The sequence below is a fragment of the Balaenoptera borealis genome (assembly GCF_965194805.1).
Source record: "Balaenoptera borealis genome assembly, chromosome: 16".
NCBI classification, from domain to species: Eukaryota; Metazoa; Chordata; class Mammalia; order Artiodactyla; family Balaenopteridae; genus Balaenoptera; species Balaenoptera borealis.
In genome coordinates, this window is record NC_138872.1 from 26,294,066 (window position 1) to 26,506,866 (window position 212,801).

The 212,801-nt window shown below is 48.5% G+C and overlaps 5 protein-coding genes and 1 pseudogene across 18 annotated transcripts; 2 read left to right on the forward strand and 4 right to left on the reverse strand.

Moving 5' to 3' along the window:
• Positions 1–400: 400 nt before the first annotated feature.
• Positions 401–19,954, reverse strand: BPIFB2 (BPI fold containing family B member 2). 2 transcript variants are annotated; one of them, XM_082360537.1, is made up of 16 exons: positions 19,854–19,954; positions 18,939–19,082; positions 16,581–16,674; positions 14,618–14,722; positions 13,560–13,706; positions 12,021–12,081; positions 10,582–10,642; positions 6,153–6,244; positions 5,696–5,881; positions 5,416–5,469; positions 4,676–4,846; positions 4,093–4,160; positions 3,883–3,928; positions 3,104–3,167; positions 2,650–2,726; positions 401–690 (listed from the first exon to the last, which is right to left on the reverse strand). In XM_082360537.1, the coding sequence occupies exons 2-16, from the start codon at positions 19,045–19,047 to the stop codon at positions 649–651; spliced, it is 1,377 nt and encodes a 458-aa protein (XP_082216663.1). In that variant the 5' UTR covers positions 19,048–19,082; positions 19,854–19,954; the 3' UTR covers positions 401–648. The 2 variants fall into 2 exon arrangements, with proteins under 2 accessions (XP_082216663.1, XP_082216664.1); XM_082360538.1 differs by lacking the exon at positions 5,416–5,469.
• Positions 19,955–22,890: 2,936 nt separating this feature from the next.
• Positions 22,891–47,322, forward strand: SUN5 (Sad1 and UNC84 domain containing 5; the record flags this gene model as incomplete). The annotated part of the gene is given in 15 exon segments (XM_082362345.1): positions 22,891–22,927; positions 25,274–25,305; positions 25,309–25,375; positions 25,378–25,398; positions 25,529–25,597; positions 26,596–26,662; positions 27,563–27,624; positions 31,446–31,495; positions 32,785–32,819; positions 33,411–33,519; positions 40,289–40,367; positions 41,311–41,426; positions 42,023–42,190; positions 42,708–42,794; positions 43,870–47,322. Coding segments are annotated over 15 exon segments (1,131 nt in total). The 3' UTR covers positions 44,002–47,322.
• A 12,870-nt stretch (positions 47,323–60,192) lies between these two features.
• Positions 60,193–128,785, reverse strand: EFCAB8 (EF-hand calcium binding domain 8). Its single transcript, XM_082358806.1, has 27 exons — positions 128,777–128,785; positions 116,932–116,983; positions 114,464–114,647; positions 108,118–108,236; positions 106,173–106,276; positions 103,567–103,702; positions 100,761–100,866; positions 100,447–100,531; positions 99,788–99,912; positions 97,736–97,809; positions 95,579–95,709; positions 91,825–91,892; positions 91,352–91,500; positions 89,822–89,959; positions 88,330–88,443; positions 86,938–87,165; positions 86,101–86,171; positions 85,059–85,263; positions 83,945–84,193; positions 82,785–82,919; positions 74,776–74,997; positions 74,075–74,212; positions 71,706–71,874; positions 64,088–64,220; positions 62,679–62,883; positions 62,494–62,592; positions 60,193–61,489 (listed from the first exon to the last, which is right to left on the reverse strand). Coding segments are annotated over exons 1-27 (3,864 nt in total). The 5' UTR covers positions 128,779–128,785; the 3' UTR covers positions 60,193–61,066.
• LOC309612783 (small ribosomal subunit protein eS24 pseudogene) lies at positions 75,025–82,640 on the forward strand (annotated as a pseudogene). The gene has a single exon. The product of its transcript is annotated as a small ribosomal subunit protein eS24 pseudogene (transcript).
• On the reverse strand, positions 127,137–157,628 carry MAPRE1 (microtubule associated protein RP/EB family member 1). 4 transcript variants are annotated; one of them, XM_082358920.1, is made up of 7 exons: positions 157,514–157,628; positions 152,647–152,770; positions 141,263–141,408; positions 139,357–139,564; positions 135,569–135,690; positions 130,526–130,678; positions 127,137–128,880 (listed from the first exon to the last, which is right to left on the reverse strand). In XM_082358920.1, the coding sequence occupies exons 2-7, from the start codon at positions 152,765–152,767 to the stop codon at positions 128,824–128,826; spliced, it is 807 nt and encodes a 268-aa protein (XP_082215046.1). In that variant the 5' UTR covers positions 152,768–152,770; positions 157,514–157,628; the 3' UTR covers positions 127,137–128,823. The 4 variants fall into 4 exon arrangements, with proteins under 4 accessions (XP_082215046.1, XP_082215044.1, XP_082215047.1 ...); XM_082358918.1 differs by having other exon boundaries at positions 139,357–139,582; XM_082358921.1 differs by having other exon boundaries at positions 157,548–157,605.
• On the reverse strand, positions 157,620–199,286 carry DNMT3B (DNA methyltransferase 3 beta). Of its 9 annotated transcripts, none has more exons than XM_082358812.1 (22): positions 199,073–199,286; positions 186,124–186,295; positions 185,144–185,205; positions 183,554–183,661; positions 182,516–182,641; positions 181,660–181,869; positions 180,149–180,307; positions 177,944–178,051; positions 176,888–177,032; positions 174,942–175,067; positions 174,758–174,802; positions 173,484–173,563; positions 173,069–173,181; positions 172,523–172,706; positions 171,894–171,978; positions 170,831–170,976; positions 170,411–170,501; positions 169,942–170,090; positions 169,024–169,109; positions 166,415–166,484; positions 165,551–165,669; positions 157,620–164,194 (listed from the first exon to the last, which is right to left on the reverse strand). In XM_082358812.1, the coding sequence occupies exons 2-22, from the start codon at positions 186,287–186,289 to the stop codon at positions 164,053–164,055; spliced, it is 2,520 nt and encodes an 839-aa protein (XP_082214938.1). In that variant the 5' UTR covers positions 186,290–186,295; positions 199,073–199,286; the 3' UTR covers positions 157,620–164,052. The 9 variants fall into 9 exon arrangements, with proteins under 9 accessions (XP_082214938.1, XP_082214937.1, XP_082214939.1 ...); XM_082358811.1 differs by having other exon boundaries at positions 186,115–186,295; XM_082358813.1 differs by having other exon boundaries at positions 186,133–186,295; positions 199,073–199,285.
• Between the last annotated feature and the right edge of the window lie 13,515 nt (positions 199,287–212,801).

A 212,801-nucleotide genomic window follows, 5' to 3' on the forward strand; every position in this document is an offset into this window, starting at 1 on the left:
CTGCTGTCACCCAGCTCTGAGACTCTGGGCACATTCCTCTCCTTGCTGGGCCTTAATCTCTGCATCTGTGAGATGGAGCTGCACACTCGGCCTGCCTGACTCCCAGGGCTATTATGAGGTTCTAGGAACAGGATGGGACGTGACACTGTAGAGGAGAAATGCCACCAGGTGAGGGCACAATGCCTAAAGTGCCACCATGGCATTCGTAACTTCCAGGTCGTCTGCATTGCTCCCCTGGGCTAGGAGGTGGTGTTGTCAACAGATACGGTGAGCAGAGACGTGGTCATGTCCTCTTCCTCTCCCAGGCAGCTTTGGGGGCTCCAGGGACAGACAGGACCAGGGCCTGAATGTAGGGAACTGGCCTCCGATATGCAAAGAGTTTGCCAGGCCTGGCTGGAAGTTGCAGCTCAAGAGAAGATGTTTAATGCAAGAGGAGACAGGTCTCTACAGCCTGGAGGAGCTATCTGCTCCTTCCAAGGAGGAGATGAAGGAAGGAGGGGGCTGGGGAAGGAGGGGCGGAGGAGTGGGATTAAGCAGCCTGACTGGGCCATCCAGCTTGCTGGCGATGACTAAGTGTGGCTTTGCCTCAGTTTCCCAAGTGGCTTGAGGCAAAAGGGTCCCCAGAGCAGCTCTCCGAGTGGTCCCACGTCAGCGCTGGTACAAGAGTCTACTGGACACCACGATGTAGCCCTGAAGGACAAAGACAACCACGGGCCAGGTCAGAGGCCACACGAGGACCATAGGACCCCCAGCCACCCCATCAGCCTGGCTCTAAGTTCATGCTCTGCCACTCTTGCTGTGTGTGTCCCGAGGACAGTCGTTTGCCTCTCTGGGCCTCAGTTTCCTGCTGTCACTTGGGGGTGGTAAAAGCATCCGCTTCACGAGGCTACTATAAGGATGCAGCCAGATCACACGGGCAGAGCACTCAGTGTGCGGCTGGAGCTTGATTTGTGCTTCCTACGTGGTCAGGCTCATCTCTGTTTTATGACCCAGAGTTCAGACCACTGAGTATCTTCTCCAAGTCGAAGTCTTCCCAGCAGAGCCAGGCACTTCCCCCCATATGTCCCCTACTCTCTACACTGCACTGCAGAAACTTCCTGGGGGCCTGCTGATCTCTCTCTCATTCATTCATTCATTCATTCATTCATTCAACAAATCTTCATTGATCCTCTACTATGAGCCAAGCCTTGTGCCAGGTGTTGGGGACCCAGCAGAGGAAAAACCAGACCCAGTGCCTGCACTTGTGTAGCTCATACATGGTCCAATATGGTAGCTATTAGCATCTGGCTAATTCCAGTTTCTTCCTCTTATCCATGGTTTCATATACCCAAGTTTAACTATGGTCCGAAAATATTAAATGGAAAATTCTAGAAATAAACAATTCATAGGTTTTAAATTTCATGCTGTTCTGAGTAGCATGATGAAATCCCTTGTCATTTTGCTCTGTCCTACCCTGGATGTGAGTCATCCCTTTGTCCAACGGATCTACGCTGTACACACTACCTGCACCTCAGTATAGGAAAAACACAGTATTCAATATATACAGGTTTGGTACTATCTATTTGCAGTTTCAGGCATCCACTGGGGGTCTTGGAACGTATCCCCTGAAGATAAGGGGGACTACTGTACATTTACATTAAGTAAAATTAAGTAAAATTTAGAATTCACCTCCTCAGTTGCACTGACCACATTTCAAGTGCCCAATAGTCACGTGTGCCCAATGGCTGACAGTAGCTGCTGCCTTGGACATTACAGATTTCCATCCTTGCAGGAAGTTCTATCAGGCAGTGATGGTCTAGGGACCTTTGACATTGGTCCCAGGTGGCTGGATTTGGGAGTGCCAAGGTGGGTCAGCCACCGACCCTGCCTGATCAGGGAAGTCTTGGGGAAATTCCCACTAAAAGCCCTGCTCCAACGTGTGCTGATTGTCACTGCTTAGCGGGGTAGATCAGCCAGTCGCCTTGGGACCACTGTTCTTAGGCAATGAGGGCATCCTCCCTGAAAGACATCAGCCAGTTCCACTCAGGGGGTGTGAATGACACAGATGTTGGGCTTGAAGGGCCTTGCTTAAGCTTTCTGTCCCATGCATGTCTTACTGAATGAATTAGGAAGAATATTATCCTTTTATATCTCAGGTGAAACAGAAAGAAGTAGGATCTCACGCTGGGCAGTGGCGATTGAATTTCACCCTGGGCCCACAATTTCTGATCCAGGGAAATCCATTTTAGAAGAGTCAGGATCCCTCTCCCACCATCCGGCCTGTGGAGGTTTGTGTACAACGCTGGAAGAACCCCCTCTCTCATCCTCCCCCAGACACCACAGGGGCCGTGCCTATCCCAGGGCACAGAGTCATGGGACCACTGAAGGTCCAAATCCTCCGAATGTGGCCTGGTGTGATTTTGATCAGGACTGAAGGGTGGGTGAAACCCCTGCTCCAATGTCTCTTGACATCTGGAATTTTCCATCTCATTGCAGCCGATGATTCATGGCGTGGTCTGGGCAGGGGGCACTCCCAGGCCTGGCTGACCCTGGACCCCACTGAGTGCACTAGCAGGGAGGGAGGGAGAGAGGTGACGCCCCCGCCTCCCCGAGCCCAGCCTCCCTCCAAAGATGGAGGAGTCCCCTCTGGTCACACCCAAAGGCTCTCACCTCGTAGACAAAGATCTCAGGGGTGACGTACTGGAGGTTGACCACGTGGGGGAGTGCAACCCCCATGCCCAAGAGAGCTGTACGAGGGAAAGGAGAAATCAAGTTCCGCCTGGAGGCGGTAACGAAGTATCACCTGGAGCTGGCCACTTGCTGAAGTCCTCGTGTGCATCATGACACCGAGTTCCACAGATACGCAGGAGGTGGGAGCTGTTATTATTATATCCACTTTATAGAAGGGAAAACTGAGGCTCAGGGAGGGAACAGAACTTAGGTAAGACCACACAGCTGCTAAACAGCTGAGCCAAGATGCACGCACAGGCAGCTGGAATCCCAAGGCCACCCTCTTAGCTTCCGGGCCTAGGAGGTGGGAAGGGGCCGAGACCAAGCCTGGAGCAGGCATGGGGGGGCAGGAGGGGAACAGAGGGGCCACACTGGGGCAGAGGGCAGAGCTCACCATTGAGGTGGTCCAGCAGGGGCTTCTCAAACACAGCGCCCACGAGTGGCTGCACATGGTCCGTCTGCAGCCACGGAGCCAGGGAGATGGGGACCACAGGCCCGCCCCAGCGAGGGGCCAGGAGAGACACATGAACACACAGACAGACCGACAGATGGCAGAGGCACAGGGGAGGGAGGAGGACAGGTCACCCCTGTCCAGGCTTCAAGCAGAGCTCAGCTACTACCCCCAGGGTCGGGTCAGCATCAGGCCCCTGGGAACTGCTGACTGACTGACAGTCACTGCGTGACCAGCAGGTAGACCGGCTGCCCTTTTGGCGCCGACCAACAGACAGATCAACTGACCATGGACAGACTGATGGGCCACCCGACAAAGGAATGCACGGTGGCTGGTGGCCCAGGCACATCATGTGACTGAAAGAGTGGCCGACACTGTCTGACACTGGCCTCTACAGATCACTTACTATTGGCCTCAGTGATTCTTGGGCTGAGGGCAGGGCTGGCGAGCCATCGACACCCAGGCAGAGTGACAGGACAGCTGACTGACCCCACTGAGGAGCTGAGGCTGACTGACCGGCTGCCCCGCAGACAGACAGCCCGGGACAGACTGACTGTCCGATGGAGGGGCTGCCGCCTGACCACTGTCCCGAAGCGCCCGGGGAGGAAGCCTGATCAGAGCACACATGCGTGTGAGCACACACGCTCATGCTGCCTCTCCCCGGGCTCACGGCCTGCCCCACCCAGTGAGGGGGTCTCCGGAGACCCCAGCCCCATACTCACGTCAATGAAGCCCACATTGGAGGAGGCCACAGTGAGCTGGACATTCCTGAAAGGGAAGCAGAGGGGTTAAGAAAGGGGCCTAGTGCCCGCCACCCGTGTACCACGCCTGCTGCACCCCAAGCTCCTCTGACTGACACTGTGATGGGTGATTGCAGGCACGTTGCACAAAGGAACACACTGAGGCTGCTGGGTCCAGGAGGCCTCACTTACCCCAGCACAGATGTGGTCCCCCGAAGCCTCACCTTGGACACGGAGAGCTGGAGGCTCAGGTTCACTACCTGGACACGTGGGGAGAAGAGGGTCAAAGGGCACAGAGCCACGTGGGAACTCTCAGCTGGCCACCAACTACCCCAGTCTCCCACCCACCGCTGTATTCATTCAGGTGTTTGTGGAGCACAGGCCACTGGAGGAGGTGAACAGCAACCAAAGTAATCAGACAGGATCCTTTCAGAGAGTGGTGGGTGCCATGAAGGCAGAGTGGCGTTTGGAGAGATGGGGGCCATCTTTCTCAGGGTGGTCCCGGAAGGCTGCCCGGAGGAAGGCTGCAACATTTAATCTGAGACCTGAAAGATGAGGAGAAGCCAGCCATGCCAAGAGCCAGGGGAAGAGTGCCCTAGCCACAGGGTACGGCACATGCAAAGGTCCTGAGGCAGGAATGTCCTAGCACATGGAAGGAACAGCAAGGACCCCAGTGGGGCTAGAACAGAGCAAGTGAGGAGAGTGCAGGAGGAAGTGAGGTCTCCTTGAGAGTCGCCCACCCCCTGGCCAGCCCCACGCAGCCCACCTCACCCACCACATCGAGGGAGAAGAGGGACTGGAAAGCCGAGTTGGACGCCGGGGCCAGGACCTCCACGAAGGGCTGCAGCCGCAGTGTGGCGTTGTTGGTCCGGAGTGTGACTGTGGGTGTGGCACCCAGCCGCACCTTGAGTACCAGGGGCATGGGCTCAGGGAACTGACGGCCCACCTGGGGAGCAGAGGGGGAGAGAGGGAGGAGGGCACCTGGGGGCGAAGGCTGGGTGGGCTCTTTGCTCGTCATTCCTCAGACGCTGATCAAGCCACCGTTGTGCTGTAAGTGCCGGGGCCACAGAGGTGGGTTCACCCCCGGCCCCTGCCCTCAGGGACACCCAGTCTGATGGGTGGTCACATGAAGACAGGCACAACCTGTGTGATCTGTGCCAGGAGGGAGGGCAGCTCAGGGGCGTGAGAGCGCAAGGAGGCTCCTGGACCAGATGAGGGGTTTAGTCCTCCCCTAGAGGTAATCCCTGAGCTTGGACTTGAAGATGGATCAGGGAAAGGAAGCAGAAAAGACAGCGCAGGCAGAGGGTACCACTTGTGCACTGCACAGAGGGGAGAAAATGGCGTGACGTCTGGGCAGAAGGAGGGGCCTCCCCGAGACGGAGGAGATGCAGATGGAAAGGTAGGTGCTGGACCCCACGTGGAGCAGACATGAGCCAGCGAAGACCCCACAGCCCAGAGAGCCTCCCACCCAAATCCCGGGTCTCAGCCCCTGGGATGACCAGAAACATCACCAACCTCGGGGATGAGCTGGCCCAGCATGGACGTGTTCAGCAGGTTGTAATCTGACTTCTGAAATCAGCCCCCGACACATGACAGGTTTTAGGGCAGCCACTCCCCAAGCTAGGCCACCTCTTGCCTCCCCACCAACCCCGTCTAACCCTTCCAACAGCCACCCTGTGGCCCCAAAACTCCAGCTGCCCCACCCACCCATGATCTGGCCTCAGCACGGTCTCCCCAGGCTGGGCCACCGGGCACGTGTACCCCACGTGCCCTGGGCAGCAGGACCAGCTCTCACCAGCTGCCCTGTGATGTCCAGGTTGAGCGCACCAGCCTTCTGCAGCAGCAGGATGGCAGAGTCAAACAGGTCCTGGGAGAGGCCCACGGTTGCCATGGCACCCCTGGTGCCCACGTGCTGTGGCAGCACGAAGGGGGTGGTATCCACAGGCAGGACGATGGGTCTGCTCAGGAGGAAGAGAACAGCCTATGGGGTTGGGGGTGAGAAGGGGGAGAACAGCAGTGGGGCCTCAATAGGCAGGCAGCTCCATGGCAGATCCTGGGCTGTGAGATGCCGCCCAACCCAAGATGCCACATGTTGTCAGCCTCACACCTTTGCCTACGTGCCATGCTCCCACCTGGAAGGCTGTCCCAGCTCCTCTCCCCTCAACTCCCTTGCTCCTTTAGGAATCTTCCAGAACACTAAGGACTCCAGAGGCAACAAGACCCCAGCTCTGGGCTGACAAGGAGGCACTTACGTTGATATTCAAGGAAATGTAGTCATTGGTGATGGTGGGTGTGTCGATCATGGAGTAGTGAACCTGGGACTCTGGACCAATAGGGCTGAGGCCTAAATGAAACCAGGGTAAAGAACAAAAGATGGCATTCTTAGCATTATCCACCAATGCCAGACCCAGGCCAAGAAAAGAGGCAGGAAAAGGCCCTGCGAGTAAGCAAATTTAAGGAGCAAAATGCACACCCAAGATGCAGCCACTCACAAGCTGTTGACTGTTAGCTGAGATACAATTCTAACCGTTTTGGTTTCTGCTTTCCCAATCAGTGGAAGGCTAGAGATCCCAAATTAGAAGGAAGGAGAAGTGTCACTTCAGGCACAAATACCCCCTGCAAAAGGCAAGAAAGAACCAGAGAAAAAGAAGGGAGCTCACATTTATCAAGGTCCAGACCGCTGTAGGGTTTGGAACCCTTCACACACACACACACACACACACACATGCAAGCACACACACACACACATAGTTTGGTGAGTTCAGTCATGGCCCGATTGTATACCTGGTCCGTCTGATTCCAAAGCTACTCTCTCTCCACTTAAACACACCTCTCCTACAAGAACTCAGAAGGCACACCCCTTGGGGCCATTCAGCGCAGGAGCACAGCAGTGCCCGCCCGCCACAGATCCTTGGAGAGGCCCCCAGGGAGGCGAGCTGAGGACTCAGTTCCTATAAGGGTAGTTCCCCAAAGGCTCAAAATATTCTGACTGGGACATTTGCAAAGGGTGAGTCACTTGTGGGAAAGACATCTCTGGACACGACTAGACGGCGTGGCAGGGGAAGCCTCAACCTCGCTGTCAGGAAAGCCCTCTTAGCAAGAGCTCCTCCCCCAAAGACTCTGGATAACCAAGGTTTAAGTGTGCCTCTGTGTGTGTGTGTGTGTGTGTGTGTGTGTGTGTGTGTGCATTCAGATTTCTGTCTGATTTTCTACTGTCTCTTCTGGATTTCATTTTATTTTCTCTAATATTTTGGAAATTTATTATGGTAAAAGCAATATATTGATAGTATGACTCCATTTCTACAGATCAGTGGTGTCAAAGATGAAGGTGGGAGGAGCGGAGCAGCACAAAGAGATTTTGGGGGCTGGTGGAATGTCCTCTATTTCAAGTGTGGTGGTGGTTACACGACCATATGCATGGTTTTTTTGTTATTGTTTTTTTTTTAACATCTTTATTGGAGTATAACTGCTTTACAATGGTGTGTTAGTTTCTGCTGTATAACAAAATGAATCAGCTATACATAAACCTATATCCCCATATCTCCTCCCTCTTGCGTCTCCCTCCCACCCTCCCTATCCCACCTCTCTAGGTCGTCACAAAGCACGGAGCTTATCTCCCTGTGCTATGCGGCTGCTTCCCACTAGCTATCTATTTTACATTTGGTAGTGTATATATGTTAATGCCACTCTCTCACTTCGTCTCAGCTTCCCCTTCCCCTTCCCCGCATCCTCAAGTCCATTCTTTACGTCTGCGTCTTTATTCCTGTCCTGCCCCTAGGTTCTTCAGAACTTTTTTTTTTTTTTTTTTAGATTCCATATATAAATGTTAGCATACGATATTTGTTTTTCTCTTTCTGACTTACTTCACTCTGTATGACAGACTCTAGGTCCGTCCACCTCACTACAAATAACTCAATTTCATTTCTTTTTATGACTAATATTCCATTGTATATATGAGCCGCATCTTCTTTACCCATTCATCTGTCAATGGACACTTAGGTTGTTTCCATGTCCTGGCTATTGTAAATAGAGCTGCAATGAACATGTGATGACCATATGCATTTATTTGTCAAAACTCATAGTACTGGACACTACCAAAAATATTATATGTTTTTAAATGAATAAAAACATTAAAAATTGTAAAATAATGATACATATTTTTGTGGACATATAGAAAATTCTTAAAATATGGAAAAAATATAACTCAGAATCTCAAATTTATTTCTTTTTCAGTATTTTCTTTTACAGAAATAAACTTTCTCTCTCTCTCTCAAACTGGAGCAAAGCTATATATAGTTTTGTGTCCTTGTTTTCTTGACAGAGTGGTATGATAGCTTACTTAAAAGCAGAAGCTCTCATGGTAGACTGCCTCAGTTTCTGCATCTGTAAAATGGAACTAATAATGCTAGAGTAAAGCTCTTCTAATATTGTATTTTGCCAGGCATATGGCTAAGTGATCAAATGCCCCTTTAAACTACACTTTTCAATGGTTCCTGTCACTCCACGTTCCATGTGTACATGACTCATGTAAACAGTCCCCTAGGGCTGGACACTTAGGTTTCTTTTACTAGATTTTTAAAAATTCCTCAAAGACAAGGGCAAGAGCTGGTCTTTGGTATGAACCCAATTACAAGGCATCTTGACAGAGACAACCCCTCTGAGGGAGAAGGGAGAGACTAACGTTTATTGAGTTTATTGCACACCAGGTACATAACCTGTGCTGTCTTGTAGCAACACGTGGGAAAAGTAGAAATTTTGATTCCTATTTTTGGATGGAATGATTAAGCTCAGAGAGATGGAGTGACTTCCCTAAGGTCACACAGCAAGTGAGAAACAGGGCCAGAATTCACACCCATGTCCTTTGATTCCAAGTCCATTTTCTGTGGCCTCTCGGTACCTCCTATTAAGGTAATATTGGGATTGGGGCAGTGAGGGGAGTGGGGCAAGTCAAGCAATGTTCCCCAGACTTTGAGCCGGGCTGGGAAGTGTGAACAGAGCAGTAGGTGGACCGGTGAGGAGGATGAGAAAACCCAGGTGAGCTGATTCATGGAGGGCTCTGGCACCATGCTGAGGATTTTAGACTCAGAGCCTCTGATTTCCCACCTATAAATTGGGGATAATGATGCCACCTCATAAGACTGTGGTTAGACGTTTGCACAAGAAAGCCAAAGCTACCTTGATATAAAAATATTCACTAAAGAAGCCACCAAGGATAAACGTGGACCCTGCCAGACATCCCTCCTGGCTTAACACCAACATGTCGCCCCACACACCTGTCCCCACACCCTCCATTCCTGCACGCCTGTCCTGGGCTGTATGAGAGTTAGGTGCAAACCCCTGACTCAAAGGCAGAGCCAACGGATTGCCAAGTGCAGCTGCCAACAGTCTGCGGCTCTGGATTTCACAAAGTCAATGACAGTAACACAGAAGAAACACCAGAATCCCAGGCAAAGCCATCGGGTAGAAGAAGGTGCACTTCAAACAGGAGCAGCTTCAAAATAGGTTTGTGAAAAACCAGAGGATGCCCTGGATTATGCTCGGGGCTCACTGAGAAAATATTACCCCCCAATCAACAGAGGATGCATTCTTTGATCAGTCTGGGGATGGGTGGGTAATTGCCAGTGTCGTTCTTCAATATTGATAAATACCCCTAAAAAGATGAAGCTGACCAACTTTTGTAGCTTTTAGTTCCATATTGTAAGTTGAGAACCTGCCCAAGCCTTGTTTAGGATGCATAGTTCTAAGCAGACTATGTGTAGGGCTGGGAGCCCCTGGGACTCTGTCAGCAGCGGTGGAGGAAGGTGTGCGGGCGGTGGGGAGGTGACCAGTGACTGATGGGAGTTGGTGGATACAGACCTCGTCTCCTGCCCCTCAGGTAGGATCACACTAGGCATGTTCAACTCAGTCCCCAGTGGGACCCCTGTGGGAGTGAGCCCCAGGTGCCCCCAGCGGCGCCTGTCCCTCCCTGTCTCACAGCCCCCTCCCTAACCAGTGCTCCCTAGGACCAACCCCCGTTTGAACCACTTGCACTAAAATCCACATCTCAGGGTCTGCTTCTGGGGGGACTAGTCTGACAGTGGCCTTGTCCTGGTACACTCCTAGCGCTCCCTGGATAACGAGGATCCCTGGAAAAATCAGGCGTGGAACAAGGCTGATGGAAAGTGCAGAGGGGGGGAGTCTTGGCTCTGGGCCCCTGCGGGGTGGTGCGTGGCCCCTGAGGTGGGAAACAGGTGCATGGGCACTTGGGAGCAGAAGAGCTTGAGTTCTGTCGAGGATGTGCTGAGTCAGAGGAGCCTGTGGGACCTCCAGGAGGAGATGTCCAGGAGGAGGAGGAATATAAGGGCCTGAGCCCTGACTGTGGGGGACAGGAAGAGAGTCCAGCAAAGAATGTGGGAGATGTGGCAGCTAAACCAGGGGAGGATGGGGTCCCTGAATCTCCAGGCAGGGGACGAAGCAATTGCAAACTGAGATGTACCCCCCACCAACACACACACACACTAAACATTCAAAGACTTGTTCTAGAATTTGGAGAGTCCCATATTCCACCAATAATGGTTCAGTCATCCTATGATTGACCTCCCAATGGTGGACCCTGATGCAAAGCTGGGGTCTTTGAAGGGTCATGGGGGCCCCAGAGGATCTCAGAGGCCCCAGGCCCTCCCCCTGGGCTCCCAGTCTTACCAATTAAAGTGCCCAGGTGGACATTGAAGCCCTGCACCAGGTTGGAGATTCTCAGGCACAGCTGCAGAAAGACAGAGGCGGCCGGGTTAGGGTGGCACTCAGGGTGGGAGGGGGTGAGGCTAGGAGGGTCTAGAGCCCTGTCTAGAAGCTCTCCCAACCCAGCCACCAAGGAGCCCTTCCTTCCTCCACCAGCCAGTGGGCATCTTCCAGCACCTCCTCTGGGCCCTGGGGATTCAGAGGGGAAGCTGGGGCCTGCGGGCGCTGAGGAAAGGGCAGGGGCTGTGGGACACAGCAGAGGTGGCCACAGCTAGGCCCAGGGGACTGAGGCCGGTAGCCTGATGCATTGGGGCCCAGAGGCCAGCAGGTGGAAGGGTGCCACGTGCAGTGGGGGCAGGCAGTGGTCAGCCAGCCAGGCCAGGGGACTGGAGTCCTGCGGGGCCAGTGGGCCACCAGAGAAGTGGAGGAAGCTGGGGTCAGTGTGACAGAGGTGAGACAGAGGGGAAACTGCAAGGCCGGGGGCGGCCACAGCTGGTCCAGGCCAGAACTGGTGAGGCTGAGCCAGGCGAAGCCAGGAGGCACAGGAGAGGGCCGGGTCAGGCTGTACTGCCTTCAGCCCTCCAGCCTCAGTGTTCTCATCTGCAGTATGGGGACGCTGAGGCCTGCCTCTTGGGCGTGTGGGATGGCGCACAGTGGGTTGACTTGGTCTCCACTCATGTCCCTTAAAAGAGGTGGGAGTGGGGTGGGAAGGGGCAGGGAGGGAGAGTTGGCTCCCCTGGGACAGTGGGACCCTGGCCCCAGGGCCACCATCGCTCACCAAGTCAACCACCCACAGACAATGGCAGGAGCTAAAATAGCAACGGTAACAGCAGCACTCACTCTCCCCAGACTGTTGTAAAGTCTCCACAGACGGTAATGCACTCAGCCTCCACAGCCAGCCCGCCAGGGACTAGGGACATTCACTCTCTCTGCCTGACAGATGTGGAAGGAGGGGCAGAGGGAGGCTAGGTGACTTGTCCAAGGTTCACAGCTGGGAAGGAGGGGACCAGGATTGGAAGCCAGGTCACATCTGGCTCTGGTGCCCAGGCCCTCGCCCGCTCGCACTGTGTTCTCTTTTCACAAGCCACGCAGCCCCGAAAGCACCGTCCCCACCCCACGCTCCAGCTCGGCCCTGGGGCTGGTCCGAGAAGATGAGCCCCCCTCCCCTGCAGCCCCAAACCCACGCCCTGCTTGGGTCCCCACGTCATTGCACGGGACCGTTGCCCCAGCCTCTTCCCTGCCCTCATGGGGAAATTGGGGGAGCCCCGCGAAGGGCCTTCTACTGAAGAAAAAAGAAAAGCACTAGCACCCCACCTCCCCCGTGCCTGTGATCCCCGGTTCATTAGCCACGCCTGGAGGTAGCGACGCCCGCCTTCCGCGGGGTCTGGCGGAAGGTCCTTTACCTTGTTCTGCAGCACAGCTTTGATGTGATTCTGCAGCGGGGCCAGCAGCGCAGGGGCTGTGCTGAAGAAGAGACCAGAAGGACCCCTGAGCTCCAGGTGGGCACGTTGGGGCCTGTCTCTCCACAAAACCACAGGTCCCAGAGAAAAGACTATCCCCTCGGCCGGGGACCAGTGATTCCCACTCCACACCCTGCCACGTGCCAGGCACAGTACAGGCACGACTGTCCCCACAGAGGAGGAACTGAGCTGCCAAGAGGGGGGTCATTGGTCTCAAGGTTCGGAAGTGGCCGAGATGCGAGAATGAGGCCAGGCTCGAGGGAGACAGAGGGTGTTGCAAAAGCCGGACACGGCCACGTCCTTGGCCAGCTGGCCTCATGGCCACTGAGCCCGGTGAGGGGTGGTGGGGCTGGTGGCCCGGGTCTGCTTCCTGCGTGGGCCCCATTTCTCTGTGATGCACCTACTAAAGTCCCTTCCTCATTGAGAGGTGGGTCTGAGTCCGTGTTCCTCTGCGCGGATCCATTGGCAATCACGGTTCTTTGGTCTCCTAAAATGCTGACCTTAGCCACTTCCCAGCCTCACTGAATGGCCTCTTGGGGAGGTGGGAGGATGGCATCTATGTTCTCAACAGCATCAAACTCTGGGCTCCATCTCCCCGTCAATGAACCACGAGCAGCCCCTGCCCATGAGGACCATGAGGGGTCGTGGGGGGTTGTGAGTTACACGGGCTGCTCATGGGACCCTGGTGGGAATAGATTTACACCCAAGTCTTCTCTGAGGAAGAAGTCCAGTCTTTGTGTAAATGTCGCACCCTCTTAAGTCTCTAAAATACTCAACCACCTCACAGTGAGCCCCCATCCACGGGCGGGAAGGTGTAGACCTAATGCAGAGGAATTCACAGCGGTTGGGTTTGCCAGGCTGCCAGGGTTTGAACCCGTTTGCCAGCCGTGTGACCTTAGGCAAGTCACTTAACCACTCTAGGCCTCTGTTTGCTCTCCTGTAAAATGAGGGAAATGCTTCCACCTACCTGGTAGGACTACTGTGAGGTGATGCACAGAAAGGGCCCAGAGCACACCCAGCCCACAGCAGGTGCTCTGGAGGTAGAGCGGCTGTCAGTTTTAGATGCCAATAGGAGCAGCCACCTGACTCACGGGGAGAACCTGGAGGGTCCCAACCCCACCGTGGGCCTCAGACTCCTCATCTCTGCGGGGAGGGGCAGCCCTCTGAGGTCCCTAACAGCGGCTGCCAGCCCAGACTCCCTCCCCATATAGTATGTTAATGGCCAGTGTGCACTGTCATGTGGTGCAGGGCAGTAGTGGGGACATGGGCTCTGGCCACAAACTCACTGTGTGACCTCAGGCAACTTCCTCCCCCTTTCTGAGCCTCAGTGTGCTCAGCCATAAAATAGGTGTGATACCGAGGGGGCGGGTGGGTGCGGTGCTCAGGTCCGTTTTGGTGATTGGATGAAGTAGAAAGTTCAAGAAATGACATCACGGCCTCGGTGTCTGGGATCCTGCAGCCCAGCCCCCAACAGGCACCCACCTGTTATGGCCATCAAGCACGATGGCTTTGTCAAAGAGAGAGAAGCAGCTGGAGATGCTGACCACAGGGGTCCCGATGGAGCCCTGGCTCACAGGGGTGTCGGCCAGCAGTGCCATGGGTAGCATCAGATGCAGGGGCTCTGGGACACTGCAGGGACACCAGTTCTGAGCCACAGGGGCACTGTGGCCCAGCAAGCCCACATTGACTGATGCAAGACGCCACAACCACCGCCCTCCCCGCCAGCAAGAGCCTGCTGACCATTTAACACAGGCAGGGCCTGCACTCAACATGAGATGGCCCCACCTGGGGCAGGCCGGATGCTCTCCCAAACTCCACTCAGGGTCACAGACATTGCAGCAGCTGACCGTGAACTCTGGCTCCCTGTACCCTCTTACTGCGACACCCTGGGCCAGTCATTCCCCTTGCTGAGCCTCAGTTTCTTCTTCTGTAAAATGGACACAAGATAGGTGGTACCTATCTCACAGGGCTGCTGTGCTGAGTTTTCTAGGAGACAATCATGTGAAAACATCCTGCTTGGAGCCTGGCCCCCAGTGAGCCCTCTCAAATGGCAGTGTCAGCTCAGAGGAGTTAACATAAGAATGTCCAGCTCCAAGTTTGAAAATTAAATGCATATAAAGTGACTGATGCACAGAAATAATTCTAATATTTTATTGAACATCTACTATGTGCCTTGCACTGTGAAAGGGTAATGTAATTTTAATCACAGTAATGAATCCATTCACTGCAACCTTCATAGCCATGCTGCAAAGTTTCATTTTGTTTTGTTTTGTTTTTACAGAGGAGGAAACTGGGGGTCAGAGAAGTGAAATGATTCTGCCCAGTTGCATAGCTGTTGAGTAGGGTCTGGACTCTCAGAAATTCTCTCACTGTCTCCCTCCCCACTGGAGGCTGGGAGAGAAGACACTGGAGAGAGGGTGCTGGACAGAGAGTCAGAAGGTCTGAGTTCGGATCCTGGAAGTTGCTAAACGCCCTCCTCTCACTCTGCCCTCGGAGAGTTCTTGAAAATTCTCCCGCTCCCAACAAGGAGGTTCACTCACCGAAAGATCTTGAAAGTAAAATTGGTGGCTGCCAACAAGTGTATTCCAAAGCCAGCAATAAATTTCAGCTGAAGGTGGGGCACATGGACATTCAGAATCTGAATCCTGCAGGGTAGGAATCAAAGTGACAGGGTGGCCCCCTTTAAACCACAGAATCAACTATTGGGTGGGTGCTCTGAGCACACCCACACAGCTGGTGTTTATAAAGGACATTCTGACAACTAGAACTAAGGGATGAGGAAGAAGTAGTGAGTTCTCCATCATAGAGGGCATGCAAGCCAAGGTTAGCCAACCAACCAGTAGGGAAAAGATGCAGAGAGGACCCCAGCATTGGGCATGAATTGGGTGAGATGATTACTCAGGTCTTGGAGGGATTTTAGTTTCTGACAGGGGTCTGGAAAGCTGGGAAGGTAGGGAAAGAAAGACTCTGGCATCTACAGAAGGCAGAAATTCCCTCTAGTCAACAGCTTTGGCCTGTAGCCCTCCAGCAATGGGAAACTCACTCCCTTCAAAGCTGCTTGTTCTGACTGCTAAGCGCTCTCCAGCTAACCTAAGATTTCTTTTTTTTTTCCTAAATGAAAGCCATTTTTTTTTCCTGCACAGTAGTTAGTTGTGGGGAGCACTAGAAAGTGGTATAAATTTTAAAAGTCACGTCAAAACACTCTCACTGTTAGCACTTGGGTGACATCTTTCCATGACTCTCCTTAGGACACAGGCTGACCTAGAACCTGCTTCTTTTCACTGGACAACCATTCTGGATGTGTTCCCACATCTACAAACAAGGACTCTTGGAGCTGTTTTCAAACACCCACATGATGTCCTCTGTGTGGCCAGACTGCAAATCATTTAGGGATCCTCAGTTGTTGGGTACTGACGTTCCCAGCCACCACATTATCAGCCACACCACGAGCGGCAGCCCAGCCCTACCCTAAGGTCTCAAACTGGGGGCTTCCACGCTAGCTGTCTTTTCACCTACCCAGTGTTTGAAAGTTTTAAATGATTTTTAATTAGTTGCCATCATTCAAAACTTGATAGATTTTAAATATACAAGTATGGTTCTGGGATCTCCTATGACAATGCACAGAGTGATGCAGCTCTCGATGCTTTGCACTATTTAAAGATCATAGCAGAAAGAAAGTCAGCTTGGAGCAACTGAGAAAACCCCTCAGCAGCACATGAAAAGTTCTGCTTTCACTCCTTCCCAAGTAATAAATCGTTTACTAAATGTTTCAGTTTGTCTGTTGTTTCTAAATCTCTTCACAGAGTCCATCAACACCCCGGATCAGATTTAATTATCTCCAAGAAGTTGTTATTAAGCTCTTTTTAATGGCTTCAACTTTGTATCGGTGTATTGCATTTATAAACTTTGTACCATAGGCAGATTGTAGCACCCATTTTACAATGCTACCTCTGAAGAAGGAAGAAACTGCATGTTTGTTGCTGATGATGATGATCACAATGATGAAGAAATAAAATTATTGCTAGCAAGAGTCAAAAAATACATATGGCTTCTTATAGGAACATATATATTCATATATACATATATGAGTTCTTATACATATATAATATACACACACACACACACACACATATGTATATATGGATTCTCTTGGAAATCCAGAGTCCTGGCTATAATGAGTCTGCGTTCCCACAATTAGCCCAGCCCCTAAAAGTGTCTGAGTTTGAGGTGCCCCCACCTACCTCTGCCTTTGAGCCTCTCTGCATTACAGGGGGCTGTAGGGGTAAATTAGGCTCAGATCTGTGTCCAGATTCAGTGTCTGGCTTTTGGAGGAAGTAGCCAAGGGTCTTGCCAGCCCTGGGGACCCAGGAGCCACAGTCTTGGCCCCTGGGTGTAGAAATCTACTAATTAAGAGGCACCAGGTCCCCATGCCTGGTCCCATCTCGTAAATCCTCCACTCAGCCGGCAGGTGGGAGTATCTAACCTGGGGAGGGAAGCACTCACCTGGTGGGCTGGAACACCCCTCCACTCCAGTCCTGGAAATGCGGAACAGTGACCTGCAGGGCGCGCTGGAGAGGGGCTTTCCCGGCTTCAGCCACTGAGGGGCCAGAGCAGGGTGAGGTCAGGTTGTCCTCAGGAGCCACCGAGAGAGACCACACTGCCCACCATCCTCCCCACACCTTGGGCAGAGAGAACTCAGAGATTGGAAGGGGTGGCCTTGTCCACGGGTGCATGGGGGGCCACTTGGCTCCCCATGTGCCCACCTTGGGTGCACGACCCCACCAGGCCCCTCCAGACGTGCCTTTCCGCCTCTCTCACTTCTGCCTCTCCAAATTCTACGTGTCCACCCTCTCCTCGAAAACAGTAACACCCTGTGCCCTTTTGCAAGGATCTGATCAGACCCCACCTCCCCGGGAGCCGCCACAAGCCCCCAGGCAGAAGGAGCATTTCCCCGTCCTGGGGGGATGGGGTGGGGACCGCCTCACCTGGAGGCTGAGGGCTCTGGAGTCCCTCAGATTCTGGGTGCAAACCCCAGCTCTGCCACTCACTCTCTGTGTGGCGGCCCTGTGCCTCATGTCCCCTGCTATTCATCTGCAATGACTAGAATGGTGCCTGTCACATGGGGTCCTTGTAAAGACTGACTCAGTTCACAGGAAATGTTAGCTCCCATGGCTATTTGTTTTTTGCAGTAATAATGGCTAGCACTTCTACAGTGCTCTTCTGTGCCAGGCACTGTTCTGAGGGCTTTAGTTTTCCTCAAAATTCTATGACGTCAGTACAATATTAGGCCCAGTTTTCCGAGCGCTGAGCACCCTAGCCAGGAGAAGTCAGATCTGGGCCAAGGCCCCCGGCCCTCAAGGCCCTGGACTTCCTCCCGTACCTGGGCTGCTGGGCTGACAGAGGCGCTAACTAAACAATTAAACACGAGCAGAATTAAAATGAGAGGTTGTGGTGCAAGAAGGGAGCATCAAAGGAGGAGCCCAGAGGCCCGAACTTCCCTCAGACTCGCTGTGGGACCTGGGGAGTCCCTGTGCCCCTCTGGGTCTCAGTTTCTGCAGACCCTAGAGCATAAAGGTGGTGGTCTCCATGCTCCCGAGGAGACCTGAACGTCTCCTGCCTGACCGTCTGCGGCTGAGCTGAGATTCACACCCAGGCCTCTGGACTCCATCCACAGTGCTCCCCTGACACAGGCTTGAACCCTGGGGCTTGCGGGATGGGACGGGTGTAAAAAGCCACCATCCCGGCCATGGAAGAGGTGTGTGCAGTGTGTTCTCGGCAGTTTGTTTCCGCTGAGAACAAACAGGCAGGTGCACCCGGGAGGGCTGTCTGGGGACAAAGGAGGCTCACACAGCACAGCAGAGGGAGGGACCCAGGGGAGGGCAGCAGGCCTCCTTCCCTGCCTGCAGTCATCCATGTGCCACTCTAACACGGATCACTGACCCCTTTCACTGTCTGCCCATGTGCCCGGATGCAAGGTTCCGGAAGGCTGTGTGTGCCCCATGGGGACCCTGCAGCTTCCTTGAGCCACTGCCTCGCTGCTTTGTGGCCTGGGACCCCTGAAAGTCCCCTCCACTGTCTGACCTGAGTTTCTCACATTGTTATCTGAGTTTGGTCTGGCCTTGGGGAAAAGAGCTTCTGATCTCTCACCGCTGACCCAGCGTTGGTGGGATCCCAAAAGCCTCCACGGGGACAGCTGGTGGGCAGCTTTTGTCCCTTCCTGGGCCTAGATGTCCTCATTTTGCCCTCTGCCCTAGGACTGGACAGGACTTGGAAGGAGGGAACAGAGACATGGGACACAGGCCTCGCCCAAAAAGGGCCCAGAGAGGGGCTGGTTCTCACTGTGAGCCCAGCAGCGCTAGATGTGCCTCTCCCCAGCACGCATGCGCATGCAGGCCCCCAGGCATACGTACACTCAGGGTGCACAGCCACAGCGGTACACACGTTCAGGCCTGCACTGTGGCCCTCGCACACAGGCCAGCGGTTAGGCACCCTCCCCAACACACGTGGGCACATCTCCATGGATTTTCAAACTCATACCAGACGCACACAAGCAAAAGGAGCCCCTCACACCGACCCATCCTCACATCACTCGGGCACGGGAGCACATGTGCACACCGGGCACGGCATGTAACTCCCACTCACGCATTCATTTATTTATTCATTAATAAATACTTGTTGAGCAGCACTGTCTGGGGGCCAGGGACGCAGCGGCAGAAGAGAGAAAATCCAGGTCCCTGTGGGGCTTTGAGCTCATCGATGCACGCGTACACTTAGGATCGTACACACACGCACAGACATGGGCTCACAAGCACATGCTCATGCAGAGACACACGCAGGACAGCCTGGTGGCACGTCTCTTACCGTAGCTCAGCACTTCCTTGTTGAGTCTGACCACGGTGTCCGGCCTGGAGGCACCGACCATGGGCAACAGCAACGCCAACAGCAGGCCCAGCCCGCGTGCCCGAGCCATGGCGGCCCTGGCCCCTGCCCCCCAGGATCTGTGCGCTGGGGTGGGGACAAGCATCAGGGAACTTGTCCAGAGCTGTCCCACCCTGGGCGGCTTAAACCTACCCCAGCCAGGACGTCACAAGCCGTGAGTGGTGATCCCAGCCCTGCTCACGACCCGCCACACATCAGGTTTTGCATCTCTGCATGGGGAAGAATCCCCTTCCCAGCCTGCTTCATCAGGAACCACGGGGACATCTGGTCTGGAAATGGCCCCCAAGGCCCAGAGAAGACATGGCCTTGCCTAGGGCCACACAGCAAACTAGGACCCGGTGCGTGCAGGACCCAAGTTGTGCCAAAGGAGGATGGAGAGACTCCCAGATGTGGAGACTGAGGGCAGCTTCCTGTCCCAAGGAGGGAGCCCAGGCCCAGCACCCCAAGGCCCAGGCCTGTGTCGTCTGATGCCAGGAATCCAACCCAGCCTGGTGCCCAGTTGTCCGAACCCAGCCAGAGGACCCAGGGTGGTTCCCATCCTCATCTCATCCTGTGCCAAGTGAGGTATGTCCTAAGTGTAGGCCTCTCACATGGCCCCCGGCCCCTCCCGACCCAGCCCAGCTGGGTGGACTTGGGGAGAGGGAGTCAAGCGGGACCGGGGGGCCACTGCTCAGATGGGTAACTAAGGCCCAGTGAGGCGGCACTTGCCCAGTGTCCCACAGCAAGACCAGGGATGCACCCTTCTGCAGAAGGTTTTTGGAAGTAGCATCCCCACTGAACAGATGGAAAAGTCAAGGCTCCTCCCTGGAGGAGTGCCAGCCCCATCTCCGTTCCTACCTCAGGCAGTTCCCGGGGTAGGTGGATTCTCAGTCCCAGCCAAGCCCTCCGCGGCCCGGGGCAGGTGCGGAAACTGCTTTATGAGGCTCCCCGGTACACAGGGCCCACTGGGGGGTATCCAGGGAGGGGCAGGTTTGCTTGTGGTTGCAAGTGTTTTCCCTGCAAACATGGCCTTTGCCAAAGTGTGTGATCCCACGTGTGCGGGGGGGCTGCCACGTCCACGTAGCAAGCCCGCTGCCAACCACTGCAAGACCCTGGGGCCGGGCAGCTTTGGGGCCTCAAAGATCAACAGATCTCTAGAAGGAAGGCTGCCCCCGGGAGGTCCCCTCTTCGCCCCTGGGCCAGGCCCAGGAGGAAAGGGATGCCCAAAGCCAGGAGGATGACTGACCTCTGCACCTGCGCCTCCACGCGGAAACCCAGCTCTTCTAGGAGGCGCAGGAGGCTACCTGAGCCCCAACCGACTGAGCCCTGTTCCTGGTCACGTACTTCACCCTCATCAGACGTGGAACCCGAACTCAAAGGGCGGCAGACGAGAGGGTGTGGAGGACCCAGTGCTGCTACTTAACACTCAGCCTCTCTCCAAATGCACATCCCACTCACAGAGGGCTGAGCCCATCTGCTCTTTCCGCGTTACAAACTCCAGCCTCCGCCTTGGCTATACGGGGCCCAAGGAACTGTGTGTGCCCCTGAATGGGTTTGTCTATACATGAGCGTCTGAGGGGTATATGCGTCCTTATATGTGTGTGTGGTTGTGTGTGCGTAGTCATGCATACACACGTGTACTAGGTCATAATTACTGGCATCAGAGGAAAGTGTGTGTTTGTGTGTGGGTGTGCACATGAAATGGACGTGTTGCCATCTTAGTTTATGGTGTCACATGCCTGTTTACATGAGTGCAGGTGTGGGGAGTTTTGTGTACAATATGTTTAAGTGGGCTTAGTATACTGAGTGTGTCTGTGGGTCTGTACGTGTATGTATATGTGTATATAGTGGACTGGTTCCTGACATTCGGGGTATGCATATGTGTTTGTGTGTGTACATACAGGTGTGCACAGTAGGTGATGGCAGAACTACAGGGAAGACCCCTCCATTCCTCTGCATGGCTCACCTGGGGTACAGACACAAGGGGCCCCAGGTCCTCCCTCCAGAGCCCTCCATGGCTCCCACTGATTCCACACCAGCCCATATACCAGGCCCAGAGTCCAGGCCCACCCGTGGTGGGTCCCCACTAGTGCCCACAGAGCTGACAGGAAGTACAGAAACCAGCAGGCCCTCCCCTTAGAGACCAGAGTTCCCCTGGACCAGCCCTGCCTCCTAGCCCATGCTCCCCTGTCCCATTCTTTAGGCAAAAAGGAATGAGCGGAGCCAGCTGCATGCTCCCTAATATCCTTCTTCTGGCCTCAGTTTATCCACTGATGCATAAGACCAGCCCTCCTGGTCTTCGCTGTAGCCGAGGCAAACAGCAGACTCAGCGGAAAGCAGCACAAATATTGACCAAAGCCACTCGCAGTGTTTGTTCTCGGCATGAACACTTCCTCTTCCTCCACATTTCAAGCACCAGGGGACATTGGGTGACAGCCAGTAGGAACAAAGGAGAGAGATTCTCACCAGCCCCTCCTCCCAACCATCAATGACAAGCACTGTTCCATGAGCACCCGCTATGTGCAGGCTATTCTGCAGCCACTTTACCCTCCACCCCGAGAATAGGAGCTGCTTCTGCTCACCCCTGTGCTTAACAAATAGCAGGTGCCTAATAAATACTTGTTCGATGAATAAATGAATGCACCAATGAAAGGCCCTTGTAACAATGACAGTGGCAGCATTTCAGGGCTTCCCCTTCACCAAATATTCTTCAGGGCACTGTCTTAGTTTCCTATTGCTGCTATAACAAATTACCACAAACTTAGTGACTTAAAACACAGATTTATTACCTTAACAGTTTTGGATGTCAGAAGTCCAAAATGGGTCTCCCTGGGCTAAAATCAAGGTATTGGCAGGGCTTTGTTCCTTTCTAGAAACTCTAGAAGAGAATCCACTTCCTGGCCTTCATTCCTTGGCTCATGGTTCCTTCCTCCATCTTCAGAACCAGCAAGTTAGGCTCCTTATGCTGTCATTTCTCTCCTCTTCTGCCTCCCTCTTACACTTATAAGGACCCCTATCATTACCCTGGGCCCACCTGGATAATCTAGGATATTCTCCCATGTCAAGGTTAGCTGATTAGCAACCTTAATCTCATCCACAAGCTTCAGTTCCCCTTACGTAACCTAAAATATTTACATGTTCAGGTTTTAGTATGTGAGCCTCTTTGGAGGACAGTTACTCTATTTACCACAGGTACTTAGCCTGCAATTTGAGCAACTGCCACCAGGGGGGCAGAAGTGAATTCATTTTTAGCTCCACAATCCAAATAGGCTCTTCACAGGCAGGACTGACCGAAAAACCACAGCCAGACATTCCCCTTCTGTATGCTTTTCTTTTTCACCAGTAAAAAGCAGAACTTTATTAAGACAACAACACATAAACGTTGTTTTGTATTATGTAAAATACAAAACACCAGGGAGAAACTCGGCATTACATAATAAATACGTGTACAGCCTAAGAATGTGGGAAGCTTGGGGCAGAAAGGGGCCTGGGAGCAAGAAAAAGCATGGCCTGGATATTGGCATGCCAGGTCTCTCCCCTGTCCAGCCCCTGAGTCCCTGGCATGACCCTTCCTTTTTTGAGACCTCAATTTCTCCATCTTTAAAGTGGAAAGTTGGTCAGAATGGGTTCCTCCAAGGGGAAGTTCCAGAGCCAAGCTAGAGACTGGGCTGACCATCCCCACCTGCTCTGTGAGGTCACAGTGCCAACAGCTCCCCTTGACCCAGGGAAGATTCCACATGGCACCTTCTAGGGAACGCTAGGAGGTGGCAGCAGAAGTGGCCACTTCCTCCTCACCGACTCCCAGAGAGCCCTGCCACCAATTCCCTGTCCTAGAGAAGGACATCGATGCCCCGGTCCTCAAGGAACACTGGGGACTCGTGTGACCCACCCGAAAATGTGGTCCACGTCCCCAGGGAGGTCAGACCCAGGAGGTGAGGACAGCATCCCCTCCCTCTGCCCAGCCCTTGACAGTTTACAAAATGCTGCCCCTCAGCCTTTTCTTGGAAGCCAGCGGGCATTACCAGCTGCGCCTACAGATGCAGCACCTGAGGTCAGAGAGATTGGATGGTGGCTTTCCTAAAGTCTCCTGGCCAGGAAGTGGTGGAGCAGTTATCCTTTCAGCACGTGTTTACTGAGCACCTGCTGTGTGCCAGGCACTGGGCAGAGTGCTGGGAGCACGGTGTTGCACCAGATGGGTGTGCTCCCTGCCCCTGTGGAGCTCACGTGAGGGAGACAGATAGTAAATGAGAAAACACACATCTCTGCCATCTTTATCTGTAGGAGACCTCTGGCTGCAGGTGATGGAAATTCCAACTCAAAATGATGCCTTCCTCTGGGCCCCCAGAACAGGTGTATATCCCAAGAGGGTATACAAAACAGTTCACTGGGGTAAGGGGAAAAATTATTAGAACTTCAGTATGTATTTTCCTTTAGCTCATCCTCTTTTAATTTATATTCCTCAGGAAGGTATAAATAAAGCTTGTACATTTGAAAGGACAAATAATATATCAGCACACTTGTAGATAGATAGATAGATAGATAGATAGATAGATAGATAGATAGATAGATATGTATAGCTATACATATATATATATAAACAACATTGGGAGTATAATAAAAAATGATGTTTGGAGACCATTACCTTAAGAAATAAAGAAAATATGTATATGTATAGCTGATTCACTTTGCTGTACAGTAGAAACTAACACAACATTGTAAAGCAACTACGCTCCAATAAAAATTTTAAAAAAAGAAAAGAAAGAAAAACGTACAGCACAGGGAATATAGCTAATATTTTACAATAACTATAAATGGACTATAACCTTTAAAAATTGTGAATCACTGCATTGTACACCTGTAGCTTATACAATATTGTACAAATATATTTCAATTAAAAAAAATTTTAGGGACTTCTCTGGTGGTGCAGCGGTTGGGAATCCACCTGCCAATGCAGGGGACACGGGTTCGATCCCTGGTCCGGGAGGATCCCACATGCCGCGGAGCAACTGAGCCCGTGCACCCACAGCTGCTGAGCCTGTGCTCTGGAGCCCGTGAGCCACAACTACTGAGCCCACGTGCCACAACTGATGAAGCTTGCGTGCCTAGAGCCCGTGTTCCGCAGCAAGAGAAGCCACCATAATGAAGGGTGGCCCCCACTTGCTTCAACTAGAGAGAGTCTGCGTGCAGCAACGGAGACCCAATGCAGCCAAAAATAAATACATAAATTAATTAATTAATTAATTAATTTAAAAAAAATTTTAAAGGAATAAAGAAAATTTATCTCACATATTCAAAGGTCCCAAGATATGGGTGGCTCCAGAGAACATTAATTCTGAGGCTCTGCAGTGCCAGCCAAGACGCAGGTTCCTGCCATCTTTATTTTTTTTAAGTTTATTTATTTATTTATTTTTGTCTGTGTTGGGTCTTTGTTGCTTCGCGCGGGCTTTCTCTAGTTGCGGTGAGTGGGGGCTACTCTTTGTTGTGGTGCCCGGGCTTCTCATTGCTGTGGCTTCTCTTATTGTGGCGCACAAGCTCTAGGCACGCAGGCTTCAGTAGTTGCGGCCCGTTGGCTCAGTAGTTGTGGCTCGTGGGCTCTAGAGTGCAGGCTCAGTAGTTGTGGCTCACGGGCTTAGTTGCTCCATGGCACGTGGGTTCTTCCCGGACCAGGGCTCAAACCCATGTCTCTTACGCTAGCAGGCGGATTCTTAACCACTGCGCCACCAGGGAAGTCCCTCCTGCCATCTTTTTGCTCTCCCTTTTGGCCCCCTCTCATGATCACAAGATGGCTACCACTGTCCCAGGGGTCATACAGAAGCATGGCCATATAGGGTGGAAGGAGAGTGGGTATTGCATCCTGTAGGTCTCAGCTTAGAAATAAGAAAACTTTTCCCCCAAGTCCCAGACCCCTGTATCCACCCCCACACCTCACCCCTGCAGACTTCCCCATCCTTGTGCCAACAGCAAGGGGACTGAGAATACAACAGGCTGAGACCAATCAGGACCATCTACATCACTCAGGGGAGAAGGGGACAAAGGACCAAAATCAGCCTTCTGCCAGTAAGAGGAGGGAGTGGCTTTTGGAAGACTGCCACAGCAAACTGAGTCCTTTCCTCTAAAGAGACCTGCATCGGGGGTCAGCCAGACCTGGGTCTCTCCCTGATTCGCGGTCCTGTGGTCTTGAGCAAACTTTTCTGCAATTCAGTTTCTCCATCTGGAAAATGGGGACACCACGCTCCTTGTAAGTTGTAAAATGCAATTGTGAATCTTGTTGTTGCCAGGATCATCCAACGAGGCCGGAACATCTGCAGGATGACAGAGGAGCCTTTGTCAAACACGAGTGAGAAGGGAGGGGAGAGGGGATCCCAGGGTCTTTGTGGGCAGTGAGGGGCTGAGGCTCAAAGATGTCAAATGGACAACCCAGGGTCACCCAGCAAGGGACGGGGCAGGGCAGGGGGCAGGGATGTTCCCCTGGTGTCTGCAGGCACCATGTCCCAGAGGCTGGCAGTGACATGACAGCCCTGTGCTCTCTGCAGGTGACGCCTTCCTGTTGCCTATCCACATCATTGCCTCAGGCCTGACCCAGGGCATGCTGGGATGTATGTGTACGTATACACTGAAGAGCTGCCTTGGCCATCAACATGGGCCTGGGAAGAGGGCCCAGCCTCAAGGCGGGCCGCAGGTTGAGCTCTGGAGGTCTTCCCTTCAGAGGTGTCAGGGGTGTCATTCCAGCGAGGATCTCTTTGGCGGTTGGAGAGAGGGACTAGGAGAGAGACTTGCTGTTTGGAGGAGAAGCTAACTGCCAGCCCTCTTCTACTCTGCCACCAGGCTGGTCCTTGAGGTCATGGGAATGGTTCGATGCAACTCACCCTCACTTCAAGGACATGGTTCTGACCACACCCTAAAGATCAGTCTTCTATGTTCATCCAGCCACACTTCCACTATTCATCCACTCAGTCATTTACCCAACCATCTGTTCACATATCCATCTTTTGGAATATCCATGTATCCCATTAGTTCATCCATCCCTCCAATCCGTTCACTGAGTCAGCCATCAATTCACCCCTACCTTTATTTGTTAATATTCACATCCATCCAGTCATCAACCCATCCATCCTTCTAACCCCCCTCTCATTCTCCCATCCTCTTATTCATCTTTCTATTCATCTATCTTCCAAGCCATTCTCTTACTCATTCTTCCATTTATTCATGCATCCTTCCACCTATTCATCCATCCTGAACCCCTACTTTTTGCCTAGCTCCCCAATGCGGGGCAATGCTAGGCAGCCGGGGATGAACCAGACAAAGACTCTTCTACTGAGAAGCTCTCAGTGTCTGGGAATGGACATTAGCAAGGACATCTCAGACTTTTCATGTGCCTGAGTCACTTTTAAGTGTTTATTAACCGCCGGTTGATAGTGGGTTTACTATAGTTCCAGTACTCACTCCAAGCTGGTGCTTACCCATAAGTAGAGCAAAGGACTGTCCTGGGCTCGAATAGCAAATTGAGAGAGTCTCCAAACAACAGGGTCTCGCCCCTGTGAGTTGTTGCAGGATAAGAATGAGGGTGCAGCTACTCACTGCTTTCCTGTCTTCTCCACAGCCTGGATCACCTGCCTGGCTTGCTTCCTGAGGACTCAGGCCCACCAGGTTTTGTTCAACACCTTCAGGTGAGCAGGGCAGGTGAGGGGAGGGTTATGGGGACTGGAACTGTGCACTGGTGACCATGGCAACCCCATCACTGGTTTGGACCTCCCCTCAGATAAGCTATCTCAAACCTGGTTTTTATCGGATCGCCTCACCCCAGACCCCAATGTGGCTCCCCATCACTCCAGCACCTCAGCCTGTAGCCCTCTGAAATCTTGTCCCACCCTTTCTTTCCAAGCTCCTCTTATCCTGCTTTCTGCTGTGGATCCATTGGGCCAGCAAGGCTAGGATTCTCACTCCCTGGACCCACTGTTCCTCTTCCCACCTCCATACTTTTGTACAGGCTGTTCTTCCTGCCTGCAACGCCTGTCCCATTCTTTCCCTTTCTGTTCCCTGCCCATGCAAATGCCTATAAATTCCTGCAAGAGTTTTCCACCTCATTCATTCATTTAAAGTTTATATTCTAAACGCTTCCTTAATGCCTACTCTGGGCCCAACCTGGCCTCCGTCACTCATGAGCTCCCAGTTGGGTGGGGCAGGCAGACACCAAAAACAATGCCAAGCTGGGAGTGTTGACTCTGGAGGTTGTAGGCAGAGTGGACATTTGAACGAAACCCTGAAGGGTGCATTTCCCGGGAGAGAAGAAGGGAGGGGACAAACAGTATATAGATGGAGAGAGGGAGTGAGAAGGACATGGGTGACCACTGTGAGTTGATCTCTGATGGCCCCAGATACTGAGGTAAGAGCTTTCTTTCCTCTGAGATGCTGTGGAGCCACAGAATACGGCCAGCATTAGGGAGAGAGTGTCATTGCCCAGGAAGGAACCTGTCTCTTGGGGTGGGAACGGGGCAAGAGCCAGGCTAAGACTTACTAGGCTGTGCAAAGCCCTACCTCGCCTTGACCACTGCTTCTCTGTCTTCCAGATGCAAGCTGTTCCTCCACAAGCTCGTGGAAAAGACAGGTGTTCTGATTCTCTGTGTTTTGGGTGCGTGTCCAGAGCCCTGCCCCATCCCAGGTGGAGATATCCCTGGGCTCTTGCCCATCCTGGGAAGGGAAAGAGTGAGGGCTCTGGCACTGACTATGTGACACTGGGTCAGACACTGCCCCTCTAGGAGCCTCAGTTTCCTCATCTGTCTAATCAGTGTTGCTCGGAAGATTAAATGAAACAATGACTAAAAATTTTTTGAAAGCTAAGAAAAACTATGAAAACTGTAAAGCTCTCCCCAGACCATGTTATGATAATTATTTCTCTCTCTCTCTCTGTCTCTCTGGGTCTCTATGGCTTCCTACCAGACACCACCACCACCTCCGCATCACAGCGTTGCTTTTTCAAGCAAAGGAATCTCCTCCTTCCACTTAAGGGCACCACGGGGTTTGGAGCCGGGGGAGAATTTCCTAGGAAATTAGAAATTCCTAGGCAACATAACCCAACAGATAAGATTCTTTTAAATACTTTTATTAAGGCGTACTTGACATACCATAAATCACCCCATTTTTAAATGTATAATACAGCAGTTTTTAGTATATTCACAAAGTAGTGCACCCATCACTACTAACAAATTCCAGTATTTTCACTGCCCCCGAAAGAAACTTCCCAGTCCCTAGCAGTTATTCCCCATGTCCCCTCCCCTTCGACCTAGGCAACCACTAATCCATTTTCTGACTCTATGGATTTGCCTATTCTGGACATTTCACATAAATAGAATCATACAATATGTTGTCTTTTTGTTCCTTTCACTTACAGTGTTTTCAAAGTTCATCCATTTTGTAGCATACGTAAGCATTTCAATCCTTTTTATGGCTGAAAATCCATTGTATGGGTGAGCCACATTTTGTTTATCCATCCATCAACTGATAGATATTAGGGTTGTTTCTACTTTTTGGCTGTTATTAATAAAGTTGCTATGAACATTCCTGTAATATTTTTGCATGGACACGTGTTTTCAATTTTATTGGGTATATACCTAGGTGTAGAATTGCTGGATTACTCTAACTATCTGAGGAATTGCCAAACTTCTCTTCCAAATGGCTGCACCATTTACATTCCCGCCAGCAATGTGTGAGGGTTCCAATCATTATTTTTTTTTTAACATCTTTATTGGAGTATAATTGCTTTACAATGGCGTGTTAGTTTCTGCTGTATAACAAAGTGAATCAGCAGTACATATACATACATCCCCATATCTCCTCCCTCTTGCGTCTCCCTCCCACACTCCCTATCCCACTCCTCTAAGTGGACACAAAACACTGAACTGATCTCCCTTCCAATCATTATTGTCTGTCTTTTATCAGCCATCCTAGGTCATGTGAAGTGATATCTCATTATGGTTTTTATTTCATGTCCCTAATGACTAATGATGTTAAGCATCTTTCCTTGTGCTTATTGGCCATTTGTATATCATCTTTGGAGAAAGGTCTATTCAGATCTTTGCCCATTTTTAAATTGGATTATTTGACTTTTTATTATTGAGTTCTAAAAATTCCTTATATAGTCAGGATACAAGTCCCTTATCAGATATATGATTTGCAAATATTTTCTCTTATTCTGTGGGTTGTCTTTCTTGATAAAGTCCTTTGATTAAGGCCAATTGTAAATTTTGATTAAGTCCAATTTATCTGTATGTTCTTTTGTGATATTTGCTTTTGGTGTCATATCTAAGAAACCATTGCCTAGCCCAAAGTGATGAGGATTTACTCCCATGTTTTCTTCTAAAATTTTTATAGTTTTAGCCCTTACATTGAGGTCCATGGTTCATTTTTTAGTTAATTTTTGTATATGGTGTGTGGTAAGGGTCCAACCTTATTCTTTTGAATGTAGATATACAGTTGTTCCAGCACCATTTATTGAAAAGACTATTCTTTTCCCCATTAAATTGTCTGGTACCCTTACTGAAAATCAATTGACCATAAATATGAGAGTTTATTCCTGTACTCTCAAGTCTATGCTATTGACATATATGCCTATCTGTTTGCTAGTACTACCCTGGATTGGTTGCTTTACAGTAAGTTTTGAAATGTAGAAGTGCAAGTCCTCTAACTTTGTTCTTTTTAAGATTGTTTTGGCTATTATGGTCCCCTTACATTACAATATGAATTTTAGGATCAACTTTTCCATTTCTACAAAAGAGGTCATTGGGATTTTGATAGGGATTGCATTGATCCACACATGAATCTGGGGAGTAGTGTCACCTGAACAATGTTAAGTCTTCCAATCCATGAACATTGGGCTGTCTTTCCATTATTGATGAATAACTCTATGCCTCCTTTAATTCTTTCAATGTTTTGTAGTTTTCAGAGTGCAAATTTTGTACTTCTTTTGTTAAATTTATTCCTAAGTATTTTATTCTTTGACATTCTGTTTATAAATGGAATTGTTTTCTTAATGTCATTTTCAGATTGTTCATTGCTAGTGTTTAGAAATACAGTATCCTCAGGGGGACTGGTTCCAGGAACCCCTGTATATACCAAAGTCTGCAGATGCTCAAATCCCTTATATAAAATCATGTGGTACAATGAATACAGTCAACCCTCCTTACTTGCAGTTTTTGCATCACCAGATTTGACTAACAGCAGATGGAAAGTTAGATCAGCAGTTGGTTGAATCTGCAGATGTGAAACACCCCAACATGGAGAGCCGATGGTATATTTATTGAAAAAAATCTGTGTGTAAGTGAACTCCACAGTTTAACCCCTTGTTGTCAAGGATCAACTGTACAATTGATTTTTGTGTACTGATCTTGCATCCTGCAATCTTGCCAAATTCATGTGTTACTGCTGACACTGGACAAGACACCCAGTCTTGTATACTTTAGGATCTCTATATGCAACATCATGTCATCTGCCTTTTATTTCTTTATCTTGACTAATTGACCTGGCTATAATCTCCAGGATAGTGTTAAATAGAAATGGCAAGAGCAGGGAATTCCCTGGTGGTCCAGTGGTTAGGACTCGTTGGTTTCACTGCCAGGGCCCGGGTTCAATCCCCGGTCTGGGAACTAAGATCCCACAAGCTGCACGGTGCTGTCAAAAGAAAGGGAGGAAGGAAGGAAGGAAGGAAGGAAGGAAGGAAGGAAGGAAAGAAGGAAGGAAAGAAGGAAGGAAGGGAGGGAGGGAGGAAGGGAGGAAGAAAGAGAGAGAGCGAAAGAAAGAAAGAAAGAAAGAAGGAAAGAGAAAGAAAGGAAGGAAGGAAGGAAGGAAGGAAGAAAGAAAGAAAGAAAGAAAGAAAGAAAGAAAGAAAGAAAAAGAAAGAAAGAAAAAGAAAGAAAGAAAGGAAGGAAGAAAGAAAGGAAGGGAAAGAAAGAAAAACGGCAAGAGCAGACCTCCAGTCTTTCACCATTAAGTATGATGTTAACTGTGGGTTTTCATAAATGGCCTTTTTCAGACTGAGGAAGTTCCATTCTATTCCTGGTTTGTTGAGTGTTTTATCATGAACAACCAATGGGTTTTACAAGCTTTTAATAATGGCTTGAATAATGAGATTTCAGGCAGCACAGAGATCATAAAATGCAGGGAAGACCACACCCCCTTTTCTTCTCTTTGCCAATTATCCCCAGTAAGATTGAGACAGGAGAGGGAGAGGAGACATTATTTGGTTTATGTGAGACACTTTGCATATATGATATCATTCAATCATGAAGTGGATATTACTGCTATTCCCATTTTACAGAGGAGGAAACTGAAGTGTAGAGAGATTAAGTAACTTCTCCCAAGTGCTAGTAAGGCTGGGATTTGAATCCAGATGGCTTCACTCCAGAGCTCTTAACCTTTCATCTTAAATGGCTCATTCTCATTCCCCCATCCCCACAGGATTCTGGGTGTTTTCTATGCACTTGCCGTCCAAAGTGGAAATCTGGCAGGTGAGTGTGTGCTCTCTTCAGACCCCACCACTGACTGGCCTCACCCCAGCCAGTCAATGTCACCTTCATAAGCTCCTTTCACTCTTACCACATCTGGACCCTACTCAGTTCCTGACTCATTCCAGCTCCAAATCTCTGCCTTTGCCATGCCACCCACCTGGAAGCCATTTCCCCTGCCAAAATGTGACTTTTGAGGACCAGATGCATAGTTCCTCCTCCAGGATGCCTCTCCTGTCACTCATTCCCAGAAGTGACCCATCTCTTCTTTATCAAGGCCCCCACCTAGAGTGGGACGGTGAGGCCGGGGAACACATTTCTCTCTCTACTCAAGGCAGTTTGTTCTTCTGCTTAATTGAGATGAGACCATTTGCTTTGTGGTTCCTGGAGAAGAAGGAGGAGGAAATCAATGGCCAGAGCTCCCTGTCTAAGGACAGCAAAGAGCCCTAGAGAGAAAGGGGATCTGATGGGCCTGTCCTTCCCTCTCCTCTTCTCCCCTCATGAACTTCATCATATATATGCTTCAAGATCCAGCTAAAATGTCACCTCCTCCAGGAACACCTAAACAGAGGTAGTCACATTCCCCCCTTCCACAATTTTCTGTAAACATAAATGCAATTTTTTGTAATCATAACTATTTCCCCAACTGTATTGGGAGTCCTTGAAGGCAGAGCCAGGTCTGATTCATTCCAGCGATGTCCACCTCAATGCTAGGCACAAGGTGGACACGATCAATGCTGGATGTCTAGACGGCCAGATGGGAATGTGAATGGATGGGGGATGGAAGTAATGGAGGTAGGGATGGGGGAAATGGATAAGGGGAAAAATGGATCGATGAATGGAAGAGTGTATGGATGAGAGAGTGGATGGATGGGAGGGCAGATGGGATAGGGTGAGTAAATGGATGGATGGATGAATGGAGAGTTGAGTGGGATGGTAGATAGATGGGAGGGTAGAGGGATGCATGCATGCATGGATTGATGAGAGGGTCAATGGATAAGGTAAGGCAGATGGATAGGAGGGTAGATGGATGAGAAAGATTGGATAAATGGAGGAGCAGATGGATGGGAAAGGGTGGATGGAAGTGTACATGGATGGATGAATAAAAAGAAGGGTAAATTGGATTTTGAATGGATGGCAGGTGGATGGGTGGGCCGGTGGGTGGAGGAATAAATAGGAAAGTGGATGAATGGATGGATTTATGGTTGCGGGAGGATGGATGGATGAAACTCTATTGGACCCAGATTAGGCCATCTGAAGAAGATCCCTTGCTTTCCTCAACACCCCACCAGGATGACAGCATAAATAGTCCACTGCAGAGCTTGAGGTAAGAAGAATCTGCTAAATAGTCCTATTATCACCTAAAAACCAGAGCTATAGCCAAGACCTGAGATGTATTGGCTAAGAATGTGGGCTCTGCCAGAAAACCTGGGTTTAAATCCCAGCTTCCATACTTCCTACCTGGCTGAACTTATGCAAGTCACTTCACATCTCTGGGCCTTTGATTCCCCATTTATGAGTGAGGTATAACATCCACCTTGTTCTAGGTAATTATGTGTATTAAAGAAGGTGTAAACTGTCTTGAATAGTTCCTGGCCCATAATTAGTGCTCAGCAAATAAGAAATTTTAACCAACAAGATACCACCTGGTGGCAGCATCCTTAAATGCAGACAAAATACTCAAATATTTAGAAGGAATGAGCTGGGTTTAAGGATAGTTGGACAGTCCAAGCAGAAGGAAGAGCATGAGTAATATTTTAGAGATAAGAACTTTCTGGGTAGGTTCAGGGATGGGCCCATGAGAGTGGAAAAATATGAAGCTAGTTCTTTGTGGGCTGACTGGCAAAGGCAGAAGCTGAGGGTAAAAGTAGCAGCATCACAAATTGGTCAGTCCATATTCTCACTCCTTCCTCATAAGGATGTACCAAGAAAAGGTGCGACATCATGCTGGGGAAATCCAGGACCTCCGAGGTAACTTGAATCAGCTCATTGCCAAGCTCCAGAAGATGGAAGCCATGTCAGATGAGGTGAGATGCTGGCCATTCTGCCCCCAAACACTTGATCTCTCTTTGTTTGATGCCCCACTCCTCATATCCCAAGTTTTGGTGGAGCATATCCCACAATAATTTCCAGGGAAAGAGCAAAATAAGAGGTATATTAATTTTTTAAGAACTTGCATGTTTGAAAACACCTTTACTCTACCCTTGCACTTGATTGATAGTTTGGCTGGGAATAGAATCCTAGATAGGAAATTTTCCCCTGAGGATTTTGAAAGACGTCCACTATTGTGTTCTATTTTATACTGTTGCTTTAGAGAAGTTTAACGTCACTCTTATTATTTGTCCTTTGAGTGTGATCTTTTTTCATTCGTGAGAGTTTGTAGGATATTATTTTTACCTCCAGTGTTCTATATTTAATCTGCTTGGGGGATTGCTGAAATTATTGATTCTCTGGGTTGATTTTTTTTCAATAGTCTAGGAAAATTCTTAGCTATTATTTCTTAAAATATTGTTTCTACCCCATTATCTATCTCCTCTCCTGGGACTCCAATTACATCTATGCTAAACTTTAGAGTGCTTTCCACATAATTCCTATATTATTACCTGGTTTGCTTGTTTTTTCATTCTTTTTCTCTATGTGCTTAAGTTTTGATACTTCTTCTTCATATTTCTTCAGGTTCACTAATAATCCTGTAGTCTGTTCTGTCCAATCTACTCTTAAATCTTTCCATTAAGTTCTTAATTCCATATATTGCATAGTTTAGTTCTAGAATATACATTTGATTCTTTTTCATAGATTTTAATTCTATGGTGAAATTCTCCATCATTTCATCTATGCTGTCCGTCTTTTCCTTTATTTTATTTAACATACTAGTCACAATTATTTTTAAATCCTTGTCTGCTAAATCTAATATCTGGATCATCTATGGTCTCCTCCTGTTTTCCATTTTTTCTTTGGAGTATCAATCTTATGGCCTTGCCTTTTCATGTCTGGTAATTTTTTAGTGTTTTCTGGACATTGTTTACAAAAGAACTAGATGCTCCAGATAATTATAATTTCAAACAGGGAGAGTTCCCCCTTTTCTTTGTAAGGAAGATGAAGTATACTGATCACTTCTATGTAAACATGCATTGAACTGGTTCAGACCTGGACTGCAATTTTTTTTTTTAACATCTTTATTGGAGTATAATTGCTTTACAATGGTGTGTTAGTTTCTGCTTTATAACAAAGTGAATCAGTTATACATATACATATGTTCCCATATCTCTTCCCTCTCGCATCTCCCTCCCTCCCACCCTCCCTATCCCACCCCCCTAGGTGGTCACAAATCACCGAGCTGATCTCCCTGCTGGATTGCAATTTTTATAGGACTTAGTCAGAGGTTTTTCAGTTTAACCCTCTAGCATCCTGCCCGTGCAGTTTCAAAAATTGGTAAATGCCTTTTTTTTTTTTTTTTTGGCCCTGTTGGGTCTTCGTTGCAGTGTGCGGGCTTCTCATTGTGGTGGCTTCTCTTGTTGCGAAGCTCGGGCTCTAGGCTTGCGGGCTTCAGTAGTTGTGGAGGACGGGCTCAGTAGTTGTGGCTCATGGGCTCTAGAGTGCAGGCTCAGTAGTTGTGGCGCACGGGCTTAGTTGCTCCATGGCACATGGGATCTTCCGGACCAAGGATAGAACCCATGTCCCCTGCATTGGCAAACAGATTCTTAACCACTGCACCACCAGGGAAGTCCTGGCAAGTGTCTTGATGGGAAAGACTGCCATGTGTTTGAGGTCTCTTGAGTTTCCAATTTTTTTAAATTTATTTTATTGAAATATAGTTGATTTTCAATGTTGTGTTAATTTCTGCTATACAGCAAAGTGATTCAGTTATACATATATATACATTCTTTTTCATACTTTTCCATTATGGTTTATCACAGGATATCGACTATAGTTCCCTGTGCTATACAGTAGGACCTTATTGTTTATCCATTCTATATATAATGGTTTGCATCTGCTGGTCCCAAACTCTCAGTCCATCCCTCCCCCACCTCCCCTCCCCTGTGGCAACCACAAGTCTGATCTCTATGTCTGTGAGTCTGTTTCTGTTTTGTAAATAAGTTCATTCGTGTCATATTTTAGATTACACATATAAGTGATATCATATAGTATTTGTCCTTCTCTTTCTGACATACTTCACTTTGGTATGATCATCTCTAGGTCCATCCATGTTGCCACAAATGGCATTATTTCATTCATTTTTATGGCTGAGTCGTATTCCATTATATATATATATATATATATATATATATATATATATATATATATATATATATATATATATATACATACCACATCTTCTTTATCTATTCATCTGTTGATGGCCATTTAGGTTGTTTCCATGTCTTGGCTATTGTAAATAGTGCTTCAGTGAACATTGGGTGCATGTATCTTTTCGAATTATAGTTTTGTTTGGATATATGTCCAGGATTGGGATTGCAGGATCATATGGCAACTCTATTTTTAGCTTTTTGAGGAACCTCCATACTGTTTTCCATAGTGGCTGGACCAATTTACATTCCCACCAACAGTGTAAGAGGGTTCCCTTTTCTCCACACCCTCTCCAGCATTTGTTATTTGTAGAATTTTTAATGATGGTCATTCTGACTGGTGCGAGGTAGTCCCTCGTTGTTTTGATTTGCATTTCTCTAATAATTAGCAATGTTGAGCATCTTTCCATGTGCCTGTTGGCCACCTGTATGTCTTCATTGGAGAAATGTCTACTTAGGTCTTCTGCCCATTTTTGATTGGGCTGTTTGGTTTTTTATTACTGAGTTGTATGAGCTGTTTGTATACCTTGGAAATTGAGCCCTTGTTGGTCACATCATTTGCAAATATTTTCTCCCAGTCTGTAGGTTGTCTTTTCATTTTGTGTATGGTTTCCTTTGCTGTACAGAAGCTCATAAGTTTGATTAGGTTCCATTTGTTTATTTTTGTTTTTATTTTTATTGCCTTGGGAGACTGACCTAAGAAAAATGATTGGTACGATTTATGTCAGAGAATGTTTTGCCTATGTTCTCTTCTAAGAGTTTTATGGTGTCTATCTTATATTTAAGTCTTTTAGCCATTTTGAGTTTATTTTTGTGTATGGTGAGAGGGTGTGTTCTAACTTCATTGATTTCATGTAGCTGTCCAGCTTTCCCAACACCACTTGCTGAACAGACTGTCTTTTCTCCATTGTATCAATATATTCTCGCCTTCTTTGTCGAAGATTAATTGACCATAGGTGTGTGGATTTATTTCTGGGCTTTGAGTTTCCAATTTTGGATACAAAATCTCTGACCCCATTGGCAGCCTTCTCTGCCAGGGTCAAGCTTGGATTCTCGGCCTCTAATTGTACCCATAATTGGTTTAGTGCCCTCAGGTAAGCACAGCTGTAGACGCTCAGTATTGATGTAGCATTTCTTCTAGGGCAGGAGTTCTTACAGTGAGGCCCCTATTCCAGCAGCATCCGCATTAACTGGAAAAATGTTAGAAATTTCAAATTAATGGGCCCCACCCAGACCTACCAAATCATATACTTTGATGATGGGAACCAACTATCTATGTTTGAACAAGTCCTTCAGTGATTCTGGCACATAATAAGGAGAATCACTGTTCTAAGGCTTTAACCTCTTGCTTGTTTTGTTTTGGGGTCCCCTTCCTCAGAGAGACTTGGTTTACTAAGGCTTGTGTGACCAGGAAGTTTTATTCTGCCTTTCAGAAGCTTTCAAAGTAGCCCTTTAGATTCTTACATAGTCTTGGGGTTCAGTTAGCATCTAATGGAGGAAACTGGTCATGGTCAAGGCTCCTCAAATCTCCAATTTTGTCTCACCCACTGTATGTAACTGTTAAAAACTTTGTTACTTTCTCTTTTACCAGTAGCAGCCCCTTGTCTGACCTAAACTCAGATCCTCCCCATGCCCAGAATCATCAAATGCCCCAGGGATGTTTTTAAGAATGTCAGCACATTTTAGAGTGGTTGTCCCCTCTCTAGAATTTTAGTCCCTCTGTTCCTGTTTCTTTCATAGCTCAGTGATGATTTTAAAATATGATTTAGTAAACTATCTTGCTTTTTCTAGTTGTTTTTAATGGGACCATTGGTTCTCTGTAACTTACTACATCTTACCTAGAAGCCCCACATCTTACCTTATATCTGAAATGTCATAATAATGTGCCTATGGGCTGGCCACACTTGGAACCCTTTTAATTTGGAAACATGTGTTCTTTAGTCCTAAGAAATGTTCTTTAAGAAAGACAAATATCATATGATATCACTTATATGTGGAATTGAAAATATTATAAAAATGGACTTATTTGCAAAACAGAAACAGACTTACAGACATAGAAAACAAACTTATGGTTTCCAAAGGGAAAAGGGGGGGAGGGATAAATTAGAGGGGGAGTTTGGGATTAACATATACACACTACTATATATGAAATAGATAAACAACAAGATCCTACTGTATAGCACAGGGAACTATGCTCAACATCTTTTCCTATAATAGAAAATAATTTGAAAAACATATAGATGTGTATAACTGAATCATTTTGCTGTACACCAGAATCTAACATAACAATGTAAATCAACTATACTTCAATTAAAAAAAAAAAAGAAATGTTCTTTAATCATGTGATTAAATTGATGATTTCCCCCTGGCCCTGGTTGCTCTATTCTCATTTTTGAAACTCCTTATTATGTGGATGTCAAACTCCTAAACTAATCCTCTGGGAAGTTTTTCTTTTCACCCCATTTTCCTCTCTTTATCTTTTTGCTCTACAGTTGAGAAAACATTGTCAGCTTTATCTACCAAAACTTCTACTGAGTTTTTCATTTCTGCTAATATATTCTGAATTCGTTAACGGTTTTCTCTTTGTTCTCTCAGTGCTTCTTTTCATATTCTTATTTTCCTATTCTTTTTTTTTTTTTTTAATTTATTTATTTATTTATTTATTTATTTATTTATTTATTTATTTATTTATTTTTAGCTGTGTTGGGTCTTCGTTTCTGTGCGAGGGCTTTCTCCAGTTGCGGCAAGCAGGGGCCACTCTTCATCGCGGTGCGCGGGCCTCTCACTATCGCGGCCCCTCTTGTTGCGGAGCACAGGCTCCAGACGCGCAGGCTCAGTAGTTGTGGCTCACGGGCCCAGTTGCTCCGTGGCATGTGGGATCTTCCCAGACCAGGGCTCGAACCTGTGTCCCCTGCATTGGCAGGCAGATTCTCAACCACTGCACCACCAGGGAAGCCCCCTGATGCAATAGCTTTTTATGAGCAATATCTTTTCTTACCTTTTGGAGCTCAGCTCTTACCTCTCTGTGCCTCAGTTTCCACATCAATGAAATAGAGTAATAATCACTGCCCTGTAACACTCTAGCCGTTATCCTAGTTACCACTGCTGCATGACAAACCATCCTAAAACGGAGTGGTGCAAAACTACGATTTTATTATGTTCAGAGATTCTGTGGGTCAGGAACTCAGACAGGACACAGCGGGGATGGTTTGTCACTGCTCCATGATGTCTGGGGCCTCAGCTGGGAAGACTTGAAGGCTAGGGGTGACCCAATAGCTGGGTCTGGAATCATCTGGAGGAATCTTTATTCACTTGTCTGGAGGTTGATGCTGGCTGTCGGCTGGGAAGTCAGGGCTGTTGACTAAAGCACCCATAGGTGGTCCCTTCGTATGGCACGGGCTTCCTCACAACACGGCAACTGGCTTTCAAGAGTGAGCGTCCCCAAAGAAGCAGGCGGTTCACCTTTTAGGACTGAGCCCACAAGTCGTACAGCATCACTCCTGCCATAGTCACAGGCCCATCCAGACCGATGCGGAGGGAACTGAAGTCCCGCGTCTCCATGAGAAGGGTGTCAAAGCCACACTGAAGGAAGAGCGGGGAACGGGAGACATTTTTGCATCCACTTTTAGAAAATACAATCTGCCACAGCTGTGAAGAGGGGGAGGGAACTGAAGTCCCGCGTCTCCATGAGAAGGGTGTCAAAGCCACACTGAAGGAAGAGCGGGGAACGGGAGACATTTTTGCATCCATTTTTAGAAAATACAATCTGCCACAGCTGTGAAGAGCCTAACAAAACAATAGCCAGTGATTATTGAGCACCAAGTGTGCTAAATGCTTTGCAGTCTTTGTCTGGCAACAGAGCATAGTGGTTAAGAGCCTGAACTCGGGAACCAAAGTTCCCAGGTCTGCCTCTTAACAGCTGTGTGACCCTGGACAAGTCACCCTTTTGTGCCTCAGGATTCTCCTCCTTAAAATGGGGATGATAACAGTACATACCTCCTAGGGTTGCTGTGAGGGCATAAGAGTGACCATATGTGAAGCCGAAGACAGTCCTGGCATATAGTAGTGGCTTTATGAGTCTCAGCTCTAATCCTTGCAAAAGTAGGAGGTGGACGCGATTATCATCCCATCTTACAGACAAGAAAATCGAGACTCAGGGGGTGGTAAATAGCCCAAGGGCCCTTAGCAGGAAAGGTCTGTCTGACTCCAGGTCCCCTGCCCTTAACTTCACTGAGACTCCTGGTCCTGCGTGTGTGATAGCCCATCACAGTGGATGTGAACATACTAAGTAACCCCATGGGTGGGATAGGGGTGGCCCTGGGCTTCCTCACAGCATAGCACCGGGCAGCCCTGTGCATGGAACAGGCAGGGACAAGCAGGTAGGGACAAGAGGGGTCCTGAAGGCACACATCACCTGGTGTGAACATGCCTGTGGACCATGATCCGTAAGAACGCACCAGTGCACAGCTTGGGTTTTCTGCCTTCTCAGCAAAAAATGGCCCAGAAAATAATGAAGATGATCCAAGGAGATTACATTGAAAAACCGGACTTTGCCCTGAAGTCTATAGGTGAGTGCCTCCCCCCTGACCTTGCCCCACCAATCGGCCCACGTCCAGTTTCCTCAGAAACCCTTCAGAGGGTAGATTTCAGTTCTGGTCTGGGGCACACTCTGCTGCTGGGAAGTCTGTCCTCAGAGCTAACCTCTGCCTCCCAGCTGGTCTCCTTGCTACAGTTTTCCGTTTTCTCCCATGGCAGCTGAGGTGGGGTGGGGAGGCCCTTCCCCACCCCTCCCCCACCCATCATCCTCCAAACCCAGGGGTCAGCAGATCTGTCCCTGCCTGGCTGGGGAGATGACCACGGGCCCAATTACAGTTGGGAATCGTGCCTTGGAAAAATAAGGCCAGTGGCTACAGTAGACGGGTGGGAAGGAGGATGCTGGGTTGAGACCTGGTGAGGAGGGAAAAGTGTTCCAGACTGAGGGAACCGACGTGAAAGGTGCCCCTGCGAGGGGCTGCGTGGAAGGCGGGGAGGTGGGCCGGCAGGGCGGGCTGCCCTGTGCAGACAGTACCAGCTCACCCAGGCACCCCCAGGCCCAAGGAGATGTAGGGTCAGAAGGCATCAGTCTAACCTCTCAGGCCCGGAGTTTCTTCCTCTGTGAAATGGGTATAATAATGGCCATAGCAATAATTACTAGGTTATAGTAACTAGGCTGATGGAAGTGAGCAAGCACCTTACTTTGCACCAAGCGCTGCTGTAAAAACAGTTTGGTGTATTAACTCCTTGTAACCTCACAACAACCCTATGAAATGGATGCTATCATTACTACTATTATTGTTACTATTATTACTCCCATTTCCCAGAGGAGAACACTAAAGTCCAGAGAGGACTGGTGACTCTTCCAAAGTGCTCCCCCTGCACATAGTGAGTCTCCCCTCCACCAGGCAGAAGCCAGGGCTGCTCAGCTGAGACACCCCTCCCCGCCCCAACCCTGCACCATCACTTCCCATACAGGGGCCTCCATCGACTACGAGCAAACGTCAGCCACATACAGCCACGACAAGGCTCGCTCTTACTGGAACTGGATCCGGCTGTGGAACTATGCGCAGCCCCCGGACGTGATCCTTGAGGCAGGAGGAATGGCAGGACTTGGGGAGAGTGGCAGGGGTGTGGTCAGAGGCCTGGGGGCAGGAACTGAAGGCAGAGGTTGGAGTGAGAGTGCAGGGGGTGGGGGCCTGGGGCAGGGGTAGGGGTAAGAACAGGAGAGCGGGGTGCAGAGGCAGAGAAAGGGGGCAACTGATGGGGCAAGGGGGGGGGCGCTCTGGGGAGAAGTCAGGGGGCAAGGGCAAGAGGCAAGTGCAGACAGCAGGGACCCCTGGGGGGGCTAGGCAGGAGTAGGGGACAGGCACAGGGGCAAGGACAGCCTGCTTTGGCACTGGAAGGGGCCCCTCCCCCAGCCCTCAAGTCTTGAGGGGCAGGGAACCCTCAGGGCCCCGAGAAGGCCCCTGCCCTCGCTGCGCTGGGCTGAGGGGAAGGCTTATCCTTGCTGCCTACGGTCAGGGAAACTTCCTGGTGTTGGTGGTACTCGAGCCAAGCTTTGTAGACAGGAAGGATCTGGCTCATCCAGGAGGGCCGTGGAGGTCTAGGTGAGCCAGGGTGGGAGGAGGGACCTGCTCTCACCCAGCCACCCACCCAGCAAAGCCCTCATTGCATCTGCCACTTCTAGCCCAACGTGACACCTGGCAACTGCTGGGCCTTCTCGGGTGACAGAGGCCAGGTGACCATCCAACTGGCCCAGAAGGTCTACCTGTCCAACCTGACACTGCAGCACATCCCCAAGACCATCTCACTGTCAGGCAGCCTGGACGCTGCCCCCAAGGACTTCGTCATCTACGTGAGCACGCCCTGGCCGGGAGCGATGCTTAACTGAGGGAGGGGACAGCTCATAATGGCAGTATTCCAGGCGCTGTGATAAACTGTCTGCACAATTCCCACAGCCTGCAGGGGCTGGACCTTAAGGCTGGGAATGGCCAGGGTCAGGGTCAGATCACAGCCTTCAAGGAAAGGGGGTAAACAGTACTTTATTTCAACCCAAGCTTTTCAGAGCCAATTTAGTCTTCAGAGACCATTAAGCCCCCATTTTACGGATAAGAAAACTGGAGATTCAGAGAAAGGGCAGGGAAGCATCAAACCCTACAAGTCAATGGCAGAGTTAGGAGTGGACCCCTAACCTTCTGACTCCCAGTCCAGTGCTCTTTCCTATTCATTACTCTGTGCTGCAATGGAACAGTGCCCAAAGAGGTAGGGAGCTCCCCATCCTGGGAGGTGTGCAAGTCTTGGCTGGGAGAAGGTAGCACCTTCTAGAGGTCCTACCTGTGCCTGACACTTTCTTCTTGGTTCTGACTCTCCAGGGCATGGAAATTTCCCCAAAGGAGGAGGTGTTCCTGGGGGCATTCCAGTTTCAGCCCGAAAACACCATTCAGATGTTCCAGCTCCAGGTACCCGAGAAAAGCTGCCCATGTTGAGCGCCTAATGAACACACAGCCCTGTGCAGGGCTTTACCCAGGGGACCCCACTTCATCTCCCAGCAGCCCGAGGCAGTGCACAGTTGTCACTAACCCATTGACAGATGAGGAAACTGAGGCCCAGAGTGATAGAGCTACTGCCCAGGGCCTAGAGTAGGACCCTGAGGAGACCTATTCGCTTCCATTTCCCTGACCTGTCCAGGATCCCTCCCGCTGTGCTTCCTTCCAGGGACAGCAGGTGTTGAGCAGGTGGGGCCCGTCAGGCCAGGGTTGCTGGCCTCAAACTTAGTGTCTCCATACTGGGAGGCCACATGATCAGCACCTGGTCCAACCACAGGTGGGGAAGCTGAGGCCTGGAGGGGAGGGAGTTGGGGACAGAAGCAGGACTAGAGGGTGGCTGCTGGAATGGCCCTGAGACTCAGTGGAATGTCTAGGCTTGGGAATCAGGCTGACCCTGACCCAAATCCTGACCCAACCAAAAGTTCTGTGTGATCTCAGGCCATTCCCTTTCTCTCTGGGCCTCAGTTTCCCCTGGTGTAGTTTTCCCTGGGAGGTTGAGACCATCCAGTGAGATCTCACAGGCCAAGGCCCCCTTTTGCACTGGGCTCCACCCCCTCTGGGGAGGGTGCAAAAAGGGGAGGGGGAAGCACTTACAGAGCACCTACTGTGTGTCAGGTGCCAGTAAGCCATGTGGCCCCAAGATCTCATTTCATGCTTACGGCAACCCTGAGAAGCAGATATTACCCCTCCCTCTCACAGACGGGGAACTGAAGCCCAGAGAGGGCGTGGTTTGCCCAGGGTCCCGGAGCACGTATGTGCTGTGCTGGGACGCCTTCTTCAGCACAGTCTATCTGTCCTCTGGCCTCATCCCCTTCCATCCCAGCCCCTGAGTAGCAACTTACTATGTGGCTTTGGGACATTCTGCTCTCTGAGCCTCAGTTTCCCCACCTGAGGAAATGGAGGGTTCCCTTCCTCTCCCAAACACTCATCTGGACAGGCCGGGTGGGGGCCTATGGCGAGCTGCCCCCTGTCTGTGACTCTTTTCTAGAACCACCCTCCCAGGACTTTTGGAGCAGTCAAGGTGAAGATATCGAGCAACTGGGGGAACCCACGCTTCACCTGCCTATACCGAGTGCGTGTGCACGGCTCTGTGACTCCACCCAGAGAGCAGCCTAACTAGAGTCCCCACCCCGAGAGAGATTAAAGTTTATTCTTCACGCCCCTGCCCAAGTCTGAGTGTCTTTTGGCCCCGAAAAGTGAGGGTGGGCTAGGGTTTGATGTCTGAAGCTCAGTTAGCAATTATCAATCTCGTGCTGGGTACCCAGGCACTCTCACAGCAGCCCCATGAGGCCCCATTTCACAGATGGGGACAATGAAGTCTCCAAGCAAAAAAAAAATGACTTGCCAGAAGTCACAGCCAGCAAATGGCAGCACTAGGATTCAACCCCAGGCAGTCTGATGCCCGTACCTGACTCAGCTTCCTGGCTTCAAGTCAAGCTCTGCCCCTGACCCGAGTGTGACTTGGGCAAGACCCAGCCCTCTCAGTCTCTCCATCTGTACAGTGGGGACAGAATTATGGCTGTTGTATCAGATGATGTGGGAGATGAGAAATCCCACCCTTGCATCACAGAGTGTTTCAGCATCACTGATCATTACAGAAATGCAAATCAAAACTACAATGAGATACCACTTCACACCCATTAGGATAGCTATCATCAAAAAAAAAAAACAGGGCTTCCCTGGTGGCGCAGTGGTTGAGAGTCTGCCTGCCAATGCAGGGGACACGGGTTTGAGCCCTGGTCTGGGAAGATCCCACATGCCACGGAGCAAATGGGCCCATGAGCCACAACTACTGAGCCTGCGCGTCTGGAGCCTGTGCTCCCAACAAGAGAGGCCGCGATAGTGAGAGGCCCGCGCACTGCGATGAAGAGTGGCCCCCGCTTGCCGCAACTAGAGAAAGCCCTCCCACAGAAACGAAGACCCAACACAGCCAAAAATAAATAAATAAAAATAAATTTAAAAACAAAAACAAAAAAACAAACCAGAAACAGTGCGTGGTTGAGGATGTAGAGAAACTGGAACCCTTGTGCACTATTAGTGGGAAGGTATGTACAGCCACTGTGGAAAACAGTAAGGCAGTTCACAGAAAAATTAAAAATAGAACCACCACATGACCCAGCAATCCTGCTTCTGGATATTTACCCGAAAGAACTGAAAGCAGGGTCTCAAAGAGATATTTGTACACCGATGTTCATAGTAGCATTATTCACAACAGCTGGAAGCAACCCAAGTGTTCATCAACAGATGAATGGATAAACAAAATGTGGTCTATACATATAACGGAATATTATTCAGTCTTAAAAAGGAAGGAAATTCCACAACATGCCATGACTTGGATGAGCCTTGAGGACATTATGCTAAATAAAATAAGCCAGTCACAAAAAGACAAATACAGTATGATTCCACTTATATAAGATACTTAGAGTAGTCAAATTCCTAGAGACAGAAAGTAGACAGATTGCCAGTGGCTGGGGGAGGGGAGAATGGGGAGTTAGTGTTTAATGGGTACAGAATTTCAGTTTTACAAAATGGAAAGAACTATGAAGATGGATGGTGGTGATGGTTGCACAATATTATGAATGTATTTAATACCATTGAACTGTACACTTTAAAAAGGTTAAGATGATAAGCTTTATGTTACATGTATTTTACCACAATTTTAAAAATTGAAAAAAAAATAATAAAATATCTGAAATCCTGTAAAGGAGAAACTCTGGGAAACTTTGGAAACACTTTAAGAAAACTCTATAAATTCTGATAGCGTGTTCCATGTCATCACTGTATACGATTAGAAATGCAGATGTAAATATTTTTTTGTTTCTGTTCCCTCAGTCAGTCACTCATTCTTTATGTGCGTAATCTTTGTCATAGCTGAGTCTCACCTGTTCTAGTATTTACTTAAGAGCTTACGGAAGTGCTAAAGCCAGTATCTACTGTGAGTATCTACCACGGTTCCACCCATGGAGGTCTCAGCACAGAGCATGGCACACAGTAGGTGCTGTGTAAATGATGGGTAAATGATCACCAAGGTAAATGATCACTGTCAACCTCTGGCCCCAGGCGGGTGATAGGAGGTCCAGTACTCAGGGACGGGGTGACGCTGTGCTAGAAGGGGGCAGGCTGCTCAAGCCGCAAAGGGCACAGGGATGGAACCTGCAAGGGAGGGACTCCATACAGGCAGGGGGAGGCAGGTGGAGAGGCTGCAAGGGTTCAGCTGGACATTAGAAGGGCGGATAAATCGGAAATACACCATCTCCTGGGAGAGCACCCTGGACAGGCCCTTGTCCTGCTGCAGAACCCACCCCTCTGGCCATCAGGTAGGCTCCTCACCAGCCCCTGGGAACCCTCCAGCACCCGGCCCCAGGGCCTGCCTCTAATGGTCTCCATGGTCAGGGTGGCTTCAAGGGGTCACCTCATCCTCCTGCCACTCCCTGCCCCCTCCCAGCAACCAGCAGACCTGGGAGCCATGCATATCCAACTTGGCATTATTTCCATAGTTTTTATGAGAACCGTCCTTGTTATTAACAAGAATGTTATTAACACGCCATACTGAAGTTTGGTGAGAAGTGAACCCAGATATACCCTACTTCCTCCCCCAAATGCCTCTCCCAGTCTCACTCCTCCAGCTGTCCTACATGTTTCCTTCTAGTCATTTGTCTTTTAACTTTGTTTAAAGTGTCTTTTGTTAATTTTTTTTGAAAATTTTATGTCCAAAGGTAAATCAGTCTTTTCTTTTATAGCTTCTAAGTTGTATGTATTGTCAGGAAGGTCCTGCCCAGTTCCAAGATTACAAAAATATATCCATATACTTTCTTCTACTAATTTTATAATTTACATATAATGTATGTACATACCTACACACTATAGATATATAGATATATGCTCTTTAGTGCACACATACAAGATTTAGATATGTGAAAGCTCTTTAATGCATCTGGAATTTATTTTTGTGCTTGGTGTGAGGTAGGGATCCAGTTTAATTTTAGCTAAATTGCTACCAGAAGCCACAATACAGTACCTTTATTAAACAGTCCATCTTTCATCTGTAGCTTGGGAACAGTGCACAGACATGTGACTGCGGCACAGAGAGGTGGAGTGACTTCTTAAGGTCACAATGCGTCATGGTGGAGCTATGACATCAACCCAGACCCTTCCAGGCCCGAAATGCTTGCTCGCCCATCCAACCCTTCTCACCGTCATTTTAGATTCCAGTCGGTTTGGGTGGACCAACTGTGGAAGTGTGAGGGACAGCAGGATTGCTGGGTCTGTCCCTGCTGCACCCTGGGGAGCAGCCTGACAGCCCCGCCCACCCCAGGACACCGAGCTATCACACAGACTGCAGGGAAGGGCACAGCGGGGGTGCTCCATCCACGGGGGGTCCTGTTCTTCACCAGGAGCCCCCACTGCATGTGGCTCAGCCCTCTGCCTTATTCACTACGGGTTCCCCCTTTACCTGCCCCAGACGCATCCCCTACATGCCTCACAGCCCCTGCCCTTGAAGGTCAATAGGCCCTGGGCTAGGCATTGCAATCCACGGTGTCCTTGAACAGCCCTGCTGTACAGACAAGAAGACAGGCCCCCAGAGGGACCCAGTGTCACCCAAGGCCCACAACAGGGGGCTGCTCTGGCCAGAAGGGGCTCATCTCTGGGGCAGCATCCTGCAGGAGAACAAAGTTTGCCCCTGGGCCTCTCTCCCCGCTGCCCCATGCCAGTCCCATAATGCACAAGGCTGGCTGCCCGCCCGCCCCCCCGGCCCACCCACTGGACCGGAGCAGAGGAGTGGGCAGCCGGCCAGGGTGGGAGTCGGCTCTGCAGTGACAGAACCAGAGGTACAGAGCACCAAACCGCCCTGCTCCGTGGTACCTGGAGTGTCACCTCCTGTAAGCCTAGCTCAAGCCCCAGCATTTTCACTAATCCCGCGAATCCCTGGAGGCCCGGCCAGGTAGGGCTGGGGTAAACGGGCAGGGCCTGGTTTCTCCGTGACTCAGAGCCCCCTGGACCAGTGATGAGACAAAGCCCTGGGCTCCACCCCTACCCTGTGCTCCCTCACCATGTGACCTGGAGGGAGTCACCTTCCTAACCTCAATTTCCCCATGTGCGCCCAAGAGACACTAGTCCTCACTTCATCTCAGAGGCCAGAGGCAAACTGAGGCCCCCAAGCTCCTGGTGTGGAAGGCCCTTGTCAACTGTGATGATGGGTATGAACCCCTCACACACAAAATGAGGGAAGCATCACAGTCTTCATTTCTCCAAACCAGATCCAGCTCTGAGGCCTCATGCATCTAGGCCAGTGGGAAGCCCGACAGTGGTCACAGTGGTTTTTTAGGCCACTTTCATCCTCCCAGGGCTCTTGGGGATGACTCAGCCCTGGAGAGGAGGGGTTGAGGCTGCTGGTCACCACGTGTCATGGTCAAGGTCAGGGAGCCTGAGCTTGAGCACGCCATCTACTCTTCTTCTCCACTATGGGGCCCAAGGGCTTATGGGAATCTCTAGGTGGCCTGGAAGGCTGGCCCAGACTCTGGGTCCCCTAGAACCTCCTCCACCCTGGGTGTCTGGACACCACCTGCTCCTGCCCCTTGCACTGGCAGAGAGCCTCCTGCTCTGTTCAGCTCTCAGACACTGGTCCTGGGCAGTTCCCTGGGGCTGGGCTCCATGAGGATTCTGTCCCCAGCACTCAGCCCTGAGTCCTTTGAGCCCCTCAGCTTTGGCAGTGGGTCTGGAGTGGGAAAGAGGAGGAAGGGGAGGCCTTGTCCATCCCCCCAGAGCTCAGAATAGCAGAGCTCCCAGCGACCCCTCCCTTCTTAACCTGCCAGCTTGTCTGCTATCAGTGCCACCAACCAGCCATGTGGCCAAGTGAGTGCATTGCCTCCAGAAGGTCCCCCTGCAACAGGAGGGAAGTTCCCGGATGGCCATTCCAAGTAGCACAGATATGTCAGGCATCATCCTAGGACACTTGAGACCCTGGGCTTTGCAAGGGGGCTGAGAAATAAAAATGACAATAATAGGCACCCTTCCTGGAGGATTCACCCTGCTGGGCCTGGAGACGGGAACTCGCTGTACCTCTCCATGTCCTCTTCTCCCGGCAGCCCCGTGAGGGAGGTGCAACTGGAGGAAACGAGCAGGATGAGGCCTCGTGTGGTCACGCAGCTCGAGAGCTGCAGAGCGGGAATTTGAGCCTGGCTGTCTAGCTCTGGAGCTGCTGCTGGTGGGTGTACGGGAAGGGAAGGGCTGGTGGTGATGGGGTCTGTGGCTGTGCGCTAGGTCCCTCCTGTGGCCCCTGTGAGAAGCTGGGGGAACACGGTCTGGCACCTCCACTGCCTCCCCTCATCACCCTCCTGGACAGAGCTGGGCCGGAGCAGGAGGTAAACGTGGATGCCACCCAAGGAAGGACGTTCTACCAGTCCAACACTGCAGGGACTGAGCCCCCGTCCCAGGAGGTACGCAAGCCGGGGCGGGGGGTGGAGTTACACGAGAGCTCAGGATTCTTTGGATTCTCTAACCTGGTTTTAGGGGTGGCTCCCTCCTCCTCCCTGAGGGGTCCTCAGCCCTAGACTGGCTATTGAGTGCCACCCATGGGGAACGTTGTCTCTTATTTGAATCTTTTGAATCACCAGGAGGATCTGCCTAGCTTTCCAGATGTGGCTGGAAGAGATTTAGTCACCGGCACATGGTCACCCTGCCAGCGCGGGGCAGGACCGGGGAGGCACCCAAGAGAGGGGAGCGGATGCAAAGGTCAACCTGGCCTGGGTGTGAATCCCCCTCTGGCTTCCGTGCTGGATGACCTCGGGCAAGTTACTTCCCCTACTTGAGAGCCTCTACTCTCTTCCGTAAAATGGGGGGAAGACAGCCACCTCCCTGGAAATTCAGTGGGATGTGCAGTGCACAGGGCCTCAGGACAAAAACCGGGGAGCTGAGCAAGACATCTCCTTCCCCAACACTTCTACTCCTGCACATCGGCGCCTGCACCACCTTCACCTCCTGAACGTCCCCCTCGCCCTCTGCACGCGGCTCCACCATGGCTGCTCATAGCAGCTTCCTCCCCAGCCCCGGCCCCGCTCCAATCCGAGCGAGCGTGCTGCTCCCTGCTCCAGCCCTGCGATGGCTCCCGTCTCACTCAGAGTAACTCCAGACTCCTTTTCATGATCTGCAAGGCCCCGTCTGCCCAGCGGACCTCCTCTCCTCCGCTGCTCCCTCAGCTCGCTCGCACCAGCCACTTTACTGCTCCCTAAACGCTGGCCTCACCCCGCCCCCGGCAAGGCCATTGTCTCAGCTGTGCTCCTGCCTGGAACTCTCTTTCCCAAATGGCCACCCAGCTGGCTCCTCGGTCCTGCAGGTCTCTGCTCAGACGTCATCTTCCCTGAGAGTCCTTCCCTGATCGTGTGTCCTAATTAACTCCCTGTCATCTCCCACCCAACATTGTCTTTCCCAACCCCTGCTTTTAGCACTTAGTGCTCTATCAATGTGATTTGATTATTTTTACTATTCTGCATCATTTGCTGCATGTGGGGTCCCTGACGGCAGGCACCATGGCGGTCTTATCCCCGCTGTGTCCCCAGCACCCAGCACAGCACCTGTCACACGGTAGGTGCTCCATAAACACAAGCTGATGAGTGAAAGCACGCAGGAAGAGTGCTGACACCCTGAACGACCCGGCGGCAGGGACAGCACAGGCTCAGACGCTCAGAATCCGGGAACAAACCAGGGTGCTTATCTGCAATGGGGTGCTGATGCTGTGTGAGGTCCATTAAAGATGAGCAGGGGCTGGCGCTGCCTGGCCTCCGCCAAGTCACCGAGTCTGGGGTCAGGGTTGCACCAGCAGCATTCTGCAGAACGTGGTGGCTCACCCACAAATAGGCAGGACAGAGACAAGTGTTGGAAAGTGGGAAGCATGGGGTCCAGCCAAGTCCCTCTCTGGGCCTCAGTTTCCTCATCTGCACAATAGGCACACTACCTCCTGCCCTTCGGCCTCATCTGATTGATAAAAAGTAGGAAAGACCTCTGGAGAAGCAGAATGCTGCCGTTTCTCACCCAGGAGAACTGAGGCACCACAGGCCAGGTCTCTGAGAGAGAGAGCCCTGAGCTCCTGCATGCAGGGAGCTCCCAGGCCCTGGGGGCTTACTTGGACAATCTTTGTGGTGACATCACCAGCTTGAAACCCAAGACTTTGGGGCTGGCGGGGCCCAGCTGCCCTGCCCAGCTCCTGACAGCCTTGAACCTGCCAAGTCACCTGCTGATTTAACAACCATCTCCACTGCTCCATCAACCCTCTTGGAACCACCAGCACCCCGTGTCTGAACCAACACCTGCAGTTTGGACGTCACCGGCCTTGTCACATTTCCTGTCCCTGAACCTGTCGAGAAAGACTGTATTACCCAAGTCTGTGCCTTCTCTAGCTGCGGGGTGGGGAGCAGAACAGGGGGAGGGGCCATGAGGACCCCCAGGCTCCAGAGAAAACCAGCTCTGCCTGTTGAGAAAGAAGCATCAGCCCTGTTAGTGGTGGTTCATCCCACCACTGGTACCATGTCCCTTTGGCCTAAAACTCTGTGCCTGGTCTGAGCTGCTCTCAGTCACTCACACCTCAGTGGGGAAGAGTTCAGCAGAGTCCTTCCTAAGAGTCACTGAGACAGGGATGGTGAGAGAAGGAACAGGAGGGCGGGAGGGCAAGGATTCCCCCCACAGCCCTCACCACCTTGAGAATGAGCAGCAGGAACCACCAGCCATTGGACCAACTCAGCAGCCGCTCCACAGGGTGCACATCTTCATGAAAGACCAGCCCTCTTCCGGCAGCTCCGTGGGGATGCCCAACACCATCTCCTTTAGCACCAGGGGCACTGAGCAGGCACGGAGTGTACCGCCGCGCATCAGCTGCCATCCTCAGCCTCTGTGAGAACCCAGAGTCTCTGTTGCCTGGCCACGCCCCCTCCCGTCGGGGAATTCAACCACCAACCACTTATCCCCATTTTATAAATGTGGGAAGTGAGGCTCCGAGAGAGTCAGACACTTGCCCGGGGTCACACTAGGCGTGAGTAGAGAAGCTGGGATTTGAACCCACGTTGGTGCAGCTCTGGAGTCCATATTCCACCGAGCACCAACTCAACCCTGAGACACTACTGATTCCAGGGTCCTTACGGGGCCCCCTAGTCCCTCACCCCCAGCAAGTCTAATACCTTAGAGAGCCAGACAAGACCTACAGAACTCCTCTGAGCCTCAGTTTCCTCATCTGAAAAATACGGAGCTAAAAATACCTACAGAGGGAATTCCTTGGCGGTTCAGTGGTTAAGACTCGGTGCTTTCACTGCCATGAGCTCGGATTCCACCTACACACCTGAGTTCTGCTTTTAGTGTGTCCTGCTCTACAGTCAACACACCCTTTCTCTCTGAGCCTCCAGCTTGTCACCTACAGTATCAATGATGATAATAGTAATAGCTCACAATTTGGGCATTAGGTACCTTCGGAGAACCAAAATAATGTGCTGACCAAAAACATAGACTATTTAAAAAGGAGAAAAAACAGAAAAATAGGCTCTGCAGCCAGTCTTCTTCCTGGGTTTGAATCCCAGCCCCATCACTAACCATCAAGATACTTCTCTGTGTCTCTCTGTGCCTCAGTTTCCTTATCTAGCAGGTTGGGATAATATTAGTATCCATTTCTTATCATTGTTGTGAGGATTAAAAAAGTAAAGACTGTAGAATGTTTAAAGTCTTTTGAACAGTACCTGCACATAATAAGTGGTCAGTAAATGTCAGTCAGTATTATTACTGCAGAAGCAGGATAGTGGGCTGGTTAGGAGTCTACTTTTTAGCTGTGTGACCTTAGGCCAGTTATTCAACCTCTCTGAGTCCCATGGTTGTGAGGGTTAAATGTGGTCACACCTGGCACAAAGTAACTACTCAATAAAAAGTATTACTTTTCTATGTCAGGCACTGCAACAATCTCAATGAATTTTCACAACATCTCATGAGGCATGTCTACTCAGCCCCAGCGGGATAGAGCTCCAGTAGCCCACAGTGGTAAGGTGTTTTTTAATGAATCTTTACTGACTGAGTGGACTGGCTTCCTGTCTCTCCTCTAAATGAAGACACCCCTGAACTGGCTTCAGAGCAGAGTTGGTCTTTCAGGGGATTAACAGCATAGATGGCTGAGTTTAACCTCAAGTGTTAACTGAGATTGGTTGGAAGTGGCTGCCTGGGAAAGGATTCTGAAGCCACATCCAACTTCAGCAAGAAAGTGCATGATCCATTAGTGATGTCTGCAATGGGTGAGAGGTGGGAGGGAGGTAGTACACATGCCATCTATTTGTCCACACTTCACCCTTGAACAAATAAAATTTATGGCCTGTCAACTTTAATATTCCTTAATGCTGTGTGTTAAGAAGTAATGACTGCGAGAAGGTTGGGTGAAGAGGTTTCCATCCAGTTCTACTGGCTCCTGTGACTGAGTGAGTGAAGGGAACATTGAGGTTGGAGGGGCCACATAGGATGGGTGCTTCCCCCTCAACTCCTCAAATCAGAGGCCACTCCTTGGAACTCAGAGCCTTGCTGCCCTCTCTGCAAAGGGAAAGAACTCATGGGACAGCGTCTCCATCCGCCAAGCCTTCCCTTCAACCCTCCATACATGCCCATCACCATAAGGTGTATGCCCCAGCCCAGAGCTCAGGGGGATTAACGCTCTCTCAGAGAAAGTGAGTGACTTACTCAAGGTCACCCAGCACCCTGGAAAGCTTGGACAGCATTGTGAGGCAACAGAACACTCCCCTTACCCTGGCCTTTGATCTTGCCTGCTACAGGTGGGGGTCTCCTGTCACAGGGAATCTTCCCACAGTTTTACTGTCTCCAATGTTCAAGGGATCCCCACCCAAAGGCAGCACTCCCAAATCCTGAGCATCTCAGCCTGGAAGAGGCAGAAACACCTGACATCCCTGGTTGGAATCCTAGCTCTGACATTTCCTGGCTGGGGGTCCCTGGGCAAGTCATCACCCTGTTCGAGCCTCAGTTTTTTCATCTGTAAAATGGGGATAGATGACCTACCTCGTAGGAACTTTGTGAGAAAATGTGTGTAAAACATCTGGCAAGTTGGAAGGTAGTGTCACCCCCTGTCCCACCCCCCAACAGGCTCCAAGGAGAAGAGCTAGAGGTTCCCCACCCACCCTCAATCCCCTCCAGAAGCCCAACTCCTCTCCCAACGAAGGAATCCTGTCTCCTGCATCTTCAAAGCGGGCTGGTCTATTTACAATAGCCAGGACCTGGAAGCAACCTAAATGTCCATCGACAGATGAATGGATAAAGAAGATGTGGCACATATATACAATGGAATATTACTCAGCCATAAAAAGAAATGAAATGGAGGTATTTGTAATGAGGTGGATGGAGTTAGAGTCTGTCATACAGAGTGAAGTAAGTCAGAAAGAGAAAAACAAATACAGTATGCTAACACATATATACGGAATCTAAGGAAAAAAAAAAAAAGGCCATGAAGAACCTAGTGGCAAGACGGGAATAAAGACACAGACCTACTAGAGAATGGACTTGAGGATATGGGGAGGGGGAGGGGTGAGATGTGACAGGGTAAGAGAGTGTCATGGACATATATACACTACCAAATGTAAAATAGATAGCTAGTGGGAAGCAGCCGCATAGCACAGGGAGATCAGCTCGGTGCTTTGTGATCACCTAGAGGGGTGGGATGGGGAGGGTGGGAGGGAGGGAGATGCAAGAGGGAAGAGAAATGGGAACATATTGTATATGTATAACTGATTCACTTTGTTATAAAGCAGAAGCTAACACACTATTGTAAGGCAATTATACTTCAATAAAGATGTTTAAAAAAAAAAAAAAAAAAAAGCGGGCTGGGTCTGTGAGGGGATCTCCCTCCACGAGGGGGCGCTCCCTCCCCAGCAGGATTGCCTTACCCGCCCTGTTTCTACCCCAGGATACACACAATCAATGCAATATCAGCTTCCCAAGGGGAAAAGGTCATTGAATGTACCCATCAATCGTGAGACATCCCAATTTCTGAAATCTTTTTAAATTGCTTTTTTAATATAGTTCTTTTTTAAAAGATTTATTTATTTATTTATCACTGCATAGGGTCTTAGTTGCAGCATGCGGGATCTTTGTTGAGGCATGCGGGATCTTTTGTTGCAGCACATGGGCTTCTCTCTAGTTGTGGCGCCCGGGCTCCAGGGCACATGGCCTCTGTAGTTGCAGCACGCAGGCTCTCTTGTTGAGGCACACGAGCTCAGTAGTTGTGGCGCACGGGCTTAGCTGCCCCGCGGCGTGTGGGATCTTAGTTCCCTGACCAGGGATTGAACCCACATCCCCTGCATTGGAAGGCAGATTCTTTACCACTGGACCACCAGGGAAGTCCATTTAATACAGTTTTAAAATTATGTCTGAGAATTGAGCAAATCTGGTAGTGTTTAAAAGCTCTTGAAGTAAAAAGAAAAAAAACAAACAAACAAAGCTTTTGAAGGAAAAGCAGCCCAGAGCCACCCAGAGCCGCCCAGAGCTCCTCTCCTGCACACCTCAGGCCCCCCATGGCCAGCTCCTGGCATCAGTGGCTGCACCCTCTGGTCTAGGATACCAAGTTGCCCCTCTCTAACCCCAGGTCTCCAGGACCTCTCCCGCCTCCAAAGTCCACCAGCCAGAGGGCACTTTTCAAGACCCCAATGAGATTGTGCTGCACCTTTTATTAAATGCCCCTGGGATTCCCAAGAGAAAAAAAGCCCTGTGCGACCGGCAGCTCCAGGCCTCTTCCCCACGCCCCCTCCCTCCCTCTGTTCACTCCCCTGAGCCACACTGGCCTCCTCGCCACTGTCTGAAAATGCCATTTCATTCCTACCTCAGGGCTTCTTCCCTGGCTGTCCCCTCTGCTGGAAGACCCCTCCCAACTGCCCCCCACAAACACCTGGCGGTGCAGGTCTGGAAACAGCTGTCACGAAACCCAGGCACCACTGTTCACCACAAAGCCCCACTGTGACGGTGGGCCAGGCCTCTACCCTCCTGGCCCCAGGCCGCCGCCTCAGGAGATGGACTCATGCCCTGGGGGCGGGTGACGCACTGCTCTGGATCTGCCCTCCACTCCCAGAGCACAGGGCGCCGATGCTGCAGTTCCCACGGGTGAGCTCTGCCACACAGGACACCCAGCAGCCGCCGCATCCCCATGGGCTCCACAGTCAGACCCTCAGAACAAAGGGACCCCCAGCCCAGCTTCCAGGCCCTCCTCATTGCCCCACCATTATTCCCCACCACCGGCCAATCCAAGGCCTACCCACCCTTCCAGACCCAAGTCAGGACACACTCAGATTTCTGGGAATCAGAAAGAAGCCCAGATTTCCAGAGCCAGTGGGGTCCTCAAAGTCCCCAGGCCACTTCCTCTTCCCAGCAGCTCCACCAGAGGCTTGGGGCTCACAGACAGGGTTTGCGGTCCCCCACTGGGGAGGGACACTCCAAAATCTAGCCAGGGCTGGCAAATAGAGGACACCCAGCCTCAGAGAAGGGAAAACCGGGGTGAGATCAATCTCAGATCTCCTGGAGGAGGGAGACTTAGAGCTGAGAGTCATGATTATTTCTTGGACAAGTAGTTTTCCATCACCTGTGATGTGACAAGTACTGTGCCAGGCCTGGGAACCGTGAACAAACAGACCTGGTCCTGCCCTGGGGGAAGGGGGCACAGTGATAAATAGATACACAAAGAAATACTGTGATGAGAATAAAGTGGGGCAGGGGTTAGAGAGTGCAGGGGTGTCGGGCATTGAGGATGTTTGAGCAGGGCATGGAGGAGAGGTCCTTTGATCCGGGGGAAGCCCTTCTCAGGCAGAGTGGACAGCAAACACAAAGGTCCTGGCTGGCGCTGGGCTTAAAAGCTCCCTCCTCCAGGAAGCCATCTCGGATGGCTTCTCCTTGTCCCCACTGCATTTGCCTACTGTCCCACGAGCTCCATGCCTCCCTCCGGATGCCCGGTGCTTGTGCTCAACGAGATAATCTGTTGGATAAACCGATGAAAATACGTATCCACACTGCAGAGGAGTGATCCGTGTCCCCAGTAGGAAAGGGCTGGGTGTTCCTCGTTCTGGAGTCCCCAGGGCTCGGGACAGTGCTTGGCATATAGCAGGTGCTCAGTAAGTGTTGAACAAGTACGAAATACAGAAGTGGGCCCAGAAAACAAGGTCCATGATGGCTTCTCTCTAAGGACAAGCTGGTCCCCACACTCCCCTTGGTGCCCTCGTACCCCATCTCCTGGTGGAGAGACACCCCCCCTTGGTCCTGACCTCTCAGCCACGCTGGGCCCAGGAAACCATTTCTGCGCCACTGGAGGTAAATATCTCTTCCTTTCTCTGTTAGCAGGACCTTATTGGGGCCAGACAGGAGGCGTGTGCCTTCCTGTTCCTTTCAAGAGCAGCAGGGCGACAACCCTAGATCCTGGAGAAGGTGACACCAGGAAGGGCTGAACGCGGCCATCACAGGCGAGGTCTACGAGGAATTGCAGTGACGGGCATTTGCTCACCGCATGAGGAATTCTGCACTTGAGGCTTGAATGCCAAGGGTATGAGTTGTGTGATGTGAGTGGATGAGGGAGTGAACGAGTGGGTGTGAGTCTGCCTGTGAAGGCATGAGTGTGTGTGTAAATGGGTGTGTGCACAAGTGCACCTAAAGACAGAAAAAAATCTAGACGAAGATGTACCAAAATGATCTCTGGGAGATAGAATCCAGATGGTTTTTACTGGTTTGTATGCTCTTCTGTAATTCCCTGATTTTCTATACTCAGCCTGTGCTACTTTTAGAATCAGAAAAGATCTAAAATAAGTAGTTTTTTAAGTGATGCAAAAGGCAGAGAACAGATGGAGAGGAGACAGGTGTGGCTCCACGGGCAGCTGGCCTGGGGAGGGAGTGGAAGCTGGAGGGGCAGGGGTGCTGCGGGGCTCAGGGAAGCCCAGGGGGACCCAGAGGCAGGGCCTCCGACCCGGGCTCCTCACACACCCATTCCTGTGTGACACTGGCCTCCATTTCCTCATCTGCATTCTAAGCTGCTTGTGACCCTGATGCTCTGGAATTATCTCCCCGACATCCCACAAGGGCCTGGGCCAGGTGCAGGCAGCAGGAGACACAGGGGTCACTGACGTTGTTGGCCAAGTTCAGCCCCACTTTTCAGCCTGGGGCCTGGGATCGTGCATCTTGGGCACCTGCAGCCTCCTGTGGCCAGAGACGAATTTCTATGGCTGGCCACGGCCTCAGTAGGAGGTGGGACAGACTCTACAATTATTTTCTAAAACATGCCAAAACTAAAACATGTGTGCAGATGCAGTAAATGTTGTAACAGGGCTGGGTCCACTGACGGGAGAGTTCACTGAGTCCCAGAGTCAAGCGGAAGCTTCCCCAGAGGTCAGCATGTCCAGACCCCTAATGTCCAGCCAGTGGGCCCTGAGTCAAGGTCTCGGGTCCTATAGGGGACCCTGAGTTGCCCTCCAGGTCAAGGCTGTGCAGAGGCCTTTAAGGAAAATCCCTCAAGGCCTGGTCATTGCCACATCCCCAGGTTCCTCCATACTCCCCCTTCATACCTTCATACCATACCCTTCCCTTCACCTCTGGACACAGGCCTTGGCCTTGCCACTGCTTTCACCACCACCCTATCCACGCACCTCCCCGCTTCCTGCGTTCCCTACCGCAGACACTGCCCGGATCAGGATGCAGCAGAACGATCGGAGGCTTTGGCTCAGGAAAACCTGGGTTCGAGTCCCAGCTCAACCAGTTTCTAGATATGAAAACTTATGGCTCCCTGAGCCTCCCTGTTAGAGCAGCTGAGCCTTGGGGCCCTTCTAGCCTTTATACCCTGAGGCTCCCAAAGGCAGTGGGGTCCAGAGATGCCCGCCACAGGCCTGGAAGCCAAGCATGGTGGAGCATCAAGGTAACTGCCCCAAATGGGTGCAACTGAACAGCGGCTTGAGGAGCAAGCCGTGGGGTCAGAGCTCTACAATCCACCCTCCTTACCAGGCCAGGGACCATTGTTCAGGACCAGATTTTGACAACTCTGCCAGGAAAACAGCCATCCCAGCTTGCAGACTGAGCCCCTGATAAATCCGCCTCGTCAGAGGGGAGCCTCTGCCAGAGACAGCCAGGCCAGAGCCCTCAGACCAGGCAGGGAAGCTCCTCCCCAAGGGGCTGCAGGATCCTCTCTGTCTGCCTTTGAATTGCTGAGGCTCAAATGCAACAAAAACCCCAGTGGCCCCTGAGAAGAACCAAGACTGTGGCAGAGGAGCCTGGACCAGAGTCGGGCGGAGGGCCAGGTCTGCCACTGGAGAGGCTCAGACTGACGACCCAGGTCTGGCCAACCTGCCCGGCCCGCAGCCCCAGCTGCCCCCTGTGCTCAGAAGACCCACTCTTCACCCCTCACTTCCTGCACTGCAGGTCCCTGCGGCTCCTGTAACTTCCCCGATCATTTGAGGGGATCTATGGATTGGAGGTTGGTTTGGGTTAAATTGTATGTATCCTCCAAAAAACAGATGTTGAAGTCCTAACCCCCAGTAACTCAGATGGTGACCCGATTGAAAATAGGGTCACTGCAGATGTCATTTGTTAAGATGAGGTCATACTGGAGTAGGGTGTCCCAGTGACCAACCCAGTAACTGGTGTCCTTACAAGAAGAAGAGAGACACACACACAGAGGAGACCACGGTGTGAAGACACGAACACACAAGGGGAGGCGACCCCGTGATGACAGAGGCAGAGATTGGAGTGACACCTCGACAAGCCGAGGAAAGCCAAGGATTGCCAGCAACCACCAGCAGCTGGGAGAGACAAGGAAGGATTCTCCCCTACAGGTTTGTGGGAGCATGGCCCTGTCAACACCAGGACTTCTGGCCTCCAGAACTGAGAGACAATACATTTCTGTTGTTTCAAGCCACCGGTTTATGGTTCTTTGTCACTGCAGCCCTAGGAAACAGATACAGGGATGATGATGGAGTAGAGCATGCAGATGTATTTTGGCCTCAATAATCCAGACTCCTGGGTGCCCCCTGATTCCAAGAACCAAGCCTTGGAGGGCTCAGACCATAGTTTCTCCATGGCAGAGAGAACACAGTGGCTCCGGGGAGGAGGAACAGTGATGCAGGTACTCCCTGCCAAGAGCAGAGGGAAGCTGGGCTTGCATCCTGGGAGTGTGGAAGGGAGATGGAAGTGGAGAGAGAGATGAGAAGCTGTACATTCACCGCCTCGGGGCTGAGCCTTGAGCTGGGCGGGAGGACCTGTGGGAACAGAGAGTTATCCAGACCACCCCCCCAAAAGCAGGTCTGCAGCCCACCTCCCCACCGCTCCAGCAAGCCCCCACCTAGTGTGGCCCCCTGGGCAGCGTGGTGCACAGCAGTGGCCGCTCTGGCTCCCCACAGGCCGCAGATCAGATCGTGTGTCCAGAGTCCCCAGAGGGCGGGTGGCCCAGCAGAGGCCTGGACAGGTGCCTCCGGGCCACAGGGGGACAATGAGCCCAGAGACAACAAGGGACTCCCAAGCCAGACAGCGGCAGAGCCAGGCCGCGGTGCTGCCCACCACACTTCCAGGCCTCCCTTGCATGGGACACAGAACGGTTTGGAAATACAGGGTTCCCCGCAGAGGAGTGTCTGATGGGGAAGGAGGACAGACACCCAGCAGGGGCAGGGGACGATCAACGGCTACCCCCTGTGGATGGCTGCTGGGCCTCACTCTTGCCGTGAGGCTGAACGGAGTTTCAGAGTCTAACAGCCCACCTCAGTGGCACGTCCCACCCACCACATCACCTCGGGGCCTGTGAAGCCCCTGTCCCAGGCTTCGGCCTGTCACCTGCCAGACGGCCACGCCAGGTATCCTGGGGGGATGGTCTCTCCTCCCCGCATCAGCCCAGGGCCTTGCCAAGGGAGCACAACCCCATCTCGGAGACACAGCCTGGTGCCTAAGGGGGCGAGGGACACACAGCCTGATCCCAGAGCCGGTGGGACTCCAACATCTGAGAACATTTATTTTCTTTGCCAGGACTCTGGCAAAAAAGGTCAGCTTCCCCAGATGGCCCAGTGGGGACACCTCCGGGCCCGGCAGGGGTAAGCCAGGGACAGACAGGACCCCATGGGCCTGGTGGCCCTGCCGGAGGACGGGAGAGAAGAGTGGGCCACCTCGGAGCCTGACGTGGGAGCCCTCCTGCACAGAGGGCGGAAGGCAGGGCTTCAGAGGCCTAGAGAGCAGCCTGAGGGGAGAGGCACCGGGCATGCGGGGTGCCGGCCTCCGCAGGATGTCCCCGGATACCTGGGACAGGACCGCGGGGGAGGACTGGGCGCCAGGGCAGACCGGGGCTGCAGCAAGGATCGGGGGGGCTGGGGCCGAGGGGAGGCGGGCGAGCCCGACGCCAGGAACCCGGAGCCTGAGGCTGACAGAGAGAGCGAGGAGGGAGAGGAGACCATGGCGGTGGGCGTGCTGGCCCTGTGCTCGGGCATGGTCTCCCTGTTGGGACCCAGGTCCTCGTGGATGCGGTGGGTCACCAGGAGAGTGAGCCGCCTCTGCTGGTCCAGGACCCTGTGCCTCGTGAAGTCAGGCTGTTGGGTGGGCGCCAGCTCAACGAAGTGCAGGCTTTGGTAGATCTGAGGCGAGATCTGTGGGGGACGGAGCCAGGGAGTGCGGAGGACACCCAGGACCAAGAGCGGACTAACAGCGAGGGTGGCCCCAGGGGCTTTCCCGTGAGAAAGCACCGGGCCTGCCACTGATGACCACACCCTGCCGGGCCGCGAGCCCGCTGTGCGCCAGGCCCAGCACCGGCCCTCCTCTTGGTGCTGCCAACAGTCCTGTGAGGTCAGCACTGGCTTGTCCCCATCTTAGAGTGAGGCCTCGAGCTGCACCCCAAGTGGGGCTCAGATGCAAGGAGCTCTCCAGACATGCCCCCACCTCTCCCATCAGCACTCGCCATGTTGCGCTTTGAGGCCCATCTCCAGGAAAGGGCAGGGGTAACGAGCGTTCCTTCTTTGCACTGACCCCTCCCCAGCCCGGGACAGGGGGGTTATCTCACTTATTCTGAGTCCCCACCACAGAGCGTGGGAGCTCCCCTAATGCCCCTAAGATGGAGGAAGAGGCTGAGAGAGGCTGGAATCCGCCCAAGCAAGAGGCAGGATGGGACTCAAAGCAGGTATTTCCAAAGCTCCTGGCTCCTTTGTCTCCCCAAGGACAGGCCCCCTTCCACTCCCTCTTTCTCTTGTTGACTGTGTGCCTGGCACCAGGAGGCCCTGTGTCTGTTCGGGAGTGGCCCAAAGTACGGAGACACGAGCAGTGAACATGCTAACAAACAAACAAACAGACTCTGGAAAATGCTTTGAAGGCGAGCAACAGGTGCCAGGCCCATGGACAACCTCCTCCCATAGGCCCAATGAGGTTTGTCCTCAAGGACAAAACCTGTGTCCACGGCCTCAAACAGGGCCTTGGCAAACAAGCTAGCCAGACCAGTTTCACCCCAGAACTGTCCGTGGCCCAGAACCCTGTTAAAGGACAGATGTGCCCCTCAACCCCGCTGGAGGGGCAAGTGGGCACAAGGGTGGCTGCCAATGGAGATGGGACCCCCCAGCCTCGAGCCCCAGCGTCTCAGGGAGCTAGCCCCACCCTGCCTTACCTGGTGCTTCATCCAGCCATACTGCACGTCGGTGAACAGAAGTCTGGGGCTCTGCAACCGCTCCTTGGGCTTGTATGCTGCTCCCAGGACACTGCTCACCTGCAGGAGTCCCGGGCAAGGGCGAAGGCTCAGGACTGAGGGTTGAGGGCTCCCCTACCCGTCTCCGTGCCCCCACCCAGCCTCACCTGCTTGTCCTTGGACTCCCACTTGTACCAGCTATCCTCAATGTCTTCCGGGGAACGCTCTCCGGCCCATGGGGATGTCAGGGTTATCTTCTGCAGCCTGGCCCAGGCCTCAGGCTCTGTGTCCGCCTTGCCATACAGGAGAGCCATGAGGGCCACCTGCTCCCGCCGCTGGTACACCAGCGCCTCAGCAAGATCCCGCTCCTCCCTGATGTGAGGGGCTTTCCTTCATGAGATGCCCTCTGCGCCACAGACAGCCCTCCCAGAAACAGCAAGAGGGTTTCTCCCTTCTGGGCCTGATCCTCTCCAACCTTCTCATCCCTCCCCTGAGGCCATACAGCCCAGGGCCCATCACTGAGCAAGTGTTCAATTAACACTAGCAACGCCCTGCTTATCCTGGCCCCCAACAAGCCCTGCAACCCTTCCCAACACCCTATGCCCTCTTCTATGGAGGCCTGACACCCCATCCTGACCTTTCCTGGGCCTCCCCTTGTAGAATACTTAAACATGCTCTCCCTCCCATGGAAACCCTGCCTCTGCTTTGTTTGATATCTCCCGACAGGACTGTAAAGATGTATGCCTTGACAGGAGCATAGGAGCCATAAGGACTCTATGAGTTCCTGGCAAACTCTTACTTACGTGTCAAAACCCAATTCCAAAATCTATTCTCCTATGAAGCCTTCCTTACTTGCTCCACCCAGTCAGGTGATTATCCTCTGAGCCATGCCTGCTCTTAGTAGTCCTATCATTTATCACATAGAACTGTGGCCATGGGTTTGCATGTTCATCTCCCCAAGTAGACTGTGAGGCAGGACCTGTGTCTGGATTGTTCTGGATGTCCAGAACCTAGCACAACCTGGCAGTCACAGGTCCTCAATAAGTACTTTTTGAATGACCCAAATTTATCTGAGACTTGGTCAGGAATAGGGGTAGAGCCCAGGTGGAGGAGGACCCTGTAGAGGAAAGAACAAGTAGCAAGCAACCTGCCTCCCCCGAATCAGAGAAATAACGCACGTGTCTCTTTAGGACCAGAGCCCTGGGCACTCTCCCACCAGGGGCCTCCAGCCACATGGAAGTGGCCTCTGCAGGGAAGCCAGCCCTGGCAAATCTGAACCTGGCTCTGGGGCAGGGTCCCATCTAAGGACTTGGGTTTTTATATTTTCTGGTTTTTACTGCTCAATCTTGTAGCTGATCTGGGCTAGAAAAGAGTCTCAGGCTCCTAGGCCATAGCTGCCACCTGTGTAGTCAAGTTGCCTGCAATCCCCAAGCCTGTGGCCTTCTGAGGGCCCTACCCAAATATGTCCAGCACTACCCAAGCCAGGGGAGGCCACCTGGGATCTGAGGAGGCTCCCAGCATCCCCCTCCTCAGGCCAGAGTTGACCAGTTGACCAGTGAACACTGCGATAACTCACTGAAGCTCTAGATGGAAGGTCTTCTCATCAGCGTCTATGAAGTCATCCTCCTCCTTTAAGCTTTTTCTTAGTTCGCGATCACTAATCATCGGGGCATCCTGCAGCTTTTTCCAAACACTCAGGCCAAATGTCCCTGTGAGTTAACCAGACCCAGTTCAGTAACAAGGACTGGCCTACCCCCACCTCCTCTGAACACTCTGCCCCTCACCACCCACCCTCAAGTCAGCCAGCAATCCCTTACCCCTGGCCTACACCTTATTATGCCCACAGTATGCCAGGCATTTTGCTAGCTACTCGGCAAACATCTGGAGGAATCAGACACTAACCCTAGGATATACTTGGAGCTCAGGCCTAAAGCATCCTGCCCCACATGTAGGCTAGATGGAGAGAGTGCTATGGCAATGACTGAATGGTCCGCAGTCGGGCTTTAAGCGGCTTGCATGTAAAATGGTAATAGCACAAGATTATCGGGCGTCTAATGGGAGAAAATATTTGCAAACGAATCAATGGACAAAGGATTAATCTCCAAAATATATAAATAGCTCATGCAGCTCAATATTAAAAAAACAAACAACCCAATCCAAAAATGGGCAGAAGACCTCAATAGACATTTCTCCAAAGAAGACATACAGATGGCCAAGAAGCACATGAAAAGCTGCTCAACATCACTAATTATTAGAGAAATGCAAATCAAAACTACAATGAGGTATCACTTCACACCAGTTAGAATGGGCATCATCAGAAAATCTACAAACAACAAATGCTGGAGACGGTGTGGAGAAAAGGGAACCCTCTTGCACTTGTTGGTGGGAATGTAAATTGATACAGCCACTATGCAGAACAGTATGGAGGTTCCTTAAAAAACTAAAAAGAGAACTACCATATGACCTAGCAATCCCACTACTGGGCATATACCCAGAGAAAACCATAATTCAAAAAGACACATGCACCCTAATGTTTATTGCAGCACTATTTACAATAGCCAGGTCATGGAAGCAACCTAAATGCCCATCGACAGACAAATGGATAAAGAAGATGTGGTACATATATACAATGGAATATTACTCAGCCATAAAAAGGAACGAAATTGGGTCATTTGTAAAGATGTGGATGGATCTAGAGACTGTCATACAAAGTGAAGTAAGTGAGAAAGAGAAAAATATCATATATTAATGCATATATGTGGAACCTAGAAAAATGGTACAGATGAACTTGGTTTGCAGGGCAGAGAGACACAGATGTAGAGAACAAATGTATGGACACCAAGGGGGGAAAGTGGCGGGGGGGTGGGGGGGTGGTGTGATGAATTGGGAGATTGGGATTGACATGTATACACTAATATGTATAAAATGGATAACTAATAAGAACCTGCTGTATAAAAGAATAAAATTAAATTAAAAAATTTTAAAAAAAAACATTATTGGGCATCTATCAGATGTGAGGTTAGGAGTGGGTCTGGGGAGGAACAGGGCTGGAGTAAAAAGTAGGTAGTGAGAATAGAGAAACATGAGTCCTGTTTCTGGGCAGGGTATAGTTGAGTTGTAGGCCATTCTCCTGATGCAGAATTCTTTTTAATTAAGAAAAACAAAACAGATGTGCTACAAAGTCATACAGTAAGTCTTACAGTAAGTAAGATGCTCAATATCACTAATCATCAGGGAAATGCAAATCAAAACCACAATAAGCTATCACTTCACCTCTGTCAGAATGGTTATCATCAAAAAAGATCACTAAAAAATGTTGGTGAGGATGCCATGAAAAGGGAACACTTGTGTTGGTGGGAATGTAAATTGGTGTAGCCACTATGGAAAATAGCATGGAGGCTCCTCAAAAAATTAATAACAGAACTGCCATATGATCCAGCAATCTCACTTCTGAGTATTTACCTGAAGAAAACAAGAACACTAATTTGAAAATATATATGCACATCAATGTTCACTGCAGCATTATATATAACACCCAAGATATGAAAGCAATTTAGTGTCCATCAGTAGATGAATAAATAAAGATGAGATATATATACAACGGAATATGACTCAGCCATAAAAAAGAAGAAATCTTGCCATTTGTGACAACATGGGTGGCTCTAGAAAGTACTGTGCTAAGTGAAATAAGTCAGACAGAGAAAGGCAAATGCTGTATGATCTCACTTACATAATCTAAAAAAATAAAACAAATGAAACAAAACAAAAACAGACTCATAGATACAGAGGACAAACAAGTGGTTGCCAGAGGGGAAGAAGACTGGGGGGTGAAATAGGTGAAGGGGATTAAGAGGAACAAACTCCCAGTCATAAATAAGCCATAGGGATGTAATATATAGCATAAGGAATAGTGTAATAACTTTGTATGGAGACAGATGGAAACTAGACTTATCATGGTGATCATTTCATAAAGTATGCAAATGTCAAATTACTATGTAGTATACCTGAAACTAACATAATATTGTACATCAATCATATTTCAATTTTTTTAAAAAGCCCCCCAAAAAGTATCAACTTACAACTGACCCTTCAAGAGGAAATATAGAAGTCAGAGACAATGGAATTTTTTTTTTTGAAATACTGATTTTTTTAATAGATTTTTTTAAAATAAATAAATATATTTATTTATTTAGGCTGCGCTGGGTCTTCGATGCTGTGCGCGGGCTTTCTCTAGTTGCAGCGAGCCAGGGCTGCTCTTCGTTGCAGTGCACAGGCTTCTCATTGCGGTGGTTTCTCTTGTTGCAGAGCTTGGGCTCTAGGCGCACAGACTTCAGTAGTTGTGGCACACGGGCTCAGTTGTTGTGGCTCGCGGGCTCTAGGGCACAGGCTCAGTAGTTGTGGCACAAGGACTTAGCTGCTCCGCAGCATGTGGGATCTTCCGGGACCAGGGCTTGAACCCGTATCCCCTGCACTGGCAGGCGGATTCTTAACCACTGCACCACCAGGGAAGTCCCTTTAGTAGATCTTTATTGGAGTATAATTGCTTCACAATACTGTGTTAGTTTCTGTTGCACAACAAAACGAATCAGCCATATGCATATGCATGTCCCCATATCCCCTCCCTCTTGAGCCTCCCTCCCATCCTCCCTATCCCACCCCTCTAGGTCATCGCAAAGCACCGAGCAGATCTCCCTGTGCTATGCTGCTACTTCCCATTTGACATAAACCGCAGCAAGATCTTTTTTGACCCACCTCCTAGAGTAACGGAAATAAGAACAAAAATAAACAAATGGGACTTAATTAAACTTAAAAGCTTTTGCACAGCAAAGGGAAACATAAACAAGACAAAAAGACAACCCTCAGAATGGGAGAAAATATTTGCAAATGAAACAACAGACAAAGGATTAATCTCCAAAATATACAAACAGCTCATGGAGCTCAATATCAAAAAAACAAACAATCCAGCTAAAAAATGGGCGGAAGACCTAAATATAGATATTTTACCAATGAAATATTGTTCATTTACAATGTTGTGTTAGTTTCAGGTGTACAGCAAATTGATTCAGTTATTCAGTTTTATATATATATACATATATATGAATATATATATAAAAGAATATTTATATACATTCTTTTTCAGATTCTTTTCCATTATAGGTTATTACAAGATATTCAGTATAGTTCCCTGTGCTATACAGTAGGTCCTTGCTGTTTATTTTATATATAGTAATGTGTATCTGTTAATCCCCAAATCCTTATTTTTCCCTCCCCACCCCCTTTCCCCTTTGATAATCATAAATCTGTTTTCTATGTTTGTGAGTCTATTTCTGTTTTGTAAATAAGTTCATTTGTGTCACTTTTTTAGATTCCACATGTAAGTGATATCATATGATATTTGTCTTTCTCTGACTTACTTCACTTAGTATGATAAAATAGAAAATGAACAATAGAGAAAATCAACAAAGTTGATTCTTTGAAAATATTAATAAATTTATAAACCTCTAGCAAAACTGATAAAAGAGAGAGAAAAAGAAAACACATTGTCAGTATCAGGAATGAAAAAGGGGACATTAATAGAGATCCTGTAGACATTATAAAGATGATAAGGCATTATTGTGAAGAACTTAATGACAGCATATTTGAAACTTAGATGAACAAATTCCTTGAAAAAAATGACTTTATCAAAACTGACACAAAAATAAATAGAAAAACTAATTAGCCCTATATCTACTAAAGAAATTTAATTCATAATCAAAATCCTTTCCATAAAGATAATTCTAGACCCAGTGAGTTTAATAGTGAATTCTATCAAATATTTAAGGAACATAATGCCCATTCTATACAAATTCTCCCAGAAATTGAAGAAGGAGTACTTCCCAAATCATTCTATGAGACTAGCATTACACTGATACTAAAACAAGACAAAGACATTACAAGAAAAGAAAACTGCAGATCAATATTCCTCATGAACATAGAAGCAACAAAATTTTACCAAACAGAATTCAACATGGGATTTCCCTGGAAGTCCAGTGGTTAAGACTCTGAGCTTCCACTGCAGGGGGTGCGGGTTCAATCCCTGGTCAGGGAACTAAGATCCTGCAAGCTGCATGGCACAGCCAAAAACAAACAAAAAGAATTCAACAATGTATTAAACAGATTAATACACCTTGACTAAGGTTTACCCCAGGAATGCAAGATTGCGTTAACATTCAAAATTCAAAGAGTGTAATTCACCACATTAACAGAATAAAGGAGAAAAACCATATGATCATCACAATAGAAGCAGGAAGATCATTTGACAGAATCGAACACCTATTCATGATTACCGAAAAAACTTCTCAGCAAACTAGGAATAGAGATAGCTACTGTCAAAAACCAAAAACATGAACAGAAAATAAAAAGTGTTAGTGAGAATGTGGAGAAATTGGAACCCTTCCACTGTTAGTGGAAATGTAAAATGGTGTAGCCACTATGGAAGATAGTATGGAGGTTCCTTAAAAAACTAAAAATATAACTACCATATGATTTAGCAGTCTCACTTCTGAGTTATTTATCCCAAAGAATTGAAAGCAAGATCTCAAAGAGATATCTCATTGCAGTGTTATTTAGAGTATCTAAGAGTTAAAAAAAACTTAAATGTTCATAAATTCACAAATGGATAAACAAAAACTGTGATATATACATACAATGGAGTATTATTCAGCCTTCAAGAAGAAGGAAATCCTGTATTATGCTACAGGATGGATAAACCTTGAGGACATTATGCTAAGTGAAATAAGCCAGTCACAGAAGAACAAATACGGCATAATTCCACTTATGGGAGGTATCTAAAGCAGTCGAACTCATTGAAGCAGAAAGTAGAATGGTAGTTGTCAGGGTCTGAGGGGAGGGGGATACGGGGAGTTGTCCAATGTGTACAGAGTTTCCGTCATGCAAGATGATTAAGTTCTAGAGAGCTGCTCTACAACGAAGTGCATACAGTTAACAATACTGTACTGTACACTTAAAATTTTGTTAAGAGGGTAGATTTCATGTTTTTTTCCCCAGAATTAGAGATATAATTGACATATAACATTGTGTTAGGTTTAAGGTGTACAACATGATGATTTGACTTATTGCAAAATGATTACCTTAATAAGGTTAGTTAATACATCCATCGCCTCACAGTTACCATTTTTTTGTTTTGGGGGATGAGAACTTTTAAAATCTAATCTCTTAGTAACTTTCAAGTACATGATATAGTATTCTTAATTGTAGTCACCATACTGTACATTAGATCTCCCGAACTTATTCATCTTATAACGGGAAGTGTGTTCTGACCACCTTTATCCCTTTACCCCATGCCACCTCTTGTCCTTGACAACCACCAATCTACTCTGTTTCTATGAGTTTGGTTTCTTTAGATTCCACACAGAAGTGAGATCATACAGTATTTTTCTTTCTCTGACTTATTCCACTTAGCATATTACCCACCTGTTGTCACACATGGCAAGATTTCCTTCTTTCTTATGAATGAATAATATTGCATTGTGTATTTTTGTGTGTATATACACACACATACATATACAATACTATACATATATAATATATACACAATACATATATGTTATATATGATATATATATGAGTCACAAATAATGTATGTCACATTTTCTTTATCCATTCATCCATTGTTGGGCATGTAGCTTTGTTTCCACATCTTGGCTATTGTAAATAATGCTGAAATGAACATGGGGGTGCAGATATCTCTTTGGGATAGTGATTTCATTTCCTTTGAACACATACCCGGAATTGGACTTGCTGAATCAGTAGATTGCATGTAATTTGTTTTTTAACCACCTTAAAAAAAAAAAATGGCGGGGGGGAGGGATATAAAAGGCACAAGCCATAAAGGATGAGATTGAGAACATGGGTAACATTAAAATTAACAACTTCTGTTCATCAAAAGACATTACTGAGAATAAAAAGCAGGCTTAAACTGGTTGGAGGCACCTATAAAATATATAATTGTCAAAGGACTCATAACCAGAAAATATAATAACTCCTATAAATCCAAAAGAACAAAATAACTCAATAGGAAAATGGGCAAAATATCTGAACAAACACTTAACAAAACAATACAGCCAAGTGATCAATAAATACATAAATAAATGCTCAACCTCACTACTCATCAGGGAAACGCAAATTAAAAACAGAATGAAATGTTACTATATGTTCATCAATATGGCTAAAATTTAAAGCACCGACAATATCAAGTGTTGGCAAAGTTATGGGACAGGTGAAAGAGTACAAAGTGGTAAGCACTTTGAAAGATAGTTTAGCAGTATATACTGAGACTGAATGTGTCTACTCTGTGGTTCAGCAATTCCATTCTTAGATATTTATCCAACAGAAATGCATACAGTTGTTCACCAAAAAAATCTTATAAGAGTGTTCATAGCAGTGTTTATTTTTAATAACCTGAAATAGCCCCAATGCCCAGCAACAGTAGCACAGATAGATAAAGCATGGTGTATCAACAACAGAATATTACTCAGCAATGAGAATAAATGAACTATTACAGTCAACAAATGGCTGAATGGCACAAACATAATGGTGTTTGAGAGAAAGAACCCAGACACAAAGGAGAAGCTATCAGATGATTCCATTTACACAAAGTTCAAATCCAGACAAACCTAATCTTTGGACTTAGAAATCACAACAGTGGTTCCTTTTGGAGAGGAGTAGGTAGAGATGGTTGGGTTAGGAGATGAGGGGAGCCCTGAGTGCTGGTAATGTTCTGTTTCTTAATACAATGGTGGTTATATGGGTATATGTTTACTTTCTGAAAATTCACCAAGCTGAAAACCCTTTTGGTTTGTGTGTTTTTCGTTATGTATATTATACCTCAAGAATTAAGTTTATTTTTAAAAAGAGAAAAGAATGTACCTTATCAGATATATGATTTGATATACAAAGGCAAATAGTGTTGGGTGGATGAGTGAATGAGTGGATGGACAGTTGATGGATGGGTGGACAGACTGCTGAATGGACAACTGGAAAGACTCACATCTTGTAATACTATCTGAGCAAAGACAGCTGCTGTTGCCTGAAACCCCCACCCCCAGGATATGAGGTTATGCTCCTCTTATGTTCTAACAGGGCCAGGGCCAGGAAGGGCCATGGGGCATGGCTGAGCTTCAGCAGGACCATACCAATGGCGTCACCAGAGAGTTTCCAAGCCTTGACGTCCCGGTCCTGGCCAGCACTGATAACCAGCTGGAGGCTGTCCACATACAGGATGTCTGCCACACTATCCAAATGGGCCTTCCAGATAATCAGAAGCTTGGGTGGAACCAGGGAAATGGTCTGGCCAGCCTCAACCTACAGGGGACAGTGCAGGAGAATTAATTATACCAAGACACAGGCTCATCAGAGGGCACCCAGGACTGGAGGCAGCAGAGCCCTCTGGAAGGAGTTGGGACATGGGCCAGGGTTCTAGTCCTAGACACATTCCCACATGAAGTTTCTGGTGACCTTAGGTAAGTCCCAGCACTTCTCTGGCTCTCACTGGTCCCTTTGGTAAGATCATCAAAAGCACTGCATATTGCTGTATTGTTTACCAGCCGCCCGTATACAGATTATTCCATTTGAGCATCACAATAACCTTACAGGATGTATATGAGTCCTGCACAGAGGAGAGAAGTGGGAGTCAGAGATATTCAGTAACCAGCCCAAAGCCACACAGCTAGAAAGTGACAAGAACCCAGGTCTTTTTCTCAAGTTGTTTAGTTGGGCACCAGGCGTAGAATAGGGTGAGTTAAGGGGGTGATATATCACATTGCACTATGAGAGAATAAAACTCTACTTAACTGGAAAATGAGTGCAAATACACAAGACCATTCTCAAATAAAACAAGATTAATGAAGGAGGATGTGTTTTACCATGTTCAAGTATGTTAAGTCACAATAATAAAAACTAAGCAGAACAATGGAAGACAACAGCTCAGAAATCAACCCAAATATATATTTAAAACGTTGGTAAATGATAAGAAAGGTAGGAAAAATGGTGGTAACAGAGAACAGGACTCAACAGTGCTGGAATTCCTGATAAACTAAGTAGTGAAACTTAAATCATTACCTTATATCTTACAACTAAATAAACACTAGAAGAATCCTTTCTAATGAAACATAAAATAAAATGAAAATAAAACATCGAAAAGAAAGTATGAGTGACTACTTATCACTGAATAAGAAAGTGATGAGTGACAGGAAATAGCACAATGGGAAGAAAAATTAACTTGACAACAAAAATATGTTATAATTTAAAAGTCATCATAAATGAAATTAAAAGGCAAATGACAAATTGGGGGGAAATATTTGTAATACATATGACAGGCAATGAGTTAATATCTTTCAATATATTTTAAAAAGATTATATCATGATTTTATAAATGATTATTTTATCATTTATAAAAGATGGTTATCACAATAGAAAAATGGGCCATGGGCATGAAGAGGCAATTCACAAAATTATATATGGCCAATAAAATGAGGAAAGATGTCAACATCACTAACAAGCAAACATTTTAATTAAAATCAAAAGAAACTGTATCTAAAAATCAACTGAAAGTTTTTTTTTCACTTTAAACATTTTTTTATTGAATGTCTTCTCTAAGCAAGGCACTCTGATAGACCCAGGGGACACTTACTCAGATAACTACTGCTAGAAATAAAAACCTTATGTTGTCAAGGATAAAGCAAAACAGGCTAATAAAGTGCAAACCTGTATAAACTTTCTGGAATGCAGTTTGGCAGTACACGTTAAAGGCCTTAGATTTATGTTCTTTTACATACTACGTCCTTGGTATAAATTACCAGATGTGTAGATAAACAACTACAAACAAAGACTTGTGAAAAAGAGTATTTGCTCTATCATTTCTATAGCTTTTAAACACAGTTTTATTGAAATACATTTCACATGCAATTTACCCATTTAAAGTGCTGGCTTCAATGGTTTTTAGTACTTTCACAGATTCTGCAACCACCATCATAACCATTCATCACCAGTTGACCTATATCCTTGTCAACATTTGGCATTGCCTGTCCTTTCAGTTTTGTCATTCTGGTAGGTGTGTAGTGGTAGCACCTTGTGGCTTTAATTTGCATTTTCCTGATAACTAAGGAAAAGATGTTCAACTTCACTACTCATCAGGGAAATATCAAGTGATTTTTAACTATGTAAATGCATTACCTACTCAAGAAAATACATAAATATTTTCATTATTTTTTAAAAGAATTCATGACTCCAGGGTCTTCATTACAAAGATCAAAGCCCATGGAAGGTGTGTATATGTGTGTGTGTGTGTGTACATGTGCGAGTATGTGGGTGTATTTGGTGTGTGCATACTTGTGTTTTACGGGTCAACGGTGACTTCTGGTTAGTAGAAACTTTTCCATATCAACCAGACAATCTTGAACAGAAAACATAAAAGATTCAGAATCTCAGTACAGGAACCATGGTCCCAGCTCGCTGGTGGGGCTCAGAGGCACTATTCTGAGCAACTGTCCAGGAATCTTCCTACCTTTTTCTCCTCCGAGGGACTGTAGTTTGGGAGGCTGATCTGAATCCGTTTAGGAATTAAGAATGGAAACTTGTTCATTTTACTAGGATGGGTTGGCTGCTTGTCAGTAAGTCTGCAGTAATCCTTGATGTCCCAGATCTAGGCACAAATTGTGGATTAGTGGCCCAGCACTCCTTGAATACAGGTCACTCTGGGGGTCCCTCCCAGACCACGTCTCTTCACTTTAGGGGGATAGTTCTTACTCACACCTCTGAGATACCCAGACACTCAGGGCCGGAAGGGGCCCACAGGATCTTCTAGACCAGACCCTGAGCTAGCATGTAGGGAGTGTGTGAGTGACCCAAGGTCAGGACACTCTCACCTCATGTCACCACCAAGCACAAAATCAGCTCCTGAGACAGCTGATCACAGATCAGATGCACGGCTGGGAGTGAGGGAGTTGCAGGAAAAGAATGATGGAGCACAGGGCCCACGGTGAAGGTTTCTTAGAGGGGCCTCCTGACCAAGCCCTTCCTCATTTCACTGGGCCCACGAGAGCAGAAGAGGACTCCTCTAGGTAACCCAACCCCACTGCCCACTGTTTTACAAGTGCAACCAGTACCCAGAGGGCATAGGGACTAGGCAAGGGCCACATATGGCAAAGAGGTGGCCAGAGCTTGGCTGATGCCAGTCCCTCAATCTCAACGCCAGTTCTTCCTCACCTTGATGTGTCCTTTACAATCCCCTGTGACAAGAATCCAGTCATTTTCATCAGTGGCCATGGCACCCACCACCACATCCCCTTTGTCTTCAGCGTCCACGGGGAACTTCCCCAGCAGGCCTCCGCTCCCATGGATGGACCAGGCATAGATGTAGCCGTCCATGCAGCTGCTCAGCAGGGCAGCCGTGTGTGGCAGGCGAGGCCTGCTCTGCAAGAAGATTATCTGTGCAAGAGAGGTGATCCCGCTCAGCGGTGCTGGGAGCTGGAGCTCACCCTGGCCGCTGTCACAGGTACTGAGGGGCCTGGGCAAGGAGTCACACCCACCTGGTACCCCAGTTTCCTAGATGCCCGCTGAGAATGGTAATGGGATACCACCTTTCCTACCTAGCTGGCGACCAGGAACATTTGGCCAGACTATGAGCTCCTTGAGGACAGGGATTTGTGGTTCTTTTTGTTGTTGTTCACTACTTTATCCTCAGCAGCAACTACAATGCTGCCTGACACATCATAACTGATCAATGAATGGTTATTGAATGAAGACATACAAGTTTGATTTTGTCCTAAGGCTCAAACAAGATTTTCTAAGACCTGACCTCAACTCAAAGTGATGTGGTGAACAAACTCATTCCCCTTCATATATATGTCTACAGTGAAATGCCGTATTTGCCAGCCAATCACCAAGAAAGCATTTTAACCAAATTCTTCCTCAAGTCTTGGTTGGATCATGCTCTTTGCTAAATCTCTGCTCTCCTCACTTTCACCTTACACATCACTCCTGTGGCCCCCACCCTGAATGGTTAGCATGAGAAGAGAGTTGCTTGCCTGGTACCCACCATGTGTGAGGCAGAGAGAGCACAGAGTCAGGGGTAGAGCGAGTCAGACCTGGCACGAGAAATTGGAGGCTTCCTCACTCCTGCTAAATCAAAAATTCCAGTGTGGTAGCTTATGTATCCCCATGTTGCCAACAACAACAACAAAATTTTTGATTATCCTTATTGTCACAGAGACCCAAAACAAAATACTCAGCCTGTGTCCCATTGACCCAGGTTCCAGGGTCACAAAACCAGGAGTCTCTAAACCAAAGACAAAGGGCAAGTATTTTCCCATTTTACATAAGTGTACTTTGCACACTGTACAAAATGTGGACAGCACAGATGAAAAGAAATCAAAATCACCCACAGAATCCCAATACCCAGAAATAACCACCATTAAGATATTAATGCATGGGCTTCCCTGGTGGCGCAGTGGTTGAGAATCTGCCTGCCAATGCAGGGGACACGGGTTCGAGCCCTGGTCTGGGAAGATCCCACATGCCGTGGAGCAACTAGGCCCGTGAGCCACAACAACTGAGCCTGCGCGTCTGGAGCCTGTGCTCCGCAACAAGAGAGGCCGCGATAGTGAGAGGCCCGCGCATCGCGATGAAGAGTGGCCCCCGCTTGCTGCAACTAGAGAAAGCCCTCGCACAGAAACGAAGACCCAACACAGCCAAAAATAAATAATAAATAAATTTTTAAAAAAAAAGATATTAATGCATTTCCTTCCAGCTTTTTTCTAATTACATTGTCTATAAAGACTTTTATCATCTCTTTTAAAATTATGAAATATACATGCAAGAATAGACAAATAAGGGAACTATATTCAATATCCTGTGATAAACCATAATGGAAAAGAATATGAAAAAGAATATATATATATATATATATATATATGTATAACTGAATTACTTTGCTGTACAGTAGAAATTAACACAACATTGTAAATCAACTATACTTCAATAAAATAAATTTTAAAAATAAAATTTCATTTAAAAATAATAAAGTGAAATTCTATTAAAAAAAGAATAGACAAATATACTAATGGAATAATAGAGAGGGTCCAGAAATAGATTACAGAAGACTACGATATATAATGATGATAGAGATTTTTTTTGCTCCTTGGCTGCTTGCAGATCAGCCGCCATCATGAACAACACAGTAACTACCCGGACCAGGAAGTTCATGACCAACCAACTACTTCAGCGAAAACAAATGGTCATTGATGAGAAGGCAACAGTACCTAAGACAGAAATTCGGGAAAAACTAGCCAAAATGTACAAGACCACACCTGATGTCATCTTTGTATTTGGATTCAGAACCCATTTTGGTGGTGGCAAGACAACTTCTTTGGCATGAATCACGATTCCTTGGATTACACAAAGAATGAGCCCAAACACAGGCTTGCAAGACATGGCCTGTATGAGAAGAAAAAGACCTCAAGAAAATAGCGAAAGGAACGTGAGGACAGAATGAAGAAAGTCAGGGGGACTGCAAAGGCCATTGTTGGTGTTGGCAAAAAGAAGGAATAAAGATTCTTCAGTAACTGTATCTGCAGTGATTGTGCAGATTTTTCATGAGAGGATTAATAAGCTAAGACCTTTTATATAATGATGATAGAATTTCAAGCCAGTGGAGAAAGATAAACTATTCAATAAATGGTATTTGAACAACTGTCTACCAATTTAGAAAAAAAAAAATTAGATTTATACATCACACCATACTCAAAATTACTTATACAGGACAAAAAGCTGACTATAATATATAAAATTATAAATGTCTAGAAGAAAATATAACAAAAATTTCTGTGATCTTGGGATAAACAATGCCTTTATTGTCACAAAGGAAAATAACAAAGATGGCTAGATAAAAATTAAAACCTCAGTGTGATACCATGAAGGCAGATGAGGTGAAAATATGTGCAAAGGATTCATTTCCAGAGCATAGAGACATCTCCAAGAAATTAATAAAAAAAGAAAGGAAAATGATATGAATATATATTTATTCCACTGAAGAAATGCAAATGTCTAACAAATATACAAAAAGCTCAATATCACCAATAATCAAAGAAATATCAAAAGACAATGCTATTTTCCACCTATCAGACTGGCAGAAATGAAGAAAAGGCTGATGTCTAGAATTGGCTTAGTGTGAGGACAAAGGCAGACTCACGTACTGTTAAAGGAATGTAGATCATCACAGTCTTCCTGGAGATAAAATTGGCTTGATCAATCAAAACATAAACTGTGCACAATTGGTGATCCCTCAATCCTCCTTCTAGGAAATCTAGCATAACCTGCAGAGATAAACCTATAAAGAGTCTCAACTGCACCATTGTTTACAATAGCAAAAAACTAGGAACAACTTCAATGTGTATCAGTTGGGCTTTCATTAAATAAATTATGGCAAATTCAAGGAAATAACTGCAGCCAGGGGCAGAATTACCACTGAAGTTCACAAAACTCAAGGCCAAGTAAAATCAAGGTCAAGTTCAAAGCTCTTCCAAGGTCATGGGAGGAACTAGCAACATGCAGTGCCTACTGTAACTTTGTCAACTTTGTAAGTTTTGAAATATGCTATCATTTCTTTTCTCATTCTAAATAAATTTTCACTTTTGTATCTAACTTTATATTCGTAAAGTTTGTGTTATTTTTCTTATAGGTGCCTCCCAAATTGTGTAAGTTCCAGGCTCTAAAAAATCTAGATCCGCCCCCTGTATGAAGCTATTAAAAAGAATGCAGTAGATAGAGTTATATGTACCGAGAGGAAAAGTTGTCCACCGTACATTGCTAGCTTAAAACAAACAAAAAAAAAAGGCAAACAGCTGAACTACAGTCTCAAGCACTCCCGGTTTTATTTGAAAACCAAAGCTATAGTTGTGTATATATAGCATATAGACATATAAAAAATACATCTCAAAGATGTACACAATTTTTATAGTAGTCATTATTTATCATTTTTAAGGAAAATTTAAAAATTTTGTCATAAGCATTCTCCAGATCCTTAAGTGTTCTTCTAAAACATGATTCCTCATAGCTACACAGAATTTACCAAAAAGATATGCCATGAAGATCTCCCTTTTCTGAACTGGGGAAAAGCTGAGCTTTCCTTCCCAAAGCTTCCTCCACCAGCCCTGGGACAGCTAAAGAGGGCAGGCTGGAGGTGACTGAGCAGAAAGGACTGTGGCTGGGAGCACATGGGCAGGGCTGTGTGGCCAGTGTCAGGAGTGGGCACAGAGAAGAGGGGCACAGCGCAGGACAGAGCGGGACCCGGGTGGCTGGGAGGCAGAACCAACACTATTCCTTTTGCACTTTGCACCCAGCCCCGGAAACCTCTGATGTAGTCCCCTGCCCAGTTTGGAAAGAGCAGCCAGACTGAAGGTGGGCATTCCAGCCTCACTCAGCCGAGGGGTCTCAGATGGTTCTCAACCACAGGGGACCAAATGTCTCCCAGCAGGCCCTTCAGAGGAAGCAGAGGCTACACCCAGGCTAGGCTTCATACCTTTCAGAGCAATTCGCCACTCTTCACCTCTTCAGTCCTTTACTACCAGGGAGAGCTTGGGGTTCATCTACAGACTGTCGGGGCACAGCTGCGCCTGGATCCACATCCCTGCCTCCTTCCCAGGAGGGAGACTGCCATACCGCACAGCCTTCTGAGATGGCCAAGCAGAAATGGTGGGAAGGAAGACCTGACAGGCAAGACCCTCCACCCCAGGTATCCTTGTCCTAGCCCACCCTCACCCCACTAAGGAAAGGCTGGGACCAAGGGTGACCCACGAGCTCTGGACCCTCTCCAGGGCACCATCCTGAGAAGTTTCACTCTGTCTGCTGCCCAGGTCCCCAGAGGAAAAGGACTTTGCTGCTTAAGGAGCAGTGGGGGTGGGAGGCAGAGCACTTAGAAGCCAGAGGTGAGGGTCAGCATCAGAGGTGGGCCAGCATCAGAGACAGTGACTGCCAGTCACACACGCACACACACTCCTCTGCCAGCCGTGGTGCCTGAAATCTCACCAACAGACTTTCAGTCCTTTGCATGCAACTCTCCAATTAAAAATTCACTCAAGATTCATGATACAAATCCGTATTACACACAGACCATTTGGTAGCAACATGTATGTGCACTTGTATAGGAACAGGAAAACAGGTCTTAAGAGTCACTAGACCTCTGGAGATTGAGGAAGGAATCAGTCATTTTTTTCCTTTATACTCTCCTATAAGGCTTTAGTTTTCACGAAGGACATATATCACTTTCTGATTAAAGGGAGAGGGAGAGCTGCTGCGGCCTCCGCCGACGCCGCCACAGCTGCCGCAGCCTCTGGGAGCCTGGAAAAGGGGAACAGTGAGCGGGCAAACGACTTACTCCCCCGGCTGAGGAGGCGGCGGCGGTGGGGGGGGTGCGGTGGGGGGGGTGAGGCGGGGGCGCTGCTGCTTTGGGGGCAGGCGGCGGTGGTCCACACCAGCCAGGCCAGATAAAAACAAGGAGGAGAAAGAATGACCAAAAGCAGGGAAAAGTGGGAAAAGTTCAAAAGAAGGATAAGATATAACAGAATCTGAGATTCCCAGCAGGAAAAACAGTCTTGTTGCTGCCCGGTCTGCAGTATCTAGTAAAATAAATGTGCCAGTCCCTCAGCCCATAGTGAAGAAAGACAAACGGCAAAATTCTTCCAGGTTTAGTGCCAGCAATAATAGAAAACTTCAAAAACTACCATCTTTAAAAGATACCTAGGAGGGGAACTGCTGGCTTGTATGTTTCTCCCCAGTGTGACCTAGTTCTGGAAGGAAGCTACGGCTGCTGAATTTTGAGGGTTCCCAGGGCCCCTTCAGTCTTGGCTGTGGACTCCTTGTCCTCATCCATTGTGGGGTACAGACCCCTTCTGCTTTCAGCTGCTGTTCTCAGATACCGTCGAATCTGTCATTTCTTTTAGTCAGCACAGCTGCTTTATAGTCTGTGTCAGATAATACCAACATCTGAAGTCCTTGTCACATTTTGCTCATGATGTGTTATTTCCTTGTGTACCTATTTTTTAGTGTATGCTGGTCATTGTACTCAAATATTTGAAATAAACTGAAACCTAGGATGAAAAAAAAAAAAAAAAAAGAGAGAGGGGGAGAAGTGCTCTTTCTTGAACACTCCAAATAAGGTCTCCTGTGAGGGCCTTTGTGCCTGCTGTTCCCTCTGCCTGGATAACCCTCCTTCCAGATAACCACAGACTTCACGCTCTAAGCAAATGCCACCTCCTCCATGAAGCACTCCCTGACCTCCCTGTTAAAACGGCAGCGCCCTCTCCACCACCCATGCTGTTCTCACTACCCTCGGCCCAGTTTTCTTATCCACCCAAGCACTGAACTTGCTCGCCCTGTGACCCACCATCTATTTCACTCACTGGTTAACTGTTAGTCTCACCCCAACTAGAACATCAGCTCCACGAGGGCACGGGTTTTTGTCTCCTCTATTCACTGCTACCTCCCCAGTACCTGGCATGTGTAAATGCTCAGCTAACAACTGTCTATGCCCTGACGGGACTAGGTCACCAACCCAGGAGGTCAGGCTTTGAGTCAGCCACTTCGGTCAGATTCACAGATTGAAAGGGATGGGGTCTGCTGCTTCCAGGAATCCATCTTTTCAATACACTCACCCAGGTGCACAGAAATGTAGGTACAAGGATGTGCAATGCCGTGCTGCTCATAAAAGTTAAAAACTGGGACTAACCTACTTGTCTATCAATGAAAGACTGGCTTCATAGTTTATGATACATCCAAACTATGGGGCACTATGCAATCATTTAAAAGAATTTTTAAACTTAACAAAGGAATAAGCTGAATCTAAATTACTAATGTGAAAACATATCCATAATATATAGTTCAATTTAAAAAGCAAATGGAGGACTTCCCGGGTGGCACAGTGGTTAAGAATCCGCCTGCCAATGCAGGGGACACGGGTTCCAGCCTTGGTCCAGGAAGATGCCCACATGCCGCAGAGCAATGAAGCCCGTGTACCACAACTACTGAGCCTGTGCTCTAGAGCCCACGTGCCACAACTACTGAAGCCCGCACGCCTACAGCCCGTGCTCCGCAACAAGAGAAGCCACCGCAATGTGAAGCACACACCACAACAAAGAGTAGCCCCCGCTCCCCACTACTAGAGAAAGCCCGCGCAGCAACGAAGACCCAACACAGCCAAATAATAATAACAATAATAATAATAATAAAAACCAAAGATAAGCAGTAGCTTGTAGCACTCACAAAAAAAAAAGTTGTTTAAAAAAAAAAAGGCAAATGGACATAGCTATAATTTTACATCATTGCCCTTAAAAAAAAAAAGACAAAGCTAAACCAGTCTGTTAGCAGTGTTTGTGACTACTGCTGTTGGGATGAGATGGAGTACACGGTGAGAAATAGGGACCTTTATTTTTTGCTTTACACATATTTCTATTCTTTTTTTTTTTTTTAACCAATCAGCATTTCTACTTTTAAAAGTTTTGGGGTTTTTTTAAAGGCATTTTTTTAAGAGAGAGGAAAGCACATTCAGAACCTGGAAGAGAGAAAGTCCAGCCACTGGAGCTCTCTGCTCCACCTTATAGGACCCAGTCCCGCAGGACACCGCTCCCCTGTTCTCGAGTCCCCAGTCCCCTGGAGCTGGGCCATGGGGCAGACCTGCCGAACCCTACAACTATGAATTGTATTCTCACTGGACTCATGGTAGGGACTTAGGAAACCCATAGAGTCTCTGAATTACCCTATCTTTGCAGATTAAAGCTGGAAAGGACCTTAGAGGCCACCTCGCCCGGGGTGACAGCACAGGGAGATGCGCCCAGGGTCAGAAAGGGGAAAGGTACAGGAGGAAGGGAGAAGAACAGAGATGACCCAATCCCCACTCATGTGTCATGCAAAACTCAGGAGGGCATTTTAACAGTGGGTTCTGGAAATGCCACCTCTCCTACCTCCCAGTCCAGCCCCCCAAACAGGAGGGCACACTGCTCACCTCCCTAGACAGCCCCCCACACTGGAGACCTCCCCCCAAACAGCAGCCCTGCAGCCAAGATCCTGAGTGCTACCATCATCTCCAGCATGCCTCTCCGGGCCCTGGGGAGAACCAGGCTGGGCCCCCGGGCCCCCAGGCTCCCAGGCGCTGCGTTTCCCGGCTGCATCCCAACTGTCCAGCCCCTAGCTCACAACCCAGACCCTGCCTGAGCATGGCCAACCTTCTCCACCGATGCATTGGACTGCAGCAATAGCTTCTTGTGGAATTCCCCTTTTCTCCTTTCAGCCTCTCTGAAAACTGACGGTCTGCCATGGGGTGATCTTGACCGACTGAGGCTGCTGGCGCTGAGAGGTTTCTGAAAAGCAAAATGGGCCTCCCAGGTCAGCATGAGAAGGTCTCTGGGGAACAGAGACAGAGGCAGATGCTGAAACAGCAACCACCCCAGCCCCACTCAGTAGATATACCCTCCTGTGAAAGGTACTCTGAAAAGCTGCGTGTCTAAAGGATCCTGGGCGTAAAGACACTCTGACGCTGGAGAGTCTCCATTTTAAGTTACTGGCAGCTTCTGCTCTCAGGGCAGAGACTGGAGTTGTCCTTTGGGGAAGGCCCCTTCTTTGTCCTGGAAGGGAGAGTCTGGCTAGAGGTGAGGACAGAGGGGTGTGTATACCCCTTGCTCTAGAAGATGTGAATGCGGTGGTGCAACCCTGACACTTCGAGGATGGTTTGAGAGCCTCAGAGCGACAGACATATGTGCATCTCACAGCAGAACTGTGTCTGGCAGGTCGTGTGGGTCTAGGTGTGGACTGCCCTGTGCCGCACAAGCATCGTGTGTCTGGGGAAGGTGGGGTTTCTCATTCAAGCCCGGCTCCCCGGAATGGGAATCAGACTTCGGTTGCTGAGACAATCTGACTGGTCCCTCAAGCCCCTCATGAGAGATCACTGATTTCGCTGCTGAGGGTCAGAGGCCAAAGCACCCTGTGTGAGTAGAGAGGGTAGCTCCCCTGCTCTTCCTCCCTACTCCCCCCAAAACAGGACCATCAGTCAAGCCTGGAAAGATTAATCCGGGGCAGAGGCCAGGGCTCAGAGTGGGAGGGAAGTGGTTGCTGCATCTGGGCCTCAGGCCCCTGGAGCCTGTTCCCGGGAGTGAGACGGCTTGTTGGACGAGGCAGCCAGGTGGCTCATCTCTGCCTGGGCGACAGGAGCCCGAGGATGGAGAAAGGCTTTAAGCCCCAGCTGTAGGTTCTCCGGCTGGTGTTCCCTCTGGTCCTGCACCCGAGCCTGCAGACGCTGGGTCTGTACTGGCCGCGCTCCGGGAGGGGACAGGGCCCAGGCTCGAGGCAGCGGTGGGCCTAATTGGGGAGGGACCCCTGGCCAAGGCACCTCCTCGGGTGGCGGGGGGTTGGGGGCGGCCACCTGCAGGGGCACCGGCCCCGCCGGCTCCTTGTCTCTCGGGCGTCTCATCACTGGGGGTGCCGACATCAGATTCCGCTGCAGGTTGGCGTTGGCCATGGCCCTGAAGCTGGGGCCCGGGGGCTGCATGTGCAGTTTGTGTGCCCACTTCTGCTGCTCGGCGCAGGGCTTACTGGGCCTGTGGCTCTCAGTCGTGGCGCAGTCAGCCGCGTCCTGCACCTGTGCCGGGGAGGGAACCGCCCTGAGGCGCTGCCGAGCACATCCCGGAGGGGAGGGAGGCCTCCCCACCCGATGCCAACACCACAGGGCCCTTCAGGAGCCCCAGGGGTTTGTTTCCCAGAAACCCTGTACCCTTAACGGCATCGAACCAGAGCTTAGAAGCCTGTCCCCGAGCCACCATTCATGCCCTGAGCATCCACGGGCAGGAGATGGCGCCCATGAGGGACTCCATCTCCCCATCTGTAAGGTGAACAGTGCTTTCCAAGTATTTTTGAGGTATTGTTTAATCTGAACGGAAACTCCAAAGTGTAAAATAGATAAAAAGCTGAAGTGCTCTGGAGAAGCCACTGTAATAGCCTCCAAGCATCTCTCCACAACATGTTTGGAAAACTACTGGACAGGGTGACCCCAAAGGCCCCTTCCGGCTTTAATCTGCAAAGATATGGTCATTCAGAGACTGTATGGCTTCCTAAGTCCTACCAAGAGCCCAGTGAGACCAGAGCAGTAAGCGGTAGTAGCGATGGGTCAGAAGTGAGCCACCTTCAAGGAGACAGTAATCTTGGGAGAACAGGACTAGCACCACCAGGCTCTGGAGTCAGACTGCCTAGATTTGGATCTATTACTTCTTGGCTGTGTGACCTTAGGCGAGATGCTTAACCTCTCTGTGCCTCAGTTTCCTCATCTGCCAAATGAGGATAATTATAAAAACTACCACCTACATCCCTAGCTCCCAACCTCCTCCAGAACAAGCCACCACCATTCCCTCCACTTCCCAGGGTGTCCCCTACCCACCCACCAGCCCTACGTGGTTCTGGCCCACAGCTGAGAAAGAAGGAAGAGGACAGCTTGTTTCTGTTGACCTTACCCTCTTGGGCAGCGAGGGCAAGGGGCTCTGAGAGGCGTTGAAATGGAGGATGGGCCTGAACATGCTGATGTTCCAGAAGAGGATGTCCCCATTGTAGGAGGAAGTCCCAAGGAACTGGTTCTGGTACCTGGCCATGCTCAGGACATCCTCCGTGTGGAAGGTCTGCCAGTGGTAGCACAAGAGCACCGGCTTGGTCTTGTGGAACCTGCACACATGGCCAGAGGCAGAAGGGCTGAGAGCTCAGCCTTATTGGTCTCCTGGGAGACCATCAAGGCCTCTAGGATTTGGAGCGCTGACCCAGAGGAGGACACTCCAGAGGAGGTGTAGATCAGGGTTGAAGCTCTGCCCTGCTGACTGCATTTACTAAGCACCTACTATGTGCCTGCTATAAAGGTCTGGTCCTAGGGGCTTTATGTACACTAATCTTACAGATTTGCCCCATTCAGACACCTGAGTAAGGATTCAGGTTGAAAGAAGGGGAAACCATGGCCCTAGAAAGGCCCTCTGAAGAGGAAGGGACCCTGCACATGCTGTTCCCTCTGCCTGGAACGTCTCTCCTGTCCCTAGCCCCTCACTGCTTCACTGAGACCCCTCCTGCTCACTATTCAAATCCCACTCCACCCATGACATCCTCAGCTGACCCTTTTCTGATGGCCCCTGAGACTAGATCAGATTTCTGTCCCCTCCCCATAGAAACCTGTACTTTTTCTTTTTCATAGTACTCAACAGACTATCACAAATGAAGTTATTTGATTAGTGTCTGCCTCCCCCTGGGAGCTCCAGGAGGAGCTCCAGGAGCATGAAGACTCCATATTCTTGCTTATACCCGTCCCCAGCACCTAGTACAAAGCCTGGAACATATCGGCTGCATGGAGTGATGAATAAATGGACAGATGAGTGGGTGAAGCAATAGACATCACCCAGCACTAATTTCCTGCTTGGTGTTCCAACCACCAGCAAAGCTAGGGATGGAGGAACCCATCTGAAGTCAAGAGAGAACAGTTAGCTGCCCTCACCTCCCACGTGCACCCTGGCTACTCACGTGAAATAAGTGATTCTCTTACTCCATCCGGTCATGTAGAACACTTTGTTCATATGGACAATCCCACTAATCTGTTGAAGATGAAAGAAGACAGAACTCTAAGGTACCTCAGAGGAAATGGCTCCAGGCCCCAAATGTCTTCCTAATTATACCAAGCAAGAAATCAAAACTCCCCATAATGATGAGAATTCCCTAGAGGTGATACCACCATATTTTTTTCAGAGTGCTCTCACATCCCATTATCCATTTGATGGACTTGGAGGGGGCAGATTGGGTAGGTATCCATGTCCATCTTATAGGGGGATAGCAGGGAAACAGACAAGTGACTTGGCTAAGGTCAAACGACTGAGAGATAGGATCTGGACCAGTCCTCTAAATCCCCGGTTTCTTGGCCAAGTGCTCCTTCTGAGTTGGTTAAAGGACTGTGTCACGGGGGTTACTAATGGGCGCAAGTCCCAAAGTGGGACTGCTGGCTTTGCACTTTGTCACACCCACAGACCATCCCTATAACCCTGGCAGTCATTTCCCAAATTGGGGTACGGGTGGCTCTGAATCATGTGACCCCACTGCTAGCAATGCCATCCAAAGCTCTAAGATGTAGGGTAAGAAGTGCTAACACGCCAAAAGAGCAAGAGTAGCTAACATTTGTAGAACACCTATGAAGGACAGGCCCTGTTACCTGTCTTCATTTTTTGCACAAGGACACAAAGGCTCAGGTAGGCACGAGGCCAGGCAGTCTGTGTGCACAGCCTTTCAGAGAGGCATGGACAATAGCATGTCCCAGGGTCACAGGAGCTGCAAGGGGCCCCCAGGCCCCAGCTGATGGACCAGACTGACCTCCATCTGGTCCGGGTTGGGGAAGGTCAGCAGGCATTCACCAACGCTGTAGTTCCACATCTTCATGGTGCCGTCACGCAGACCCGTGAGCAGGCACGCCTCTGACTCATCCAGGGACATGGCGGTCAGCTCCACGTGCTGGTCACCAGTCACGGAGAACTCCGTCATCCTCTTGCCCGTCACGACCTCCCACACGCTCACCACGCCACTCAGGCAGCCGCTCACCACCTGTGGGGGAGCACACAGCCAGGGCTCCTGGAGAGGAGAGGGCCCCCGCTCCCAAGGGCAGCCTCCAGCTGGCGTGACTGCGGGTAGCTCAGCTGCCTCTCTGTGTACCGAGAAGACAGGCGCTCTGGGCCCTCCTGCTGCGGGACAAGCCACTCTTGAAAACAGGCTTTCCTCAGCCCTGAGGCCCATGGCGGGCAGTGCAAACAGGCACAGTTTTTTCAGAAGGAAACAGTTTGGTGAAATCCCCTTTAACTCAGAAATGGCATTTATCAGAATCTATCCAGAGAAAATAATCTCTAATTCAGAAAAGACATTTACTGCAAAGTCATTAATCATGGGGGATAGAAAAAAACAACAGGAAATACACTAACTGTCTCCTAGGTAGGGAAATGTTGCGTAAAGGTAGGTCACTCCACCTAAGGTGACATTACAGCTATTACAATGGAACAGTAACAGGTGAACCTACTTCAGACCAACCTTCCTGCTGAGGACATCTAGAAAAGCTGGGGAAGGGGGATTTTTTTTGAAACTGCTGGAAGGCACTGAAGAGCCCTAAGGTATGAGGGGTGGTGGTGCCAGGGGTCCGAATGAGAGGGAAACCCAAAGAGGTGAGCTCTGGCCTCGCGCAGCCAAGGCCACACTGCAGCAGACGCGGCGGGGCCAGGAAAGGGGGCCCAGTGGCAGTGGGCAGAGGGCCCAGGAGCCCTTTGTCTCCCCACACTTCAGAATCCACGTTCCCAGTTGCCCTGCCCAATGCAGAGATCTCTACTCAGGACCAGGGGGCTGTCCACAGCCTGGGCCTCCCTCCCCTCCCACGATGGACAATGCTGAACCAAGGCTTCCCTGGAAATGGCCCCCAGGAGCAGCACCCACACCCACCCGGGGAGCCTCGAATCACAGCTCACACCTTGTGTTCCATCTCACACTGTATAAAGAAGGCTGCCCGTCCAGAACCGACCTGGGGCGGTAGCCAGGGGCGCACAGGCTCACAGGAGTTTGGTGACCCACTGACCACGTGGTGGAGCTCCTATCTTACCTGGGGTGACCCCTCTGCAGGGCTGCTGCTAGCCCACCTCCCACTGCCCTGCACCACCACCCAAGCTATGAGCGTCCTGTCCCACCCCACCCCCTGCTGGCCTCAGAGACGAGCTGCTGCCCACTTACCTGCTTGAAAACCTTGCTGTAGAGGATGGCGCACAGGGGCGTGCTGTAAGTCGTGGTCTTCTCTTCTGCTCTCCCAGGCCCCTGCATCTCCAAGTAGCCTTTTAGGACGCCAATCTACAGGTGAGGAGGGGCAGACAGTTGGGCAGTCAGAAGGGGCCTGCCCTCAGTGACTGGCCCCAGGGAGAAACTTCCAGTAAACTGAGACATCAAGATATCCTCGACTACACGCAGGCCTGCTGATAGCTCACGCCTACTCCATGGCCCCCACTTCCTGAGATCAGGGCTCCCAAACCTCGTGTTCCCACAAGCCCAAAATCCAAGTCCAAGGTCCCTTTTATAACTTCTGAAAAGCATAAAGCCTCAATCTGGTGTCCCCTCGTCCAGGAAGCCTTCCCTGACTACCTCTGCCTCAGGCTAGGCTAAGGATCCTTTCTCTGTGCTCGATGAAGCACCTAGCACACATCTCCATCATAACACACAGCATTTTCTACTAAAATTATGTGTTCTCCTACTACCCCATAAGTTCCTTGAGGGATGGGACAGTGCCTAATTAATATATTCTCTGCTCCTGACAAAGATCAGAGGGCTGATAACGTGTGATGATTTGAAATGAACTTCAAAGGTCTATTTAATTCAACAAATGCTGGCAGCCAGTCTGACACTCAGCAGAGACGAAGGAACCCACCAACTTCCTTCTCAAGAAAAACCTGCCACCTGGGAGAGCCAGCCAAGGGCACAAGGACAGCGTGTGTGTCACCTGGCCAACAGTGGGAAGGAGGTCTCAGTGGGGCTTCCCCTTCCTCTCAACCACAAATGACACCTCGCCTCCCTTTCTAGATAGAACCTCCCCCTCTACTGGCTGCTGATCGTCTCCCATCTTGTCACAGGTCCCCCTGTCACCCTGGACGGTCAGCCCCTTGTGCTTCTCCCAGGCTGTCCTGTCCTCCAGAGTCAGGACAGACCTCACATGGGCACCATCTAAGTCATGGCTCATAGACGGTGTTCATGCCAGGTCCCTCCAGGCTCTCTCCTTCAGAGGGGCTGCTCGGGTATGGGCCCTGCCCTCCTGGGGTTCACGATTTGGCAGGAAGGACAGGCATGTAACCATGACAGGACAGAGTTATAAGGGCCGTGATCAAGGGGAGGCAAGGGAGCTTGGAGCGGTGGGGGCGGGCGGGGGGGCTTCGAAGCCAGCCCGGGCCTTGAGGTGGGCTTCGAGAAGGAGAGTCTGGAGGATGCATGGGCCAGGAGGACAGCAGCGTAGAGGGTGACCACTGAGGGCCTCGAAACAGTCCCCCAGGAAATCCCAGGAGACGGGAGCTTTGAGGACCAGGTCACAGAGTCTAGCAGCTTTGTCCTCATGGCACGAAGCAGTCTCAGGACGGACAGGATGTGACCACCCCTCGGTGTCCCATGGGACTGTGGACCGCAGCCACGGCCCCTCCCCTCTGGGTGCAGCCACGGTCCCACCTCCCTCCCGTGCAGCACTCACTGAATAGGTGCTACAGATGAGGCTGCCGTCATCCTTGTGGAAGTATGCGCTGGTGATGGGGCAGTGTCCCAGGGCAAAATGCTTCCCGCAGAAGGACTGGAGGCATTCGTAGTCCTGCATGTCCCATATGCGAATATTCTGCGGGGGTGAGAAACAGGCAAAGAGGCCAAGGGTGGGTTCTTGGGGATGCAGCTGGCACCTGAGGCCTTGGGGTTCTCCTGGGAGCGGGGCCAGGGCACCCAGTGCAAGCACTTCCAAGACACACCCACCACACTAAGTGACTGCCATGGATCACAACCCTATGACAAGAGATGCTGTGCTTATGCTCAAATGAGGAAACTGAGGCACGCCCCCCCCAGCCTCCCCCAGGGCCTCTACCCTGCTTGAGCAGCTGCTGCTCATCGGCTGAGGATGAAGACCTCACAAGGCAGCACTTGCCCCTGCAGACCCTCACTAGCTCCCACCCCAGGCTCCCTCGAGTAAAGCCAGGCAGGGGACAGAAAGAGCTGCCAACATCGTTGCCCAAAAGGCTCGCCTGTCCCCCTCGAGTTCCTCCCAGGTTGAGGAAGTGTCCCCAGAGGGGCCCCGTGGAAGTCCCACCAGGACACTCCTCACTCGGGGCATCGGCAGCAAGCTGGACACGGCATGGGCTTGGAGGCCACAGACTCCCGTCCACACCGTGGCTCTGCCCATCGCTGCCCTGCCCAGGAAGGTTTGGGCAAGTCCATTTCTGTCCCCCACCCCTCCAGCCTCGGAGCCTTCATCAGAGGTGACGATGCCCAGCTCCCAGCGCTGCCAGGAGAATTCCAGACAGTAGCAAGTGTGGGGATGTGTGGGCAGCGTGGCCTGGTGAACCAGGGCCCTGCCAGCTCCTGATCTACTGAGTCCCAGAAGACACAAACTTGTCCCCTGAAGGAGGACACCTGGAACCATTGGCCTGCATCCCCCAGCAGGTGGGGAGAGACCCTAAACCCATAGCTCAGAGGAGCAGAGTAACGGGCCTGATCAGGGGAACCCCGGGCACTTGACAAAGGTCTAGTCAGCCCCAGCAGCCAGGGCAGCCAAGCAGTGGTCACTGGGAGAGCTGAGAGAAGCGAGTTCGGGTCTGTGGGGAGGGAAAGGCTCCCATCTGCTGTACACCTACTATGCGCCAGACATTCCTCTGCTCTTACCAGCAGCTCTTCTCTAAACCACTCAACACCCATTCTCTGGATGAAGAGACTGAGACCCCATAAAGGGAAGGGCCCTGCCCAGCTCGGGTGGGCTGCTCAGAGCTGGGCTCAGGTCCCTGTGGGGGTGGTCAGAGACCCACGGCCCCCTCATGGTGCCACCTGGAGTACCTCCCTCTAGGCCTCAGGCCAGGGTGGGACCATGGACAGGGAGGTCACACCACTGCCCTGGGCCTCAGGCTCCTGCCAACTGCCAGCCACCTCCCTGGCTGCCTGAGCTAGATCGTTATCCCTGGGCCAGCATCTCTGCTGGGGAACAGCAGCTAGTGGCGGGCGTCAGGGCCGAGCTCCCTGAGCACACCTTGTCCTTGGAGATGCTGAGGAGGACACCGTGCTTGCTGTTCACGAGAATGTGTGTCACCGAGGTCTGATGCCCCTTCATCAGCCACACAGGCTTTTTCGAGAAGAAGGGGTTCCACAGGCGGATGAGGGGGTCATGGCCACCAGTCACTGGAGTTGAAAACCGGGTATCAGCCACTGGGGGCCTGCGCTGGGACCTTGTCCTGGGGCCAGGCCTCGGACTCCAGCCAGGCTCGGCAGATGGGGGGCGTCGCTATGATCCATCCCTCTGCCCTTCCCGCCCCGCCCCCTCCGCCACCATGCCAAGCAAGCCCGTGTCACCACTCCACCCCAGGTGCCCAGGAGCGGGGACCAGAGTGGCCGGGGCAGACGCTGCAGGGCCTCCTCCTCCGCTCTGATGGGCCCCACCTCCCCAGCAGCCCTCACCCTAGTTCTGCCAGACCAGCAGCCTCAAGTGATACAAACGTTACTTACCCAGGACATTCTTTTCTGGGCAGTAATCAAAGCAAAGAATCCCTTTTCTTAAATTCAGCACTGAAAGCCTACAACAGCACAGGGGGAAGGCTGTGACCGAAGACCTCCAGAGAGCCTCTGAGGCTGGGGTGTGGAGGAGCTAGAGGCAGGGCCGCCAGGAGGGAGAAGTCACCAGGTCTCCACCCAAGGAGAGGAGCAGCCCCCAGAATCCTGCCCTGGGCTCACCCTGCAGCCAAGGCAGGGCCAGCACCGCCAGCAGAGCGGCAGCTCCCCCCCGCCGGCCCGAAACCAGCAGTGCCTGAGGAGACACCCACCTCTCGCCTGTACATGAAGGTGAAAGCAGCCCCAAAGCAGGAGCGATTTCTACAGCTGTACCGTGCTCGCCTCACTCCAAGGGCAAACTTAACTCGATCTGCACCTTCACTATACCGGGACAGGTGTCCTCCCACCCATGACACAGACCAAAAGGTGGAAGGGGGTCCCCCAAAGGCTAGGGGAAGAGAACAAAGTGTCCCTACTATGTGCTGGTCCCTGTGCTGGGTGCTGTCTTGTGAGTCACCTGGACCCCTGACACAACCCTGAAGACTGTCATCAGCCCTGTGCCGTGAGGAGGACACAGAAGGAAATTAAGGAGCTTTCCCAAGGTCCCATGGCTGGCAAGGTGGGGGGTCAGTGTTCAGACCCAGGGTGGGCGTGGCAGGGAGAGGCAGCAGGCTCAGGAACCAGAGCTCCAGGACAGGAAGCGGTGTGGCAGGGCTGGAGTCCCAGGGGATGCGGGGCCAGGAGGCGGTCGGGGTGCTCAGGAGGGCCAGGGGACCCAGGCAGGGCTTCTGGGAAGGTCAGGGGAAAGGTCAGGCCCAACAGCCCTCACAGGCCCCAGAGCCCTGGGAGCTCTGTGCCTTGCATGTGCTATTCCCTCATATCCACACATCCTGCCCCGTCAGCTCTTTCCACTCAAGCTCTCCCTTCAAAACTCAACTCCAAGGCCTCCAACTCAGCATGCTCTCCACTGAACTTGCCCCTGAACTGCACCTCTGCTACTCCCCAGGGAACTAAGCCTGGTTATCACCCTAGAGGCTCCCTCTCCTGCGCTCCCATTATTCATCTGGGCCCCAAATCCTCTTTGTTCACGTCCCACCACAGCCCAGGGTCCCTTCATTTCTGCATCAGCCTCCCAGGAGGGCCTCTTAACCTCCCGCCTTGCTCCCACTCCCCTATGCTCCCCACTCCACAGCCAGAAGGATTCCTCTAAAAGTCAAAACGTCACCAAAAAACCCTAGTCAGGGAACTAAGATCCCGCATGACGCGCGGTGCGGCCAAAAGAAAAAAGAAAATTAAAAAACTTCAAGAAAAGCATATCAAATACCTGTACTGTCAAACCAGATAAGTCTCCCTCCATGCTTATTTATGTGTGCAGAGAAATATTCTGGAAGAACAGTCACAAAACATTACTAGAAATCATTTCAGGCTGATTCACCCATTCATTCAACAAAGATTTCCTGGCTCTTTTGCCCTTCCAGGATGACCAGAGGCACAGACAGGATACCCCTGCCTTCACTGGAGCTTTTCTTCTGGAGGAAAACAGCCTGAGCAAGGAAAGGAACAGAGGCACAGGGAGACGGACATGTACACATCACGGCAAGTCCTGCAGGGAAATAAGCAGGTGGCTTTGACAGGACGGCTGGTTGGAGGAGACCAGGTCTCTGCACAGATGGCTGCTGTGCAGAGAAGGGACTGGAAGGTCAGAGGGGACGCAGGGAAGAAGTCTACAAGGCCACTCCAGAGGCAGAATTTGGGTTGGCAGTGCCAGGCCCCACCTGCGGAGGCTACGCCCCAAGAGGGCATCACCGGAACAAGAGACCAGCCAGCAGTCAATGGTGCCACCTGCTGGCCAGTGTGTGTACTGCAGTCAGACAAGAAGGAAGGGGATGTGTGCTCGTGTGTATAACTATATTCTGCAACCCACCCCTAAAATATATCTCAAATCCATCCATCTCCACTCCAGGCAGACTCCAGACCACCACCACATGTAGTCTGGATTATTACAATGGCATCCTCACTGGTGTCCCCATCTCCCCTCCTGCCCACAGACGTACATTCCACTTGCAATAGAGCGGCCAGAAGGATGCTCCCACACACCAGACCACACCATTCCTCAGCTCAGAACCATCCTAGAACCTTGTCTATATCTGATTTCAAATAATCATAAAAAGATATTTTGAGACACTTGGGTAAAGATTAACTTGGACTAGTACTAGTGATATTAAAGCATTATACTATTTCTCTACTTCTGTGTGTGTTTAAAAATCTTTCATAATAAAAATGTTTAAAAAACAAAAATAAACAAACAACAAACAGGCAGAGAGGAGCAATGCAAAGGCTTGGGGGCAGGAACATGTGTGAGCCACAAGGGGGCCCCGTGTGGCTGGAGTGGGAAGGTGGCAGGGTTCGACCAAGGAGCCCGTCATAGCCTCCTGCCCTTGAGACCCAATAAAACAAGAAGCTGAATGAAAGACATATCACAGACATGAGGTAATACTCCCACCAAAGCAGAGAGATGGACCTCAGCAAACCAGCTCCAAGAAAAATCCCACCACACCACCCCACTCAAAGCACAAAAACCAAGACAGAAGATTCCCCACTGCCACAGGCATACACTCCCCTCCTGCAACCTGCAGTTAGTTCCAGGACTTGGGGATTGGATAAGGGAACGGGGAGGAAAGTCCACAGGATTCCGGCTTTATTACAGTGCTTGAATTTTTTACATATGTACATATACCTGTGTGACTAACAGTTGAGTTTTTTTTTTTTTTTTGGCCGCACCGCTCATCATGCGTGATCTTAGTTCCCTGACCAGGGATTGAACCCGCGAGCCCAGCAGTGAAAGTGCAAAGTCCTAACCACTGGACCACCAGGGAATTCCCAACAGCTGATCTTAAAAAATAAAAAAGACAGAAGAGGAAAAGATGCCCCCTGGGGTAGAGGAATCTAGAATGAAGGAAATAGATTAGAACCATCTCCAAAGAATTAATGTGGCCAACTACTGAACACATGCCATGTATGTACAACACTCACTCATGTAAGCCTTGAGGTTAGTGAAGGGCTATTATCACCCCCTTTTACAGACAAGAAAACTGAGGCTCACAGAGGTGAAGCACCTCACATTCATTCCTTCATTCAGAGAACATTTTTCTGACTGTCTCCTTACACTATGTGCCAGCTTCTGTGCTGAGTTTTGTGTATAAATTGGTGGATAACAGAGGCCTCATATTTTTGCTGCTGGTGGCAATGCCAGAATGATTAAAACCAGATTCCATAAAAGTTCTCATCACAGGGAAAAAAAATGCACAACTGTGTGTGGTGACAGATGTTAACTAGACTTGTGATCATTTCACAATATATACAAATATCAAATCGTTATGTTATACATCTTAATATAAACTTAATATAATGTTATATGTCAATTTTCTAAACTGACCACCTCAATTTTTAAAAAAAAACAGACTCCAGAGCCCATATTCTAACCACTACACCTCACTGTTGGCCCATAGGAAACACAGTGCTTCCTTGGACCCAGCATGATCCACAGGACACTGTATTACTGCCCACAGGAGATGCCACTGTCCCGGAGGCAGGTCCCCTCTCAGGAGGGACGGCCACCTGTGGCTGAAGTGAAGCCAGAGTCCCGGAGTCACTGTCACCACCCACCCCCTCCCAGCCCCACCACCTCTGCCTGGAGACAGGTGCTCCTTACTTGGGGCTCTCTGGGACTTTGGACGGCAATATGGTCAGTACCAGAGAGGACTTGTCGATGGCTGAACAGGAAGCCACCAGGTTCAGCTGGGGGATGAACTTGACCTGTTGACACCAGTTGGGGTGGAGAGCCTAGGAAGAGAGCGGTGGTGGTGGGAGACCCAACCCAAGGACAGTCATCCAGGCCCAGCCGCCAGAACGTGGCAGGGGTTGGGGACTGGAGGGGCCAGGAGATCCCCAAGTCTAGCGCCCGTCTAGTTATCACAGCTCTGACAAAGTGCTCCAGCCCCACAGTCCTAGCCCAGGTCATGTGATCAGGGGGGTGTGGCCATCATTTATCAGTGGAACAGGTTAAAAGCACTGAAATCTGCTGTCAGGTGAACTCTCATTTGTAAGTGAGAGGACAGGCAAGGTCTGGCCCATACTAATATCATTGTCTGTGGCCCCATGCCAAGGTGGGAGGAAGGACGGATCCAAGTCTTCCTAGTCCACAGTCCCTATCATCCACGGGGCGCCCACCATGGGTGAGCCTGCGCTTCCCGGCCCCACCGCTGCCCTTCGTGTTTGTCGGGAAGTGGTCTGCAGTGAGCGAGGATGTTATCTGGTGCAACTTGGGCGAGATCGGGACTTCCCTGAGACTGGGACTTCCCTGGCGGTCCAGTGGTTAAGACTCCGCGTTCCCACTGCCAGGGCCCGGTTTCGATCCCTGGTCAGGGAACTAAGATCCCGCAAGCCGCGTGGTGCGGCGAAAAAAAAAATAAAGGCTGGGACCCACAGGTCAAGGGCATGGCCTGGCTGGACAGGCTCTGTGTTCTGGCCCAGTGCTTGGCCTCCCAATCCGGAGATTTTCCTCTCCAAGACAAGAATGGAGGCGAGGTGAGCTGGGTTTTGCATGAGCTGTTTCACCAAGTGTCTGTCATGGTGAAGGCTGGAGGATGATTTGATCACCAATGGCCAATGACATAATCAATCATGCCTGTGTAATGAAGCCTCCATAAAAACCCAAAAGGATGGGGTTCTGAGAGCTTCTGGGCTGGAGAACACGCGGAGGTGCAGGGAGAGTGGAGACCCGGACAGGGCACGGAAGCTCCGTGCCTCTTCCACATACCTTGCCATCCTCATCTCTTCTATTTGGCTGTTCCTAAGTTATATTCTTTTCTAATAAACCAGTGATCTAGTAAAGTAAAACGTTTCTCTGAGTTCTGAGCTGTTCTAGCAAATTAACCGAACCCAAGGAGGGGGTCGTGGAAACCTCTGATTAATGCCAGTGGGTCAGAAGCACAGGTAACAACCTGAACTTGGGATTGGCATCTGAAGGGGAGGGCAGTCTTGTGGGACCCTTAAACTGCAGGATCTGACGCTATCTCGGGGTAGACAGTGTCAGAATTGAGTTGAATTGTAGGACACCCAGCTCGTGTCAGAGAATCACTTGGAGATGTGGGAAAAAAACACACGCTGTAATGGGTGTCAGACTCCTATAAGCGCTGCAGGTAAAGGGATGAAGGCAGAGGCTGATGGAGCAGGGCTGTTCTAGGCTGGCTGGTTAGGGACCCAAGGGAAGTAGAGGGGGGCGTACAGTATGTGGGGGGAGAGCATGGCAGCCTGAAGGAATGGCGTGTGTCAAGGCCCTGAGGTGGGAAAGGGCTTCATGTTCAGAGAACAGCCAGGATGCTGGCGTCTGTGTGTCAGAGTAAGGAGGAGAAAGGTAGAAAGACTGGGAACAAGCCATGGGCCAGGTCCCCTCGAGTCCTGACGGTCGTGGGGAGCACTTGAGATTTTGTGCAAGACAAGAGAGCTACTGGGGGATTTTGAGCAGAGGAGTGACATGACTGTATTTCTAGCTCAGGATTCCTGAGGCTGCCGAATGGAGAAAGCACTGCACAGAGAAAGGACGTGGGGAAACGGCGAGAAGCCGCTGCAGCCACCCAGGAGGGCTGGTGCCTGAGCAATGAAGGCGGCGAGAGAGACTAGTCACACCTGGGATGGTTTGGATTCCGCAGAAAGAGCGGACGGGATCCAGCAGCTGCCTCCACCCCATCCCCAGAGACCAAGCCCCAAGGCCAGAGACCGAAGGGCAGATCCACCTGCTGCATTTTTGTTATTTTTACCTGTGTACAGCTAATTACCATGGTTACAGCCAAGGGAAAATCCCACTTACCCTCAGCCGGTAATTTCTATACATAGGGGACTTCTCATTTAAGAGCTTCCGTGTGGAAACATTGGTCCAGTGATCTGATAGGGGAGAAAATCAAGGCCCATGTCACCAGCTCTCCTCGTTTGTAGAACAAGCAAGACCTCACAAGACCCCTTGGGTTGGTTTGCAACTCCCATGCATCCCAAAAGGCTTTCCCAGCCAAACGCTCACTCAAGCCTCCCTGTGTCCTGGTAAGTTCAGTGGGGTGAACTCGGCACCCTGAAAACAGACCGGGGCCAATAAACACTGCTGCCCAGAGTCCCCCTGCCAGCTCCTAGCAGAGCTGGAACCAGATTTCGGGGCTCCTCACTCTCCCCAGCTGGTTGAGTCTCCATTAGGGAGCTCTGACTCTGCTGGAGCGGAGAATGAACTGAGATCCTGGGCTCTTATTCATTCTGAAAATAATCATTTGGGAGTTTGCCATCATGCTTCAAACTACTGAATACATGCCCCCCTTGTCTGGCAAATACAAGTTCCAAGAAGGAGAAGTTGCATGCATGCGTCGTAAAGCAAGCGTGTCTGGCTGGAGCAAGCGCAGTAAGCACAGCCTTGCCCTCCCACTTTTCTCTCCTTCCACCTTCTAAGAAATCCATGAACTGACTGTGCTCAGCCCCATTTGAATAAGGGAACTGAGGCACAGAGAGGTTAAGCAACTGGATCTAAGTCACACAGAGCTGGTCTGTCCAGTCCCTCCCAAGTCAACACGCTGCTGGGCCCCCCTTCCTGTTTGTCCCCAGCCTTCAGTCTGCATGCGGCATGGAAGGACTCCCATCCAACACTCCAGCCTCATCTGCCTCCCCTCTGATTTCCTGTCCACCACTCGGCTCAAAGACCACCACCTCCTGTGCCAATTCCCAGGGTGGCACAGAGCGATCACGGTGGGTTGGGTCAGGGCAGGTCGGGCACCAGGGGCAGAGGCTGGCGAGACAGGACACAGCAGGGTGCCAGCCCCCTGCTGCATCCGGGGCAGGATCCATCTTCTGTCCGGCCAGTGGCGGATGCTGCCCCAACAAGCTGGGCAGGAGGTGTCACTGAGCCCTGGGGGCCCCTGGAGCCCCTGCTCAGAAACCCTGGCTAGAAGCCCAAGTGGCCGTTCTGGAGTCCTGGATGGAGAGGAGTCAGTGTCCCTGGGGGCTGGGGCCCCCTCCAGATGGATGCAGAGCGGCCTGGGGGCCTGACACTGCGGGTCGAAGGCTCGATCCCGGGCAGGGTCCAGTTCAGATATGTCCCCGACCGCCCCAGGCCCCGAGGACTCGGGGTCTCGTGCCCCTAGGCAGAGCAGCCCCAGACAGCATCCTCCAGCACTTAGTAGGTTTGGGATACTGCCTAGCAAGTGGTTCAAGTGCAGGCTCTGGCGCAGACTGCCTGCCTCAGATCTCAGCCACGCTTAGTCATTGTGGGGCCAGTGTAAACGCTTCCCCCCCTAAACCCCCTGCTCCTCCTCCCTTAACAGGCTGTGACGACAGCAGCCCCTCCACGCAGCAGGCGGGAACTACAGGAGGTGACTGCCCAAAGCACTCAGCACCCAAGGGCTCAGCAAGTGTCCCTGTGCTGATTCATGCTGCTCATGCGGAGTCGGGCCTTCCTCCAGGCGCTGCAAAGCCCACCTCTGGCAGCCTCTCCGCCCCACCCCACCACCCACCCACAGGCAGCTCCCAGCCAAGGAGAGCAGAACCCTCCTCACGCCATGGAGGAAGCCAGCGCCACCTCCCCAAGGCCCAGAGGGGGTCACACAGCTGCCACAGGTTCTTTCTTCCTGGGATGAGGAGGGTCCTGAAGCCCCCCCACCTCCGCACCAGCCCTCACGTGCACAACTTCCCACCTTCAGAGGGATTGCCCAGCTCCCCAGCCCTGCCCTGTGTCCCGCTGTCACGCCATCACTCCATCTGTCACAGGCGGCTCTGAGCTGAGCATGTGGGTGCACCGCCTTCCCAGGTGCTCTCGAGCAGGGAAGCAGGGAGGGGGAAGAGCTCTGAGGGCAGAACCATCTCTCCCCACTCCCCACGTCTCCGCTACCCCATTTGGAGGTCCTGGGGAGGATTCGGGGGTTGAACAGTCCATTGGTCACATCGTTGGAGGTGAAGACGATGACATTGCCTTTGGTGTCCCCATAGCAGAACACAGCCCTGTGATAGTCAGACCTGGGAAAAGAGGGAGACAGAAGAGGCCACGGAGCCGGCTGGGTGTGTCCGGTGCAACCCTCCGCCCCTCCCCGGCCTCTGAGGCCCTCCTCCACCTTGGAAGCGAGGGCAGATCCCACACAACTTTCCAGCCTTGACCTCAACAGCTGACAAACGTGGGCCCAGCCGCCCAGATCCAGACCGTTGGTGAACCAGGTCCAAGAGAAATCAACACTTTTTTTTAACCAGAATAAATGAATCCCTGGTCCTTCAGCTGCTCTTTGTCAAGTCACCCTACTGATGGACCATGATGTTCCCAGAGACACAGCGGGACAGGCCGGGTTTGATGGCTGACTTGGTGAAAGAAAGAGGGGCCGACAACGACTCTGAGGTCTGAGTGACCATGAAAGGGGACCCAAGAGAGAAGCAGCTTGAGGGGAAGAGGACACAGGCACAGAGGGTGGGGATCTTTCCAGTGCTGCTTCCAGAGAGGCTTTCTGGGGGTCCCAGCCCCACTGCTGCCAAGCCCCTGCACCGGTCTCCCAGGAGACTCACCAGTAGTCCAAGGTCAGGACGCAGCTGTCCAGATCAATGAAGGTGAAGGCCCGGACACATTTACGGTTACTGATATCAAAGAACTCTGGGGAAGAGACAGAAGGGGAGGCACACATGAACCCAAACCCACATCCCAGGCCTCAGGAGTCTCTGGTGACAGTGAGAAGCCTCACTACCCACCACCCAGCAATACTCTCAGGGGACTCTAATTCATGCTCACAGTTGGCTGGGTGACAGGCCTCTCCAAGTGCAAATGCATGGCTTGCATGGCTTCCAGTGGCCAGGCGCTGGCCTGGGGAGCCTCGGGGACTCACCTATCTTCTGGTCGGTCGACGCAATCGCAGCCAGGTTCATGTTGTGCAGACACACCATGTCAATGACCCACATCTGCTGGTTGTGGAGTGGATGGATCCGGTAAAGCTGCCAGAGGGAGAGCAGAGGAGACCTGGGCTGGGGAGGCTGACCAGGAGAGCACGCCAGGAACACAGCCTCCCCACAAACCCTCTCCTGCCACCCAAGGCCCTGGAGCCAGGCACACACCTGGTGTGGAGCCCAGCCTTACCACCAACTACCAATGGTGGGGTCTTGGATAAACTCCCTGCCCTGAGTCTCAGTTTCCATATCTGTAAAATGGGCTTAAAGAACACTCATCCTCACAACCCTTTAGGGAGTTTGACAAGCTCATCAAAGTTTTAAATGTGCATAGTTTGTGATCCCAGGATCCATTCCAAGAGGCATCTATGGATGTGTTTGCAGGTACTCACAGAGAAGTGTAAGCAGGAACGGGCACTGCTGCCCAGCTACAACAGCAACAGGCCAGAGTCTGTGCCTGGAAATGACACCTTACAAACCCACACCACCGATCACTGCCCGGACATTAAGAACGAGGGAGCTGTGTACATACAATGCAGAATAGTTGCCAAGATCTGTTATTAGTGAAAAAGCAAGGTGACCAGCAGCATTATAATGTGCTACCATTTGTGTATTTAAAGAGAAGGGGGTCGGTGTATGTACAGGCTGTCCATGGAAAAGTACCCCCAAAGTGGTCACAGCAGTTGCCTCCAGTGAGAGGAATTAGGGTCTGGGAGAGGAAGACCGACTTTTCCACGACCTGCTCCTCTCTGCCTGAATCTTTTTTCTCTGATTTTTATTGAGATGTAATTGACGTATAATACTGGTATTCGTTTTGTTTGTTTTGTCCGAATCTTGTTTACCATCTGCCGGTGTTGCCTGGTCAAAGCGGCTTATCAACGAGAAACCGTCCTGCCAGGTTGTGAGGAACGAATGGAGCCGTAACAGCTAAAGCATCCATGTGCTGCCGGCACTGGGAGGAGCTGGGCTGGCATGGGTGCCTCCTGCCCCCGTGTCAGCCTCACACAACCCTTACACAGACAGAATTTGAGCCGGCACTCCAGGCAGGGGAGACCACGAACAAAGGCAAGTCAGCAGAAATGAGCTGCCACGCCCAGGGAAGAGGAGGCCAGCCCAACAGGTCTGGGTTGGAGAGGACGGGCCATGAGTGAGGGGTGGCCAGCGGCGGAACTTGTATTTTACTCCCTGAGTAGCGCCACGCGGGCTCCGAACTGTCCCATCAGAACTCAGATCACCAAGAGCAAGGGCCTGAGCTAACGGCTCAAACAATGCACCAGGGCCCCCAAGGCCCCTCTCTGGCCCAGGACTGGGGTCTAACCCACACACAATGGAGGTGATGGTAATGCCCATCACCCCCCTAGACCCGTGTTCACATCAGAAACTGAGAGCCCTGGGGAGCCTCAGAGACCTGCCCGAGGTTGCACAGCTGGTAAGTGAAGCCCAGACTCCAGGGCCTTCCAGCTGCACAACCGTGGCCATGCAGTGAGTGTTCGAGGATGGTGCTTGGCGGCTCACTCTTGCCAGTATCTACTTGCCAAAGCAGCCCCTCAGGGAAGGATGCCCAGGTCTGTGGGCCTTCTGGGGGAGCCTCCCTCTGTCCTCTTCGGCCCTCCCAGGCTTTGGCCCTCAGGAGCACTGAGGTGACCATGTAGTAGACACAAGCAGGAGCTCAGGCTATAATGTGCCCCCCTGATAAGCACACAGAGAAAAAGAGGGTGGAATGTGCCAGAAACCCCAGCCTCAGGAGTACAGGTGAGAATCCCCCTTGGTCCTAGGCTACCAAGTGCACCCAAGAGAGTCACTGGAACTCCACACACCTTGGTTCTCTCCCTTGGCAACTGGGGTCAGGAGGATGATACAGAATCCTCCTGCCCCAAAGGATGACCCCTGATGCACTTAGGAAACACTCTGCAGGCACATAGCATGCTCACTCAGCCTTCTCTGCAGAGCTGGGCCCTCATCTGCTGGAGGACTCTGGCCTGGCCTGGCAACAGCAAGTACACCGGGGTTTTCCTGAGCATTTTCTCATTTACTGCGCTTGGCCAGGAGCTGACGGCACAAACGACCATGACGACGACGATGTCAGTTATGTTTATCAGGTGCTTGCCACATGCCTTGCCCTGCTCCAAGCACCAGGCATGGATTATGTCATTAAATCCTCCCAACAACCCTGTCTGTAGGGGATACTATTATTAACCCCACTTGACAGATGAGGAAACTGATGCACAGAGAGCAATATAGTAACTTCCAAGGTCACACAGCTGGGGGGTGGTACAGTCAGGGCTCTACGTCTGGCAGTTGGGCTCCGGAGCCCACGTTCACAGTCACTGTGACTTCCTCCCTGGTCCAAGTAGAGGATTTGAACCAGCAGGACTTGGGGGTGGAATGGGTGTGACAGGGAAAGGAAAGGAGGTTGATCTCCAGCACGAGAACCCTGGTGGATGATGATGCCATTCACTGACCTGGAGGCACAGGAGAAGGAAGCCTGGTGGGCAGGGAGGGCTACAGTGACATTCAGTTTGAACAAAGTGGGTTTAGGGTGTCTGTTGGACATCTAAGTGCAATGGACATCCAGGTGGAATCCTGCTTTCAGAAGAGAAATGCGAGGCTCATGGTCCCATGGGGAAGCCAGGACCTGATCCCAGGAGCAAGTGTGGCTGTCTAGCCCACGGGTCCAGAGAAGGAGCCCACTCGGGTCCAGGGCATGAAGGCAGAGGCTTTCCAACCACCCACGTGGGCCCCACTCACCGTAAAGGAGCTGGTCAGCGAGAAGGACTCCGACCAGAATTGCAGGATCCCGTCCTTGGTGACAGTCAGGAAATGCCCGATCTTCTTGAACCGCTGGACTAAGAACTCCACTTTCACAATCTCACACCCATGATTCCTGCGGAAGGTGATAAGAGAGAGGAGCCCAAACCAAACCAGAACAAAGAGCACAGAGGAGGAAGGACAAAGCTTCCCTCACAGGCACCACGAGAAACTCGGGTGAGTTTCTGTGAGACGTGGGCTCTGCCCCTCCTCCAAAGGGGACTGTCACCACTAACAAACGTGGCCAGAAGGAAGGGAGACCCACATGGGATGCTGGGCTGACACGGGGCTTCCAGAGCAGTAAGTTTACCCCATGAAATAGCCAGTCAGCTTCCTCATGATGGGATGGGCCAGATGAGACAGGGAAAAGATGTTCTTTCACAGGAAAAACAGTCCACAGGAGGCGAGTGGAGTGGGGCTTGTCAGGAAAACTGCAAAATAACAGTGTTTCCAGCAACTACTCTAGTGCTTAGAGATGGCGGGGGGGGGGAGGGGGGGGAATAGGGCCCAAGAACGAGATAAAAGTAGATAAAGGGATGGTGAGAAATCAGGGCCTTGTGAACCCAACTCTTCATCTCCAAAATCATGCCCTGAGCATAGCTAATAGCTCCTGGGGCATGCCTGGCCTCGCAGGAAGCCACTGAACGGCCTTCCCAGCAAATTTCAATGCCACCTTCCAGTGGCTTCTTTCCTGTCCCCAAGCTGGCTAAGCCAACTGGCTATTAAAGGGCCAGACACGGCACAGCACACTCTCTACCACTTGATGTGCCCACACCTCTGGGCCCCAGAAGGGCAGGTGATGTTGCCTCACCTTACAGAGAGCCAGGGGCTAACCGTCTGCCTGGAGTTATGTCCCGGTTCCCAGCAGAGCTGGGACTAGAACCCAGGCACCTCGACTCCGACTCCAGCCGGAGCCCTTTCCACTCGTTGCCATGGACGTGAGCTGAGCCGTGACTTAAGGATAACCCACGTCACTGGGAAATTCTACTGTGTTACAGACTCTGCACAAGAGACGGGGACTCGTTATCTGGACACGGCTCTCCCCTCTCTTGCCCTCAGCCCACGGCTCTGCTCAGAGCCTGACCAATTTTCTCAGTCACCCCTCTAGCCGTCCCTTCCAATTCTGCCTCCTCTGTCAGGGCCAAGAGACTGTAGGGAACAGACCCAAGAGGTGAGAGCTCTAAAGTGAAGAGTGCCCCAGGAAGCTGTCCCCTCCTGAGGTCGCAGCTTCCTCATCTCCACAGTGACAGCACCTCCACGGGATCAAGGAGATGGTGCGCTGGGTGAGCTTGGCCCAGGCTCAGTCCAGGTGAGCCAGTTTTCAAAGTTCCCCTTTCCTGATGGTGATGAAATATTATTTGGCTATCTTCTCCACCAAGTTGGACATGCCCTCCAGGTTAGTAGGTTGAGCAAATAAATAGGAGAAAACAGGGACAAGTTTCTTGTTTCAGGCCCTTGGGATCACCCTGGGGAATCAAACGTCCCAGGAAATAGACCAGCAAAGGTATGACAACACCCAGCAAAGTTTTCACGTAGAAATTTATGGTTACAAAGTGTGTCATCACTCATATTTATTGGCTATTCCTCAATTAAATCTTGACCAAATTGTTTTCAAAGTTACCCTTTTGTGGTTTTCATCACACCATCTTCTCTATTAAACTTCAGGTTGGCTGAGGGCAGAGACACCCTTCTAGTTTGCGGTCTTCTCCGTGGCCTGCTCTGGGTGTGGTCCCCGGAGACAAACTCACCCACAGCCCCTCCTAACCAGGCCACAAATGGAGGCCACCACATCTGTTACCACAGGACCCGGCTCCCGGGCCCCAGCCGCCTGCACGGGGCATCTGGTGCCCCAACCAAGGCGGACTCCGGGAGGAGAGCAAGGGGTCTGCAGCAGCCCAGCTCAGGAGGCCTGGGCCCATGGGCTGGATCCACTAGAATGTTCCTCGTTCTTAGGGAGTTTGGAGGGGTGGGGGAAGACAGGGCCAGGGCACAGAGAGAGGAGGAGCCACATGGAGGAGAGAGCCCGCAGGGTCAGGCACAGATCAAGGCAGGGACAGGAGCCACTTGTGCCAGGAGTGATGCAGGGGCTGCTCCCGAGGCCTAGTGCGGGCTTGAGGAGCAGTCTCCTGTGATGGCTCTCACTCCTGTCACCTCAGAGGAAAGCCCTATCCCCGCTATGTGAGCCATCTGTGCCCTGCGGATGAAACCACAGACCTGCTCAGCCCCAGCCAGAGCAGGAAGCAGGAGCAGCGTCTATGCTGCTGATAGGGAGGGCCCAAGAGAGCGACCCCACCACTGTCACTTGGCCTCTCTGAGCCTCAGTTTCCTTGTCTGCAAAATGGGGACACAACGAGGGGATGCTCAAGCCCACCTATGGGGTTGTGAGGCTGAAATGAGCTAAAGAATACCGAGCTGCAGGCGTGGTGCCAGGCCCACAGTGGCCCCACAGACAGGCACGGGGACTTAGAAAGGGGTGATGCAGGGCTGGCCCCAGCCTGGTCCAGACACACCCTTCAGTCCAGGGAGTCCAGGGAGAGGCTCCTTACAGGGGTATGATCCTCATGGGAAGGTGGAAACGCAGGTGGCACTGGCTCCTCATCATCTTCTCCTTCCCCTTGAACTCACGCATCACGTAGTCCAGGTACTCCTGCTGCCTCGGGAAGAAACGCCAGCAGGGAGGGCGTTGGCCAAACTGGCTGAGCCCCGGCTTCCAGTGCCTGTCCTGTCTCTTCCAGCCCCTTCCAAGGGACTCCAGGAGCCCCCAGAGGCTCTGGCCGAGGGAGGCAGCCAAGCACCAGAGCTGTTCTTAGATCTGGATTGGCAAAGGGCCTCTCTGCGCGCATTTGTGAAGACAGCACAGCAGCGCCTCCCTCCTTAACGCGTTTCTGTAATCCTAGATAATCCTCACATCGCTCCACATTTGCCATTGCATCTGAGTCTCTTTATTCACCCCACTTTATGGATAATAAGACTGAAGCCCATATAAGTATAGATGAGTTGCCCCAGCTCATATATCAAGAAGTCAATAGCTGGGGAGGACCCAAAAGCCAGGCCACGAGGGCAAATCTAGACTACTGACCAGCCTCACGAAAATATGGCCAAGGTCGAAATTGGCCACCATATGAAGCTATAACAAGAGACAGGGGACTTCCCTGGTGGCACAGTGGTAAAGAATCCGCCTGCCAATGCAGGGGACACGGGTTCGAGCCCTGGTCCGGGAAGATCCCACATGACGCAGAGCAACTAAGCCTGTGCACCACAACCACTGAGCCTGCGCTCTAGAGCCTGCGAGCCGCAACTACTGAGCCTGCGCTCTAGAGCCCGCAAGCCGCAACTACTGAGCCTGTGCTCTAGGGCCCGCGAGCCACAACTACTGAGCCCACATGTCACAACTACTGAAGCCCGCGTGCCTAGAGCCCGTGCTCCGCAACAAGAGAAGCCACCGCAATGAGAGGCCCATGCACCACAAGGAAGAGTAGCCCCCGCTCACCACAACCAGAGAAAGCCCACGTGCAGCAACAAAGACCCAAAGCAGCCTAAAATAAATAAATTAATTAATTAATTAAAAAAAAAAAAGAGGGAGTTATGAAGAAAGATCATTGTGTAGATGACAGAGTGCTGGAAACATGTTTACTATAGAGTATTAGAGAAATGAAAGCAAAAAACACAAATAAAGAAACAGAATGTACATCTATGCTGAGGGGGAGGTATGACAGACCTGTTAACACATGGGCTCTTGAGGCAAAACCCCTGGGTCTGAAGATTGGCCTGGCTGCTAACTAGCTCTGTAACCCTGGGCCAATTTATTCCTCTCTTGCCTCAGTTTCCCAATCTGTCAAATGGAGGCACATTACCAGCACCTACCCCATAGGATTCCTGTGAGGTTTAAGTATAATACTATATAAACTGCTCAGCACAATTTCTGGTGTAAATGCTAGTTATCGTTGTCAGCATTGCTACATCAATACATCAGACTGTTTTTTTGTACTTTACTGTGTTCTTCTGCATTCTTAAATGCTATATATGTTCACTGTAGAACATTTAAAATCAGGGGTAAAAAGCATTATTATTAATATGCTCTAAAACCCTGACATTTTTTGATTTAACAGCCACTGAGTGACCATAAAGGGCTAAGAGATGGTTGTGGCACCAGCTGGAATCCCCTTAGCCAAATGGGAGGCTGATGTGCAGTGTGCAGGAGAGCCACATGGCAGGCGGGGGACCTTGCCGCTCACTGCTGTGTGCTCAGCCTGTCTCGGGCAGGGGTTACTAGCGTTTGTCACACACTCTTCTGTACCCCGGCAGGGAAACAAGCTGCAGTGAGCCCAGCTCACAGGGGTCTCGGGAGGGCCCCCTCAAAGACTCCAAGTGTTCCCTCTACCCAGCAAGCCCCCCAGAGTCTACCCCCCTCTTCGGCCCTCCGCGTGCCCCACTGACCAGCCAAGGCCCACACCCTCCAGCCACCTGCAGCAGCGGGGGCGCCCTCCTCACCCAGGTGATGGAGCCGTTACAGTTCATGTCCACCTTCAAAAACAGCGCCTCTATCATCTCATTGGACGTATTGCTCAGAATCTTCTTCACAGCCTTAACGAAAGTCTTCATGTCCAGGGCTTCAAAAGAGAGAAGGAAGAACACCATCCACTTCACCACAAGTCCCTCGGCCCCATCACCAGCCACAGTGTTCTTGGGTGTCTGGGTGCTGAGGGGGAACACACAGAGGATCACATTGCTGGGTCATCTTTTGCATCTCATCTGTTCAACATGCGATCACCCAAAAATACTGGCTGCACACCTGCCGCATGAAAGCACCGTGTTGGTCCCATGGCAGTGACGGGGGTGGGTCCTAAAAAAGATCAGATCCCATTTCTGAGCAAATCAGACAGACCAGGCATTGAGACAAAGAAAACTGATGAAAACTCCAAAATAAATAAATAAATAATAAAGACAGAAAGAAGAAAAACATAAGTAAACAATGGCAACAAAGGAACATAAATAAATTCAAAGCTATAGAGGGAGAGGTGAAACGCACCTTTTAGAGGCAATGAAAATACAAACTTGGGCTGGAGGGAAAGATGGGCAGGGGAGAGGCAGAGGGGCAGGGATAAAATTTCTTCCCCTGCTGGGTTTTGTGGCTACAGGGGAATCTGTCTGCAAATGGATCAATTACTCCTGTCTAGATTTTTTTAAAAAGAATCACAGTCTTTAAAAAGAACTTCTAAAACCCCCTCCAAACATTTGGAACTTGCGCCGTGACCTGAAGGCTGCTCCTCTCGGACCTCACCTCTCACCACAGTCCCCTTCATTCTCTGCTCCAGTCACCATGTCCCCACACCGTTTCTCACCCTGCCACCTCAAGGCCTTTGCAGCGTCTGGTTCCTCCACAGAGAAGTCTTTCCTCCTTACCAGCCTGGCCATGAGCTCGGGGAGTGCAGGGCTGAGCCTGTCCCCTCTCTGACTGGGTCCTCAGCGCGCAGCAAATGTTTGTTCCCTGAGCATTTCTGTTGGCACTGGGACGTGATGACGATGACTGGAGACCACTACCATCTGCGTTTATTCTTACTGATCGCCTGATGGTGGCAGGTGGGGGCAGGGGCGGAGGGGGGTGCTGTGAGGAAACTGTGGCACAGAGAGGTGGGGTCGTGTGCCCAAGGTCACATGGCTGGTGAGTGGTGGCACCCAGACCATCCCCAGCAATCTGGGGTCACGTTCTCACCCTATTCCACGCTCCTCATACAACGCCCAGCACGGCACTACAGCGACAATTATCATCGTTTACTGCTAAACTGAGGAACAAATGAAAGCCTGAACGAAAGCTGCCCTGCTTAAAGAAGGAGCCATCCTGCTGATGTGAACCGACAGCCAAGAGCCTTACACATTTGAGTGACATGTAACAGCCCCTCCGTGTATCAGATGGACGTCAGGGGACAGCCCACGAGCACAGAGCTGTCTCCTCGGGAAAGAGCTGGCAGTCAAAGGGCCTTTGTGCAGGGTTAATGAACAAACCCCTCTTGACAACACTACAGAGAGAGTCCCTTTCATTGGTGTTTAAGAACTTGTATATATTGTTCACTGCTGTATTATTTTAATATCCTTCTTAAAAACAGTTTACTGAAAAAACGTTGAGTATAACAAGAGGATACACACAAGGGTGTCCTGGAAAGGAAATGTACACCGTGGGAGCCAGTCGGGTCCCCTGCTCATCACGGCTAAAAGGAAGCGCTCACCCCTCACACCAAACGGTTCACTAACAGCTCTCGAGGCACAAAAGTGAAAATATCATGTCCCTGGGGAGGGGGCCCCTACATGCCCTAGGATCAGGCAGGAGGGACTTTCTGGGAGGCTCCCTGCCTCCTGCCAGCTCACTCCTCTGAGCCCCAGTGACCTCGAACCCCCCCTGAGGATGCCGTTCCTGGTCCTCGGGGCCTCCTCCCTTCTGGCAGCCAAGCACCAGCCACTCTCGCCTCCCCGGGCTGCTGCGTCTTCCCCAGGCTCCGTCGCCTGCTCTGTCCTGTCACTCGTCCTGTGCCTCAGCTCTTCCCATCCCTGTCCCTTTCTTTTCTGCTGGACACTCTCCTTGAACGATCTCATCTATTCACCCATCTCTACATCTCAGGAGAGAGTTTCTCTCCGTGTCCCTGAATATTTCCAAGTGTCCCCCTGGCCCTTTCAACTCAGCATGTTTAAAATCCAATTTCTTATCTTTATCCCGAAACTTGCTCCCATTTCCTGTGTTCACCATCTCTGCTAACGGCGTCACCTCCACCCAGTCACCCAAGATGAACACCTGAGGGGTGAGTCCTGTGGTCCTAGAATGATGCACTGTCATTCTCCCCATCTTACAGATGAGCACACAGAGGCACAAGAGGTGCGGGATTTGCCCAAGGATACACAGTGGTGCAGCGGGGATTTGAAACCAGAAGACTTCTTCCTCTCTGTTGTAATCTCCAGGACCCCATGTGGGGCCATCACATGATGAGATCTTTCAACAAACCCCCCAGGCTCCACATCCAGCCCGACCTCCTGGCCACCATGACACTTACCTTTCTCAGACAGGTCTAGATGTGCCACCTCCCCATCAGCCCCACTGCCGGAGTTCAGGGCCCTCCTGACCCGAGGGCACCCACCGCCCCCCCAGGGACACCTGGCCCCCCAGCCTTGCCCCAGGATGCCCCGCTCGCCCTCTAGCCCAGCAACACCTCTCCTATGCCAGGCCCTGCCTTGACCCTCCCTGTTCCCCATCTCCTGGGAAACTCCCACTTCACCTTTCCAGGCAGGTCAAGGATGACCTCCTCTGAACACAGTGGGGCAGGAGTCAGGGGTGGAGGAAGGGGGAGAGGCTCCCGCTGCACCCGCACCTCTCTGTGTTGTCTGAACTTTCTACCCGTGTACTCTTCCAGTGTCAAGTGCCCCCAGCTCCCCGCCCCTTTCTCTTCCTTTCTTTGTAATGCCAAGAGGTAGGATAATGGATTATTTACCTCTGTTTTTTATATACTTATAAGCATTTAAAAAAATAAATGCTATATTAAAAATACTTAAGAAAAATGTTGTTTTATAATAACTTACATGGGAAAGAATCTGAAAAATAATATATATGTATGTATAACTGAATCACTTTGCTGTATACCTGAAACTAACACAACACTGTACATTAACTATACTTCAATTGAAAAAAAGAAAAGAAAAGAAATGAAAAGAAAAGAAAAATGTTGTTTCCTAGCCTCCACTCTGCCCTCCAGGGGAAATAAGCACCTGTTCCCCACGCTTGTCCGGAGCGCATGCCTGCCCTTCCCAGCACACAGACCATGGAGGACAGGACGATGCTGGGCACTGGACTCACACCCCTGCTCTCACTGAAGGGGCCTCCTTCATCTGCTTTAGCATCTGAGGGGCTCCACACAGTGGGGGTGCCCGAGAAGGCACAGGCTTTGGTGCCACAGGACTGGCCACTCTGTCGGGGCCTGTGGTTGATGTCTGTCTGCGCAGAGGCCCCAGGTGCCTCCCGTGGACAGTCAGGACCCCTGCTGCAGGGCTTCTGGGAGAACCGAATAAAATCCAGCAGAGGCCTATATAACCCATAAGGCCCGGCAGAGCTTGGTAAAATGTCTGTTGGCATAAAGGGTGGGTGGCACTCAGCCTGTGTGCCACCCACGTCCACCCAGGAGCACCTGAGCAGAAGGTAAGCTCCCCCTGCCTGCAGGCCAAGCTGCAGGGCCCCCTAGCCCGGTGGTTCTCCCACGACCCCTGAGCAGCCTGCAGCCTCCCCTAGGCAGGCGCCCCTGGGCAGCGGGCCAGGGGTACGTGGACACTTTCAAGACCAGCAAAACCACTGCAGCCCAAAAAGGGAACTTGCAGAACAGGGAAGAGAACCATGTATCTCCCCTCTTCCCTCCGAGGCAAGCACAAATGGCCAGGGTTCCCGAGAAATGGTTTCAAGCCCATGCTCAGAATTCACCTCTTTTAAAGCCTTCTGAAAGAGAAAAAGGGTCCTATTTTCCTTTACCCTCCATCAACTAAGAGTGAATTTTCCTTTCCTCCATTTAAAACCACGGCCAGTTTTCTCTTTTGTATTTTAAAATGAGGAAGCTCCTTTTACACTGATAGGAAAAGATTTCAAGACATATTAGGTCAAGACATATTCAAGAGGGGAAACTAGATAAAAATTATTTTTTAAAAAAGCAAGGAGTAGACAATTGTGGAGATCCTTCACAATGTATACGGATATCAAATCATCACTTTGCACGCTTTAAATACATTACAATTTTATTTGTCAATTATACCTCAATAAAGCTGGAGGGAAGAAAAGCAAGGAGTAGAGCAGTGTAGACAGTAGTGCATATGAAAAGGAGGGGGAAGCAACTACAGGCACTCTGTGCTTCTGAAGGTCACGGGAAACGGAAAGCAGTAACGCCCGCAGGGACTGCATGCTGGACGGAGCAGCACAGTCTGGCCCAGGGAGACATTTTCTCTGTATACCAAGAAAAGGTATCATGAGAAAAGTGCCTTTTGAATTGTTTCTTTTTGGGGAAAATGTTTGTAATGCAGCATTGTAAAAATACTGCATGGTGGTCTGCTTCGAAAAGAGGGAGAGATAATGGCACCTTTTGAATTTTGAACTGTGTGCCTACATTACCTGTTCAAAACAAAAGACAAACAATAAAAACTGTGGCTAAAGCTGGGGCTGTCAGGTCCTCTAAGACACAGTGGTGGCACCTCTTGGCCGAAGAACTCTGATTAGGGACAATCTCAGCTTCAGGTCAGACACAAATTGTCCCTCCCCCACCTCACTTTGCTCTTTGTAAACTGACCATTTGTTACCCTTTCCTGCCAAAACACGGTGTGGCTGTAAAACTCAAATTGATGGGGCAAGTAGCCATGGCCCCAGCATTGGCGCTCAGAGTCTAGTGGATAGAAATAAAGATGACTTTAAGTATTCCAATAGGAATAATAATTTAACTTTATGTGTATCTTCCCAAGGGGATAAATCAAGCTCTAAAGAGAAAAAAAGTTTGATGCACAAAGGATGTCCTTCACAATGTTATTTAAACTCAATAAAACCTAAATGTTTCATTTAGGGAAATGGCTTAGTCAACCAGTAGAGCACTTGCATTCACTGCTAATGATGATTCAGAAGACCACATAAAGTATGAAAAAACCCTTAAGGAATTAACATTAAGAGCAAAAGAAGGGTCTGAAATTACATAAAGTACAATTACAGACATGTGAAAACACACACAGCCATCTGGGGCAGAGAGGCTGAAGGTGGCCCCATGATGGCCACCTCCTGGCATTCATGCCCTCCTGTGATCCCTTCGAGTGTGGCAGAACCTGTGACTTGCTCCTGGCCAACAGAATACGGCAAAGGTGACAGGATATACGGGACTGTGTGTGCATGATTACGAGATTGTAGCGCACATCGTGCTGGAGTTGCTATCTTCCTGCCTGAATTGAGTCTTGAAATCAGCCGTGTTGGTGAGTCCCACAGGGCCAGGAACTGGGCAGCTCTAGGAGCTGAAAACAGTGGCCTTTCAATAGCCAGGAAGAAACAAGAGCCCTCAGTCCTGCAGCTTCAAGGAGATGAATTCTGCCAACAACCTGGCGAACTTAGAAGTGGATCCTTCCGGGACTTCCCTGGTGGTCCAGTGGTTAAGAATCCCCCTTCCAATGCAGGGGACGTGGGTTCAATCCCTGGTTGGGGAACTAAGATCCCACATGCCGAGGGGCAACTAAGCCCATGCACTGCAACTACTGAGCCCTTGTGCCTCAGCTAGAGAGCCCATGTGCCGCAGACTAGAGGCCATGCACTCTGGAGCCCATGCACCACAACAAAGGGCCTGCCTGCTGCAACTAAGACCTGACGTAGCAAAAAAAAAAAAAAAAGTGGATCCTTCCCAGTCGAGCCCCAGATGATGCTGCAACCCCAGCTGACACCTTGGCTGCAGCCTAGTGAGACCCTGAGCAGGGAAGCCAGCTAAGCTGTGCCCAGACTCCTGACCACTGAAATGGTGAGATAATAAACATGTGTTGGTTTAAGCCACTAATTTTGTGGGAATATTGCTACACAGCAATAGATAATGAACCATACATATGAAACTGTTTGGAAGAAAACATACTGAAATGCTGATAGAGGTTACCCAAGTGTTTGGATTAGGGGTATTTTTTTCCTCGCTCCCAAATAGCCTCTAGTAGGCTTACAATACCCACACAGTATAACGATGAAAAGTTTTAAAGGAGATACTGGATATAAAAACGCTTGTCAAGTCTGCACCCTTCACCCACGCCAGGTCCTGGGTCCCTCCCTGTGCAGAAGCCAGAGGCTGAGCCCATGACGTAGCCTCACCTCCAGTCGAGTCGACCTCATCTTGAAACGTTTTCTCCATCTGGGCCAGGTGTGGCTCAGTGAACAGCTCAGACTCATGCTGGAAGTCGGATGTCTGGCTAAGGGAGACGGAGGGTGTCGGGGAGCTGAGAACCTCCTTGTTCTTCTGGGACCCACCTGCAGAGGACACCTGGAACACAGATGACTACAAGAACCAGGCACTGAGAGGGGTGATTTCCTGAGCTGAACAGTTTAAGCACATCTTATTGAAAGAGCACACCTTTGGAGTAGGTAGTGTTATGGTGTGTTATTTACTGATGCAAACAAGTAAGTCTTTAACCACTTTTAGGCCTAGGAAGCCCAAGGAAGATCTAGACTGCTTCTCCTGACTCTGGGGAGGTAACTACTGTTCCCCTTTTACAGATGCCACGACTGAGGCTCAGCGAGGTTAGCAGACACAGCCAAGGTCCCACCTCACACATCACAGGACTCTACTTTACAAGGTGCTTCAGTTTAGTAACTATATAGTTTCAAATCTTCAGTGGTCAGAATTCAAGACCCCAAGGAATCCAGCTCCATCTTCTCCAGCCAATGTGATTTTGTGCTGACCAGCCCAGACACCCCAGATCAGGTCAGATCACCTGTGCACAGCAGCCAAGCTTATGCAGTCCCCTCCATCGGGGGCTCTCGGCTTCTGCCTCCTCCTGCTCACCTTCCCGCATTCTCCACCCAGCCTTCCCCATCCCTCCAGCCCTCCACAAAGCTTCCTCTCTGCTGCCCCTACACGTGACTCAACACTTAGCAGTGTTGCAGGTTCCTGAGGACTCAGGTCATCAAAGGCCACCTCCCCCAAAAGACTCCAGGTGTGGACTATGTGATAACCATTGGGTGTTGCCCACTGAAATGCACTGCTTTGGGCCTTGGGCAGTCAAGAAGACTTCAGTTCAGAAAGTCAAAAGACAAGGTGGAGTTTGGACTACTCACTCTCCCCAAACGCAGTGCTCCTCCAACTGTGAACTTTCCCTCATTCCCTCAGGGTCTATGCACATTTGGTGAGTGCCAGGCACTGTGGACACACCATCGCACAGAGTGGAGACCTGCCTTCATGGAGCCCAACAGATGAGCTAGTTAATGCCCTCACCAGCCACGCAGGCCCCGAGGTTAGAAATCCCACCACCATCTTTGGTTCTTCCCTCTGCCTCCCTTGCGTTCTTACTGTCCTTCCTATTGATTCTTACTATGATCCATCCCCTGTATCTAAACCCTCCTCTCCCACATCCCTGCCCCACCCTAAACCCTAGCCTTTTGCTGGGACAAGTACAATGACCTTCCCCAACTGGGACCAGAGTTTGGTCTTCCCTTCAAATCCACCTCCCAATACACTGGCACCAATTATCTTTCTGGAAGGCAAATCTGATCATGACTCGACCCCAGCTGACACTTTCCAGGCTACTCCCATCATCCCCAACTCCTGAGTGTGGCACTCAAAGCCCTTTGCAATGGAGCCCCGACCTGTCTTTCTAGTTTTAATGCACACACCATGGTCCAGGCACGCCAACTGCTCTCCACCACCCCACAAACACAGACAGCATTCCAATTCTACTCACGTCTTTCCCTCTATGCAACACAGACCACCATCCCCAGAGATGAACTCCTACCCATGCTTCAAGCTCTGGCTCAAATGACACCTCCTCCAAGGAGCTTGTCAATAACTTTCAGGTGAGAGTCATCATTGCCACCTCTGTGCTTCCAAACTCTTTGTTCCTATCTGCCATGCATGCTTGACACCTGTGCATGTCTGTCCATATGTGTGACAGCAAGGTGTGATGGGAAACACACAACTCTAGAGTCCCAGAGCTCTCTGGGCTAGAATTCTGCCTGGCTCCCTGCTCCCAAGCTAATTCATCGTGGGCATATCACATCACTTCTCTGAGCCACGAGTTTCCTTATCTGCAAAATCTCTCCCCAGTATCCACCTTGAAGGGTTGTGGTGAGATAAAATGACACCTGAACACATGTGAAGCCCCAACAAATTGTATTACACAATCAATGAGAACTCCTGTTATTACTCCCCATCTCATAGTGAGCTCTTTGAAGGCCAGGGCATTTTAAAATTATCTTGGTTTAATCTATACTAATTCTATTTTCCCCAGCCCCAAGCACATAATGGACACTAAATACTCATCTGGCTTCATAATACTTTGTACAGCCCACCCCACCATTATCACAACTTAGCTGGACAAAATTAAGTACAGTCCATGTAGAGACTGCAAATTGGTGGCCTCAGTTTTATTGCGTTTGGCCCACACAATGCTTTAAAATGGAAAACCAGCCTACTGCAGTAGACTTGTTACTTTGTAAATATCTAAGCTTGCAACTCCCTGTGCAGAGGTTGATAACCTGATAACCGACATACTTGGATGCCCATGAGTGATGCCTGGTGGCTCTGGAACACCCCCTCCCGTTATCAATTCTGATGGCTTTCTTACCTTTTGAGATAGAGAGCTCTCTCTGAAGTCCTCAGAAGACATTGGTCTTGACCTAGAATAGGGAATCATAGTTGCTTTAACTCCAGTCTCTGTAAGGACCATGTGGGACGCTGACCTAGCTGAGTCACAGGAGGGTGGAAAAAAAGTCAAGGTCAAGGGAGAGGATGGCTGCCCCGTGCCCATGGACCCCCAGCCCGTATTTGATGAGCACCCGTCTTCTCATAGGGGATCCTCCAACAGGGAGTTTTTCTAGAGCTTATACCTGTGAGCCTTCTTTCCTCTGATGGGAAAGAGTTGTCCTACTGAGGCCCTGAGGCTTCTCAAGTTACTATACTCCTGGCTTAATGCCAGAGGCTTCCTAAAGGGAGTCACCCTTTCTTCAGAGTTAGAAAAGGCTTAGGAGGCCGTGCGGGGGTCCAACTATAATTCACAGATTAGGGAAATAAGGTCCAGGGCAAGCACATTTCCAAAGGGTCAAACACATGCACCAAAGGTGAGGCAAGATGGGCCCCTGACTCTCCACTGTGTGCACCCACCCGCCCTCAGTGCCCCTGGAGGCAGGACTTCTCCTCACGCAGCACAGGGTCAGGTGTGAGTGTGGAGGAGGGGTCCATTCCGTGGAGCTCTGCTCTGAGAATACAAAGGGCACATTTCCACTGGGTCAATGGCACCTCCACAGAGGATGGAAGACAGCATTGTGTTAGGATTACTGGAGCGTCAATCCACCTCATCGGCAAGTGTCACCAGCAGGAATCGAGAGGGCACTCTAGGATGGCATGAAAACTTTCATGAAGGCAACTATGAAAACTCATCAGCATAAGATGGAGGGAGAGAGGAGGAGGAAGACTGGCCCATGGTGTCCTAACCTAACTGTGTTTTGGCGACAGCTCAGCTATAAGGACCAAAGGAGAGAGAAGAGCCGAAGGAAAGGAGACTTGGAAGCCAGGAACCAGGGTAACTGAGGGAAACGCCAGAAACATTTCCAGAAAAGGGAGCACTGAGGGAAAGTGGCTTAATGCATGTGATGTTGGGCCGTCCAATTAGAAATAAAAAACAAATACCTAGAAATATGGGAACTGAAACTTGAGTGGCTACATTTAGGGGATAGAGAGAGGAGGAGAAACACACAAAAGACAGGATGGGTCAACCAGGAAGATTGGGATGCTCCAGAGTGAGCCAAGATGATAAGAAATGAAGGCCACTGAACACGGCAATGAAAGGTCACCAGTGAGAAAGCTGCAGAGGTGTATTCATAAGTCCATTTCTGTTCAAAATATATACCTGTAGATGTTGCCACCTGCATGGAAAGAGAGCCTGGAAAAATAAACTCCAAATGTAATGTCAGTTATTTCTGGCAGGTGAGATTACAGATAATTTCTATAGTCTAAAATCATGCATCTCTCTTTTTTTTTAATTCAAAAGAGGTTCATACCAATCTTTAAGATTTATTTCAAGGGAATGGATGGTGGGTAGCAATTTACTCATCTGTGAAAGACCGTTGTACAAGAGTGGTTGCTGGGAATTCCCTGGCGGTCCAGTGGTTAGGACTTGGCGCTTTTACTGCTGGGGCCCGGGCTCGATTCCTGGTTGGGGAACTAAGATCCTGCAAGCCGTGCAGTGCAGCCAAAAAAAAAAGTGGTTGCTGCAACATCGTTCAGAGCAGCAAAAAATAAAGTGATGACTATCAGTAGAGGAATGACTGAATAAATCAGTACACCTGCACTCAGGACGTTACCCAAGGAATCAAAAGGATGAATCTGACCTTCGGCAGACGACTAGGAGGGATTTCCATGACATACAAAAAGAGTGCACAGAATGATGCCAATATTTATAAAAGAATGACAAACAGGTACGTGCTTACACATATAAGTATGTGTGTACACATACACACAACTGTAAATGGGACTACCCTTAATAATTATGGGGCCAAGAGCAAAAGAACAAATATTGGTCCACATAGCAAGTCTAGTTATTTAAAATGTTTATAAATTATTACACTGCTAAATAAAATACATTCTATTCTCCTACCTTCACAAATACACTTTCCTAACAAGCTGGAAGGCCAGGTTCAAATTTAGAACTCTTGAATTCCTCAGCTCACTGACAGAATTTGGCAGTGTGGCCTCCAAGCCCTCTGTCCAACCCCATGTCCTCTCCATCCTGCTGAGGGGGCTTGTGGATGGTGGCATGTGGACGGACACCCCAGCCCATACACCCAGGCTGCATCTCCCCCATGCCTCCACTGCTCCATGGCCACTGCAAGCCTTGGCAAGGCTGCCCTCAAAAATGACGCTCTGAGGAATAGGCCTACAAAGACTCTGGAATCAGCTTCAAAGTGATTTGGGTGGGGAATTCCAGTACTTAGAGCAGGGGACGGGGTTGGGGGGGGGGGGGGCCGGAGCGGGCAGCACACCGGTGGGGCCTGAGTGGCCATCTGCTTAGCCCCTTGAACCTACCTCATCTGGTGGAGAGGGACATGGCCAGAGGAGGGACAGAGTGGGATGCCCTAAAGCTCAGCCCGGGGCAGGGGCCCTTCTTGCCTGGGTCTAAGGGGGTACTGTACTGTCAGCACATACAAAATTATGAGTACATATGGATTATGGGGAGTTGGGGGCCAATGTGGCAGAAAAGGCAGGCCAAGAATAAAGGAATACAAAAAAGTCTGCACTAACACAAGGCACGTATATCACCACATTTATATTAAGCAACAAAGCACTGGTATGTATACAGAAATCAAGTATACTTTGTTTTGCTTTAAAGTCCTGGTTAACATGTGATTAAAGTTAACATCACTGATGAGGGAGCCAAAGGCCCTGCCTCCTGCCGTGCTGGTCTCAAGATCACCACTTCCGCGGTACCATCCACAAACATACGTAACCTGACAAACCCAAACTGCAGGACATTCTACAAAGTAACTGGGTTTTACTCTTAAAATCTGTGTCATGAAGAACAAAGACTAAGGAACTGTTCCAGATTAAAGGTGACTGAGAGAGCTAACAACTAAAGGCAATGCGTGATTCTGAACTGGATCCTAGACTGGGTGGGGAAAAGGCCTAAGGGCCTTTATTAGGACCATCGGCAAAATTTAAACATGACTACGTTCTTAGATAATATTGAATTAATGTTGTTTCCTGCTTTTGACAACTGTTCTGTGGTTATACAAGAGAACATCCTTGGTCTTAGGAAATACACACTTGGGTATTTAAAGGTAAAGGGACACAATATCTGTAATTTATTCCCAGATGGTTCAACAAACGTATACGATGATAAAGCAAATGCGGCAAAATGTTCACCATATTAGTCAGTCTGGGCAAAGAGGAGTTCTTTATACTATTCTCACAACTATTTAAATCTTTTTATTATTTTATAAATATTTTAAAACTACAATAATTATTTTATTTAAAACTACAATAATTAATTTATTTAAAACTACAATAATCATTTTTAAACTACAAGTTTTATGAGAAAGGGAGGAGCTCTGTATGTTCGTGGACTGAGGCCACAAAGGGGAAAAAATATTGGTTGAGGGCAACAGAGACACCCAAGAGCAAAGCACAAGAGTAAGAAGCAAAGAGAAGTACTAGTCCTCTGATACTGGAAGGAAGAGAAGATTCAGCTGTAGAGTTAAATATCTATCCGGAATGAGAGCAGGTAAGATCAGAGGAAGCCTCCTCTGAGGGGAAGGGGGCCAGGGTGTGGGGTTCGGTACAAACCTGGGAACAGGGGTGAGAGCTTACAACTGCCACTAGGGAAGTAGGCGGAGGACGGGAGAATAACTGGTTTGCTGAGTAATTCGTTTGTAAGAATTTACAGGGGCAGATGACTTAAGGCCAAATGCAGTTAAAGCTGTCCTGGAAATCTAGCTCAGACAGGCTCAGCTCTCCTGTTCGGCCTTTAATCTCAGGCAAATGGATTTTAGGGCCCAGGTGTCCAATCTTTTGGAGATGACTTTAACCCCAAACCCTCACTCACCCTGACCCAATTTGCTCTCCCCAGTTAACACTGCTGGCTATATTTGACAGAGGCTTATTGGTTTTCAACTTCCTTCTCGACAGAGACATCTTGACAGCTGTCCCCAAGTCCAAAGTAGCTCCTCTATGAAGTCACTGTGGAACTCCGAGGGCCTCAACCTGACTGCAGGGTCAGCTGGCCACACTTAGAACCAGGAAAATGAGATAGAATTCCATATGCAGAACACAAAACGCAACAGCAGAATCCATCCCACAAACCATAACCACACAGCCATGTTTCATCTAATCTGAGACATTCTTTTTATGGATGAAGTTGAACTTACAGCAGACAGTGACAGGAGGAGCTACAGCACACAAAGGCAGGACAAGTATTAGTGGAGAACGACCCATAGGACAAATACAGCACAGAGCGCCCACAACTCATGGAAACTGTGGAAAATGCCCGGGAGCTTAATGATAAAGCAGCGTTCACCAAAACCAAAAGGCCAACTAGCCCCCACAGCTGGAGGACAGTGGGAGGCACAGCAGCTCTCTCAACATAAGATGCGTGAGCTCCAACTCTTTGAAAAGAGGAAGACTACAAGAGCACTGTGTGTTAAGATGGGAGTCCTATAAACCCAGACTTCATGGCAGGCCTGGACTTGATACAGCACTGTTCAATCTTGCCCCTGGCACAATTCAGCAGCATGAGCTGGCCAAAGGCAAATCTCTTGGGCAGAATTCAACCAGGGACATGGATTCCAGACTTAAAGATACCCAGTTGAATCACATTTCATGATGATCTAGATGTTACCAAAATGTTAACTGATCACCAAGCCAAGACCCCTCCCCATATCTTCACCACAAAGAGAACACCCACACAGAGAAAAAATTTCTGCTCCCATTTCATCAACAGTGGAGACAAAAGACTCTGTCACACTGTAAAACATGAAAAGTAGAGTGGTTCAATGAAATGTCATAAAAGATGCAGAAGGTCTTTTAAACCAGAGTTTTATTAAACTAGGTATTAATAAACTAGAAGGGTTTATTAAAAAACAACAACAACAACAAAAAACAGAAACAGGCCAATTTGACTATTCCCCACTGTCTTTTGGTTTGGGGTTTTCATTTTCCAATCCAATGTTATCATTTCTACTTACAGCAGCCCCTGCGTTTATCAACATTTTTACATGGGCCAAAATATGCTAAATTCTATCACAATAAATGTAACTTTCCTTCCCAAAGAAGAAACATGAGCACAAAGGGGAAATAGTAAGATGCATTCATTCCACTTCTTAGGTAAGGAAAAGTTCAGAAAACCCCCACCTAAAACGAATAAAATCGTGATCATCAATAATTCAAGTTTATTAACTCAAGAAGTAGGAGGGAAGGTGTTTAAGAAGAAAAAAATCTCGTAGATAAACCTCTGCACAAAATAATTCTGGAAAAAAGTTCAAAGTCCTACTTGAGACTAGTTCAGCCATCGCTTGCCAATCCTAAGGAGATTCTACTCTGCTCCCTAAAAGCGGAGATGGAATGCTGCCCGAAGGCTTCAAGGACACAGTTACTGCTCCAGGGAAGGCAGCTCCACTCCACTCAGCAGCAGCGCCAACTCTGTCCTCGCCAGCTTTACCACTGCGGGACTTAAAACGTAAAAAATTGTAACCTAACGTACAATTTGTATGTGTGAATTACTCTTCAGTAAAGCTGCAATTATTCTTCACAGCTTTATAAAATTTATTGAAAATTTTAAGGTGCAACTTGATAGCTAAGAAGACAGGCTTTTTCCTTTTCAAAATCGAATATACAAGACAGAAGCCAATGACCATTGGAACTGGAGGGGACCCTGAGGATTAATGTCAAGATCACACCTTTAGTTGAGACTAACAACTCAACTCACATGACATTTAAAACAATGCTCTTCCTACCACACTGCCAAAGAGAACTCCGGATTCACGTACCAAAGATTTCAAAATACCATGATTCAAGAAAAACAACAGATTCTTGGGGTGGTTCAGTACCTAATTACCCATCTCCTCCCCAAAAAAGAAAGAAAAAAAATTAAGTCAGAGAGTTACAAATTCTTAGGAAATTTTTTAAAATAATTTTTATTTCATTCAACGTTGAATTACTGTTTCTTCTCTCAGCCTTTAAAATTACTAGGGAGGGAGGCGCACACACAGGGGCAAGCTGCGATTAGCCTACAGCTACCTGTAAAAAACAGGTTATTCCATTCTTCCTAGTAGGGTTTAAAATTTCAAAGTAAAAACAGCAGTCATATATAATTACACATTTAACTCACATTATTTTGTAGAAAAACATAAAATACGAAAAAAAAAAGGCAATATCAGGTTAGGAACCTTTAGAATGGTAAAATCCAGATGACCCTGAGGTATGCTGGATCTTAAAATCACTAGAACTACTCCAAAATATATAAATGGGCCCAATCAGGAGAAATATAAATATGAACGTGATGAAACAATTGTGAAGCAAGCAAGACAGGAAAGAAATCTGAAGGTCACTCAAGCTTAGACTAGGATAAACGGTGACAGATCCTGGGTGCAATATATTTAGATTCTTGCACTAAATGGTGGTTCAGGGATGGATGTATTAGCAAAGTTCTCCCTGCAGCTTGCAGCCTGTGGGGAAAAAAGCCAAACACATGTGTTGAGCCACTTTTTACTTCATCTGTCAAAATCTCTTCTTTTAGAGTCAAAACTTTTATTAAAATACAAAAGGATGTACACTTTACAAACCATTTCATTGTCAGTGCAAATTTTTTCAAAATTTCACATGCAAAATGTATGTAGCTGATGCTGAGAAACATTTTGCTTTTCTCTGAACCAAAACTTTCTCAACTGTTGAAAACTGGCCTCCAGAGGCAACACTTGCTGGAACTGGGCACTCTCCCACTCTTTCTGGCTCTGGTATCCTACTGGCGTTTACAGACCTAAGTAACTTTTCCTGGCTCAGAAAGGTTCCTGGGGAAACAATCCTCGCTCATCTCTTCACTGAGCCAATGAAAAGCCATGCTCTGCAGACCAAGGAGGCAGGGCCTGGAGAAGGACCCTGGTCCTGATCCTTGGCCTCCTGATCACAGCACTTCTCTCTTGTTCATTTTGGAGAAGCGCTCCAGCCACACACTCCCTTTATATATTCAGTCTACCCACTTGCATGCTTGACCTTGACTTAACTTTAATAGTCTAAACTGCAATTTGTGAATCATCCATGAAAGCTGAATCTTAGAAACTCATCTTTGTCCCCGCTGGAAACTAGTAAGAGCCACAAAGCCAGCTTTGTTAAGACCTACCCCGACGGACTGAACCTCACTACAGCTTCCCAAATCTCATTCTCCCACCAAAACTGAAAATTAAAGACATTAGCAAATGGAATAAACTGCTCTTCCTCCTTTTCCTCATACCTGCATCAAGCCTATCCTCACCAATTCCTGCAGACTGCGAAAAATATTCAAAGTAAACCAGGAAAAAGTTAAGGAAAAAAATTTTTAACTTTTAAGGTAAGACATCTCACAGAATTCCAAACTTACTTTGTAATTCTAAATCTATCTCTTGATACCATTCACAAAGTTCTAGGCTTTGATGGCTAACTTGCTTTGCTTTTCAAATGATCACAAGACAAAGATTTGCCTCTTCCTACCTGCAGAAACATGTCTGTGAAGGCTACTTTCATTTTACAATTCAGAACATCAGAGCATCCAATACAAAAGAAATATAAGTTACTTTAATTTTTTAAGTGTGTGTGTGTGTGTGTGTGTGTGTGTGTGTATATATATATGTGTATATATATATATATATATGGTCCTGGAATAAGGGGCCTAGAACTCTGACTCTAGGGCTCGACCTGCTTACCTAGATAACGAAATTAATAAGGCAACCTGACCACAACCTCAACAGAAAGCTCTGTGCTCCAGGCTAAGGTAACACTGCTTTCCAACTCAGATTAAGCCAAAAGGGAAACAGACCTTCACAAATTATACCTGCATAACAATCTGGCTGAAGGCATCTGGGATAATGGTTCTAAGGATAGTCAAGTTCAATGTAAAAGCACAGAATTCCTCTGTGGGCTTTCTTTCGGACAAGGACTCTGCATATTCAGTTATACTGTCACATGTGAAAACTGAGAAAAAAGCTGCAAGTGTAAGAAATAAGTATGAACTCATCGGGTTTTAAAATTTTATAACTGGAATGTATGAATTCAAAAATACGACATACTCCTAATTTTAAAACAACAGCAACAGTGCCAGACCAGCAAAATGACTGGTGATTCATGAACACTGACCGAAGGCTCAGGTTCAGCTTGGTTCAAAGCAATTACTTCCACTCTGTTGACAGCAGTCAGATTTGGGTCACCCACATACTAGCAAATTAATCTGATTAGGCTGATCAGGCTTAAAGCCTAGGTTTTGTTTGTAGACTATGGTGAACTATGGTAAACATCACAAAAGGAGCTCCTCATACCAAATCTCATAAAACAATCCTTAAAGAAAAACTTCCCTAGACTCATTTTGGTTATAGCAAAAGAAAACTGCTTCCTTTCCAACACCATATTGTATTCTAGAGAGTAAACCCTGAAGAAATACCTATCTTTAAATCAATGAATCAATTACTGAATCACTGAATCTTCATTTAAAAGAGAAAGGTGTGTTTAGAACACGATTTCACCTGGGGGAAAAACAGGATGAAAATCATAGTCTGAAAACTAAAAGGAGCTGGACTCGTCAATCAATCCCTGCAAGCTGAAAAAGAAACATTAGAAGAACTTGTTACTTACTTTACAAAATACTCAAAGTCTATCTTAAGGATCACCCTCCTGAATTGTGCCCTAAGCTTTTCTGGTCTATAAACAATTTCAGACTGGATCAAGAACCCATGCAGGGCTTCCTAACGCTGTGGTCACCTTTTGTTTCTCAGCTCATTCTGATCTCAACAAGCACCCAGTGAGGGAGGCATTGCAGTCAACATCATCATCCCTGTTTAGCAGGTCAGAACAAGAAAAGGGATCAATTAGCTCAAAAGTCACAAAGCTAGGAGGGACCTACAAGGACTCCAATCTGATATCCCCCCTGCCAGAATTAGACTTGAACTTGCAGGCATAAATGTTAGGCCAAAAAGTACACGTCTGAGGACTACATTAAGCCCAGGTCACCTGAGGTATATAGTAAAATGCAGATTTCTAATCTCCTGACTCAGAATTTCTGGGATTGGACTTTAGAAATGTATGTCAATCAAGTTCTACAGGTGATTCTGAAGCCCATCAGTTTGAGGACCACCAGCATGAGTGAATCCTAAATCTAAATCCAGCCATCTGTTTACCTATACCGCATGCAACACAGAACCTGCCAAGCAAACCAAGCTGCTTATTCAAGTTCACCGCACCAGTGATCTAACCTGAATTAGCCACATTAGAAGACTGTGCCTCAGCCTAAAGAGCCAGGCCAATGGACTTACTAGGTCAGAGATACACACAGTTATCAGCTTCACTCTTCCCAAGGTAACGTCTCAGCTGACATTACCCAAAATTATCTTCACAAACTCCATGCACTCCTGGAGGTAGCCTCTTGTAAATTACAAACACATGTGGTATCCAATTCCTTCTTGAAGGTGCCTAACATTTTAAGGAAGGTTTCATACCCTTAACTTCTACAGGAAGTAACATGGGTGTAACCCTAGTCAAAATCATCATCAAGTTGGGTTTACAGAGCATCCATAATTGTGGTGGGTACCCTAAAGATCATATAGCAAACTACCTTCTGACCATTTAACTTTCTTTTATACTGAAAATGGCAGCACGTCGCCTTTTGAACTCGTTTCTTACAGCACAGAATTTTAAAAGGGAAAAAAAACGGTGATGATTTCAGGTTACAGATTGACTGTGTTCACTGCCTTTGAAACATACTTTCAGGAAAAAAAAGTATTGTCCCATGGTATCCACCAAGCTCTGTCCTGTATATCTCTGGAGGAAACAGCCTGAAAAGGTTTCACGGTAGCTAGGCCAAGCCCTGGACTTCTGAAAGACCTCTCACAGTAACATGAGAGTGTGAAACAGCAGGAGGCTGAGAAATGTACTGTGAAGAATGGAGAAAAAAGAAACAGCCTTACAAATAAGCACATTTGAAAAAAAAACAGTGAAGGATTTCAAAAGATCAGTCCTGATTTAAGAAAGAAGCGTGGGTACCTTATCATTTGAACCTAAAATAATATACCCAGGGCAAGACAAATTTCAGAAGACATGACACTCTTGAAATACAGAATTTTATTTAGAAACTGTTTAAAGTAGCAAAAAACCCTGTCAAGACAGACCAGGTGGAAAATGGGTTCCCAATAAAATGGAATTTTAGGGCAACAAAAGTCTAAAAGGCCACAAAAGAGAAATAGCACCACTGTTATTTGAACAATGGCTAGTTACTTGCATTTTTTGGCATTGTTAATCACTGAATCTGGGTTTTCCTCTGAATTCCACACAGAGCATGCACTACACAACAATTTTATCATAAAATACCTGCTTGCTACACACATTTTAGGACAAGCTACCACCAGAAACAAATCAATACAAATACATCAGGGGCAGAACAATCTCAGTAGTGGGTAACACACATTTTGCAGAATTCTGCCGAACAAAGGAACTGAATAGGCTGTGGGCAAAGCAAATGAGGGAGTTAAGGAATGAAATATTTTAAATATTAATAATTAATTCAGACATGGTACTGTATTTTCTGCAAAAGAAAATTAACATTTCGTAACACGCTAACATTTTTATCTCCAAAGAGATTAGTGCACTGGCAAAGTATTCCGATAACAGTGGAGGGCTGTGGACAGCAGGTACCGAAAACACCCAGCCTTGCAGATCCCAAGGTAGCAGTGGCCTTCCTTCACTGATCACTCCCTTTGCCAGAGGTCCAGAAAGAACTTGCAGCATGATCACCTGCCTGCTGAACTTCCACTCTAAGCAGCAAACTTTAAGGAGCCAAAGAGGAGTCCCCAGTGGGCAAGGGGAGCAGAGAAGAGAAACATGTTAAATGTAAACTTAAAAGACAGTAAAATGGGACACAACCCCCATTCAAATCCCAGAGATGTGGGCAAGTCCCCAAAAGTAGTTGTTAGATTTAAAAACTGGACACACCTCATTTCAAAAAAAAAAAAACAACAACAACAAAACACAGTACATAGAAATATCAGGGATAACTGGAAAAATCACCAGAGAAATGTTCTGTGAAAATCAAGCTCTTCAACTCAACACGTCTCAGGGCTGAAACACACCCTCTATTCCTCCAGGCAACAATGCCTCTTGCTTCTTATCAGGGATGCAACTGGTCAAGGACACTAAATGGCTTTACAAAGCAACTTTTCAAACTTCCCTTTTGGGCCAAGGTCTGGGCCTATGAGGATCAGGCAGCCCCGTGAGGGCTGGGAACAGCAGGTCCCAAAGGTTCCAGGTTCTGGCCCTTCCTTCCCAGACACAATGTCAAACACACAGAAGCTCCTGTCATGTTACATTTTACATTTTGAAATATGGAAGCATCTTTTAAATACTCTTAAGGCATTGATTTATTAAAACGTTCTCTGTCAAGATTTCACATTAGCTTAAAATTCAAATCAGTCTTTACACTTCTCTACTGAGAGGTCTCCCCCTTCTCCAGCCATCAGTGCTACCAGCATCCACACAGTGAGCCCCATGGTCAGCCTCTTTGTTCCCTGGGTGAACCAACTAGATGTTAATACTGCTCTGCTACAAGGTAAAAGCTCCTAACTCAAACTTATTGGAAAAGGAGTGAAACTTCTGCAAAGTGCACTTTAAGAAGAGGTACTTTTTGCTTACGAAAAGAAACCAGTGAGTCCTCTAAGAATAATAAAAGGGAATATTTTACAGTTAAGCACATGATTTGGAGTGAAGAATTCGGATGATGCTCAGCTGGTCCAGGCTGTTAATACTCTTCTTGTTCCTCCTGCGGGCCCCCTTCATCAGGTATCACGAAGCCTTCCTGAAATGGGAAAATGAGAGGGGAAAGTTATTACTCAACGCTGAATGAAAGATCAGTTTCTACTGTGGGTTCACTTTCCTCATATTTAAAGCCTCTCTAAGTCAATGGTTCTTCCTGTCTTTACCACACACTTGGCATTTAATGGCACAAGGCCAAGTGACCACTATTTTATTAGTTAGGCAGTGGAATCACATCCCACAAAAGGCAAAAACTGAGCACAAATTTACTCTCAATCTTTCAGGGGTGATGGATGTGTACACTGTCTTGATTATGGTGATGATCTCACACATCAAGTTGTACTTAAATATGTACAGTTCATTGTGTCAATATAGTTGTTTAAGAAAATTTACCCTCAAAAATCCCTGAAGTCACCATAATGGTGCCATACCATCTCCTCTCAATAAACTGTCCATACAGCCAGCTTTTCCTTCATTCATTCTTTTGCCTGCACTTAGGAACCATGCACACATGCTACTGCAGGTGTTGTGGGTGTTCTGTTTACTCAAAACACCCACAACACACATAGTAGCTGCAAGGCTGAGCCAACATCAGAAGCATGGGAAAACATCACACCCACGGCTCCCACCTCACACTCACTCCAGGGCATATGGCATGTGCTAATGGCCACACTACCATAAGAACTTAGACTTCCCCTTCAACCCCCATCTTTTTTTTAACTAAATATCTATGGCTAAATTTACTTAAGCTATGACTCCACTAAAATAATACTCAGACTAGATCAAGGACACCTATATCTTCAACCCCTTTGTTTGTATTATCTGGCACAGAGCAAGCCCGAAATAAGGATTTATTGAACAAATTATCAACTTTTCAGTCATCTGTCTTAATCCCCCCAAATTCACTTGATATGTTTAGAGCACACTGTTAGTAACAGCATTAATGCTGCCTTATATTTGTATACCGCCACATACTACGAAACACGTAGACATATACTGTAGTTTGATCCTAAAGACCTTGCTAGGCATGCAGAAGAATTATAAATAATTGCAGCCATTAAACAGTGGCAAGATGTCAAATCCTAAATCTAGGGAAAATCAGTTTTCCTTGTTCAGCTAACACAGCATGATTCATATCAGCAGATTCGGCTGTGTAACACACATGGATCTCAAGAAACTTGACCACAAGGCACTCTGGGGAAATAGGAACCAGATACACTCCAGGTTGGGAGAAAAAAGGTACGCTCTGACAGCTGTGGGCAGCAGACATCAAACAGGGGCCATGTGCCTGGTTCTCCAGGGCATGCCTTGGGCCCTATTAAAAAGAAGGCAGCACCTCAGGCTGAGGGGTCCAAGCTGAAAGGGGTGGAGTGGGGATAGCGGGGTTAAGAGCACCTTGTGGCACTCATGACCTATCAGTGGCCGCAAACTACAGAAGCAGGGCAGCCAGCCACCTGAGTGTCCTATGCCTGCCTCAAAGGCTGACAGACCTCAAGGCAGAGGCTGAAGCTGGGCAGAGGTGCCCTCTCTGGCTGACTTTAAGGGTCAAAGATGAAGTCTTTTGATGAATGTTATGCTGAAACACAACAAGCATCAGTACTGAGTTCGCCGAAACCAACCAGATAAAATTTTTCTATTTTCTCTTAGGTGGCAAAACGGCAAGAAAATATCCTCATGTCAACACGTACATCTGTGGCATAGAGAATGTCCACAATCCTCTGCAATACAGGGTTGTTTTCGCCCTCGTTCTCCTGGCAAATCAATTCAATGTTCCTTAGCTTTCCAAAGTAGAAATCTCTCTCTTTCTCCAAGTCTTCGACGGTAAGTTTCAATACGTTGACCTGCACAAAACATTAGAAAGGATGAGACACCTGGCATTCATGCACCAACAGCACATCAGATAAACTTCTAACCCAAAAGGAGATGTGGGCTTTCATTAAACTCTCTAACAAGGACAAAACCCCACTTTAGTTTAATATCAATTTTCTTCAGCCCCAGATAAATAACATGGGCTTGTTCATGGCACCCTGACTATAACAATTCCCAGGAAAGGACAGGCTATATCATGGAACATGCAGGAACTTCTCAGGGACTACGACAAGATCAAAGAGAAAAATCCATGGGAGCCTGAGACAAATACAGAAGCAGAATCCACAACCTGGCCCAGCAGAGTGGCTGCCCATCATATACTGAGTCTTTACCAGGGCACTTGGTCAATCAAGTTCAGGTCTTTCTGCAAGTTGAAGTCAATGGTAAGAGAGGGTCTGGTCCAAGGGAGCAGGGTAGAAATGATGAGCCAGGAGGGGAAAACTATCTAAAGATGGCTAATACTAGCCAAAGACAGCTAGCACTGAGGCAGGCCTGGGCATGGAAACTCAATGGTTCTTTCTCCCCCACAATATGTTGGGGCTAGGGGGCGATCCATGACTCAAAAGAAAAGCATTCTCTGATGAGAGGGTCCCTGCATCACTCTCTCTCCCAAGAGAGTTTCAAAAGGGAGAGAAGATAGCAGAGGCAGGCAGCAGACCCCACCACATTCCACTGCTAGCTCCCCTGAGCATCCTGTCAGCTCACACCACTTGTGCTGCAGGATCCTCCAGGAGCCCCACTGAGGGACTCTAATTTCCACAAAGGGGCAATGAAGAAATAAATCTCAGTGCTTGCGCCAGGACTCTATCCAGCCACAAGTAATAGAAGTCATAACAACTCTCACAGCCCTTTGTGTATTTTAAGCACAGTATGTCTTCGTTCTAGTATACTCAAATCGATGACGTGCATTCAATTTAACTCTCACTGAATGCAAATTACATGGCATAGGGTGTAGCATAAAATCCCCACAGGCCTTACAGGCTAGGGCCCCATGGAAGGCCGAGCCAGGGAATCAAAGGTGCAGCTGCTGAGAACAATTTGGGTAGCAGGGAATTCTGAGAGCCAGAAGCACCAGAGAAATCTAGTCCACCTTCTGAACTTCTAGCTGCAAAAACAAGCAAACAGCTTATCCAGCTTCCCTGACGAAGAAGCCAGACCCAACCAAAGGATCAAATCCTGTCCCTTCGGAACCTGCAGTTGAGAAGCATCCAGAGATGATCCAGGAGCAGGTGACTGGAACCACCAGGACCATTCCGTCAAAGACTTAATTTCAATGTTCAACATCAAAGGCCTGAAAAGACCAAACTAGAATCAAGGTTCTAGACACCCTCTCACTACTCCTTTAGCAACCACAGAAATCATTTTTAAAATAACTGAAAGGATTTCCCTGGCAGTCCAGTGGTTAAGACTCCGCGCTTCCAATGCAGGGGGCACGGGTTCGATCCCTGGTGAGGGAACTAAGATCCCACATTCTGCACAGCCAAAAAAATAATCAAAAAAAATTTTTGGGCTTCCCTGGTGGCGCAGTGGTTGACAATCTGCCTGCCAATGCAGGGGCCACGGGTTCAAGCTCTGGTTTGGGAAGATCCCACATGCCGCAGAGCAACTAGGCCCGTAAGCCACAATTACTGAGCCTATGCGTCTGGAGCCTGTGCTCTGCAATAAGAGAGGCCGCGATAGTGAGAGGTCCGCGCACCGTGATGAAGAGTGGCCCCCGCTTGCCGCAACTAGAGGAAGCCCTCGCACAGAAACGAAGACCCAACACAACAAAATAAATAAATAAATAAATAAAATTTAAAACAAACACAAACCAAAAAAAAAAAATTTTTTTTAAATAAGTAAAAATAAAAATAATTGAAAGTTTCAATAAAGTACTAACACCACCTAGTCACCAGCAAAACGAAATCATCCATCTGCCCCCACCCTCCCCACCCCTGCTTTAACTGCTATTTGTTGCCTTTCCTTAAACTATCAGTTACTCCCAAAGTGGAGTGAGTACAAGAAGGGGACAAAAGGGCAAGAGTAGACTATCCCCAGGAGTGGAAGCTGCCTTGGATCTTCAGCCCAAGGTCCACGAGCCAGGGAAGAGGCCTTCTAGTCACATGAGAAGGAAAGGGAAGTTAAAACAGCTTCACGAGGCACGGTAGCTTGGAGTCCATCTGTACACACACGTTACACTAGTGCCTCCCTCACAAACCCACTGAACCCTTCTCTGGCCTACAAATCAACAAGGGCACCAGAACCGAGCCGGATAGGTCCCACCCACAAGGCCAAGCAGCAGCCCTCCTTGACATCACTCAATAACTATGAATCCACAAGAAACAACATGCATACAGTAAGTCATCAGCTTTCACTTGGCACTCCCCTAACTGGTGATTTATAAGGTTATTAAAAATCTGTGATTAGTAATCAGCGTCACTCTTAGAACACTCTCTTATAGTTAAGTAATAGCTGTAACCTAAGAAGCCCAAGGAGAACGCTTTGGGCCTGCACTGGCCAATACGGTAGCTATGAGCCACATGTGGTGTTTTGAGCCCTTGAAATGTGGCCAGTGCAATTTGAGACAGGCTGTAAAGATCAAACACACACTGGATTACAAAGACCTAGTACAATGTTCAAATGTAAAACATCTCACTGATAATTATCTGTAATGATCACATGTCAGAATGCTAATATTTTAGATATATTGGGTAATGTGTTATTTGAATTAATCTAACCTGCTTCTTGTTACTCTTTTCAATGTGGCTACCAGCAAACTTTAAGTTCTATATGTGCCTCACATTTCTGGTTTACATTCTATTTCTACTGAACAGCACTGCTCTGGACTAAAATCAACTAAAAGAACATTTCTCCAGGATGACTTAACAGTGTGGAATCATTGCAGATCTCCCAAAGGCTATGGACACCACAAGGTAATTTGTGTAGAATACACTGTTCTCCTCTTAGCCCACCAAGCCCATGTGGCTCTACTTTCCCATCAGTCGTGTCCCCCAGACCTCCACACCTTTATCAAGGGTCACCACTTCAAATACTTTCAGGGTTAGAGACATCATGTAAATGAGCCATGGGAGTCAGTAACAGGGTGTGCTCAGGACTTTGGCAACCTGGAAAGAACCTAAAATCCTTCATATTAAAAAAAATAATAATAAAAATCAAAACCCTGTTCAGGCCAAACAAATCAGTTCTGAGGCAGGGCTGGACCAGCTGGCTGTGAGCTGGGTCCAAACCCCAACTCAGGCTATTTAACCTCTCCGAGCCGCACTGTCCTCTGTAACACCTCACACGGCTGCTGCAAAAATGAAAGAAAATGTTTAGTAGAGCACTGGCGCTCACACTCTAAAAATGGTAGTTTTGTTTTTGCTGTTAACAGTTGTGTATTTCACCAAAAAAAATCTAACTCCTGTGAACTTTTAAAACATACTTCAGAACCTATTTCACTCTATCAAGCCCACAGACAAGAACCATAACAATCACAACTGTCTTTCATCCACTGCCATTTACCCCATTTATCCCAAACACCCTTCCAGGTACTTGGCAAAACATCAGCTCACGAAATCCGCTCAACTACCGTGACCAAAGTATTAGCCCCACTGCATACGAGGCAGTGAATCTGGAGAGGTTAACTGACTTGCCCCAAGTAGAAGGTAAGTGGCAGAGCCAGGATGCACCCCAAATCTACACAACCCAAAGCCAGAGCTCCCTCACACCGGACACAGCTGAACAGCAGTCCCATGGAACCCACTGCATCTTCTCCTGGAGAGCACAAGGCCAACCCAGTGCTGGCTGCCGGGCCTCGGCACTGACACCTCTTTACCCTATTTCTCACTGAGACTGCTTCCTGTGTACACCTGTGCCTGGACACCAACAGTTACAGGGAAGGCTCCTTATTCTCCAGGACTTATGCACTCACAGTGACAGTGCCCACAGGGTGCTTGAAGCTGCCACAACAATGGGGATGGTGACCCAGTCACTTCCACACTCCCAAGGCACCTATGACCATGGGGTACACACAAATCAAAGAATGAAAAAAACCAAATGTGATCTTTGAGCAGGCTTTTGTGTTCTGATTTCCTAGAAGTATGATCTGGGTCACAAGAGGTTCTGGATTAAAGTGAGGCCATTTCCTCCAGGCTTTAGGACTTGGCTTTTAAAAGGAAAGTAACAGGGTTCAATCCCAAAGTCACAGGAATCACAGAGCATCCTTGATTTTAAATCTGGAATGAATCAAGAGAATCATCCAAAAGCAAACAAACAAATAAAACAACTATAAGAATTAGTGAGAAAATCTCTGAAAGTCTAAAATTTGTTCTGATCTACAGAGACCTCTCCCAAGTACCTTCAGGATATTTAATCCTGAAGATGTTTCAAATCATCGGCCTATTAAGAACAGAAAAGCAATAGGCTTTGCATACCAGTTCCACTCTCAACTTGATACTCTAGTGGCCCAAGATTTCAGCAGAGAGACTGCGGAATCTTTTTTTAAATTACCATTTAGAAAGGAACTCTATCTTTTGTCAGAGCCAAAATTCAGGAGACATTCTCCAAATCCCACAGAACCCTGACAGCGTTCCAAACACTTTCAACAGGGTTCCATCGTATGGGCAGGTTTCCAAACAGACATCGGTTACTAATAGAAATAGATCTAACAGCGCTCAGAAAAGCCTGGCACCCCTCTCTTCCATCGTCACCTCCAGGCTCGCAGTCCCCACCAGCTCCAAAGCGCTCACACGTGTCACGAGGACTGCTTTGGTACGCAGACAAGGCATGTCTTCCCACAAGAACACGGACAAGCCTCCCTGGTCAGGGCAGCAAGCACCCTTTCCCCCAAGGCAGCTCCTGTCTTGGACACATGAGGTGCCTACCTGCTGCATCAATTCGGCTGCTTCGTCATCCCCGTTCCCCACACCAGGATTCTTCCGCACCACGCCCGGGCCAGCCTTAGGGGTTGCAGTAGTTCTGTGTGTTGCAATGGGCCTCTGTGGAGCTGAGAGGAGCAGAGTTGTTTTTTTTAAGAGGAGAAATTTCAAGACAAAAAAGAACCCACCAGACAACAAGAGGAGGCTGTGACCAACTGCCCTCCACAGTTATGCAGTGAGGAGACCCACCAGAGAGAGCCCAGCATGCAAGACTGCACCCCATGTTTGCCCAAAGTGGTTTTTCATCCTGGCAGCACACTCAAGTACCAATTTTAGCCACGATCTTTCGTGCTGGGAATAAGTCCTTTGGCGTGGCCTTTTTTCCGCTGGGGTGGACAGGACTATCATCTGAAAGAGGCAAAGTCATCCTGGTACATACAGATGATCTACCTTAACCCAGCTCCAACCACATCCACAGACAGGGCAGCTTTATGGAGCAAAGGAAAACTTCAGGCCAGGAGCTCACAGTCCCAGCTGTTGTGGGGTGCCCACAATTCCCCATCTGGAAAGTAAGGTGCCTCCTAACTCAGAACCTCAGGCTCCTTGGATTGGGAAGATGAGGGGGTAGAGCCTGCTTTGACCACTAATGACTTCAAAACCCCATCCTGCTTCCCTTTTAAAAGGTGTTTAGAAGGGTTAGGAGAGAAAAGCAGCACACTGACCAGGACTTAAAGACTTCTCTCAGTATGAACGGCCAAAGCAGACAAAGACGAGGAAAAAGCTACAAGGGGCCAATCTATCTACAAGTTAAAATAATTAAGAATAATCAAGAATGGGCTACCTCAAGGTAAATTTATCATTCATTATTTTATTCATTCAGCAAGTATTTTGTAAAGCTTGTACATTATGCCAGGCTTAGAAATATCTCATTTTCCTGACATCCCAAACTGTTCAATAACTATCAGGCCTTTCACCCACAGTAACAGGCATTTCCGCTGGAGGATCTCTAGCATATGTTCAACCTGAAGACTAAATACTTAATGCAAGTCTCCACATGCCTGTTAGCAGCATCTGAAATATGAAATGCACAGGGTTATCTATGCAGTTCCCCATTCTAAGAAGCTAAAGAATAAAAGTACTCAATATTTGGAGAAATCTGAACCCTCATATACTCTGCTGATGGGAAAATAAAATGATTCAGTCACTTTGGAAAACCATCAGGTAGTTCTGCCAAAGGTTAAACACAGAGTTACCATACAACCCAAGACTTCTGCTCCAAGAGTATATACTCTTGGAGACAACCCTCAGAATGGGAGAAAATATTTGCAAATGAAGCAACTGACAAAGGATTAATCTCCAAAACATACAAGCAACTCATGCAGCTCAATATCAAAAAAACAAACAACCCAATCCAAAAATGGGCAGAAGACCTAAATAGGCATTTCTCCAAAGAAGATATACAGATTGTCAACAAACACATGAAAGAATGCTCAACATCATTAATCATTAGAGAAATGCAAATCAAAACTACAATGAGGTTATCACCTCACACCAGTCAGAATGGCCATCATCAGAATATCTACAAACAATAAATGCTGGAGAGGGTGTGGAGAGAAGGGAATCTTGCACTGTTGCTGGGAATGTAAATTGATACAGCCACTACGGAGAACAGTATGGAGGTTCCTTAAAAAACTAAAAACAGAACTACCATATGACCCAGCAATCCCACTACTGGGCATATATGCTGAGAAAACCATAATTTAAAGAGTCATGTAGCACAATGTTCACTGCAGCTCTATTTACAATAGCCAGGACATGGAAGCAACCTAAGTGTCCATTGACAGATGAATGGATACAGAAGATGTAGCACATATATACAATGGAATATTACTCAGCCATAAAAAGAAACGATATTGAGTTATTTGTAGTGAGGTGGATGGACCTAGAGTCTGTCCTACAGAGCGAAGTAAGTCAGAAAGAGAAAAACAAATACTGTATGTTAACACATATATATGGAATCTAAAGAAAAAAAAATGGTTCTGAAGAACCTAGGGGCAGGACAGGAAAAAACACACAGATGTAGAGAATGGACTTGAGGACACAGGGAAGGGGAAGGGGAAGGGGAAGCTGGGACGAAGTGAGAGAGTGGCATGGACGTATATACACGACCAAATGTAAAATAGATAGCTAGTGGGAAGCAGCCGCATAGCACAGGGAGATCAGCTTAGTGCTTTGTGACCACCTAGAGGGGTGGGATAGGAAGGGTGGGAGGGAGACACAAGAGGGAGGAGATATGGGGATATATCTATATTTATAGCTGATTCACTTTGTTATAAAGCAGAAACACACCATTGTAAAGCAATTATACTCCAATAAAGATGTTAAAAAAAAATTATTTTTAAAAAAAGGGTATATACTCTTGGATATATACCCCAAGAGAAAACATACGCCCACACAGAAACTTGTATATGAATGGTCATAGCAGCATTGTTTGTAAAAGCTAAAAAATGAAAAGAACTCAAATCACCATCAACTGATGAATAAATAAAATATGCTACAACCATACAATAGAATGTTATTTAGCCATAAAAAGGAATGGAGTACTGATATATGATACAATATGAATGAACCTTGAAAACATGCTAAATGAAAGAAGCTAGACACAAAAGACTATGTATTCTATAATCCCATTCAGAAATGTTCAGAATAAGTAAATCCATAGAGAGTGGATTAGTAGTTGCCTAGGATTGGCAGGGAGGGAGGAGAGTTGGGGGGAAAATGGGAAGTGACTGCTATTAAGCACACATGAGGTTTCTTCTGGGGGGTAATGAAAATGTTCTAAAACTGATCATGGCAATAGTAGAACACATCTATGAATGTACTAAAAACGATTCAATTGTATACTTTAAATGGGTGAATTGTATGGTGAGTGAATCAGAGCGCAATAAAGCTATCAAAATTACAAAGTACTTAATGTCCCTCTCTGCCTACCAGAAGGATCAGCCTCTCTCTCAAGGTACTACACGACTTTAACTGACGTTCTTGCCACCTTCTGAGAAGGAGTTAGCACCTGCAGAACATCCACCCTGCCCCAAAGTATATGTTCTGTGAGTGTACTACTGCAAACAATTTGGGGAAACCCACCAGGACAAGACTTTTAAAGAAAGTCTCTAAAAACAGCCTCCCCCTGACTCCTAGATTCTGCTGGCATCACAGAACTTAGCACTCTAGGGAGGGCAGGGAAGCCGTGAGTAAGCACAGGAAGCTGGTCTGCAGACAGAACAATGACGCAGAGCCAAGAGCAGTCCCCAAGAGACCTAGAAAGCTCCTTCAGTGCCTGGGAGTTCAGGTATGGTTGCAACTTCCCATCCGAGGGCTCTAAGATGAAATGCCCTTGTGTTCAAACTAACTCTCTTTTATGTGAGCTAACCTGAGGGACTTCTATTCCATACAACTAAAGTGTGTTGGCAAAATCGATACAGTAACTCATTCAGGCCTCAAGAACAGCCCTCTAGGGACAAGTACTGAAATTCCCCTTTTACAAAGGAGGAAACAGCAGGGTAGAGGTGAAGTGATTACACAGGGCTCCAGAGATCTAAGAACAAACACAGGACCCTGATGCCACAATCCATGCCTCTGCCATATGGCTGGGCTTACGCTCTTTAAGCTCCCTAAGCCTACGGCTACCCAAACCCTTCTGACTGAATACTATAAGAATGAATGTATTTGGAAATGGTATTTTTTGTGTGTGGGTTTTTGGGGTTTTTTTTGGTTTGTTTGTTCGTTTGTTTTACCTGCACTGCTAGAGCTGAGAGGTTTCTTCGGTTTGTTCAGAGCTGGAGCAACAAGGGAGGGGGCCACCGCAGTTTCTTGACCTTGTCTGGCAGCTACAGGGTCATAGTCTTTCCCATCATAGTTTGCATCAAAAAACTTCTTGAACCACTGAACAAATTCAAAATTGTCCTGAAACTTTCCTTTTACTAATTTGTCCACAGGAATTATCTGTAGAGAAACACAAGACTATTTAGCCCAAAAGCTAGAAGAAGCTTCTGGCAAGCATCAAACATGTCCATCAAATCAGTATAAGGCTCTGCCAAAGGAGAAAAAAATATTTTAGAGGCAAGAACTAAGTGCTAAGTAAGCCCCTGGAAGTTTGTAGAGCAAGTTTCATTCAATTTGCCTTCCACAGAGAACTTAACAACAGCCAGTCCCCCTCTAAGTCCATCAAAAGAAATCAGAAATGCAAAAGAAACAAGTATCATACATAAGTCACATATACACATCCTAAGATATGTCATTCCACTGTAAAGAGTAAAGCTCCCATGGAACTTGCACGGCCATGGTGCCTGTCACAAGGTATGAAATCCAGAGCACAAACTAACCACAGGCATCCACGACGAACTGTGCTAAAAAAAATTGTCTTAAAAATAGGTCAAGGTATGGAATCAGTCCTGGGATAGACTTCTACAAAATGATATGTTTTTCAAGTAATTCCAGTCCTATTAAAACATACTTTAAAGGACCTGTAAGTTTTTTATTGTACCAGAATACTGTGTTACCAGGTATTACTTCAAATGGTGGGACTGCTGGCCAGAGCTTAACTATCTTTTAACTCTTCAAGGATTCCAGTTACAATCTGAACTATATCCACCCATCTGAGCAAATAAATTTTTAAAAATTTCTCTGTGTGATACTGAAACATTTACAAATAAAATGTTATGTAACTCACTTCAAAATAATCCACGAGTACAGGGGGTGGGGTAGAGGTATACATGAAACAAAATTGGCCATGAGTTGATAATCACTGAGGTACATGGGAGATCACTGCATTATTCTAACTTATATACTTCAGAAATTTTCCTTATTCAAAAAAATAAATTCCATAAAAAGAAAAAGAAAAAGAAAAATTACTGCGTATAATAAGCTACACCTAGTTTAAACTATGCCTGATAACTAAATGATATTCTTCCAACACAAATGTGTATTTTATATATTGTACAGAGACAAAACTAAAATAAAAGTAAGACTGATTTCCAAGTAAATAAAAACCAGATACAGCAGCAAGATAATCAGGGGACGATTACAAGCTTTACTAAAAAGAATGTCCCCCCCCCCAAAATGGCTTAAAGGATAAGCCCCTTCTAATGGGGGGAAACTACTTAATTTTGCAATAATCTGTTATCTACTAAAACAAAGCTATTTACTCTAATGAAGCCTGGTGGTCTGTGTTTCTGGTAGCTTCAAATAACCTTGGGGGCAAAAGGGAACATTCCAGCACCTGCCAGCCATCTTCTTTGTACTTTGCTATAAAAATCAAGTTCTAGAATCTTCTCTATTAGAGCTACTTATTCTACCATATGGTATGCTTTACAGAAGTAAATTCAGAGATTAAACGAGTTAGACCTCAGACTAATAGAAATTAAACAGTAATAAAATTAAAAAAAAAAATCATGGGTACAGATTTACAGATTGATCTTTCAGACAGTTACCAACTTCATGATGAAGAAAGAAGACAGTAAGAGAACCGGGGGTAGGAAAGCAGAGGGAAACTTTGCTCCCAGTAAATTGTTAACTGGAGAAAAGATAACCATATAAATTGGGAAAAGAAAAAAATGTCCAAAGTCATGGCCCAGAATCTGTATCCTTAGTAATTACCACTAGTTAAGAAACACCCTAAATGAAAGAATAAAGTTTACTTACTTTGTCAACACCCATCCTCTTAAAACCTGCTTGTAGTATTTTGAAGTTCTGGATGTATTCGTGTTCTAGCTTAGCTTGGAATTTCACTTTCTTCAAGGCAATGGAGCCAGGGAACAGCATGTCCATAAACTGACAATAGGCAGCCCCTGAATGAGTAACAGAAGAAAATACACACTAGGTCATTAAATGCAGTAGCTATTAAAGCAGCAGGGTGAAAATTTACCCAAACCTGCTTAACCCACTAAATTTTAAAAGTTGTGAAGTGGACCTACAAAACCCCAAAGCTTCATTACCACTCGACTTCGAAATTGATAATAGGACTGTGGTTTTACCTGGTAAGTTCTACAACACGCTTGCAACCTGGAACCCCATGACGAGAAGAGGAATGTTCCCATGAAATTTTAAAACTATTCTTTATAAGAAAACCAGCATGACAATAAAATGACAACTACAGGGGCTTCCCTGGTGGCGCAGTGGTTGGGAGTCTGCCTGCCAGTGCAGGGGACACCGGTTCAAGCCCTAGTCTGGGAAGATCCCACATGCCGCGGAGCAACTAGGCCCGTGAGCCACAACTACTGAGCCTGCGCGTCTGGAGCCTGTGCTCCGCAACAAGAGAGGCCGCGTGAATGAGAGGCCCGCGCACCGTGATGAAGAGTGGCCCCCACTTTACGCAACTGGAGAAAGCCCTCGCACAGAAACGAAGACCCAACACAGCCATAAATAAATAAATAAATAAATAAATAATTTTTTAAAAAAAAGTAAAGTGATTCTTTAAAAAAAAAAAAAAAATGACAACTACAAAGAAAAATGAATGTCAGCGGGAGGAGGGATTTCCCCAGTATTTCAAAGATCCATCCTCTGACACAGGTTTAAAAAAAAAGTTTTTTCTAAGATGTTTGCCTCCCTGAGCTTTTTACATCTCTAAATAAACTTACCTATCATTTTATAAACAAAGTTGAACAGAAGACATTTTTGTGTTCCTCCATTTAAATTTTTTCAATTTTAAAGGCCACTATAAGAAATTATTGCATATATTTCATCCCATTTGCTCCCCAATTTCACTCCTTCCTCCATTTGCCCATTTTTATCCATCACCACCCCCAAAAAGTGTTTTCTTGGCACTTAATATTTCCAGGAATGTTACTTCTCTAATGCCTACCAAAATACACTCTCCTAATACAGGGCAGGCTTCATGTGCACTTACTGCCCTTTCAGGAAAGGAGGCAAGAAATCCAGCGACTAAGCAATAGGTGTTGTGCAGAACGAGGCCGCCTTAATACGCATATTCAACTTATTTTACATCAGGCCAAATTGGCTCCCTCCCAGATCTGGCAAAAACAGTGCCATTATCATTATTTTTGGAAAGATACAAAGAAAGCAGAAGCACTTCAATGACCTGAGTGACATGCTTAGTAGAAAGGAGCACCAGAAAGTGAAAGCCTGATTTTTTTTTTTTTAATAAATTCATTTATTTATTTTTGGCTGCATTGGGTCTTCGTTGCTATGTGCGGGCTCCCCATTGTGGTGGCTTCTCTTATTGAGGAGCATGGGCTTCAGCAGTTGTGGCAAGCGGGCTTAGTTGCTCCAGGGAAGCCCAAAAGCCTGATTCTTGAGGTGGCTGATTTATTTACTCATCCAACAGAAATATACTGTGGGAATTATGTACCAGGCAATGAATTAGCAATATTTATGCTTTTTAAAATGGAGGCACTGGGCTTCCCTGGTGGCGCAGTGGTTGGGAGTCCGCCTGCCAATGCAGGGGACACGGGTTCGATCCCTGGTCCGGAAAGATCCCACATGCCGCAAAAGAAACTAAGCCCATGCACCACAACTACTGAGCCTGCACTCTAGAGCCCACGAGCCACAATTACTGAAGCCCAGGCGCCACAACTACTGAAGCCTGCGCACCTAGAGCCTGTGTGCTCCGCAACAAGAGAAGCCACCGCAATGAGAAGCTCACCCACCTCAAGGAAAAGTAGCTTCTCACCGCAGTGAGAAGCCTGTGCACCGCAACGAAGAGTAGCCCCCACTCGCCGCAACTAGCGAAAGCCTGCTTGGAGCAGCGAAGACTACGCAGCCAAAAATAAATAAGTAAAATAAAGGAAATTTAAAAGTCATAATTTACCAATTGCAGTGTACAGATCTGGTTTGGATCCTGATGCATACAAATCAACTTAAAACACACACACACACAGAAGATAATCTATTAAGCATCTATACCCACAGCACTGCTTTACACATGAAAGATATGCTTTCTGAACCAGCAAAATAATGTGCATTTACTAAATTCTCAGGCCATTTGTGGGACTTTCCATTCAAAACGGCAGTCATCTACTTCTCAGAAAAAACCTGCTTGAAGAATGTTGCTTTTATTTTAGAGATAGAAGAATCCTTATAGCCATTATAAATGTAAAAACTGAGGACCAAAAACTGTAGCCAAAGACTACAGAGGCAAGAGACCAAGCTTAGAACCAGACCCCAGGTATCCTGACTCCCTGTCCCTTGCTCTTTTCCATGTCATTATACACCATATTAGAACACCCTACCCTGGAATAAAGAAGCATTTCCTGAATCAGGGAAGAAACAGGTATACCATGCTGCTACACTCTGACTGAAACAGAGTTAACAAAGAAAAACACTGAGACCCCACTAAAAATAGACAAATTAACTGGACAATTCACACAAAAAAATGTAAGCAGCTGATAAACACATGGGGAGCCAACCTAAGGAAATGATTTTTTTAAAAAATATAGCCTGGCAGTCCAGTGGTTAGGACTCTGCACTTTCACTGCCGAGGGCCTGGGTTCAATCCCTGGTCAGGGAACTAAGATCCCACAAGCTACCAGTGCAGCAAAAAAAAAAAAAAAAGTGAATTTAATAAAGTAATACCAATTTTAAAAAAATACAGCAAAGATTTACACATGAAACTTGTGTAACTTTATTTACAAGAGTAAAAAGTGGAAGCAACCTATATGTCCCAAAGTAGGAGCAATCAATTACATAATCTGCACACCATCACCTAAGAGAATATTATGCAAGCATTCAAAGCACATTTTTTTTTTATAGAACTCTTTTTTTTAATTAATTAATTTATTTATTTATTATTTTGGCTGTGTTGGGTCTTCGTTTCTCTAGTGGCGGCGAGCGGGGGCCACTCTTCATCGCGGTGCGCGGGCCTCTCACTATCGCGGCCTCTCTTGTTGCGGAGCACAGGCTCCAGACGCGCAGGCTCAGTAGTTGTGGCTCACGGACCCAGTTGCCCCGCGGCATGTGGGATCTTCCCAGACCAGGGCTTGAACCCGTGTCCCCTGCATTGGCAGGCAGATTCTCAACCACTGCGCCACCAGGGAAGCCCCAAAGCACATTTTTTTTAAATTGTGGGGGGAAAAGCTCAAGATTTAATATTACAAGAAAAAGCAAGATACAAAAACATATCTATAAAATGTCTTCATATATGTAAAAATATCCATCTTAATATATATGCATAGAAAAAAAAAAAGACTAGAAGAAAACACAATGTGGAGACTTCCCTGGTGGTCCAGTGGTAAAGAATCCACCTTCCAATGCAGTGGATGTGGGTTCAATCCCTGCTCAGGCAACTAAGATCCCACATGCCATGGGGCAACTAAGCCCATTAGCCGCAACTACTAAGCTTGTGTGCCTCAACGAGAGAGCCCGCATGCCACAACTAGAGAGACGCCCGCACAATGCAAGGAAAGATGCCGCGTGTCTCAACGAAGATCCCGCGTGCCACAACTAAGACCTGACACAGCCAAAAATAAATAACTTAAATAAATAAATAATATTAAAAAATAGAAAGAAAACACAATGTATTAGATTAAACCATACAAAGTTATTGTTTTATAGATCAAAAATGATTGAACAGTGGCCATATCTGGGGACTGGTACTGAATACATTCTATTTTTAAAATATTAATTACGTACTACAATGAATATTACTTTTATAATCAGAACACAAAAAAAGAAGGTAAATGTTTTTTACAAAGAAGTCTGTCAGCTGCTTTTTTACAAAAGGGCTCAAAACTCCTGGCCTGTAGCTGTCTCAGCTTGTTTCAGAAGAGGTTAAAAGGGGCTTTCCTTCCAGTCTCTGCCTTAATAACAAAGGCTGGCAACATAAGCAGGGTAAGAAGAGGACCCCTCAGGTCTTCCTTGGTGGTGCAGTGGTTGGGAATCCACCTGCCAATGCAGGGGATGTGTGTTCAATCCCTGGTCCGGGAAGATCCCACATGCCTCAGAGCAATTAAGCCCGTGCACCACAACTACTGAGCCTATGCTCTCGAGCCTGCAAGCCACAACTACTGAGCCCGCGAGCCACAACTACTGAAGCCTGCACGCCTAGAGCCCATGCTCCGCAACAAAAGAAGCCACCGCAATGAGAAGCTCACCCACCTCAACGAAAAGTAGCCCCCCCACTCGCCACAACTAGAGAAAGCCCACGTGCAGCAACGACAACCCAATGCAGCCAAAAATAAATAAATTTAAAAAAAAAAAGAAGAAGAAGAGGACCCCTCTTACATGGCTGCTGTCCCAATGATCTGGGGCAGGAGAACAGGTCCATGTAAAATCTGTGGCTGGAAAATGCAGACAGACTTAGGGTTGGACCAACTGTGTCATGGCACCAACCACCAAGTCTCTGCTGACTGCCACAGCCCCATTCTACCAGGATCTGTGCTACTAGCAAAGAACACACAAGGGCACAATGCAGCCCCTTCTCCAAAAGCCTGCAATATCTCAAGTGCACTGGCTCTCAACCCTTTTGGGTCAAGGGTCCCTTGGAGAATTAGATGAAAGCTGAAGTCAATATTCTACACAGGATAGATGCCTTTCAGGACTTCCCTGGCGGTCCAGAGGTTAGGACTCTGCACTTCCAATGCAGGGGGCATGGGTTCGATCCCTGGTCAGGGAATTAAGATCCCACATGCTCTGTCACGGCCAAAAAAAAAAAAAGGATAGATGCCTTCCTATCAGAAAACTCTAGATTAAGAGTCCTCAAAGTTTTACACATAGGAAACACTCTATTAAATGTAAAAGTGTTCAGACTTTTGGAAGTAGATGAGGCTTAAGTCATCTTAAAGGATGAATAAAATTTGGAAATAGAAGGCTGTGAGGAGTCATTAATGCAGACATTAAAAGTCGGCCTTGAGACATTTTAACAACTGAAACATAATCCTATTTTAATTTTAAAAGCAAGAAAGAAAACTGTACAACATTGTGTGCTTGTATTTGTTACTTACTGCAACAGTCTGTAATAGCAATAGACTGGAAACAAACTAAATGTCCATTAATAGGGGACTGATCCAAGGAAATTATGGTACTACACAGCCATAAAAGAAAAGAAAGTGGCACCTGCTACATGGACATGGAACACTCTCCAGAGTGTCCAGTGCAATTAAACACTACCACTTGTGTAAAAGGGGGGAAAGAGAACACACACACAAAATACAGACAGATGGATGTTTCTGCTTGTATACACTCTCTCTGGAGGCCACCCAGCTGATAACACTGGTTACTTCTGGGTTGGGGAACTGGGTGGCTAGTAGATGGGCTTACTTTTCACAGGGAGACTTTTCACTGTTTTTTTGTTCCTTTTGAATTTCAAACCATTTGAGACTTTCAGTTATTCAAAAAGTATGTCAATTATGTTTTTAAATTATAGAAAATACTGAATGTACAGCTAAAATGAGTAACCTTGGGCAAGCTGTTTAACTTCTCTGTCTCAGTTTCTCTATCTATAAAATGGGGATGACAGTCCTTACCTCCCCCCCACCCCCCCACGCCGAGGTTATATAGGTAAAGCACTTTAGAAAGTGCCTGGCCTATAGTAAGAGTTCAATAAATAAAACCGTAATTAGGGGGAAAAAACACAGCTAAACGATAACAATGACTATCACTTGTGACAATACAGCAGATTATGGTTTTCTTCTTAATGTTTCTATGAAGAAGACCTAATTACTTATAATCAGAAGAAAATAAGTTTCTTGTCTCTTGCTTTAATTAACACCAAGAGGTACTTGAAGAATTAGGCAAAAAAATTTAAAGAGATACTTCCTTGAGCAGAGAAGTGACAATAAAAAATGGTCTCTTTGAAGGCTGCAGACTATCTGATACAATAAAAGAAGAGTGGGGGAGGGGAGCCTGCAGGGAACGTAGGGCCCTGTTAGGAGACCACTATGGCAGCAGCCTGCAAACTGAGAAGGGGTTACAGCAAAAGACCCTGCAGAAGACACAGAGAACTTTGTGAGTTAGCCTAAAAAGATGATTCTCAGGCCTGCGACACTAGAAGAATGGTGGAATTATGGCCCAAAATGGAGTGTCTGGAAAAGGGAGCCAACTTGAGGAGAAAACAAAGTGGGTAAGGCCTGGTCAGGCTCCTGGTCTCACTCTCAGAGCAGCTCTGGGAGCAAGACTGACAAGCTAGTTTATATCAACTCGAGGGCTGGCAGGGCCGCACAATGAGCTAAGAAAAAAGGAAACCTAGCTTTTGCCTGGGAGCATCTGAACACCTCTCCTACTCTGTACAGCACAGAACTGTGAAGGAGGCCAGGATGGAGGGGAGAAGGCAAGGAAGGGGGATCCGAGAACATTCAGTGAGGGCCACCTGACATGTTCAGAGCACCATGCTGGGCCCTTGGAAAAGCGCAAAGGGGTCTGATCGTGGACTGGAATCGAAGGAAGAGAGGAATGGAAAGCAAATGGCACCCCCACCCCCACCCCTTCTTTTGGGCCACACCTCCTGGCTTGCAGGATCTCAGCTCCCCAACCAGGGATTGAACCCAGGCCACGGCAGTGAAAGCCTAGAATCCTAACCACTAGGCCACCAGGGAACTCCCTTTTTTTTTCAGCATCCCCCTTCTGACACAATCGATCCCATCAGAATCTTTCTCTGTGATCAGGGTTTTTTCCTTGATGACTATCTTTTCAAAATACTTGACTAACTCTCCAAAACAGAGAGACTATGGAATGTAATGAATCTTGAAACAAGAGGCCAGCTCTATCACTGAAAGTCATCCTCACCTTATCTCACTACAAGAGCCAAGCAATGGCTCACTTCACTGTTGGAGGCAGGAAGCCCACAATGCTGATAAAACTCAGCCATTTCACAGGCAGCCAGCACATGAGTAGTGTAGGACCTCAGAGCTTTGTCCTCTCAAAGGAAAAACCTATTCCTACCTTTCAAAGCTTGGGCTTGGTAGAGAATTCTGATCTGCATGACCCCCTGCTCATCAGAGGTCAGACCAGGAGGGACCAGGCTCCAGTGTTAAACGTCACTCGGATTCTCCTCGGGCTTCAGTAAACACAAGGATCTGAGGAGCCTCACTTTCTCTCTGACTCCAATCCCCAGGCAGCAGACCTTTTTCGGGGACACGGTGTCTGCGGCTCATCCTGTTTGGTCTCATACTTGAAGCTGAGACCCTATTTCCTAAAGACCAATGTGAAACACAACACAACCTTCTACATACTCTGAGAAAAGTCCCACACGGCTCTCAAAAGGTGAACTAGCTGTGAACAGAAGTTTGTTTATAAATCACGTGCATAAGTATTCTGCACTGGGACTTCCCTGGTGATTAAGAATCCACCTGCCAACACAGGAGACACGGGTTCGAGCCCTGGTCTGGGAAGAACCCACATGCCACAGAGCAACTAAGCCCGTGCACCACAACTACTGAGCCTGTGCTCTAGAGCCCATGAGCCACAACTACTGAGCCCACGTGCCACAACTACTGAAGCCCACATGCCTAAAGCCCATGCTCCACAACAAGAGAAGCCACCACAATGAGAAGCCCACTCACCGCAACGAAGAGTAGCTCCCGCTCACTGCAACAAGAAAGACTGCGTGCAGCAACGAAGACCCAACGCAGCCAAAAATAAATTAATTAATTAAAAAAAAAAAGAAGTATTCTGCACATTATACTGGGGAAAAGCCCTTTATCTAGGATACGAAAAACGGCAGGCAGCAGGCAAAGTTGAAACTCTTCACAGATTTTTAATGAGACAATATCACTATAATTGATAATATGTAATTTACATTTGTTCAACTCTCCTCCAAATGCTTCTTTTAAAAAGACAGAGCATGTATACAGCAGAAAAGAGTACAGGCTGTGTGGTCAGAAAGATCCTGGGTTCAAAATCAGGCTCTATAACGTCTAAGCTGTGCCCCGTGCAGTCTCCTCCTGTGTAAAACGAGAATGTGTCCTGCCCCTTGAGAGACCTAGGTTCACCTCAAGGGTCTGGTGCAGAATCAGTATCTGAGAGCTATTTTTACAGGTAAGCCTCACAACAGCACAAAAAGTGAACCAGATCCTACTACCCCAGTTTATAGATGAGGAACCAGAACATTATGCGACTCGGGACTTCCCTGGTGGTCCAGTGGTTAAGACTCCGTGGTTCCAATGCAGGGGGTGTGGGTTCAATCCCTGGTTGGGGAACTAAGATCCCACATGCTGCATGGAGCGGCCAAGAAATAAAAATAAATAAATAAGAATAAAATAATTTTTTTTTAAAAAGTTATGGGGCTCGTCCAAAGTCACATGGCTCAGTGCAGACTGAAGTCTCTTCATGCCCAGTCCTGACTACTCATGACAGCTCCCTGTCTGAGACAAATCTGAAGCCAGATCAGCACATATACAACTTATCTACATGTGAAAAGAGATCTCATTTTTGAATTAACTAAGTGAAATACATCTTGGAGTATATTTATAATAGAAAGAGGTAATTTTTAGGGAGAAACTGCTGGTGAAAAAGCTGGCTCCAATGAACACTAAGATGACCTCATCCCCCCCCATTAATCACAAGGCAAACAAGTGCTTTAAAAGCCTCCAACAAATGAGGATGTGGCAGTGAAACTGAGGAAATTAACAGAAAGTAGGGGGAAAGCAGCACGGATCTAAGACTAACAGCCAGTGCCTACGACTAACAAAGCAACTGATGTTTAATAAGCATGACTCCTGGGCAACTCTGTCTCAGTGTACAACTTCACATCGAGCCTGTCTGACTATCTATAAAACTGAGATTAAATCTCACAGGGGAGGGATTTCCCTGGTGGTCCAGTGGCTAAGACTCCGTGCTCCCAATGCAGGGGGCCCAGGTTCGAGCCCTGGTCAGGGAACGAAATCCCACATGCCACAACTAAGAGTTCACATGCCACAACTAAAGATCCGTGGGCACTTCCCTGGTGGTCCAGTGGTTAAGAATCCGCCTTCCAGGGACTTCTCTGGTGGCGTAGTGGTTAAGAATCTACCTGCCAATGACACAGGTTCGACCCCTGGTCCAGAAAGATCTCACATGCCGCAGAGCAACTAAGCCCGTGTGCCACTACTGAGACTGCATGCCACTACTACTGAAGCCCGCGCACCTAGAGCCTGTGCTCCACAACAAGAGAAGCCACAATGAGAAGCCCACGCACGGCAACAAAGAGTAGCACTGGCTCGATGCAACTAGTGAAAGCCCACGTGCAGCAATGAAGACCCAACGCAGCCAAAAAAAAACAAAAAGAATCCACCTTCCAATTCAGGGGACACGGGTTCGATTCCTGGTCGGGGAACTAAGATCCCACGTGCTGCTGGGCAACTAAGCCCACACGCCACAACTACTGATCCCGCGCCGCAACTAGAGAAGCCTGTGTGCCGCAAAGAGCCCACGTGCTGCAACTAAGACCCGACGCAGCTAAATAAATAAATAAATGTAAATAAATTTAAGAAAAAACCAAAACAAAAACAACAAAAAAACGAGGTATGCCTGTACATTTCTACAATCATCTGAAAGGTTACAAAACTTAATAACAACAAAAAAAAATCCCACGTGCCACAACTAAGACCCAACTCCGCCAAAAATAAGTAAATAGATTTATTTTTAAAAAAAGAGGGTTTCCCTGGTGGAGCAGTGGTTGAAAATCTGCCTGCCAGCGCAGGGGACACAGGTTCGAGCCCTGGTCTGGGAAGATCCCACATGCTGCGGAGCAACTGGGGCCGTGAGCCACAACTACTGAGCCTGCGTGCCTGGAGCCTGTGCTCCGCAACAAGAGAGGCCGTGACAGTGAGAGACCCGCGCACCGCGATGAAGAGTGGCCCCCGCTCGCCGCAACTAGAGAAAGCCCTCGCACAGAAATGAAGACCCAACACAGCCAAAAATAAATAAATAAACAAATAAATAATTTTTTTAAATAGTAAATATATATTAAAAAAAAAAGAAATTTAAAAAAAAAAGCTGAGAATTATAAAAAGAAAAAAGAAAGAAAAGTTGGAAATAACCTAAATGTCCAAAAATTGGGAAGATATTAAACTCTACCATATCTACAGAAAGAAATAGTATACAGCCATTAAACGTAATTATTTCCAAGACAGTGGAAGACACCAGAGAATATCCACAATTTAATGTTAAGTGAAAAAAAGCTGGAATATATACAAATATATGTGAGCACAGAAAACACCCAAGCAGTGGCTTTCTCTAAATGAAACGACCAGCATTTTTTATTTTCTTCTCTCTAGTTTTCTAAAGGTTATACAATTAGTATAGACAGAAACAGAACATGTTTTTGTTCTTGTTTTAAATCATTACCTCTCTGCTGGATTCTTAGTAAACAGTAGGTCAATAAAGTTGTGGCTAAAATGGCAAACTTGCCCGAGTTTGGGCTTGTGCTACTTGGGAATAAGAAACGCCACTGAGGGCTTCCCTGGTGGCACAGTGGTTAAGAACGTGCCTGCCAATGCAGGGGACATGGGTTCGAACCCTGGTCCGGGAAGATCCCACATGCGGTGGAGCAACTAAGCCCGTGCACCACAACTACTGAGCCTGCGCTCTAGAGCCCGTGAGCCACAACTACTGAGCCCACATGCCATAATTACTGAAGCCTGCGTGCCTAGAGCCCGTGCTCTGCAACAAGAGAAGCCACTGCAATGAGAAGCCTGTGCACCGCAACGAAGAGTAGCCCCCACTCGCCACAACTAGAGAAAAGCTCACACGCAGCAACAAAGACCCAATGCAACCAAAAATAAATAAATAATTTAAAAAAAAAAAAGAAACACCACTGATAAACTAATATAGAACTAGAACAATTACAATTATTGTCCTTAAATAAGTCACTTCAAATTTGGATGCACAACAGTGCAGATGGAGAAGCTGGGACTAAGCTGCAGGCCTCAGAATGGAGCCTCTACAGCGGGAGATGGTGGACACACAGGTCAGAACAAAGCACACTCTTTTTAAGCACAGTTCCTCTCAGAAGTGGAACCAGGGCAGAGCTGAAAGAAACGGGGCAGCCCCAACACAGAACCTGAACCTGCACCTTTTGCAATCAGATACGGGCCTGTGCATCCCTGAAGGACCCGCAGGCTTTCCTGGAAAAGGGGCCGACTGATTTCTCTTACCTGAGCACAACTGTTCAATCTTTGTCAGATTCAACTGCAGAGACTCATTGATCCAGGCCAGCATGTCATGTCGACTGAGGTTATCACTGGTGACCGACGTTGAGTACACATTCACTGCCATCTTCTATAGCATGTGAGGAAAAGAGAAGGACTCGTGTTATTGGGCAGCAAGAAGGAGCAAGCATTTCCTGGAGTCACCAGAGCAGACCTGTGGGGACACTCAATTTATAAGCCTCACCTTCTTCACCAACAGGCCAAACCAGAGACACTAGGATTCCAGCCACGAGCCTGGATTTCCATGAATAAACACGACCTGAAATGAACGGCCCAACATCAGCCAGCCTAAAATTCAAGCCCCATTTTAATGTGATTGGTATAAAATTTTAAGCTACAAAAAACACTAAGTAAAGGAATGATTAAGTGTTTTATGAAGGGAGGCTGATGCACAAGCAAAAATGTTCTCTGCTTAGAAAACGTCAATCCAAGTTTATCCACTAACTTATCAAAATGTTTACACCAGTTTTCTTCAGATGGTGGGCTTTTGTATTAATTTCTCTTTATAGTTTCCACTATGAAGTTTTCCAAATTTTCTTTAAAGACTATGTCCACTTTTATAATCAAAAAAGTAAATAACCTTTTCAATAACCTAAGTATTACAAGGTGTTGGCAAATGACCTCACAGTGAAGAGACCTTAGTACCAATTCTCTGCTGAGCCTCCTGAAGACAGGGCATCTGAGGGCCTACTAAGCACCAGGAGCTTAGCAGACACTTGTCACTTAACCCAACAACTTGCTGCAAGGCTCACTTTATTCTCCTCATCTTACAGATAAGGAAAAAGGTGCAGCACAGAAGCCCTAGGAACTGGCAGCCAAGTCTGCCCGGCCCCATGTCCCACATTCTTTCCCCTCCCCAAGAAAATCTGCCCCTCACCTTTCTGCCAGGCTTTCCAATTCAAAACAACAAGCACAGAGAAACACATTAACTGAAAATGTTTACCAAGCACTGTTCTAGGGACAGGGAAACAGATATGCAGGAAAGACAAGCTGCCTGTCCATAGGAAGCTCACTTTCTAGTACAAGTCTGACCACATACACAAACAAATGTCATTTCACGCGACCATTTACGCAATGAGGGTGGAGGGGAATGTGGTCAGGGAAAGCCTCTCGGAGTGGATGTTTGAGCTTAAGAATCAGAAGGAGGCAACCCCGCGGAGATGTGGAAGAAGGGTGCCTTCAGCCCAGTGAGCAGAAGGGATAGCAGGAACAGAAGTGGGAAAAGAAGTGAAGAAGCCAGATCCTGTTAGGACTCTGCAGGCCGTGATGAGGAATTTAGATTTTATTCTTTAACTGTTAAGGAATCCATTGTGGGGATTTAAGTGGGGTAGAATCACACTCTCGTTTAAGTTTGAAAAAATCACCCTGGGACTTCCCTGGCAGACCAGTGGTTACGATGCCATGCTTCCACTGCCAGGGGCACGGGTTCGATCCCTGGTCGGGGAACTAAGATCCCGCAGGCCGTGTGGCACAGTGTGGCTAAAAAAAAAAAAAAAAAAAAAAAAAAAAAAAAAAAAAAAAGAAAAAGATCACCCTGACAGCTGGTGGAGAACAGACAGTGGGAAGGGAAGACTCAAGCAATACGAGATAAGGGCAGGTGTATCCAGATCTAAATGAAATCCATGGGCAATTACCATGAGGACACATGACTATAAAATATTAAATTTCACGATGACCTTGACACTTGTTATTTTCCTTGTTTCATATGACATCAATATGACCAACAGGAGGAAAAAAACTTAGAGCAAATTTGGAACCACCATGGGTCGCCATGCTCTCTTGTGGCACTTCATTCCTTCACCTAGCGACTAGCTAGACTTCCCACGTGTCTCCTGCACACCTCACAAGTCACAGCTACAGAATGTGAGAGCCGGAAGATGAAGATCTCCCATCCAATCCCCTTTTTATGAACAGAGGTGACTGCGGTCTAGAGAGATAAATGACTTGGCAGGTCTGTGCCCTCACATCCCACATTCCCCCATCCCCCACAGCACTTGGCACACTGCCTTGCACACGACGGGCTCAGTAAATGCTACCTGTTTTCAGGCTGGCAGGAGACAGAAAAATGTGTCTGTGTAAACTTTTTTCAGAAAGCAAACTATCAACACTATTACTTAAACTTAAGTGGGAAAACCATGTTATACAAGGAGCCAACACAATTTAGTTCCTGACTCCACTGGGAAATTAATCCCACAGCACTTCATTCAAACCTCTGCAACTGTCATTACCTCTTCATTTCTGAATAATTCCCGGATGAGATCTGGACCGGTAGGCAATTTGCTCCATACCAAGAGCTGAGTATCTGAAGCCTGGGTTTGAACGTGAGGCTGTCACTCATTAGTTGTATGACCTTGGGCAAGTTACTTAACTTCAATATACCTCAGTTATCTTGTGAGTTAATGCTACCTATCTGAAAAGGGTGAGGTGAGGTTTAAATGAGATAATGCACAAAAAATGGTTTGGTATTAAACAAACAAGCGCCAGGGCGGGGAGGGACCTTGTCATCCTCCTATCTCCAGCACCAAAAACAGTGCCTGAGACCTGCCACCACCATCTCTCATCTCCATCCACCACAATAGCCATCAAATTAGTCTCTAACTCAAACTGTTTTTACACAGCAGCCAAGGACAATCTTCTGAATCAAAAATAAGACCAAGTGTCTCCTCTGTTTAAAATCCCCAAATGAATGAATAAATGAAATGCATACTGTGTGCAAAATGCTATTATCAGGTACCAAGGCGAGACACATCCAAACAAAAACCACCACGGTCCCAGGCTGAGCACTTGTAATCTATTTTGGCGACATTCATACATACATACATCGGGTAATGTGTGTGTCATGCTGCCATAAAATGTAAGCAGCTGGTTAAGCCACGTGTGTCTCCTGACCACACCCCAGCTCAGAAAACATTAATGGCCTTTCATCATCATATAATTCAAAACTCTTTCATTAGCAGTACATTAATACCTGGCCCCATGTGCTTTGCAAACTCTGCAACCACTAAATACATGGGGTTAGGCACCCTGTGGATGTGCAGTAAACATCCACTAACTCAACTACTTAATTGGCTCTTCCGGGCAGTCAAAACAGAGCCCAATTCTCAGAGCATCAGCTACAGCTAGCGACAGCTCACTCTTCCTCTACAAGGATCCCACTGCTTGGCCTCAATGGAAGACCCCATGAACACCACGCAAACCTCACCCCCTTAAAAGGCTCCTTGATCCAGGTTTCAAGTGCCTTGAAAAAAGCTCCCCCTTGCCTCTCCAGGTATCTCTTCTCCTTCAGCAGGTCTCCTAGCAGGCCCCCCAAATCCACTTTGATTCACTGATGGCTGATGAGCACCTATTACTTTCAAGGCACCATACTGAGCCCTATGGAAAGAGGGGGAGGAAGGTGCCACCAGAAAAAAAGCAATGTGACCCTAAGTAAATACTTCACCTCTCCGGATCACAAAGAGCTCACCTGTAACAGATGAACAGTATCTTCATCACAAGATGGTGGTGAGGATTAAATGAGAATCTGAGTGAAAGCACAGCATGTCCTAAGCTTCCCTATGTGCCAGAAACCACTACACACTTTGACACACCACCGCAAAGGGCACATTGGATGAAACATGCCCTCTAGATCTGGTCCTCAGGGAGGCAGCATAATACAGAGGTTAAGGGCCTGGACTCAAGAGTCACAGATGTGGATTCAGCCACTTGCTGGACACCATAAAGCAAATCATCTCTCAGAGCCTCAGTCCCCTAATTTGTAAACTGAAGACAATAACTCTTAGAGACAGTGTAATATTAAATGATATAATGCCACACAACACCTGGCACACAGCAAGTGCCCAATTAGCAAACAGCTATTATTACTACTCTTAGAGATACCTCATTACAGAGGTGGATGGCAGGCCCGGTGTACCTTCCTTCAATGGGCCTCAGGAGTCTCATTCCCAAAATGGAGGAGAGGCCAAGCTCTGCCCTGCAGCACCCCAGGTCAGCTGTGAAGCAGGGACTGAAAAAGCACTGTTCATGTCACCTTGTTATATTGTCTTCCCAGTGAGCATATAAAATTATCTTTCCCAGGTATTAATTTTCTCATTTCCTGTCTTCCCACCATAATGTAGATTCCTAGAAAGCAGGCCTTTGCCCTCCTGCTCCTGGGTGTATAGCCAGCGCTTAGCACAGTGCCTAGCACCTAGTGGACGCTCAACAAATACCGATGAAGAAAGAAGGAAGTCCAGTGAGCTGGCATGCTTTTTGCTTTTTTGCTATACACCACGACGAGAGCTTTCTGCATGTAGTATCTTTGTCCCCCGTTTTACGGACGAGAAAACTGAGGCCCAGAGAGGTTAAAGCACCTGCCCAAGATCGCACAGCAGGGAATTCAATACAGGTATGAATCCAAAACCCGAACTCTTAATCATCAGGCAGCACCGTCTCCTACAATGGGGGTCCGCAGACCTCCCAGCAGAACCCACTTCAACCACACACACGCCCCCTACCCGGCCCGGCCACCCCGGAACCTCCTGCCTCCGCCGTCCGGGCTCCACGCCTCGGCCGCGGCCCATAAGCCCCCACGCCTCCGAGAGGCAGCCCCCACTTCCGGCCCGAGGCCCCGCCCCCCGGCAGAGCGGAGAGCGCGCGCCCCCCAGCCTGGCCCGCGCGCGCCGGGTCACGGCCCCGCCCTTCCCCCACCCGGCCCGAACCGCACCGCTGAGGGGAGCGGCCCGAGCACCGCTCGCAGGACCCGCCGGCGCTCTACCCGCCCCGAGGCCCGCCCGTCCGCCCCCGGCCGCCGCCCCGTGCCCGCTAGCCGGCTCACCAGCTCTCGGCTGGACCGCGTCCGCTGACCGTACCCGGCTCCGGTTCCGTCTTCGTCTCGTTCAAACCGCCTGACCCCGCCCGCCCGCCCGCGCGATGACCTCACACGCACCCCCCCCCTTTACGCGCCGACGTAAAGGCTCGTCATCGCCCGCCGGCTCCTTTTATAGAGAGGGACTAAGCCGCGCACTGGGGGCGGAGCCCGACCCTTGATCGACGGCTGGGGTGCCCAAGGGGCGGGGCGCCGGCTGCCGGGGCAATGCAGCCGCGTGGTCTGCCGCAACCAATGAGATCCCTCCTCGGGCCGGGGTGACTCCGCCTAGAAGGCGGGATCCAGTTACAAATTCTACACCCCAGTAGCCAAAAAAATTGGTTTTACAATGAATTTCTACAAAAATGAGTTATTGGATAAAAAATAAATCAATACGGTCTTTGAGGAAGGACTTAAAAGTCACCTCAGAGACACATTCTGTGACTCTTCTATCTAGAAGGACCCTATAATCTCATCATCCGTTTTTTTCTTAGTATAGTCATCTTGTTTGTTTATGCCTTTATTGTCTGCCTTTCCATAAGTTCCACGGAAGCAAGGTTTTTCTCAATCCTGTTCCCACCGTGTCCCAGAGCCTGATACATACGTTCTTAGTAGAGACTTGCTCAAAGAATGAACTACACCCACTTTACAGAAGAGGAAACTGAGGGTCAGAGAGGTCAGCTGCCCAGCATCACAATGACTGATCCAGGTTTCTAGCTGGTTTCCTTGTCCAAATATCATTTATTCTTGTGTTCAACAAATATTTATTTTCCCTGATCAATCAGGCCCTAGGATTTTGGTGATGACCAAGAACCAGACATAGCCTCTCAGCTCTTAAAGTTTCCAGTCCAGCAGGGAAAGCAAAGCACGTAACTAATTACACATCACTATTTAATTACAAACCAGACTTAGTGTTAAGCAGGAGGAGGCTGTGGCAGGAGTGATGGCACCTGCATTGCAAGAGGTAGGGTCCTGGAGGCCTCTTCTGGGCTGGGTCTCTCCCTCCCCTGAGGCCTGGAGAGATGTTCAGGGAAGAATAGGTTGGGGAGCTGGGGCAGGAGCTATTTATCAACTGGCCTGGAGGCACTTCAATATTTTAACCACCAGTATACTGCTGGGTAGTCTCTCTGGTGTGCAGTGCTCCAAGAGTGCAGCATGAGACCTGACCTCACCTGACCAGTATGGGAAGGCTTTCCAGAGTTGATAGTTGCCCTAAAATATGAGACGTTAACCCAGCACAAGAGTAAGGGTAGGAAAAGACAAACAAGAGGATGCAGCAAAGAGCCCTGCAACCATACGATTACAGCAGTAGTAGTAATATTAGCACTATAGTGAATTGATACGAAGTCTGGATAATTGAGTAAAGATATTCATAAGTGATTTGGGCAATATAATGTGTTATCATCTTATACACAGGATATTAAGTTTCCAACAGTTTCAGTGAATTTCATAAGTAGCAAAGCAAGCAGGCCTGGGTTCAAATCCTGACTCTGCTAGGAGTTAGAATCAAATGATGTGTGTAATGTTCTTAGACCACTCCTAGCACATAGTATGTGTTCAATAAATGTTAGTGATTTCGAAGTCCCTTTCGATTAATGTCAACATTCAATTACTGTCAACTGATTGTTGTCAGCAGTACCTAAAAGCCATTTTGGGTGGGGGAGGAATGGGTGTGGGGAATGAAAACCAAGTCAAGAAGAGCCTCAAGTGCCAGTCTAGAGTTTGAACATGGTTCTAGAGACACAGGACATCACAGGTTTCTGAGCAAGGGCCTCAGAAATAAAACTCATCTACCCTCCCAGGAGACAGCTCGCCAAAGAGGGAGGGCCACGTGATCGCCTCAGTCTCCACCCTCCTCCCTGAGGAGGTTAGCCAAGGTTGTCTGGGTCAGATTAAGCTTTGACTGAGAAAGGCCAGAGGGTAAACAGAAAAAAAGAACTTCCATCCAGCAGGTGAAAGTTGGGAGACTTTACTATGCGTCTCTAAGCTACCGTTTTAAAGTATGAGGTAATCTCATTTTCCCAGATAGAAATTGTGAGTCTCCTCTCCGAAAACAAAACAAACAAAAAGCTATGACTTCAAGACCCGAGTTTTCCAAATGTATGACAAGATTATTGAACTAAAAAATGGTGTCAGGTCTCATTTGCCTTGAGGACCTCACAAGCTCATGGAGGAGAGGACTGCAAAAGTAAGAAATGATAATACAGAGTGCTTTGTGCTGAGATGGATTCTTCTATCTGTCCACAGGGAAGGAGGGCTCAGATTAGGGGATGTCTCTTAATGCTGCCTAGAATGGAGGCAAAGGAGGCTTCCTGGAAGAGGTGAGAACTGGAGGACCAGTCTGGCAAAGCGGAGAAGGCTGTTCCAGGCAGAGAATAGCACATGCAAAGACACAGTAAGCAGTCCCAACTCCAGTAATAAAGTTAAACAGAAAGAAGGAAGAAAGGAAAGAAGGCAGAAAGGAGGGAGGGAAGGTAAGCTGGAAAAAAGTAAGAAGGGAAGGAAGCAAGAAAGGTAAATTGTACCATAGGCTGCAAAGGGCAGCAGGTAATTTCAGGATCCAAACACACACACACACACACAGATGCAGGTGAGACCAATGGATTCACAGCGCAGATTCTAACTTACACCTCCTTTGCCACTGGCTGTGTGGCCTTGGGTATGTTAGACTTCTGAGCCTCAGTTCTCTTACCTATGATCACAGTAATCACTGCCTCACTTCAGGGTTGCTGGGAGGATTCTCTAACAGTAAACATTAAAGCAGCTGCCGTTTACTCAGCACTCACTACCCGCAAGCACTCTGCATGTGCTTCACATACACTGAATCATTTGATCCACACATCAGCTTTATGAGGTTATTATCTCCGTTTTACACTGGATAAACTGAGGCACAGAGTGGCTATGGAACACATCCAAGACCACAAATAAGGAGGGGGTGAAGCCAGGAGAGGCATCCAGTCTGGCTGCAGAGAGGAATCAAGGATGAAACACAGGCCTGGAACAGAGAATCACTCAAGAAGCAGTTGGCTGGAAAACCAGAGGGACGGAGGGAGAGTGGGGCACCCTCTCTGTCTAGTGCTGATCCCCCACCAAACAGCCATGGAACTGTCCAGAGGTCAGTCCCTGCACCCCCAGGAGAGATCCCTTCCACAGGTCTCTGGGGTGCCGGTTGCCAAAGCCACCCCCATCAACTCTCCCTAACAAGGAGCACGGGGACCCCAACATGATGGGGGGGAGGGGGTGATGGACACAGTTTCAACACCAGATGCTGTTGCTATAGTTAGCATCTGAGCCCAGCTCCTTTGAAACACCTAGGTGAATATTACCTGTCCCTCCTTTTCAAGACTTTAATACATTAATATTGGATGTTACCATCACTACCAGCACCGTCATTAACACTGCATTGATTAATGGGTTTCGTTATCACAATGCCATTCAATACATGTGAGGGCTTACTACATGCCAGGCACCAGGCAAAGCAATTTACCCAGATCACAGCCTTGAACATTCACAGCAGCCCTAGGAAGTAGGTAGGATTTATGATCCCCACTTTTATAGAGATGAAAAATTCCAAGGGTCACCTGCCCAAGTGACACAACATGCCAGACCCCAGATACAGCCCCAGGCAACTGGAAGACTTTTTCAGAAAAGGCCTACTTGTGGTACAAACCAACTACTTCCCCAAGATCAGAATTTTCATTACATTCTCCATTTGGCCCCAGACCTGGGATCACTGAAATCCAAACCTGGCCCCCATCTTGAGAAAACACAGAGAACTGCCCCGGCAGCCCCAACAAGGTCTCCCCGCTAGCCTGCCCACAGGTAGGCCAGGACACCCAGGGGCCCCTCACAGGGCAAGCTAGTTCATCTCCTCTTGGGGTTTTGAGGCCGAGGCTGTTTATTTTGCTTCATCCTGTCCTGGCATTTGGTGCAGCACTGTATACAAGATGGCTTAATAGGGCAGCCAAGGCCCCTGGGGCCTGAACACCTGAGCAGAGTGCCAGCCTGGCTTGGCTTGCCAATTGACAATCGTCTCACCATGGCAACTTGCACCTGGGCTGTCCTAGCCCAGCAGTGCCTAAAAAAATAGCTGGTTTCTCATTCTCCAACTCTGGGCCAGACCCTTTCTGAACTTGGCCTTATTAAGGCCCACAACTCTAATCATGGAGGTGGCCATGATTATAACCTATCTTATGTGAAGAAACTGAGGTTCAGAGGTGCCAAGTCCAACTGAGGCTCAATTGATACACTATGTGCATCCCATTTACACACCTTTCTCCCTCTGCACGCACCAGCTGACCGATATTAACCTCTGGAGAGCTATTGAAATCAGCTCCTTTGCCCTGACCCATGGTTAGAGATAGTGAGACATGAGGATTATGGCATGATGGGCTCTGGGCTTGGGACACCTGGCTGGGTGGCCCCAGGTGAACTTTAAGATGGAACTACTGAAGGGAGTTGCAATATTAAGCTTAAGCAAGATACACATTCCACCCAAAGAGCTGGAGCCACTGGCAGCTATGTTAAAATCTCGGGCCAAGGGCCACTCCCAACAAGTCCCCTCACTGACTGTGGCTGAACTGTGATATGACAACTTGGGAGCAGTGGAACAAGGTGCAGGGAAAGCCTACAGAGGGACAAGGAACTGGAGGATCAGCCCTGGGATTCCTGAGTCATCTTCACCAGCTACCCAAGAGCTGTAATAATCTGGAGATGGCTGTTCCAGACATCAAGGCTTTAAATGAACTCAAGCACTCCAGTTATTTGTTTGGGGAACCAAGGTTTAGAAACCCATTCACTAACCGAGATTGGTTCTTGGACCAGCAGCATGGAATTCTCAGGCTCCACTCCAGACTTAATGAATCAGACTCTGGGGATGGGGCCCAGAAATCTCCACTGAACAAGCCTTCCAGGGAACGCTGATACATTGGAGTTTGGGGACCATGGCACTAGATTTGGGGGCCACCGTGGTACTTATGTACTGGGCTTGTTGAATGAATGACCTACTGCGACCACCCACCTTTCCACTTTAACCAGGCCCTCACATACCCCACCCACCTGACCTGCAAAAGAACAAAAGGGACACCAGACTGTTAGAGAAATACTGATTTTAATTCAACATAAGGTAAACTCTAGGCATCTGTCATCTTTCAGCCTAAAAATTAGCAAAACTGTTGAAACAAGGCACAATTTTTCCCCATACTTTGTTACATGGCTCCAGTTACAAAAAAAAATATGAAAATGTTAAAACAAAAATAGATGTCTGAGATTTAAAAAAAAAAGTGTATAAAAAAACCTCCCACAAAACCTGTCAACATTGTTCCTTAGTCTACAAAATAGCACCAGTAAGAAGAGTAAAAGGTGTTAAAAACCATTACGACAGCATTTCTGAAATGCAGCTTGTCCGACCTCCCATTCTCCCTAAAAACGATTTATCGATTTATCATGGAATAAAAAAGGACTTTAAAATCTCTGGAGGGAGGGTCGAGCTTTTATTGCAGTTTTCCCCCTGCAGTCTCTTAGATGAGGGGAAAGTGCGAGGAATGTGCTTCTGCCCCTGGCTGTCACTGCTGAGTTTAGAGAAGCCTAAGGAATTGGGGTGTCATACTTCTAATCTGGGGACCTGTGCCTGCGGAGTAGTCTGGAGGGTGGGGGGATGGGTGGGGTGGCGTCTTACCTAAGCCTCCTCCTTCTCCCCCCTCACACGGGGAAGGGGAGAAGACAGTGAGAATCCATACCTGTCTACACAATATATGGCAGCTTATAACCCAGCCCACCCCTTCCTGAGCTTCCAGAGGGTTCTATTGCAGTCACTGGGAGGGATTTAGCTAAGGGTAGCCCTGCCCTTGGGTTTATGGGGAAAAAAAATAGCCCTGAAAGTGATGATGATGTCATCCCGGCTGAAATCACCATCCTTGTGGAAAATACTCTAAATGGGCCCCGGATCCCAGCCCTTTATACTGAGGCCAGGGGAACGTGCCGGGGAAAATTCAAGACAGACATGGACATCATGTCCTCTTCTGCTAGCCCTAGAAGAAACCATCCTAGGCCCTTAAAAGGTCCCTTAGCTACATGTCTACTGCCACACACTCCTGGAAACAAGGAGCTGCAGACATTTAAAAAATTAAAGTCTTGCAGTAACTGTCTTGGGTGATTTTTCAGCATTAACCTGAGTATCGGAGAGCTGTCGGCACTGTGGTTTTGGTATCTTAGCCATCGTTTCTCTGAGCGGTAAACCCAGGAGGGAAAAAAAAGCCATCTTACTACCTATTTCAAGTTTTAAAATTTTAGAAGACAAAATAAGCACCGTGTTTGGCCGCTCCGAGCGGCCAGGTCTGAATTGTGCACAAGGAGATGGCACCTCGGGGTCCCCCTGCCAGGAGGGGACAAGGCAGCTCTGCTCCTGACGAGGTACTCGGCCCGACCCCACACAGCTGAGCTGGGAAGGGCAGAGCCTGGGTGCACCTCCTGGGTCGTGGCTCTGCCCACACGCCCTGGTGCCTGGGGTACTATTCACAGGCAAAGTAGTCCTTCAAGGGGGCGAAGAGGTGTCGGATGACAGGTACACTCCAGGACCTCCCGAGCAGCTTCTGGCGGGCAACACGGCCCATGTTGGACACATCTGTGTAGTGTACGGGAAAGCCGAAGATCCTGGGGGTGGGGAGGGGGGCACCAGAGTGAAAACACAGGGAGTCAGATGTGCCCCCTCCAGCGTGCTTAACGCCTCTGGGAGATCCTCGCCTTGGCAGCCAACGTGGCGCTGCTCTTCCTGACCTTTGACCCGTCCCTTCCACCAGGCCCACCAGGCCTTCACATGAGCCCTCTCTTGACCCCCAGAGGTCAGGCCCACCAGTTCTTCAGCACAAAGGACTGTCATGAGGGCATGGTCCCTTTCTGAGGGCACCTGTCTTGTGCATGCCCCTACACTGGCACAATGCTCCTGGCACATAGATGGTGCTCAGTGGACCTTTCTCAAATGAATGAATGCCAAGATGGCCAGCCAGCCAGCAGACAGAAACGTATCTCTCCTCAAACCACACAAGGACAGAAGTTAGGCAATTGCCTTAGTAAAGAATAAGGACACTCACAAAATGGACCTTATTTCCAATCATCAGATGCTCAGATAATTTACCATGAGTAAACTGAAGCATCCTGCATTTTCTTTCTTTCTTCAAAGCAAACTGCTGGATCAAGGGCCAAGCTGGACTTAATGGTAGATGGCAACCAAATATACCAACAGCCTCCTGAATGGAATTCTACCACAGGTCTGGGAAGAGGCTACAGATACACTGGACCTCATTCTTTCCCAGGTTTACAATCTAATACCACAAATTAAACCAAGAAATAAATCCAGTTGTAGAACTAAAATATCTGGAATGTAAATACTCTATCAAATAACCGCAAAACACAACCAAAAATGTAAAGAGGAATAGTCATAGCCTTTACTACATTCTAATCACAATAACAAAATAAAACAAAAGGAGTGAGAGAAAAAAATTAAATACAGAACAGGAGAAATGAAATCTAAGAGCTGGTTCTCTGAATCAAAATAGACACACTACCAACTTAGTCAAATAAATGGATAAGGGAGAAGACAGACTGTGGCTAAGGAGGAATCAGCTTTAGAACAAGCAACTTGGCAGGAGGAATCCTGAGAAAGAGCAATGGCCTGTCGGCGGGGTTTCCTTTAGCTGGATCCTCATACATCCTAGTGGCCCAGCATGGTGGGGCAGGCAAATGCCAGGGCAGCACAGCCAACATAGACAGATGTGCTGTCTCATGACCTCATGTTTTGGATTCCTCACCACCACAACCCTTTTGCCATTTCTGCTAGGAAATAAACACTAACTGAAAAGGTTACTCCCAGCCCTGCTAACACAGAAGGTCAGTGAGAACATGTGGAATTAAGGCAAGCACTTGCCCATTCGCACTGCTGGCCTTAACCATGTTTTCTTCCCCTTTCTCTCTATCTGCTTGATTCCCCTTTCCACATACAGCCTTGCTCACCTTTCTAGCTCAGTGCACCACAAAACATCTTCTTTGCCATTCATGACAACAGGGAAAAGTTGGTTTTTCCCCTGTCTGATCGAGTTCGACTTGGTGGTTATTGTCTGTACTTTCTTTAACTGGAGAACAAAACGACATCATGGAGTGAGCACAGAATGAAGGGTTCTGGGTCAAGGCTCAGAAGCAGGTAAGGGAAGGAGGAGGGAGGGTGGGTGGGAGAGAGAGAGTGGCAGGGCCGGGCTCCGACAGGGAATGAGAAAAGGAGAGTTGGAAGGACAAGAACACTCTGTGCTTCCCACAAACGCCAAGAAGTTAATGAACAGGAAGGACGAGCCTCAGAGAGAACAAGAGATAAACAACAAATGACCACAAATGAGATCACATGGGGACCAAGAAAACAGAGTTATTGATCAAGCAAGATTAAGCAAAATTAAAAGTCCACCCAGATTGTAGAGGATGGTCAACCAGGGTTTGAATGAATGGAGCTTAGCTTAATGGAAACATTGAAAAGTAAGTTTATGGAGATCTTAATAGAATTATCCATGACTTAACCATAGATTTTTTTTTTTTTTTTTTTTTTGCAAAAGTGTACTCATTTCTCACTGGGAGGATGAGCTGAGTCTCCGTGGAGTGTGCCTTCACAATCGGAAAGTCTACTTGACTTTTCTCAGTGATTTTTGTTTATCAAGAACCTCTCCTACACTGTACTTGAAGACAGGATAGAACAATTATGTGGGGAAAGAAGCCCAGCACCAGGGAGTCACGTGGGGGGAGGGGCAGGAACAAATTGGACACCAAGGTCAAGTCCCGATTAGAGATCACCAAGTGCATTTCCCAGTGGGCCAGGCACAGAGCACATCTTACCTTTGCTGTCCTATTGAACTCCAGGCAGTCCTGCAGCTCGAGTTTATCATTCTTTGATGCTATCACAGGCCTGAGAACATCCAAAACCCATTACTTTCTACCACCTGGAAAGGGGCCTTGGCTAGGTGCCTCCCAAGGTGGGAGTGAGAGCCCAAGCTGCAAAATGTGCTCTGGCAGTGAACTTTGCTACAAATACATGATAAAAATGGCCCTGGCATGAGCACAAGCCTGTGTGCTGAGCCAGGGACAGACTAGTCCCTTGATGGGGGCCGAGGGTCGGGGAGCCCAATGTCCAGGAGTGAATGCTCCTCCTTCCCAAATGTTAACAGTAGTCAAAGCTCCTTCACTGAGGGGAGCAGGATGGGGAAGCCCATTGTTGGAGGAGTCAGGAGACGCCTCAGTCTCAGCCCCACTGCTCACTGGCTGAGTGAATGACCTTGAGCAAATTCTGCCACCTCTCTGAGCCTCAGGAGCTTGGATTAGGTATTTGTGGGTCTACTCACTACAACTAGCACATCAAACCCATGATTTGTTGGCTTATTGCTGGAATGCAGCCTCAGGAGGCTTTAATAGTGGGTCCAACTAAAGACAAAAGGTGGTTCACAAGTGGACTAAAATTAATTCCCCCTTGTAACTTTCACCACTGAAACCTGCAAAAGCAGAGAGAGGAAAACAGGTGCTTGAGAAGGAAAATGGATAGAACTTTAGAAACTGAAGTGGTTAAACTGAAGTCCAGACCAGAAAACCAGCGAGAGGTGTGAATGCACAGAGTTGATGAATGCCACAGCATCCCTGTGTAAGGAACTCCAAGGCCAAAAAGAAATCAGACATAAGATTGGATATGGTGCCCACAAGAGGGGCCATCGAACACAGAATAATACCTCACTGACCTCACCCTCTCTCTATTCCCAACTCTTCCATGGACCCAGGGGAGCTAAGGGCTCACAGCCCTGCTCTACCTTCTGTTGATTCTAGGACTGAAAATCTTAACAACCAAGATGTTTGGTCTAAAGGCTGGATTTGGGTCTATGACCCGTGGTTGACGCTGGCTGAGTCATGGATTCTGCAGAGCCCACATGTAGCAGTTCACTTCTCATTCCAACTCAGATAATGCTCAGCAAATCCCATTATCTAGAATCTGATCCCTCCCTGTAATTCCACAGGACACCCTCCTGGAGCCACTGCTCTCACTGTGTTCAGTGCATGTGGATGGCACCTCTTGGGCACAACACAATAATCAAAGTCAGAGCCCCCCTCCTCTGAACAACACTTCAGCTGCCTCCCCACTTCTGCACTCATCACGTGATAGTCTATTATTCTTCCACCAGAAAACCTGAGAACCAGAGACACAACTCATCTCATCCGCTTAAAATCTCACGAGAACTCCTGGGTCAAAGTAAATGTGTTGCCATGACTACAAACCTCACATAATTTGGCCCATACTTCGGAGTTCTCAGCCCTCCTCTCACACCCACTCCCCACCCCTGGAACACTGTTCTCCAAGCTGCTCTGCGAATGCCCGTCACTGGCCTCCCTGACCCTCTCCCTTCTGCTCTTAACTGCATGTCTCCACTCCATCACTTTGGGTCCTGCTGGGATGAGAAGCCTCCTCATCAACTCTTCCAGTGCCCCCTCCAACCCTGACCCTGAAATCATTTGTCTTCTCTACGCCTCCCCCACTGGCTCTGTGAGAGCCAAGACTGACATCTAGTCACCACGGAACTGGCAGCAGGGACAGAAGTGCCTGGCAGGGTGAGAGCTCAGGAATGGAGTGAATAAGCCAAGTTCATTCCAGACATGGACGTTGCACCATCTGATGGGCTGATAATAAAAATGTAAGACACCCAACAGAAATCCCAAGCTATTCCAGTACCTTCTCACCTCTGTCCACACTTTGCTAAATGTCTGAAAGTTATGCTTCCAACACTTCCTTTTAAAGAAGAATTTTTTTGAAGCTAACTCATTTGCAAGTTGTATTACCATCACATTTGGTATCTTAATTAGCAGGTTGGTCTCCGTGAAGCCACATAAAGGAGATAATTAATCCTCAGCCAAGCCACTTGCCTTGTGGCTTTCAACGTGAAAGGACTAATGAAAAGTTGGGGAAAGATCTCAGTCAAGAAAATCCAAGGGAGACAGGCTTTGGGCTACCAATTGTTATCTCAGCTCTGCCACCTGATTGGTCACCACAGGCCTGGTCCAGGGATCACTTCATCTCAGGGGCAGGGAGATTAAGTTCATTTCCCAATGGACCGTATCTGGGAGGAGAGGTGGGGTGTAGAAACATCAGCATCCCTTGCTGGGAAGAAGCCTGCTCCAACACATGGCACTTTTAAGCACTAGGTCCCTAGGCAGAGCAGAAATAAATGTACTGAGGAATCCTGGCCTGAGATTCTCAGGTACTTGGTGTACAGCCTAACAGGCTTCAACCACAACCCTATGGTTGAAGGGGTTGGTCTGAAGCAGAGGGTGAGGGCTTTTCTCAGCAGAGCCAGCTCTTTCTACAAGGTTCCAATGTGTCTCTTTCATAAGAGTCGATGGTTAATGGCTCATACCATTAGTTATATTAAACTTGGCTATTACCTGCCCCACTCGGAGCCCCTTGTTACCTGTTCATCCCAGGCAGGTTGCCCCAGAAGTATCGGGCTCTGTGAGCAGCAGACACTTTGATGGCATCAATCATCACTGGATTACACTGCAGGGAGAGAGAAGGGCAGCTGCTGGGAGCCCATGGCAGAATTCAGGCAGCAGACAGGTGACATGGCAGTCCCCTGGCTGTGGAGGAGGCATGGTTCCTGCCAGGCAAGGGACAGACCAATTCCCCTCAAGAGTCTGACTGAAGGACATAGCTAGTGCCTCCATATTAATGGTGGGGAAAGAGACCAGATCAGACCGGCAGGTTGTAAGAGAAGGTATCCCCTGGGGCACGCCACGTTATTATAGAATGTACTGTGTACAGTGGTAAAAGCAACTCAAAATTGAAATCCAGCAGGTTGAGATCCTGGTTATGGAAATGCAGTGTTGGCAAAATCTGACTTCTGCCACTGATTGGTCAGGTTCACATGGCATGAGGGAACTGACCAGCCAGTTCTATAACCTCACTAGCAGAACTTTAGCTCTAAAGTTGGGGGGAAATAAGTATGTACATAAAGTATTTACTACAATGCTTGATGCATATTAAACAGTAAATAATTAACTTGCCTGTGGTCCCTAATGCAGAGTTTCTGGGAACAAGGGTGAGAAAAAAAAAACTCTCTAGAGTAAAAAGTCTCTTTCATGATGCCTCCAAAAGTAGGTGATGGTTTCATCATCTGACTTCAGTGGGTTTGGGGTGAGGTGAGAGATCAAATGTTTTCCAAGTACTAAAGAGAACCAACCCACTCCATTCCATTACTCTCAGACCTAGACATGCCCTCCATGGGGAACCCGGAAATCATTCCCAGCACTGGAAATACCCTACACCCCCGTTGCCAGCAGGGCCTTCATGCTCATGTTATCTTGACAATCAAGACCCCGGGTCCCCTCACCTCCAGGAACCGAGAGATGTCCCGCTTGTCGCCAACCTTCATAGCCACCACGTTCTCAAACATCCAGAAGAAAGGCCGGTCTTCACCCTCCTTGGGGCGTGTGTAATTCAGCAGGTGGTAGAACTCAAAGAAGAGCCGGCCTGTGCCCTCTGAGCCCACAAAAGAAAACGGCAGAGCCAGGTTCAAAACGTTCAGCCCACCCCTCCATATTGAGACCAATGGGTTCCCAATGACCAGCTAAGGCTGATGCCTTACTGTCCCTTCTCCCTGCCACCCTCTGAAATGACAGGCATCAGCACTGCAGTACTCATTTGTATCTCTGGGGACTGGGGAGTCACAATGAGGCATGAACAGAGACAACAGGTAAGTTTGGCCAGAAGCTAACAGCTCCTTCTCAGGCCACTCCTCCTGGACCAGCACTCAGGGGACATAGGGTCTCTTGGGGCCACGGGAAAGAAGGGATGCTCACCATACAGGCCTTTCCTGGCAGGGTTCACATTTGAGAGATCATTGCATGGGCTTCCACCAATCACCAAGTCAAAGGGGCCCCATTCTTCAATCTGCAAGAGAAAAACAGTCAGGGATGGGGGTGAGGATGGAGAGGTGAACAGCCTGGGTTCCAGGTAACCAGCTAGAAGAAAACCCACTTCTAGGTCTTGCTTGGTCATTTCAGTCGCCCAACTCCACTTTTGACCCAAGAAAACCAAATGCTCAGGATACGCTAAGATCTAAATCATTCTGAATGATTTCCAAGTAGCGGGTTTAACACTACAGCTTGATGGAACCAAACCTTCTCTTCTGCCACAACCCCGGGCATGGAGAAGGTGGCAACGTGGCTGTGAGGATGTCGGGGGCTCAGGGAGTGGAGGAAGAGGGGGGCTGCCCTCACGTTTTTCTTTGTGATATTCCTGACGTCATTCACATATTTGATATTGCCCTCATGCTTAACAGTTCCAACGGCGATGGACTCTTCACACACTTCAGAGGCGACATATTTCTCCACTTTGATGCCCAATTCTTTAAGGACCAAGTACCCTGTTGGGGGGGGGGCGTCGAGGGGGAGAGAAAAGACATCAGGGTTGTCCTGCCAAGGGCCCCTCCTTTCAGTTACTCTAAGCCATCTCCAGAACTCACACCAGACACAGCAAGGCCATGGCAGTCCTCAAGTGGACCCCTGCAGATGGCAGGGTCTAACCCTAACTGCACACTGGGCCCCCCAGGCTCTCTGTGGAGTTTCATGAAGAAAATATGTATGTATAACTGGTATAGCCCACTGGCAGCATTTATTAAAACTGACAGGCACATAGCCAAGGCCCCCCATCTACCGCCCCAGCAGAGTCAGATACATGAATGGGTATCTTCTCCAAAACCATGCTGAGAAAAAAAAGCTTTAAAAACTGTCAGTGTTTTAGGCAGGTGGACACTGGTGAACAAATAGAAGTACAAGTGAGGCTAAGTGCACAGCAACGCATTCTCACTGCTTCCTGCTCTCGTAAAAGGGAAATGTTCCTAACAATTCATCACAGGGCAGTTCTGACAATTAAATGAGTTAAATCAGGCAAAGTGCCCAGGGGCAAACATGCATGTCAGCTATGCTTATTCTATACATGGGAAACCTAGAGGAAACGGGAGGGAACCAAGATTAGAGATGTTAGGAGGAGAGTTGCCCAATTAATAATCTCCAATATATCTATGCTTATGGAACGGAAAATAATTTTCCAAAATTCCTGTACATATAAAAAATAAAATGCAGAGGCTAAAATATCCATGCCTTTAAAAAGGACCAAAAGAGGAACAGGTGGGTGAAATGGTGGAGAGGTTTGAGGAGAGAAACAAGGAGCCAGTGGATTTCTCAGAACAGGTGACCAACAGGTACTTCCCAGGGGTCTTTCTTGACACTGACAACGGACACCTGGATCAGGTGAGCATCCCCAGGTGAACCCCTAACTCACCTGTCGCAATTCCGTCAAACAGGGACAAGACTCGAATGGGTCGCCTTCGGTTTGCGGGAATCGCAGGGTATAACTTGGGGGCTTCCTGCCAGGTTAAATAAAGAGGTCATGGAGGTCAAGGTGTGGGTGTGGGGAGGGGGACTCAAGCTCTGGAAGAAGGGCTGGTCTTCCTCTGAGGGACACAAGCCCTGAGCTCTGCCCTTTCTTCGCTGGGATGCCCTGGGGAGCTTTGGCACAGATGGCCCTTCCACCCTTAGACACGGAACAGATGAGGCTCTGACAGGGGTGCAAAGTCACCCACAAAAAGACATGTGCTCCTCCATGAACTTGCAGCCCAGGAAAAGCCATATATGCCCACTAAGACTTGGGAGTAGGTCCCAGGCTTCCCTCCCCTCTGCAGTTCCACTAAGACTAAGTAAGTCTGGGTCAGTTCCATCCCTATTTCTTCAGCAGGCCCTTGAAAAAGCCAAGCCAAGAGGGAGGGGAGGGAAGAACACTGGAGCCGCCTGGGAAGTGCACACGGGACAATTAATTAGCCGGGGCTCCAGTCTGAGGCTCTCAGACGCTCCTCCGTACAGCGGAGCTTTGTTTCTGTGAACTCCATGCACTGGGGCGGGTGCCAAGCTTACGTAGTCGAGCCCCGGGTCGCTGGTGAAGAAGGCCTGCAGGCGCACACTCCAGTCCTTGCGGCGCCGCAGGACGCCATGGCAGCGCTGGGGCAGGCACATGTAGCAGCTCCAGGGCTCCTGCAGCTTGGCGTCCGCCGCCGTGCCCGGGCCCACCAGCACCTCCAGGCACTCCACACAGAAGCACCTACGCCGGGTGGCGGGGAGGAGGGGTGGCCGTCATCAGGCGGCTCTCCTGCGAGCCCCACCCTCCCCACGGGGCTGGCGTGTGCTGGCTGAAACCCTCTCGGGCCCCCAGTTGCCCCTCCCCATGGGCAGCAAGGCCCTGTGTGCGAGGAACAGCAATCTCTCCCTGGAAACCTGGGCACCCTCGGTCCACAGGCAGCTCTGCGGATCCTTCTCTAGCCCGCTCCCTGCCTTTCTTCAACCCATCCCAACATCCCAGTTCTACTTCAGGGACATAGAAACTTCAAGGACAGGCCCCCACAGATTTAATACTGGCTCCGGGTCCCGTCCCCAGGTCAGCGAGGCTCCAGTTCCCGTGCTCACCGGCAGCAGCTGGTGTTGCTGCAAAGGAGCAGCTCGCGGCCCTCGCAGCACACGGTGCAGTAGGACTGGTAGCCGTCGTCGTCGTACATGTAGAACAGCTCAAGGAACCGGTCCTGGCAGCCAGAGAGAAATGCCTGTGAAATCGGAGACCAGGGACCTCCAGGCCCCGCTCGCTTGCTCACTGGCGGAGGCCCTAGGACGCAGCCACAGAACAGGTCATGGGCGGCTTGGTGCTCTTTACAGGGACAACTAGCTGGGGTCTGCAGGGCACCGCCCCTTTGAGTGAAGGGTGGGGCGATCGGCCCCACTAGAGCCTTCCCTACCGCCTACACGCAGGTGCTTTATTCTAGGGAAGTGCAGGGAAGTTGAGAAGAAGGGAAGGGGCAGGAAAGTCCAGGGCGGGGATTGGTCTTACCCGGCATGTCTGGCAGAGTCCACCCTCAAAGAGAGGGTGGAAGGACACGGGGTTTTTCCTACCACAGGACAAACAGCTATCTGTAAGAAAGACAGGGATGCACCTTGTGGCAATGACAGCCCCAAGATCAGCTGCTGAAGCCTTGTGTCTCGTTGTTCTTATGTACTCCACGTTAGGAATATGCCAAAGATTCTGCACAATTTGTTCCTTTGACTGTGCTTCAAAGTTGCCATCTCTGCTCCAGAGATGGAGAGGCTAAATCGCCAGCTCCAAGCAGAAGGTCCCACAGGACAGGCAAAGATCTGACCCAGAAATGGGGGGCAGGGTGGTGCCCACAGAACAGAACAAGAAGCAGCTGTGCCAGCAGAGGAACCAAGCTTGGAGGGTCTGGTATGAAAAATCTTTAAAGACTCTTTACAGGCTGGGACTTTTGGAGAATTTGTGGTGATGCCGGTTTGCCTGTTGTCTCATCATGATAGAACTTGCCCGTGACCAATCCTACACACAGCCACGGCTGTAATTTCAGAGCCCGGGTCCTTTTACTATAGGCTATCCTGTCCCTTCACATCAGCAGGTCTTACTGATCTACATCACTGACCAGGTGGACTGGGCCTGCAAAATAAATACCAAGCACTCCCTGCCAGGAAGCAGACAGATGAAGGAGCCTTGGGGGATAGGAGGATCATGGGTCCAGGTTCCCAGAATCAAAAGGGCCTGCTCCAATCGGGGCTCCCTGGGTCAACAGCTCTGTTGTTTTCCTACCCAGCACTGACGATCCACTTAATATTTGTTGACTAAAGGACATCGGGCTGAGGAAGCAATAGACAGCTGTCCTCACACATTCCGAGTTCCGTTAGATGTGTACTGGGCAGTTACAATTCCAGCAGAATTCCCAGCCAGGGCAAAGAACCAGAGTTGGCTTTGAGAGTGACAGTGGTGAAGTGTGTCTGCCTTTCACCTCAAAGCCAGTTGCAGTGCTTGTTCAGGGGGCTCACGAGGCCACAGATCATGGTTTCAGGTTTTGGGCTCTCCTGGCCCAAGCATTTTCATTTCCATTCTGTCCCCAGGCACACCTCCCGCTCACTGATCTTAGGAATCAGCCTCAGTGAAAACCAGGCAACTCATTCTAAGTAGCATCTAAGTAAGATGTCCACGCCTCGACCTGAGGTCAACGCAGAGTTGGGGGTGGACCTCTGCAGGGCAGACCAGCAGGCCTGGAGCACAGGCTGGGAGCACTACCCAGGCAGGGAAGCCAGCCAGGGATAGGGCCTTACCTTCGAGATTGCTCTTGTTGTTGGAAACATCCGAAGCCATTTGCTCTGTTGAGAAAAGAGAAGGTGTGAGATGAGGTCGGGGAGCCTCTTACCGATCATCTACGCCCTTGCTGAGTGGTCCTCACTACCTGCCCACTTCCACTTGAGGATGGACCGTCCCCCAGCCTCCTCGCCCCACAATCACCTCGACTCTGGTCCTCCTCTCCTCGGTCTTTGCCATTGTTATAACAATTTGTCTTGAGGCGCTTGGCTGGGGGGCAGTAGTCAGAGGTGGTGGAGTCCTCAGCTGTGCGTCTTCGCGTCTTGTTCTCTGTGAAAGGTGAGGAGAAGGCAGCCATGGCTGGGTGGGAGGAGGCTGCTGGGAGGACAGGACCCTACTTGCTATGCCTGGGTGCCAGCTGCATCTGGCCATGACATGAGTCTACCCTGGGTGTCTCAGGTCCCTCTATGGAAAATTTGCATGAGGACGTAATTTAAAACTCCTCACGCAGCTAACCCACGTACAGGGTCTTCAACAGCTGTAGTTGCAAAATACATGCTCTAGACCCAGCACAAAGAGAATTAGGCACAGCTCAGTCTACAGATGAAACCCTGACACTGTTTATGATCCCCAGTGAGCTGATAGCCACATGTAGCTACTGAGAACTGGCAATGCCACTTGTATGACTGAGGAACTGCATTTTACATTTAACTTCTACATGAATTTAAAAACTGCAGTTGATCCAATTTCTAATGAGAACTTAGCATCCAAATTGAGATGTTCTAAGACACATCAAAAACGAGATATTGAAAATAGGACTAAAAGGTCATGTAAAATATCTTAATTTTTTTTATACTGACTGTGGTAAATGGTAAAATGTTGGAAATAGATTAAGTGTATGATCAATATTAATTTTACTCTTTTTTTAAGCTTCTTAATGTGGCTACTAGAAAACGTTTAATTATATTAGGTGGCTACTGTTTATATGTCTATAAATTCCATTGTATTTTTATTCAACCTATATAGTATAATCTATAAGGGACATGGTTAAGTTTGACTCTGACCCTAGGAGAGAAAATTACACAGCCATTAAAAATCATAAGGACCCTTTAGTGAGAAAATGACATTTAACAGTGCTTATACGATAAATATTGAGAAATAAAGGGAAAGCAGGAATCCAACCAGTGTACAGAAAGAGCTGGAAGGACGTGCACACCCAAAAATATTGCCCTGGAGGGCAGCTGTGAAGGTTGGAGTGAAGGGGCAGGGGTAAGAGTTCAGGTTGACTTTTAACAGATTTGATTCTTTTCCAGTGACCACTGTGTATGCAAAGAAATTGAAAGAAAGTGCAGAGAAAATAGTGCATAGTCAAAAGATGGGGAGGGAATACCGTGTTTCCTTGCTTCTAAGTTCCTACTGCCTGCACGACGAACCTTCGACTTATTAACCACTTTTGGCGGGGAGGGACAAAACAAAACAGAAAACACTGCGTTAAATATAAGGATTATAAGACAAATCCTGGATTTCTGGAGAGTGACAACAAGAAACCACAGATCCCTAATAATGGGGGAAATGCAATATTGGTCAACGTGAGGATAGATGATGCCCCTTTCTGAATGGAGGTGACTTATAGATTTTGGGTGTTTGTGGGGTTTTTTTTAAAACACATTCCAAGTTTCCTCCAATATGCAGAGCTTAATTACTTTTTCCTTTTAAGAAAAGGTGCTAGTGAAGATTCCATCTTGACTCTGTTTACTCAAGCTTTAAGAACAGATTCAGGGAGGCGCAAGAGGGAAGCGATATGGAGATATATGTATACAGATAGCTGATTCACTTTGTTATAGAGCAGAAACTAACACAACATTGTAAAGCAATTATACTCCAATAAAGATGTAAAAAAATTAAAAAAATAAATAAAAAACAAAGAACAGATTCAATCCCGGTTATATGTACTTGACCTTTTGGCAGGAAAGTGTCCAGTGAAACTAGAAAAGGCTAGGCTGTTGGAAAAAACTAAACTAAGGAGCCAGCCAGGGCTGACTGGCTACTGTAAAGCCGGGCTGGGATGAGAGGCAGCAGGGGTGACTGCATCTCCCCAGGATGCTCCCACCACCAGCAGCAGGGGTGCTGCCACAGGGAGCCATTCCCACCTGGTTGCCTGTTGTTGGGTTTGAGGCCCTCGATCCCGGTGGGTTTAAAGCCCCCGTGGGCCCACTCCAACATGGGCTTCAGCTGATCCTCCAGCGAGTCTCCAGGGCTGCTGGGGAAGGTTTTGCCAGCCCGTATCCTGGCTTTCTGCCGAGATAGAGAGAGAATCTGATGAAGAGGAGGGGCGGGTGCTTGCCTGGCCCCACCCAGGGATGCCCCTTGCTGGGGCCTGCATTCCCCTTTACACTGGGCCCTTTCATAGCCAGACAGCTGTCCTGAGCTGTGGTATGTGACAACGAGGAATGGCCTGTGCAGGGACAGGCCATGGGGGGAGCCTTAAGTCTCCCCACACAGGCACCAGATATGATCTCTTCCCTGTAGGGAACTGGAGTGGTCAGCTCCCTCTCGAGGGCAGAGGATCAGAATTAGCTGTGTCACTTTTTAGCTATAGGAGAAGCGTCAGCCAGCACTGTCTCATGGCCTCTGAGAAAGCTCCGGGTTTCTTGTTTTATTTCCCTAATGAAGGTGTGGAGGTGTTAAGTCCTATTTCAGAAGCACCAGGACTTACGTGTCTAATTAAGCACAGAGCTTGTCTCATAAATGCTGGACAGAGGACACTGATCTTTTCAGTTGCAAGTCAAGGTAGAGGAAGGACAGAGCCTGACGGATCCCACAGACAAGGGGAGGAAGCAGCTGACCCTCAGCAGCTGCCCAGTCTTGGCCCTGAACCACAAGTTCTGGAAAAGCTTGCTCACTGATTCGAATATCGCCTCCTACTTCCCAGGGCTCCTCCTTCCTCATTCAGTGGGCAATTCAGACGGAGACCAGCTGGGAGCTGGGGTAGCACTAGGAAATCATGGGCAGTCTCAAATCCCTTCCTTCCCTTCCCAGCACGGCCTGTCAGGCCACTGTCTTTTAACCTCCTTCCTCCCTGCTTGCCCCGGTCCCCTCCAACCCATCCTCGGCCACACCGAGGCCTGAGTTGGCTTTCTGTATGTTTCTTGCTTTAACCCCACCCATTCTTGGGGCCAGGCCCTAGCCACCCACCACCATGTTACCTCCAGAGCGTGGTACATGGCCTTCCTGTAAGAGACCAGCTTATTGAAGGTCGCCAGGTTAAAGTGGTGGCTGAACAACCCCAAGGCCACCAACTTATCTGCTGGTATCTAGAAGAGAAAGCCATCATCAACATTCACCTACAGCCTGTGTCTTGGGTGCCCTGGGTTTCTCATGAGCTTATTCCTGGGGATCAGGTTCACAGATATTTTCAGAGCAAATGACTTTCATGATCCCTGGTGTGACCTCCTTGCAGCTCAGTCTTGAAATTCACCATGGATGCTCCAATTTTAGGGGTTTTGCACATGTTCTTTCCTCCTTCGTGAGCATGACAAATAGCTGTGATTACTATTTACTGTCTACTTACTTTAGCCTTTTATTGAGCTAATGGATGTGTTTAGAGAACAGTGCCTGGCACAGAGTAAGCTCTTTTTAGTAATCGTGAATTGTTAATACAAGAATTCCACTGGGGCTAAAGATCCATATTCTATAAGTCTCATCCCAAGTCCCCAGGCCATGCATGAAACACTTGGGTTGCCAATTATGAGATGAAACTGGGCATTCAGGTTTCAGAGCTGACAAGACATGTGATATTTCATTCTCCCCAGTGCTGGCACTCATGCTCCCCTCTCAATCTCTAAGCCCAACCACCCATAGGGGTGTTGCCACTACTGGTGAGAAGGAACTGGGATTCAACACAGTTGTGCATGGAAATGCAGGTGCTACCCCAATGCCAAACTGCTTCAATACAGCAAGTGGCCTAAGCACCAGGCCCCATATTGCAATCCCATCCCATAATGCTAACATAACAGCATCTTAAATATTAGCATCAGACGCAGTCTTGTTAAGTTTGCTAAGCACATTTTATGTCTCACTGGGCCAAAGCAATTACAAACACTCCATGTTTTTTTTTCATTTCATTGCACACAAGTCATCGCCCTGCAATTAGATGCTTCAGGGAGAGCACAGGCCCAGGACATTCGTCCTTCAGCTCCCTCTGCTGGCCAAGGAGGACCTCTGTATGCAGACTCTCCCCACCAGGGAGACTCCAGGTCATATTATTCTTGCCCTTTGAGAACTTCAATGTGTTAATGGCAAATGGCCCAATTTATGGGAAAACCAAAATCTCAACTTGAGGCCAAGTCCCACAGATGTACTAGGCTGGTCCTTCATTCCCACACCTGCCTCCACCCCAGCCCACTTGTTCTGCTGTTCCTCACCTAACCTCTGGACACGTTGAGGGATGCGCTAAAGACAACATCACAGGAAAAGTATTGTTTGCCGCATTCTAATCAAAACCTGGAGGTCTACGAAGGTGTCTTCAAAAGGTGTAAGAATCAAAATAGCCTGATTCATCCCCAACATAGACTCTCATCAAGAAAGATGAGTATTACAACAGGACAACTTTCAAAAATCTATGTACATGAAAAGAAGCCAGACACAAAACAGTACATATTATATTATCTACATAAGTTTGTGTATAATCCAAACTAGTCTATAGTGATAGAAATCAGAACAGCGGTCACCTACGGGGGTGGTGTGTACAGGGAACGTACTGCAGAGGTCGAAATGTTCTATATTTGGGTTGAGATATTGTTTACATATGTGCATACATTTTTGAAAATTCATTGAATCATAGATCATTTAAGATCTATGCACTGCACTGTAAGCAAATTTTTATCTTAATAAAGTATTTTTTTTAAATATATATATGTATATACAAAAGGTGAGCTTTAAATGGCTAATATCAATAATCAAGAAACACTGAAATCACCACTCAAAGAACTTTTCCATAACTGTCACCAGGTGACCCTGGATCCATCTCTAAGCCCAGCCAGGGATGTCTCTGCCCCTAGGACTAAATGACTGAGTCAGACACCCCTTCCTGTCTCTTCCAGGCTTCTCCACTGGAGTACTTTGAGGGTATCTTCCCGGGTGGCCACTCCTGCCCCTCAGAATCCATACTGGTGACTCTGCCACAGAGAAATAGACCAACAGAGCCCAGGTGGCCATGGATCCAGAGCTCTGGGCCTGTGTGAGCCAATGAGCAAGGGAAGTTTTTGTCCTCCTTTTGGACACACAGAGTCACAGAGTCTCATCCATCTGCAGAAAGCAGGCCGTTATCTTAAAAGGCAACTGTAAAAGGAAGGGAAGGAAAACACTGTGGGTCTGCAAGCCCATGAAAGCTCGCCCTGCCCTGGACTCACCTCGGAGAACTTGCCATCGCCAAACCACTGAACCCACCGCATGCCAGACATTGCCTGACGCTTGGAGGTGGCCTTCCAGGACACCACCATGGCAGGCCACCAGGAGAAACCCTTGATCTTTCCCCACACGAGATCCCCTATTCCAAACTCTTTCCCGTCCTGCAAGAAAAACCACATGAAGGAATCGCAATGAGACAGACCAGTTGGGCCAAGGAAAAACCCTGCCTGTCCCACTGACCCCGATGGCAACTGCCTCGGAGTCCAACACAGGGCTTCCTGCAAGTGCAGGCAGAGTTCCTCAGGAAATTCCCTACCTCCAACACTTCCTGGTTGAAAATTCAGTGAGAATGGCTTGAAAATAAGGGGCAGAGCATGGGCAGGTTTGGTTGTTTGACAGGAACGTGGGGTTTTTTATATTGGATCTATAATATGTAACCTGTAACATGTAACCTAGTATCTGGAAAGATATTAACTGAAAACTCACAGGAAGTAAGATCAGAGTAAAAAACCTGGATATTCCCACCACAGGCCATCAAATGGGATATTACAAAGCCATTAAAATGCAAAAAATTTGGCCACTTGCACATAAAAACTTGCCATAAAAGGTGAGATGCCCATGGAATCATGCAGGTTATTAAAATGTATCTATAAGATCTACTCTGGGACTTCCCTGGTGGCACAGTGGTTGGGAGTCCGCCTGCCAATGCAGGGGACATGGGTTCGAGCCCTGGTCCAGGATGATCCCACATGCTGCGGAGCAACTGGGACCATGTGCCACAGCTGCTGAGCCTGCACTCTAGAGCCCACGAGACACAACTACTGACCCCGTATGTCACAATTACTGAAGCCCGCATGCCTCGAGCCCAAGCTCTGCAACGGGAGGGGCCACAACAGTGACAAATTTGTGCACCGCAGCAAAGCATGGCCCCCGCTCGCCACAACTAGAGAAAGCCCCCATGCATCAGTGAAGACTCAATGCAGCCAAAAATAAATAAATTAATTTTAAAAAAAAGATCTACTCTGAAGTCATGTACATGGAAAAAAGGATTTCTACATGATATGTGTACATACATATACACATGCATATGTAGCAAAGCCTGAGTGAAACCAACAAGCTCAACTGGTTAATTATGAACAACCCTAGACGGATTACACAATACAGGGGATTATAGACATGAAAGTGAGGCAACTCCAGTTCCTAATAAGGGAAAGAAGCAGATCAACAATTGTATATGTAAACATGATGAACAGAATTATGAATTATGTATACAAGGTATATATATTTCTAGGTACAAAGATGTCATGTTCAGAAAATCAGTAATCCGATGGTAAACTAATCTGGTGCTTGAGTTATGTCTAGGAGATAAGGATATAGCAAGGACCATGTTGCATATGAAAAATGTACTTGGCAAATGAATTCAAATATTATGATAAAAGTGACAAAAACCGTACTAAGTCACCTCTGGGTAAGTGTTCCCTTTTCCCTGTATTCAGCCCTTCTCCAGTGGTACCTGATACTCAGTGCTGTCGGCATCTCTGCCCTCTGCGTCCACCTGCGGGGACTCCACGCTCTCCTGCTGGCTGTCCTGGGCCAGGCGGGCATAGGGCGTACTGCTGCTCTGGGGCACCACATCATCATCTGTGAGGTCAATAGTGAGGTAGGGGCTGGCAGGGGACAGCCATGGCGTGCCTGCAGATGATCCTGTCCGCCGCCTCAGGGACTGTGGACAAAAGGACACGTAGCTTGGGCCACAGCAGACCAGGTGGGTGGCCAGAGACCAGTGGTACCCCCAATGGCTTCCCAAGCAAGCAGAAGTGAAGTAGAGTGAAGACCTAAGTTAATGAAACAGAGACCACCAAGGATGGTTTTCCAGGAACAAGTAAGTGTCCCTTAAGTGGCGAGAGAAAGCAACTTCCTTAAGGACAAGGACAGAATCGTTATCCTCGTCAGGATAACTAGTGATGCTCAGAGAGGGCTCCCTGGTGCCCAGCCTTGCAACAGGAGTCGAGAGTTGCTGTAACCCGTGGGGTTGCCTGAAGAGAGTCACTGAAGATACTAAGGAGACAAGACAGTTCTGGAATCAGTGGTTTGAGCTTTTTCCGAGGAGGAGTAAGAACCCAGTCAACAGGCAATTCTTGCATTCCCACCACGGTTCCATCCAGGGATCAGGCCAGGAGAGAAGTCATCAGGCTTAGGAAGAGCTTACCCAGCACCCGGGAGAGAAAGGAAAGGTAAGATCCTGAAAGGATGATAAGTGTGAAGAAAGGAAGCAGGTTATACAGCGGCCACTTTCCGTGGTGTGATGAGAGGGGCAGATCTTCCAGTTAGAGACTGGGGGCAGGGGTCTGAGCGTCCGGGGAACCAACCCTGGTAGCTGAGAATTCCACGGGGGACTCGTCCACGTGGTTGCGGCCCTGCCGGCCTCGGGTGGAACGTGGGGAGGGCCTGTGCCTCTCCCGGCTGGAGGTACTGTTGTTATTTCGGGTTCGGACCTGGAAGCAAGAGAGGATAAGCACGAGGCCTTTGGTGAGTGGAGGCTGGGGTCCTAGACAGGGGGCCCAGAGGACTGGGCTTGAGAGGCAGCCTCAGGCCAACAGAAGTGAACAAGGTGCTCTAGCAGGAAGGGATTCTGGACTGGTCACTTCCCACCCAGAAACTCCCCACTTTGTGGGATAAGGGATCAGGGTGGCCAGCAGGGCTGCCTGACAATCTACAGCAGGTCCCAGTCTGCCTGGCACAGCCGAAACTGGCACCTGCAAATGGAATTGAAAAATAAAATCCAAGTTTACTCTCAATCAAACACTTTTCTTTTCCAAAAGCATTATTACTATTGTTGCATTCCTCCCGAAGGTACTGGATCACCAAGACGGATGAGAAGCCCTTATGCTTCCTTCTCAAAAATGGCATGAACTTGGGTGTTGCAGACCTGTGTTCAAATCCTGCACACAAGAGTTAATGTTTAACCTTGAGTAAACTACCGGCGTCTTCTGTCACCTGTAAAAAAATGGGATGATACACATCACATGGGTGAGATTATCAACTGCACCTGCCATGGTCACCAAGTGTCAGCCTGCTTTCTAACAGGCTGGGTGACCATGAGCAGTAATTGCCTTCCCATTTCCAGATTTTAAGTCACAGAATCCACCTACAGAAGCAACTCCCAAAGGTAACTGGCAGTTGAATCATCCACCTGCAAACTATCACCCTTGGGCACTTCTTAGAGTGCTTCCCAAAAAAGTAGAGAACTGCCACGTGAAAACCTTCACAATGATAATTCATGAGCTTTGCTATCATTTTCCAATTTCAAAACATTTGTTCAAAGTTCCCCCAGGGAGATCCTGGACAAGGTTTTTAATGCAGGCTGATGTGTGGTTGAAGTGTCTTGGCTTAGGGCTGGCACTTACAGCTGGGCTTTCTGGCCGAGTCCTGGTTTCACGGAAGAGTTTTGGCATCACTGGAGTGTCGGAGCCATCTCCATCTTCCCCTTCGCCATCTCCATCGCCCGTCAGATCCTTTACAAATGAAACATTATGAATTTTAGGATGTCATATAACCAAAATAGTTTTAAAATGAAGAGCCAATCATATAGAAAACAATCATAATATTGGTCTGAGTGACTTAAAAAGATTTTCAACCTCATTTTGTTCAAAAAATATTTTGCAATGGCATACCACATGATCATGAATTCAAGAGAAACCTTGGTGGAATTAGAAAACCAAAGAAATGGTGTCAATGCAAAGTGCATCGTGAAGCCTTCCGTGCCCACACCATGGTTAGTCTAGCTTGCGGTGCGCAGCAGGGAGACCTGATCAATCTCCACGATTAACAGTGTCTGGGAGAAACCACAGGCTCAAGGAAGATGCTTCTTGATACAGTGACCAAGAAGAAATGGTGCCAATCCTGTGTCAAGTGCATGTCCCATGCTGCACACCAAACCCAACAAAAACTGCGCATGAGAACCAGAGCAGTGGTGAGTGGCTCGAGGTCTGGCCGGAGTGTTAAGAACTTGACTTTCACTTGCCAACTAAGGCCTCGAGTGAGTCCGTTCCTCTCTTTACAATTGGTACAACGGTTCTTCCCTTATAAGGGAAGAACAGGCTTATAGTGAGAATCAAATAATGCACGCTTGCCCACGGCAGGGCACAGAGGAAGTGCTCAGAGACTAAAACAGCTGTTCTGAGCCTCTGATCCAGCACTGTCCCTTCCCAATTCCCCACACAGCTCTCACTCCTCATCATCTGGGTGCCCACTTGTTGTCTTCCATGAGGATAAGAGAAGCTGTATGAGGGTAGGTTTTCATTGGTCCACAACTTTTGTCCATGACTTTGTCCCAATGCCTGACACTGGTTCCTTGAAAAAGTAACCGAATTGACAAAACTAATATGATTAATAGGAAAACAGAAGGCGTAAATAATGTCAGGAGTGAAAAAAAACATGGAAAAACTATAACTTGGAAAAAACTAATCAAGCAGAAACACTGATATTGCAACAAGTGGTAAAAGATATTTCAGTGATGGTTGAAAATCCACTAAAACAAGCCAGGCAAATTCTTTCCAATGTGAAAAAAAAAAAATCCTTGAGGCCACATGGCCACACAACCTTGCTATCAAACCGGACACAGATATATTACAAGAAATAAATCATACATTCATTTTACTCATGAATAGATGCTAAAGTACATCCAATTTAAAACATACCACGAGCAAGTTGGACTCATTCCAGGAATAAAAGGACAGCTTGCTACAGTAGAAATTTATCAATGTAATTGATCATCCAGATTGAGAAAAAAATAATTTCAAAAACTTGGCAAATAACAGCAGCAAATGGCATCCTAAGTGAGGCTGCTGGAAGTCTTCTGTGTGCCTAGCAATGTTCAAATTCCTCATTCAACAAGTATTTACTGGGTACCAATTTAAGTGGGCCTCAGGTTCCCTATTTGATGCAAACCAAAGAGAATTCCCCTGAATCACAAAAAGTGAGAGTGGAGCGGGTACCTGAGTATAACTTAGCAGGCTGGAGACCTCCCTCTTGGACAGTCGTGAGCTTGATCTGCGGCCTGTGGAGGAAAGAACCAAAGTCTGTTGAGGAAGGAGGAGCCGCCAGGCTGTCCTGGTCTCCTCTCTGGGCTGTGGCCTGGGGTCTCCCTAAACCCAGTGGCATCTTCAGGGGTTAACTCCTAACCCCTCGGGACCCATAGTCCCCTCAATGTATTAGTAAAGCAACAGGACCCAAGGCCTGCATGAAATAGAACCCGAAACACTACTGAAGGTACTCCTGACACGTTCCTTCCAGAACTGTGCTGCTCCAGTCAGTGGTCACTAACTCCACTTAAATGAGCATTCCAGTGCCTGCCATCGCAGCCACATTAAGTGCTCACATGTGGCTCCTGGCTGTCGTAGTGAACAATGCAGAAATAGAACACTTTCACCCTCTGGAAAGTGCTATTGGACAGCACAATTTGAGGAGTTCTCAACAGCAGGATGGGACAATACAGGGGTTTCCAAACCAGCTGGGCCAGAAAATCTCAGTGGGGAGGATCCCAAGGGATCTGATCTGGGAGCAGCAGAGGGGAAGGGAGGAGAGGGTGGGATTGGCAGCAAGCCTTAGACGCTCCCTGCCTGAGTGTATTTCTTCCCATAAAATTCACAGGCCCAGCTGCTAGGGGAGAGGGGTGCCCCTGTAAAAGGGCCAAAGACCTCAGTCTATCTATGCCGCGACCACCCCCATGTCTGGAAAAGAACAAGGGTCATCGCCTTGGGGTCACCTGCTCAGAGTCCCAGCTGAGGTGACAGGAAAATAGGGAGGCCAGGGGCTCTGCCTCCATCCTCTTCCCTTCCCTGGAGCTTCCCCAGAGCCGTGGTATGAGGCTCTCGCCCCACAACCTGCCTTGAGCCTGCTCGGAGGCTCGTGTGCCAGCTGTGGTCCCCAGTGCCTGCCCACCCGTCCTCCCCACAGGCCAGGCCACCTCTTCCACCTCTTCCACCTCTGATCTCCGGGGTGCTGATAGCCTCCAGGATTGGGGGCGAGGGCGCGTCCTTGGAGTCGGAAGACTGGTCACTGCAGCCCCCGTTGGTGAGGATGGAGTCTTCCCTCCTGCTGGTGTCCTCCTCTCCGTTGAGTTGTCTGGTGTCTCCCTTCATTGTTTCCTGCGGGAGGGCCAGAATGACGAGGGTAGCAGGGAAGCAAGGGCACAAGGGGGCAGCACGCCCCCAAACCTCCCGCCAATGGCTCCAGGTCCTCAGGCCAAGAGAGGCCCCATGACTTGTCCTCAGGGTGATACTCCCGCCCAAGGACCCCGCCCAGGCTGCCCCCCATAGCCTGCCCCCCTCACCAAACTCGGAGGATCGGGACTTGGTTCCATGTGGCCACTCGACCTGAAGGCTCAGAAGCCAGCACCCAGGACAGAGGAGGGGGCTGGGCCGTGGTATGAGGCTCAGGCTGCTCTGTGCAATTAGCCGGCCACTTCAAACAATGCCATCTAGGGCCCGCCTGCCCCGGCCTGCCTGCCGCCAGCCTTGGTCCCCTCTGCCCCTGGCCCTCTCTCCCTGCCCAGCCTCTGCAGGGCCTCAGGAAGCCAGTGCATTATTTTCCCTCCTGACCCCTTTGTTTGCTCTCTCCCTTCCCCTCAATCTCCAGGTCCTCTTCCCACCCGCCCCCTCCTCCCCCACAGAACAGCTTCTCTCCTCTCCATGGCAGCACAAGCCCCGCCCCACCCCAACCTCAGGGGCCCATTGGTCTGCTGGCCTGTCGCTCACTCTCGTCCTCCCTTACCAGCTGGGGCTCAGAGTCCCAAGTTCCCAAGAAGGGAAGGGATGGAGGAGACACAGCGGGAAGGACTGGGGCATTTAACAAGGGGCATGCTCCCCATCTGCTCCAGCCACACCCCACCTCTGGGCCTTTGCCTCCCCACTGCTGCCCACCCTGGTAACTGCACCATCACTAGGCTATTCAGCTAAGACCAGCTCGGGCCAGGTCTTCAGCGATGGGCCAGGTCTTCAGTGATGCGTTGGAGGGCTGTGCGACCTTCGACCTGGCCCACTGCCTGTGACATGTTGGCCTCAAGAACCTGCACCTTGCTCCCATTTATTCCTCCTAATGTGACTGTGGGCCCATTTTATAGAAAAGGAAAACTGATACACAGACCTGATGAGTCTCCAAAGTCAAAAAATCATATGTAATAGACCTGAAACATTGTTAATCAACTATACTCCAATATAAAATAAAATTTTTTTAAGAAACCACATGTAATCGGAAGGGTGAGGCCCCCAGGCTCCCATTCCTTTGTTTCCCCCAAGCAGCTCCAGTATTTGGTGCCACACTGTCCTATCCTGGAACCCTGCTTGGGAAAAGTTTCCCCAGCAAACGGCTGCCTATGGGGGCTGATCACTGCCAGCCCCTATTCCCCATCTTGGAGACTCACCACATGGTGCCTGATGACCAAGCTAGCCTCCAGGGTACCTTCCAGAAGTATCGTCTAGGCTGCAAGCTGCAGTGGTGACGCTGACACCATACCCACCAGGGGGCGCTGTGGGGCTCACTGATGAGGCCTGCAGTGCCCCACTGCGGATTTGCAATGTCACGTGGGTTCTCAATTCCGTCCTCTGCACAGGTCCATCCCCCAGGTTCGGGTGTGGGACAACTAGACCTCTGCTAGTCCTCATATGGCCCAGGGACCAGGGAATCACCCCGGAGCTGGTTAGAACTGCAGAATCTCACGCACCTACTAAATCATGATCAACATTTTCACAGGATCCCTGGGTGATCAGTATGCACGTTAAAGAAACACTGCCTTGGAAATTCCCTGGCAGTCCAGTGGTTAGGACTCAGCGCTTTCACTGTGGGACCCTGGGTTCGATCCCTGGTGGGGGAACTAAGATCCCGCAAGCCACTCGGAGCTGCCAACAAAAAAAAAAAAAAGAAAAGAAACACTTCCTGGGTCACAAATGTATACACTGATGTAGTTTAACCACCCCATGTGGTCCAGGGTATGTATGCAGGTTCACAGTTCCTGGTGTTTTCTCTCAACACATGTTAAGGACTCTCACCAGCCCCAGGGAAAAGGAGGAGCGCCTGACCCAGCTACTTCTCAGCCCCTTTCACTCTCAAGCCCCGACCCGGAAGAACAGGTTGTCTGACCTATGGCCAGTTCCTGTGAGTCCAAGTGGCCAGTATCCCAGGAAAACTGCTGGAGTGTGGTTCAAAGTAATGATTAATTTCCAGCGTTTCGCCTCAGGCCAAACCAGTGAACTAAATAACTTGGGTGGCCTGGCAGGGGGTGGGAGGCTGGGCCATGGGGTAAAAGACACCAGGAGGGTCCAAGGGGAGCTCTGTGGAGGCGGGAGGGGCAGACAGGGCTTCTAGTGAGCAGCTGGTATCAGGTCAGAGGCTGAAATCAAGGGACAAGACTTGCCTCTTATCTGGGACCCAGGATTCCCTCAGACAGCTCCCAACTGGATCAATGGGAGTCTCGCTCCTAGACAGACCCATTTGGGGCCTGCAGCCTGGAGCTGACAATGATTAACTATGACTAACCACCCTCAGGCTTCCCCAGGGCCTCAGCAGTGCTAACTTGTCCACCAGCCTGCCAAGAGGGATGGACAAGTGCGCAGAGGTCCTTCCCAAAGCCAGATCTCAACATTCAGGAAAAATTCTGCCCCTAGAACCTAACCCATGGCCACTGGAGGAAGACTCAGGAAAGGAAACCAACCAGCTGTGTCACCAGCTACCTGGGTGCCCTGGGGTGAGCTGGGCATGTAAAATAATTACTTCTAGTGGCATAATTCAATGTGATTTCATTAAAAATTCCTTCCCTGTAGTTTTCATTACCCTGGATTTGCAACGACATTAGCTACACCACACACACCAGCGTCCAGAACCGGCATGATTGAAAGATGCCCAGCTCAGTTTCTCTCCCGTCCAGGTTATACACAAGGCCAAAGAGATCCAGCTCCAGGCATGTGCTGCTGCTGGTCCTCAGCCTGGAAGCCCTCCCCATCTCCCATCTCCCTGTCACATACTCAGATTTCAAAAACCACAGTTCAAAAGCCAGGAAGGGTTCTCTCCTAGGTCTCTGCTTCAAAAAGTGATAATCTGGCCCTCTCCATGTAGATATACAAATCCTCTCACTTGATCATTTTTTTCAGCGTTTACTACTATATGCCAGGCACCTTTTTGTGTTTTACCTGTATTAATTCATGCAATCCTTACATGAGGTACCTATTATTATCCCTGTATAACAGATGGGCAAACTGAGGTTAGGCAACATAATACATACTTGACTGGTGAGATTTGTTTAAAGGTGCTCAAAGAGTCCAGGGAAATTAAATAAGAACACACGAATTTTAACTACATGCTCTTGGCAACAGGAAGAAATTAGCACCAGGCATTGGTTTGTAATGGTAGATACAAATCTCCCTCATGAAGCTGTTTGGCTTGTAATGAGTCAAAATTGGCATTTCCCAGATAACATGGCCAACACAAGCCAGCTGCTTCATCTAGACTGATGGTTCCAGCGCTAGAGGATAAACTGGCCGGATTACCTCCCTGACAGAGGTGGCACCTTCCTAAGGGATTTTTCAGCGGGTCTCACATACCAGCTTCAGGACAACCTTGCCACTTGGCTGTTCTAACAGTTCCCAGGCCCCTATTGTAAGCTATAGGCAGTACAAACCTCTAACCCCTACCCCATCCTGAGGCAAGTCCTCTCATCAACCTGCTGTCAACAGGCTCAGATGAATTAAGTCACCCAGCAAAGTGGCAGCACCAAACTCATGCCCAGGCAGTCCTGGGCATGTGCCTGTAACTGCTGTGCCCAAGACAAGTTATGAACAATGCACCATCTATCCCAGGGGCTACGGGAGCCCTATGGCTGAGGGACATGATACACCAGCTGAGTGTTCACCTTCACAGGAGGTAGTGGTCCATCCTCGTGATGCAGGTGAACTCTGACCCTTTCCCAGAGGCTGGGGTCCAGCACGTGACTTGGGGGTGGGCAGCAGTGCCGGGTGGGCTCACCAGCAAGGCTCCTCCTGCAAGGCCCTGCCTCATTAGTGCAGGGTGCTTGTGTCCCGACTGAACCAGGTCAGACGTGTCCAAATGCAATGTGGCAGACAGAAGAGTGGATGGCACCCCTAATTAGACTCAGGGAGGAGGCCCAGGGACTCCCCCCCCCCAACCCAGCTATAAAGCTGAGAAGTGATGTCACTCACTTCTTCCAGGCTGGCACCAGCAGCAGAACTATTTCCCTGGCACCTTGTAAATGTTAATTGCATTAATTAAACTCACAGTGCAGGAAGGGGGGAATGGTGGGCATGATGGCGAAGTGGTGGAACGGGGGTGGCCACTTGGGCATCCCTGCCCATGGTTAGTCCACCCAGGGCTTAGAGATTTGGTGAAGTAAAAAGGGAGAGGTTGAAAGATAACCCCACCTCCCCTGTTTAAAAAATTCCTTCTCAGCCTGTGGGAGGGATATCTTGACTCCTGACTCCTGCCCTTGAACTACTCAAGCCTTTCTTAGCTGTTCCCCAAAAATAGCTGAGATGGAGCAATCAGTATGTACCTCACAAAAAGAGCTACTCTTATGATCCCCATTTTGCAGATGAGTAAACAAGCTCAGAGGAAACAGATCAGCAGATTCCTTGCTGAGGCTTCCAGAGTGACTAAGTGATGGAGGTTGAGGCCTTAGTCCAGAAGTCAGATCTTAAAGACATTTTAAAACGATGCAGTAGGCATAGTTATAAAAGGTAAGCCCAGGAGGGGCAGCTCACCCAGGTGAGTGGAGAGGGAGGCAGCCAGGCAGCAGCGACAGTACCAAGTCAAGGAGGCCAGAAATAGGCTGCCCACCTGGCTGCACACAGAGCACAGGGTCCCAGTTCAGTGCCTTTGCCTGATCTGGGATCTCCACTAAATTCCATAAGAGATCAGATTCACAGGAAAGCGGGAAGAAAAAGTCCTCACTGTCTTCCTCAAGCCCCAGTTTTATAGTCTGTGAAATGAAGTGACCCCACCTAATTCCTAGGTGGTTGGTGCTAGAGATCCCAAAGTAGATGACAAAACCTTAAAACCTGGAGATTACGCTTTCTCGTGTGCTGTCTTGGCAGACTTCCCAGTTCTGTCTCACAAAAGGAAGCATCCCTTCATCCACGATGATTCCGAAGTCTGGAGAACTGCTCAGTGCCTCTGGGTCATGGCTACATGCACCACTGTCATTGTACAGTAATAGCCGGTCCTTGGCATATTTATCAGAATCATCATAAGAATTGATCCCAGCAGGGGTCAAATTGGACAAGTAAAAAAGTTGACTATGAGGATGTTCCTTGCAGCATTGCTCATTAATAGCAAAATACTAACAAATACCTGGATGTTTGTCAATGGATTGTGGTAAAATCATATATCATTACCTTTTAGATAATTCACAGGAAAACCTAGGAACGTACAGACAGATCTGAAATGATATGGCAGCTTAAACTGGAGTTTGGAGTCAAACTTTTTACCCTATGTAAACAAAATGCAAGCAACCAGCCCCCTTCCCCTACAAGTTATTTGGGAAGCCCTAGGAAGGACGTGCAGATGTGGACAGGGAAGCCACAGGTCACCCAGAATGACAGGTGGGGCATGGTGAGACGCAGAGGATTCTGGGAGCTGCCATGCCCACTCCTGTGGCCTTGTCCTCCTTGGCAAAACCAGAGCCAAAGCACCCTCTGCCCTCTTCCCAGGGGGTAAGGGAAGAAAGGAGATCACTATTCAGAAAAGCTACACCCTCAGCTCTGCCCCTCCCAGCAAGCTGCATCTGTTGCTTCAGCCAATGTCTTAAATCTCAGCCCATCTACATACCAATGCCATGGGAATATTGATTCAGCCTTGAAAATGGCAATCTGACAGTATGATCTCACATGTCAAGTGTCTGCATCCTGTTACACAGGATTCTACTACGAGGAATTGACTCACCACAAAGCTCTCACCAAAACCTGTGGGCAAGATCGGCACTGTCTTTCTTTGTTGTAGCAAAAGCTGCAAACAAATGATCAATAGGAGACTGGCTAAATTATATGCAGCCACACCGGGGAGACCACTGAGAAGCAAAGAATGGGGCAACTGTTGCTAGATGAAGCCATGTAAAGTGAAAGTCTGCTCAACAATACTATCCCATTTGTTAATTCATTACCATGGGCATTAAGCAAAGTTCCTCCAGCATTTTTCCTCTAAGTTAGGTCTCTCAGGAAGGTAGCTTGTGGGGGAATGGACAACCATATCCCCATGTTACTTTCACAATCAGAAAGTCAACTTTAAAATGTCACTGTCCAAGAAACATTTCTTCCTTTGAAAATGTTCAAGTTTAGTTAACCTGAAGTTATTTGTATATGGTTTGAGGTAGGGATCTCAATTTTCCCTATAAGGAAAGCCAGACACATATAATAACTAGTACGTCCCAACTCCACCTCTTTTATAAAGTTCCTGTATATAAATGGGATGTCTCTGGGTTCACTTCTCTTTTTGGTATTTACCCCTTGCAACTTCTTTTAATCGTGGTAGCTTTATAATAAATGCTCATACCTGCTAGGACAAGCCTGCCAACCTTATTGAGAAGTTTCATTGATTTTCTCCTTAAAGGTCTTGAACATCCCTTAGTTTGGGTTTTCTTGTTTCTAGTTCCCTCTTCTGGCCCTTCGATTTCTTTTCTAGGGAGCTTAGCACTGCACGTTAGACATCATTCCTAGTTGTTTCCATGAGAGGACTTACAGATTAATCAGAAAATTAATTCTTGAGCATTACTTATTTTTAAAAAATACAAAAAAGAAAAACTAGGTGCAATGTATGAGGGAAGTGGGGAAAGTGATGAAAAGGTATGAACTTCCAGTTATAACTAAGTCCCTATGTTATGTCCCTATGTTTGTTACTATGTATATAACTAAGTCCCTGTGTATGTTACTATGGGATGTAACATACAGCACGGTGGCTGTAGTTAACAAAATTGTATTGTATCTTTGAAAGTTGTTGAGAGTAGATCTTAAAAGTTCCCATCATGGGAATTCCCTGGCGGTCCAGTGGTTAGGACTCCAGGCTTTCACTGTGGGGGCCCGGGTTCAATCCCTGGTCGGGGAACTAAGATCCTGCAAGCCACACAGCACAGCGAGACCAAAAAAAAAAAAAAAGTTCTTTTTTCACAAGAAAAAAAGTTGTAACTATATGAGGTTAAAATGGAATTGCATACTAAATTGGCTTTTTTATAAAAGCCCATGATATCTCACATAAACGGCTTTTTGAAAAACTAGCCACAATTACCTGGCAGGGGTTTGGGCCCGCCCACCTCAACGCAGTGGTGAATCAGGCCTGCAGACAAAGCAGTCAGCAGACAGGTACTCCAGAGCATCTTAACCCAACTGCATCCTGCCAGTTCTGTGGGTCTAAGCCAGGTGGAGGAGGCAAAGGGCTCAGAAATTTCACAGCATTTCAATGCAGATTCCACTCCCTGCTAGCTGTGCGGCCTTAGGTAAGGGTGACAATATTTAATATTGAGCAGTTACTCTGTACTGTGCTTTCAGCCCAACACATAACATCCTAGGACAGATCAGGACCCTGGAAAAGGCCACTCTTATCCATTCAGATAGGAGTTCCTGCTATGCTTCAGGAACCATGTTCAGCAGAAGCATCAAAGGCAGGCAAGGGCCAGCCAGCCCCTGCCCTCATGGGGTTGAGGTTAGGAATTGGGGGGTAGGGAGGGCCAGGGGACAGTGGAGATAACAACAAGGTAGGCTCACCCCCAAAACCTGTTCTGCTCTTCTTACACTACAGAGGACAAGATTTCACCCACACCTCTATGCACATTTGCTCAGAATTTTCCAAATCCTATCATCCTGCCTCCCATATAACCCAGAACAACCCAGAAAATCCCTGCAGACAGCACCTGCCTGTTCAGGCATCTCGCCTACCACTGCATTTCTCACCGTGTCCCAAGTGAGGTCTCCTGCTCACCTGCGGTGTCCCCTCTGGGTTTCAGTGCCGCAGCTACAGGACACTCAGGCTTGACTGAGGCCTGCTTTTGCTGCTTTACTCAAGTTACACAGCACACATTCATGGAGCCAGGATGTCAGGGGCCCCAGCACTGTGCTGAAGAATGGGAACACTGACCAAGAAGGCATCATCCCTTCTCCAGGAGCTGAAGCGCAGTGGAAGGCCCTGGCTCTGGCCCCAGCATGCCACCATTTGCTACAGGAAGCAAACGCAACGGGAAATAAATGCTGCTTAGGAAGCGCAGTTAACCTCAGAAGGTGGGGCTGCAGGGAGGGATGGAAAAGAAGAAACAGGTAGGCAACCACTTCTCCACCCGGGCTGCAACACAGGAGACCTGATCGGGGGAGAGATTAACACCAAACTGAGAACTCCCCGGTACCTTTTTCCCACAGCCAGGCCTGTACATCTCTCTGGGCAAGGCACTAAAGATTCCTCTGCTACGGGGAATAAGACAAACCAGTATCAGAGAACTTCCTTCAGATTTTGGGAGACCCAAAGACAAGTTCAAGTCCCTATCCCACAAAGAAACCCTCCAGTTTAAGTCCCACAGATAATTTCGGTCTCTCTCAAGTATGGAGATAAGTTTCAAAACTTAAATATGAGGAATGAAAACAGTAAAAACAAACAAACAAAAAGACATACTCAGAAACATTGTACGGAGCACTAAACGCTAAATGAAGATTCTCAGGGAGATACGGGATGTGTCCAAAAAACAAGATGAAGACATCATTACAAATGGCATTTGTAGGACAAGAACCCTTCAAAACATAAAAGCTGAGGACACCAGAAAGCAGAACTTAAGGACAAATGGCCAAAATTCTACCAGGCCAGGAGGCACCACATCTGATAAAGAGTAGAAAAAAACAAGGGATGCAATGGCTCAAGGAAATTTATTCCCTCAACTTCAGGAGAGGAGTCCCCAACGATGTTGGGCCCACTCCTCCCGTTATCTCCTCCTCCCACACACCTGGTCAGCATCAACCTGTCCCCAAAAGGAAATTTGTTGGTCAAGAACATTTCCCCACGGATCCCTCCCACCCATCAATTATCAGTCATTTCTGAAAATGCACTTCTAACTTCTTGCTCATCATAATCTTTCAATGGCTAATTCCATCTGCTTGGGAAGCCGGCCCCAAAGGTGACCACAGTGCCCTCGGGCACCTGCCCCAATTGAGCACCTTTCCTCACCACTCTGTACTTTCCTTGCGTTCTCATCCCTTCATTTAGGAAGGGCTGCTGGTCCTCTCTACGCTTTTCTCCACTTCTAGAAGAAATTGGGAAGACCCCCTCCCCCAGTGAAAGCAAAACATTCATTACGTTGGGACTGTGAGATTATAGGCCATGACCCGTTTTTTTTCTTGGCATCTGAAGATGGTAAATTTGATTTTCATTTGTATCTAACACAATAAAAGTCATTTTTTGAAATATTCCAATTGCCTACACAAAACAGGTCCTCCTCACTTTTTGCTTATTCCCTGAGGAAAATCTCAGGAATGCTAAGCAGGATTGTTTCTCTCAAGACGTAAATAATGACCACTTGCTAATATTTCAGTATTTACCACATAATGCGACATTTATTGAATCCTCAGTATGTGCACTTTTTAATCTATGGCGTCTCAACTGACTTCAACATCCCCTGGAATTGGCCAACAACGCATCCCTATTTTACAGATGGAGCAACTGAGGCTCACCACCAGCTTATAAACTGAGTGAACAGGAATACAAATCCAGATTTGATTCCAAAGCCCAGGCCCCGTGAGTGTACTGACTCCAATGACTAACATGACCTAGAGCATAACAGGCTTTTTTCAATACTTAGGGCCCCCACCTAACTCATTTTGTGAAAGTGCACCCTAAGGCTTGCTAAGCTAAAAGGCCCCTGGATTCCATTTCGTCCTCCTACCAACTCTACTGGGTGTGTGTGTACTTGTACCCACTTCACAGAAAGGTAATCCAGCACGGCAGCCCCACGTGTGGGCTCCCTCTGCGTTTACCAGGCCACTTCCCTCCAGCCACAGCCAGACACATCTTAACACCTGGACTGGGCTTGTTCCCTTCTGGAAGGACAAACTCTTGGTCCTGGGATACTGGCAGATATGAAAGTTCTGAAAAGCACTAACCACCAAGCTGCCGAAGTACCTGGATCTCCCCGAGTTCCATCAGCTGCAAATTTTTCGGCCCAGTGAGAACATCAGCCCATCACTTTACAAAGAGCATGCCGACGACACGAGGAATTCTGTAGTCCTCCAGCCCTGGTCCACCATGAAACTGAAAAATCACCCTAAATTCATGATTTTAAAACTCACTCAACACCAAGAGGGTGCCTAACCTGAGATCCTGTACCTCTCAAAGGCTGAGGTGGAGGCACTTGCCATGCTGTTGGACCAAGAGGAGTTTCAGATTCAGTGAGGACCATCTCAGGTGAAATCGGAAAGTATCTGAGCCTGGAGGCGGGACAGCTGGCAGGAGAGTTGGTCTGAGACAAAGGAGTCAGTCCCACGGCAAGTCTCCTGGGAAGGAGAACTTGCCCAAAACCGCCCCCCACCCCTCAGTCAGGAAGCTTGGGGCTGCAGTAAGAAAGCGCGACAGGCCCCTCTGGGTTGCAGGCCCCACGTGGCTGGAGGAAAGGAAGGAGGGGAAGCAGTCTCTCCCAGCCCCACCTCCCTTGCTCCTCCCCTTCGCCCCCTGCAGCTCCCAGATACCCTCCTCCCCTCCTAGCCAACATTGCAAGGGGTGGAGGTATTGCTTATGGCTCTAAGGAGCGGGATGCAGCCAGCCAGCCCCAGCCCTGGGCCCTTTGTCTCAGCCTTCTCCACCCTAATGGGGAAAGGGAAAGGATCTCACTTAGCTCTACGCCTTCAAGGTAGGCCCCAAATTTGGGCGGAGGTGTAAAAATGGCCCCAACCCATAAAACAAAAACATGTTCCTTTCAAAAAGGAACAAAGGCACTCCTTCCTGCCAACTCCCAAATTGAGGACAATGATTTGGAAAAGCTTTCATAGCTCAGAGGAATACCTTGGTGGAGGAAGGCAGGAAAGGAGGGGCCAGCAGAGGTGCCTCCCTTCATCCCCAATTCTCATTAATGGCCACCCTAAAAAGAGGGGCTAGCGGTTAATTAGTACAATGTCAACATTCACCACCTGCTATGCCAAGCACTATCGCATTGAGTCCTAACCCAAGCCTAATGTGATAGGGGCTATTACCTCTGTCAGACATCTGAGGAAACACTGAGGGTTAGAGGTTAAATCACGTAAAAACTAGTTTCGTTCTTACACAACTTGGGGTTATCAGTACGATTGTTCCTATTTCACAGATGTAATAACTAAGGAACAGAGGGCAACAGATTTACAGGGACAGATTTAAACACATGCCAAAGACCTATGCATTCCCCTAAAAGAGGGCAGCCTGCTTCTTAGACCACACACTAGATAATGATGCCAAGAGTGGCAAGCCTTTATTGAGGGATTACTGTATGCCAGCCCTATAAAATAGGTAGCATCATCTCAACGCTGGAAGAATTAAGTCTGCACCTGGGGATTCCAACGGCTGGGGTGCAAGAAGTCACAGTAGTCCTGGTGGCGGAGGGCAGAGGCAGGTCGGCGTCCTGGGCCCTGGAAGCGAGGGCCCCACCAGGGATCCCAAAAACAGTTACCACCAGTTCACCAAAACTCACAGCATCCAGAAATCAGGAGGCGGAAAGTCAGAAATCATAGTCTTGTCCTTAATTCTCTTTAATTCATACACATCTCAGCTTGAGGGGATGGGGAAGCACAACGGCCCAGCCAGCCTCTTTCAGCCCAGATGATAAGGGAAGGAGGCCAAGTGGAGGCCCAGGCCTGGGGCTGGGCCCAGAACTCCTGCAGCCCTTCCCTGCCACAGGTGAGTGACTCCAGCGAGGAAAACCCAGGCCCAAAAGCAACTCTCCGTTGCTAACTTGCTAAATCGGCCGGCTCTTTCCCAATTTCCACTTTCTCCCCTGTGAAGTGGGACTCAACACCCACCCTCCCTCGCCGAACAATCACACGGGCACGGAGGTACTGCTGGATGTTTTCAGACCTCAGTTTGCAAGTTTGGGAAGTGGGACCAGCCCGACTCTGGAAGAGGGGAAAATGGAAAGTGAGCCCCCAGGGCAGGCAGCGTGGCCGGGGCAGGTAAGCGCCGCCCCGGACCGGCTCCTCCCGGGCCAGGTGTGCACAGGGAGAAGGTAGCCTCTCCCGAGGGCACCCCGGCAGCCCCGCAGCGCCTCGCTCTCCGTAGCTCATCTAGGGAGGACCCCGCGAGCCCGCTCCTCTGGCACACGCCCCCGAGAAGCGCGCACACCCCGGCCCACCTGTTCGCCCGCACCCATCCACAAGCTCTCTCCTAGCCCTGAGACGGAAAAGGAAAAAAAAAAAAAAAGTCCCTCGGATGAACCCCCAGGTACAAGTCATAAAGGACGGACGCTCACCTCCTTGGCCGAACTCTCTTCTATTCCGTCCCCCTCCCCAAGGAGGCTCCCTCTCAAGCCGAGGCCAGGTAAGAATACCCCTCCCCATTAACTCCACTTCTCTCCAGTGGGAGACTTCCTCCCCTCGGCTCTAGACCCCAGGAAGGCCGCCCATCGCCCTCCCTGGGGACGAACCTCTTTCCTCCGCTGCGTCTCAGGAACACAGCAAGTATCCCTTCCACTCGTATCGCTGTAAGACACATGCTCCCCGCCCATTTTATCCTCCTTGCCCGTTTCCCCCAAGTAGGATCAGGGACTTCTCCTCCCCAAGCATGCCTGGTCTCCAGCCGGATGGGAGCCGCCTCCCCAGGAGGTCCCGGAACGGGATTCCCTCCCTGCAGTCCCGGGACCCCGCCGCTATGCCCTCCCCCACCAGCCCACGGAATCCTCGGGCTGGCGAGCCTCCCCGGGGCCACGGGGCGCTCACCTGCCGAGAGCCTGGCTCGGGCGCGGCTCCGCGGTCGAGCCGCGGATCCGGACAGGCTGGCGGGAGGCCGGCGGGCGGCCGCGCAGGGCGCTCGGCTTGCGAATCTCCGGCGCCGATCGCCGAGCTACGTTTACTTGGCCACTTAACCCCCGCGCTGCCGGCCGGGCACGGCGGCCGCCCACTTGCCCGCCTGCCGGTGGGCCGGTGGCGTCCGTCGGGGGGCGCTCGGGGCGTCCACGCGGGCTGCAGCCGCCGGGCCGGGGGGGGGGCGGCTGCTGCGAGGAAGCGGCGCGGGCAGGACCGGGCAGCTGGAGTGGGTGGGGAGGGGGCGGTGCCGAGTCCCCTTGTAACCCCGGCCCGACACTCGCCCCGCCCCCGCCCGGGGGCGCCCCCGCCGCAGCCACTCAGAGCCGGACCTCGGGCGCGGGGGGCGGGGGGCGGGGACGAGGGAAATTTGAAATCACTCCGGAGCCACCCCTCCGCTCCTCCTTCACAGGCGCCGCCTCCCGGCCCCCCCGGCAGATTAAGTCACCACTGGGATAACAGACAGGCCTTCAAGGGGACCCCGCCGACATCCCCCAACCCTCGAGACTCCTCCCAGGGCCCGTCTTCCCCGCCCCCCACCCCGACCACGGACACAGACGCGGAGGTCTGGATGCGGGGGCCCAGAAGAGGAAGAGCCCCCACCGGAGTCACACAGCAGCCGGGTCTCCCCTTTACCCCCACTCCAGCCGCAGTGCCACCTGGGCCCTGCGGTGTCCCCGCGGGTCAGTCACCCGGCTCTGGACCCTCGGACTAGTCCTTCCTCCCTCCCTCCTACCCTGCTGGCCCTTTGTCGGCCATCTTGAGGGGAGGGGAGGGAGAGCAGAGGAGCGAAGACAGTCAGGTCCCTGGCTGGGTTCTGGGGTACAGCTGGCATCACCCGAAGGAGAAGCCCCAGTCTGTTAGAGGTCTCGACGGCCTCTGCCCTTAAAGGGGCATTGAACTATTGGAAAACAGCACTTTCTGATATTTCTCATACCTGGTATTTACGCTGACGGTATTTATTTATTTACCTGCTTATTGTGTGTCTCCAGGTATGAGACTGTGAGGGCAGGGTCTCAGTGTGTCTCAGCACACAGTTAGATGCTGAATAAATGTTGAATGAATGAAAGAACAAATGAATGATGACAAGATGGCCCACAAAGGCCCTAGGTGAGCAGGCTCCAGCCTGCCTTCCCAGGCGTCTCCTAGCCTCGCCCCTCCCTCACTTCATCTAATCTTCTCACCTCCTTGCTCTTCCTCAAATACATCAAGCATGTTTCTGGATGTGCTTTGCCCAGATCTCTGCACCATTCGGTTTTCTCCCAAAATGTCACCTTCTGGAAAGATTTTTCTGACCACCCCGCCTGAGCAGTCTCCCCTCCTTCACTCCTATTTCATTCACTTTGTCGCATGTATAGCCATTTGAAATTGCTTTGCATATTTCCTTGTTTACATCTTTCTTATTCTTGTTTTACACACACACACACACACACACACACACACACACACACACTGTGAACTCTACTCCATGAGGGGAGAAACCACATCTGTCTGTCCTGTTCCAAGCTCTGTTTCTAGTGCCTACAAGGAGGAGTTCAACACAAGTTTGTTGAATGAATGAACACGGGTTTCCTGACTCCTGGGCTCCGAAACCACAGCTTTTTCCCTTCATCTCTTACCAGGTATTTGCAAATGAGTAAATGATAAATTCTCTGGAAGCCGCAAACGTTTCTAAACTTACTGGATCTTGTTCTACCTAGGAACCCAGAGAGAGACTAAGGAGATACGAAAGTGAAATGGGCTCAGCAGCCAGGAAAGCCTCATGTGAATGAGTGGCAGGAACTCCTTGACCTTCTGGCACAAACATTCAAAATTGGGTTCCAGTCAGTTGGTGCAGGAAGATCTCTCAAGAGGGCCTGTGGCTTGTCCCCACCATCTGTGGTAAGTCTTCAGAGGAAAGAAATTGTATGAAGCTTGTGGGCCTGTGGAGAGGGCTGCTGGGTCTCTGTTTTCTGATCCATAAGCTAAGACCTGCCACATGGCAAAGGATGTCTGTGTACCACCAGGAATGCCTGGGAGGTGTAGTTAAGATGCCAAAGAGTAGGGTTTTGGGGGACATGGCAGGCATTTCTAGGGACAGCAGACCACCTAACTCCAGGAAGAAAAACATATAAGGTCTGAATAAGCAAATGGTCTCTGTCCTGTCATTTGGAAAGAAGGTGAAAGAAAAATGGCATGTTTCCCCATGGCACAGGACTTTATAGTTTGCAGAGTTCCTTGGTCATATTTACCACTTCATTTGAGCCTCTCAGCCACTCCGCGAGGAGCCAGGGCAAGGAGAATTGGGGACCCCACTTCAGATGAGGGGACTGAGGACCACAGAAGAGAAGGGCTTGTGCAAAGTGAGTCAGCCATGCAGCCTGACCTTGATTGAGCATCTGCTATGTGGCAGCTACCTGGCTAGGAATTCAGACAGGAAGGTTCAGAGCTTACATGCTGGTTAGGGAGTGTCAGGCAAGAAACACAAATAAACAAACAAGAGAAAGTCGGGTGTGGATAAATCTGGGAAGAAGATATTGTAAAACGGAGACTAGAAAGACATAGCCAGGGGAAGACCCAGGTCAGGATCCAGCCTGGCATGTGGGAGGGACAGCCAGGGGGCCAGTGTGGCCAGAGCACAGGAAGTAAGGAGGGAAAAAAATAACAGGGGAGCCATGTCCTATGAGACCTGGCAAGCCATGGTGGGGATGTCACCATTTGAGCCATGTTCTGACTCAGATGTTTAAAACAGACCTGAGTAGGGAGGTGGATGGGGAGAAGTCTGGCGCCTTATCTGGAAGACTACGGATGGTGGTGGGAGCAGAGGAGGTGGAGAGAAGTGACTGGATTTGGGATAGATTGTAGAGGATGAGCCAAGTGGTATTGCTGGCTCCAGTGGGTAAAGGGAAGAGTGACATCAAAGATGACGCCTGGGGTTTTAGCCTGAGCACCAGGGCGAAGGGTGGTATATTTACCTAAATGAGGAAGGCTTGCAGACTGTGGATTTGGAGAGGAGCACAGTGGGTCTGCCTTGGCCGTGTGAATGTGGAGTCACAGCATGGGCTGGGTTGGCACCCAGGTCCCCCAACTCTCTGTCCAGTGCTCTTCACACTGTCTGGGTGGTAGGGTGTGCCATATACATCTCCCACACCACACCCTCACCCCCAGCATCCATTCTCAGAGGGACTGACCCCATTTCCAAGAGGGGGACCTTTCGTCAGATACTGTGATTTGAATCCGGCCTCTAAGATCATGTGAATCTGATAAATCAGTCACTTGGTCTCTCAGAACCTCAGTTTTCCTCAGCCACAGAGAGAGAAGACTTCAGGGGATTGCTGCTGGGACCATTGAATGCATTTAAATGAACACATTGATACTGGATTACCCAGTTAGGCAGACAAGGCTTTGGCCCCCAGTGAAATATTTTTAAGAAAGATTTTGCTTTTTATTCTCCCAGACCCCCAAGATTTTGCTTTTTGATATTTTTAAAAAATATATAGATGTTACTACATGCACACAAACTTTTTTTTCTAGATTGATTTCAGATTTTCCTCTGGTTGCGTACAGGTACAACAGTGCTTACTTAAAAATTTATTGTAACAGATCACAATCATTATGATGTGATGGCAATCAATATTTATTAAGGAAACAACAAAAATTCTGTGCTTAAAGGACATTTGCTTTGTCATCAAAAAAAAAGATAAGAGCATGTTCTTGCTCTTAGAAAATAAACACGAAAGTATTGAGGCATAAAGGGGCACAGTGTCACCAATTTGCCCTTCTATGGTTCAGAAACAATAATATGCATATATATGGGAGAGGGAGAATGGAAAGCAAGTGGCGCAAAAATGTAAGCAAATGGAGAATCTGGTTAAAAAGACATTCATGAGTTCCTTGTGCTAGTCTTACAACTCCTCTATAAATTAGAGATTATCTCAAATAAAAAGATTATCTCCCCCCAAAAGATTAACATTAAAAAGAAAAAACACACATACATACATACATCCTTGATGCCCTCATGCTAATAAATCAACACATTGATGGACTTTTACCTATGTTGTGATTAAATATTATATTTGTATAGAATTATACCATCATCTTTTCAGCTTTTAGAGCAGCTACAGGTTTTTAATAACATTGAAAAGTGCCTGATGAGCAGTTAACTTCTCCATATATGGTCAGTATTTTTATGAGCAAGTGACTTCACCTCTCTGTGCCTCAATTTCTTCACCTGTAAAACGAAGGTAGTAATAGTACCACGTTGTAGGGTTGTTGTGAGAATTATACGAGTTAATACATGTGAGGCCAACTACTGAGCCCGCGTGCCACAACTACTGAGCCCGCGCGCCTAGAGCCCGTGCTCCGCAACAGCAGAAGCCACCGCAATGAGAAGCCCGCGCGCCGCAACGAAGAGTAGCCCCCGCTCCTCGCAACTAAAGAAAGCCCGCGAGCAGCAATGAAGACCCAATGCAGCCAAAAATCTTTTTAAAAAAAGAAAAAATACATGTGAGGCATTTTGAACAGTGCCTGGCACATGGAAACCACCATAAAACTGCTTGTTAAATTAAAAAAACACATTGTTATTGGTAATGAGTACTTATTTCACCGCGCTCCTGTCTGTCCCCCCTCATGGCAGGTGCAGAGATGATCATTCTCCCTGCCGTCTCAGGGACATAACCCTGTCCCGTGGGTTCCCAGCTGCTGAGGCCAGCCCAGTTCACCTCCACAAGCCGCGTCTAGCATGATGAGCTCCACTTTACAGTCGAGGAGACTGAGGCTCTGCACGGTGAGGCGGTTTGTCTGAGCCACAGCTGGTTGGTGGCAGCTCAGGGACTAGACTCCTGGCTCGACCCCCACTACCTGTGACCCCCCCCACTCCACGTGTGCTATGCTAAGGAGTTTGAGCCTCAGTCTTCTTCCCCTTCTAATTGGAATAATAATAATAATAGTGATGCCTACTTCCCGGAGTGACTGCGGGGATTCGCAGAGCCCATGTATGTGAAAGAACCCCATTGTAAGGTACTCAGTCTTAATTGCAGTGTCATTATAGGCCACGTTCATTTGCAAAGTGGGTTCCTCACCTTTCATTTTCAACAGGAACACCCAGACTCCTTTCTGCCCCGGTTGACCATGGAAGGAATTCTTTTCTGTTTTTTTAAATCCCCAAATGGGCCATTGAAATAGTTGCTTTAAATATACCTGCCTAGATGAGTACACAGCATCTGGCCAGGTATTATTCTGTATAATAATTATTATTAAATAAGCGTCTTAGGGGGAGTTCCCTAGCGGTTCAGTGGTTAGGGCTCCGCGCTTTCACTGCCAAGGGCCTGGACTCAATCCCTGGTCGGGGAACTAAGATCCCACAAGCCGCGTGGTGTGGCCAAAAAGATAATAAATAAATAAATAATCACATTAACAGTAGCTATTGTATCGAGAAAATACGGTGTGCCAGACACTGAGCTGGGGGTTTTACATGTATTACACATGGACTTTCATAGCAGCCTTATGAAGTAGGAAGGAGTGGTATCTGCATTTTACACATGGGGAAACAGGTTCACAGGTAGAGTGATTGTCCAAAGTCATACTTCCAGGAAGTGTGTCGCAAAGTTGTATTAAATGCCAAGCTACGGTCTTAACCACTTTGCTACCCCATAAAAGGCTTAGCACGGTGCCTGGTAAGTGCTCCTTAAATATTAGCTGTTGTTAGTATTCTTATTACTGAGTAGGAGGCCCTGTACTTAGGAAAATGAGGCTCAGAAAGAAGCAGTAACTTGCCCAAGGTTACACAGCAAGTCACTGGTGGGCAGGAGGTTGGATCCTGAGTCTCCTTAGGTCCTAGAGCCCTTTGCTCAATGCACAGTTCCACGACTTTCCTTTGCCTGGGGAGGTGAATCTGCCCCATCTTCTGAGCCAGGAAAACTATCCTGAGGCTTTGCTCCTGGCATCTCCCTTCTCTTCCTCCTTGTCCTCCTCCAAAAAAGGGAAGTGCCCTGGAGTGGGGATGGGGGTTGGGATAGGAAGTGGGGTATACCCCGCCTCCTTGTCCTGACAGCCCACCCTCTCCATCCCCTGCAAAGCCAGCTTAGAAATTCTTTCCTTGTTACCCTCACTGAATGGGATGGCTTGGAGGAGGAGGGGTGTGGATATTTACTGACTCTATTGTAGTGGGACTGGGGATAAAACAGAGAACAAAAACAGACTCCTTCCTGGTCCTGCCCTCCTGGAGCTTACAATTGAGTGAGTAAGAGAAACAGACATTAATTAAATTTATCTCATGAGAAATTATGAGATTACGGTTGTGTTAAATGCTAAGAAGACAATCACAGGGTATATAATAAGAGGAAGGATTTTCAGTGACGGAGCCTGAGAAAACCGCCCTGGGAAAGTGGTGGCCAAGCAGCGATCTGAGGGAACACAGCAGTTAGGAGGCTACAGGAGAGGAAAGTGTTTGGGGGAGTGAGACCAGCGCTTGCTAATGTCCTAGAGCACAAGGAACCCGGTCCATACAAGGAACTGAGGGGATGCCCATGTGGCTGGAGCCGTGGAGAGGAGGCTGGAATCTGGTGAAGAAAGCAGGGCCAGGGCATGCGGAGTCATTGGAAGGTTTTCAGCAGGCAGGTTAGTAATGTGATCATATATGAATGAAGCATTTTGCATGGTGTCTGGCACAGTGGGAGCTAGCAGAAAGCAAGAAAGCCCTCCCTTGGTAGGGGAGGGATAAATTGGGAGATTGGGACTGACATATACACACTACTATATGTAAAATAGATAACTTAATAAGAACCTGCTGTATAGCACAGGGAACTCTATCTCAATACTCTGTAATGGCCTATATGGGAAAAGAATCTAAAAAAAAAAAAAAGAGTGGTTATATGTATATGTATAACTGACTCACTTTGCTGTACACCTAAAACTAATAGAACATTGTAAATCAACTATACTTCAATAAAAATTTTTTAAAAAGAAAGAAAGAAAGAAAGCCCTCCCTTCATTCTGCAATAGTCTCTGGATCCAGATAAGATTTTATCCCCATTTCGCCAGACATCAAATGAATGAATATTCAAGTTATTCATTAGTAGTAGTAGTAGCAATGATAACATTACTCCTAACTTGCCTCCCCTGAATTACCCAAGACGATCTTTTTTAAAAGGTATAAGATGTGATTTAGGAAACGTAGCCCTACTGTCCGCTGCCCTGAAACACACCCCTCATAGTGGCCCTTGTGAAAAGAAACTCCCGCAGAATTGTCCGTAATTGGTCTTTGTGGCTTTTGACTGGGAGCCCAGGCCTAAACCACTGATGGCTTTCTCCATCCTGAGCCTTAAAACAGATCGGGGGACTTCCCTGGTGGTCCAGTGGTAAAGAATCCACCTTACAATGCAGGGACACGGTTTCAATCCCTGGTCGGGGAACTAGGATCCCACATGCCGCGGGGCAACTAAGCCCACGCGCAACGACCAGAGGGCCTGCAAGCCGCAACTAAGACCTGACGCAACCAAAAATAAAAATGAAATAAATAAATAAATAATAAATAAATCTTTAAAAAAAAGAGAAACAGATCCGATGCCTTACTCTTTAGAGAGTGCCCCACGGCCCCTCCAAATTTTGTGATGATCATGAAACGAGGTAACATTGATTTTGATTCATCTGCAGTTGATAGGTTTCTAGTGTTAGGAAGCTCTTTGTAAAAAGTCTTGCTTCTGCCGCTTGTTACCTGGCCTGACGAGCTTACCTGTCTGAGCTTCACTCCCTCCGTCTATAAAACAGGGGCTGGTGAGGATTGAAGGCGATGATGCACAGCCTCACATATGTCCTCACGCACAGCAGCGCAGACTTCAGCCTCGAGCCCTCCCTGAAGGAACGTCAACTTAGACGGTAGTGGTGATGGGGACAGGGAATACAGGTGCCAAGGAACAAGGCCATGTTCACCGTTTGCAAGTTCCAGGCCCTAGTGCCCATTCCAGCTGCATTCTGGGGCCTCCAGGAAACGTCTGTCCTCCCCCGTCTGCTGTCCAGGTTCCAGGGTTGCCACCTGAAGTTCCTGTTTGTTTGCTACTACCAGACAGATGCCTAGGGGTCCTGTTGAATTATAAAGCGTTAGTCCCCCTACCCCACTACCCTCAAGCCTCTGCTTAGAACTCGTACACAGGTTGCCCTCAGAGCAAAAACCGAAGTCCTGGAGGTAGGGTGAAGGCCGTGCTATGTTGTGTGTGTATCACATTTTGCCCTTTCCTTGGTCAACCCAAGGGAAAATGGCCGTGTCAGCACTTATGACTCTTTGTCATTCTTTTGAAACTGCTTCACAGAATTCCACAGTATGAATGAACTGCAAGTTATTTAACAGTTTATCCTGTTAATGGACAATGAGTGTGTTTGCAACTTTTCCCGATTACAATCCATTACAATTTTTTTTTTTTGGCTGAGCTGCACTGCTTGCAGGATCTCAGTTCTTCAACCAGGGACTGAACCTGGGCCCCGGCAGTGAAAGCCCAGAATCCTAACTGCTAGGGCACCAGGGAACTCCCAGATATTTTCAGTTTTAAGAGTTACTGTTAAATTGTCCCAGATGACTATATAACAATTAATTAATTATTTTTATAATTTTCCAACATTTTATTATGAAAACATTCAAGCATTCAGTAAAGTTGAAAGAAATTATGAGGAATACTCTTATACTCACCACCCAACTTACACATCTATCCATTTATTCATCCATCCATCCATCTTATTTTTTGAAACATTTCAAAGTAAATTGCAGACATCAATACACTTCCCTTTAAACATTTCAACATGCATATCACTAACTAGAGTTTAATGTTTGTTTACAGTTTTTTTGTCTTCAAGGTAAATTTTACATACAAAGGTACACACAAATCTTAGATGTACATTTGTTAAACCTTCACACACACACACACACACACACACACACACATATATACACACACGCCTGTGTAACCCAAACCCCTGTCAAGATACAGAACATCACCACCATCACCCTAGAAAGTCCTCTGGTGTCCCTTCCCAGGCAATCCCTGCCCCCACTCCTACAGAGACAATCAGTGTTCTAATACTTTCCATCATGGACTGCCTGTTTTAGAGCTTTATATTTTTTTAAAGAGAGGGGAAAAAAAATACTCCCTGTATACTCACACATTTTTTTTCTCCGTATTTTAGTGGGAGATAAAAATATCCTACCTCCTCTCCAATCCCTAAAGGAATTTATTTCTTCCTGTACAGATGAGTTCCATTCCTTCTCTGAGTTCCAATAAGCAATTAACTGCTCATTCTCTGGGATACACATATTTAGGCCTTGAGCTACCTGAGAGCAAGGACCCCATTTACCCACAGTAGGTGCTCTGACTCATTATTATCTTTCTCCCACTCTCAGACAGACCAGCAAGTACCGGGGGCCTTCCCTTATGTTTGGAAGCTCAGGCTTGACTCCTGAGGTGGGGTAAGAAGGTCGGCAGCCTGGGGCCGTTGTCTTAGTCTCCCTTTAACCCACTGAGTGACCTCGTGCAAGGGTCTTCCCCTCTCTGGGTACTTGCTTCCTCCACTGAGAGCAGATGTTAGAGCGTGGAATGGGGCCAAAACCTTTAGTGTCATTCTTGACTCCTTTGTCTCATGCTTCCACACTGGATCTAGCAGGAAATCTGACAGTTCTTCCCTCAAATCAGATCCAAAACCTGACCCTCACCATCCTTCCATTGCCACCACCTTGGTACAAGCTAGGAAGCTACCGTCCTCCTCACTAGAAGACTACACCAGCTTCCTTCCTAGGCTCCTGGCTTCCAACTTGCACCCTGTGTTCTTCTCTGAAGCAGCCAGAAGGGTCTCTGCAACACTTAGGTCAGACCACCCTCTGTCTCTGTTCAAAGCCCTCCCATGACTCCCCATCTCAGGGCAAAAGCCAAAGTGCTTCTGATGGCCCACAAGGGCCCCCATGATCTTGACCCAATCCGACCTTGACTTCACCTTCCATCGTCCTTGCAGCTCTCACTACACTGGCTTCATGGCTTTCCTGGAACACACCAAGCATACTCTGATCTCAGGACCTTTGCAGTTTCTCTCCTCGTGCCTGGAATTCTTCCCCCAGACAGTTGCGTGGCTTATTTTTTCACTTTTGTTCAGGTCTTTGCTCAAATGTCACTTTATTAAAGATGCCTTCCTTCACCTCCACCATTAACAGAGCAAACCTCCACCTTCCTCCACAAGCACTGCCCACCTCCCTTCCACCTGCCATCATCCAATCTGCTATGTATTCACCTACTTATTATTGCCTGTCTACCCAACTAGGATGTAAGCTCCATGAGGGACAGCTTATTTGTCTGCTTGACTACTGCTATATTTTGTTCCTGATGTACCTAGAACAGGGCCTAGCTCCTAGTAGGTGCTCAGGAAATATTTCTTGATAAGTCAGGAACAGGGGTTTGGGACTTACCTCTAGCACATCTTCTCTAAGGCTTGGATTCCTCCCTTTAAAGGGGTCCCGGGACTTCCCTGGTGGCACAGTGGTTAAGAATCCGCCTGCCAATGCAGGGGACATGGGTTCGAACCCTGGTCCGGGAAGATCCCACATGCCACGGAGCAACTAAGCCCGGGCGCCACAACTACTGAGCCTGCGCTCCAGAGCCTGCATGCCACAACTACTGAGCCAGCGAGCCACAACTACTGAAGCTCACTCACCTAAAGCCCGTGTTCCACAACAAGAGAAGCCACCGCAATGTGAAGCCCACGCACCGCAACTAGAGAAAGCCCGCGTGCAGCAATGAAGACCCAACGCAGCCAAAAATAAATAAATTTATTTATTTATTTATTTATTTTTTAAAAAGGCGGGGGGGTCCCAATGTTTTCCTCATTGTGAAAGTGAGATGGTACATGGATGCCTGTTATAGAGTGCTGCCCACAGGTTGAAGGGGGAGAGGTCCTGTGGCTTAGGGCACTGGCTTCAGACACCTGTGTGACCTCGGGCAGGCCACTCAAGTTCTCTGGCCCTGCTGATCTCTGCTTCAGAAGTTTATTGAGGGTGAAACAAGAAACCATGTGGAAAGTGTTTAACACAGTGCCTGATATGTAGTAATAATAGCAACTGTTATTGTTGCTGAGGGACTGGAAAGGAAGGATTCTACTTCCTGAGTTTGCTCTGCATCTGGACTCCGCCTCCTCTTTTGTTTCGGGATAAACATAGAGGGGATGGATTCTCCCTTGTCCAGACCATCCCTGATCTCTTCTGGGCAGGTCCTCTCCCTCCAAGCTGCAGGATGCCGATAACCTAACCCTGCCTGCAGACTGGGCTTTGGAAAGTGACTGTGAGTTGTGCTGACCTGCGGAGTAGTGGGAGAAGGCTGGGTGACATGCTTAGGACCCCAGGGCTTTCCCCCTGGGTTGTTTAGTTCATATGTTCAAGGCCTGACGACTCGGCTTAACCTCCATTCGTCTCTCAGGTCTACTCATGCCTGGTTTCCTCTACCCCTACCCCCACTGAACCTGCTCACAAGCCCTCACTCTCTTCCTAGCATTTATCCCTTTGTAATGTCTTTGAGTGACTCTTCAGATACGGTGTATCTCCTCCATCAGATTGGGAGCTGCACAGGGGCGGAACAGTAGCCTGTCTTGTTCACTCTTGTGTCCCCAGCACCTAGCACAGGGCCTGGCACATAGTAGGTGCTCAATAAGTATCTGCTGTCTGAAGGAGTCAATGGACTCCTCCAGCCTTCAGATAATCAAAATGGTCTAGAAGAGAAAGTTCCCCCGGGGAACTCCTCTAAGGTTACACCCAGGTTGTGTTCACAACACCCAGCAGCAATTTGCATTGCAGTCCTAAATCAGGGCCCAGAGCAGGCATTCACTTTATAATCGTCCTGAGGAGAAAAACAAAGCAGACAATAGGGATCCAAGCCCTCATTTTCTCAGGCAAAGTGAATCCCACCTTGAATTTGAAATAAGGGGTGAGATTCCCAAAAGGTGGAGGCATTATCACCCCCACCCTCAAAACTAGGAACTGCCAAAGGGCCCTTTAAAAAGCAAATTTCTAGAGGGGACGGTGTAAATGTCCATTGGAGCTTAGGCCAAGGATCTTAAACAGGCTTAAACTTTACCCCAGGAATTCCACTTCTCAAATTTGTCTCAAGGAAAAATCTTGAGATTTGGAGAAATATTTTTGAACAGACAAGCAAGTACATCACCACATCCCATACAAAAATCAGAGAATAGGAACTGTCCTAGGAGTCTAACAATAGAGGTTTGTTTACATTCATTTACATGTATAAGGATTAAAAACTAAAAGTGGAATTGACTCCTCTCCCCTGGCTGCAAACAAGCTCAGAGCCAATTTGAAAACTAATCAGTAATCTCTCCACTGCCCCATGTGTTGGTGAATTTGCTTCCGACCTAGTCCTGATTTACTATCTTTCTTTTTTTTAAATCTTCCTATTTTAAGCATCTCATTTCCTCTGCCCTTAACAGCCTCCCAACAGGGGAGTTTTTGTCTCTAGTTCACTGCTCTGTACCAGCATCTAGCACGATGATGGGTGCATAATAAGTGTTCAATAAAGACGTGTCCCATGAATGGACAGATGTCTCCACAAAGCTGACTTCAAATCTTCTTGGGCGTTAGGCAAATCCTCCCCAGATGAAAGGTACTGACCCAGGGAGAATTCCCTGGCGGTCCAGTGGATTAGGATTCGGCGCTTTCACTGCCAGGGTCCGAGTTTGATCCCTGGTCAGGGATCTAAGATCCCGCAAGCCCCGTGGCGTGGCCCAAAAAAAAAAAAAAGAAAAAAAAAGGTACTGACCCAGCAATTCCATTCTAAGGCCCAGCAACTCCATTCATAAGAGTGCAAGTATCTGTATATGGAGGAATGTTTCCTCTAACATTGTCTGTAACAGTGCAAACATGGGAAAACCCTCAGTGTCCATCAATAGGGGCCTGGTTAAATCAGATAGGATTCATCCAGACTATACAGCTATTGAAAAGGAAATAGCAAGTCTATAACTGCTGATGTGGAGAGAGCTACAAGACATGCTTCTAAGTGAAAAGACAAGATGCTAAATAGTGTAAACAGTGTATATATGAGTCCATGGTTCAAAAAAATAATAATAACATGGAGAAAGAAGTCTAACAGGCCATTCCAGAGTGATCCTGAGAGCACATTTGGGAGGTTCCAACCTCAGTCCTGCCCCTAACCAGCAAGTGACCTTGATTAGCACCTTTCCTCTCTAAGCCCATCCCCCCTTCTATAAAAACAAGGATGAGTTATGACCTCCTGGCGGGGTTACTGAGAGGATTAAGGAAGAAAATGCATATAAATGCCAGGCACCTCTCTCAGAGTGAGTACTCAAAGATATATTAGTTAAAATAGAAAATCATTTCTCTCGTCACAGGATGGGAATGAAGATCATTTAACTTTTTTAAAAAAAATCCTTTAAAATGTATTCTGCAAATAAATCGAAATTTACAAAAGAGTTGCAAGAATAATACAAAGAATCCCTGTATATTCTTTACCCAGAGTCACCAATTGTTAACATTTGCCATATTTGCACTACCCCCTCCTCATTTTTTTTCTTGAACCATTTTATTCCTCTTTACCTTATACGTTCAGCATATATTTCTTAAGAAAAAAGACATTCTCTTACATAAATCAAGTACAATGATCAAATTCAGGAA

What these genes read in the sequence shown, in the direction of transcription:
- MAPRE1 (XM_082358918.1), bottom strand. Translation starts at nt 152,767, where the DNA reads ATGGCAGTGAATGTGTACTCAACGTCGGTCACCAGTGATAACCTCAGT. An exon ending in TCTCAGCTCTAGCAGTGCAG is followed by an intron (nt 135,691 to 139,356) that starts GTAAAACAAACG and finishes TGCTCCTCTCAG; the next exon opens with CTCCACAGAGGCCCATTGCA. An exon ending in ACATTCTCTATGCCACAGAT is followed by an intron (nt 128,881 to 130,525) that starts GTACGTGTTGAC and finishes TTCCCATTTCAG; the next exon opens with GAAGGCTTCGTGATACCTGA.
- BPIFB2 (XM_082360537.1), bottom strand. Translation starts at nt 19,047, where the DNA reads ATGGCTCGGGCACGCGGGCTGGGCCTGCTGTTGGCGTTGCTGTTGCCC. An exon ending in AAGCTGTGCTGCAGAACAAG is followed by an intron (nt 10,643 to 12,020) that starts GTAAAGGACCTT and finishes GTCTTTCTGCAG; the next exon opens with CTGTGCCTGAGAATCTCCAA. An exon ending in CCCTCTTCTCCCTCGATGTG is followed by an intron (nt 4,161 to 4,675) that starts GTGGGTGAGGTG and finishes CCACGTGTCCAG; the next exon opens with GTAGTGAACCTGAGCCTCCA.
- DNMT3B (XM_082358811.1), bottom strand. Translation starts at nt 186,289, where the DNA reads ATGAAGGGAGACACCAGACAACTCAACGGAGAGGAGGACACCAGCAGG. An exon ending in AGGTGGAAGAGGTGGAAGAG is followed by an intron (nt 185,206 to 186,114) that starts GTGGCCTGGCCT and finishes TTTCCTCCACAG; the next exon opens with GCCGCAGATCAAGCTCACGA. An exon ending in GCCTGCTAAGTTATACTCAG is followed by an intron (nt 183,662 to 185,143) that starts GTACCCGCTCCA and finishes TCATTTGTAAAG; the next exon opens with GATCTGACGGGCGATGGAGA.
- EFCAB8 (XM_082358806.1), bottom strand. An exon ending in CCCATGAGGATCATACCCCT is followed by an intron (nt 103,703 to 106,172) that starts GTAAGGAGCCTC and finishes CACCTTCCGCAG; the next exon opens with GAATCATGGGTGTGAGATTG. An exon ending in ACCTTCCATCTAGAGCTTCA is followed by an intron (nt 62,884 to 64,087) that starts GTGAGTTATCGC and finishes CCCTCACATCAG; the next exon opens with GGAGGAGCGGGATCTTGCTG.